The sequence below is a fragment of the Panthera tigris genome, chromosome E2 (assembly GCF_018350195.1).
Source record: "Panthera tigris isolate Pti1 chromosome E2, P.tigris_Pti1_mat1.1, whole genome shotgun sequence".
In the NCBI taxonomy this organism is placed as follows: domain Eukaryota; kingdom Metazoa; phylum Chordata; class Mammalia; order Carnivora; family Felidae; genus Panthera; species Panthera tigris.
Window position 1 is genome coordinate 33,192,104 of NC_056674.1, and position 280,737 is coordinate 33,472,840.

Sequence of the window (280,737 nt, forward strand, 5' to 3'; positions counted from 1 at the left end):
GCCTAATGATGTTGAGCATCTTTTTATAGCTTACTGGCCATTTGTATATCTTCTTGGGGGAAATCTCCTTTCAGATCCTTTGTCCATTTTTAAATTGGGTTATATGTCTTCTTTATTATTGATTTGTAAGAGTTCTTTATATATTCTAAATACAAGTCCTTTAAAAGATACATGATTTATGAATATTTTCACCCAGCTGTGGGGTGCCTTGTATTTTCTTGATGGTGTTCTTTGAAGCATGAAAGGCTTTAATTTAGATGAAGTCCAACTTACCTATTTACCCTCTGTGCTTGTATTTTTGGCGTTGTATATAAGAAACCATCACCCCAATATTATGAAGATTGACTCCTATCATTTTCTTCTAAAACTTTTATTATTTTAGCTCTTACATCTAGGTCTAGGGTCCATTTTCAGATAATTTCTGTGTATGGTGTGAGTTAGAGATTCAATTTTCTTCTTTTTTTGTGCTTATTTGTTTATTTTGAGAGAGAGAGAGAGAGCATGTGCACACACGTGCACGTGAGCAGGAGAGGGGCAGAGAGAAAGGGAGAAAGAAAATCCCAAGCAGGCTCCACACTGTCATCACAGAGCCTGATGCAGGGCTCGATCCCACAAACTGTGGGATCATGACCTAAGCCAAAATCAAGAGTTGGATGCTTAACCAACTGAGCCACCCAGGCACCCCAATTTTGTTCTTTTGAATGTATCTAGACTGTTCTTTCTCTATTAGATTATCTCAGCATTCTTGTCAAAAATCAATTGGCCATAAATGTAAAGGTTTACTTCTGGACTTGTAATCCTTTTCTATTGATCATATGTCTCTATATGTCTGTTCTTGTGCCAGTATTACACTGTCTTCCTTACTGCAGTTTTGTATTTAGTTTTAAAATCAAGACATATGAATCCTCTAACTTTGTTCTTCCTTTTCAGAATTATTTTAGCTATTCTGGGCCCCTTGCATTTCCACATGAATTCTAGAATCAGTTTGACAAATTTTTCAAAATAAGCCAACTGAAAATTTGATAGGCAGTATGTTGAAACTATAGATCAGTTTTGGTAGTATTTCCATCTTAGTAATACTAACTATTCCAATCCATGAACATGGGATATCTTTCCATTTATTTGCATCTTTTTAAAACTCTCTCAATGATTCTATGTAGTTTTCTTTTTTTATTTTACAAATTTTTTTTAATGTTTATTTATTTTTGACAGTGAGAGAGAGAGAGGGAGAGAGAGAGAGAGAGAGAGTGAGTGGGGGAGGGGCAGAGAGAAAGGGAGACACAGAATCCAAAGCAGGCTCCAGGCTCTGAGCTGTCAGCACAGAGCCCGACGTGGGGCTCAAACTCACAGACTGCGAGATCATGACCTGAGCCGAAGTGGAATGTTCAACCGACTGAGCCACCCCGGCGCCCCTCTGTGTAGTTTTCAATGAGCAAGTCTTGTACTTCTTTTTAAAAATTTTACTGCAAAGTGTTTTGTTGTTGTTTTGTTTTTGATGCTATTGTAAATTCAATTGTTTTCTTTTTTTTAATTTTTTTTTAACATTTATTCATTATTGAGAGACAGAGTGTGAGCAGGGGAGGGGCAGAGAGAGAGGGAGACACAGAATGTGAAGCAGGCTCCAGGCTCTGGGCTGTCAGCACAGAGCCCAATGCAGGGCTCAAACCCATGAATTGTGAGATCATGACCTAGGCTGAAGCCAGACACTTAACTGATTGAGCCATGCAGTCAGTCTATTTTCCTGATTTCGTTTTCAGATTGTTTACTGCTAGTGTATTGGAATATAACTGCCTTGTATATTGATCTTGCATCCTGCAAACTTGCTACATCTTGTCATTTACAAATAGAGAGTTTTACTTCTTTCTTTCCAATCTGGATGCCTTTTATTTCTTGTTCTTGCTTAATTTCCCTGACCAGTATCTCCAGTAAAATATTAAATAGAATGATAGCTGACATCCTTTTTTAAAAAAATTTTTGTAATGTTTATTTTTGAGAGAGAGAGAGAGGGAGGGAGGGTCAGACAGAGAGGGAGAAACAGAATCCAAAGCAGGCTCCAGGCTCTGTGCCATTAGCCCAGATCCTGATGCAGGGCTTGAACTCACAAATAATGAGCTGAGTCAAAGTCAGATGCCTAAGGGACTGAGCCACCCACGTGCCCTGAAGTAGTTCTCTTCTATTTGTACCTTTCCTGACTGCTTTTAACGTGAAAGAGTGCTGGAATTTGTCAAATGCCTTTTCTGTATCAAATGAGATGATTATGGTTTTTGTCCTTTATTAAGATGGTGTGTTACATTGTTTTCAACCTTGGGTATATTCCTGAGATAAATCCCACTTTGTTATGGTGCATCTCTTTTGTATATGGGCAGATTCAGTTTGCTAGTGTTTTGTTAAGGATTTTTAAATCTATATTCACAATGCACGTTTGTTTGAAGTTTCCTTGTGATGTCTCTGGTTTTGGTATCACAGTAATATTGATATCATTGGCTGAATTGGAAGGTGTTCCTTCCTCTTCTATTTTTTTTAGCGTTTGTAAAGTATTAGAATTCATCTTTAAATTTTTGATAGATTTCACCAGTGAGGCCTTTTGAGCCTGGGGTTTGTGGGAAATTTCATTTTATTTTATTTTTTTAAGATTTTATTTTTAAGTAATTTCTACACCCAGTGTGGGGCTTGAACTTACAACCCCAAGATCAAGAGTTCCATGCTGTACCGACTAAGCCAGCCAGGCACCCTGGGAAATTTTAAATTATTAATCCAAACTCTACTTGTTATAGGTCTACTAAGATCATTTACTTCTTCTTGGGTCAGTTTCAACAATTTGTCCAGTCCATCTATGTTACTTAGTTAGTTGGCATACAATTATTCATAGTATTCCTTTGTAATCTTTTTTATCTAAGAATAGTGATAAGTTCTTTCGTTTATGATTTTAGTAATTTGAGTCTTTTCTCTTTCTCTTTTTTCTTTCTTGATCAGTTTAAGTAAATGTATTCTGTTGATCTTTTCAAAGAACAAATTTTGGCTTCAGTGACTCTCTCTGTTTTTCTATTCTCTATTTCATCTATTTCCACACTTATCTTATTATTCCCTTCATCTGCTAGCTCTAGGTTGTTTGCTCTTCTCTTTTAGTTCCTTATGGTGGAAGATGAGGATATTGATTTCAGATTTCCTTTTTTAATACAGGCATTTATACCTATAAACTCCCCTCTAAGCACTGCATTAGCTGAATCTCATAAGTGTTGGCTTGTTGTGTTTCCCATTCATTTATTTCAAAATATTTTCTTTTTAAAAATTTTTTTAACATTTATCTAGTTTTGAAAGACAGAGACAGAGCATGAGTGGGAGAGGGGCAGAGGCAGAGGGAGACACAGAATCTGAAGCAGGCTCCAGGTTCTCAGCTGTCAGCACAGAGCCTGACATGAGGCTCAAACTCACGAAGCATGAGATCATGACCTGAGCCAAAGTTGGATGCTCAACCAACTGAGCTATGCAGGAGCCCCTATTTCAAAATATTTTCTAATTTCTCTTGTCATTTCTTCTTTGGTCCATTGATTATTTAGGAATATGTTTTTCCCCCCACATATTTGTGAATTTTCCAAATTTATTTCTGTTATTGATTTCTAAGTTAATTCCATTGTGGTTGGAGATGCTCTTTGTTGATTCACTCCTTTTAGGTTTATTGAGGCTTATTTTGTGGTTTAACATTGTTCTAGTCTGGAGAACATTCCATTGGGCTTGAGAAGAATGTGTATCTTGCTGCTTTGGGTGGAGTATTCTATAGATGCCTGTTAGGCCTGGTTATTCAAGTCTTCTATTTCCTTGTTGATCTTCTGCATAGTTATTCATTCATTACTGATAGCAGGATAATGAAGTCTCTAACAACTATTATTGAATTGTCTATGTCTCCCTTCAATTCTGTCCATTTTTGCTTCATGTATTTTGAGGCACTGCTGTTAAGTGCATACATGTTTGTAAATGTTTTATAACCAAATGTTATAAATTGTTATATTTTCCTTTTATCATTATAAAATATCTCTCTTTGTTTCTATTAATAATTTTTGTCTTAAAGTCTATTTCATCTGATATAAGTGTAGCCACTACAGTTCTCTTTTGTTTACTATTTGCATGGTGTATCTTTTTTTTTTCATCCTCTTATTTTCAATGCATTTGTGTCTTTGAAATAAAGTGTCTCTTGTAAACAGCATATAGTTGGGTCAGATCTCTGCCTTTTACTTGGAGTATTTAGCCCATTTACATTTAATGTAATTACTAATAAGGTAGGATTCATGTCTGCCTCATTTTCTAAAATTCTTTTTTCTCTGTGTGTTTCATTTGAATAGTTTGTATTCTGTTATCAAGTTCACAAATTTTTTCTTCTTTAACATCTAGTATGCTGTAGATCCCACCTAGGGTATTTTTCACCTAAGATATTATGATTTTCATCTCTAGACATTTAATTTGTACATTTATTTTTTATTTGTTTAAATAGGTTTTTTTTTTATTTTTGAGAAAGTGCATGAGTGAGTGAGGGGCAGAGAGAGAGGGAGAGACAGAGAATCTCACAAGGGGCAGAGACAGGGAGGGAGAGAGAGGGAGAGAGAGTACAGAGACCTAAGTGGGGCTTGAGCTCACCCAATACAGGGCTCAAATTCATGTGGCTCATGAATACAGGGCTCATGATTCACCGTGAGATCATGACCTGAGCCAAAGTCAGATGCTTAACCAACTGTACCACCCAGGCACCCCTAATTTGTACATTTAAAAAGACATATTCTAAGTCTCCACTTACAGATAAGATTCAGTTAAATAACTGTTAATGTATTTGTCTGCTAATTCTAATACCAGTATCAGTTCTAATTTGGTTTTGCTTGATGGATTGTTCTCCACATTATGGGTCAGATTTTCTTATTTATTTGGATGCATGGCAATATGTGTTTGAGTGTAAGACATTGTGAGTATTACCCTCTTAGGTGCTGAGTATTTCTGTATTTCTTTAAATATTCTTGAGTTTTATTTCATAACAATAAAATTCCTTGGAAACTATGTGATAATTTTGGATTTTGCTTGTTGGGTAGGATCAATGTAGCATTTAGTCTGAAACTGATTATTCTCCACTTCTGCGGCAAGACCCTTCTGAGTACCCTCTCAAATACCCCATGAATTATGAGATGTTCTGGTCTATCTAACAAGAACAGATCCTGTTATTGGACCTGTGTGAGTGTTGCCACTGTTCCCTCTAATCCTCTGATGGTTCTTTCCCAATCTTAGGTAGTTTCCTCACATGCATGTAACAATTAGCAATTTGAATACTCAAGAGGGACTCTGCAGATATCCAGAGTTCTCTCTCTGTGCAGATCTCTCCTTCCAGAATTCTGTCATGAGAACTCTAGCTTCCTTGGTCCTTCTGGATTCTCAACTCCATCTTCTCAACCCAAGGAGTCTGCTGAACTTCACCTGGATTCTCCCTCCCTGTACCACAGCCTGATAATTCCCTCAAGGCAGTAACCTGTAGAAATCATAGGGTTGCCTCATTTGTTTCCTCTCTCGTGTCCCTCAATACTTGGTGTCCGAGATCTTGAAATACATTCTTGTGCATTCTGTCTGTTTTTTTTCTAGTTGTTTCAGTAATAGGCAGTGCCTTCTTGACCAGAAGTAGAACTCTTTACCTGGGTTTCTTGATGTCCCCTGGGGGTTCCAAATGATTCAGAATTTTTTTTTCACCACTGGGAGTGCCTTCTCACACACCTGATATACTGGAATAGGAGGCACATAACATGCCCTTTGAAGTATTTTTTTCAAAGAATGTTTAACCTGAATCTGAGGAATATTGCATCTGAATCAGGGTGGGCCTCATATAAGCCACAACCCCACAACAGAATTTCTTTTGCACCTGAATTCCTCCTGTCTCCAGAGCTCCTGTGTCCAGCTCCTTTCTCTTTATGCCAATCTATACATGAATTTATGTTATTCCTATAATGTCATACACAGGCACTTTGATAAGAACAGTGTGAATCCAGATCCAAGAGGAGGAAGACATATTCCTCCATTGCCCTAAAATGCAGGCTGCTGGTGGAGACATTGATTCATGCATCTCTAAAATATTCAATTATCTTTACCACAGAGAAGTCAGAGCCCAAAGCATAGAGCAAAATCTGTGTTCTTTATTTATATATTTTTTAAGTTTATTTATTTTGAGAGAGAGAGCAAGTTGGGGAGGGGCAGAGAGAGAGGACGGGAGAGATTCCCAAGCAGGTTCAACACTGTCAGCACAGAGACTGACATGGGGCTCACACTCACAAACTGTGAGATCATGACCTCAGCTGAAATCCAGAGTTGGATGCTTAACTGAGCCACCCAAGTGCCCCCAAATTTGGACCCTTTAAATTGCGGTATGCTTAAATGACTTACTAGCCAGATTCAAGAGCCAGGAATTAGAACCTCTATAAGGTTTTCAATAAGCAGAAAAGTAGAAACAAAAAATAATATCCTAAAATGTAACAATGATTATGATATTTAGAAATTCCTCACAGAAAAGTGATTTTCTCACGATTTGTCAAAATCAGGTTTGATTAGTGATAGGATGCCTAAGGAAGGATCAAGACCCAGAAACTAGATTGAGCTTCTCAAAGTATGATTTTTGTACTATTTACCTCAAAATTTAAAAGATAAATGTTCAAATTCAGGTTTCTAAATCCTGTTTCAGAATAACTAAGTCACAATTTCTAAGGGTGAAGCCCCAGAACCTGCACTTATAATAAGCACTCTTGGTGATTTTTATGCACGTTAAAGTTTGAGAATGACTACAGGTAATCCCACTGGAACTAAGCAGGATAACAGATCCACTCAACAGAGACCAAAAGGAAAAACTCCATATATACAGGCAAGACATGGCGTTAAAGGAATGTGGCAGTAAGCAGATAGCTCATGTAGAACATAATGGGAGTGGGAGAAAGGTCCTACAATGTCAACAGATGGAAACCAAAAGTGGAGAGATGTATTAGGAGTCAGGGATCAGCAATAGGTAAAGTTTCAAACAGACAGATGATAGGCATCAGAGATATAGTAGCTTGTAGTAAGTCATGCAGACTTAAGTTTAGGAATTGGGTTCTAATATCCACAGGGTTGAAGGCATCAAAGTGGAACTCCAATCCCAAAGCAGGCTGAGAAAGAACCTGAAAGAGCCTATTACTGGAACTAGTCACAAGGACCAAGGTTAGAGCCTACTCTGTAGGGCCAGGGTCAGCTCACAGAAGGACCAGCACAGAGACTGATTTGATGCTCAGCCACCAAGCAGTGTATCTAGGGGTTCTTAAATTTCCTTGCTCATGGCCTGGAGCAGTCCAGGATCCACCACAAGAGTTATCTTGCTCCAGGGAGGTAAGTGGCCCCATGGAAAGGACTTATGTGACTCAATTTCCCATTCCCTACTTGAATTCTGATGCTGTCACAGGAGTGATAGTGGTTTTCCTCAGTAGTTATAATGCTGGCAGCTAGCAGGGAAAGAGGCTGATTCCTAACTAGAATAGCTCCCTAAGGGGAGAACTGAATTCTGGAGCCAACAGCAAGTTGTCTTCACCCCCCAAAAATTCTGAAATGTCATAGCCTAGTCACTCCAGGGTAGAGAACCCAGGTGTTCTCTGTTCAATTCCACTTTTCTTCAACATAGCAGATGAGTTTTGCAGTGAAAGAAAAACTTTAATTTTTATCTCACTGTTGGATGAACCTATAAATCCTTGGTTCTTTCAAGCTTAGAACTGGTATCTCTGAAGTTGTGAAAGCTTATGCTGAACCCCTCTATTCCCTTGATGAAACCCAGCAAACAGGCAGGGAGCAACTAGTAGTCACTAACCAAGTGCTTACTAATCTGGCAAATGTATTCTGGGGTATGGGAAGTAAGCGAAGCATTGGGAGAACTATTACAGCCAATGCCAGAGAAAATCACAATGGGAGGACTGAACAGATCTAGTGGAGGGTGTTGAGATAAGGCCTACCCCTTGTCTGGCTTATCTGCCCTTTGGTTACTTACCACTGACTGTGTCACTCCTGGATCTATGGGACTCCCTTGGCTATCCCTCCTGAGCCCTGTGGGATGTTCCCCACTCATCCCATTCACCCACCAAGAAATACTCTCAAAATCAATTGAGTGGTGATTACGAGCCATTATCTGCCTACTGTGCTGAAAGGAATACAAGGCAATCTGGAGAAAACCTTTCACCATTGGCTTAAAAAAATCTCCAGTATATCTGGAAGTGATGTCACTTCTAACTTGAAAAATCAAAGCCAAGCTACAATCCTTTCATAATATTGGCTTGTTTTGGTTACAAAGTGTTCTATTTCTAAAGAAAATACCATAAGACCTATGAAAGAGTCATTCTTGATGTGAAGGGAGGAAAAGAGAAAAAGGAACCATTTCAACAGTGGAACAGATGGATTCAGAATCAAGGGTTAAACGGATTTGTAACATTCCCTTGCTCCATAGGAGAAGCCTATTGCTCTGCCTCCTATAGTCTCCCTGATGTCACTCTCCAGGATCTCTGTCCACTTAAGTCAGATTTAGAATTGTGTATGTGGAATACAGTAGGTGCCTAAAATTCAATTCCTTGATTAAGGGAATGAAGGCCTAGAAAAAGAACTAAATTTTCCAAAGTTGGCTGAACCAAGACTAAAAGTTCTGTCTTTTGATTCCCAGTCCAATGTTCTTTCCACTCTGTTGCCTTTCTTGATTTCATTTATTATTTGTGCAAACCTACTGGGACTAAAGCTTTCTAATATTATCCTTTAACAGTTGTACATAATTTACTCCCAATTTCTAGTTGTTATCTTTATGAAAGAGGGCATGTCATAAAACATGGACATAATTTATTCTGTATTAAGAGCTAGGAATTATTTATTGGAATAAATATCATCGGATCACATATTGCTTGGATAAAGTCCACTTATGATGATCAATAATACCTGACAAGGGGCGGGGGAGGATTATTGAGCAAAGTAAAAACTAACTAAAATGTGAATAATACAATTGGTCTAGATGCTACTTAAAAAGAGCAACTTCGATATAATGTTTGAACCACGGATCCTAGGGAAGTAGCATCATATAACATGAAGACTGTCTTGGAACATAGAAAATTGAGGGTGACCATATTGATTACAAAATTTACCAGCTGGTCTTGGGTAAATCACTCGAACTTCTCTAAGCTTAACTTCAGTACGCATAAAATGTAAATAGAAATTTTGGCTATTTCAAAGGGTTGTTAAAAGGATCAAATCAAAAAATGTATGAGAGATTGGTATAATTCAAAGATCAGAGACTATGTGCACCATGATGCCAGGGGACCACATGCATTGCATTCCACAGTTTACTCCCAACACAAAGCACAGAGTCTGTCACATGGTACACACACAGTGCACACATATTATAAAGGCAATGATAGGGGAAGTGTCATTCTTATCACTATTTTCTTGCCAGAGAACTGTTCATGGGGTGGGGGATAAAGCCAAGTGTAGGAGTGGAGCAGGGGTGGGGAAAGTGAAATAGAAGGAAAAATGATTGGCGTCACTTCTTTCCTAGAACAGAGGAGAGGTGGTGGAATCAAAAGAAAGGATGATCAAATTGACCCATTCTTTCCATGCCCCATTTATCCCACCTCTTAATCTCAAATCACACGATTGATTTTTTTTTTTTTTAAGATTGCTTTTGGGCATCCACCTCATTAATTTTGGTCATTTAAACTACGGCATTCAGTGTTTTTACTGAGATCTCTATATGTCCTCTCTTCGGTGACTGAGAATAACACTGCTTTAAATTTATATTGGATATAAGTAATTCAGCGTTCTCCTCCTCCTTTTTTCTTTCCTCTCCTCTTAGCCCTCTCCAAAAGCTACAGTGGCCATGGGAAGAGGTAGCAGACTGCAGGGACAGCTTGAGAGGAAAATCAATCTAGTTCTTTTCTTTCTACTTCAAGCTCTGAATGAGTCTAGCTAAAAGTCCAATGGGATAGTTGTCTGGCTAAAAATGTGTCTCTTTCTGAACTGCCCATCTTCAATTTTATAGATGTACCCCATCACACACATAGAAATTTCAATAAAATGCTTTTTCTCTGCCACAGAGGTCAAGGTTTTTCAGGCCTTTGGGGAACAGATAACATGCCCAAATGTCAGCTCAACTGAAGACAGTGTTACCCCCCATGGAACACCATGTTCTTGGCATTTGGCAGACTTTGGGAACACCCCAAATCACATGTAGAGGATGCAAACAAGTCACAGAATTAAATCAGTCTAGCCAACCTACTTCTACTCTCACACTACTTCTAATGAACTTGAATTAATTAAAGCCCTCCTCGTCCCCCTACTCATAATTGTCACAGCCAATTCAAACTGATTTTACTGGATTCAGATAAAATTCATCTACTTTTTGCTTTCGCAAATACAACTGACAGGAACAACAACAACAACAAAAATTTCTATTTGTAGAGAGCAATTGATAATTTTTTGGACCTTGAAGCTTACAGAAGACTAATGAGATAATGTCTAAAACGTGTTGGAGCTGCATGCATGAAAGGCCCTATGGAGATAGAAAATACGATAAATAATGCAAGAAACCTTCATGTCAGGAAATCTCCTGTCTTCTGGAGGACTTAGTAAGTATTAAATAAATGCTTTACAAAGACATACCTGCTAATCTTATCTGTCAACTTCAGCCGGGGGAGGTTGAAAAGTACTATTATTCTCGGTTCTGAAGAAAGATTTTCCAAGAAAATTCCAACACAGACCACAATTGGTAGGTAAGGCCTTCATATTAAGCCAAGCTTCCAACTTCAATTTCAGCACTTGGTCAATCTTATCAATGTGAAAGCGCTAGTCCTACCCCCTCAAACTTTCCACTCAATCTCAGCCAAATGCATCCCTGGGGGATTCTTTTTCTACCCTAAGTTGAGAAAAATCACAAAGTGCACCCTCTTTGGGGCTCTTGAACCATCAAAGCACACTCAACAAATAATGTTCTCAAGAGTGACCACATAATGGATTTCAATAACTTAAGAGCTCAATTCAATTACCTACAAGTCTTAATCTGCTCCTTCATGCAAGTCCCTTCCTTTAAAAATACACAAAATCTTTATTTCTTCCCATGGCATCTTTTATTCCTAACATTATAAATAAAGAAACTACTTTTTTCATGAACTCAACAAAATAACAAGACACAAAATTTATCAAAGAATTTTCTGATGGATTCTTCAAAAACATTTGGTATACATTCTCTTCTTATCAGCTCCTAAATGCCAATAAATCTCCCACTTGCTTATTTAAAGTCAGTATCATTTCAGGGGCGCCTGGGTGGCGCAGTCGGTTAAGCGTCCGACTTCAGCCAGGTCACGATCTCGCGGTCCGTGAGTTCGAGCCCCGCGTCAGGCTCTGGGCTGATGGCTCGGAGCCTGGAGCCTGTTTCCGATTCTGTGTCTCCCTCTCTCTCTGACCCTCCCCCGTTCATGCTCTCTCTCTCTGTCCCAAAAATAAATAAAAAACGTTGAAAAAATAAATTAAAAAAAAAAAATAAAGTCAGTATCATTTCAGTTTTCAGAACCTTACTTGAAAACAAGCCACTATCATTTTGAACTTAATCTTAAAAATCTTCCCAAGTCATCAAGTCGCAAAATTTCTATTCGAAAAAATCAAAAGGTCTCAGCGCTAGGGAGAACTTTGACAAGTGATCTGATTTAACTCTTGCCTATAGATAGGTGAATTTAATTTACAAGCATTAAAACTGATGACCTGTGGACAGTGGACCATGCTTGACCTTCTGGGACATTCACAAAGTGATAAGACAACTCTCTCGGCCTCAAAGGAATTTACATGCCAGTGATGTTTCTCAAACTTTGTCAGTATCACTTAGGGGAGGAGATAGGATTATAAAGATGAACATTTCCAGGCTCAATCTCAGACTTACTCATTCAGAAATTTTAGGGATGAGACTCACAAATCCACATTCTTAAAAGCATCCCAGGTAATTCTTAGCACCATTGAACATTTGAGAACCACTGTTCCAACAGGTCTGAGAAATGTGCTCAAAATAATATCAGTCATAGAAGTGTTGAATATGGACTAAATGGTGGTGCGGGCTATCTTCTAGGAAAAGAAACAAAAATTTGATCAGTATCTTCCTTCATTAAAACCAGATATCTACCAGAACATACTCAGTCATCTGTTAGTCTGACCCAGACATTTTTGTAAGTTATATTGACCACTAAGTTATATTGTAAGCTATCAATTTCATAATAGAAACCCTTAGTAAGGAAACTTAAAATCTCTAGTGATCTACCATTCCCCCTAAAACACCAAATTCACCTGACATTTAGTTCGGTTTCATTTAGTTCATGAACCACACGTTTTTAGCTTAGTTTCTTACCATGACAGTAGTATTCAAAAGGGATAGCAATTCTCACGTTTTCCTTTGATAAAAATATTTTTAAAACAATAAACATTTTAGAAGTTGAGGGGCACCTTGGTGGCTTACTCGGTTGAGCATCCAACTTCAGCTCAGGTCATGATCTTCCAGTTCGTGATTTCCAGCCCCGCATCAAACTGTCTGTTGTCAGCACAGAGCCCACTTTGGATCCTCTGTCCGCACCCCCCCCACCCCTTCCCCCCCACCTCAAAAATAAATAAAACAGTTTTTAAAAAGTTGAATTCAGAAACATGTGAGATGTCTGAACTTTTAAAAAGTAACCTCCTACCAGAATTAATTGGCACATACAGATTGTATGTATAAGCTCCAACATTTTGTGTACAGAAAAATCATCTGGGGAGTGGCTATCAATATGGAATGCAGAAGAGTCTGACTTGGTAGAAGTAAGGTGGGTAACTGAATTTTTATGTAGCATCCCAGCTAATTCTGATGTGAATGGTTTTGAATAAAACATTCTAGGGATTTTAAGAATCCAAGCTTATACCCATCCAAACCTTCCTTTGAATCAAAATCAATATATTAAACACAAAAGATTGCCAATACATGCATATTTGATTAATTACAAAAGGGAAAAATAGAGAAGTTTGGTTCATCTAATAAGAACGTACATTCTTTAAGTCAAAACTGGAGGATCTTGCATGTATCATAAATTACTGTCCTCCAGAATTAGAAGCCACATGTAGTAAAAAGGCTTAACATAGGCTTTTGCTGTTGTTCCTCTTATAAAACATTCTAATTCATTTTAAAACTCAGGGGTGCTTGGGTGGCTCAGCTGGTTCAGAAGCCAACTTCAGCTCAGGTCATGATCTCATGGTTCAGGAGTTCAAGCCCCTCGTTAGGCTTTGCACTGACAGCGAGAAGCTTGCTTCAGATTCCCTGTCTCCCTGTCTCTCTGCCCCTTTCCCAGAGCGCTCTCTCTCTCTCTCTCTCTCTCTCTCAAAAACAAAAAAACCAAAACAAACCAAACAAACAAACAACTTAAAATATGTCGAACAGTGTGTGAGAATGGCAAGGCAGACAGTTGACTGAGGACTGGGTAAGTTAACATGATTCTCTGGCCAACAGCAATAATCAGAGAAACATAGTTCTGAGGATCATACAAAATAAGCAAATGAATTTGTCCTTTATCACTCCTGATGTTAGGATTGTAATTTCCCTATTCCCACAGGAATTAACTGTGGACAAATTAAACACTTGTGGTATTATCTAATTACTAATAACTTGCAGAAGACTGAGATGTTCTCATGCTCACTTCTTTTGTTGGGAGGGTGAATATCAGTGGGTTCTGGGGTTGTCAGCATTCTCAGAGTCTAGAAAGTATGCTTTATATGCTTATACAACATGTCATTTCTCAAATAATCCACAAACACATAAAAGGAGCCCTGGTTTATTAGTTAACGATGGTGTAACCTTGAACAAGTTATTCACCCCTTCAGAGGCTCAGTTTTCTCAGCTGTAAAATGGATAGCCAGGCTGATCTGGATTCATACTCTAGGCTCTTTCCACTCTGCCATGACACTCCCAACACCACAGTGTCTAACCGAGGTTTACATGGGAAGATCCTAAGAGGTAATTTTTATTAAAGTGTTCCATGAACTGTAAAGCACTATACAGACACAGTGCATTATTAGTTGCTTTATGAAGCCCAGTTATAAAGATGCAAAGTGACCCAGAGAAAGAAAACAGGGTAGACAAACCTGAAATACAATATCTACAGTACCTAGAACATTACCTGGTGCATGATAGATAAGGTACTTAATAAGTAAAGAAGTAAAGAAAAACACACACACAAAAACAGGTCTATGCCTTCACCATACTAGGTGTGATACGAAGAAGAAATAAATATAACTAAAATCAAGGATAGTTTGATTCAACCATATAAGCCACAATTCCCCAGTAGCCTAAGATCTCAAAAACTACTTGATATGAAAGAGGATTAAAATATAAGATATGACCCATCATCTTTTAAAAAATGGTTATATTCTTACCTCTTTGGTCGTTCCGATGCAGCCTTGTAGGGATAGCAGAATCTGGGTGAGTTGCTGAAGTTTTTCCCTATATCAGATCTGCATAATCATCTCAGCAACCTGTAGAGGTAATAACAGATTGTATAGAATGTTGGGTACCTTAAGCTCTGTTTTGGATCTGGAAGGCTGACTTTTAATGACACACTAATTTTCAGCAAACTAGGTATATCCCTTAACCTCCCCTCCTCAACAGACACACCAAAGGAGGCTGGGGTCTGGGTAGGCGAAGAAGTTATTTATTTTATAAAACAATTCTTTATGAGTCCTTTGTCAGTTTCCTAGAATACATAAAATGTGATTCAAATTTAAATATTCAAATTGCATTACATACAGCTTTTGACACAGCTATTTATAGAAAGAGACAAATAACACATTAAATTCAAGGGAAAAAATGTTTTCTTCTGGGTGGGCCTTAACTGCCTTCTCCTCCACCCCCATTGCAAATATATTTTTATGCTGGGTAATATTTCCAAAACAGGGGTGCTTTTTTCTGTTGTTGAAATGAAACAAACAAGTTTGCTTTCAGAGCCATAGAAGTGCCCAACTGTTAGAAAAAACATTTTCTGCTGGCCTCTTGCCTGTCCTATCCCCATGCAACCTTTCCTATTGGCCCCTTTCTCTAGGAGGGCCCCTGAGGCTGTCTGCTGGAACTGTCTGCTGTAAAACCATTTTGTGCAGTGAGAACTAGTCTCTTCAAAATCTCAGAGACCACCCAGAACACGCCTGATTTTTGGCAAATGTGTATGTGTTTCCTCGGTACTTGATTAGCTGTATGCTGAGTAACTGACCTGGGTTTCTGGGTCTTTATTTGCAAAAGAGATGGGAAAGTGTTTTTAAAAAATTGAAGAAAGGAAGAAAATCTCTTCTCTCACCAAAAAGCGACTTAACATTCATTTATTTGTGTTTGGGGGAAGGAGCAGGACAAGGGAATTAAATGCCAAGATTTCAACCAAGCGAAACCGTTCAAAATGAGCACAAGCGTTTAAATTCTGTGTTGAAAGAGCAATGATGTGCTAGAAGCTCATGAAAACCTGTCCCTCCCAACCAAAGGCTTCCCAGAGTGGGACTTGTCTCCTGCGCTGATACCTATGGCGGGGAATCTCAGAGCAGGGTCCGCGAAGGCACAGGGAGGTAGAGGCTCCTAGAGAACAGGCCCTGGCTTTGTCTCATCCTGCTGTGTTCCTCTCCTCACAGCCTCTACTCTCACATACTAGGTGCTCAATTAATGATGGTGGGTCGCAGGAAAAGAACAATCCGCGACCGCCCCCATGCCCCAGGCGAATTCACCGGAACGCGGGTTTACTCCGACCCACTGTCTCCTCGCGTTTGCTGAGGTCACTTGGTCTCGGCTGCCACAGCCCTGACAGCAGAAGAGTAACCAAGAAGGCGAGCTGCTGGAGCCAAGATGGAGCGGAAGCGGGAGGACGAGCAGGGCGGCGCGGGGCGCGAGCTGGGGGGCCCACCTGACCGCGGCGCGGGCGGCCCAGTCCCGCGTTCCCATTGACCAGGAGGTCGGCGGAGCCCGCGCGTCGGGCGGGGGCGGAGGCGGGGAGGGGCACCCCGGCGCGCGCCCGGCCCCAGGCTCCGCCCCCGCCAGGCCCCGCACGCTCCCACCTCTGGGAGCCGCGGGCCCGGGGGCGCTGGGGGGGGGTGGAGGGAAGGCCGCGCGCGCGCGCGCCGCCGCCGGCTGACGCGGTTCCCGGCGCGCGCGCCTCCCCCGTCCCCCACCCCTCCCTGTCCCGGGGGCCCGGCGCGCGGCCCTGCTGACGTCAGCGGGCGGCTTGCGGTGCGGGGTGCGCAGAGCCGCTGGCGCACTCGCGCGCTGCGCTCGCCCCCTCCCCCGCCCGGGCTGTGGCGCGCGCGCTCGCTGGCTCTCCCTTCATTTTTTTCTCCCCTCCCTCCCAGCCTCTCTCCCTCTCTCTCTCTCTCTCCCTCGAGCTCCCGGCTGCCTGCGGCTCCCTCGCTCTCCCTCTCTCTCCGGTAGGCTCCACCGAGCGATGCGAGCTCTGGGAGACAGCGACGCCGCCTCCCGCTAGAGACCTGCCCCCCGACCCGGCCCCCTGCCCAACCCTGCCCTGCGCGCAGGGGTCGGCGAAGGCGCCGCGGACGCACCGACGGCTGAGGACCCGCGATGCACATGCACTAGCAGCACCCCCTCTCTCACTCCCTCCACACCCCGCGCCGCCGCCTCCTCCTCCTCTGGCAGCAGCGGCAGAAGGACCCACCCTGCCCCCCACCCCACCCTCCGCCGGCTCCGGCTGCGGCTCTTGCCTCAACTATTATTTTATTTATTTTGGGTCGTGCACAAGCCTCAGTGCCTGCAGCCCGCGCCTCCTCGGACCGCGGGCGCCTCTTCCCTCGGCCCCGGAGCCCCAGACCCCGGCCACCTTCGCCTCGACACCCCTAGAACCCGCCAGCTACCGCAAGTCTCCGCTGCTGGAATCTTAGCGGCTGTCTTTTTGGGGGGTCCTGGTTTCCCGACATTTTTGTTTTCAACCAAGGGAAGGATATCGTGGTTTTTTCCCCTTTGAGCCCAGGCTCTGCTCTCTGGGGGGGTGGGGGGCGCGCCGAGCCGGGGAGCCGTGCCAGCCGAGTCGTGCGGGCTGTGGCAGGGAAGGGGCCACCATGGGATGTACTCTGAGCGCAGAGGAGAGAGCCGCCCTCGAGCGGAGCAAGGCGATTGAGAAAAACCTCAAAGAGGATGGCATCAGCGCCGCCAAAGACGTGAAATTACTCCTGCTGGGTAAGGACCGGGGCTGCCACCCCCATCTCCCGACCCCAGCCACTCCGCACCCACCTCTGCCCTCTCTCCCACCCTACTCGTGTCTGGGGAGACCTGGTCCCGGAGTTGGCACCACTGTGTGCCTAGGATCGTCCATCCTCTCGCATGCCTTACCTCCATGCCTTCCCCCCCCCCCCCTTCCCCTAAGCTGACACTCACCAGTTTTTCCCCCGTCTGTCCCAACAGGGGCTGGAGAATCAGGAAAAAGCACCATTGTGAAGCAGATGAAGTAAGTCCCTGTGGCCTTGGGATTTGTACTTTTATTAAGAATAATTTTTTGTCATTTGTATTATCTTGCTCATTACACATTGCTCTCCAGGCCTGGTTTCTGATTCGTGTACACACACACACACACACACACACACACACACCTGGATTTGACTCCCCTCCCCCACGCCCTCCGTTGGTTCTGGGTCCTCCACCCCAGCTCCCCGGTGGGTGTTTTTTTTGCGGAGGGGGGAGGGAAGTGGAGTGCCTGTAGTTGTATGAATGACAGTGTCCGCCATATTGATCAGAACATCACACTATTGGCATGATTATGATCATTACTCTTTCTTGCCCCTTGTATGTATCACTACCTCCGTTTCTATCTATATGTCTCTGTTTCATTCTGTATTTCTCTCTCCTCCTCCCTCCACCCCCTCCCCCTTCCACATCCACAGTCCCTTCCCCCTGCTCTTCTCCTGGGGCAGTGATTTTGAACTTGGCTAAAACATGGAAAGGACCCAGCCCTAGACTGGGGTGGAGGATCAAGTGTCTGCTGTTCATGGATTTGGTGCTGAATTGGAGGTTGTGGTTTCTGCCCCCCGCCCCCCAAAAGGACTAGGGTCAGGGGAAGGGGTTATGTGGTAGGGGAGGGGGGTGGATTTCCAAGCAAATGTGGCTGGCACAGCTGTATCCAAGGCAGAGGTGGAAGGGGAACTCTGGCTGAGGCTGAATGCCTGTCCCTTGTGTCCCCCCTCATCCCTCCCCCCCCCCCCCACCAGCGTTTGGTCTCCTGACCGGCAGTTTCCTTCACTCTGTGGCCTTTATCAATGTATTTATTTACACTCTGCATAGGCCATGTTCCATGTAATCTACCCACAATGCGGATTTCAGGCCCCACTTGCCACCGCCCCCTTCTGCCTTAGATATCAGTTTCCCCTCCTAATTAACTGGGGGAGGATTTGAGTGATGGTTGAAAATTAAAACAAAATGGGATATTTCTTCCCTTCCACACTTTCTCAGTAAGGAGCCTCGCCCCTCCTTCCCACTCTCAGGCTTGCTTCTTGCCCCATCCATTGGGCAATTCCTAGCGAGCCCACAGGCAGCTTTGCTTGGGAGGGGGTGGCCTGCGGGGAAGGGGTGGATGCCCTCAGGGCCTCCCGGCCCCGCTGCTTCCGTTGGCCTGTCAGTTCGGGACGGAGGAGTTCGTTAAGACCATTTAGCGAGGATTCCACGTCGCTTTGCTGTGACACCTTCGTGCACACACAGCTCCTAATTAGGGGTTGCTGTGCAGTAAACAAAAATGATTATTTTTCAACTTGACAGAATAGCTGAAGTAATTGCATCCCGTAGGAAAACAATGGAAAATAAAAACCCCTTTGGCGGAAAGGTGGGTGGGAATCGAAGCATGCTTGCGGTTTCAGAACCAAGATGCAAAAAATCTTGCATGTGTAACAGGCATGACAAGCGGGTTCTAGGCGGCGCCATGATGGTAGGGAGTAGCGACTAGGAGACAATTCCCCCCACCCCACCCCGTCTGTTTGACATATTCTTATTTTCGTTAGAGAGCTCCCTGGGGCTTTCTTTGCAGAGGCCCCTCGGCTCGCCGCACCCCTCTGAGCCACGGGTAATTTGGCCTGGGGCTTCTCTGGAGCTTGTGCAGCCCAAATGGATGGAGAGGCGGGGCCGAGGGAATTGCTCTTTGCAACAAGGTGCATGTTGCATCTGCCTGGAGCCCTTGCAGGTCGGTTAATGCAAGCAGCGCCACCCCTCTCTCCCAAAGGGGGATGTTTCAAAACTTAAGAAGTCTGTAATCTGCAGTGGTGGCCTCGGAGCCGGGTAGAAGCCCCAGCCACAGGGGCTGGGTGAGGTTTCAGGCGTTGCGAGTGGTGGACAGCGCCCAGCTGAGGCCGGAAAAGTCGATGGGGCTCAGCTCGGTGACGCTCGGCTCAGCTCGGGGCGGGCTGGGCGCGGGGCTCGGAGGGACTCGGCAGTGTTCGGAACGGAGTCGGGGCCCCAGCGGAGAGAACCCGAGCCGCTTCGGAGGGGGCCGAAGGCATTCGGAAAGACTCGTGGGAGGAGTGGGGCGGGGGGGGGGGGTGAGAACGAAGGAGGGAGGTATGCTAGAGTCTGCAAATTAACTTTGCGTCCACCAAAGCAACTCCTTATCTGCTTTTCCCGAACATGCCCCATAAATTAGGTTGATTTAATAAGAAGTTTAAAAATATATACTGACTCCCCCAAAGGGTACCTCACCTTTTTTATTCAAAGAGAGCTGAGCTCTCTGAGGAAATAGGTGTGCCATTTTAAAATGAAAATTCCTAATTATATACTGGGGCAGGGAATCTTAAATGAAGGCTGTATGTAGACTTTCCCCGGAAAGTCTTATGTGTCTCAGATTTAGTTACACCGAGGAAGACGAAAAAGTCAAGCCTTTGATGTCTGAGATGGTTAAATCAGATATCTGAACATTTCTTCTCTTTTCCCTGTACTCCCCACTTTTCTTACTCCCACAGAACACCTTTTTGTAGAAAAATGTCAGGCAAAACTGAGGTAAAACTATTAACTTTTTTAAACACACCAACTCTAGGAAATAGGCTATGTTTGTTCAAAAGGTCAATCAGAAAGATTTCTGGCCCTGTAAATTTTGCCACAAGGGACCCTGGCATCCTGTCCTCCTGAAGCATTCATGAATGGCAGCTTTTCCTGTGAGCCCTCCAGCTTGGCTTGAAATAAATCAGATCAGGGCCTTGTGCCAAGCTGGATGCAGGACTTGTTTTATTAACCACAAAATGTGGGATTGGTGTCACTGTATCCTAGTGACAAATTCTTTTGAGTCCTCCTTTGCAGAGATGATTTTCCTGATCGCCACGACTGAGAATCACTTGAGTCAGGAGACCTGTATCGTGGGTGGGGCTGGGCCCAAAAATGTAGGTGCCATTTCCAGAAAGCAGTTTTGGACTTGTCTGTGCAGTGTGATTAGTGACCGACCTATCAGGCCGTACATATGAATGAATTCGGATGTTGCTTTATTTTACCCAGGTAGATGAAATTAAAGAGTTCTCCATGGGTGATGCCCTGTGAGAACTTGATGATTTCCTAAGGGGGCCTTGGGCTTAATAGTTTCTGTTGAACAGAGAGAAAGAATATTGATATTCAGACATCTCCAGACCCTTTTAAACCAGCGTTTTCAGAAGAGCATGCCATTTAGCCTCTTTTCTCATCCATGTTGTGGCGTGCTGATTAGAAGGAATAGGCTTCCATATATGCCATAGTAATTGAAGTTATATGATAAAGGGCTAACTGATGCTACTTAAAACAAAGTATTAACACACACATCAGCCTAGAAATGTTGCAGGAGACCGACCTTTGCAATTCTTTTGCTTGATACATGTTGTAATGGGAAACTTACAGCCATTAAAGAGATGCCACAGATGAGACTGTCATTTTAGAAGCCTGATTCTTAGTACTTTATTAAATTTGTTAAAAGTTTCATTTGAACATAGCTTGCTGGGCTGTTGTTGTTGTGTTTTTTTGCATATGTGATCGTGAGCTAGCGTCTGGGAGTTCTGGGTCAGACAATCCAAAACATTTCAGTTCTAAGAAATAACAATCATTGAAAGAGCACAAATAAAATTTTACACACACCATGAACAGTGACCTTTTTAAATATGTGGTATTTAACTTGTGCTTGTTAGGAGGCGATGACCTCACCTGTGATATGGGCCTCATCATTTTTGCAATCCATGGGACTGTTTTATTCAGACTAATCAAAATTTTATTTTTTATTTGTTTTACTTATTTGTTTATTTTTGAGAGAGCAAGAGCATGAGCAGGGGAGGGGCAGAGAGAGAGGGAGACACAGAATTCGAAGCAGGCTCCAGGCTCTGAACTGAGCTGTCAGCACAGAGCCCTACATGGGGCTTGAACTCGCGAACCGTGAGATCATGACCGGAGACGAAGTCGGTTGCTTAACTGACTGAGCCACCCAGGCACCCCTGGACTAATCAAAATTTTAAAAGGAGGTGTTCATTTTATTTAATTACCAAAATCCTTACCAAGAAATCTCTTAAAGAATTATACTTTATGAAGTATGAAATCAATAGAATATCCTTTTTAGTGACTTCCCGTTTTGAACAAACAGTGACAAGTGCTTGGGCATTCTACCTGACGAAAATGTAAAATGAGCTGTGGAGGTGCTATAAGAACTGCAGTTTGCCCTCATTTGAGGTGTTGAGTTCTCTGTGATGTCACATTCAGGCTCCCTGTGTCTGGAGCATTAGGTGGACTTTTAGGAGATAGGGAGTTGGAAGGTGGCAATAAGGTGTGGCTTACAAGCTGCTGGCTTTAAATATAAATGGACAAAGTAAAATGGAGTACTCTGGATGTGCACTCATTCCCAAGGCGCCTGCTCAGTGCCATTGTAAAACAAATGCCAGGATTTGTCCGCTGAAGACGTCATTTCTTGTACAAATATCCCAGCCCTTATAGTGGGTTATGATTCAGAGGACAGACCCCATCCTGTTGGAGAAGGTAGTCTTTTAAAACGTCACCTCCTCCGTGGGGCGCCTGGGTGGCTCAGTCGGTTGAGCGTCCAACTTCAGCTCGGGTCATGATCTCATGGTCCATGAGTTCGAGCCCCGCATCGGGCTCTGTGCTGACAGCTCAGAGCCTGGAGCCTGCTTCAGATTCTGTGTCTCCTTCTCTCTCTGCCCCTCCCCTGCTCACACCCTGTCTCTCTCTCTCAAAAATAAATACACATTAAAAAAAAATAAAAACGTCACCTCCTGACAAAAGCTGGTGGCTTCCTCCCACCAGTGACCCTGCTTTTGTAAGCAGGGTGTCTTCTGTTTGGCTTAGGTTCACAACAAGCCTGTGTTCAGTCAGCACACTGCTGTTCAGCACCTCCCGAGTGGCAGTAATGAGTGGAAGGGAATGGCCACTTGCAGCCATTACTCTGTAAAAGTGCAGCCATCTAAAAGGGCATTTCCTGCGTGTCCCCAAAGGGTCCCATGTTGAGGCAGCACTCCGGAGAACCACCCTTCTAGGTCTGTGGACTTGTTATTTCTGCAATCATCTCTTTGGCTGCTTTGCCCCTCCCCCTTCCTCCCTTCTCCATGTTTATTCAAATGGATGCACCTTGCTCTCTGGAGACAGCATGATCGCAAACAGAATGTCGGATCAAGTAGCAGATGAGTTCTCCTTCGCTGATGGATGGTGCTCTCTCCTTGCTTACTGTTCACTGAGCTGTAAATACCAGCAGACCTTCTTGCCAGAAAAGTAGCAAACAGTCCACCTGATCTCCTCAGGAGTCAGCCATGGAACTCTTGAACCTGAGTTACCTGTTGAATTCTGAAGTAGAACCTGTCTGCTTGTTAAAAGGGTTGTTTCTGATTAGATTACATGAATGAGGCTTCATTTGGGATTGCCATGGCTCTAAAGGAATCAGACTTTCTGTTCTCTCTCCGCATGGGACTAGATTACATTTATAGTGCTCAGAGTCAGAGTACTGGCTTGTTTCTTTACCACTCGGAACTCCCCAGATTATGATTGTTCTCCTCAGTACACCACATCTGCTAAAGATAGGACAGGGTCACTCATGTTTCTCAGCTGCTCACAGCACTCTATCTCTATGAACACTGGAGATTTAATGTGAGTAGAATAAGGTCCTGTTTTTCTGACATGTGGTGAGTCCATCTGGATGCAGGGACTGGGTTAGCTGTCTCCCAGGGTGTCTTCAGGGTCTCCTGTCTAATGAAGCTAGACAGATCATTATCACAAGAGCACGTCGTGATCTGAAAGACAGTAGACAAGCTGGGAAGGGGATGATTTCAAAATGAAAAAAGACATTTTGGAAAGGGTTACCCCCAAACTTGACACTAGCAAAGAACAGCTTTTGATTTTGACGGAAGGAAGCTGTGTGTGTGTGTGTGTGTGTGTGTGTGTGTGTGTGTGTGCGCGCGTGCGCGTGCGCATGTGTACACACATGCTACGTGAGTTTAAAAACAGTGGATAGTATGAGAAGAGCACTTTACCTTACTTATGGACTGCATCACCATAAACACGTTGACGGTACTCAAATGATCTCCATTCTAAGAATTTGTTTAAATTAGTATCACATTCTTATTTTATCTATCCTGTGCTTCTCGCGCGTACTACACAGTACTGGTTAGAAAAGACACCGTCCGGCAAATCAGTCATTAGCGTAGAGGGGGAAGAGAGGAAGGACCAGTGGCCTGTTACCGGTTCAAAGAAAAGCTAGTTTCTTTTTTCGAGAAGCAGTTTAGCATGCTTCTCTAAAATTGAGAGGTGATTAAGAGCATGGACGCTGGAACCAGACTGCCTAGCATCAAATCTTAGCTCTACCACTGATTAGGTGTTAGTAACTTAAACAAGTTACTTTACTTTTTGTACCTCAGTTTCAGTGTCTTTGCCTATAAAAATGGGGCTGATAATAAAAACGCCACCTAAAGGAGTTGTTGTGGGCAAATGCCCTTATAACAGTGTTCTAGCAATCACTATACAGACGTCAGCTATAGTTTTCATTCCTTTGATTGATTAGTGGGTGTTCCCTTCCCATATGGAGTTGTCTTTTCAAGTATGTGGGCCTTGTCTTCCTTAAAAGCCAGAAGGGGAGTGCAGTGGTTCATGCTTATGGCTTCTCCCCCTTGGTGCTCTGCAGTACGAGTTATATAATAAACTGTGTTGTCATAACTGATGTGACATTTTTGATGGTGCAGCTGCTTCAACCCAAGAAGCTGGAGTGATGTCACAAAGAGTGGGAAAGAGCACTGGACCAGGAGTTAAGGCTAGTGGCTCCTCCCGCCACCTGCCCCTCTGGGGGTACTGTTTCCCCCAGCTCCTTCCCTGTCTTAAGTGGCCCATGAAATCAGAGCTACCTTCATGTCAGGGTCTTGAGGTCTTTGATGCAAGGTTCTAAACATAAAAGCATCATTTATAGTTCCATCCTGCGGTGGGGGGCGGGGGGAGTACGGGGTACCCATGAAAGCTCTTTGAAGGCCAAGATGATTGTAGAAAAGCGACCTTAACCACAAAGCTTTGTCAGCCAAGAAATTCGTAGTTCTGAGAGGCATTTTGAGGAAACCACCTCTAACCAAACTCTTGATGCAGATGTGGTTCTCAAACCAAAGAGGAGGATCCGAAAGTATCCTGCTGGTGAAAAACAGGATGTTTCTGGGAGGAGAGCCCCAGTGACATGTTAGAGGGAGAAGTGGTTTGTCGGTGGCTTCCAGGAGTCTTAGAAATAGAGACAGCCTGGCCCCACCAGGGGTGGCTGCAGGTGAAGGAACTTGCTTGGGTTCAGGTGCCTCAGATCCCAGGGGTCTGCCTGCAGACCAGTAAACGGGGAGGATCGGTAGAACTGTGTTTTAGTTTTGACTCATTCTCTGATTCGACTTTGGGCAGGTCGTTTAGCCCCTCGGAGCCTTGGTTTGTTCATCTCGTAATTAGAACGTGGGCTTTCACCACAGGATCTCTCAGGCCTCTTTCAGGTTCTTAGCTCTAAGATCCAGTAAATGCAGAGAGAAACCTAGAAGCCTGAAATGCAGGGGGAATAGTGGGAGTATTTACCGCCCACAGCTTTTATCTGCTGAGCCATCTTTAGTTCTAATTTTCTTTACAGAGGAGAGGAAAAACATTGTGCTTTTCATAGCACACACAAAAAAAATAATAAAGTAAAATAAAATCCTGCAAGGCTAATAGTGCCCTGAATTTGTCCCCCTACTCGCTTAATTTCTTAACCAAGAAGGAGGAAAAAGAAGAGGGGAATAGTATGTAAGGATGGTATTCCATGGCAAGAATTTACCCTGGATTCTCTGCCCATGTCATAGCCAATTGACAGGCTTTCTGTGGAAAATTGATACTTTACAGGGACAGCTTCCCCATGTCATAAAATCAACCCTGGGTCACCCGCCTCCAGAGGCTCAGAGCACTAATGTTTATTACACATTGTAAATTAATTATGTGTTTAATATATCTGTCTCCTTTGCTAGTCTTGGTGCCCCTTCCTTACCAGGGCTTCCTAAAGCAGAGATGGTGACTTCTTTTTGCTCATAATACAGCACTGAGTGCAATGTCTGGCACACAGGAGGTGCTTCACAAATGCTTGCTAAATGAAGAAAAGAGAAAGGAATGAGGTTCACAGGGGATACAAACTCATTTCTACATAAGCCAGCATAATAACATTGAAAGCCTTTGATGCTCATACCGTTGATCATTTTCAATCCAATCCATTTTCCTCATTTGTTTTTTCACATCAACCTATGCGGAAATACAGTCATCAACTCCATCTTACAGATGAGGAAGTGAAGCTCAGAGAAGTTGGGTGGCTTGCTCGAGACCACACAGCTTCGTAAGGCCACAATTTGTTTGACTCCAAAGCCTATGTCCTTTCCATTCTAACACTACGTGGTCCTTACTAGACCACCACCAGTGTGGACAAAAGAGAGCTGGCAGACTGGGACCCAGTGCCCGTCAGCAAATGGGATGTCACTAACTTTGGTTGAGGTCAGTGGCTGAGAGAATAGCACGTGTTCGATTGGTGCCGGATTTTTGGAGGTGGAGGTGGTGGCCGTCCTCACATATGACATTAATTCTGACACCAGAGTGTTTCCTAACCCTCATCTGGACAGCCTCTGAAATAGTTTTCTGTTGCTGCCTCAGAAATGTGGGCCATTTGTGGGTGCGGCCATTGAAGACTTTGGCTTTGGTAGAAGCAGGTGATTCAGAGGAGGCTTGAGAAAGACAGGACAGTAGTATATACATCCATTCAACCACCTTCCATCCATCCATCCATCCATCCATCCATCCATCCATCCATCTTTTCATCCACAAGCATTTACTGAGCATTTATCAAATGCTGGACATATGCATGGTGTCATGGAAGTAGAGAGGAAGGCCTCAGTCCTTGCCCTTAAGGAATTCAGCCTAAAGGGAGTTACATGTAAAAGACGCTTATACTTCAGAGCAAGCAGCCCCACAGGAGAGTTCTCCCCACAGCCCTAAGTTCTCCCCACAGGAGAATGGAGGCCACCAAATCTAGGCAGGAAGTTTGGGTAGAAAATGACACATGGGCTGAGTCCTAAAAATAGTGGTAGTTAGCCAGGTGGAAAAGGGAATCCCAAGGGGCGCCTGGGTGTCTCAGTTGGTTAAGCGTCTGACTTCAGCTCAGGTCATGATCTCACAGTTCGTGAGTTGGAGCCTCACATCAGGCTCTCTGCTGACAGCTCAGAGCCTGAAGCCTGCTTCGGATTCTGTCTCCGTCTCTCTCTCTCCCCCTCCCTCACTCATGTTCTGTCTCTCCCAAAAATATTAATTAAAAAACAAAACAAAAGAAGGAATGCCAGGCAGAGGGACCAACATGTAAAAAGGTGCTAAGATAGGTCACCACACGAAGCAGGCTGAGGATGTAAAATACTTGATTTGAGGAGTGTCCAGAGATAAAGGATGAAAGAGGAGACAGAGATAGATTGTGAAGGGCCTTGTCTGTTGTGCTAATAACTTTAGATTTTATTCTGAATACAATGAGATGGCACAGAAGGGCTTTTTTTTAATTGAGGTGTGATTAACAACATTATATTACTTCCAGGTGTACAATGTAATGATTTGATATTTGTGTAAATTGCAGAATGATCACCACAATAAGTCTAGTTAACATCCATCACCACACATGGTTACAGATGTTTTTCTTGTGATGAGAACTTTCAAGAACCATAGGGTTCTAAGGAAATGGGTGGCAGGATCATTTTTTGCACTTTAGGAAGATCACCTATGTGGACTAGAGAGAATCATGTCCAGAGGTTAAGAGACCATGTGGAAATTTATTTCTGTGACCCAGGTGGGAATAGAATAAGAAGAAACTCAAAGCAGTGGAATGGGAAAAGGGTATTTGGGCAGTGGAATAATTGAACTTATTTGATTAGTTGAAAGGGGATTGGGGAGGAGCTCCATTTTAAAGGATATAGACAAGGGGGCACCCACCTAGCTCAGTTGGTAGAGCATGAGACTCTTGATCTCAGGGTTGTGAGTTTGAGCCCTATGTTGTGTTTAGAGATTGCCTTAAAAAATAAATAAATAAAGGATATAGACAAGACTGGGTCCAGGATTCCTGGTTTGGGCCACTGGTGGGATGACGGTGCCATTCCCTGAGATGGAGGAATGCTGGAGGGAGAAGGAAGGCTTGGGGAGAGAAATGAAGACTTAATTTTGTTCATGTTGGTGATTTTTGTGGATCAGCCAAGTGGAGATCCCTGGCAGGCAGGCAGATATGTGGAGCAGGGTGTAGGACACACCTGGGGAGAAGGATCAGTTTGGAATTCTGTGGTGCTGTGGGCAGTGGGAGCCATGAAAGTCGGTAACCTCACCAGGCTGAGTGAAAAGGCAGAGGATGCACCCCGTGCCACGTGCACACACCCCAGCTCCAGGATGTGACAGTCATTTAGGAAGAGGAGCCTGCGAGGGAAACTGAGAAGGGATGAGCTGAGGGATGGAAAAGAAACCGAGGTAGAGCAGCATCATGAAAGCCAAAGAAGGAAGGGGTTAATTGAGTCAGATACTGCAGTAGTCAAATAAGCTGAAGACGGACACATGTCCAGTGGGTCCGGAAAGTTGTTGGTGAACTTGGCAAGAGCAATTCCGGTGGAGTGGCAGGAGAAAAGCCCAATTGCAGTAGGAGTTAAGTAAGTGGTACTGAGGAAGTGGAGGCTGTGAATGGAGACTCCTGGAAAAGAAACCTGGGTTCTAGAAGGAAAGGGACAGAGGGAGGCAGGAATGCAGTGAATAGGGTTGAGCAGAGGCTTTATTGTTCATTTGGCTAGCAAGGTGGGACCTGGATCCACTGAGAAGCAGAAAAGGAAGAGCCCAGATGGAGGGAGATGTTGAAGGTATGGGAAAAAAGAAGTGGTAGAAGGAGCAGAGCCCTAAGAGGATGGGCAGAAACAGGGTGCAGAGTATGGTTGAGCGACCTGACGTTGATGTGAATGTGTGTCACCTGCCCTGAGACTGCCAGAGGGGCCGTAAGGATAGGGAGATGGGGAGTGCATAGGGAAATTTGGAGGCGGGATGGTGGGCCCAAGATGTTGAGGGAGTTCCTGCCTTATCTTTTTTTCTCAAGTAAGGAGCATTAAAAAGTAGCTGTGCTCATTTACTGGCACACACCAAAGACTGGTAACCTTTCTTCCATTCAAACCATTCATTTATTCATTTACCCAGTATTTATCTAGAACCTGGTATGTGTTAGGCACTGTTCAAGGAGCTTGGAGATTCAGTGGTAAGCAAGTCAAGTCCCAGGAGACTCAGGAAATAACTTCATAAACAAATATTCAGGCACCGTAATTGCAGACTGAAAGATTTTCTGGAGCCACACCTTTGGTTAAGACCTTTTGCTGATCACCGAGGGATCCAATTCCTGCCGTTAGAGAGTTGAGTCAGTTGAAGGAGACAAACTGGTGCGGTGAAAGCACAGAAGAGACAATGGCAGAGTTTAATTTGGACAAGGGCTTAGAATTACACATGCCTCAAGACAGCTAGGTGGAGAAATGAGAGTTCAGTGGACACCCATTGTTTTACTCTCTCCAGGCTGCTCCGGTGAGGCTGCCCATCACTGCCCCCTGCCACTTGAAGATAAGAAGTGAGTGTGTGACTCAGGCCTTGCCATTCACAAAATCCCATTCTCCTGGCCACAGTGATTGGAGGATGGGATATGACTCAATCCAAGCCAGACAGAGTCCTTCTTTGGAATTTTATAGTCAGTAGGGGAAACAAGCTCTTCATCAAAGAAGGTCTTCACTGGGTTGGAGTGATGAAAGCCTAGAGCTGCCTGTGGCCACATTTCCACGTCTGCATTACACTGCAAGGAGGAAGTTCGCTTCTCATGGGAAAGACTGAGGCTTTAAGAGACTGGGGCGTGAGGGAGGGAATGAGGAGAAGACAGAAAGAGACAGAGGAAGCCAGAAAGACATCCGATGATAATTATTATAATCTCTGAAGCTGCCTCTATGGACCTGAAAGTTATGTGAACTAATAAATCCTTTCTTTACATAAACTAATGTGAGCTGGAATTCTCTCCTCTTCACGCAGGAAGAAGAAACAGTGTGAGCTAAAGCGCAGAAGCAGTACTCCACTGTGCAGGGCACCATCAGGGAGCAGTGAGCAGTCTTACGTGACCGAAGCATTGGGGTTTTGTGGGTCTATAAGGAGAAGTGGTTAGAAAAGAAGAGTGGAGCTACATTGTGAGGGTTCCCAGACCGCCTTGCCAAGGTGTATATACTTTGAATACAGATTAGGGTGCCTTTCCCTCTGTGGTAGGGTAGTAGGGTGCCAAGTCGGCAGAGCTTGAAGAGGAAGAGTAGACAAGAGGCTTAAAAGCAGAGAGATTTTTGTAGTCTGAACTAGGAAATTGGAAGGAAGGGCCACGAGGAACGGGGTGGGGAAGAGATTCTGGAGGCGGAGTAGGTGAGACCTGCTGTCTGCTTGAGTATGGGGAAAGAGTAGATCAGAGGAGTCCTCCAAGTTTTGAATCTGGTGTTGGAGTTTAGTGATGACATCAAGTTAGGAGGCATAAGAACAAGGAGGGGTAATAGTAGAAGGAAGAGGGCAAGTCAGACCACAAGCACGAATTTTGGCTCCTTGAAGGATAACTTTTATGTTCTGCTCCCAGTGTTCGGTAGTCTTCTTAGGCAGTCATTCTAGCATTTGGAAGGGAGGTCAGAGCTGGAAGGAGGACTGGGCTCAGCTGCCATGCACAGTAAGGCCATGAGAGTAGATACAGTTTCCCTGGGGTGGTATGCACATGGAGAGGAGAAGGGTCCCCTTCCCCCGCCCCCCGTTGTGGAGGTGAGCTGGGAAACCTGCCTTCTGTAAGCTCTAGACTCCTAAGAAGCTCCAACTGGGAAAAGGGGCTGGGAGTCAGAGGAGTGGAGGAGAACCCTGCTGGGTGCTCTGCAGGCAGGGACTGTGCCTTGGTTAGTTCTGTGTGGCAGCATAGTTCTGTTCTATGGTGGTTCTGTTCCCTGGCATTGCCAAGCTAGATAAGGACTGAGAAGGAGCTATCGTGTTTGGTGATGGAGGCCTTCAAAAGAGCAGTTTCAGTGGAGGGAAAGGGAGAGAAGCCAAACTCAAGAACATTTTAGGGTGGATAAGTCTGGCCTAGGAGTAAAGAAACCTGAGTGCTACCCCAACTCAGTCCCTATTTAGCTTGGTGGCCCCAGGCAAGTTCCGGAGCTTCCCTAGGCCTTAGTATCCTCACATATAATGTTAGAAAACTAGACCGGATATTCTATAAGCTCTTGCTCAAATCTTGAGGTCATAATTTAAATTTTGCTGTCCAACAAAACAGATGTTCTCGTGGCAGAGGAATTCCCTGCCTTCTCCCTTGGCCACCCCCAACTGAGATAATAAATTATAACAAAATTAAGCTTTTAGAAGTCTAGTGCTAATTGAGAAAGAAAACTGGGACATCAGCTCAGGGAATTGTGGACACCAGTGCATGTGCGTCCACGTGTACTCTCCATTGAGAGTGTGGGGCCCTGTGCGGGAGGAATATGACTCCGAATGGTATCAGGGTTTACGAGACCAGAGTCCTATGTTGCTCTTCCCTAGGGAGGAGTGCTGAAGATGATCCTGGAATGCAAAGACAAAACAACCTTGGGGGTCCCCTCTTTGTGAGCTCACATGGCTAGGAGAAAGAAGGCTTGTAGCCTGAGCTGGCTCCAAGGGGGGTGTGGGGGAGCTCCAGCCAGGGTAGGCAAAGAAGAGCTGGAGGGACCCATGCCTCAGGAGAGAAACAAGCCTGAGGGCAAGTGTAAGGGAGGTGCTGGCTCTATCTCTCAGGCACCCTGTGGCTCTGTCAGTCGGGGGGCTCTGGGTAGATGGTAGAAAGGCATCTGGTTCTGAGTCATTCCTGGTCTTCCACCTTTTTTCCCCGGTGTACAAAAAGGCCTGTCTTTTTTGAACCCTTTCCTAGAAGTGTCAGCTACGTGGACCTCACTATTCCCTAACTTCTTTGGCGCGTGTCCGTTCATTCTGTGAGTACTGGTGTTAGACCAGTCGTGTGTTGGCGCTGAGTTTCCAGAAACAGAGCTCTTAGGAAGACTGACAAGCTGCCTGCCCTCAAGGACCTTACAGTTTTGGAGAAGGGAGATAGTAAACAGGTAAATGAATGAGCAAGGTCATTTCAGACAGTGATATGTTCTAAAGGAGGAAATAAGGCTTAAAAACAAGAGAGTGGTTGGCAGAAATGAAGGATAGGGAAGCAGGTCAAAAAAGATCTGAGGAACAGGGAATAGAAGCAGAAGCCCAGAGGCAGAAATGAGCAGAAAGAAGGCTAGAGAGGCTGGACCTTAGGAAAGGGAAAGTGACACAAAATGGGATTAAAGAAGCTGGTGGGGGGCACCTGGGTGGCTCAGTCAGTTGAGCGTCCTACTTCGGCTCAGGTCATGATCCGTGAGTTCGAGCCCCACATCAGGCTCTGTGCTGACAGCTCAGAGCCTGGAGCCTGCTTCGGATTCTGTGACTCCCTCTCTTTCTGTCCCCCCCCCCCCAGCTCACAGTCTCTCTCTCTCTCCCTCTCTCTCTTTCTCTCTCTCTCTCTCTCTTAAAATAAACATTAAAAAAAAAACATTTAAAAAGAAGCTGGCGGGGTGGGGTGCCATTGTTCAAGGCCTGGTGGCCATGCCAAGAGAAGCATTTAGATTTCATGCTGAATGCCATGGGCTGTTGAAATAGGGGACAACTTGACCTGACTTATGTATTAAAAGATCCCTCTGCATTCTGGAAAAAGCAAAACCATAGGGACAGAAATCATATCACTGTTTTGGGGGGATGGCAGGAAAGAGGACTACAAAGGGGCACAAGGGAACTTTCAGAGGCGATAGAAATATCTGTCTCTTAATCATACGGTGGTTGCACAACCATCTATGTTTATCAAAACTCGTCAAACTGCATCCCTAAAAAGGGTGAATTTACTTTAATTAAATTATAATTCAATAATCCTGACTTGTCAAGTGTACATTATTTAGTTTAAAAAATTTTAGTAAGCCTTAACAAAATCCCTTTGGCTGCTTTGTGGAAGATGGAGCACACAGGCCTTGCACAGTCTAAGCAGTACCCCCACTGCTGGTCCCACGATTGAGCCTATATTATGTGCCGTACCTGGTGGCTTTCTCATCAGTTTATTGATGTGTGTTCCCAGTTTTCCTGTTTTACTTAGCTTTCCTTTATAATTGGCTTGAGAACGCAATGTGGGTAGAAACCATCTGCTTCCTTTGTGTGGGCCCATGGTAGATACTGTTACATATTATTTTCCTTACATTTGAATGGCACTCGAGAGTTTACAAGCTGCTTCCACATTCATTATCACCTTTGGGCCTTACAACAGTCCTGTCAGGCTGCATAGACACCCCTGGATCCCCATCTTACAGAAACTGAGATGAAAAGAAGTCAGTGTAGCAGTATCAGAGAAGTGTGAAATTTGGCAATCTTAGCTTTGCCGTGTGTTGACTACCAGTGTGATTTGGGGAAAATTATTTAGTCTCCCTGAACCCCAGTTTCTTAATTATTAAAAAGACAAAAAGAAGAAACACACTGCAGATATGCTGTGAGGATTGAATGAGGTAACAGAGCTGAAAGCACTGAGCACATAGTTGAAATTAACTCAGTGTGAGCTATTTATATCATTTTTACTATCAGAGAAGACAGATTTATTCAATACGATGTGGTCAGTACATGATGGAACTCAAGCCCAGTTCTTCTGATTTCAGGTGTGTGTCTCCTTCCGCCACATCACTCAGTGCATTCTTGCTGGTTGGCAATTGATTGGTCCTGGGCTAATTAATTTTTTTTTTTAATTTTTTAAAATGTTTTTATTTATTTTTGAGACAGAGAGAGACAGAGCATGAGCAGGGGAGGGGCAGAGAGAGAGGGAGACACAGAGTCCAAAGCAGGCTCCAGGCTCTGAGCTGTCAGCACAGAGCCCGACGCGGGGCTCGAACTCACAGACTGTGAGATCATGACTTGAGCCGAAGTCGGACACTCACCTGACTGAGCCACCCAGGCACCCCTATCCTGGTCTAATTAATTACTCTTTACCAAGCTAGATCTTTCAATGCAGTCATTGATTAATTCAACAAATACTTATTGAGCCCCCACCGTGTGCTCAACACTGCATACGATATGATGGTGAGCCAAGACAGGCTGGTTCTCTGCCTTGAGAACAGAGATGCCCTTACAATTAATAAGCACCATAGCCAGGATGCTGAGGGCATTCCTTCGTCAGTTTGGGATGTGGGAAGACTTCCTGGAGGAGGTACATAGAAAATGTCTTTTTTTAACAACGAAAAAGTCTTTTTTATTGTGACATAAATATACATGCAAAGTGTGCATTTGTTTTAAAAGGCAACCGTTCACGTAAGCTTCACTAGGTAAAAAACTAGGATGTTCCTAATAGCCAGGAAAGTTCCCTAAATACCCCTTCTTGATCCCTACTACCTTGATTTTCATAGTGTTTCTTTGCCTTCTTGTAGAGTTTACCACCTATGTATGTATCCTGTAATCATAGAGTTCAGTTTTTCCTGGTCTGGATGTAATTAGAATCATACTGTTATATATTATTAAGTCTTATATCTTTTCTTCGATATTGCTTTTGTATTATTCATCTATGTTGTACATAACTGTAGTCCATTTATTTTCATTGCTATATAATATGCTATAGCATTCTCTTCTGAATATTTATAATTTTTCTGTGTAGCATTCACAAATATTTGTGTGTATTGATGAATATGCTATATATTATTGACTTCACTACTATATAATATACATTGTTATTTGCTGGCTATGACAATACTGTAATTTATTTATCCATTCTACTGTTGCTGTACCTTTGGGTTATTTTGAGTTTTGGACAATTGTGAAGGATAGTGCTATGAACACCTATGCGGATATATATCCTAAGGCACATGCATTAGGATGTGAAGTGTTCTTTGAAGTGGAATTACTGGGAATCTTCACCATTATTAGATAATGCCACATTATTTTCCAAAGTGGCTATTGCATCTGATACTTGCACTAGCAGACAGAATTCCTGTTGTTCTAAATTCTTGCCAATATTTGGTATGGTCAAACTTTAAAATTTTTGCCAACTGTATTGGTAAGCAGTAGTATTTCATTGTGCTTTTACTTTACATATTCTAGCAGCTTTTCACATATTTTTTGGACATTTGGTTTCCTCTTTTGAGAAACACCTGAGCTTTTATTACTTTTTAAATTAGGTTGTAATTTTATGAGTAATTTTTAGGCATTCTTTATATGTTCTGGATACTAGTCCTTTTCCAGTGTTATTCATTACAGATATTACCTCCCATTCTCTGGCTTGGTTTTTCGCTTTGTTAATGGTGAACTGTGATTAAAAGATGTTCTTATTTTTAATGTAGTCAGAGTTTTCGGTATTCCCCTTTTTGATTATTGTTTTTTGTGTCCTATTTGAGAAATCTTTCTTTCTTTGTCTCTAAGGGATAAAAGCTACCCTCTTTTATCCTCCTGTTCAAAAAAGCTTTGAAGCTTTTTTCTTCCATATTTAGGTTTTTAATTCACCTGTAATTCTTGTATGTGGTATAAGATAGAGGTCTTGTTTTATTTTTTTCCCTAATAGACACCTGTTTGTGCCAGCATTGCTTATCCAAAAGGCCATTTTTTCAGGCACTGTTCTGTAGAACCACCTCTATTTTAAGTCGTGTGTTTATATATGCAGAGACCTGTTTCTTGTCTCTTTAGACCATTCCACTGGACTCTATTCCTATGTCAGTGCCATGCTGTCTTGATTACTACAACTTTGTAACATGTCTTGATGTTTAGCAAATCCCGTCTCTTCTCATGGTCATCTTCATCAATGTTTGGCTGTTCTCAGCCCTGTGTGTTTGCATGTAAATATTAGACTCGGTTTATGATACTAATCTGTTTGGGTAGAATTGACATCTTTAGATTTGACATCTTTAAACCTTAAGTTTTGCTGATCCATGAACATGTTATATTTCACCATTTATTTAGGTTGTCATAATTTCTCTCAGAAATACTTACATTGCCCATAGAGATCTCATATACTTTTTGTTAGATTTATAGCTAGATACTTGATATTTACAGTGGTCTTATAACTGCCTTTTTTGAATTGCAGTTTGTATTTGTTGCTGGTCTAGAGAAATACAACAGATTGCATATTGATTTTGTATTCATCAACCTTACTTAATTTTTATATAAATCCTAATGGTCAATCTGTAGATTATGAGGCCCAGAGAAAGGAGTAACCTGTCTAGGTTCCCATGGCCTTGCTAGTAACAGAGCAAGAATGAGTGTGGTCCCATTTTTCCCATTTCTGCTTCCCAGTGACTGTTCAGGAAGGGTTGGGGTAGAAGGACACAGCTGGGGAGAAGGAAATCACATTTACCAAACACCTGTTATTTACAGTGCTTACTACATATGTGAGCTTAACTTACTGGACGCTGATTTTTGGTTATCCCCATTTTATAGATGAAGGAAGTGAGATTCAGAGAGGCTATTCGAAATATTTGTTCAGGGTCACACCTTGGTGTATCACTGAGAGGACATTCCAAAGTTGGAGGTTTCTCTTTCATGCATGTACCAGTTTGCACACCTTCTGTATACGATTTTAGATACCCACAGAAGTCTTTGGGCCTCCTCCTCTCAACCAGGCTGTCTCCCGGGCCTCCGCCCTGTGCAGATCTGCCTCTAACAAAGCTGTGCTATCATCTTCAGACTCACACAGGCCTGCTTCTTGTCAGCTCCTAGGTTGAGTTCCTACCCAAAGTCCTGAGATCACTTTCATCCTGCCCTCTCCAACCCCCACACATGGTTCCCTCCCAACTGAGAAAATTAGTTCACAAGTTGTTGGGTTCTAGGAACCAAATTAGGAGTTGGCCTGGGCATCTTGTTTCGGTCCTGACTTGAAAATATGGTTGTGGTTTTATGACTCTGCTTTGTTATACAGTGGACTAGAGAGAATTTATGGTTGCAGTCCTTCCTGGCTCCCCTTCCCCCAGTCTGACTGATTGGTGGGAGCTGCCTGCACGCAAAGAGGAGGTTTGCTGTTACTGGCTGTGCAAAGGAATTGTGAAATGCTGTTTGTGAACACAGCCCAGCAGTGCTCTATTCAGTGTGACAGCTTCCTACTTGGGAACACACAGCCCTTCACAGGGTGACTGTAAATTATGCAACTCCGGAGCTAAACAATGAGGACTAATGGGGAAAAGGAAGGGACAGACTGGATTTCAGCCTGGATCTGCAGTGGTAGAGTGCAAGCTTAGGCTACTTGGCGATCCATGGGAGGAAGGTCTTTAGCAATTGAGAAAAGCCAGGAAGTCCTGTCACAGTGCTACTTGTGAGAGTGGGTTTTACTTTTTTAAAAATGTAAATGTTCTTTTCAAACTCTGTTTATCAATTCAGGGAGCGTTTTAGAAACTAGGAGAGACATTTACAAAAGAAAGTAGTCATATGTTGTTACCCAAAGTAATTGAATGCTGTACACAGTATTTAACCTTTGTCCTCATGGCCCCAAATCATCATTTTTTCCTTACTGCTTTGTGCTAAAAGTCAGCAGTGCCCCTCAGGGCAATTGATGTACAGACCATTTCCCACCCCCTGGCCTCCCTGCCCTGCCCCCATGGTCTTAGAATGCAATTAACTCCACTTTGATATGCTTTATATAATTTTCCTGTCTCTTCACTTGCTGTCATCTGTCATGCCTTGATGCTTTCTGTGTTCCTACCTCAAGCCTTATTTCCCTTCTCTTGTTCTACTCTGAATCTGTAATGGCCTGGAAAACTACGTGACTGGGTCTGTCACAAGAGTGTGTAGGGCAAGAATAAATAAGGTATAAGTGAGGACCCCTTCTACAAGTAGAGTGCTTGTGCTTTAGTGCCCAGACCTCTCTGCACTCCTGCCTCTTAACGGCATGGCATTAAGTAATGTAAAACTGAGTTGGCAACCATGAAATGCTCTACAAATGTACATGATGGTGAAAGGGTTGCTGTTGTTGTGCAGCCTGGTGCTCAGAGTTCTTCATTGTCCTTCATGATTCCTGGCAGGGTTCTGATTCACAGAAATTGTTGGACAAGTAGCTTCCAGATAAGAGTGATGCACTGTCATTTGCTACAAAAGATGTTGGGCTGGCCTTAGCAGCCAGGAGGCTGGTATGAAGAACCTCTGTGGTGAAAGGGTTCTGCTGGGCCCTTTCTGTAAAATGACACAGGCACACATGGGTGCCACAGGGGTCAGCTGTGTGATCGACCGGGCCATCCCTGGGAACCCTCCACAGTGGTGGGCATCACGGACATCCGCTCACCTGCATGAGAACTCTAGGTCACTTGGCAAATCCAGGCCAGACCCAGTCGCTACTTTCAGGAGACCAGCACCGAGGGAGAGAGTGGGCCACTCCTTCCTGCTGGTCTCCTAGCAGAGGAGGTCATCACTGGCCCTGGCTCTGCCGCCTGCTCTGCCACAGCACAGTTCCCAGACCATGAGCCCTGAGGCTTGAACAAGGACAGGAGGCCGTCCTACAGTCGACCTCATTCAGGGCTGTTGACCCAGGTGTGGCCTCAGCCTTAAACACACCAGGCAAGCAAACATGGTGTTGAGGTACAGATTCCCCGGGAACCAGAACCAGGGGGCAGGTCTCCTCACGTACAGCCAGAAAGTTTAGTGGTATACAAGTGAACACGTGTGTTATCCTATTTATTTTAACGTGTTTTAGGACGAAAGGTCCCTAACACATCAATACCGTGGTGTTATAAATAATTGTGGTTTAGGATGCAGTTAAAGTAGCGGGACTTTTTTTTTCAAAGGCATAAAAGCCATGAAGGTGGCCAAAAAAATGTTTGGGTAGTGCTATCCTCAGACCTTCTGACAGTATGGGAGTGCTGATTCTGAGCAGTCCTTGCCCTCTAAGGGGCAAAAGAGTGCCTTGGGAAGGCTCCGCCTCTGTCATCTTGGGTAGGTGGTAGCAGTGTCTCTTTCCCAGCCCCAGGCCCATGAGCTGCCCCACTCAGTCATCTTCTTCCCCCCACGTGCCCGGCAGGCATGTCTGGGCCTGGCCTGGGGCCCCTCACTACCATCTCTTGCTGAGCCTTTCTCTGGGTGTTGCGCATAGCCTCTCCTCGTGTGTCTTCCAGAAATTCTGTTTTTGTCCTTCACCATCCTGCTCAACCACTTCATGGTTTCCTCTTGCCCTCTGCATAGGATCTACAACTGTCCTTAGCTTTGAGAACTTACCCCAGTCCAGCTTCCCACACTGATCCTGAGCTGTCTCTCATTCTGTATAGAATGCTTGTCTCTGGGATCCACCCATGCCCATGCCTCCATGTTGCTTCTGTGCTGGATGCCGAGGCAGGCTTCCTGTCCTCTTCGTGTGCAGGCCTGGCCTCTGAGGGCCGGCTCAGTTCTCATCCGCTCTGGGGGGGGGTGGTGCTCCATTCTCTAAATCACTTTGTATGTGGTGCCTGCACCACAGCATTAGAGTTTTTAAACATACTGTCATGGTCCCTAACAGATTGCCCTTCTGTTTATCTGGTCACAGACACACGAGCGCACACACTTGCACAGGTACCAGAACAGACTTGCTCACCGCGGGCCTGGCAGAGAGCTCTGCCCGTGAGCCGTTTGGAGAGAAGCAGTTTGAGCTTAGTGGGGAAGTGTTCCAGCTCTTGTGCTAGCTCTGCCTGGTCTGAATCCTCGCCGTGCCACCTGTTAACTTTGTGACCCTGGGCAAGTAGGTTTGAGGATGATGGGAAACAGAGTAGAAAGAATTTAGCTCCGTACTAAACACCAAATACACATACACTTGGTATGTGTAAGACTTGCTTCTTCATCTGGGCTCTAAACCTCCTGTGGAAGGAATCCCGATTCATAATCATTTCTACCCCATAAGCCAGATATGTCTGAGGTGCATAAAGGAATATTCAGGGTAAATTTACATAGTAAGTCAGGTAGCCCATTTACACTGCTCTGAGTTTTCTTGTAAACTGTTGGGCATAGAAGTTTTTGCAATGCTTACGTGAAACTTCAGTATGCATACGTGGTATGTATTACCTGTATATTTGGGTCCCCAGTGGATTAAGAACTGCTGAGCCTGGGGCACCTGGGTGGCTTGGTCGGTTAAGCATCTGACTCTTGATTTCAGCTCAGGTCATGGTCTCCTGGTTTGTGAAATCAAGCACTGCATCTGACCCTGTGCTGACAGTGTGGAGCCTGCTCAGGATTCTCTCTCCCTCTCTCTGCCCATCCCCTGCTCGCACACACTCTCGCTCTCTCAAAATAAATAAGTAAACTTGAAAAACTAAAAAAAAGAATTGCTGAGCCTACCACATCACAGGCTGGATGGAAAAACTATAGTAAGTTCTCCTCACTGGGCACTTACTATATGCAGGAAGAGGAAAGGGCTCTGCTGCCTGTCCAACTGTGGAGGCGACTTCCATCTCTGACTACATTCCCTTCCTGTCTCCCTTCCCCACAGCCTAGGCCTGTGCCTCTGCTCCCTTGCCCTACACACCTTCACTTTGCAACTCATTCCAGCAGGCGTTAGGGCCAGATTTAAGCAGTAGAGGAGTTTGTGGCAGGGCTACGATGCTAAGCCTTCCTACTGCTAAGGGCAAAAACCTAAAAGAAGTAATATCTCGATCTAGGCAGTGCTTATGTAGGCTGTACATTTAATCTAATCAAATCTGAGGACCTGTACACCTAAGATTTTTGTGTCTTGCTATATGTCTTGTTCTATATATATTACTCCATGTACCATTTCTCAAGCCTTTAAAAGGCGGCGATAGTATTTTTTGTTAAACAAAGGGCCTGGGAAATTACGCAATGCCCCTCTGAATCTAACAGCCTTGGGAAAGTCTGATTCTGTGGGGAGCAGATGGGGGTACTCAAAAGAGGAGGACATGCCCACACCCTAGTTTTTCCCCACTCAACTACTAGCATCAGCCTTCTGTGAACTTCCTTCATCCCCCACATTTGTACCTGCAAGTGGAGGACTGGGAAAGGATGCCCCAGCACCCACTTTGGAGGCCCCGAACTGCCAAGCACCCAAGTTCGTGGTCACAGCCCTCTCTTTGGCACAAACCTGCTTGCCACTGTGAAGCACAGGAATTCATGTCCTTTCTCTGCCATTTGCTGGGCTGGGAATTAGCAAGTCCTTACCCTCTCTGAGCTTCTGGGGTTTTTTACCCCCTGTAAATTGGCGATAAGACCTGTGTTAGTCTTAACAGGAGTAGCAAATGAGATCGTGGATGTGAAAGTCTCATAGGACCATAAAACATAAACGTCAATAAAGTACACCCCCAAGGTCAGCTTAATTCTACTAGTGTTTGAGGGCCCAGGTTTTGAAGAGCAGTAGTGTCCAGTGGTTCAGTGTGCAGGCTCTAGAGGCAGCCTGCCTTGGGTTCATTGGCCCTGGCCCTGCCACGTACTAGCTGTATGACCTTGATAACCTGCTTACTGTCCTGGTGCCTCAGTTTCCTCAGTTGTAAACTGGGGATAATGACAGCACTTGCCCTACAGGGTCGTACTAAGGATTAGAGGAGTTAATCCAGGTAAAGAACTTTGCTCAGGGCTCAGTTATGTAGCTAATACTACCATGAGCAAGGCTGGCTGCTGGGCCTTGAGAGGACATCTTTATTGAGCAGAGACTGGGGGCAGAAAAAAAAAGTCTCGTTTGAATATAACTGCTTTGTGCACCAGCTATATTTCCCATGACTTGGGTCTTGGGATAGATTATTTGCTGTATTTGGTAAGTTTTTCCATCCCGAAACCTTTAATCTTTTGAGTTTGCTTAATAAATAAAGGCCCCCTGTGACATGTCCTTGCCTTCAGAGTTCTGCTGCAGCATCGCTTGTGAGCTCTCTGATTTCCAATTCAGCGAAAAAGTGACAGACTGGGTCTTCTGGCTCAATTCAAGGTGATTGCTGCATAGTCATTTTTAACAGGACACCAGATTTAGCTAAATGCTTGCAGCAAGGTAGTGCGCATATTCAATTCAGAATGCTGGTTATATGGGCTGAGCCTCTACATCTTTCTGTTATGAGCCTGGATTCTAAAAAGTCCCATACCGCTGACATAGTGGCTTCTGTTCTGCCTACGGGGAGTGGGGGGGGGGGATGCGCAGGCAGGAGACCCCTATCATTAGAGTCGAGTGTTGACTCTTTCTTTACCCATCTTTTTGTTTTTTAAAAAAATTTTTAATGTTTATTTCTGAGAGACAGAGAGCGTGAGTGGCAGAGGGGCAGAGAGAGAGGGAGACACAGAATCTGAAGCAGGCTCCAGGCTCTGAGCTGTCAGCACAGAGCCCAGTGCGGGGCTCAAACTCACAAACCACAAGTTCATGACCTGAGCTGAAGCCCAGTGCTTAACCGACCAAGCCACCCGGGTGCCCCTTCATCCGTCTTTTTAAATGAGTATGTATGAAGAAGCCCTTGGCTGGAAACTGTAGGGAACTCAGAGAAGTAGGAGGGCCACATTTGTTGAAAGTCTGCCAGGTTCCAGGTGTTCTACATGCATTAAGATTATTTGGTCATCAGACATTATACCGTGAGTTACTTATTATGACTTTCTTCTTACAGATGAGAAAAACTAAAGCAAGTCTGTTGTCCAAGTTCACCCTCCTGGGGTGTGGCCTGGATGTCATCCCAAGAGTTTTCTGGGACCCTGTATTGCATTATTCCAGGGTTACCATTCACATTGTGTTATGTATGAATGCTACATCCAGGATCTTTTTTCTGATTAGCTTCAAATCAAGTAGGAGAGAGAGAACACAGAGGTAAATAAACAGTAACACAGGGTAAAGTCTGGTAAGGGGCAGAGAATGTGCTGTGTATGTTCCTAGGAGGGAAGAGGCACTTACTCAGATGGAGGCAAGGAGGTGCCAAATAGCTCATAATTTGAAGTCAGTTCTGTTGCGTTTCGCATTGTGATCCAAATGTCCGATGCATGTTTCTGATATTCTAGGAAATGTCAAGAACGGCTATTAAGCTGTGACTAGCCATAAGTGGTTAGGACATCCTCTCAAATGTCTGACTGTGGCTTCCCTCTTCTTTTCCTCCTTGCCCTTTTCGGGAGATAGAAAACGTTCCATCGCATTAAGTAGGGCTGTTCCCTCCCCAGGCTGGATGCTCAACTGGTTCACACAGTCCTGAGTCAGGAGGTGATTCATATCTGGGCCTCAGATGCCTTTCCTGGTAGGTAGGGATGGACCATCACCCAGCCTTTCGGTTCTTGCAGGGGTGTGAGTTGTAGGGAGGTGCCAGTGTCAGTGGAGAAAACCAGATGAGAGCATTAATGTTCTGCTGCAGTAAGTTTGGCAAGAAAGATTTCCAGCATAAAATTCTCATGTAAAATGTGAGATGGTGAGACCTGATGGTGAACTTGGGGCCCAGCCACACCGCCCACCATGCTGACTGACTCCACGGGCCACTTGAGAGTGGCATTTGCTCTGCTCCCATGGGAGCTCAGCTGAGACTTGCTGACGCCCTGCTGCCCGATTCCTAGGACAGGCTCCAGGTTCTGCACACTCTGGTCCTGCCTGCCTCTCCAGCCTCTTCCCTTGCCAGCCACATTGCCTCCTTGTATGCTGATCTTCCTTCCATTTCTGACACAGACTCTGTGTGGTCTCTCATGCATCTCCAGGCCTTTGTCCACATTGTGCCCTATTCCTGGAGCCCTTTTTACCCTACTCTGCCTGCCCAAATCGTACTCAACACCCAGGCGTCAGCACAGATAGGACTTCACAGAAGCCTTCTCTGAACCCATAGGCCACTGGTATTCCCTCACACATTGAACAGATCTACCCACTGCTCCTTCTATTATCTTTTCATTATGGGTATACGCCTACGCCTTTTTTTTTAAAATATGAAAGACACCACTTTGAGGGAATGTGCTCAGTTGGAGCCATTCCTTGCCTCCACCCCTAAGCTACACCTCTGAGTTGACCCATTCCAGAGAGAGGCCCCTGCATCCGAGGGACACATTTTTTTTTTTTTTTTGGAAATGTATTTATGTTTTTATTCAGGAACAATCAAAATGTTTTTGAAGTACGATTTTGGTCCATATCATATAATATAAGCAGTTTCACCCTGCTCCCCCCACCACCCCTTATCCAAAATCCATGGATGGAATATCTAGGAAATGCACAATTTACATCTTAGAAATAGCAGCATCCCCACAGGGGACCTCGTGAGACCTGGAGACTTAGCCTAAAGAAGGCAGCCTACTCTTCCACCTATAACAGCCATGGTTCAAAGGCAAGTTACATCTTTCTCTTAAGATGTCAAGGACGTTAAATGTCCTAAGGTCAAGGACTCAGTTGCTTGTGGAGATGTTGATGCACTCAGGGAGCATACTGGTACCTGATTACCATTATTTTTCCATTCCAGTGGGTCTTGGGTTGAAACTAGCACTTTGGGTTAAGGTCTGCTGTGATTAACCCTCCCCTCTCTTGCAAGCCCCAGTTTAGGGAGGAAGTCCCTGCATGGTTGAGAAGTCAGCCAGGCTTGGAAAGCTAAGGTGTCCCATAGCATCTTTGCTCTTGCTTATACCCTCTCACAAAAGAAGGCTTCCCGGGAATCCCCTTAGTTGCTCAGGTCATCATGATTGTAATTGCCTTCCAGAAAGCCAGAGGTCTTGAAAGGCTTGTCTTTGGTAGCAAATAATAGGAGCTCTTTCCTTCTCCCACCCTATGTCCCATCCCCCAGATAAAGATACTAATACACAAGGAGGAAATTTAACTTTTTCTAGGCCACACAGCAAACCAGCAGTCAAGACTTGAACCCATATCTCTTGACCCTTGATGCAGGCCTTTGTCCATTGCCATGTTCTGCCTCTTCTGCGGTCTGTCATGACTTCCTCTGTTCTCTGGAAGAGTCCTGAAACTCTCAACCTACAAAATAGCCCCTGAGAGAGAAGCATTTGGAGGCATGTGCTAAAATTCCCAGAGCAGAGGGGAAACCTGTCTCGCAGCTCCCATCAATAGGGTAAGGCCCTGGTGCCTTGGGCTCTCCAAGGTGTGAGAATCTCAATTCCCAGAACTACAGAAGACCCTCGTCCGTCGAAAAGTCCGGCAAAGTAGAGGAAGATTGTCTATCTGGCTGATGCTGAGAAACAGTGGGACTGGAGTTGGAGCCCCAGAAACACGAGAAGGGCAGGAGATGGAGGCGCTCACTGACAGAGCTCTTCCACATCTATTCTTTTTGTAAAGCCTTCCCACAGCTCCTTGGACAGCTGTGTGGACCTCTCTTTGCAGGTAAAAAAGCTGAAGCTGGAGGCAGACCTGGGACAAGGGCTCCGACCCGGTAGCCTGGGGGTCTGCCATTGTTCCCACCCACCTGCAGAACTTCATCCCCACCTCCTCTGTACGCACTTCCCTCCTCCCATGAAGACATCACCTTGGAGGGTGCTCCCCAAAATGATTCACTAAGAGCCTACTACAGCCAGGCTCTGTGATAAGTTCCAGGCTTTGGGAACAGAGTGGTACTTGAATTTTCTCCTGCAAGTGTTCAGGGCCTCCTGGAGGAGACGAGGGCCTAAAACTGGGGTTGTTAATGTCCTTCGGGTCACAGACCCCTTTGAGAAACTGACGAAGGCATTAAGAGTCTCCTCAGGAAAATGCCCCTGCGTTTTTGAATTTGAAGAAACACTGCATACAGGGTCAATAGTCTCCCAAAGGGAGCCCCGGACCCGCCACACCCTGCCTGGGGTGCTCCTGGATCGCAGATAAAGAAACTCTAGGCCAGATAATGATATCATAGCCTTGTTCCTTGAGAAGAGTTAATTCTCTGAAGACATCTCGTCACAGTGAACAGAGGATGGGAGCCTGCATGTGCCTTTGGGATCATCGTTATCATTTGGGCAAAGTTGTACATGTGCCAGCGTCCCGTAGTCTCTGATTTGTTGTCCCAGGGTTGGGGAGGAAGCCAAGGCACAGAGAAGGGTGACCAGCACCAGAGCCAGCTATGGTGCTCAGAGAGAATGGAGACGTGGGACCCAAGCGCTCTACTTCTGTGGGGGATGGCAGGAGGCCAGATGGGATGTGGGGGAGACTTAGGAAAAGAGCCCAGAGTTAAGCACCAAAGTTTTTGCAATGGGATTTCACAGGCTTTTTAAGAGCTCAACTTTGAGATGAACAGGAGGTTTAGAAAGCCTTTATAAGGTCTTTCTAAGTACTGCTGACAGCTAAGAGTGGCATGCCCCTGAGAGTCTATGATTATCTCACAGGAGAGATCTGTATGGGAGCCTTATTAAGAACAGAGCATGTCAGTGGGAGGGAGGAAGGGAGCAGCAACGTGTTCACAGCTCTGGAGGGCAAGTGAGGCAGCCTCCTTGGTTTGCAACGTGCCTTGCAGTCCGTTTCATTATTTCTGCAAAGACCCACGAGAGTGGCAGAGAACCCCATGCGCCCCGGAAATTCCAGGACACTAGAGTTGTCGTAGCAAGAGGTAGTGGCTGCCCGTCTAAAGGTATCCTTAAGATAAACGTGGGCTCGGGGTCTGCCCCTCTACATCCAGAGTGATGTGACAATCTAGATTAGAAGGTACCCCTCAGAACCTAGAGCCCTACAATTCCCTGGATTGGTGGCCTCCAAAAAAGAACATAAAAGATGTTGCTTCAGTGAGATCTTAATCCCCTCCCATGTGCTCCCGGGTGCAGGGAGTCCCAGTCAGCCCCGCCGAAGACTTGAGGTTCACTCTGGAGCCTGGGAGCCTGAGCTTCCACATCAGGTGGAAGTTCAGAAATGGAATGGGCCAAGGATAAACCCAGGAGACGGATCCTGGGAGAGCATGCGGTCCAACCCCTTCATTTGACACATGGGACAGCAATGTGACATGGCTTTGCTGCTAGACTTGTGAGAACTGCTGATGAGGGCGATAATAATAGCTAGCATATTTTGAGTGCTTGCTGTGTGCCGGGCACGGTGAATTGATAATATCTTATGCATTCTCCGTGAGATGAGCATCATAGCATGGTTGGGTGTCCGTGTTATATACATGAAGGCCCTGCGGAGAATGTGGGCCCTGGAACGTCAGCCCTCAGCTTCGGTACCTTCTGGGTGGGTCCCGGGTAGTAACTTAATGTATTAGTTTCCTATTGCTGCTCTTCCATATCACCACACATTTTGTGGCTGAAAACAATACACATTACTATCTTGGCGTTCCATAGGTCAAAAGTCTGGTACAGGTTTCATCAGACTGAAATCAAGGTATTGACAGGCTTCATTCCTTTCTGGAATCTCTAGGGAAGAATTCCTCTCTTGCTTTTTTAGGTTGCTGGCAGAATTCACTTCCTGGGGGTTATAGGAGGCCCTCTTTTCTTCCTGGTTATAAACTGAGGGCTGTTCCCGATTCCTGGAGGCTGCCACCTTCCTTGGCTTGTAGCCCCTTTCCTGCATCCTCAAAGCCTGCAGTGGCAAGTGGAATCTTCTCCGTTGCATCTCTCTGGTCTCCCTGCTGTCATTGCGTAGCTCTCTGACCCAATTGGGAAAGGATTCATGTGATTAGATCAGGCCTACCTGGATAATCCAGGATAATCTCCTCATCTCGATGTCCATAACCTTAATGACATCTGCAAAGTCCCATTTGCAGAGTCGGGTTGCAGGGGGGAGGGGGGATTAGGGTGGGGCTGTCTTTAGGACGCCATTCATTATTCTCTTACCACCGTGAGAGGGAAGAGCACTTGACTTCTTGGTTTTGTTAAGCAAGGAAGATGAGGGCATCACCTTTGGACTGCTACTATGAGCATCGAATGTAACCGCCATCAGCAGAGGTCCTGGCACAGTGGTAAATGTTTACTTGGTATTAGCTGCGGGGTTTGCTATCAGACCTGGTCTATGGTTGAGACTAAGAGACATTATGTAACTTGCCCAAGGAATGACATTCAAAACTCCATGAGAGAAAAGAGTGCATTTCATTCATCCCCCATAGCCCTTAACACAGTGCCTGCCTGGAAAAGATGCTGAGTACATGTATGTGGAATAAATGACTAAGAACCAAAAAGAGAAAATGACCTGTATGAGCACTATTAGACTCAGAGTATGTCAGAGATGGAGAGAACCTCAGTCCAAGCCCCTCATTTCACAGCTGGAAATCAGCTCAGTGGAGAGGGAATCTGCCTCAGGTGACCGGTAATGGCAGAGCCCCAGAATGTAGCCTGTGCCTCCCTGGCCAGTATGTCTTTCTCTGCGCCAGCCTCTATTTACTTCTGTAGGGGTTTCTAGACCCTGTGGTCCTGGCCAAGCCAGAGGCAGTGCAGTGGGACAGTGGTGTTGACTCTGACCCTGGCCCCTGGCACAGCCTTGGAGAGAGAAACTAGCATAGAGGAGAGAGCCCCTTACCCTCTCTTCTTAGAGGTAGCCTTCGTCAAGGCCTATCTGTAGCTTGTTGCTCAGGCTTCTATAGATTTCTAGAGGCAGCTCCCCAGTAGAACACAACCAGATGCCTGATACCCACTCATAAGGCTGCATGGCATAGTCAGGGCGCTTGGGTATAGTGTACCCAGTTCACTTACAGCCTTATGGGACCATGGGCCATTTGGTTCCTTGGGACTCAGTTGCCCCATTTGTAACCCATCTGGACATCTCCAGGGTCCCAAGTGACAATCCTGGACTTCAGGCCCGTTTCAGAGGGATGGTTCAGGAACATTCACATCAGCCTCAGACAGAGATGTACTGTTGTCCCGAGGGCTCCCTGGCTCTGCTTAGGCTAAACACAGCTTGGCAGCCCATGAGATCTTTCTGGACAGCTGGTAGTGTTCCCTGTCTCCGTGAGAGCCAGCTAAGGCGGGACGGAGTAGCGCCCAGTGTCTGTGGCCCCTGAGGCTGTGCCAGGCTGCCCCTGACACGAGGCCACCACAGGGAAAGCCATTATATTTCTGTAGAGCGGAACGTGGCATATACCCTGTCTCGTGGGAATTACGGCTTCACTGTCGTGTCTGATTGTGTGAGAAGAGTTGAATCAACTCCGAGTTGTTCCTTTCTAGGCAAGAGATGTCAAATGTCACAATGTCAGGGGTACCAGGTAATTTGTTGGAGGAATGGAGGATGTGGCGTACGGTACTGTGAAAGGGGAACTGACGTGTGTTCCTGCCATTTGCCAGCCCAGGCTTGGCACTTTTGCATATTGCCTACTTTCACTCCAATCCCTTGAGGCAGGTACGATTTTTCCCAGTTTTACAGATGAGGAAATGGAGGTTGGTAAGTGGTGACATTCCTGGTCACCCAGAGGGTACTAACGGGAATTACGTGGGCTCTAACTAGTTGGATCTGGGCTTCATTGGCCATCAGGTCAGCATGTAGGTATATGCATTCTGTCCAGATCCACGGGGGCCAGAGCCACCTCCCCTACCTTCTGATGGAGGATGGAGCTCGTTCTAGCAGAGAGGGAACGGGTAAAACAGTGCTGCGATGACAGCCCCTTTCATCGGTACGACAAAGTACTTACCGAGTGTGTGCTGTGTGTGCTATTCTGGACATTGGTGATGAAACTGTAAGGGCAAGAGTCAGAGTCCTTGCCCTCAGGGAGCCGCCATTCCAGTTTCAGAAAGACACACAACACAGATAATAGATGACAGATACTTAATGCATGGAGAAAACTAGAAAGGAAAACGTGATGGAGGGCAGCTGGGGAGCTGCTTTAGCTAAAGTGGGTCAGGGAGCCAGCCTTCCTTAAGGAAGGAAATCTTAGACCCCAATGATGAGAAGGGGTAGTCATGCAAAGACCTGGGAAAGAACTTTCTAAACAGGAAGAACACAAAGACAGAGACAGCGGTGAGCACATGGTGATCGGATGATAGGAAGGCTACCAGGGTGGCTGAAGCCAAGGGAGTGAGGGGGAGGGGGAAGGGAGGCCGCAGCCCTGGGAGGAGCCTAGGGGCTGTCGGGAAGAAAGTGTGTTGAGAAGCCCCTGGAGGGAGTGAATTAGAGATATGGTCTGATGTATACTCACTCTGATTGCCATGTGGAGGGCAGGCAGTGGAGGAGCAGGGGGGGACCAAGGAGACAGGGAGACGGCCTCAAAGTCCTCCAGGTGGGTGAGAGGTGGGGGCGACTGGGACCCGGGTTGTGGCCGTAGATGTGAGAAATCACCAGAATTGGGCAATATTTGCAGTATGATTAGGACAGTGGTGTGCTGGGAAGCAAGCCCGAGTGGAAGGGAAGCCCTTGTTTGTACCGTGCCAGTTTCTGTGGTGTCCCATTCCCACCATGGCTTCTTCCAGGCTACCAGTCTGACAGTGCGTGATGCACAGGCAGCTCTTGCGAGCCAGGGTGAGCCCACTCCGGCACACTGCGGTTCTGCTGTGGACGGTCAGGAGGCAAGAACTGTGTTCCAAGGGCTTCGGGCTGAGCAGCTCCGTGGTAGCGGTGACCTCCACTGAGGTGGTGAGGGGCAAACATGGTTCTGCTGTGGCCATTTTCACTTTCACATGCATATTAGACATCTGTTTTACAAACTCTGGGCATGTGCCTACTTCATCTCATTTAAATGTCAATCCTTCCGGTACTGGTGCGGTTGGTGGTTTCTTCTCCATTTACAGAGCAATAAGTGCAGATAAAAGGGGCTAAAACCCTGACCGAGGTTGGACAGCCAGTAAATGGCAGAGCTGAGTTTGAACTTAGTTGGGTTTGATGTCACCGTCAAGAACCTAAGTGTCGTAGCCAGAAACTATGCCATCTTCGGCTCTACAGTACATTTCTTAGGATTTTAAAAGTGGGTCTTGAGTAGGTTTGGGAACAGCCTCCAGACCAGAGATTGCAGGATGGTTGCCTAGAGGCCATACCCCACCCTCAGATGTGAATGGAGTATGGGGGTTTTGGGGGTTTTTTTTGTTTTTTTTTTTTTTTGAAGATGGGGAGCTTTTCTTGTTTGTTTCATTTTGGTTTTTGCCTTCTATGGCATTTTTTTAAAAAGAACAAAGAAAGAAATGCCATGGCTTTAGACGAGTGTGTGTGTTCTCTGGCCACCACCTCCATCCCCACCCCACCCCTTCACTGCCTACCTGCTTAACGCATGTGTGGCATAGCAGGATCGACAGGAAGGTCTCACCCTGGAGTGGGCTTGACCAGGTGACCCTGAGCACTGCTCTGGAGCTGGTGGCACTTTCCAGAGCCAGGGAGAGGGTCCGGCCTACCTCCATCTGGACAGGTTCACGTATTCCAAGTGCCGCCAGTGAGCAGAGTTCCCCCAGGCCTAGTCTGGGCCCAGCCAGGCTGCACTAGGATAGGTCGAGCACACCTGGGAGGTAGCAGGTCTCCCTGGACGTCTTGGATGTTGCCCCTCGTTAGTAAAACATGTTTGGGTCTGTATCCTTAATATATGTAATTATATTCTGTATGTTAAAATGCATAGGGACAAATAGGAAAATTAACTACAAATTACTGTAACTAGAAATGTTAGTGTTTCTCCCACGCCCCTGTGGATCACGGGAGCATACCCCCTCTGGTTCCAACCCACTCTCATCCCGAGCCTGCTGGCCTGGGGCTAGTGCAGTGGGAAGAGCCTGGCTGGTTCCAGGTCCCAGGTCTGCTCATTAGTTTGCTGCGTGCTGTGAGCACGTCTCCTCACCTCACTGCCTCACTTCCTCAGGTCCACATAAACGTCTCTCTCTTAGGTCTTTTCCGACCACCCACCCCACGTAAACCAGCATCCCACCCTACTGTTACTACCTCTTCTCTTTCTCTGCCTTTTTCTTCCTGAAAGTACTTACTATCCTCTGACATGTATATATATATTTTTGTTCATTATCTGTGTTTCCCCATGTATGCTCCATGAGAGCAGGGATCAGCTGTTCTCTGCTGTGTGCCTGGCACATAGAAGGAACTCAACAAATATTTGTCAATTGAATGAATTTCCTTTTCTCTGTATAACTGAAAGCTTCTGAGTGAACCTTTGTGATGAAGGAGAAATGAAAAATGACTTTAATGCTCAAAAGGAGGATTAAGAGAGTAGGGGTAGAATCATTTTAAGGAATGTCTGCTTTGTTGGAAGACACCGCAGTTGTCTTTACTGATTGTTGGGGGATAGAAGCTACAAGTAATGGGATCTCTGCTGACTACCAGGTACTGTTCTAGGAGGTGATAGACAGACAGACAAAAAGAAAGAACTTAATCTTCACAATAACCCAGTGAGGCAAGTTTCATTATCTCAATTTTATGGAATCATAACAAACAAACAAACAAAAGAAACGGCCCAGAAACTTAAGTGAATCTCACTGGAAAGCGCCTAAAACCATGGCAGGCACCCAGTGAGTATCTGGGGATGGAAGAAAGCCCCGCTATTTGTGTTCCTAAAGCTTCTCGGGCTCTTCGACCAGAGAGCCTTCCTGGAAGAGGGGTGTATGCCCAGGGAGGTCAAAGGACATCACCTGAAGCAGCCTACTTCAGGCCCAGAGTTTCTGTGATATCTGGCTTTTTATTCTGAAGCCTCATGTGAAATTCGTATCACAAAACAAACTCGTCTTGTTTGTTTTACTGTAAAAATGATGCTTTTGATTATTTAGCTACTTACATTATAGTTTTGTTTGTTTTGTTTTTTTGAACTTCCATTAGAGCTGCTGCTCGTGGATGGTAAGCTCCTGGTGTGAGTTTTATATACCAGAAGTCATCCAGCCCAGTGTGCAAAGACCACAGTGGAGCCGGGTGTGGGGCCTGGTCTCTTCCATCCCCTCAGCGGGATCTCGTGCCACTTGTCCCTGTGTAAACATGGCTTGTCCAGAGGAAACGGGATGTTCACTTCCAAGCCCGGGCCATCTGTTGTTTCAGAGCTGGATGGTGGCTGCACCTGGGCGAATGGGGCCTTCAGCAAACAGTGCCTTGCCTGGCCCCCTGATAAGGGCTTTACCTCTCAAGCAGATTTTATAGCTCTGCCCTTCATCCCCAGTCAGAGAGTGGGTGGGGAGAGAATGCAATAGCCCTGAAGCTGTTGGAATAACCTTTATGGTTTGTTTTCTATAAACCAGAGGTCCAAGGTGGTATGTGAAACAGACCGCAGAGACTTGGCCTGCAAGACGCTGATGTCGGGAGAGCTAAGGGCCTTTGGGAAGGGACCTCTTGTCAGGTTAATGCTTCAGTGACGGAGTTTCCCATCACCTCTCTAAGGAGGGAGTAACAGCATTCCGCTGGGTCTTGGGTGACGTTTCTCTGAAGAAAACGTCTGTGTGTCTTTGTTGGCCTCCTTCTAGAAGCACAACCCATGCATGTTCAGAGGCATACAGTGGTTTACAACTGGAAGGGCTCTTAGATTCCATCCAGCTCACACATTTCACAGATGGGAAACTGAGGCCCTGCCCCACTGTGATCTGATACATCCTCCACTTCATGGATATATCATGAAGCCAGGGCCCAAAGACACAGCAAGAGGCAAAGAGAATGAGAGTATTCAAGTCCAAAAGAGGACGCGCTGTTACTTGGGCAGTTTGGCTTACTCTGTCTCTGAAGAACTTGGTTGGTCCCTGTTCAGACACAGCCCAGCCAGGTCCCAAACCTCTGAAGCCCAGGGTGGCTGACTTGGGGAGCCACTGGGAGGTGGGCTCAGAACAGACTCACTCTACCCACCTTCATTCAGGTCTCTAACCAAATGTCACCTCTTCCAGGAGGCCTTCTTTTAAAATGAGAGCCTGTCTTTTAAAATAGCACCCCTCATCACTCACTGTCCCCTTCCTTTGCTTAATTCTTCACCTGCCACGACCTCTCATGTGTTTATTTGCTCATTCTCTGTTGTCCCTTTCTAGAACATACGTTCCCTGAAGGACAGGGCCAGGTCTGCTTTGTTCACGGCCATATCCCCAGAACCTAGAAGAGTACCTGGCATGTTCTGTGTGCTTAATGCATATTTGTTGAATGAATAAAAGGAGGAATGGGGGGTTGTGAGGGATCGGAAGAAATAAGTATGGTGCGGAGGTACTGGGAGGAATCGGGCAGTTCTGAGAAAGATCAAGAGATATGGGATGGGCAAGAAGAAGCGTGTGGGCTGGGGGCCTCTGCAGGATGTGGAGCACACGGAGACCGTCAGGTAGCCGTGGGAAGGAGGGGTGGTGATAGGGTAGAATCAGAGAGATCACCGTATTTGGGGGAACAACTGGGAGGGACTGGATCAAGGAAAAGAAGTGAATATCCCCCTCATTTCTGAACCAATTACATAAATCTGAACACAGACTCTGAGTCTTTTGAAACTCACCGAGCTTGATACTAGGCACTGGCATCTGAAGTCAAGGGTTTTTGATTCCCTGGTGGCCCAACCTATATTTCCCAAAGTGCCTCTGGTCCTTTGAGGCTCAGTAGCTTCCCCCTAACAGGGCAGGGCCCTTGGCAAGGTGAGCCTGGTCCCAGGAGGCAGGTGTATCTCAGTTACAGTGTCACCCCGTGCTGCCTGCCACCGGGTGTCAGATCATAGCGAGAAAGAGATTGTGGGAGCCCGAGGGGCCCCTGGGCCATCTGGTCCATTCCCATCTATTGCAGAAAGGTGAGTGGGGCCAGTGCCTGGAGTGGATAAAGGACCTCCCTGAGGGCACACAGCAAGACAACGGCAGAGCTCAGACCAGACCAGAACCTGCTTTTTTTAAAAATTCATACTTCACTATTGTTGTTGCTCTTTTGATGTTTTCTCCCTCCTAGAGCCTCCCCTACAAAAATATAATAACAACAACAACAATCCCCAAAACCTTGGCAAGGGCCTCCTGATGTCTGCTCTAACATGACTGACCCCCTTAAGCCTTATAGCTCTGAGGTAGTTGCTGGAGAAGTTCATACATTTTCAGAAATGTGCCCAGTGAGACAAATGATGTTTCAGGCTAAAGAAAGTGGTTCCAGTGGGCCAGGTGTTTCCCAAGTTCATATTCCTTGGAATTCTGATTGCATGAGCTTTTAACATGTGGTCTGTACCCCCTCACAAAATAGTTGTAAGGCAAGTTAAGTCTAGAAAATCCTGCCGATTAAATCCCCATCTTGGAGAAACACAATGGTCTTTAGCATATTAAAGGCTCTGAGAAGTTCTGTAGTTAAAAAAACTCCCAGCAGCTCTTTTTGTACAACTCAGTTTCCCACACTCGTTTGACCTCAGAACTCTTTTTGCCTGAAAACTGTCGGCCTCTCACAGATCTGGTCTCCTCCAACCACAGACCAACTATATCACTCACTCAAGTTAATACCCAACTTTTACTTATATTTTATACGCTCCTGGGTTTTTTTACTTTAATAGTAAATATACTGGGGAAAAAATAGTCATACTGACCTCCTCAAAAGGGGTGTGGCAGGGTGCCCCCAACTAGCCTTTGCTTCTTCTTCCTAGAAGGACAAAAGAATGACAGCTTCACAAGGACATCTCTTCGTTACACTTATAATTCTGTTTTTATTGTCTTAAGACAGCCTGCGGGCTCTTCCCATTTTGTGGGTACAGCCAAACACGTCCTCTACACAAATGGCTCTCAAGACAAGCCGAAAAGAAGTCACCATCAGGAAACCGCATCAAAGATGCTCACATAGCTTGTGAGGCAGGTGTCATTGCACTTAAGTGGGTTTGAATCCTGCAATGACCAGGGAACGTTATTTCATCTGGCTATAGTCTCAGTTCCCTCACCTGTTCAATGGGGTGCCCGCAGTATCTGCCCAAGACTGTTTGGAGGTTTACGTGAGATCCATGTGTAGCATTGAGGATGGTGTGCAGTGCAGCTCCAATACCTCCTGAGCACTTACTGTTACTGTTAATATCACTAGAATGAGAGCTCTGTGTAGACATCAACTTTGTTTTGTTCACTGCTGTACCCCCAGTGTTTAGAACAGGGGCTGGCACATAGTAGATGCTTAGTAAAGATTCACTGACTGAGAAGTTGAATGGATGGTCTTCTCTGTATGGACAGCAAAGCATGTTTCTGAGAATCAGATTCCAGCTGAGCAGGCACCAGGTTAGAAATGAGCTGCTTTCTGCAGGGCGAGGCTTTCACTTCCTCTGCCCTATCCTCCCTGTGCATCAGTGGGGAGCCAGCACCCAAAAGGATATAAGTCACAATGTGGAACTCAGAAGCAGAGCGTGAGGCAATTTCCTGGAAGGTGACGGTGTCATCTGAACGTTTCAGGCCTCGAGGTTCCAAGCGTTGTGGATTTCTATTCCTGGTTATTGCATGCAGGTCTGTGTTTGCCCCAGCCGGAGAGTTGCCAGCATGAGAACCACTTACTTGTGCAGTATCACAGGAATGAAGCTGCCTCTGGAGCTGCTTTCCAGAAGGGGAAGTAGTCCTCGCTGTCAAAGCAGGACCAAGAGCCCTTTGGCCACCTTAGCATTCTTGCCCCCCAAAGGCTCCACATTCCTTCCTCTGGGGTTTGCACCACAAAATGGCATGTGAACCCTTAGCCTGCTGGTGTTGATTTTATTTTCTCTTGAGGAAACAAAACCGAGGCACTAGACCAAAATAAGCAGCCCAGATGTTGTGCTGACCCGGCTCTGCTGGGAAGCCGTGATATTGATTTGCCCCTGGCCTCCCTTTGCCTTCAGTAACCTCAACTCTGCCTGGGATACCTAAGCTGAGTGGTTGATTCCTCTCCATTCCGTGGCAGTGTGTTCATCCAGACACCTACACCCACGTTGTTTTATTCCTAAAGGAGCCAGGGTTTACCTAGACTTTGGTATTTTTAAGGACTGTGAGTGGCCCAGCCCTCCTGGTCTCTGGTGACACCCCAAGGAGAGTCTACCTGTCTCGCCCTCTCTGGCTGGAGGACCCAGTGGCAACCAGTCTAGGGAGTGGCAAAGGCCTGAGCAAAACTCGCGTGACCAGCCAGACTCATGGCCTTAGCCCTCTGGCCCAGAATGTCTTAGGCTGGGGATACTTAGGATTGGGGTGGGATGCACATCAAGACTGATCTCTGCAGAGGGGGTGGACAGAAATGCTGGAGGCCTGCAGCTGAATGCTGTCTTTCAGGAAGTACAGCTGGAAAGAGAGGTTAGCTGTGCATCAGCCAGGCCTGAGATTCCTCAGCCTCTCCCATGGGGTTCTAACAGCCAGTTTGGAGAGATCTCACGAAAGACAAAAGCCTGGGTGAGCCTGTGAACTATTTCAGAGCTGACTCAGCTTTCTCAGTTCTGCAGCTTCCATTTTCCCCAGTCCCTGGGTCATTTGCTTCTCATATCCAGAAAGTCTCCTCTGAGAGCATGGAGTTCTTGAGGGCACATGGTTCAGAAGACGACCAGCAACCACCCCACCCCCCGCCCGCCATCCCCACAACACTCTTGTTCTAGGACCACAGTGGGTGTGCAGACAGACGGTCCTTTCCAACTCAGAGATTCCCCCAAGAGAGCACATTCTAGCCCTAACAGTTGAAGAGACCAGTCTGCCTGTCTCCCCATGGTCAGTGGTCTGGGTCGGAGACCCGTTTCACTTGGGGTGACAAGTGCATGGCCATCTACAGCTGCACTGCACCTGGCTTGTGAATATTCAGCCATCAGTCTCCCCTGCAAATGTTATCCATGTCTCTCTTACCCCCAGCTCCCCAGGGAGTTTAAATATGGGTCTGGGTGCTTGAGATCCACAGATGACACCCATTCTCTGACCAGGCAGAGATGCTTAGCCACAGCTCACAACTCTGAGGGTGCAGTTGGAGACCGGGGAAAGGGTATCAGATTTGTGCCCTCTTGAGATGAGTTATTTCTTCTAGTGTGACTCCCTCAAAGAAATTCCAGGACTTCCCTCTGGTGGCATGTGGCATCAGGATGTTAATAAAAGACTTAGTCCATGTAGATTGTCAAGAAACATGAAATAGATTTACAATCACAAAGAAGTTAGGAGCTTCAAGAGAGTAAGAGAGGATGCAACTACCCTGCCCTTCTAAATCTTTTTTTTTTTTTCAGAGACAGGGAGTGAGCAGGGGAGAGGGTCAGAGGGAGAGAAAGAATCTTAAGCAGGCACCACACACTGGGCATGAAGCCTGAATGGGGGCTTGATCCCACAACCCTAGGATCATGACCTGAGCTAAAATCCAGAGTTGGACACTCAACCAACTGAACCACCCAGGTACCCCCCCACGCCACCCTTTTACAAAGGAGGAAGCTGATGCCCACAGAGGCCACAAGGACACACAGCAGGTGAATGGCTTCCACTCTGGCAGCCTCTGCCGTCTGTCATTTCCCCTCAGCTCCTAGCGTGTTCCCTTAGAGCACACACCAATCTAAAACCTGTCTCCAAAGCCAGTGCTCACGGTGGAATGCTTGCTAAGAGAGAACCTTCACTTTCATGGGTCTTTGATGGAGATGTGGAGTGTGCCCAGCCTTCCTCAGGCCTCCCTGACTATTCTGCTCTGCAGGCTGCAGCCTCTGTGTCCTTTTATCCTTTGACCACCTAGCTCTATCCTGGGACTAAGAAAAAGAGTAATCCCACCTTGCAGCTAGCCTATTGGACCAAGAGGAATGTGCATTGATTTTGGCAGGAGGTAAGATACTGATCTTCATCGTTGGACCTGTGTGCATCTCATGGCCATGTGTCAAACAGGGAGGGAAATAGAGTGGCACTTTATGTACAGGACTTGGTAAATCTTTGTCATTTGAAATCATCACAAAGAGGGATCAAGACTCCCCTGTTTTCACCTGAGCTGGTGAGTCTGAGTCACAGTGTATTTTGACACAGGGAAGCTAAGCATTGGTCTCAAGGTAAAGACTGTGTCAGCCCAGTCTCCATTTGAGTCCAGGCAGTCATTCTTGATGCTGCTTCATAGGTAAAGAGGAAACAGTGTTCTCCCATCATTACTTCTCAGATCTTTCCAGAAGAAGCTGAACTGGTTGACATTTGCTGGCAAATCCACATTGATCTCCTCTGAAGAAAAGAAATGAATGACATAGGCAATTCTGGCCGTAGTTGATATTGAAGACTTTTAGTACTGTTGAAGAGAAGGGAACGTATGTTAAATTGTATCTTTTCTGTTCCCCCCACAATTCTCTCTCTCTCTCTTTCTCTCTCTCTCTCTCTCTCTCTCTCTCTCTCTCTCTCTCACACACACACACACACACACACACACACACACACACACTGATCAGTTTGAGTCTGTGGGGGTAACTGTCAGAGGTAGACTGAAGGAGAGGAAGGGGAAATAGAAGTGCCCTTCTTAGGGACCTTAGAGATTCCCAGATATGATTTCCAACAGGTATGAACCTCACTGGTCCAGGCCAGCCCAGTCAGTTTAATCGGCCAGGGTCAGAGAGATAAAGTACCAGTGTTTGGTCAAACTGCAAACAAAAGTCAGGACTCCCAGTCCAGTGCTCCACTTTACTGTACCATGTTACTTCTCTCACCTGAAGTGCTCTTTCCAGGCTGGCCCATGACTCCCCAGAGCAAACTGGTCTCATGACATTATAGTCACACGAGCAGCTTTTTTCTCAAACTCAGCGATCGTCCGTAATCATCACCCACCTTATGACTTTGAATGGCTTTTGTTTGTTCCACAAATCCAGACTCACCAATAGAGAATGAAGCTTTAGCACCATTAAGTATTTTCAGATTCCGAATACATTCTGGAAAGGGTTGTCAGAAGTGCTTTAGCCAGTGGCGTGTTGGTGGAGCATGTGTGTTTTTACATTTGGATACCTGTGTCTAGTTACACTGCCCACTGCTGGGTGATCCTGGATAAGTTTCCTTCATTTATCTGTGCCTCACTTACCTCATCTATAAGATGGGAATGATAGGACCTAATTTATAAAATCAGAAGGATTAAGTGGAATGCTGGTGGCACATAAAATGCATTCAGAGAGTATTTGCCATCGGCATCTGTGACGTCACCATCATCATCAGTTTATTCTTCTCTCTCGTTTTCGTTTACATTAATCTCTCTTATAGTTGTAGATGTTATCAACCAACACAAATAAATATGAAGAATCAAAGCACTAAAGAGTAATGACATTAGCCTGGTGGGGTTTGTGCAGTCATTCAACAGATAATTTATTTTAAGCACTGACTATGTGCAAGACATAGAGCTGTATTTTGGGGTGAATAAGATAGATGTTCTACCTCCCTGAGTCCTATCTCTTGGTAGGGAGACAGGCATTTATTGGGTAATTACCAGTATGCAGAGTGTCACCACGTGGATGCCCTATGTCTGATAGAGGAAGGAGAGAGAAGAAATCATGCATTCTGGTGGCCACCCCACTGTTCCAACCAGAAGAACGCAATGATCTCCCTGGAAATCAGTCTGTGTAAATTTAACTCTAGAGGGAAAAACACAGCCGTTCCATTTCCAAACTGGAATTCTCCCCCCACCCCCCCATGTGTTTTTGGGAAGCACAGATGCCTTGGCATTTTCCCTCTAACAATAACAGAGATTGTTCACAATTATGAATGGTTTTGGTTGACTTCAGCTCCAACAAAACCATGAATCATTTCATAACTTCTGAAATTGCAAAGAAATAACAAACACCGTGGCTCCAGGGGGAAGAAATGGACAAGTTATGGGGCACAGAGTCATCTAAATTAAAACATGAATCCTTTTTTGTTTATTTAGTAGCTGCACATTGCAAGGCCAGCTGACAATGGATAAAAAAGCCAAGTTCAGTATCTTGGTACCTGGGGGTACCACTTGTACATTCTCATCTGTGTAATCCATAACTGGCTATGATATAACCTCCTTTCTTCAGTTTTCTCAAAGCTTTGAGCCCAAAGCATTATTTCATACATTTTACCATGTTCTGAGGAACTGAGAGGGAAAGGAGGTACATGGGCTGAGTCTCATGTGATAGAGGGTCTCCATCATGAATGGCGTTACAGATACCCACATGCATATACACCCTTAAGTGGGAGCACTTTTTCCAGTAGTCTTGTTGCATCCTTCTTATACTTGGCCATCAGACCAGGTTTTCAAAGGGTGGGACTGAGAGGGTCAGACTTCCCTGATATGTGACAGCCTATGTATGAGGTGCCAACAGGGCCTAGGACTTGAGATACAGGCTAAGATATAGGTTGGCAGCTCCTTCTTTTCCATCTTAATCTAGAAGGATGCTTTTTTTTTTTCTTTAAAAAAAAGGTGCATCCTGGACAAAGACACCCAGATGTCCTTGCCCATGCATGCATTCAGAGGCACAGCCAGGCTTTAACATCTCAGAGCTGAGACTAGGTTGGCAGGTAAGGGCAGACATATGATAACAGTGCCATAGTCTCTGAATCTTGCCTTGCAACCTATTGACATTCTTTTTTAATGTTAGTAATGTCAGTGTAGCTATAAGAATTTGTCGAGGGGCACCTGGGTGGCTCGGTTAAGCATCTATGTCGTGATTCTGGCTCAGGTCATGATCTCACAGTGCAGAGCCTACTTGGGATTCTCTCTCTCACCCTCTCTCTCCACCCCTCCCATGCTTGTGCTTTCTCTCTCTCTCTCTCTCTCTCAAAATAAATAAATAAACTTAAAAAATGTTGAAAAGGTCCTTCTTTTGGAAAATAGGTTCCAGAGAGCCATTGCTGCCCCGAAACTCTACTTCTGCTCCTGTCTTCTCCACCCTGAGGGGGATAAGACAGATGGCCGTAGGCTCAGACCTGTTGCTCCGGCGTGCCCTTCCATACACACATTTGTTTTTCGTAACACTTTTATTCACAATTAACACTTGCTTATTGTAAATAAGTTAGAATATAAAGACTTAAAAAAGGAAGAATTTCAATATCATCTGGACTCCAACCAGGAAAGCAGTTAGCATTTTGGTGTATATATTTCCAGACTTCTTTTGATGCATGTGTATGTGTTCTTAAACAAAAATTAGTATGAAACCAAACACATAATTTTGTTACCCCTCCTTACACCTTTTTTTAAAGTTTATTTATTTTGAGAGAGAGACAGAAAGAGTGAGCAGGGGAGGGGCAGAGAGAGAGGTGGGGAGAGAGAATTCCAGACAGCCTCCACACTGTCAGCACATAGCCCCCCCCCCCCAACACGGGACTCGAACTCAAAAACCACAAGTTCATGACCTGAGCCAAAACCAAGAGTCAGACGTTTAACCAACTGAGCCACCCAGGTGCTTCTGCCCCTCCTTACACTTAATATAGAACATTTTACCATACCAACAAATACAGTTGCCTGGCACTTTGCGTGTGAGAGAGCTTTCCTACTGTTTCTCCCTTCTTGCCATTAGAGAGCAGAGACAATAGAAAATGCACTTCACAGAGCACCTGGGTGGCTCAGTCGGATGAATGTCCAACTTCGGCTCAAGTCCTGATCTTGCATTTCATGGGTTTGAGCCCCGCATCAGGCTCTGCACTGACAGTGCAGTGCACTTGGGATTCTGTCTCCCTCTCTCTTTGCTCCTCCCCTGCTCATGCTCTCTGTCTCAAAAGTAATAAATAAATGAACATTTTTAAGAAAAGTGGAGAGGCACCTGGGTGACTCAGTCAGTTAAGCATCTGACTCTTGGGCTCCGGTCATGATCTCACCGTTGGGGAGTTTGAGCCCCATGTCAGGCTCTGCGCTGACAGCACGGAGCCTGTTTGGGATTTTCTCTCTTTCCCTCTCTCTCTGCTCCTCCCCTGCTTGCTTGCTCTCTCTCTCTGTCTCTCTCTCTCAAAATAAATAAATAAACTTCAAAAAAAGCAGTCTTAGGAGATAGTTTAAAAAGAAAATGCACTTTACCATTGCATCAAAGACTGACATCTTAGGCACCTTTGAAAGTTTTGCAGTAGCCAGTCACAATCACACCACCTGAGACACTTCCGCCTCTGAGTGGTGATTATGAGTACACTCAGTGCATCAGCCTTGAGCCATGGCCAAGGTGAAGGCCAGCTCTGTAAAGTACACCGCCAGCTTTGCCACTATATACCATGGGAAATCGCCTTGGTGCTACTCAGAAGCACTGAGCAGGTTGCCTCAGCAAAGAAAATGCTTTAATAGAACTCTCTTTAGTAATTAGATGCTTTAATAAAAAGCAGCCATGTCAGTGTTCCCTTCTCCAGTCAAGGCTTACTCCAGCTGGAAAAAACCCTCCAGGGACAGAGAAGGTCCTAGGGATGCACTGGACAGGCCCTGTCCCCCTACCTGCTGAGCCAACAAGGACTGGTCAGATACTACCAGATGATAATATCTGTCCCCCTTTTGCGCCTATATCTGGAGGTTCTAAGCCATCATATTCTTCTGGTTTTAATGAAGGACTGTTTCAGTGATAAATTCTAGAGATAATTGCTGAATGTTAATTATACTGGGGAAAAAGTTAAGAATTTTCATATTTAGAACAGATTGGCTAATGTGGGAGCTCACTACGTACAATCTAGGTGCCAGACCCTTCTGAATGTCATTGTGAATTATCACCGTAGCCTTCAGCGATGGTTGTCTTTCCCAAGGTGAATAAATAAGATTGCTGTTTATTCATTAAAAGACAGCATACGGCATCTTAGGATAGACAACTTGGCAGAGGCTGTGGTAGTGCCTTTGGAGGAGAAGGGTCTTAGCAACTGTCCTTGGGCCATTCAGAACCGGAGTCCTGTCTCCACAAAGGTAGGTCAAGCTTTTGAATCAGAAAAACAGCCTGTCATTGTCTCCTGGAACTGCAGAATGTGAACAGGTGACTGGTCTGGAAAGTGAAGCAGGAGGCCTCATAGAACACGCCCTGGGTTCAGGGCAGGGGCTCCAACCAGCCCCTCGTGGCTGAGGAAGAGATGGGAAGTGTGTCTGAAAGTCTCCTCAGCAGCCTCTGGGGAAGTGCCTTCTCACTGGTTTTGGCTCAGTCTGTACAGGGCTCAGGAGAGGTACCAGCCGGGCATGGAGACGTTGTCTTGTGGACACCATTCCCTGGACCTTGCTTGTCCATCTAGTGGTGGAAAGTGTTCTGCTATTCCTCATATCCAAATTTAGTTGAGCTAGCCATCATTGGGCACCCTGTCTGTTGCCTTGCCTTCGCGTGTCTGTGGGGGAGGCAGGTATGAACATGATAGTAATTTCACTCCCCTGGGTGATATCAGTTTTCAACTATTTATTTCCCTAAAATGGTTTGTTTTTTTTTTTTTTTGTCCCATGAATCTAGCCTGGCCCTGTTTAATGCTTTTATTTGATGGTGGGTCCCAAATGTGTATACATTTGAATTTGAACATGTTTGATGGCATTTCTTCTGTTGTCTAGGACTTTTATCTGGATCTCATATAAAAATCTAACTTTTCCCATTTCTGTAGACCTTTGCCAGTTCCTCCATGAAATGCCTACACAACATTCTAAGAGCTTTGTGAGTTGATCTTGGTTTAATTGGTTGGTCTAGATTGTGATTTCCTCTCTCTCTCCAAGCACAAGGCTACTCATGGCTGGGTACCAAGGGTAACAAGGTTGTGAACTGTGAAGCAGACCAAGGTGTTCTCCTCAAGTGATGTCATCCTTCAGATCCCAGATGTGGGAGGGATTTTTGGAAAACTGTAATAGGACAAGTTCTCCATGGGCTCCAGTTTGATTTGTCTCCACACAGGATGGCCATCCTTGTGCAGAGGGAGAAGGCAGGTGATAGCCAAGGCCAAGATGCCTCCAGAGGAACAATACTCCTTCCAGGAAGGTGGCATTGGCACCATTCAGCTCTCTCTAGGGCTCTGTACTCTTCATACTCTGTGTGCTAGGTGGCCCGGGCTCTCCTCACTGCTTCATGGAGCAGGGGAAGACCTTGAAAACTGAGCATTTCTGCTGCTGCAGCCCACCAGGAGCCATGCAGCGCTTGTCTGCAGACCCTGCAGTGCTCCTATGGAACTTTTCCCAGTAAGTCCAGAATACCTTGGGTGAGTGCTGATGCCCAGAGCCTGTGTTGTAATTCCCACTATCAGGGAATGCCAGTATGATTGAGCAGCAAAGCTTGGGGGTGGGGAGGTGGTGAAGCATCCCTTCTCAAAACACTGTCTCAGTGTGGAACATTGAAGGTACAGGCATGACTGTACATATAGCATACTGTTCACTCACTAAGTGGGAGGAAGTGAGCCCCTCTTCTGTTCTCTTCCAGTCATTCTGATCAAGTCGAGAAGAGAGTTTCAATTGGGCACTAAGATGTTTTTAACATCCTTCTCTAAGGCTTGTTAATCTTCTTTTAACAGACAGCATTTTATTATATGGTTTTGTTTCCTTTGTATTTACTTTCATGGTTATCTCCTATTTAAAGCACGTAATACTGACTTTCCATTTAAGGCAACAATATAGAATTTCTTTTTTAAATAATAAGATATATTTGTTTCTAGTATATAGAATTGTATTAAACTGTTAAGCTAATCGAGTCTGGTGGTACATGGCTATGACCAAAAATCATGAGGGTGGTCCTTGAGTGACCAAAGTCTGAGAAATGCTAAATCAGACCTGTTCCTTACCATGCAGTCCAGCATCCTTTCTTGCCAAGGCAGCTGAGAAGGCATTTTGATTGAGTGTGTGTGGATTGTATCACTCACAGGAGCTCCCGTCTACAGGCCTGTGGGAGCTGAACATGAGCTGAGGTCATGCTGGTGCTGGCAGAGACCCTGGCCTTGAGCCTTAATGGGAAGCTACACTTGGGAAAATAAAAAGCCCCGGACTTGGGAGTTCCCTGTACCATATCTGGGAACAGCCTGTATACAGGGTGGTCACCATGGAGGATGGGGCTGTGGAGGTCACTCAGCCCACTCTCCTGCCAGCCTCGGAGAGCCTCAGGGACTACAAAAATACTAATAATAAACAGGTATTGGGCTTGTACTACATGCTGGCACTTCACATGAGTTATCTTATTTACTTCTCATAATGCTAAAAGGTAATAGTGGTGGTCATAGTAAGAAGAGGAGGAGGAAGAAAAATATGGGGAAAAAGTTAATATTTATTGAATACTCTCCTTGAAATGATCTGCAGATCCATTGCAATGCCTATCAGAATCCCAGGTGCCTTCTTTGTAGAAACTGACAAGCTGATTCTAAAATTCATATGCAATTTCAAAGAACCCAGAATAGCCAAAACCACAAAAAAAGAAAAAGAAAACAGGACTTATACCTTCCCGTTCCATGACTTACTACAAGGCAGCAATAATCAAACAGTGTGGTACTGGCACAAGGGTAGACATATAGATCAATTGGAATAAAACTGAGAGTCCAGAAATAAACTCATTACATATATGGCCAACTAATTTTTTATAAGGGAGCCCAAACCATTCAGTGTGGAAAGAATAGTCTTTTCAACAAGTGATACTGGGACAACTGGATAGCCACATGCCAGAGAATGGTGTTGGACCCTTACCTCACACCATATATGAAAATTTTCTCAAAACGGATCAAAGACCTAAATGTAAGAGCAAAAACTATAAAACATAGGGATACACCTTTATGAGTTTGGTAAAGGATTCTTAGATATGACACCAAAAGCAGAAGCAACAAATTAAAAAACAGATAAATTGGACTTTGTGAAAATTAACAGTCTTTGTGTTTCAAAGGACATCATCAAGAAAGTGCAAAGACAACCCAAAGAATGGGAGAACATATCTGCAATTCATATATCTGCTAAGGGATTTGTATCCAGAATATATGAAGGACTTCTACAATTCAAGGGACAAATATCCTAATTAGAAAATGGGCAAAGGACATTTTCTAAATAAACACTTCCCCCAAAGATGACATCCAAATGGCCAATAAGCATATGAAAAGATGCTCAACATCATTAGCCATCAGGAGAATGCAAATAATAAAAACCCCAAGATACCACTTAGCACCCAGTAGGATGGCTAGAATGAAAAAGTTAGGTAACTAACATTGGTCAAGGATGGAGATATCAGAACTCTCGTATACTCCTGGGGGGAATGGAAAATGATGCAGCTGCCATGGAGAGCAATCTGGCAGTTCCTCAAACACTTGAACATAAAAGCTACCTTATGACTCTGTGGTCTGACATTATGATGTCATGATTGGAAAACAACCCGAATAGACAAGTGGATAAACAAAATGTGGTACCTCCATACCATGGAATATTATTCAACCATAAAAAGGAACAAAATACCGATACAGGCTATAACACGGATGAACCTTAAAAGCATTGTACTGAGTGAGAAAGGCCAGTCGTAAAAGATCACATACTATATGTTTTCATTCATAGGAAAGTCAAGAATAGAGAAATGGTTAGGGACAGAAAATAGATCACTGGTTACTTAGGTAAAAGAAGGGACATGGGAGGGGAGGTGGGGGAAGGTGATAGTTAAAGACTATAGGATTTCTTTTTGAGGTAATAAAAATGGTCCAAAATTGAGTGTGGTGATGGTTGCACATATCTGTGAATATACAAAAAATCATTGACTTGTACGCTTTAAATAGGTGAATGGTATGATGTGTGAATTATATCCCAGTGAAGCTATTAAAAACATTTATTGAGCACTTACTAAGCGCCAGGCACCAGTCTAAGCATTTTACCTATATTAAGTCATTTTATTTTCACAGCCACCCAATGAGGTATGCCTCATTGTATGAATATCTCCCATTTTGCAGCAGAAGAAACTGAGGCAGAGTTGCCCGAGGCACTATTTTTACCCAAGCACATAAGGAAGACAAGGCACAGAGCTTAAGTGCTCTGTCTGTGGTCATGTAACAGTCACACAGTGGAGGGAGAATTGTAGTCTGGTACCAGACCCCTCCCCCACTCTTGGCCACTCACTGTGCCGGTCTAGACGGAAAAGAAAGGGTCTCTGTCCTTGGGGAGTTAGTGTCTACTTGCACACCCAAGAAGCAGTGTCTGGATGACACTAATTCATGCAGACTTCAGTTAAGGCATGGCATTACTGGGCCTGTTTCCTCTTTCTTAAACCATGTCTTAGGCTAGATGCAAGAGGGCCCCGTCCTGGGGTTTTTGAAGGTAGTAATGCAGGTCTGTGGACAACCTCTAGCATTAAAAAAAAAAAATTTCTAGCAGCTATCCTATCTGTGAAAAGGCCTCACAGGCTAATGAGACTGCTGAGCGTCTTTGCTCTTGGCTGGAATCACATCCAACCAGGGCAGTGCCCTGGTTACCTCAGGCTGCTGAGAAGCTGATTAGCAGTTGCATATCTGACTGTGCTTAGCAAGAGTAAGAAATTGAATCCTTCATTGCTTGAGAAGGGCTGTGTGGTGCAACGAGCCTTCATAGCCTGTTTTCTGAGCCACTTGGTGGGAGAGGCCAGCACTCATCTGGAGGCCTCCACCTCTTTGTCAGACTGTGATTCTCCAAGATCCTTGGACTCCCACTGGACTTGCCCTGCCCTGGACCCCTGGCTTCCTGTGGTCACTCAGATCCCAGCTAAGGAGGCCTCTCCTCACCACTCAGGAGTTCTCTGTGGAAGGCTGGAGCCAAGGTGGTCAGTGGGTGGGGGCTGGCCACCACAGCCAGGCGCACCCATGCTGTCAGGAAAATGGGCTGGGCCCACAGTTCTCCCAGCCACCACCGCTTTTTCTCTTTAAATAAGCAGAAGGCAAGGCCCCAGGCCCACTCACTAGCACCATCTTGCATAATGCCTAGGGAGCTCTGAAAATAAGTCAGATTAGGAATAATTGAGGTATAGGCTGCACCAATGGCCCCTCAGGTCTACTCTAGCACTAGTGTTCTGTGTCACTGATTTTCAAAACCTGTTTTACTAAAATGTTTCCATTGCGTAAAACAGTGCCTTTGGGATCAGCCTATACTAGAGTCTAAAGACAACGGAGCCAAGATGAAGCCACTGAACAACACTGATTTATTTTTATAGATGAGGAAACCCTTTTGGTTTATTTAAAAAGATGCCTCGTCTACCACTATTGGTCTGGGGAGATGTGGCCTTTCTTAGGCTGTTGTTGCTGATCTGATAATCAGGATCATTTATCCGCTCATAGAAATAGGGGACTGCTTCTTCTGCCCTGTGCAACTACTAAATTCATTTTGTATGGATTTGTCCTGTAATCACAGCCCCGATGCTGCATTTGATTCAGCTTGGCTGGAGGATGCTCAGGTCTTTTGTAGATGAATTCATGGCCCTGACCAGTTAGAGTGGCATGCCCTTAGGGGAGCCAGAAAATCTTGCTCACCGACTCATTCATTAACACACAAACACAGCAGAGATGGCCCTAGGTATTTGGGAAGCCTGTAGAAGTTGAGGTGGATGCGTTCCTGACCCAGAAGGAGCTGATAAGTGTCTAAGAAGGTAAATGTTTTATAAATGCACACACTTATCACTCTAATGCAAAGGCAGGAAACGCTTGAGCCAGATGGAGGGCTGGGCGCTTGAATGTAAGGAGGAATTATTGGCTGCGAGAGGCCCGAGGAAGGTTTTCTGGAGGAGATAGCATTTGAGCTGATCCCTAGGGAATCAGTAAGATTTGGGAACTGATATGGTGTACTTTCTCTTTCAAAACCTGGCCCACAGAGAACAAGAATCCTAGCAGTTGAGACAGAGTACCAAGCCTGGAGCCTGCAAACTGATGGGGTAGATGAAGGGGAGAGTTCCTAGAAGATTATCAGGGTAAATCACTCCCCCTCTCTGTGCTGAGTTTTCCATTCTCAAAATGGTGAGGCTAGTGAGACAGTGGTCAGCCACTTTGTGCTCTAACTTCTGAAAATTCAGTCCAAGCTCCTTGTTTTTTAGAAGCCCTAAGGTGAAGTTACCATCCATTAGGTGGGTATCATGGCCACGCACTGTGCCAAGTGCTTTACGTGCACCAGAAACACCCAATGAGGTCGTCAGTTGCTCACCAGGTCCATCTATTCACTTAGCAAACTGAATAATTCTGTGTGCCAGGTACTGCCCTAGGCACAAAATGATGAACAATACAAGCATGGCCTGTGCCCGAATGAGGCTTATACAGTTTTATAGAGAATAACAATAAACACACAAAGGAATCTCATGACAAATTGCGGAAAATGCAGGCATTTTAGGAGAGAGGCTAATGAGAGTGTTATAACTTAGATCCAGTGTGTTGGGGGAAAGGGCAGCACATTCAAACCCAGAACCCAAGTGGTAATGACTCTGCTTCTTCGCAGCTAAGATCTCTGCAGGGTCCATGAGTGAGTCGGGGACAGAAGTTCGGCCTCTCAAGGCCCCAGGTTCGCCTCCTTTCCTCACAGCCCAGCCACCCCTCAGGCACATCCCTGTCTGCCTGACTGGTGGGAAACATGGCTGACTCCTACCAAGACACCTATTTGAGGTGAAGTCAGAGCAGCCCTAACACCCAAACTCCCCTTTTCATCCAACTCCTCAGGACGCATGACTCTCAAGTCCTAAAACAGTCATTGAGCTTTCCTCCAAGGTCATGTTTGGGAAACCCCTGTTTAAATCTGCCAGCTGTAATCACAAAGGGCATCGGTGAGAAAACCCCTGCTGTAGAGTTGGTGTTCGTGGCGACATAACCCGGTCACAATCTGGGACAGATGCAGGGATTCTGCATTGCAGGTGTCTCTGGGCCCTACCATTGCCCATTAATGGATGGTCAAGTTCAGGGTCTCCCAGCTAAATTCAGCTCTAGGAAACTTCCCAGCAGGGGCCATGGACAGGGAGCCAGTGTGTTCATGCACCAAAGGAGCTTCTCCTCTGCCCAGGATTCCCCTTCAGGAAAGCTCCCCGCACCGCTGTCCCCCACAGCCCCCAGCACTCCTCTGTGGCTTTATTGTCTGTGCTTTGTGATCTCCCTCACGTGTCCTCAGGACCCCAGCAGTCTGTCTGTGGCCAGTCTGCTGTCCCTCCTCTCCTGCCTGCCCCTCCTTTTCTTTCCTACAGCCCTTTCCCCTGGCACAGCGCTCTTGTCTCTCTTCCCTGGGTGTCCGCCTCTACAACAAGATGTCTTAAAGAGCGAAATTTTAATTTATGTTTGTTAATTAAATAAATTGATCAAATAAGCCTTTATATTATGTAATATTTTGTACGTATAAAAAGCCTATATAATATCAATATAAAGTATTAACAGCCAGTTTTCCCAAGTTAAATGTCCTATGTGACCCACCCCTGGAGTGACAGCCTCTTTAACTGGTCACTTTTCTCCTTTGTCCCCAATGTAATTTATTGTCCACATATCTGCTGAAGTAGTCTTTGCCCAGCTCAGCTCCCCTCAATCTCACACACACACACACACACACACACACACACACACACACACACACACAAACTCTGCACTCCACAGAGCACGCGGGCTAGCGCTGGCCATTCTGAGCAGCACAGAACCGCCTGCGCCCTGCACCCTGCTGTCTCCCTGCCTTGGAGTGCAGTTTCCTTTACCTGGAATAACCCCACCCACATGTCCCACATCTCTGCCTGTCACACCCACCTCTTCTAGGCCCCAAAGTGTCATGGTTTTTCCCAAAGCTGCACCTGATTTCTCCATGGGCTGTGCTTCCTCCTCCTCTGAGCCCCTTTAGAACATGGGTGCTTTTTCTTTCCTCTTGCAACATCTCACATTTTGCTGCTTTTTGTTTTACTAAGCTTAGTTTTTTCTAGATCTTATCTCACATACAGGATTATAAGCCTCTTGTAGACCGCCCCATGTCTGAATTTGCAGAGTCTAAGCAGAGCACCAAGCACATAACAGATGCTTGGTAAATCATTAGATTACAATGAATTGAACAGTCCTCCTCCAACTCACATCTTCTTCCCTGAAACCCTGTAAAAATAGGCACCTGTTGGTCTCCCTAGGGAGACAGAGTTTCCTTGGGCAGGAATATGGTTGATTCTTTTTTTTTTTTTTTTTTTTTTTTTTTTTTTATTTATTTTGGGGACAGAGAGAGACAGAGCATGAACGGGGGAGGGGCAGAGAGAGAGGGAGACACAGAATCGGAAACAGGCCCCAGGCTCCGAGCCATCAGCCCAGAGCCCGACGCGGGGCTCGAACTCACGGACCGCGAGATCGTGACCTGGCTGAAGTGGGACGCTTAACCGACTGCGCCACCCAGGCGCCCCAATATGGTTGATTCTTGATAAATACTGCCTGGATGCATGAATATTTGCAAGTATTCTGCCCAAGATAGAGGGTTGGACTGAATGGTTTCTAAGGCAAAAAGAAATGTTAACCTGTGCCACTTCTTGATAAATAGCTTCCATATAATGATATTTGGAATTGCAAATTAAATATCATGTAAAGACAAAGCAATTATGATATTGAATGTGAACTTTTACAAATACCAGATAAGGATCACAGCTCTCAGAAAACTACTCATAAAGGTTTGAAGTCTCTCTGTAAGTGTCTTTGGGGATCAGGGGTTGTGAGGGAGAGTTTTTGTCTACATGATCTCACTTATCTGTGCCTTTAACACAACACAAACTGCTTTGCTTTAAAGAATAATACTTTAAAAACATGATAAGAAAAACATGCACAATTCTTTGAAACAATTTTTAACAGTATAATATATTTATGCCTTCATTTTTACTGTCATAACAACAGAGAATTTATCACATAAAAACATCCACCACCCTTAACTGTTATTTCTGTTTTCCTGTGATATTCTCCAGTCCTTGTCCATGTGTAGCAAAGAAGCTTTCACTTCTTTTTTTTTTTTTAATTTTTTTTTAATGTTTATTTATTTTTGAGAGAAACAGAGATAGAATGCGAGTGGGTTAGGGGCAGAGAGAGAGAGGGAGACACAGAATCTGAAGCAGGCTCCAGGCTCTGAGCTGTCAGCACAGAGCCCGACGCGGGGCTCGAACTCACGAGCTGTGAGATCATGACCTGAGCTGAAGTCAGACGTTCAACCGACTGAGCCACCCAGGTGCCCCAGAAGCTTTCACTTCTGCCAGAAGTGAAATCAGAGTGCTGATGCGCATGTGAAATCATCATGAATGTGAAATCTAATAGACAGGTTTTGTGAGCTCCCACTAAGTATAAAACCCTGTGCCCAGAGCAATGGAAAATACAGAGTTTGTCCCCTGAACGAGTGTTTACTAAGTACCCGCGGTGTGCCTTGAGCTTCTCTGGGCTTTGAGAAGAGGCGGTGAATAAGACCAGCCACCAAAGAGAGAGAAAAGTAATATATCTGGGGCAGGTAAGCTATGAAGAAAAATAAAGCCCAGAAGAGGGATAGAGGGAGCTGCTGTTTCCTGAGAGTGGTCAGAGACATCCCTTCCAAGGTAACTCTAAGAGATTTGAAGGAAATGTGGGAGAGTGGGAAGAGTGTTCCCAGCAGAGGGAACAGCAAAGGCCCTGAGGTGGGGGCCTTTGTGGTGTGTTTAAGGTCTGGGGAATGGTGGGATCAGGAAATATCAGGTCAGGAGGCTCAGGTTAGCCATGTTTGAGGCTCAAGCAAGGGCTTGAGCTTTTTTCTAAGCATGACAGGAATCTTTGGAAAGGATTACTCTCACTGTGGAGAACAGCCTGGGGACAAGGACTGGAAGCAGGGAGATGGCTAGGGGACTGTTGGGAGTTGCTCAAGAGAGACCTGTGGTGGCCTGGACCAGGGTGATAGTGCTTTAGGGAGGTGATAGAGCAGTCAGGTTCTGGATATGCTTTGAAGGTAAGAGGATTTCCTTACCTATTGATTGTGTGAAGAGAGGAGTCCAGGGTGAATCCAATGTTTGGGGCCTGGGTAACTAATAAAACAGAGATGTTGCTCGCTGAGACATAGAGAAACACAGGAGGGACAGATTTGGTTGGCAGAATCAGGAGTTTTTTTGGACCCGTGAAGCTAGATATGCCTCCCCCTAAGGTCATAGCAGACATTGCCACAACACTCTTCCCTGCTCAACTCAGATGTAGGCCCAACATCTCAACACTGTGCTTCAGAAACCCGCTCCTAAGATGAAGACTGTTCCACTTTCCTAGTATTGATGGAAAATCCAGTGAGTGTGCATTGGGGAGGGGGCTATTCCTAATGATTGGTGTGATCTGGGAAAGTTCCAAGGAGGAGAGGATGTTGAAAGTGAGCTTTCCTATCAGGGGACTGTTGGCTGCAAGTAACTGAGAACACAGCCCAAAGTGGCTTAAACCTTATAGGAATTTGTTAGCTCACAGATCAAGAAGCCTGGAAATTAAAGCAGTCCCAAGGTTGCCAAGTGAGGCCATCAGGGACCCAGGTCTTTCTGTCTCTGCATTCTGTCAGTCTCACACAAGCTAGCTCCTCGCTACAGCAGCTCCAGGCAGCATGGTTTCACATACCTAAATCCAGGCACAATAAAGAGCCTAACCCTTACCCGTTTCAAAATCCCCAGTGGTAGGCTTGACTTTATGCCTCATTGGACAGATTTGGGTCATACTTCTCTTCTTAATCCAGTCACTGACAAGGCAGGTAGTTAAATGAGGAGCTTAACACCAGTCAAGAAGAGTTATAGACACCAAAACACAGATTCTACTTGGCCAGCAAGGAAGAGAGAGAACAAGGTGGATGGCTTGGCCACCAACAGCATCTGCCCAGCCTTGAGTTGTCTGGAGCAATTGGTGCTGAGAAGTAGGAAGGGAAGGTGTTCTAGGTGGGATGAGAAGTTTGAGCAGAGGTACAGAAGCATGAGATACAAGGTACATCCATCAGACAAACTGGGTTGTTGAGTTGTGTACGAGTGTGGCAGAAAGGCCAGAAAGAAACCATAATCACAAAGCTTGTTGGGGACCTCTCAGATAATCAGGCGTCTTCAGCGTCTTTAGGCCCTTAAAAACCACAGATCTCTCTGCTTTCCTCTATGTTAACTTCACTCTCAGATGGGCTCACCCCTCAGGGCCACAAGGTGGCCGCCTCAGCCTCAGGCCATCCATGGCCTCACTTTAAATCCCCTTACAAAGTGTGAGTTTCCTGACTGGGTATCCCAGGAAAAGGCTTACTGCTTCTCACTGATTCTAATTGGCTGACATCCCCATCCCTGAGTCCCTGAAGCAACCACCGTGGTTTTGAGGAATGCAGTGTGCTCAGACCTCACCTCAAAGACATTGACCCAGAGCCAGGGAGGGGAGGTCCTCCAAACTCCTGATAGAGGAGTTGTGGATGCCAGAACACAGCTGGTGAAAAGGTGACACAATACTTGGAAGTCCCAAGCCACAAATATCCAATCTAAGATTCTACCTCCACATCCAAGGAATATCTAACAGATTTTATTCCACCATCCCTGACGTGTTTTACACCCTACAACAAGCTAGCACAGACACCTCGTTTAATCCCCACATATCCCTAAAGTGGCTGGATGGGAATTAGCCCACTCTACAGATGAGGGTCAGAGAAATTAAATTATTTATTCAGGACCATCCAGATAGGAAATAGCAGATCTGGCGTTGGAATCCGGGTCTTCTGTCTGTAAGACCAAGATTGTAGCCTACTCTGCCAGGAAAATTGCCCATCACATTTATGACTCACTCTGAGCCTGCATGCATATTTGAAGAGAGAAGTTCTCAAAACTGCACAAATGAAATCAAGTTGAAGAGTCAGCTCAAGGAGTTACCGTCACTTGAAGGCTTGCGATATGTAAATGGTAAAATAAAGAACATCATTAAGCTCAAGGGCATGTTTTAATAACAGTTAATTAACTTTTACAAAACAGTCAGCAAATATTTCCCCCTTCTGCTGAGATGGGTCCTAGGAAGGACTGTAAGATAGAACCCCAGGTGGCCGAGTATGCGCTGGCTTTTCCTAACAGCCTCCTTTATAAAGAAGAGCTTGCCTGTGGGTGACTGTCCTCACACTCCCCACCCCCCACCCCTTGCCAGTGTGCAAGCCATCATCAGCTGATAGTCCTGCAGATCACGTGGCAGAATTCAGTCTGCTCCCAAGGTTGGTACCCTGAGCTTTTCCCACCAAGTGGCATTGTCTGCCCACCGTCCACCTCATCTGAACTTCAACTCCAGTTGGCCAGCCAGGCTGCCATTTCCTGTGATCAGGAGGTGGCTCCAGGATGGATTCTAAGGCACCCTGTTAGATTTCTGGCTGTTTGTAAGTACTTTTTCTGCGGTCCAGATAGGACCAGAAGGCTTCGGGCAAGAGGGCACTAGCTACCGTCTCCAGTTCTCTGAGGCCCCGTCATGAAGACAGCAAATTAAACCTGTTCCCTACGGATGGAGCAAGGGCAGAAATTACAGGGATTAAAAAGAAGTCATCCTCCACCCTCAAAGTAGGGCCACACCAAAGAGGATAGAGGGAAGTCCCACTGCAAGTGAATTGATTAGGCCAGAAACTTGTGCTTATAATTCACTGAGAATATATATGAAGGTACAAGGTAAATTGTTGGTACTGTACTGTGTCCCCGTTGGTGATTAGTCTCTGGATGGCAGAGCAGTAACAGGACTGAGTGGGACAGCCTCTGTGAACCCAGGTCTTCTGACTCCCAGTCCCTCAGCTGGTTCCCCAGATGCCAGGATTCTGCCAAGACCCGCTCAGATGAGGGCTCGGGGAAGCAGTGAGCCCTGTGCTGTACTGACCAGGCTCAGCGGGTCACTAGGGTGCAGGGAGAGCAGGGCCAGCCCAGGAGGGAATTAGGACGAGCTGGAGCACTCTAGCACTTTGGTTTTGGAGTTTTGGAGTTAAACAGAAGCCTGGCTCTGCCACCTACTACCTGTGTAACCTTGAGCAAGTGAGTTCATTTCTCCAAGCCTCCACCTCCTCCTCTGCAACTTGGGGATAAGAGTAGCTTCCTCGGTGAGGGTGAAATGAGATGGTGCATGCACTGAGCACACTCTCCAGCACAGAGCAGTTCCTCAGTATGTTCCCCTCAAGCCATCCACCTCTTCGGTCCCAGCCCAGCATCTGGGCCCCCTCCAGGGGCTCCAGTGTTGCCTCGGTACCCGCCCTCTCTGTAGACCAGACCGCAGCCTCGCAGAGTTGTCAGACAGGGAGCAGCTCATCCAATACCCTCACTGGGAACACTCCAGAGGATTCACGGACGCCCTCCACACGTCCACCCCTGGCCCCGGGCTGGTCCTGCTATTCCTCACGGGCAGTTGGGTGGGCCCTCTGTTCATAGGGAAGAGACGCCCTGTTGCTGCTCCAGTGTGCTGCCCTCCCACAGCTCATGGGGACTCCCTGGCAGGTGGAGTCCAAGGCTCCCCGAGGAGTTGCCCCGCAGAGTCCGACTCAGAGGCTGCAGTAGGGCTTATGGGTGATGGATGGGCCAAACACGCTTGCCTCTTTCCAGTTCATCTGGGGAGCTGCTCTCTCCTGACCTCTGAGTGTCCGATGAGATAGCAGCAGCAGCCACCTCTGGAGCCAAGTGTTTGCGCAGGAAACACCGTCACCCTCCTCCGGGCCTCCTCTAGCCTGGCCCAGGTTCTGGCCAGCTCTCCTGAAAAGGCTTTCTCGAGGACCCTGGGTCTGCTGCCAGGACCCGTCGTCCCCACCGCTCCTCCACCTCACCCGCGGCAGCGTGTGACTTGTCTTATCACAGAGATTAGCAGGAAGGAAGCCTGGGATGTGGAGTCAGAAGACCGCAGTTGGAGCCCCAGCACGGCTCCTTGCCAGCTCGTGACCTTGAGCAAGTCACATTACCTTTCGAAACTTGGGCTTTTTCTTCTGGAAGGTGGGGAGAAAGAGGATAGCTGTCCCTTTTCCTTATAGAATATATATGTACGTCAAATAAGATAGCCCATAATGTAGTGCTTGGGTGTTTGAGAAGCTTTTAAAGAAAGCCAGAGGTGAATTTGAGAAATGAAAATATTTTTTACAGTCCAGTGGGACAGATATTGACCACCCTTTCCATCCACGTGGTGTTGGTGAGTGAAAGCAGGCACACTCTCACTGGACCAATCAGCTGGTTTCAACGCTGATCTCTATGTTACCCTGCTGGGTCCCTCTCGGGTCCCCCAGTAAGAGGCAGGTGGGGCTCTGACTTAATAGGCTGTCATCTTGTGGAAACAGAGCTGGGGGCTGTGTAGGTGGCTGAGGGGGAGAGGGGAGCCAGCACTGAGCCTTTACCTCCTCCTTAGGCTGGGAGCGGGAGGGAGATGTCAAGTCTTCCTGGGCTCGAGCTCCCAGTTAAAAAAACAAAAAATGAAAACAAAACTGTTGTTGAAATTCTAACTGAAATATGTATTAACTTCCAATATACAGGGTTGGCGTTTTTGTTTTTTTTTTTTAATATAAAGCCGGTCCCATTCAAGAACATGTGTCTTTTCTTCAAATCTGTTCCATAGCTTTTAGTGACATATCTTTTTTTTTCTTTAAGTATAACATACCTAGTAAAAACACACAAATCCTAATGTACAACCTGATGAATTTTCACAAAGTGAACACACCCAGATACCCAGCACCCAAGTCAAGACGTAGAACGTGACTGGCACCGCTCTCTTTCTATCATTATTCCCACCTGGGAAACCACCCTCCTGACTTCCAACAGCAAAGATCAGTTTTGCCTATTTTGGTATTTATATGTAAATGGAATCACACAGTGTATGTTCTTTTGTTTGGTTGTTCACTTAACGTTCAGGTCTATCCATTCTGTCGTGTATGTAGTTGTAGTTCCTGCGCATTGCTGTATAGCATTGCATTGTGTGACTGACCAAAGTTCTGTTTATTCCTCCTCCAAATGATGGAGGTGACTTCTGGTTTTGAGGTATTACCAATAGTGCTGCTAAGCACTGTTCATGGCTTTTCGCGAACATATGTACACATTTCTCTCAGATATATACCTAGGAATGGAACTGATGGGCAGTAAATTTTTATAGTTTTCTTCATGTAGGTTTTGAAGGCTTCTTGTATAATTTCTCCCTAGGCATGTATAATTTTCTCACTGTTATGAATGAGCTATTTGCTTTATTTTCTTGCTTTAGGTACTTACTGCTAGGGGGGAAAAACATTAATTTTTGAATATTTATCTTAGATTCGGCCGCCCTACCATTTCTCTTATTAATTATAGTAGACTTTTTTTTAAACAATAGTCTCTTAGTTTTTCTGGATATCCAGATACCATCAAAAAGGCATTTTAGCGGGGCACCTGGGTGGCTCAGTGAGGTAAGCGTCTGACTCTTGATTTCAGCTCGGGTCACGATCTCACGACTGGTGAGATCGAGCCCCATGTTGGGCTCTGCACCGACTGAGCAGAGCCTGGACCCCGTTTGGGATTCTCTGTCTCCCCCTCTCTGCCCCTCACCCATTTACACACGTGTGTGTGCACACGTGCGCATGCTCTCTCTCTCAAAATAAACGGATAAACTTCTTTAAAAAGGTATTTTAGCTCTTGTTTTACATCACTGATACCATTTTCTTGCTCCACTACATTAGATGGTAGTAGCAGATCCCGTTAAGTACCAATGGTGATTACTGCCATCCTTATCTAGCGCTAGATTATAATGGAAATGATTATAGAATGTACTGCTTATAATCATATTTTCTGTTAGGCTTTGGTAAACAGTTTTTATTTTGTATGAGTCATTAGCATCTATTCCTTGTTTTTAATGAAGGGTGATTTAAATGTTACCAAGTACATTTTCAGCGTCTATTGAGGTGCGCAAATGCCTTTTTCCTCTTTGAGGTTGTCCTAGATAATACCGTTGAACCACTCAAATTCCTAGAATAAACCTGTTTCATTGTAACATGTTTTCTCTCATGATACTTGGCTATATTCCATGTGGTAATTTTCTAAAATAATTTTTGCATCACTTTTAATAAACGAGAATGGTCTCTAGTTTTCTTTCTTGTGCTGACTTCTCCATGTTTTAGTCATTAAAGTTATGATGGCTTCATAGCACTAATTGGGGAATTCTCCATCTTTTAGTATGACCTAGGATCCTTGAAATAAAGTTGGAATTGTCCGTCACTAACAGTTGGATAAAATTCACTGGATCTATTTGGCATTGAATACTTAGTGCCATTTTCAATAACAGATCTTTACTCACCTTTCCAATTTTTTTCCTATGGTAATTTGTTTTTTTCAAATGTTCTTCTGCTTATTGGGTCAATTTTAGTAATTTATGTTTGGCTAGGGAATTATCAGATTTTCATGTTGGTGGCCATAGCTCTGCGTGCAGTGTTCTTTTATGGTTTTGTTTTTCTCTTCTGCAGCTATAGTTGGGTCTTCTTTCTTATTTCTAATCTATGTATATTTGATCTTCTCTTAGTCTCATTAGGTTTTATTTTGCTTATTATATTTATATTATCTGCTCTTTTGTTTTTTAATCTTATTAATTTCCACTTTTAACTTTATTAATTTTCAATCAGAGTTTCTTTGTTTTGGTTCATTCTTTTTCTGATCTCTTTTTTTTAAGAGGTTTTTTTTTTAAGTTTATTTATCTTAGAGAGAGAGAGAGAGTGTGTGTGTGTGCATGAGCAGGGGAGGGGTAGAGAGAGAAGGAGAGAGAGAATCCTAAGCAGGCTTCGTGCTGTCAGCATGGAGCCTGATGCGGGGCTCAATCCCACGAACCGTGAGACCATGACCTGAGCCAAAAGCAAGAATCAGACACTTAACCAACTGAGCCACTCTTTTTGTGATCTCTTAAGAAGAAGGCTAAGTCCCTTTATTCTTCATATTTCTTTTTTAATATACCAGCTTTGAATTTCCTCTGAGTATGACTCTGTCTCATGAAATTGTTATGAAAGTTTCTCTTTAACTGCATTCTAGATTGTTTGTCATTTCCCTTTTGATTTCCTCTTTAATCCTAGATTTATCTTAGAGTGGGTTTCTTAATTTCTAAGTCAATATTTTTCTTCTCACCTTTTTTTAATTTCTAATTTTGTTGACTGTGATCAGATATTGTGGTCTATAAAACTTTCCTTTGTAAAATTTGTTAAGGTTTTATCTCTGAAACCCAATACGTGATCAATCTTTGTAAACGATTCAGGTCCCTAAAAGTAGTCCATTCTGTATTCAAGGACTGTAAGGTCCTGCATATTTCTAGTAAATCAAATTATATTATTCGTTTTCTTTGTTACCTTAATATTTGCCTGGGGGATGGGTTCATTTCTGAAATAGACATCTTTGAAATTTCATGCTAAAACTTCATTTATTCCATTTCTAATACATGCTTTACATTTAGCTTGTCTCTTGTTTGATGCCTACAGGTTTCAGATGGTTGTAACTGCCTCATAAAGCATTCCTGTTATCATTAAAAACATCTTTATTTATCCTATGTGATTTTTTTAACTAAAATTCCACTTTATCTAATTAATTTTGACACTCCTACTTTCGTTCCATTTGCATTTGCCTGGTATCTATTTGTGCATTTATTTTCAACATTTCTACATACCTTTATTTTAATTAGTTTTTTAATGAAATTGTGTACCTGGGTTTTGCTTTTTGTTTTAATTTTTTAACCAATCTGACATCTGCTGTCTCTTAGTGAGAAATTTAGCCCATTAAATGATGTACTTGATTTTATTCCTTCCACCTAATGGTATATTTTTAATTTCCTTCCATCATTATTTCTGTGTCCTTTTTTCTTCTTGTTTGTGGCGGTTTGATGTAGTTGCTTTGCATTTCCTTTTTTTCACACGCTAATTTGGAAGTTCTCTACTTTTCCATCGTATTAAAGGTTACATTCTTTTCCCCTGAATTCATAATCAAGTACATATTGTTGCACTATTATTTGAAAACAGGATAACATGAAATGACTATATCTCCCTCCAATATGCCCTATTTCCTCTCCACTTTTCTCTACTTCAGTGGGATGAGACCTTGGAAGACTTTTACTCCCCTCCTCTTCAACTCCTTGATCTTGTTAGGAAAATTTAATATTTTTAGCTTTGGGCCTCTGTTGGAATTTCCCTCATAGTATGGCCCTTCTATTTTCAGAGTCCTTATTTGCCAGTTCCATTTAGGTTTAGGAGAAAGGGGAGGGAGCAAGTGTGTGAGATTCTGTATTCATCATTTTCCCGCACATTAAGGTCTCTGTGCTGGTGCATTTGTTGTTTTGTTGCTTTAAGTATTTTCTATAGCTGGAATGTGTGGGTGATAAACTCTGTGAATTCTTGCATATCTGGAAATATTTCTTTTTTCCCTGAAAAATGATGAGCAGAATATTTGAGGGGCTTTGGCTCTCTTTTCTGAGTAGTCTGTATGTGGTATTACATGCTCTTTTAGCTCCTAGTATTTCAGATGAGAAGTCTGATGTCACTCTGATTTGTTGTTGTTGTTGTTTTATTTTCTTATAGGCAATATGTTCTTTCTGTCTGGAAGCTTTTAAAGTGTTGTGTTCATTCTCAAAGTTGAGGAACTTTACTAGGATAACCTACGTGTATGTTTCTTCTTGTCATCCTTCCTGGAACTTTGTGAGCTCTTACAGTCTGCAGACTCAAGTCTTTTTTCAACACAGGGGAATTGTCTTCTATTTGTCATTTAATTACTGGCTCTCCTCCATCAGTTCCTTTTTCTTCTTCTAGAACTCCCAGTATTCTTGGGTTAGATCTTTCTGGGTCTGTCCTCCAGGTCTTTTATCTTTTCCCTTACAAGTTTTGTCTCTTTATTTTTGCTCTATACTTGGATTGTTTTTCCATATGGTCTTTCAGGCTGCTAACTCACATCTCAACGAGGATTCATCCACTATGGTTGGGAAGACTTTTTTTTTTTTTAATATGCAGTAAATCTTTTATATCTGCCCTGAATTGCTTTAGGGCACATGTAATTTTCTGTTTGACTTGTCATTTGTCTCTCGGAGCTGCTCTACTTCACCAGGCATGTGTACTATTTGTTCTGACGGGTCTTCTGCTGCTGGGACTTGGAAGCATGTTGTGAGTGTTCTTTGCTCTTTGTTGGTGCCTCGGGTCATGGAGTTCAGAGCAGTAGCCCTGCGCTGTGGGGTGGAGCCGCCCTTGCCCTCTGGGCCGGTGGTGTCAAAGCAGGTGAGCCACCAGTCTGTTTGGGGGTCATCTGAAGGAATCTTTTCTCCCTGGCCTCCCTGTTCTCCTTTGGCCCCAGAAGCAAGGGTTGTGGGGTGCACAGCCCACTCGTAAAGAGGTCCAGGGACACCTGGGCCAGTCAAGCAAAGATGTCTTTCCCTTCCGTCCTCTCCGGACTCCCACACAAATACTGGGCCCCAGGGGTCTCTCTCGGCCAGGCTCTTCCCAGCATCTGCATCTGTTGGTCCTTGTTCCCACGTTCTCTGAAGCTGGTCTTCAGGTGAAGGGGAGAAATCCCCACACTGGTTTTTTACTCTTATCTCCCACATGTACCCCCACCTGCCCAAAGGCCTTAGTAGTTCTCAGGTTCGGGATGGGCAGATAGATTGGAGATGCTAATCTCTTTCAGGTTGCTCTGTTCCCAGGATCCCCGTCATCTTCTCTCAGTTTTCAGTGGGTCAGCTGAGACCGGATAACCCCCTACCCTTCCCTTCCTCAGGGCAGGCTGTCGTTATGCCTGGCACCCAGGCACTTTATCACCCCACCCCCCATCCCCTGAAGCCCTCTCCACTCTTTTGTCTGCTGGAATCAGATTAGACACTGGACTAGATTCTAGAATCATATGCTCCTGAGTCCCTTGTATTGAAGGCTGGGTGCTGCTGATGACCCCTGAGATGATTTGGTCTAGTAACAGGGACACAGTGTTCAATACCAGTGAATCCCATGGTGGGAAAGGTTGTTTTCTCCTCCCCCCCCCCCCATTCTCTTTCCATTCTTCTGATTATGAGAAATAGAAAGTCTTGAGTTTGGTGTTACTATGTCTTTGGCACCTCTTTAGCACTTATTAATCTCCCTTTTAACAAAAAAGAGAGCAGGTGTCATGCTCAGAGTCTTTGGTAGGCAACAGTATTTGCCTTTAGCTGGGGTGGGGAAGGCTGACAGAGGAGGAGGTTTGGAAGGAAAATCAGTAGTTCAGTGAGGGACCTATTTGGCCTGCGGTGCCTAGTGCATATCTAAGTGGAGATGTTGAGCAGGCAATCCAGGGTCTGAGCCCCGGGGCATTCCACTGTGTAGGGATTGGAGTTCTTCCCCATCGTCAACCAGTGCATAGGTACCTTTCCCACTTGTTGGCTAAGTGCCTTTGCATTGGCTAACTCAAGAGGTTTGCTTCCCATCACTTCTGGACCACTTCTCGGCAGCCGAGACCACGTGATTGTCATTAGTGCTCCATGCGTCTAACCCGGCAACACTTACTTAAGTGCAAACATGGACTGTGGCCAAACGTCCAGCTGTGCAGGGCCTTCTGGAGCGGCCGTGCATCTTGTCAGATCCATGGGGTGTGTGGGATCCTCAAACAAGGCTGCATAAAAAGATGGAAGCAAAGTGGACTGGTTTCACAAGTTTGAACATGGTTCATACTAAATGTTCCGGATTCATCGGACCTGTCAAATTCCTGGCTACTACCCATATTTACTAGGGTGACCAAAAAAAAAAAAAAAAAAAAATGGAAGAAGAAATCTACCATTAGTTTAGCACTTTTCCTTCCTGCTGACAGGCTGGAAATGTTTATTCTGCCAGGAACATGTGGTTAATGTCACTTAACCAGCTCTTTGAAGGAGTCACAATGGCAACAGAACCAGCACGCAGAAGACTGAAGGCTGTGGATTAGTGGGGCCTGTTTGGTTGCTGGAGAGCATTCACCCTGCTCACAGCAGGCAACCAGACTCAGGTCACACTCAACAAGGCAGATCAGCATGTCTGGTTTTTTTCAGAAGTCAGAAGTCAGTATCTTTTTGTGAGAATTCTCCTGATTTGTAAACATTTGCTCCAATAAAAAAACAAAACTAAACAAACAAAAAAAAAACCCTCAAAACCACTGCAGGCCAAACAAAACACATCTCTCTCTCTTTCTCTCTCTCTCTCTCTCTCTCTCTCTCTCTCTGGCCCAGATCCAGGCTACAGCTGGCTAACTTGAGGCCTCTGTGCTGGGCCAGTGGGCCAGCCAGTCACTCTGATTCTCATACCCTCCCCCCACCCCATGACTGTAAAATGGGGCCACTGCTAGGGCCCTTGGGATGGAGGTTATGGAGGGAAACCCTGCTTCCATCCCCAGTTCTGTTTACCAGCTCTGAGACATTAGCCAGACATTTGGGTAACCTCCTAAGCCTCAGTGTCCTTACCTGTAAAATGGGGATAACTGTTACTTATCCCTGATATTTGTTGTGAGGATTAAATGAGATAACATACATAAATACCGAGTCCAAAGTTGGTGTTTACTAGCTCAGTAGGAGCTGTTATTATTCAAATAATATCTGTGGAAATGCTTGGAGAACTTAAAAAGGAAGCGCTGGGTATCCGTCACTGCTGGGGCAGTGGCACACGAGCCACAGTAGGAAGCTCCTCACTGTATCTCTTCAGCAGCGGGAGGCAGCAGGGCTGGACCGCGAATGGCCTCTCTCCGCTTTCTTGCATTTATTTTGTTCATGATGCAATGGTAGTGATGATACTCCTAAAGTCCTGGGACCTGCTGTCCGGGACAACCCGGTGCCGTGCCCCCACTGCTCCCCTGTGGGCTGCTGTTGGAGGCTGGCCGCCCTCCCACACATGGACCCTGACACACTCAGCCTCTGGGCAGCCCTCCCCATCCAGGATGGAGGGGTGCTAGAGAGACGGAGCATTTCTGCCATCCCCTTTGGGAGAAGAGAGGGATTAGTACATGCTGTGAGAGCAGGGCTGGGAGATGCTTTAGTCTGAGGTTGGACGGGGGAGCCCCTTGCGGCTCTGGCCCCCAGAGCCCTGTTGGTGCTTCGCGTTTTGACGTGACATCGCCGTGCAGGCCACCCTTGTACACAGCTCTTTGTTCTTTGTGGAAAGCACTGCCAGGCACACACTTGGCTTCAGACGGTCCATTATTGGAGGCTCAGAGTACGGTAACAGGCTTGAAACAACAGACCCTGCACCAGGAAGCGGAATATTTGCTTAGGCGTTCTTGCACAGCCAGCCGAGGAGCCCCGGGGATGATTTGTGATCGGTGCGAGTCAGCAAGACCGTGTTGGGGCTGGGGAATGCGGGAGCCTGTGCAGGAGGAACGGCCTGCGTCCAAAGGCATGGGCAGCACCACCCAGGAAGGCCCATCAGGAACTGGAGCCACACACCAAAATCAGAGCGAGTGCACCATAAGCCCCACACCCTGCCGGAATGCCACCTCCACGTGAGGGAGCGAGACCCACACCGAAGAGGCAGAGACCGTGCTTTGCACTTAGTAGGTGTCAGAAGGTGTTTACTGAGTTGAATTCCATTCTTTGGCAACTCTGTTTGCCTCCGATGCTGGGAAATTGTGTGTATCGTCTGCCCCTCCCGCCATCCTTCCCAGTCCGTAACCACCCCTGTTCCCAGAGGCATGCACGTTGGAGCTCAAAGCGCAGAGGATGCAAAAGTGTCCTGGGGTGGTTGTCTCAGCAGTTGGCTATGGTGGTAATAAGCAAAGATGAACGGGGTGGGGACATGAGGCAGTGTCAGGGGTCTCCCAGGACAGACGTCGTCCATTCGTTTGTTGTTCACACCTCCTGCAACCTTGTGTCTGGCTCTGTGGCTTTCAGCCCAGTGAGAGAGCAGAGGCGCATCACCGGGAACCGGAACATCAGGTAGAGCGCATTGAGTGGAGTGGATGCCGTACCGGGAGTGGTCAGCAGAAGAGCCGGGACAGGGCTCATCTGATGAGGATTCATTGAAGGCGCTGGATGTTTCACAAGGGCTGCGACTTTCCAGTTAAGAAACCTGATCGCTGGGACCCCTTCTTAATATGGAAGTGCCTTTCCCCCTCCTTTCCAGTTGGCCAGCATTCTTGCCCCTCATCAGCCTGGTCTCTCCCCCTGGATGTGCTTGAGATCATCAATGCTTCTTGGAAATTGTGGTCCACGGGGCTGTCCATAGAGTGGTTAGGAGGTTGGACTCTTGGGAACACGTCCATTTATTGACCCTGAGAAAGCTCACTAACTTCTCTGTTAGCCGGTTTCTTGGAGAAGACTAAGCCTTTCACTAAGGCTGGATGCTGGGACGTGAGGCCCAAGGGTTGTTGGAAGGAGTGAGTGTGTGAATATCCATGAAGCCCTCAGCACATGCTGGCCACCTGCGGGGGTTCAGCAGATGCTAGCCACCATTGTCCTTCCCCAGGACCCAACCTCACTGCCCCAGGCCTGGCTGAGTGGCGTGCCTTAGAGCTCAGACAAGTAGGCAGTATGCATTTCTCTTCTCTTTACCAGAGATCCCACTTAGAGTCTGACCGAGTGAACAGATTCTCTCAGGATGGCAGCTTGAGAGGCCCATCCCCTTTGGAACGCTTGATGTCATTCTGAACCAGTTTCAGGCTTGATTCACATTCAAAGCCCCTCGGCTGCCAGCCACTGGCCCAGAAGCGGGTCTCTGCCTCAGCACAGGCTCAGAGACCGTGAGGGACCAGGATTGGCCTCACGGATGAGCAACAGAGCCATCCGCTGAACCCTGAGTCCATTGCAAGTCAACCTCAGCCGAAGCGAAAATCCACCGAGAGGGCGCAGCTGGGCCCCCACCAGCATCTGCTGCACCTACGGCCTGAGCCGTGTGCCTTTGGCCAGAAGAGCAGAACTCACTGCCCCATCCCCGACATCCCTAGAGAGGCGAATGGATGTGGAAGCCCACAAAGCGATTTCCGTGGACTCTCTTTTTTGGGCTGTGACCATACCCTAGTGGTTATTAACGAGGCACTTCCATCTGCTTGAGAAAGGCTGGGGCGGGAAGCCCCGGAGGCCACGGCGGGGCTATTTAAATCCACCACACAGAGACCGCCATCCTTTCTGGGCCACATCCACCACCAGGGAAGGAAGGCTGGCGGGGCTGGGTTTTGCTCCGTGTTTCTGTGACTGTGTGTCTCTCGGTCTGGCAAGGCAGGAGGCCCTCACCTGGAATTCTCCCTCACCTTCTTTCAAAGACCCAGCACAGATATGACACGCAGGGAACCAGAAGACTGTGGCTTCCACGGTACAGACAGGCTCAGGACCTGAGTGCAGGTATGGTCCTCTTTGTCCGGCAAAAGTTGGCATGATGACTGACCACTGCTGTCTGCTTTGAGGGAGACGCGAGTTACCTTGGAGAGGAATGTGGACTCTGACTTGCTTTTGGCAGACCTGACCACAAGTATTTCCCCCCAACGGGCATGAGAAATGTGATTTTCCCCAAGGAGCCCTGTTTCGGTGATCTGTACCTTTTGTCTTGAACTCTCCTTGGCAGGGATCTGAGAAGGGTGCTTTTTATTTGTCTCTTTGTTTCAGAACAAACACTCACCTAGAATTGTCTGCCATCTGGGACAGTGCTTGGGAGGCTCTCTGGCAAATCTCAAAGTTATCCCCTGGGTGCGTGCCAAGCACTCTGAACTGGAGAATGAGGATTCTTTTCATGCCCCTTTGTCTCTGCAGGTCGGGGGTGGTGTTTTGGTGTCCTTCCTCCCAATCACATGGTAAGAAGCGGAAGAAAAACAAGTCCTCATTTAAAAAGAACAGGAAGGGGAAAACCAAGAGCCTGTGAAAACCCGTTTCCAGGCTGCCTAGATCTATAATCTAGAAGAGAAGCAAGAGGAGTGAAGTTCTGATGCTTTTTTTTTTGGTGGGGTTGGGGGGGGGTGGTGGGGAATGGCTTATGGGGCAATGGAAAGACTTTGAGAGCTGCTGGTCCCTGAAAAATGCCTTCAGGGTAAAGTGACCTCCAGCCTGACTTGGCCACTGTAAAGTTGGGACAGGTGCTTTCATGCAGTGCTGTAGCCGTCAGAGCCCTGAGAAATCATGCAGTAAAACCAGACAGCCCCCTTTCAGATCAGGAGGTCTCTGTGGCTAGTCCAGTGTCCTATCGCCGTCGTGCCAAACAAACTCACAAAGGCTGTGCAATGTCTCTGGGGTCGTCATCGTTTCCATGTGGCTGAAACGCAAAAGGAAACACACTGGATCCTGCAACTGAGTAGCCTGGGCATGGCTGGGCAGGTGTGGAGCAGGAGCTCACCCAGGAACTGAGGCTGGAGATAGGCAGAGTCCCCATGGTGGGAGGAGAGATGGTTCTCCAAAGGAAGGGAGCATAGAAGTCGGGCAAACAAAAACAGCAGATGTCCGCTACAACCCTCATTTGCCATTTACAAAGCTCAATCTTGCTCATAGGCGGATTCTGCCGTGACTCACCACTGCACCCCACGGTGAGTGGCGAGGGAGGCGCAAGGAACCCAGATAGGAGCCCTCCCACAGATTGTCAGAGTCCCACCTGGTCCGCTTGGGTGACAGAGCCTGTCATCCTGGGGTTGGAGGGAAGATGCTTTAGATGGCTTGAGTTGGTGAATGGCTAGTCTGTGAACTGTCTGCCAGAGACAGTGGGTTCTAGTGGTCTTTTGTCTCTTTCCTGTGGTTCATGAGACCACATCCAGGGGCTCATGAGCAGGGATCATACATAATGAACAAACCTACTGTAGACAGGCAGGAGAAAAGGGATTTTTCCCCCAACGACTGAACAAGAGGAGCAAAGCTCTGCAGCGTCACTTGTGCCTCCTCCACAAAACATAATTAAAAAGCTGTGCACGCTGCCCACCAATGTGTAAAATCATTCATATACTAAACATAATGTACTAATAAGAATACTCCGTTTCATTATGTCAGCAGCAGAAGAAAGGGCGGTCTAGCGGCTGCCCTAATCAGGGAGATGGGAAACCAGAAATGTTACTTAGATTTGGGCAGTAAAATCGACGCTGAACCAATTTGCCTCACTCACAGACTTTTACTGTGTTTAATGAAAGCTCACGTCTTTACATAAGGCATTGTAAAAAGGGCTCGGAAGCCATAAAGCTCTCGGTCATGTCTTTGCAACGTAACCACTGAATTTAACAGTTGGATTTCAAAAAATGGCTTTAGAGTTTCCCAGAATTGAGCGTGGAGTGGGCGGCGTAAGGTGGCTATATGTCCTGACCCTTAGAAAACCTACGGGAACCAAGATGAGGGGTAAAAGGGAGTGAACTCACACGGGTGAGTGAGGGAGTAATCCTCGTTACCATTACTGGGAAAAGGGCCACAGGTTCTGGTCCCGAAGGGGGAAGACTGGTGAGCACCCAAGGTCGGGAGATGGGTTTAACAGCCAGGGGTTGAGGTAGTGGTGGTGGGTCAGGGAGCACATTCGACCTGGCCCACAGTGTAAAGGCCACCCAGCTTCACAGGAAGGAGTCCTGTGTAGAGCTGCCAAGAGGTCCCAGGTGGCCGCCTGTTTCATTCAGCCATTCAGCCAACATTTACTGACCATTCACGAAGTCTAGGCACTTCTTGGGGACACTGTGGTCAGTGAACGAGACAGACAAGGTCACTGCCCTCGTAAAGCTCATTGGTATGTGGGGAGGCTGTATACAAGGAAGTATACACATCAGGCAGTGATGCATGCTACAAGGGAAAATAAGGCAGGAGAAAGACAGGGAATGATAGAGACCACCAGAGTGGTCTGAGGAAGTGACATTTGAGCAGAGCCTGAATTTAGCGAGGTACGCAGGTCTCTGTTTCAGAGCTGCCCAATCTTTTTGTCCCTCAAGAGCCCGTTTAATTTTTTGTACCCGTGTTTTATGAGCTGTGATATTCCAAAAAGACTGCATTTGGCAAAGACATAGATATGACCATGGAACTTGGTTGACCCGAGTGAAGCAGGGTGGCCACAGGGAATTGACACACCCCAAGTCCAAAGCTAGGGCAACACACAAAGGACACGTCTTAGCTCACTGTAGCTGGTCAGTGGTAGAACCAAGGCCAGACCCCCCAGATCTCCTGAGTGACAAAACCAGGTTGTAAGCTGTAACAGCAAATGGCAGCATTTCCTAAAATCCCTGGCATGGGAAGGGCCAGCGGCTAGAGTCTGGGGGTGGATTGGGAGGCCAAGGGTATTGGCAGAGGAGGCAGGCAGAGCTCCCTCAAAGGCTTTCCTCTAACACCAAGGCGGAGCCCCAGGTCGAGGCGATGGTGCTGACCTAAGAAAGGTGGGCCACAGCCCCTAGCTCCCTGGGGACTTCTCTTCCCCACTTCACCTGGGGCTGTGATGCTTGTTAGTGGCCAAACAGCATAAGAACCTGGGTCTTCTGCCCCCAAGTGCAAGACAACAATGTATGTCTCTAATCCAAGGCCAGGGTCCCAGGATTCAGACCAACCATGCTGCCATGAAGAGAAAAAGGAACAGAGCTCTAGAAGGCAGTGTTCCGAGCATCACACCCCCATGGAATGAGAGCTGGCCTGTGCCCCCCCTCACCCCCTGCACAGAGAGTCTTGGGAAAGGGCAAGGTCCACGTTGTTTTCCAGATAATGGCAGCAGAGGCTCTGTACTGGAATCACAACGAGTCCTGGCCTTGCCCCTGGCTCCGTCTGGTGACAATTGGCAGCTGACATCATTGCTTCTGGCCTGAGTTAGCCCTTATTAAAAATGGCATCTTTATAACAGATTTCTGCAAGTCACTGTCAACAGGACACATCCCTTGTTTTGTACCAGTCGTCCCCCTGGGGGACTGATTTGTTTAATACTATTATTTTAAATACCCTTCTATCCTGTTATTCTTAGAATTCCAAGTTTCAAATACAGTATTAATTAGTAAGGGATCTTATCTATTTTTAAAAAATAATTTTTCTCGTATCATACAACTTCACCCCACAGTTAAATAGCCGGTTTTAAGTTGGATCTCTCTTTTCTTTTCAAATAGCTGAAAGATCCCATCTGTGTTCACACAGTTCACTTGAGCCCAGCGCGTAAGGCCAGGGGTCACCCAGCCTCTGGCTTGTTCCGTCCAGGTTTTGTAGCTTTCTGCCTTTTTTAGGAGAAATTCACTCATGGTCAGGCAGCCTCCCCAACAGCTGACTTTGAAGGTGGGGGGAGCTCCCGTCCACAAGCAACGCGAGCGTCCCACTGACGGCAGCATGGTTGAATGACTCAGGCCCCACTCCAGTGATGGGACACCAGGCAGCCAGCGACAACTCCTGGATGATACAGAGGCACACGGCGTGATTCCGTTTCAGGAAAGACAATACACATATGGGCTCCCAGATAAAAGGACTGATGTACACTAACATGTGGACGGTGCTTCCTCCAGGTGGTGGGATGATGGCGATTTTTTTTTTCTTATTCTTTTTTGCCTAGCTGTGTAAGTTAGAATCCCTAACTGTTCTGACAACAGGCCTTTCAGTCAGAGCTGGAGAAGTCAGGGAAAGAGGAGGGAAAGCTGCTATTTAAAAGCGATCCACACTTAGAGCAGAATCAATGGTGGAAGTCATAATGGTTTGTGGGGGACACGTTTTTTGTTTTAATAGGTTGCTGTTTGTTTTCATGTGTATTATGATAAAACGTAAGTTGTACGTTGGCCCTACATGATCAGCTCCCTGCTGCCCTCTCTGACCTCGTCTTCCAGTCTCCCTGGTACCTATTCTATTCTAGCCCCTCTGGCTCTTCACCATTCTGCTAACACACAGGGTGCCCCGGGCCTTTGCACTTGCTGTTCTCTCTACTTGAAATGTTCTTCCTCACATACATACAAGGTCCGGTCCTCATCAATCAGGCCTCAGTTTCACATGCCCCCTCCTTTCCTGGCTCCTAACTCCACACCCCCAACCTCCTCACTCTACCCTTCTTGTGTTCATCACTCTATACTATTTCTTTATTTACTTCTTTATTCTCTGTCTTCCCCAGCTAGACTGTGAGTCCTTTGAAGTCAAGGGCTATGTCTGTCCTGCTCACCACTGTCTGCTGGGTGCTGTATGAACGACACCTTACGTGTAGTGGTCAGTTGTGTGGATGAGGAAGAGGAAGCCGTCACCTTCAGGAGAGCTCTGGTTTTGCCAATCAAGGAAGCAGCCTTTATGCTTAGACAAGAGCGAAGCTTCTGACCTGTCATCAGGGCCTCTGGGTCCCAATGACTCTGCTCTTCTGGAACTCTGGGAAATCAGAAATCAGGGTCTCGGCATAATTACTTTGTAAAACACACACATCTTACCTCTGCCCAGCCAGTGGTCTCTGAGCCAGTCGTTCAAAGCATGAGTACCCTCTGGTCCCTCAATGAACTCATTCATTTAGGTCAAGACCCTGCTACACTGGGTAGGAGGGGGACCCGTGTCCCGACAGATAAGACTAGAGGCTTAGCCCTGCTTTAGCACCAATCGGTCTATATCTTTTAAGTAATGTCAGCAACTGGCAAATAACAGGCCTGTGTACCAGGGCTTCCCCCACATGTTCTTTAATACTACTGACAGCCTGTAAGGGACAGTGTCATTATCCCCATTTACAGAATAGAGATCTGGGCCCACAAAGATTGAGAACCTGCCCACAATCCACACTGTTAGCGAATAGGACGGTCAGTGTGTGTCCAGCTCCTAATGGGTGCTCATTCTATATTGTGGAAGGAAGGAAGGAAGGAAGGAAGGAAGGAAGGAAGGAAGGAAAGGAAGGAAGGAAAGGAGAAGGAAGGAAGGAAGGAAGGAAGGAAGGAAGGAAGGAAGGAAGGAAGGAAAGAAGGAAGGATGTCCTCACAGGGATTGGGGCTGCTGCATGTCCTGGAAGCGCCCGCCTCCCATCCACCCCCTGGCCCCACCCACACAGTACCTTCTGGACCACTGTTGACCATTCTGCTTAGTCCTCACTCTTGGTGGCATCACAAAATCAGGAGCCAGGGTCTCTCCTGCGGGTCAAACCCCGCCGGGCACGACACTTCGGCTCTTTGTCAGATGAAAGTAAATGTGACAGTTGGTGGGAGCACCAATGGGAAAGAAGAGAAAGGCCTTCAGCAGGGCCCTCCCCTCTGCCTGTTATCCTGGGGTGCCTCCCGTCGGCTGCGCCCGCTTCAAGCTGTCTGCTGTTCCTGCCAGCACCCTTAGCCTGGCCGGTGTTTGTGACATTTACCACATCGGCTTGGCTTACTGTTTCTACTTTTTCCAGGAGGTTGGGTGGAACCCTCCCTCGGGAGGAAACATCAGACCTACGCTGGCGCCAGATCCAGAGCAGCCCTCCCGACTGGGATCTCCGGCTCCCAGTCCCACCCGCCAGCCCAGGAAGTGCCTTCTGTTCCTTTCGTACATTTCCCCAGCACCCCGTGTGCCTGCCAGGGCCTCCGGAAGACACACGGAGACCATGCAGAGAAGTGGCTCTCTGGAGCGCCACCTTGGCATGTGCTGTCCCCCCGTGTGGAGTCCTGTCTCTGTCCCTGTCTGTGCAGCCAGCTCGTGCTCAACTGTCCGTGATACTTCCTGAGCCTGTGCTGGAGATCCTCCTCTTGGATCTCTTTCCAGTGGTATTTTAATTCCTGGTAGTGCTGACTCCAATTATAATTTAATTAAGCATTTGTGAAATTACTTATTCAATATCTACCTTCTGCAATAGAATTCAAGCTCTAGGAGGGCAGGAATTGTGTCTGCCAGTTCACTCTTGTCTCCCCAGCACCTGCTACAGTGCCTGGTATATAGGAGGTACCAGAAAAATACATGAAAAGTGAAAGAGGGAATGAGTGAATGAATGAATGGACAAAGAACACCCTCAAAGAAGCCTCCAAGTTATTGGGAACTAGAGATTTTAAGACAGAAGGGGAAACAAATCTTTCTGTTTTGCAAATGATAGATGTTTTTCTCACCTGGTATGACCCATCAGCTCCCCTGCCTCAGGGCAGCACTACGGGAAGTGAGAGGCCTGTGGCACAATGGAAAGGCCTCTGGGAATTTTGTCCCTGCTCTGCCACAAGCTAACCATAAGCCTGTAGGCAAACCTCTTCTCTCTATGTCAGTTTCCCAGCTGGAAAATGACTTTCTATGCTGGTTCCAGGAAGGACCATTTCCCTATCCCAGGCAGAGGGCATCCTGGTAGGAGCACGATCTACCTTGCACGATCTACCTTTGTTATCAGATGGCCCCAGGGTTGATTTCGCAGTTCAGCAGTGCCACTGGGAGCCCCCTAAACCTCTTTGACCTGCCATTTTCAGGGTGGTGGCATTTAACCTCACAGTCACAAGATGGCCACCATGGTGCCAGTATTTACTTTTCTCACAACTACATATAAAGGCAAGAAGCCAGGGTGTGACCAGTGGAGGCACAGCCAGGGTCAAGGAAGTAGTAGACTAGGGAGGCAGGAAAACTGCTCTCAAAACCCTCTCTCTTTGGACCAAGAAGGAAAACCATTTCTCAGAGGCATTTCTGGCCTACTCCCCTTCATCTTACTTGAACTGGATCATATGGTCACTCTTAGCTGCAAGGGAGGCAGGGAAAGTAACTCACTGGGGCGACACGGGAATGTTGGGTGGTGGGCAAAACGTCTGACACACAAACCCTTCAGTTGGCCCTTGGCAGATAGTACTTTATATCGCTAGCCTTGCCATTCTGAACACTTGCGTTATCATCCAGAAGGAGAGCCCGGGGAGGCAGGGACCAGGCCTCAAGGCTTCAAAGTCTTGAAGTCAGGCTTCAAGACCTTAAGTCAGGCTGAACCCAAGTGAAACATGTCAGGAAATTCCTATTGATTAATGATTCTACCCCTTTTTACTCTGGTCCTCTCTCCCAGCCAAAATGGTCCCCCTGTTAAGCACAAGTGTCTGTCTCCCACTGAAAATGATGTGTTGTTCTTTCAAATACCAATTGCACATTTTTTTAATGAGACAAAACCAACACGTACAGAGTGTAAAAAAAAATACCCCTGAATGCCACCACCCAAAAGTGATTATTGATGATACTTTGTTAAGCATTCTCCCCCTCTCCCTCCTTTCTCCACACCCCTTCCTCCTACCAACACCGTCACATGCAAATATAGTTTTATAAAAATGGCCCCAGAGGACACACACATTGTACTCTAACTGGTGTTTTCACCTTAGGACCCGGTTCAGGTCCCATGCTCTCTGATGGGTTCTGTGGAGCCCCTCATTGCTGGTGTGTGAGCCATTAAATCACTGCATCTCACTGTTCACTGTTGGATTAAATATGTGTGGTCCTTTCCCACCACGGCTCAGCAGAGGCGTGGCCCCAGGGCACATGCCCATTGCGGATCAGTCTCCCTGGTGAGTGTCACACAAGTGAGGCACCAAGCACTGACCTAACCTGGACAGTCAACATGTGAATCTCCAGCTGTGATCAGAAACACATTTTATGACATCACGGAGCAGCACCCAAGTCAGAAAATCCAGCTTTTTAACCCACTGCTGCTCCTGTGATGTTCGTTAGGTAAATGAGCAGATTCTCTGCTTGAGTGCCAACAACGCCCCCCTCTCCCTGCCCCATCTTCCCTTCTGCGGCCTTGCTTGGCTTCCTCCTGGTGGGCAGTGGTCCTCTTGTGACCTCCTGGCCCCCCTGCCCTGTGGCCCCGGGGTCACGTCCTCTCCTGAAGAGGACAGACATGGTGCAGCCAGCCAACTGTAGCTCCACCCCAACCCTGCCCCGCTCACCAAATATGATAACAATAATAATAACAGTGGGGCTGATTGAGTGCTTATGATGCCCTGGATGCCCGGCACTTGTCTTTACAAACCACGACTGGCGAGGAGAGTTACTGTTACCAGGCCCGTCTCCATGGAAGGTTGAGGAAGCTGAAGCACTGAGCTGTGAAAGAGATTGCCCGGCCCCACAGTTTGAGTCTGGCTCCCAAAGCACCCCCTGAATCTAGATCCCCAAAGGGACTATGGTGGAGGATAGAGAGACAGTTCCAATGCAGGGGAAAGGGTGCTGAGAAAGGGGAGCAGAGGGGCGTTTAATCCAGCCTGCAGATGGTGTGAAAAATCATGTTCCAGCAGCTTAGGGCCCTGAGTTCTTGAACCTCCAGAAACTGGGGGTAACAGTATGTGCGTGGGGGCATTTGCCACAATCTCAGAGGCATCTGTGATTCAGAGAAGGAGAGTGGCTGCTGGGCCAGAGGATCCTCCAAGGTCCTTTCCAGCTCCTGAGCCTGTGCTTCTGTGACCATATAAGGCCACCGTGCCCAGGGAGTCTCACTGCAGCTGAGTGCAGTCCTACACTGAGAGGGGAAGCAGAGAACAAGAGAGCCCTGGTCCAGGCCTCCTGCGAGGTCCCAAGGCAGTAAGGAGGGGGAGCCAAGGCAAGGGAGGCCAAGGGTCACTCCTTGTTTGCCTCTTCCCAGAAAGCTCAGACCTGTTCCAGTGGGCTCGGATGCCACCCTCCCCCGTTTCCCCCCCGTTTGCACTTGAGGTCTCCTCCCTCAGTTGTGTTGCCAGGTTTCCAGAGTCTAACTGGTGGCTTCTGTCCAAAGGGAAACACTCAGGTCTGCAGTCAGCCCTTGCCTGCTCCCCATTTCTTCTTGGTCCACCCCTCAGAGTCTCTGAGTTTGGGATGGGCACCATTGTGGCATCTAACTTGGCTTTGCTTTGCTACCCTGGCTCTGCAGGCATAGGAAATCTGGTGGATTCCCACCCCAGCACACACACACACACACACACACACACACACACACACACACACCTGCCTCCTTTAGTGGGCTCCTTCGGGGGGGGGGGTCTTAAGCATCTGTCTACTCCAGTCTCACATTGTTAATGTCCCACTTTCTCTGAGTACTGTCCAGCGCACAGTCCTGTGCCAAATAATATGGAGAAGAGGAACTGAGACAGACGAGATGTGGTACCTGGCCTCCAGGGACTGACAGGCTGGTGGTAAAGACAGAAAATTAATAAACAAGTTTACTAGGAGATGATCTCTGATTATTGTTATTATCAAGGTGCAAATCATGTTTTAGTCATGACTCTATTAGTTATAAGTGACAGAAACCCAAGTCAAATTAGCTTAGGCAAAAATAAGAGGGAATTATTTAGCTGCTGTCACTCGAAAGTGTAGAGATAGGGTTAGCTTCAGGCATGGCTTGATCTAGTGGCTCAAATGATTGATGTCTCTGGGACTTGATTCTGCACTTGGATGAAGATCAGTTTATAGGACTATTGCAATGTGATGCCACTGACTATTGCTAAAGTGTCTCATGCAGCCTTGCTCCTGCTTTCCAAACCCTGGTATTATCTCCTCCAGGGCTCAGACCTCAGACTCCCCTGGGCTGCCTCTCCAGCCCCTGGCCAGATTCCTCCTTTCCTTGCCCCACACTCCTTGGGCTGATATTATAAGACATGTTCTGATACTCACTGTGTATGTGAAGTCTCCAGACCCTCTGGGAACCTGGATACAGGGATCCAGAGCAGAAGAAGCACTTCTGCCTCTGTGTGTCTGTCTGGTGGTCACAGGTAGGGTCTCGAAGGCCACTTTGACACCTACCAGCTGTGTGACCCCAGGTAAGTGGTTCCATCTCTCTAGTTTCGGTTGTCTCATCTGTAAAGAGGTGATGATAGTTTTTATCTCCTAGGATTATCTTGAAGATTAGATGAGAGGGTACACGTAAAGCCCTTAACAGAGAGCAAACCCTCAGACATCAGCTGCTATTATTATTGTTTCTTTTATACTGCCAATGAAGGAAATTCTATTTGGGGGATTTTGACTGTGGAATGAGGATATATATTACTAATAGGTACCATTTATTATATACTTATATATGACCGGCACTTTCCATTTATTCCTCACCCAACAGCCCCTTGCAGATGAGAAACCTAAGACCTGAGGGGTGAAATCCTTTACCAATGACACCCAGCTTGTCAGTGGTAGAGCTGGGGTTTGCCCGCACCTGTGTGACTCCTAAGACTAACCACAGCTCTGCCCTGCCTCCAGAATGTGATGGCGAAATAGAAAATCAAGGGGCCTTAAGTGATACTTGTAAGGACACACGACTCAAATCAATGCTGGGGGGGGGGGGGGGGTTGCGGGTAGCGAAAATGAACAAAGTGGTATGAAAAGAGTCCTGGAAGGGTGGACACTAAAAACTGCAGCGTCTTTCCCTGAGTGATGGGATTACTGATGATATGGGTTGTTGTGGGGGGTTTTGTTGTTGTTGTTTTATATGGCCCAGATTTTCTAGTGTTAGCATTTACTACTTGGTAGTTAGAGGGCAATATAAAATCCCACCCTGAAACAGGAAGTCCAATTCTAAGCTCATATGAGCCAGTTTGTACAAGGTATGGAACTCATCGTTGTGACCGGAGCAGGTTTTTCCCACATCGCGTCATTTCTGCAAACCTCACATGAAGCTTCTGTACCTCAGGCCACCCCAGGCACCAGGCTGAGACCTTTCTGGCAGTTTTTGACCCAGTCCAGCTGGTGTAGAAGAGCGTCCCGGTCGACCCGCACTCCACTCCTGGGCTGAGAAGACGTTAGGCCAAGTACTTAATCTCTCTCAGACTCTCTTCCTCTTCTGTCAAACAGAATAAAAAACGTCCCCTCCCTGCCTTATTAGGTGGCATAAGGACTGATACTCATGGGTGTGGACAATGATAGCCCCATCCCTAGTGTTTCAGGGGAAATCCTGAAGGCAGCCAAGGGTCTAGAGAGTATTTCCGGGAGAGTGGTAAGGCCTCCTGGTCCAAAATGAAGCATGAGAAACTCACTGCACTGACTTCTTCAGAGACAGTGTCACGGGGACCGGCAAATCCCGGCTCCACCTCTCAGGTTCCCCAGCAGGTCCCACCCTCTGTGGGGAGGCTGGTCATGGAGCCTAGGTAACAACTGGCTTTTTTATATAGCTTTTTAGTTGTTCTAAAGTTTACAATATGTGTCTTAATTTACCGTCTTTACTTTGAAGTGCTTCATGTGTAAGAATTTTTCAACAGCGTGTTTCCATTTTATCCCTCCTATCCTTTGTGCCGTCGTTGCATAAGTTTTGCTTTTACATATGTTATAAATAACACAATATAGTTTTTTTAGCCTTTTTCCTCTCTTTGCTTCAGTTTGGATAGTTTCCATGGCTGATTGTTCAAGGCCACTAATCTTCTATGAGTTAGTTGCATACTGTGAAATGTTTATCTCAGATATTATATTTCCATCTCTAGACATTCTGTTCTGTTCTTTTTTATATCTTCCATTTCTCTGCTCGTTATGTTCATGTTTTCCTTTAATTTCTTGAAAATATTTTAAATAGGTATTTCTAAAGTCCTTGTTAATTCCATCACCGCTGTCACTTCTGAGTCTGCTTCCATTGACTGATTTTTCTCCTGGTTGTGCATCACACCTTGCTTCTTTGCATAGCTGGGAATTTTGTATTGGGTGCTGGACATTAAAAAATATTATATTGTTAAGTGTCTGATTTTGTTGTCCTGATTTAAACAGCGTTGGACTTTATTCTATCAGGAAATTAAGTTACTCGTGGGTCAGCTCAATTTTTTAAAGCTAATTTTTAAGCTTTGTCAGGGTGGGTCTAAAGTAGCTCTTACTCTGGGGCTGGTTTAGACCTGCTACTATGGCATGGGCCTTCTAGGGTCTCTGCTGAGTGATCTAGCTGTTCAACAAGGACTCTCCACTCTGCCTGGTCAGAACTCACACATCTCCCAGCCTTGAGTGAGGTTTGGGAAGTGTTCGCCTTATAAGCTCCCTGATGCCTCTTCCTTGCTGAGCCCTTGCAATCTCTCCCTATTCAGCCAAAGACTGAGGAGACCCCCCATTCATATATCTACTGCTTGGCTCCCTCTCTGTAGATTTCTCTCCCTGGTACTCAGCCCCTCAAATTCCAGCCACCTCAGGCTTCCTGAACTTCGAGCGTTGTCTCATCAACTCAGTAAGACCGCTGTGCTCTTCTTGGGTTCTCCCTCCCTGTGCTGAGAGCTGGTAAATGCCTCCAGGTGGAAAGCCGAGGCAGTCACAAGGCTACCATATTTGTTTCCCTTGTCTTCTGGATCACAGGCCTGTACTACTTATTCCCTAGTGTCTGAAACTTCTTGTTTCTTATATTTTGTCCAATTTTCTGATTGTTTACAGTGGGAACTAGCAATGTCCTTTAAGATCCCTCTGGGGTGCATCAATGATCCAGGCTACGTGTACACTCCCTCCAGAAACTTGTACAGAAATGGATTTAGGGTTAATAAAAGTCCACGAAAAGTCACCAGGGTCATTCTGATCTGCTTCTTAGAGAAACCCAGGATAAAGACTCACAACCCAGTATCAAGTCAAATTTTACAACAGGAATTGTTAGTGTCCGTCAACTGATGGATGGATAAATAAAATGTGGCGTATCCATACAATGGAATATAACTGGGCAATAAAAAGAAATGAAGTCCAGGGATGCCTGGGTGGGTCAGTCAGTTGAACATCTTACTCTTAATCTCACCTCAGTTCTTGATTTCAGGGTTGTGAATTCAAGCCCCACATTGGGCTCCACACTGGACATGAAGCCTACTAGAAAGAAAGATAGAAAGAAAGAAAGAAAGAAAGAAAGAAAGAAAGAAAGAAAGAAAGAAAGAAAGAGGAAGGAAGGAATGAAGGATGGAAGGAAGGAAGAGGGAGGGTGAAAGAGAGAGGGAGGGAGGAAGGAAGTCAGGAAGGAAGGGAAGGAAGGAAGGAAGGAAGGAAGGAAAGAAAGAAAGAAAGAAAGAAAGAAAGAAAGAAAGAAAGAAAAGAAAAGAAATGAAGTACTGAAAAATGCTGTACCATGATGAAATGATGAATCTTGAAAACATTATTGTGCTAAATGAAAGAAGCTTATCACAAAAGACCACGTGTTATATGATTCCATTTATATGATATGTCTAGAATAGACAAATCTATAGAAACAGAATACAGATTAGTGATTGCTTACTGTGAGGTGGGGGGTGAGTGGAGATTACTAATAGGTACAGAGTATCTTTTTGGTGGGGGGACAAAAATTAGACTGTAGTGATCATTGTTGAACTATGCGAATATACCAAAAAACATTGACTTGCATACTTTAAATGGGTGGATTGAACGGTATGCGAGTTATGTCTCAGTAAAACTGTTTTTAAAAAAAGAATTGTTAGTGATTTTCTTCTGTACTGAAGGTAATGAAGGAATGGAAAAGTGCCGTGTTGATGTGGAAGTCTCAGTTCTCATATTGATGTATGTACATACCATAAGTAGTATTTAATTGCAAACTGGAAAATGTGACCAGAGAAGTATTTACACAGTTTTCTTGGGGGAGGTGGTGGCCACTGTTGGGTGTTCCTCTCAAAATCCATTCAGTCTTTCCTCGTTACTTCAGCTATAGGAGAACTCTTGCAACGTTTAGGTTTTATCCCCTCTTTCTAGTTTTTTCCCCTACCTGGAACCTGGTCAGCAGTAAGCCCATACCGAGTGACTGCTCTCTGCAGGGAGAAGGGACATCAGGACATGTCTAGCCTTAACCTTGACCTCGGAGGAATCTGAGAACAGGAGAGCAGAGAGTATCGCGTGGCCTCTGAGAACTGATGGCACTTTTGTGTCCTCCGTGTCACTATTCAGAGCCACCAGAATAAGGGTGACATGGTAGTTCAATCCCAGCCAAGGATGGAAGAGTAGGCACCCTCCTTCTGTTGGTTTTTCTGTTGTCAGAGATGACGACGGTTCATTTAAGTGAGTCCTCTTTCCTTCAAGCACTGTGAGTTTTCTGCAAAAGAAAAATTATCATTCATTTGCAGGCTTCTTGCCGGGGTCTTCATCAATGTACTTCTAAGTGGAAATTTAAGTTAAGACCCTGAGCTTTGCTTAAAAATACCAATAGCTAACACTTACTGAGCTCTTCGTGTGTGCCCCTCCTGTTCTAAGCACTTTCAAGTATTATCAGCACTTTGCCAACTGGTACTTCTTTCACTATAAATAGGGAGTGTAAAGACACTGCATTTCTTTTTGCCACTACTCTGTTTCAGCTTAATTTCAGTAGGTTCTTCCTTCAGATTTTATGGTACTGATGCAGCAGCTCAGTATTTCAGCATCCGGGTCGGACCCAGTCCTCAGCCAGCAAAGCCAGGAGGTTGGCCCCGGCGGCTTCACGCACCTGGCATTCTTGATGCCAAGTGAGGATGGTGCACTCATCAGATGTGTGTGTGGTTTTTCTCTAGGATCATCCACGAAGATGGCTTCTCTGGAGAAGACGTGAAACAGTACAAGCCTGTTGTCTACAGCAACACCATCCAGTCCCTGGCAGCCATCGTCCGGGCCATGGATACTTTGGGCATCGAATATGGTGACAAAGAGAGAAAGGTAGGCCACGGGGCCCATGGGCACCTCAGGGAGGGAGGCTGTGCTCTTTGCAACATCGGCTGCCTCCCAGGAACAGGAAGAGACTGCTGTGTGTGATAGAGAAGGCTAGTCGCCAGCCTAAGCCAGTGTATCAGTCGGCCTGGCAAATACAGTCAAACAGGGGCTTAGGTGATGGGCACACCTCCCAAGCAAAGTCGCCAGCAAAGACAGCAGACACAGAATTTGTTTATTTTGCATACGACAAAGGGTTGGTGACTGTCCTAAATCGGAACTCCTACAACACACAACATTGTGCGAGTACTTGCCCTTGGGCAATGAACTTGAACAGAAAAAGCATTTCTCAAACCAAACAAGCACTACCTGAGCACCGTCTCCCCTCCTTAGGAGAACTGTGCTTGCCTTCTTGGGAGTGGGGGGCAGCCATTTGAATTGACTCTCTTTCCTCCTTTACACCTCATTCTTCCGGGTGAGTCTGAGGACCTAAGAGGCTCTCCTTCCTGTAGGAAGTTGATGTCCTGAAATAGGGGTTGTTGGGTTTTTTTGAACGTTTTATTTAAATTGCAGTTAGTTAAAAAAAATAAATAAAATAAAATAAAAAAAAAAATAAATTGCAGTTAGTTAACATACACTGTAATACTGGTTTCAGGTGTACAATTTAGTGATTCAATGCTTATAGACAAGGAACTGTTTTTCAGTTGCGTTTCCAGGTGTCTGATAAGTGGTGAATGGAATAAGTGCATAAAAGCCTCTTATTTGCAAACATTTGCATTAACTGTAAGACTGAACCATATACAGCTATCCTTGGCAAAGCTAAATAAAAGAGAGGAAGGGAAAGAAGGAAAACAGCCTTAGAGAATTCTATCCACGAGTGGCTCTTTGTGCCCTGGTGGGCTCATGAATCCCAGCAATCCTTTCCCTGTGTCCTGGAAGGTGGAGAAGGGAAGGTGGGGAGGTCTTTGAGCGCCTGGGCCCCACACTGGAGCCTCTGGATGGAGAGAATTAATCTCTGATTACTGTGTGATTCAGTAGTGTGCTACGTACATATCCTGTCTTTGCTAAAAATCATCTCCCTCGCAGAGGAAAACTATCCTCGTCTGGTAAGTAATCTGTGGCCGACAGCTTTACATGTAAAATTCAATAATTTACACACAAAATTCTAATTCCATAGGGCAGACTCATCCCAGCTCAGGCATTGGCTCCTCCTCCACAGGGGTATTTGGTGCCTGAGGGTGTGTTGAAGGCCAGCCCGGGACAGGGACGACTGGTGCTGGCAGGAGGGCCGGGTCCCTGCCCCCTGCTCCTCTGAGGGGCCAAGTCCAGCAGTGGTTCTGCAAAGGAGGCACTTCCCACCAGGGGGACCTACTTTGGTTTCTGTCATAGAACCAGGGCCTGTGGAAAGAGTGGCAATGCTAGGTCTTCAGTCCTGTTTCCGTGACGCACGAACTGATGGCTTTCAGCGAGCCGGGCACGGTGCTGGCTGCTGGGGCTTCAGGAATGAGCACAGAGTGGGTGGTGCCCCAAGAACCCAGGCAGTCAGCGCATACCTACTCAGAGCATCAGAATTAGCCAAGATGGCTATAGGGCTCCATTCGTGTTAATAATAATGGCCACAGTGGTAATTGACGAGCTGTCACTTACTGAGCACCTCCTAGCTGCCAGGTGCTATGTTAAGCATTTTCTATACATTAACTCATTTTCATTAACTCAGGCATTAAAGCCCAGAGCAGGAAATGCCTGGTGTGATCTTTAGACAAGGACAGGCCACAGGCCTCTTGGCCAAAGAGAGAGCAAGGTGCCCAAATCTCTGTTAACCAAATGACAGCTACAGTACAGAAGGCCCATGTGCCCACAGCACATGCCCTCCACGCTTACATGCACACACATATGCACGGCCCGTGAGATCTCCCAAGGGTATGTGTGTTCACTGCCATGCCTGCCTCCCAACCAGCTTTTCCTCCCCAAAATTCTCCTGCCCTGATTAAAACCCAGACAAGTCATTGTGACTTTGGAATGCTTTTCTCCTTCAGTTCTGAAAGCTCTACTTATTCCTGTGGAATTTTTTTTTCTCCGTTTTATTACCCTGAACAGACATTGCTTGGGAATTGGGAGGAATACGATATATCAAGGACTTATGCCAGGGGCTCCTGGGGCCTCTGGGGCTGTGTCTCCTCTGTGACACAAGACAAGACAGTCCTCACGTAGGAGGGCAGGGAAGGTGCCAGTGCAAAGAGAGACTAGGACCAGAGTGGGGCTGCCCTGGAGAGTCCATTGGACACGGTAGGGTCAGAGCCCAGTCCTGTCATAGGTGGCACCATGGCAGGTGCCTGACCCATCCCTAAGGCAACTCAGGCTCCTCAGGCACAATCCTTCTGGATGACAAAGGCCTCCAGGCCCATGGGCACCTCCTCCCTTTGTTATGTCACCTGTGGGGAGCAGAAAAGAAAAGTTGACCCAAGACTCAGGCCAAAGTGAGCCAGGCAGCCGGGGAAGGTGTTTTCTGGAAGCACGCCAGCATGGATTGCAGTCTGGGAAGCTGAGTGCAGGGACCCCTATACATTAATCTGGGTGGGGGTATGGGGCAGCTACTTCAGACAGTTTCCCCTGAATCTGGAAGGGACATTTGTGATGAAACTTGACTATGAGAAAGAGACAACCATGGGAGCAGAAGGGGACAAAGGTTCCAAACAAGCATGAAGGTCCTGACAGAGGAGTGAGCCTGGCATGTTGGAAGAGAAAAAGCCTGAACTGCACCCTGGGAGAGCGGCAGGGCCCTGGGGTATTGGAATCTTCCAGTCAGGTCTTCCAGCCAGGCTTCCAGCCAGCCAGTTGGTGGTGCCCAGATGCCCTGACCCCAGATGCTGGGTCTCCAATCTCTTTCATCTCTCAGGACCCCAGGGGCTGCCCACCTGGAGAGTCTGCTGTTTGGATGTTGTGAGAACTGCCCAATGCGGAGCAGACCCAGATTTGTGTTTCGGCCTCTGAAGACTCCCTCACTCTCTTGGCTTCCCCACCTCTGCCCTCCTCCCCCAACCCATCATGGATTATCTAGAGGAAGACAGCCCCATATCCAGAGCATCCTTGGGCCAGCCAGCTTTGCACTCTCCATACAGAGAAGCATCTAGAAGCTTCCTTGCTGTACCTCATTAGAACAGGTGTTCCTGACTTCTCTTGGCAGCTGGTTCACCACCTACCCTGGCCCCCCAGTGGAGGGAGGAGTGACTGGTTTCTCTTTCAGCTTCTCTGTCATGTAGACACCCCAAGCCATATGATTGTGCATGAGCCCACTTCTGAAAGAGCCTCTACCTGGGACAAGTAACAGGGATCCCCCTACATCAATCTGGGGCTTCTACCTCCCATGCCCCAGCCACAGAAGACCACAGAAGCCCACAGAGGTGCCACAGGGGGTATCTTTGGCCCCTCCCCAAAGATGCCACACACTCCCATGCCTCCAGGCCTTGTCTTAAGCCATACCCTGTGCTCCCAATGCCCTTCTCCCCTTCTCTTCCTCCTAGAATTCCTCCTGTTGACTGAGAACCAGCTTAGTTCCCTTCTCTTCTGTGAAGGCTTTCCCTTCCTTCCCCTTGACAGTGAAACTCAGCTCAAGTCTTTCTCTCCATCGAGCATTTACTCACCTACCAATATGAAAATTGGTTGTGTTACTGTTTCCTTAGAAACATGACCCTTGCTCTCTAGGGCATTCAAAACCCATTTGAGCAGCTAATGAAAGCGGGGAGTCTTCCTGTCTGTCCCATGCACACATCTGGGAAATTTTGCCTATAATTTCAGGGGGCTCTGGAACTCATAAAGCCCACGAGGGGAGCCTAGAATAAGAAATCCCTCATAATTTCGGGTCCTTCTGCACAAGGCTTGTGTCATTCCATCTTTCGGTCCCCTCCTCACCCATAAAAACCTGCACAGTGCTCAGAATATTGTAGGTCTTCAGAACAATCCCTTGAGTAGAATGACATTTCTAACTTTCTCCGTTGTCGGAGAACCTGTACCTGTAATTCATCACTGAATGAACAGATGTTGGTTGGGTAGGTACTGTGGGTAAAGGCTTTGTGCTAAGTGCTGTGTGAGGATTTGGAGGCATGTGAGACAGAGCCTCTAAGGAACTGATCTCGTTGGAAGACAGGGTTCACAACCTGAATGGCTGGGCCATCATGAGGTGTGGGAGGTCAGGGAAACCCTCTCGGGAAGAGAGGCTGGCACAGACCTTGAAGCAGGGGTGTGGCTTGATGGGGACTGAGGTGGGTAAGGAAAGGGACTCGAAGCAGCAGGAAGAACAGGAGTAAAGACAGTGGGTTGGTAGCTACCAAAACAGATCTGATGGACAGGGGAGGCCAGTGGCTAGAACAGAGGTTAGGATACTGCAAGGTGTGGGAGAGTTAGAAGGTGCAGTTAGTTAGGTCCAGATCCAGAGGCCTTGGAAAGTGCACCGAGGAGTTTGGGTTTTATCCTATTGGCAGCAGGCAGCTTTTGATAGATTTTGAGTTGGGGAGGGATGAAAGTGGGTTTTTAAGGAAACTCTCACGATGGCTCCTGTGCGAGCAGGGGGTAGAGGGAGGGGGAGGCACGCTGGGGTGTGAAGTCTCCATGGAGGTTGGAAAGGAAGGGCCGCCAGAGGGGTGTGTGGTGATGAGGGGAAGAAAGAGGCCTGGGATTGAGAAGGCTACTGGGGCAGAAGGGCACAGACCAGAAAACCGGCTGACCAGAAACAAGGCGAAACCTTGGCAGCAAAGTCTCAGGTGGGGCTGGGCTGGGCCCCGTGTGCTAAGTCTCCTTGGAACTCACGGGCTACCTACTACCTGCTACCCAGCGGGAGTGATCAGCAAGTACATAGATCAGAGAACGGAAGCTTTAGGAACTAAAGATGCTGATAATAGTGGCTTCCAATCTGTAAATTGCAGGGCCCAGTTTACACGATTTACATTAATTATCTAATCCTAACACTAGCTACCTGTGCGGAGGGTGCTATGGTTATCCCTACTTTACAAGTGAAAAAAAATTAGAGAGGCTCAGTGACTTGCCCCAGGTCATGCAGGCAAAATAAGTGCATATTTAATCTAGCTGGTAACCCTATTGAAGCTGTAATCCATGTGGCTCAGGTCCAGAGCAGAGACCCACTTAAACAGGCACAGCACAACCAGGCAAAACAGATCTTTAAAAAAATCTCGTTCTTTATCCTAAGTCTCTCTAAAAGTATGCAAAGGGACCCAAAGGGCAACTCTTGCTGCTTTTCTCAGACGTCCTTTTCTGTCCTCCTCATGCCTGCCCCACCTCCACTCTCTCTTGAGCTGCTGGCCCCCCAAATTCTGCAGATACCCTTCTCTCCCCGCAGCCTACAAGGCTTTCCCTCTCTTGGCCTCTTCTTCTCGCTCCCCCGCCTTTTCTCTGGTTCCTTCTCCTCCTCTCTGCCTCTAAGAGGTCCCCTCTCTTCCTCTCCTCTCCCCCTTTTCTCCATCTGTTTCTCGGCTTCTTCTTCCTCGCCCTCCACTTCTCCTTCTCCCCCTCCCACCTCCTCCCTCCTCCTCCACTCCTGCTCCCTCTCTCCCCCTTCTCCCCTTTTCTTCCCTCACTCTCGACCTCCCTCCTTCCTCACCCCCAGCTCATTATCATGTAAATTGTCTTAACCTTTGGAGCAGCCTCTCTCCTCCCGGTGCTTCTGCGGTGCTCAGCCCAGGGCCTACATCTGCATCACAAAAGCAGGGAAACTTGTAGGGCAGAACTGGCCTGGACTCCTTGGAAGAAAGGATGGGGGGGAAAGACAATTACAGGATTAGAAGGTTCACTTGGACCCATGAGGGGATGGAGAAGCAATCCCGTGTTAACAGATTTTATCACCTGCACATGTAAACGTACATAACATTTATGTGCATATCCGTGTATACTTCCATATGTAACATACCTTGTAAACTAGTGGGGCAGGAGGAAGAAGTAATGCCTTCAGCTTGTAGAAGGCTTTATCCAGTTGAAAATACTCTCGTTTTCATTTGTTCACCCTTTGTCCATGTGCTTATTTCTCTCATTAAATTATAAGCCCCCTGAGGACAGAGTACAGGTCTTGCGTACGGTGCCTGACACAAGAAGTGTCAGATACTATGTTCATATCCCAGCCGTACCACCAGCTCTACGGCCCTGGGTAAAATATTCAGCCTCCTCAACACTCAGTGTTTCTGTCTCTAAAATGGGCATAATCCTAATACCTTCTTCATTCATCTGCTGTAAAATTAAATGAGATAATGCATGCCAAGTGCTAAGGAGAGGGCCTGACGCAGAGTTCTCAGCGCGTAAGTCTTGTTCTTTTGTTTGTTTGTTTAAAATTATCAATAAAATCTTGATAAATGATCCTGATAGCAATCTAGTGAGGAATGGGCACAGTTGTATCTGCATTTTGCATGTTAGAAACAGAGGCACATGTACTTAGTCGAGCTGTGCAGGGTCACTGACCTAAACAGGACTAAAGACTGGTGCTGGCAGGAATTGCCGCCTGGGGCTCTTCTGTTCCACCAAGGGGCTTCATTAGAACTGCCCCCCACCAACCTGAGATAATGGCAGCTCTTTGGGGAGGCAGAATCAAATTTCACACTTGGTTTCCAGAATGTCATCAGATCTCCTCTGGTAAAAGAAATCTTGACATTTAAGTCACACAGTGGAGCTCAGAACCCTATCTTTTTTTTTTTTAATCAGGAAAATATTGTGGCCTTGTCTCCATGGCATAGCGTGGTTCACCCTTGTAGTTTGCTTGAATTCTGAAACGGACGAAAACAAGGATGCTCTGTGGCCTGTGTTCTGCCTGAGTTCCCTGGGGCCTGGAGGAGGCTCCCTGGTGGTTGTCAGATCTGATGGGGGCTGGGGGAGGTGCAGATGAAGGCCTCCATGTGCCGGTGCCCAAACCTGAGGCCAGGAAGAGGCTTCTGCTGGGGGCAGCCAGAACGCCTGTCACGTGCTGTGCACGAGGCTCTCTGGCCATCCCAGCCCAACTCTGTCCTCCCTGCTCTGACCTTTTGCCTGCCCAGATCAAAAGAGCTGGAAACTCCTCCATTTAAGACCATCTAATTCTACTGCTCCATTTTGCAGATGGGGCAAAATAGGCCCCATCTGGCCCAAACAGGAAAGGGACCTACTCAGGGGATGATGTGGCAGACCCAGGACTAGAACTTCAAGTTTCCGGACTCACGGTTCACTTCTCTTTCCATCTGACCAGTCTGCCTCAAATTACCTAGCCAATGGGAGGCCTCATTTTCTTTCATTCGGTTGGCCAGTTAGTCATTTCACAAACGCTTACCGAGCACTCGCTTCCTGGCTGACCATGCATAGGGCGGCAGGGTTGGATACAAAGATAAAAAGAGGTAGGGCTCTCAAGCTTGGGTGGAGATCCTGTTCCTCAGATGAGAAGGTAGACTTCTTGATTTCTAAGACTTCCTACAGCTCTGACATTCCAGCTCTACGTGACTCAGTGCAGCCAGGTCAGCTCCTTCCCTGTAGTCTAAAACCACCTCAGGCTCCAGGTTTGGGACAGACACCCATTGTTTAAGCCCTGCCATAAGGAGCCCCACATCTGGCTGCTGAGACCTTGGCCCAGGGCGGCAGCACCAGTCTCGTCCATCTGCATGTTCCCCCCATCACTGTGTTCAGTGCACAGCAGAGGCCAGTGGATAGCTGAGCTCATGAGTGATTCCATTCATCCAGCAGGTGTTCCGAGGCCAAGTGCTGGGCTAGGTGCTAGGGATATGCTTGCGAACCGGACAGACACAGCCCCTGCCCTGAACAGACACACCCGTGGAGGAGGGAATGAAAGATACAGAACACACTTATTTTCATGCCTTCTTGATCTCAATGTTGAGGGCAAAGGTGGCTGGAGCAGCCTCCTGCATTGCCCCATTTATTTGTCCATGCAGGAACTCATGTAGCGGTGGGTCAGACCCAGTCCCTGCCCCCAAAGGGCACAGGCAAGGAGGGCAGACACTTCCATAGAGAGCGGTTTTTATTTTCATGAAAGTGCAGCGAGATGAGCCCTGAGGTGGGTAATGACGATGGAGATAATAACAGTGATCTATCAGTGGGTTGTCTGAAGATTAAGTGACTCAGAAAGTGTGTGCTCTTAGAGCAGGGCCTTGCACACAGTAGGTGCTCAGGAGAGGTTAATTAACATCAGGATTGTGTGCCTTAAAGCAAAGTGACAGCTATTATAGTTTTCAAAGGTTGCTTCTGCCTGGCAGGTGAAGGGGAGCAGGGAGCCAGGCCTTCTGGGCAGAGGGTGGTGGGAGCTAAATAAAGGTATGTGAAAGGGGCCCGAGAACTGGCATAGGGGAAGTACTGCTTTTGCTTAGTTTCTGTCCTGTTGTCACTTATCCGTCCTGGGGAAACAGTAGGAAAGTCGGAGCAGGCTTGAAGAAGTCACTTCACGCACGATTGGCGTTTAAGGAAGAGGTGCCGCTGAGGGGAAGACAAGGTTTCTCATCTGAGCTTTGGCGATTCCTAAAGGCGATGGTCGAAAACCTTTTTCTGAGTCTTGATGAAATGCTAAGCCATTCCCTGTTTTAGTAAGTCTAGTGTTGAGAACACACCAGGGTCTTTGCTGGTTGATAGAGGATCACACTGGGTCTCTGGGTCCTCCCTGTGGACCTTCGGGCGCTGTGGTCCAGGCCCAGAGATGAAGGACATTCCTACAGGAGGTCGGGCTCAATCTGCTGCCCCAGGGCATTCTGAAGAAGTTGCCTTCTGGATGGACTACATTGCTGGGAAAACAGTTTACCTGGGGGAAAGCCCACATTCTTCCTGCCCTGAGGCCTTTGACCTGGAGACAACAGGCCGGATGTGAACACACTCCCTGAGCTGGTTCTTGAGGAACCAGGAGACTGCCATTACAGTCAGGGACGTGTTGTACGCGTTGGATTTCAGGTGGTCGCGCTCTTAAGTGTAATCGGTAAGTGCTTTCCCGTGAGCGAGCCACTCCAAGCTTCACTGTGCACGTTAGCATGTATTTGGCAGCAAGGAAAAGAACAGCCAGCCAACAGCGTCCTAAACCATAGGAACAGCCATCGTTTCCTGGAGAGGGAGGCCCAAGAGTCGGCAGGCCCAGGGCCGTCCAGGAGGCTGCGCAGCCCGGCTTCTTACCCGGCATTGGCCTAGCAGTCAGGGAGCTGGAGGAAGCAAAACCGTGGCCTTTTTTGCCACTCTAGTGGGACACACAGGCAGGAGAGGAGGGCAGTTTGGGGATAGCACCAGGCACCGCGTGTGGACTGCCAGGAATTAGGCCAGCATGTGCAGGTGGGTGTGCTGAGGTGATGGGGGTGGCAGCGGGTGCCCTGGTGGATGGGGACTCCAAGGTGAACTGTCTTTCCGGGCAGTGGCAGAGGTGGCTCGTAGTTTCTTCTCTGGTTTTTGCCTCTGTTTCCCCACTGTCTTAGTCTCCTCAGGCTGGCATAACAAAAATACCACAGACTGAAACAACAGAAATTTGTGTCTCACCATTCTGGGGGTTGGAAAGGCCAGGATCACAGATCAGACCGTCTCCTGGCTTCTGATTGTGTCCTCACGTGGCAGAAGGGATGAGGGAGCTCTGTGGGCTCATTTCTGTGAGGGGGGCTCTGCCCTCATGACCTCATCTCCTCTCAGAGACCTTCCTCCTAATACCATTTCACAGGAATTTGCAGAGGGGCAGGGACACAGACATTCAGTCTATGGCACCCATGGTGGCTCAGAAGGTTGATGTCCCAAGGGGCACCAGAGACAAGAAAACAGCTGGTGGCGGGTGATTCCTGCCAGGGCAAAGCTGGAGGAAGAAGTCCTGAGGAAGAAGTTCAGTCCAGCTGATCCTGGGTCAGGGCTCCCTGGGCAGAGCACAGCAGTCAGGCCCCCTCAGCCCCACCGTTCCCCAGCACCCCAACTTCTCTGTCTCATCGGGTGTTGTCGAGGCCACAGCCAGCCCCAGCCCCCATCTGGCCCCCCCAACATCCCCTCCAAGGCATGCCAAGCAGAGGGGTATTAAGGCCGGGCCACTGCTGTCTTTGCACGTTCACGTGTCTGTTGCCTGTAGAAAGGGGAGTGGGATTTTTAAAAGAAAAAAAGGAAAAGGAGACATAAATGGGAGAGCCCACAGTAACAAAACGCAGTGAACAGTCAATGGAAGCCACAGGCGACGATGCCTTGCCCTTGCATGTTCTTTGTCTCTATGTCTCTGTGTCTCTCTCGCGCTAGCTTGCGTCCCCCTCCCCCCGTAAGCCCATCATTACGCTGCTCTGCCGGTGGAAGGATGTTACAACTATGCAAGTAAAATTTCCAGAGCGTCCAGACTGACGTGGGTCCCCGCTAATGGCCCTTCCCGCGACTGTCCGGGAGGCCCCTACATTACAACCCTTCCCGTCTCTGCCTGGCCGCTCCACAGGGGGACCTGTGAGCCTCCTCTTTGCAGAGGGAGCCTAGTGGATACGTCCTTCAGGCCCAGCACAGTTGTTTTAAGGGGGCAAAGGAGCAACCAAAGAAACCTCCCATCCTTAGAAGATGCAGAGAATGGCTAAGAGAGGCCTGCCTGGCCATTGCCATTTTTTGAGGTCCCTGGCATACTGAAAAATAAAGAATTCCCAAGTCAAGGTCACAAAATTGTGGTGTATCTTATTTTTTTTTATTTTTGTTAATGTTTATTTTATTTTTGAGAGAGAGAGAGAGAGGGAGGGACAGAGCGTGATTGGGGAGGGGCAGAGAGAGGAGACACAGAATCTGAAGCAGGCTCCAGGCTCCGAGCTGTCAGCACAGAGCCCAATGCGGGGCCCAAACCCACAAGCTGTGAGATCATGACCTGAGCCGAAGTTGGCGCTTAAAACAACTGAGGCACCCAGGCTCCCCGTGGTATATTTTAAATGTGTATGCTTAACAGTTTATCTTGGACCCACCTCAGATGCAATGCAATATAGTCACACTACCTAAAAAACAGCCACAGGATTTGTAAGAATATGAATTCACAGGGTCGTGCCAGCCACGTGGTCCTATAGTGGATCACAGGGGAAAGCTTTATGATAAGCGTTGTCACCTCTCACTGCAGAGGTCTCTCCCTGACTATGTCTATTACCTCACTTGATCCAAGCCCCAAATTTGAGTGCTTTGTGAATGTGCGATCCCTTCCCGGTGACCCAGTACACCGTAGAGGAGACTGTTTGCTAAAATCCAGCTCAGTGGCAGGTGTCAGGGACCGAGAAAGGGCTTCGGTTTGTTGAGGTAGCAGCACCGTGTGGGTGAGACTATGAGTCATAGGCCAGGTGGGGATGGCCAACATGGCATCTCTCTCCCCAGCTCAGGGACCCTGCTCTGGGCCAGGGGAGGGGTGGGGGCGTGGAACAGTGGGGAGGGAGGTACACAGGTTGTACCACACACAAGCGTTTGGGAGTGGTTTCCCTGCAAAAACCAGAACCCGTCTGCCCCTCAGACAACCACACAGACACATTCACAGTCTGCTTTACTCAATTTCCTCCTCCTTTGTATTACTTGTGAGGCAACCTGCAGTGGTCTGGTATCACTGCCAAAGACCCCTCTCTGGGCAAGTTAGGACTCTCTTGGTCACAAGTATAAAACACACCATCAAACTGGCTTACGGGGAAAAACAAAACAAAACTGACTCAGGGGTTAAGAAGTCTAGAAGTACAGCTGCAGGTGAGGCTTGATTCAGCAGCTCTGATGACATCCCTGGCTTCTCACCATCTCTCCACTCTGTCCCTCTGTGTGGTCTTTACCTTAGACTCCACAAAATCGCTCTCTCACTTTGCCAGACCATGTCTACAGCAGTAAAGTTGCTATCTCTTCGCACCACACCTGGCCGCTGAGCGTCCCGGGATGTACCCCCCTGCGAGATGGGGTGCACCTCGTAGGCTCTTCCCTGAACAGCTCCCCAAGTCCTGGGAGTCCCTCTCTCTTGGTGGCCCTGTTGGATCACATGCCCATCCCTGAACCAGTCGCTGTGACCAGAGTTCAGCAGGGGTTAGAGCCGGGCTTTGGAGTCAGAGAGACATGACCTTGAATCCTGGCCCTGCCTTTCACCCCGTTGGACTTCAGGTTGGTCACCTGGCCCAGTGAACCTTAGATTCCTCATCCATAAAGTGAGGATGATAACACTACCTGCCCACAAGATTGTTCTAGTTAAAAGAAATTATGCAGGTTAAGAGATAAGGTTCCTGGCACCTGGTCAGTGCTCAATCAACAGCTATTGTTTTCACCCTCCTCTTACCCCACTTTACTGCCTGTTTGGTGAAGACCCCAATTCTGAAATTGGGGTAAAAAGTTAGTGCCGAGGCCTCCAAACTACTGCAGGTCGAAGAGGTGGCTTCCCCCTCCCCGAAGGGACCTGTTGGCTCTGGTTTTAACTCCAGGGAGAGAGTCAGGTGCCTCACCCCTGCCCTCTTGCTGGCTTTGCAGGAGTGGAGCTGAGGAGCACAGCTCCTGACCCTGGGCCCGGTGAGGCCCGAGAAAGAAGCCAAACGAGGGAGAGACAAAGAGAGAAGAGGCAGGGCCACAGAGAGAAGGCAGATGGTACCAGGTGACACTCGTCTGGGGAGCACTTGAAGGGGTTCTTCATGAGTGGAAGGGTCACCACGTCAGGTGCCCCTGAGCCAGCGTGAGGGCCTGTGGCCCTGTGAACGACAGTCCCGCAGTAAGCCCCTCCCTGGTCTCTGCAGCGTCAAGTGTCATCTCCCTCTCCGAGGTGCCACGTCCGTCTCTCTCTCATCCACTCATCCATCATTTGAGAAACGTGTGTCGTGACCGTGTACACACTAGCAGTGTGCCGAGCCCTGGGCACACGGTGCTGAGCAGAAACGGGTGCTGCCGTCACTGAGCTCAGTCTGGGAAAAGATGGACACCCCTTGAGTGACTCTAGAGAGCTGTGAGCATCCTGGCTGCAGGCCCAGCCTGGCCTGTGCTGAGGACGAGGTGTCTGACAAAGAGCAGCAGAGACCGGCGGGAGGGAGGCAGATGAGAGCAGGAGAGAAGAGGTGGAACCTGGCAGGCAGGTGGAACAGCATGTGCAAAGGAGGTGAGGAGCCCTGACCAAGGGTAAGGGTCTGCAAGAAGGGCGGCGTGACCGGTGCCCAGAGGTCGAGGGGGCAGAGGGGCAATAGACGAAGCTGAAGAAGGAGCCAGGGCCAGCCAGGTGAGAAGAGCTCCTCAGCCACGGAAGGAATTTTGGCTTTGTTCCTAGTTCAGCAAGAAGCCACTGAAGGTTTCCTGTGGCTGCTGGGTGTGGAACGGATGGGCCCCAGCAAGAATGGCAACAGGGAGAAGAACAGAGAGGCTACTGTGGGCATCCAGGGACAGAGACGGATACGGTCTGTTCCAAGAAGGGACAGGGCCTCGCTCTGGGTCTGCGCACCATCCACCTGACGTGAAACCTTGTGCAACTGCCACGTCGCCCCGCAGGACCACAAACTCCTCCTGGTACACTGCCTGGCTCAGAGCCTGCCAAACCCTGTGGATGTCTGTTGGGCAAGTGGATGAAGGTCCCCCCCTCCACCCCTGCAGCTTAACCAATGCAGATGGGACCCCAGGCCCTGAGCACAACAACAGCCCTGGCCCCTTCGCTCTCTGCATCCAGGGAGTCCTCAGGGGAACTTCCTCCAAGCTCTGTGCATCCGGAGAGCTATGGCCTCCCCACCCCAACGCCTGACTTCAGCCCCTTCTGGAGGTTCTGGCCTCAACTCCCTGAACCCCTATCCTTGGCCCAGTCTCTCATCAGTAAAAAAGAGATAATTCCATGATTATGATGATCAAATAACCGTGGACAGGGAGCTCTTGCCCTGCAATGTGCTCCTGCAAACACAGCACGAACATGTTACTTCCAGTGACGCCCACGGGCCCTCCTGGCTCAGACAGCAAGCTCGCGTCACCCAGCACAAGTGCTGGCAGGCCGCTCTCCCTCCTTCCTCTCTCCCGAGTCAGCCCAGGAGCAGCTGACAGCTTCTGGAGGAGACGTGGACCAGGAGCATTTGCACACCCAGACTGCCCTCCCCCAGTATCTCTGCTCCGAGGTCCCCAGGGTGCAGTCCTGAAATAGCTCACTGCCAAATTAGGTCCAGCGTTTCCAGCTCTGTGGGCGCCTCCCCTCCTTTCCCAGCCCTCTGTCTTCCTTCCTTTCTCCTTCCTGCCACACTTCCCTGCATGGAGCCCAGACCAGCTGGTTCCCCTGATGACAACTGGCCAAGGAGAGGAAGGAGCTCTCGGGGCCCCGGGTGCCTGCATAGTTAAGTACCCTGACTCCCGGATCCTCCCCTGCCCAGACCCAGGAGTCCTGCTCTGCAGCAGGAAGGTGGAGGGTGAGGTCCCTGACTCGTGTCCTCTCATGGAGGGGACCTGCACCTCCCGGAAGGGAAGCTCTGTGTGCCGTGGGGCTGAGGACACAGGCTCAGGACTCAGTCGGGTACAAAGTCAAAACCGGATCCTCAATTTTCAGCTTTATGACATCAGACAGGTTCCTCACATACCCTAAACTCAGTATCCTCATCTGTATAAAGGAAATACTACCAGTGTATCTCAGGGAAACCTGGCTGGCTCAGTCGATGGAACATGTGACTCTTGATCTCGGGGTTGTGAGTTTGAGCCCTACAACCTGGGTGTAGAGATTACTTAAAAATAAAATCTTTGAAAAAAAATACCAGTGTATTTCAGTCACGATAGGGGCTTAAGCTGCTGTAACCAAGACGCAAATAAGACAAAGGCGTTTCTCTCTGGCCTCAGCCGCCCAGATGTGACATAGAATCAGGCCCTTCTGTCCACAGCTGAGATGCCCTGTCACCTTCAGGGCCACTGCTTCCATGTCAGGCCCGAGGGGCTGCACCAGCTACCCCTGCTACCCAGGAGCATTGGGAGAAAAGGAGAGGGGTTCAATTGTTGAAGGCCTTGAGTGTCAGGCCAAGGAGGACAAGTTCTCCATGGTGTGGGCCAAGATGTGTCAGAGCTGGGGAAGAGCCCCTGCCGAGCAACATCCACCAGCACCAAGTGGTGGGTAGGATGGAGCACGTTCTCGCTGGAACCTGTTGCATCGTGTCGGTTTGCTTCAGATTTACTTTTCATCCAGGCCCAGCCGCTCTCCCCTGAGCCAGAGCATCAGAGCTCAGACCCCCTTGCACCAGCCGCCGTGGGGCAAGCCTTCCTCCAGAGCAGGAGCCCCTGCCTTGCCCAGCGCCTCCGGCCCTTCCTCGGGGAAGCGTCTCCCTGGTGCTTCCTCTCATCCTGCCTCCGCGTCCCTTGTGGTCTGCGGCAGCCCTACGTGAGTGTAGGCACAGCTTTCTCGGTGAGCACTTGCTGGAAGAATCGTTGACACTCTTCTAGCCTGGCACTCCTCAGACGTCAGTCCCATGATGTGATCCAGCAAAACACGCTTTTCCTGTCGAGTAAGTTTGAGAACGTGGACCGCATCTCCTCGTGGGGAAGCACAGTGCACACTACAGCATCGAAGGCTCGCCGAGCCCTACGGAAAGGAAGTTTGTGGATGCATGGCTCATCCAGAATTTTCCAGTCCTTTTCTTCTTGTTTGAGTCATCCTATTAAGTTATGTAACCATTCCCTGGAACGTGCGTTCTCGCTCAGGTCCTTCCTTTTACAGAAGGGGAGACAGAGGCACAGTGGGAGGAGAGGCTTGCGCAAGGTCACATCACAGGCCGCGGCAGAGCAGTTTTCCGGACCAAGGGTTTTCTTCCACTTGCACGCTTCTCCCACGCAAGAACCACGCTCCCACTTTCAGCAACTGTTCCAGATCTTCCTTCCCTGCTCCATCGGCCCCGACCCACGCGCCTTGCCTTGTATTTGGTCTCCACAAACACCAGGAGGGCAGGGCCACTGCCCTCTGCTGCTGTTGCTGCCACCAGTGGGGCACTTGACCCCTGTGACTGAGAGTGAGGCACTGAGCACTGGGCCATTGATCTCGTTCTTGCCATCCCTGAATTAGAGTGGGTCCAAGGTCATCGCCTCTAAGACTTCTACCCTCGCTTGCGCTCTGCTTGTGCCCAAAAGCACAGAGAAGGGCAGCCCTGGGCACCTCTGTAAGCTGATAACACCCACCCTGTGCCCACGCTGTTCGAAATGCTGTCTACACGTGAATGCCCTTGGCCCTCCTCTGGCCCCTTTGAGGGCATCCTGTTTCTTGGTGGGACACTGACTGATACATAGATTCCATTACTGTACTCATTCTACAGATGAGGAAACGGAAGGTCAGAGAGAGGAAGTAACAGTTAAGCCCAAGGTCACAGTGCTGTGGGCAAGGGGCAAGTCAGGCCGTCTGGGCCAGAGTGTGTGCTTATGAGCAGGCAGGACCACGTCCTCCATCCAGGCCTTCCCCCCCACCCCAGGAAGGTCACTGGGAGCCACAGTCGGGGACCAGGCACTGAGCTGTGTGCACAGAGATAACCAGTGAATCCTGGAAAACTGGGGAAGGGTGAGCCTCAGCTAGCCACCGACTGTGATGCCGTGCCACAGCCCCTGGCAGATGAGGCTGACGTGCTGACAGAGCAAGTGTTCTGCCCTCGCTGGCTTCTGGGCCTTGCCAGCCACAGGGGTGAGTGGGTGGAAGGACTGCTCCAGTGTCACTCTCTGAGGCCTGCCAGGAAGCAAGCCCAGAGCACATCCTTGCGCTCCAAGTCCTAGAAGTTTTCAAGCTGGGCAGGGGGGAAGAGAATCAGGCCTCGCCTCTGCTGGGAAAGGTGGGGGAGGTGGGAAAGTGCAACCCCACCGCCTTATCTCACCAGCCACCTAGCTCGACAGGGAGAACAGCTGGTGCGGGGCCAGTCCTCCTCACTGGGACTCTGGAGTCCAAAGGGGCAGGAGCCGAGTCTGCCTGGGACCCCCTTCTCAAGCCACGGGCATGCCAGGCCTCAGCTCATGGCACAAGAACACGGACCCTTCACGCAAGAGCCTGGTTCCCCACCCAGCCCTGCTCCCTGCTGGCTGTGTGACCTCAGGCAAGTCCCTTGTCCTGCGGGGTCCTACAGAAGGAGCAGATGGCCTCTAAGATCTCCCCTCCACCCCCTCCCTCATGTTCGTTCTATAAATTCTAAACAGTTCTATAAATTCTCCTGGCAGAGCTTAATTGCTAAGGTTAGGTGATTGCCAGCACAAGGCTCTTCCCTTGAATCCAAAAGAGAAAGAACCCCAGAGTTTCAAAAGCAGGACACGTGTGGAAGTCGGAGACTGACTTCTCTCAAGGTGGGAGTTGCTGTTAGCGGCAGGCAGAGGCAGCCCAGCCCTGGTGGGGGCTCTCCACAAGCACCCGGGGCCCGCGGCTGTAAGGATGCGCATGGTCCCAGCCCCGCGGGAGCCCCAGTGTGGACTGGCACGCGTAGGCCACCAAGCCATGGGGATGAAGCCACTGAGTCGGGCAGAAAAACACTGTCGGGTGTTCCCACTGCTGCCTCCGTGTCAAGGGTAACCATGTTGCGGGGCGGCAGTATGGCCGGCTGAGGCTCTCGGTTTCGGTCTGCTCAATCTGGAAGGCTCCCTGGGTGGTGGGGAGAGGGACGGCGGATTTCAGGAGCTGTTTGCTTGACGAGAAGGAGATGATGGAGCACTCGGAGCAGGCTCGGGGCGGGAGGGTGACGCCAAGGACGCCTCTGGGCATTGTCACAAACAGTTTGTACACATGCCGTTGACGGACCCACACCCCCAAACCCAGAGCACCATCTGGGCACCTGGGGCTCAGACCAGTGGGCAGTGCTGCTGCTGTATATCCCTCGACCCATTTAGTGCCCTGCCTGCCGCAGTCAAGCTCCCAAGAATCTCCTCGCCAGCACTCAGCCTCTCCTGCCCGCCATGGTCTGTGGAGCTTTTACAAAGGCATAGCTGATCCTCTGCTTAACAGGCCCCACTGGCACCCTTGGCCCTCAGAATAGAGCCCTGCCAGCCTTGGGTCTGCTTCTTATGCTTTAAATGCTGCAACTTTGCAGTCCCGGGACCTCTGCAAGAGACATTCTCTCCTGCTCCTGTTGCCCCCACCCCTCCCCACCACCTGCACCCCACCTCCCTAAACTTGGGCTCTACTGTCACCTCTGGGAGTCCTTGCTTGACGGCCCCCCCCCAACACCAAGCCAGGCCTTTTGTCCCAATGCTCTCAGAGCCCTGGGAGCTTACTTCATGGCCTTGTCACATTTGTAAATGTATGTGTAAAATATTGGATCCCCTGCCAGACCACAGGGGAAGGAACAGGACCTATATGATTCCAAATGAAATCAGTACCCAGACCTAACATGGCACCTGCCCCAGAGCAGGTAGGTGCTCAGTTAAACTCTACTCCACAGACAGTCACTCGCCCATGGTGTGCTGAGTTGTCTGCTGGGGTCAGAAGGTACATATCTCTGGTCCACCCCACCTTTCAAAACCGAAAGATCCCTCCCACCAAAGTCTCTGTTGAGCCCAGTTAACAGCTACAGGCAAGCTCTCCCCTACTGAGCCTTCCTGGTGCCCCAGCCCCCAGAAGCAACCATCCCAGAGTCCAGAGTCCCTGTAGACATGTTGCACTATAACGTGCAGACTTGGCAGAGTCAGGGTGTCAGACACCCGGCCCATCCCTCCTCCCCAAGCGTTGGCCTAAGAAGAGGCTGGAGATGGTGTGAGATCTGGATTTTAGACCCAGCTTTGCTAATAGCTAGCTGTGGTCCTTGAAAACCCCAGAATATGTGCTCTCACAGGGTCTCTTGGCCAGCTGATTGTGTAGATCCTGAGGTCCTAGGGATCATGGCATCCTTGGATGCTCAGGGAGATGGCTTCCCATGGGTGTGGTGGAGAGAGTCACTGAAAGAACCAACCAGAATTAAACTTTGAGAAGCAGAGTCTACTGACCTGGATTCCCCATAGCACTCACCGGTCCTGAGTTGGGATTTAAAGAATACCCCCACACACACACACCGGGGTATTGGGTGAGAGTATGGGGACTGTGCTGTGTAGAAGCCAGAGGCTCTGGTAGCCCTAGAACTCCCTATTGTCGCTGCCTAGGCCTAGACATCTCTCCATCCTTCCTCCGGTGTTTGCGGAGCACCTGTAAGTGCCAAGCTGGCAGTGGACAAGTCCATGCACGTGGGGAGCCCACGGACCTGTCACCTGCATCATGGCGTGGGCACAGTGCATAGGCTCACACGCCAGCCTGCCTCCTTGCAGAGCCCTGTAACGCTGCTCACCAGCAGGTGGCCTGGGGGGAAACTCCCGATCTGCTCTGTCCTTTTCTTTAGCTGGAACATGGAGGTAAAAGTGGTACCTACCTTGTGCTTGGGACAATGGGAAGGGCTTCAACATCTGCCCAGAACCTTAGTATGTGTAAGCTCCTTATTAGTCTGCTTGGGCTACCATAACAAAACACAGACTGCGTAGGTTAAAAAACAGAAATTTATTTTCTCACAGTCCTGGAGGCAGGGAATCTAAGAGATCTAGGTTCTGGCCCATTCAGTTTCTGGTGAGAGCTCTCTTCCTTACCTGCTGAGGGCCACCTTCTCCTTACATCCTCACGTGGCCTTTCCTAGGTACATGCCTGAAGAGCGGCAGGGAGGAGGGAGAGAAAGCTCTCTGATGTCTCTTCTTATAAGGACACTAATCCTATCAGATCAGGGCCCTACCCTTATGATCTCATTTCACCTTAATTACTTCTTTCTCTGCACACGGCCACACTGAGAGTTAGGGCTTCAACATACGAATTTTGGGTGGACACATATATTCAGTCTACAGACTCTTATTAAGAAGACTTTGCCCTTATGGCCTGCTACCCTGATTTGGCTCTTGATGATAAACTGACCTGGCATGTCTATAGCCTTTACCAACTGCATAGCTCTGTGGTGGTGGTGAGCCCCCCTGTAAGGGCAGGAACCTTGTGTTTCCCAGCTCCAAGCTCTGGACTTGGCACGAAAGTAAATCCCTGTCACTTCTGACATCTTTTCCCTAATGACTAAGGATGTTGAGGATCTTTTCATATCTTTTTGGCTATTTGTATATGCTCTTTGGAGAAATTGTCTATTAAAACCTTCGTCCATTTTTCAGTTCGGTTATTTATCTTACTGTTGACTTGTAAGAGTTCTTTATGTATTCTTGATACCAGTCCCTTCTCAAATAGATGATCTGCAGATATTTTCTCTCATTCCCGTGGATTGTCTTTCCCCTTCCTTGATGGTGTCCTTTGAAGTCCCACCCACTCCCGCCTCTGCCCACTCGCTTGGACGTTCCTCCTCCTTTCTGGTCTACTCATCTTTCTCACCTGCTCTCTGGGCATTTGCGCTCTTCTGGGGCTATAGGAACTGGCTCTTTTCTGCTTCACAGGGATTCTCTCCCTGTGTTCCCAACGGGCTCTCACCCAGCCAGCATGCTGACCTGCACCCAGACTGTGGATGTCCCTGGAGTTGGGGGTTTCTGAGGCTGTGTGCTAAGCTGTGGCCACAGCCCCACGGCATGAGTGTGGACAAGGGGCGAGAAGACCACCATACGCTGGGTGTCCACTGCATACTCAGTGCTTTGCACGATCGCATCACATCCCCAAAACAGTGCCAAAGTCGCTAATATTTTCTCTACCCTGTGGATAAAATGGAGCCAGGATTTGCCATCCAGTACCACGCAGCATGTACCTGGCCCATGAGCAACAAATCTAAAATCCTATTTGGTGAATGTCTACTCTGGGAGGGGCCCAGCGTTGTTCAGAAATACTAGAGAAGTGTTGGGTGCCTTAGTCCCCAGGACTGAGTCCCAGAACAGTAGCTACAGAAGTTCCTTGACACTTCAGAAAATGCCAGACTTCACCTGCTATAACAAACCACCCCACAACCTCAGTGGCTGAACACAGTACAAGACTGTTCCTTATTCACATCAGTCTGACGTGAGGTGGAGGGTTTCACTGGTCCATGTGGTCAAGAGCCAGCTCCTCCATTCTGATCAGTGGCTTTGCCCGGCCCTCAGGGTCTTCTGCTGGACTCCTGGTGTTGGGCCGGCAGACAGGGAAAGGAGGACACGTTGAAGGTTATAAGGGAAGGTTTTGAGAGCCAGGCTACACTTCATTGGCCGGAACTTGGTCACTTGGTCACACCAAACTCCAGGGGGCCTGGGAGATGTCAGGCTGTGACCTCAGGAAGAAAAGTCAAAATGCCCTTATCCGTAGAGAGCTGATGTCTGGCCCAGGGCTCAGATGTGAATCGTAGCCACATGGCTTCCAGGTCCTCAAAGCACTGCCTCCAGTGTGGGGAGAGGTACACTTCTATGGCTCCTTTGGCCCCATTGCCTGCCCCGCCCTGGGACCCGGCTAAGAGGTTAAGGAGCATTCATTGTCTGGGACCTGGTGGAGCACAGCTACGAGCCCCCTTGGTGGCGATTGTGGTGGAGTGTCCTCTTCTCACCCTGTCTCCTTTATCCCAACTCCGTAAACGGGGGCTGTCCCGGTGCTGGTGTGCGTGACAGCTCTGGGGCTGGGGCCCCTGTGCTGTGCGCCAGTGTTCCAGGGACTCGTCCTTTTATATCAGTGTGTCTCTGGTGTGGTACACGTACTTTGGAGGCTATGAGATTAAGCGATACATATAAGCTTTTTATTTTTACTTTTGAGGTTATATATTTATGATAATGTGTATCAGGAAAAAAATCACTAACACATAAAAACCCATAATTTCGCATAAATTATCACTGAAGATGAAGCTAATTTTGGGGGCTCTACTGATACAGAAAAAAAAGTGGCGCATGAATGATTGAGTTCGGGAACATTGCATGGGATAGAAAGGCTCAGATGCCGGACCGTCTCGACGAACTGTGGCTCGGTGCTCTCTAGCTGTGTGGCCTGCGTGTACCCGCTTCCCTCCTCTGTAGCATGGCCCCATAATGTATTTAGAGGTTAGGGTGCCCAGGGTGTCAAGTAATACATATCCCCTGCTCACTAGGTACGAGTTACTAATGTTGCTGGTACTGGGAAAAATTGGATCATAATGCAGTTTGGATAATCCTGTGCCAATAATCCTGTCATAGGTGTTATTAATGCCATTTTACAGATGAGCAAAGAAGGCTAAGTCACTTACCCATCTAGTAGAAGAGCCAGGCTGTGACCCCGGTGTGCCTGACTCCAAAGCTGAGCTCTCCAAGGGGAGTCCAGTTACAGTCCTGGCTCTGGCACTAACTTAGGAGGCCCCTTTAAGCAGGCACGTCCCCCTCTGAGCCCCAGACTCCCTGTGTGCATGGGGCAGAGGACCCACTTAGTGTTTTGTGCAGGATCCAGCTCACAGAAGAAGTTAGGGACTACTATCCTCATGTCAACCACTGTGGAAGCCTTTGCTTTAAAAAAAAAACAAAAAACAAATTATTAGAATGTGATCTAGAAGCCTGCAGGCTGTGGCCTCCCAGATCCTCTGCCTGCCTCTGAAACCTCACTGCTGTTTTTCTCCATAACACCTGGGCATTTCGTTGTGACCAGGTTTCAGACTCACCCCATAAATAGACCATCGTCTAGTTATCTGTTCATCTGTTGATGGACATTTGAGTTATTTCCTTTCTGGAGCTAATATAAATAATGCTGCCAAAACATTGATGTACATACAGATTTTTGTGTGGACACATTTTTGCTTCTCTTGGGAATATCAAGGAGTGGAATTGTTGGGTCACATGGTCAGGTTATGTGAACCTTATACGCAACTTCCAAAACCACTGTCCAAAGTGGTTGTACTATTTAAAATTCCACTAGCAACGTATGAGAGTTCCTCGTTGTGCCACACTGTCATTGACACTCGGAATTTTCATTGCAGCTGTTCTGGTTTGTACGTGGTGGTATTTCACTGTGATTTTAATTTGCATTTCCTGATGACTAATGATATTTAGCACCTTTTAATGTGCTTTTTGGCCATTCATATATCCTCTTTTGTAGAGTATCAGTTCACATCTTTTATTCTTCCCTTTTAATGGGTTGTCTTCTTATTAATGACTTGTAGGAGTTTTTTAAAAATATATCCTGGGGGTGCCTGGGTGGCTCAGTCCGTTAAGCATCTGACTCTTGATTTCAGCTCAGGTCTTGATCTCAGGGTCATGAGTTCAAGGCTCACTTCGAGCACCTCACTGGGCATGAAGCCTACTTATATGTGTGTGTGTGTGTGTGTGTGTGTGTGTGTGTGTGTGTGCGCGCGCACACACACACGATCCAGGTTCTTTGTCAGATATATATACCGTGAATATTTTCTCCAGACTGTGGCTTGCCTGTGCAATTAACATTGTTAAATGGATGAGTGAATGCTGATTTGTGGACTTTCAAGCTTCCATGTCTAGCCCATGCCTCCCTTTTGAGTGCCGGGAACGCTTTACTGGTTATTTGTTTGGCTCTCAGATATCTTCATCTGCAGGCAAAGAGGTGGTATGGCATTAGGGCTTGCACTTGTGACTCCGGGATCGGGCAGTCTTGGGTCCAAGCCTCAGCCCCATGGCTTACGAGTGGGTGGACCCTTCACCTCTGCTCTCTGAGCCTTGTTCTTCTGGCTTGTAAAATGGCAACAGCAGATCATCATCTCGGCTGGTGCGCAGATTAAATGAGGGGATGACTGTAAAGCACCGGGCGAGGGCACACAGAAGCTGAGCTGTGCGCATTCGCCCCCTTTGCCTTAGCACCCCAGCCCAGCCCTAGCCCGTGCAAAACCCGGCCACGCGAAGGAGCCTTCTTCTGCCTTCTTTTTCTCTTTGACATAAAACGTTATGTTGGCCTCAGGTGTACAACGTAATGATTCAATATATGTGTGTATTGTTAACTTCCTTCTTTATACTGAAAACACCACCTTCCTCCTGGTTACTCAGGGGCCCCCTTCCCCTCACTTCCTGTTCCAGAATGGCTCCTGAACCGTCTTGTTGGTCTCTGTGTGCAGGCCTGTGCCCCGGTCAGGCTTCCTTCTTCCCTCCGGTGCTCTTGGAATAACTCTTTACCAAGATGGTCGCCCTGCCTTCCACCTCCTCCCATCTTGGACTCTGCATGCCACAGCCACCATTGCCAAAGGATTCCTTTCTGAACAGAAACCCGGGGCTCCTGGGGTGGCTGTTTGGGGGAGACCACTTTGTAAGGGCAAGGCTCAGCTGCCACTAGCTTCTTCTCTGGTTATAAATAACAGGCTCTATTCTTAGCCCACCAGTCCTTGCTCTCCCCTACCTTCCAGAGCCTCCGTCAGGGACCTTGGCTGTCCTTCTTGGAGACAGGCCATTCTTTGGCCTTTGGCAGGACCCATTCCTTTAATACGTGATCAGAAAATTCAATTATAAAACCAATTACTGATTTCCTGAGCTTTACAAGGGAGACATGAAAGTTTGATTAAGTTTGAATTCCTGTTTGGCCGATTGCCAGCCAAGGCCAAATGGGCTTGTGGGAGATTTTTGTTGTTGTTGATCCTGTTTTGTTTTGTGGCTGCACTCTTGGGGTTGAGAGGGGGAGGTACGTCGGTTTTGTGTTGTGGGCTCCCCCCACCACTTGCTGAATGGCTGTTCCGTGTTGTGATGCATGAGATGTAAATCCCCCAAAGACCCGTTGCCAGGGCGACAGGCTCCGGATCGAGCTCTGCTAAACAAAGTCCTTCAGCTTTGAAGGGGGCGGCATTTGTTTCCCATACGGAGTCCAGCTACAGCGGCCTCAACAAAGCCTCGTTCAAGGGCGCCTGCATGAACGGGGGTACAGAAGTGGCGCACTGGTCCCTTCAGAGTAGCTTCAGCAGTGTGGCTGGGCTCTCTCTGCCTGCTCCCTGCCCCTACCCAGGGGACACACACATGCCGAGGCCTAGGATCAAAACGTCAAAAGTCCTGTGTCTCTGCCCAGGTGCTCACATCTCTCCAGAACCTCCCCAGAACCAGCAGGTGACCACAGCCTGCTGGGCCCGGGCAGCAAAGACTCTGGTCAGGTAGGGATTGGAAAGCAAACCTTTGTCTCTAGCCAAAGTGCCTTGGTTTTTCAGGACCTTCTGGAAAACCAAACAGAGCATGTGGTGGTCTTGGAGCTGGCTGAGGCTCCGAGTTGAGTTGGTTCTGGGACCCAGGTTCCTTCGCTAGAAATAAAATCAGAAGCTCCCAGTTCTTTGGAAGCTGTAACCATCCCCGAACTCTTCCTACAAGAGGCATATTATCCAAAAAGCGGTGATGGGACCCCGCTCAATAGTGTCTTCCATAGGCCTAAAACTCCCCAGTTAGAGATGGAGCCCTTTGGGGTTTAAAGACTGTTAGGTCTCTAAGAATCCTGGTTGAAGTACCAAAACCCCTGATTAGAGAATCATCTTCCAGGGGTGAGTAGCCATCAGCCAACTGAAAAGACAGCCCTTTGGGAGCAGGATATGGGATTCCCTGTGCCCGGGGTGGGGTCGGATAAATTCTCCCTGCCTCCCAGCACAGTCAAGGCCAGGCCCCAAAGTCACCCCTTACACCAGAAAACATTCACACCTCTAATGTGTGCATGGTGCCCCACACCTCACAAGGCACTCACACCCTGCCCCTCGTTCTCAGGGCAGCCTCATGAGCCAGCCCATCTTGACCCCCGTGCAGATTAGCAAGCGAGGCTCAGAGAAGTCCAGTGCCTCGCCCAGCATCACACGGATGGTGAGGCCAGATCCCGAACTTGGGCCTGGGACTTCTGAGTCTAACCCAACCCTGTTTCTTCTGCACACACAGCCTCCAGCTGCATTGAGGCCACAGGCACGGAGCACCCACTATGTTTGATTGGCTTGTTTGTTTGTTTTTACAAGGTGAGAATTTTTTCTAAGGTTTGGATTTGAGGGGTTTTCTTTTTTTTTTCCTTCTCTCTCTTTTTTTTCTTTAACGAAACTGTGACAGCTTTCCGGTGGAGTTGTAATTAGGAAATTCTGGGTTAGTCAGCGAGGCAGAATTGACAAATAACCAGGCAGTGCTGGATGGAGGACTTTTTCCCTCCTTAGAAATTCAGGTTCTACCAAATTGGGGAGATAGAGTGGTGACGATGGGGAAAATGTGTGCAGCTGTGCTGGGCCAGGGAGAGCAGATTCCCTCCTTCATGCACAACTAGACAAGAAAAATGTAGCCATCTTTGTGGGGGTTGCTTTTGTGTAAACGTGTAGACACGACATAGTGTGGGAAAGGTGGGGAAAAGCAGGTGAAGGGAGAACCCAGGTCGGGGTCAGAAACCCAGGCTTTGGCAGAAAGAGTATTGGGACCCCAGATGGATGGAAGCGTTCTCGAAGCAAGTGCCTGGATAAGCCCCACCGTCAACTCCTCTTCAGCCCGCACTTCTGAGTGACTGTGATGACGGTGGGCAGTGAACAACCAACCATCCCATAAATGGAGCTTTGCGCCAGCCCCTGCCCTTTCTGGTGTCACCCTGACATGCTTCATTTTAATAGTAGAGTATCTATTTTAATAGAAATCCAAAAAATAGGTAGCCCATTACGTTCGTGATCGCCAAGATATCAGAAGGCCAAAGTAAGGACTTAACTTTTTCCAGAAGTGAGTCAGGTAAAAGAGTCACACTGTGCGTTGAAGGGCAGGGGTTCTAAAAGCAGGACAGAGGGGTCTGGAGTCTGGGGATCCTCGCCTGCCCAGAGGAGCTAGGTGAGTCTGTGATTCTGCTCATTTTACAGATAAGGAGACTGAGGCTCAGAAAGGGTGGAGTGACTTACCCATGGTCACACAGCTGACAGATGACAGAGCCAGGACCTAGCACCAGGCCTGCCTGACTCCCAAGGCCGGGTCAGCAGCCCCAGGGTGGCTCAGAGCACACAGCCCAGGTGAACATTCTCATCTTCACTCCCGGGGGGGGGGGAAGCCCCCTTCTGGGGCTGTCTGCCAGAGAAAGGAAGCTTTTCTGGTTCTTTACTGAAAGGTTAATGGAGGTGAATCCCACTCTGGGGAGGTGGGGCCCTGGGCCTGCTTCCTCCAGTCGGCGTCTAATTCTCTCAAATAAAAGCCTTTTCAGAAAGGGCCTGGCGTGGCGCTGCATGTGACGGGCAGAGCAGCCACTGCCAAGCGGTCACTGTGCGGCCTGTCCTGGCCACCCCCCCCGGCTCCGCCCCCACCAGGGCCCCCCCCCCCACTACCACCTTTTCTCCCTTTCTTTTCTTCCCCGATCCCTCCCAGCTCTTCCTTTTCTTCTTTCATTCCTGTCTTTGAATCACTTTTTCCAATAAGCTGTCTACTCAGTATATCAAATAACTCCCTGAATGATTTCTGAAAGCCTCCTCCCGAGAGCCGAACCTCAGAGTTGGAAACACATTTAGATTTATGTGAGACCAGGGTTTCAGAACATTATTAAGTTTGCATGGAGAGCCAGCAGAAGAGCCTCTTGCACAGTGTAGATGGTGAGGAACGAGCATCTTCAGCAGGATAGGAAGAGTCACACAGGCAAGTTTGCCAAGAAATCAGCCCCGTTTTCCCAGGCGTCAGGGAGCGGCCTCTCCCCAGACAATCAGAATGGCTCTTGTGGCTTAGGAACCGTTTGGATCCCTGTGTTTTCAAATTGGTCAGGTTCCTAATCAGGGATTCGGGGGCTGTAACCCCAAAACTAAAAGGAAGATAGGGGGAGGGGTGTGCACACATACGCACACTCACATGTGCATTTGGACGTGTACTTCCGGGTGTGGTTTTGTGTATGTTTGGCCATGTGCTTTCCCTAAGGAGAGGGCCTCTAGCTTTCATGACATCTCAGAGGGGCTGTCTATAATCCTGAAAAGTTTCCATTAAAGACCTACTATGTGCCAGGCATGTAGGCTGCTAGCTGAAGCCTTTGAGAAGAGTAATTCTCATGGAAATTAGAGCTCAGAGAAGAAAAAATGACTAACAAGAACAGCCAGATGTGGCCTCACAACGCAAAGGATTTAAGCAAGCAGGTGCAATAAGTGGGTGGCTGCTTGAAGTCAAGGTGGTAACCACCTGGCTTCTCCCACAACTCACCCTTGGCCAGCCGTGTGGCATATAACAGCTGACATCTGCTGACTGCTCACCATGTGTCCGGCACTGTCCTCAAAGGCTTATATTCGTCCCTGTCATCCTCATAACACCCCAGGAAGTTGGAACTATCCAACAGGTTGGATTGCTAAGGCTTGGTGAGGTCACACAGCTAGTGGTAGAACCAGGACCAAAACATAGGTCACCCACCTCCAGATGTCTCACTGGGTAAAATACTTGCCTCTCCAGACTTCGGGTTTCTCACATGTAAAATAAGATGATTCCCTGTTTGGCTTTATCCCAGAGAAGCAAACAGAATATCTTTTGGGGGCACCTGGCTGTCTCAGTCAATAGAGCATGTGACTCTTGATCTTGGGGTTGTGAGTTCAAGCCCCCCACTGATTCCTTAAATAAATAAACTTAAAAAAAGATATTGCTTTCCTAGGTAACTGAGCGAAACAAAATTTTTTAAGAACATCTTTTTTTTTTTAACATTTATTTATTATTTTTGAGAGAGCATGAGCAGGGGAGGGGCAGAGAGAGAGGGAGACACAGAATCCGAAGCAGGCTCCAGGCTCTGAGCTGTCAGCACAGAACCCGAGGTAGGGCTCGAACTCATCAACTGCGAGATCACGACCTGAGCCGAAGTCGGACGCTCAACCGACTGAGCCACCCAGGTGCCCCTTTAGGAATATCTTTTAAAACATAAACTTTTAGGGGCGCCTGTGTGGCTCAGTCGGTTGAGCATCCGACTTTGGCTCAGGTCGTGATCTCGCGGTCCGTGAGTTCGAGCCCCACCTCGGGCTCTGTACTGACAGCTCAGAGCCTGGAGCCTGCTTCGGATTCTGTGTCTCCCTCTCTCTCTGACCCTCCCCCGTTCATGCTCTGTCTCTCTCTGTCTCAAAAATAAATAAACGTTAAAAAATAAATAAATAAATAAATAAATAAATAAATAAATAAATAAACTCTTACACAAACAGGTCTGAAAATCACGCCCCTGCTTTTGGCCCGGGCGCTCTTGATGGTACCGATGGCACATCTGTGGCCATAGCCCAGGCATTCCTGAGTTTTCTCGGGCTGCTTCCGGGCTACCAGTTGAACCACCAGTTGTGAGGAGTTTTACTTGAACCTCATTTTACGAAGTAGGGTCTGACCTGGTCGTCTCCCACTAATTTGTCAGGGTTCCCAGCGAACAGGTTTAGTTCCAGAACCCTGGTTCCCCGAGGTGCAAGGCCACCTCAGACTTTTGAGAGCTCCAATCTCCGCCCATGTGGCCGGTATGAATACAGGCTGGCCGATGCTGACGGTGGTTAGTGTTGACAGTGGTTGACAATATCAGAGCTACGGTGGTCTGGAAAACAGAGTTGAGGCCTACTTGAGCAACACAGTTGGTTGACAGTTTTCCATTTCAAGCCCCCTGGAGTATCACCGGACCGCGTAACACACTTCGCTAAGTCCGTTGGGGTGACTCGGATGTGCCTCTGAGGATCAAGGCTCTTGAGGCGAGGTAGAGCCGACAGGCTTTGGGGATCGGGAAGATCCAGACACAGCCCAGCTCTAGCTTCCAGCTCCGGGACCCCTTAGACTGCATCGTCCGCAACCTTGCTCTTAGTTGTTTATCCAGGGGATGAAGAGGCTCCGGGAGGCAGGGCCATTTTCCTGTTGACTCTCTAAGCACTTATCACAGAGGCAGGTAATGTTTTTCATTATTGTTATGTGTGTGCATGTGCGTACAGAGAGATTGGTGGTTTTTTATTTATTTGGCTGCTATGATTTTTTTGTTTTGTTTCGGTGAGTTATTTTTAGCTAAACCCCTGACTTAGACTTGTTTCACTGTGCGTTTGTTGCAAGTGGAACCCAGCTCAGCCATTCTGCCTGATTGAAGGGTTCAGTCAAGCAGCTCTAGACAAATGCGATTAATAAGCCACAGTGGCCATTATGTTGAGTTCTTACTATGTGTCCCGCTGAGCGCTTGACTGCACTCTGTCATCATCCCCATTTTACAGATGAAGGTAGACTCCAAGAGGCTAAGGAAGCCTGGTCCCCAAGTCCAATTACTGCTCATGGTGTTGCTGTCTGGAAGTGTGGGTGTGGGCCGGAAGTCCTGGGACCCTGAGCGCCCCCATGCACGGGTCCCACCAGCTCATCCCGACAGCCGCACCTGCCTTCTGCCTCATGTTGATGTGAACTTTGTCTCCTCGATCTGCAGCTCAGAATCTGCTGCTTCTAGCCCCTCTGCCACCTTTCTGCCTGGAGTATTCAGTTCTCAGGGACACCGGCACCAGCCCAGGCAGGCTGAGGCTCCCTGGGCCCCTGGCTACTTATCAGTGCAAACTGTGGCCTCTGACCAATGGGTGTCCACCACCACCTGCTCCTTCTCTCTCCCTGCCAAGCCCCGCTTCCTGCTTCCCAGCTAGCCTGAACTTGCTCCCACCTCCGTGCTGGGAGTTACCAGTGGGGCCAACATTGACCCTATAGCCTTGAGCCGGCCCCTTCCTGTGCCTCACTTTCCCAACTTGTATGATGAGGGAGCATAAACAGCATCATTTCTAAGCACCCTTCCAGCTCTGACACTCCCCCAAACCTTTCTCATCTGATGGCTGCAGTAGCCTCCTAGGTGTTCTCTCTGTGGCCACTCTTCCAGCTCTGCCACCAACCTCCTGTGGCTTCCCACCACACCCAAAATAGAAGTCTAACTCCTTTCCGTGGTCAGCAGGTAGCAGTGCCCTGTGTGATGGGGGTTCCCACACTGACTGCTGCTCAGAAGGGGCCTTGAGCATGGCCAGCCCACCAGCCTGCCCACCCTTATCAATACAGTCACTGTGTATATCGATTCCTCCCCTAACCTGTGTCCTCAACTTTATATGTGTGTCTTGCCCTGACATTTCCCTTTTCTTACACGCCCCCAAATTAATAAAAACAGCTGTTTATAATTAATTGAATGAATCATGGAAAAACGCTTTTTTTCTATCTGTAAATAATTCCACCTAAAATTTTTTCTGGGAGGATAAAATGCTGGGGCCAGCATCCAACAAACACCCAGTGCATATTGTCTAGCTTCCCAGCTGCAGCTCACGGACATCCTGGCGCCATCTCTGGAACTCCCCATGGCCTGAAACGGGACCTCCATGGGCCATCAAGGTGGAATCAGTGGAAAAGGGCCACAGGAGTTGTAAGCAGCCTTTGACCACTAATCCCGCCACTTCCAGACAGTTTCACATGACTTCAGTCCACCTTTTGTGTGGCCAGCTCTGTGCCCTGTCCCATGGCTGGGGTGGGTTGAAGACACCCCCAAGAGGGATCACGGTCTTGTTTTCAAGACTGACACAAGGACGCCCATTCAGCAACCAACTGCGATCCGGAGCCCGGTGTAGGACCTCAGAAGAGAGCCAGGTACGGAAGCCGGTGCGCAAAGACTTCCCAGAACAGACACTCCACCATCGTGTCCTGGTGCATGAAATGGGCTACAGACATGCCCAAGGAACCCTCTCATGTTCACTTCAAGGTTCCGTACTGATGCCATCATTTTGTCCGGGGACCCTGACATGGGCAAGGTCGGGAAGACGCCCGTATAGCAGAGCTGGAGTCGGCATCTGAGGTGGCGAGGCCTTGGGCAGAGATTTCAGCTGGGATGGGCGAGCCCCTCCTGATGGTTGAACTTTTTAAGTACATGCGTGCTTGTCACAGCACTGCAGAGTACGATGCTTTCAGTGACCTTGGGCATGATCACATCCAAAGAGAGGCAGAGATGTGGTGTGAGAGCTACCATTGACACCCAGCCCTTGACCCTGGCAGTCACTGCTTCTCCATCACAGTGCTGAACCTCACCTGATTGCTCTCAGGTAACCAGTGCCCCAGAGAGCCACCACGGTGATCAGATTTGGCCCTGACGTTGAAGCCAGCTTCAATGGTCTGGTCTACCTGGGACAGCTCACTTAACTTCACGGAGTACAGCAGGGGAAAGCGACCTGGAAGTCCACAGTGGGGAGAATACCTATACCCCCATGTCTTCCAACCCTTTGGCATGATGCTTTTTGGCTCTTTCCCTGCCAAGTTCATTTGTTCAGCAAATGTTGACTGAGCCCCTGCTGGGTGCCCAGCTCAGTGGTAGATCCTAAATGCAAGAAGGAGCCTGGCATAGGACCTCTCAGGGTCCAGGGAGAGATCTGGAAACACATACCCTAGAAGGTGATGAGACCTACACTCAAGTGCCACCCTCATGGGTGGCACTGAGCCCCTTGTTGCTGTCTCACTTGCTTCTCAGGGGCTTTGCCCGCCCGCTGGACACCTGTGTTCTGTTCACCCCTTGCTCAAGTCCTTGCCCCAAATTCTAGTCTTGTCTCCAGGGATGACCAAGACCTGTGGCCATCCCAGGCAGGAAGATCACTGGTCCCTCCCCAAGCTGGTGCTCTCGAGGTGTTCGTCATTTATTCAGTGGATCCAGGGAGATACTAACTTTCCATTAATGAAAATGTGTTTCTTTAATGTTCAAAATAAAGGATACGTTAGATGCACTGAACATAAGCACATCTTTTTAAAATTAACACTAACTTTTTGGGAGCTGAGGCTTTCATGTCCATCAACTGTAAGAAGAGAAGACGGGTTCCTCACAATTCCTGAGAGGAAGGAGCCCATGTGGATTTAATTATGGAATTAGGCTCAAAAGTCGGTTTACAGTTCATTTTTCTCTCTCTCTCTTTAATGTTGGCCAACAGTCTCCGCTTTTCTGAAGTCCGTGTTCTTTCTTCAGTTTTCATTTTTAGGACAGGTTTCCCCCACTACCCGAAAGCAGAGCATCCCTATGAGACCTTTTGTAAGCCAAATGGCATAAAGCTAAGAGTTAATTACTGTTAATTTATATGGAAAAATTTTTGAGCATCGCTAGACCCAAAAAGTAACCTTAATTTTAGGCTTTTCCTTGGGACACCTACCTTGGGGCACATCTTGCTAAGGGATGCGCAGAGCAAATGAGATAAAGCACAGATGCTCAGAGACCCAGTTCAAAGCTCTGATGGCTTGCTGCTGAGACGCTCAGTGCAGAGGCTCCCAGGGAAGGAGCTCGGCGGGGCGCTCACTGCTCGGGGTGTGCGCTGCCTCTATGACGGCTCACCACGGAAGAAATGTTGAATGCTGGGTTTGCTTTTCGCTTTTTTTTTTTTTTTTTTTTTGGTAAAAGTGAAAATCGTCTTTGGATTTTTTTCGGTTCGTGAAAACAGCTACTGACATAGGCCTCTCCTAAAAGAGAGGTGGCATAGGGGCCCCTGGGTGGCTCCGTCGGTTAAGTGTCTGACACTTGATTTGGGCATACGTCATGATCTCACAGTTCATGAGTTCGAGCTCCCCATGGGGCTCTGAGCTCACAGAGCTCAGTGCTCCCTGATTGGGATTCTCTCTCTCCCTGTCTCTCTGCCCCTCCCCTACTCACTCACTCTCTCTTTCAACAAATAAGTAAATAAACTTAAAAAAAAAAAAAGAGAGAGAGAGGTGGCATAATGCAGACTTTCAAAAAGCGGAGGATGCTCGTATTCCAAGCCAGTTTCTTCAGAGGAATATTAGAGGGTTTGAAATTGAGAATATGTGGTTGTCTCCATATTCAGCTGACGTAGGTGGGCACCCGGGAAGGGCACTGCCTCCCCCATAACCTCACTTCCCCAGGTTTCCTGCAGAGACCTTGAGAGCAGGTTCCAGGTGGTCTCTTCTCTGCTTCCTTACCCCACCTTCAGCTCACTCTTGGGCTGCCAGGCTTCCCAAGGACAGGGAGATGGCACCTGCTCTCCATCTCAGCTTCTGGCCTAGAGTTCGTTCATCCCACAAGCATCACCCTGTGAATGAACTAAACAGTGAACAGAGCAGATGCAGGCCCTGCCCTCATGGAGCTCACAGTCTTGCTAGGAAGAGAAATAGTCACTGAGGAAACACACATATCCAGTTACACATTGCGATAAGTACTATTGAAGGAAAGAATGCTGGCATGGGAACAAGAAGCCCCTGCTTTAGATGGAGGGACGAGGTAGTCAGGGAGAGCTTTCTCTAGGACTTAGATTTAAACTGAGATTGGAAGACTAAGAAGGAGCCAGTCTTGGAGACTTGAGCTAGCAGGAGGAGCCGTGCAAAGGCCCTGAGCCAGAAATGAGCTTGTTTGTGTGTGGCAAAGCCTAGAAAGGGGGCAGGGTGGCTGGCAGGTGGTAAGTGAAGGCAAGGGTGCCTCAGGATGAGGTTCAAAGGGAGGCCGGACCCAGATCCTGCACTGCTTTGCAGGTAGCTTGGAATGATAGAGAGCCCTGCTCCCAGCCCCAAGGAGAGCCCAGTCTCCGGAGCTGTATTCATTTGCTAGGGCCGCCCCAACAGAGTACCGTAGACAAGGCGGCTTACACAGCAGGACTTTATTCTCTCACAGTTTTGGAGGCTGGTAGTCTGAGGCTATGGTGTCATGAGAGTTAGTTCCCTCGGAGGCCTCTCTCATTGGCTTGCGGGTGTCTGTCCTCTCTTGTGTCCTCACACAGTCTCCCCTCTGGAGGTGTCATAATCTCCTTCTAAGTATACCAGCCAGAACAGATGAGGGCCTAATCTAAAAACCTCATTTTGGGGCGCCTGGGTGGCTCAGTCTGTTGAGCTTCTGACTTCAGCTCAGGCTATGATCTCACGGTTCATGAGTTCGAGCCCCACGTCGGGCTTTCTGCTGACAGCTCAGAGCCTGCTTCAGATCCTCAGCTCCCTCCCTCTCTCCCTGCTCATGTGCTCGCACATGCGCTCGCTCTCTCTCTCTCAAAAATAAATAAACATTAAAAAAAATTTTAAGACCTCCTTTAATTTAATTACCCCTTTAAAGACCTCCCCCCCCCCGCCCCCCAGGGGCACCTGGGTGGTTCAATCAATTAAGTATCCAACTTTGGTTCAGGTCATGTTCTCAGGGTTCATTAGTTCGAGCCCCACGTTGGGCTCTGTGCTGACAGCTCAGAGCCTGGAGCCTGCTCTCTCTCTGCCCCTCCCCTACTCACACTCTGTCTCTCAAAAATAAATAAACATTTTAAAAACGCCTAAAAAAAAAAAGACCCTCCCTCCAGACACAGTCACATTCTGAGGTACTGGGTGGGTAGGGCTTCAATATATGAATTTTGGGGGACACAGTTCAGCCCATAACTGGGCCCTCCCTGACATACTCCTTCAGGACAGGTTGGGGCTGTGGATCAGCGTTTGTAAAATTCTCTCCAGAACCCAGAGGAGACCCACCCAGGCTGCCCCCTCTTGGTTGGAAGAGATGATCGGTATGTTTAGGGGCAGCACAGACTTAGTACCAAACTGAAATTTTCTTACCCACAATTAGTCAGAATCCTCGACAGAGAATTGGAAACCTCCCCGGGTGTCATCAGTGGTATTAATGCAGGGTCCCCAGTGGCCTGTCCTTTAGGGACTGTCCTTCAACCATGCAGAGCTGGGTCGCCAGCAGAACCTAGGCAGGAAAGTGAGTGACAGGCTGAGCTGGGCCACCTGGCTGGCGAGTGGCCTGGTGAACACTGTTCTGGGGACAGTGCTGGCCATGCCACCCAGCCTCCACAGTGTTCCCTCCCAACCCTTAGCATAGCCCCTTGCCCTTGCCTGGGAGAGAGGGCCTGGAAGGTGTTGTGCTGAATGAAATGGAAGAAGAACCCAGAACACAACCTTCCCTGAGAACTCTCAGATCAGTGAGTTTTCAGCCGCCAGGGGAGCCCCGTTGCTGGAAGATGGAGGCGTGCGCAGACCCACAGTTAGCCTCAGTGTGCCCTCCCCCCACCACCTTATCCTGAAGATAAAAATAACTACAAGGGGGGAGATGTCCTAGAGAAATTACCTTGAAATTCGGAAACATGAAGCCTGGCTCCATCTAATTAAGATGACATTTTGCGATGGGGGGGGCGGTGTAGGGAGAGGCCCGGGTGGCATTTTAAATTGCAAGCTGATTGTGCAGCCTCTCTAATTTTGGTTCTGAGCAAAGTTTCCAATTGGAACAGAGGGCCGACTTCAAAGGAATCGCCTACCGCTGGCCAGGCAAAGGGAGTGAAAAGAGCAGCATGGGGCCTCGGGGCACAATGTGGCTGGGACTGGAGTAAAGGCTTGGGCCCGCAGGGGGCCGTAGCCCTCGGGAGCCTGCTGTGCCTTTTAGGGGATCAGTAGACCCACTCCTGGGAGGAGAGCTAATTGAAGCAGTGGCCTTGCCCTTGAAGAATGAGCTTTTGTCCTGCCTGGGCCATCGTGGGGGCACTTATTGGGCAGAGCTCTGGCCTGAGCTGGCCATAGGCATCGCCCCACCCCAGGCTCCCCCTGTGCTATAGAAACAGGCCTGGTTCTTGTGTAATAGCCTCCCAGCATCCTCTTGGGGAGGGGCCACTCCCTCCTGGGGACTCCTCCCTGCCAGCCTCTGAGGCCCAAAAGGTGGAGAAGTCCCGCCCCCTCCCTCCCAGACTCCGGAAGAGGCAATCCCAGTCCCTTTCAACTTGGAAGGCGGCGGATGGGCCTCCAAGTTGGAGGTGCAGTGACCAGCTGGCCCAGAGAGACACCTGAAGTGCAAGACACTGTTCTGCTTTCTGGAAAGAGCAGCCCCAGGTGTGATGAGCCGGCTACCCTCAGAAGCTCCTTCATGTGCTTCCTCTTGTCCACCCCGTGTTAGCTCACAAAGACGGCTTACCCAGGCAGATGTACTGTTACTGTGATTATTACTCATGCTACCAGCACTGATCCCCATGTGTGCACCTGCACCCGCACACCATGCTTTAAGCAGTTCACAGTTCAAAGAACACATTTCCCTGGACCCTGGGTTCTCACAAACCATGGGAAGACAGCATGGCATGGAGAACACCACCATTTATACTTGAGGAAACTAAGCCACAGAGCAATGAGATGATGTGCCCACACCCTTGGAGGCCAGATCCTTGCATTTTGTAAAAATCTGGTGTGACCTTGTGCCACGACCCCCCCACTTGCTTCCCCTGGACTTGCCCCACCCACCTGGCTCCTGACCACCCACAGAGGTCTCTGCCCCATTCCTTCTCTCTGTTCTCCATCTTCTTCTCCACAAAAGTCTTTACCCATTTCCTCCAACGGAAGGGAAGCAGGGCGACGAGGTGGCTGAGGAGCATGGGCAACAGATAGAATGAGTTCTAGTAGATGATGGGCGGGGTGGCCTTGGATCCATCACTTGTGAGCCATTGGGGGCTGGGGTGTGATTAAATGTTTGCTTGTCAACAGATTAAAGTGACAGAGCCTGGAGCCAGGAGACTGGGTGTTCTGGATGCCTGCTGTTATCCATGCCGGAGAGTCAGGGCTGACCTTGGAGGGAAAGGGAAAGGGTCAGAGTTCAGACCTTTCTGGGGGTAAATGACAGTTCTTCGGAATCAGTTGGCTGCAGGGACAGAGGAAAGGAAGAGAGAAGAGCTGACCATGGGCTCTCCAGCTTCTGTGACCAGAAGCACAGAATTACCCTTGCGAAGAGGCCACATGTCCCCAGAGAGTGGTACAGGCATTCCTGGCCACCCATTCACGCAGACCAACATCTTTTGTTTGAGTGCTTTTATGTGTTTTAGCATATATTAGAAAAATTAACACCCAGACCCCTGATTTCATGGATATTGTTGTTTAAGATAAGCTGATTATTTAAAACGAGCCCATTTGATGTCATTTTTAAAAGGCAAGGAAATAGCAGCGGTCGTTTGTTGCTTTGGTGGAAATCACAAGACTGAGACGGGAAGGAAGGCAGTGTTGCAGACTGTGACATAGGAACGCAGGCGCCGGGGAGAAGGTGGGATTGACCGAGAGCGTGCTGAGCTGAGCGGAGGAGCCAGTGAACAAGAGGTCAGGTGGGGTCACTCGGCAGCCCCCTGCACAGAGGACGATCTGGTGACATCCTGCCAAGGGAGAAGGTGACTTACGAAAGCAAGAAGGGGTTTGAGGACTGAGCCCTTGGGAACTTAAACGTTGGGTGGAGGGATAAGGGCCCACAAGGGAGACGGGGGAGGGCCTGCGGTGGATTAATGTGACCTGGAATTCAGCACACTGCCCAGGAAGCAGCATCCACAGGGCCCAGCACCCAGAGACAGAAGTGAGCAGACGGCAGCTGGTGACAGGGAGGGCACTGAGAGCCCTGACGAGAGGTGGGCAGGGAGGAAGCACAGAGGACAGTGGCTTGCGGTGGGGAGCAGTGTTGGGGACAGACTCAGGATGGGAGGCCAGAGCATGAGTGTAGGTGGAAGCAAGAGGAAGAATGGAAGGGAGGTGCGGGACGGGTCAGGACGAGAGGTCAACAGAGATGGAGTCGGGACCAGACCAATGAGCCCCACCTTTTTTCAGCAGGTCAAGTCTAATGTGGAGCGAAATCCACAGTGATTTTTCTTTTAAGGGTATTGCTGAAGTTCATTTGGTGGCTGGGTGAGGCGTTAGAGGCTTGGGAGGGGACAGTCCTGGATTTGGATTCGGTGGCTCCCAGGAAGGGGTCATTCTCTGCCCCTCCCCCATCAGCACACAAAGAGAAGAGTCATATAGCCCCTGCTTGAAGGACAGCCCACCTCACGGCAGGGCAAGTGCCCACTTAGCCACAAGGCTGCTGGGGACAGGTGGGCAGGACAGATGTCCCTCCCTCCTTCCTTCCGTCTTCCCTGCTGGCCTTGGTGCTGGGCACTTACCTTCGCACTGCCTTTTAAGAGGACATTGGCAGCTAGGAGACAGAAGTCTCCATGACAACAAAGCTCCTTAGCAGGCCAGAGCCCCTGGTTCTTCTGTGTCTGTGTCCAAGCAATTTGGGGTGACCATCACAGCAAAGCTGAGGCCTCAAGGTGCCTGCTGGGGGTGGAGCAGTGGGGGCAGGGGGTCAGTCAGAACAGACTCACTGTTGCCATCCCCCCACCCAAGTCAAGAAGGCACAGGAGCCCCTTCCCTTCCGGTGAGAATGTCACACACCCCTTGGGAACTGCAGCCACCAGTGGACTCATTCCCTCTTGAAACCAAAACCAGGAAACCAGGGAGGGAAGTGAGGACAGAGAAGGAGACAGGAGGTCCGTGGCAGACGAAGCCTGGAGCCCATGGCAAGCCACCCCCCATCCTGTGCTGCCCCCCAGCAAGCAGCATACACTCCCAGTAAATCTGGGTAGTTCTCCAGGTTTCACAGAACACGAAGCCCTGCTGGTGGGAGGAGGCTCAAGGCCATGCAGTGGCGCCCACCGTGGGGCGGTGAAGTGGGTTATTCCCAGCCCCTGCCTAGGGGCTGGAGCCGGATTCATTGCTCCTGGGCTTGCACCTTCTGCTTGAGACCCTGGGGACACACTGGCCTTGTGCCTGCCTTCTGCTGCTCACTGCGGGGCGGTGCTTCCCAGGTGGAGGACGCAGGCAGATTTTAGCTAGCACGATGGATGCACGTGTTGATTTTTATCTCAGCAGCTATTAACTTACTTTAACGCGTATTAGAAAAAGATTAAAAAACTAAGCTATCAAATATCCTTTTGCAAATGTTGTTAGTGATACTAAATTTCCTTTCTCTTAAAGTAAGTTTTAAGTAGATGCAAGTCTAAAGAAAAATTTTAAGCCAACTAGAGTACAGGTGGTATCCAAACACGGCCAGATTTTAGCATTATTTATTGAGCACCTACTGTGCACCATGCAGGGTTCTGCAGATACAGTGGTGAACAAACATCACGCCAGCGGCAGGTACGTGGCTGAGGCTTGGGAGGCATGGCTGGGGGGCACTTTTTCTTGTGTTCAGGGGAATAGAGGGGGACACGGATTCTTTGATATTCCAGAACACTGGCCTCTGCCCTTGTCCAACTTATTGAGAGGGCAATCTAGTTCCTGTCCAGAAACCAGGAGAGGAGGAACACTAGCAGGATACATAGATAAGGGCACCACTGGCCACTGCAGCCAACATCGCCGATGTCTCATGATTCACACGCAACAGAAGGTTATTTCTTGCTCTGATAGTGTAGGGCAGGTGCTGCGGGTGGGTGGCTCTCCTCCACACGGTGATTCACGGACCAGCTCCTTCATCTTCCCTCTTGCAGCGCCACCCAGGACTTTGTCATCACGTGCATTCAGGGGGCACACTTGCATCTGAGGAGCCTTGGCCCACAAGCAGCACACTTCACAGTCACACCCCAACACCTCCAGCTCAGCTACAGGGCAGGTGGTGGCCCGCAGAAGGGTCTCAAACCCAGGGGCCGCGAGAGGGCTGAAACCCAGCCCACCTTCCCCTTGCCAGACCGTGTAGCTTGAAGGAAAGAACTCCTTTTCTCCTAACCCCCGGAAAGGTGCTGTGTGGGCTGGCTTCTATCCTGACTGAGGCTGGAGGAGAGGACATGGGAAAGGAGAGAGAGGAGACAGAGGGACAAAGGAAGGCAAGAGCGGCCTTGGAGGGGAGAGGAACCTGAGCCCTGGGGGCACCAGGTGGCCTCCTTTGTGGCCCCGCAGTTTCAGAGAGTGCGGGCCGCCCGAGCCAGTGCATCATGCCTGTCCCCAGCGGGGTAGAGGGTTCCACTGCCCACCCTCTGCTCAGCGAGCCGTGTGCAGCTTTTCTTCAGCGCAGGGCAGGACTGAGCCTCAGGCACGGAGGCCCCTGCCCAGCCTTCCATGCCCAGGTCTGTGCAGCTAGGGCCTTGTCCTCACCCCATGCCCATGGTTACCCAGGGTCAATGTCAGGGAGATGATGAGGATGGCAGGGGCTAAGTGGGGAGGGGAGGCCGGGCACCCTGGTCCCAGGCCTTGGGGAAAGCCGCCGAGATGGTAGCACCCTGGCTGGAGCAGCTCCCACCCACCGGGCCCCGGGCTCTCTGCATCCTCCCCTCCTAACATGAGAGGCCCACAGAGGCTTCACTCCAAGCCTCCCCCTGCCCTGGGCTCCTCTCTCGGGGCCAGGCACTGGGAGTCAGGGGAGCCGGCATCGCACCTGGTCCCACCATGCCTTCCAGCTCCTGCCGCTCCCAGGGTGGCCCGGCCCAGCTGCTGCACAGCCACGGGTGCCACTCTGCCTCAACGGTGTCTGGTTGACAAGAGCATTTGTCACCCTTGTTTTTTACACCTGTCACCATCCCACCTGCCTCATGTAAACAGTGCCAGCATCAACACACTAACACTGGGTCCCCAGAGTGGGCACCAGTCAGGCCCCCTGAGGGCTCCGTCCCCTTAGCAACAGGGCTAGGAATGCCGTGGTGGCGGTAAGAGCGTGTCCCAGGTGCCAGCTTTCCCAGACCCTGGCCTCAGGGAGAAGTCAGAAGACCAGGGCTCTGGCCCAGCGCTGCCCCAGGCTTGCTGGGTGACCTTGGACAAGGTCCCACCTCCCCCGTGCAGGCCTCAGTTTTCCCCTCAGACCAGGAGGTGGGAAGCAGTGCTGTGTGGTAATTATGCAGTGAGCTCTGGAGCCAGACGGCTGGAGTTCAAATCCCAGGTGTGCTACCTGCTAGCTGAGTGACCTTGGGCAGCCCCATGACCCATCTGACCTTTGGTTTCTCTGATTATTAAAGGGTGAAATGGTAATACTTCTGAACATTAAATGAAATGAAGTACATAGGAAGGGCTCACTGAATACTAGCTACCGTTATTATGTCTTAGGGCTCCTCCTTGACAGCCAGACTTCTGAGCACGCGTGTCCACGCAGGTGTCTGTGCTCCCAGCTCCAGGGCCCACAGAAGACACCGTAGTGGCCTCGACTTGCCGACCCTCTGGACCCGGTTGGTTTGGCCTGCCCTGGGTCCTCACCCCAGAACTTCCTCCTCAACCCCAACCCTGGCAGCTTCCACCACCACCAGGCTTGGGCAGAAACCCGCAATTCTTATCTTTCTAACCGAGAGGGGTTAGCTCTAGCTTCACGCCTCACCTCTCCCCCACCTCTCGGCCCATGAGGTATGTGAATCGGTCACTCTTCAGCTGGCCCTTACGAGTACTGGCTGCAGGGTCTTGAGAGACCATGTGCCCAGGGGCCTTCCCGAGTGGAAGTGCCTGCCACCCTTCTGTGCGATGAGCTGGTGTCAGTGGTGAGGTGAGATGGTGGACAGGGTCACCCCGTTTACTAATGTGGGTTCACCCAGTCGGGAAATGATTCCTTCCTCTCTTTCAGCCTGAGAAGCTCAAGAAGAAAGTCCCAGGCTGGTGCTAATATCTCCTTAACACTCCTGAACTGCCCCCCTTGTTAACAAAGAGGAAAGGGCAGCAGGACCCTGCTAGAATTTAACATTAGTTAAATGTTTCATTGTACGTATCCTTACGGGTATCTCTATTTAAAATACTTCACGCAGGTTTTCCAAGTACCACGATAAGGGTATGACGTTTATAAAGTATGAAGTTGTATTTACGAAACTTAGTAGGTGATACTCATCAGGTGAAACAGGGCTTTTGCAAAAGTTATAAAGGTGCTAGGGGATAATGTTCGAGGAAGAATGAGCTGGTCTACTCTTTCTCAAACTTTTGGGTTTTGGAACCCCTTTAAACTCTCAAAAATTATTGAGGACCCCAATAAACCTTTTGTTTATGTAGATTACAGCTACCGACTTCTTTGCGTTAGAAATTGAAACCACAAAAATGTCAAATATGCATTCATTTAAAAATAATGATAAACCTACTACACATTAGTATAAATAACATTTTTATGAAAAATTATTTTAGTTTCTAAAATTTTTCCAGTAAGAAGAATGCCACTGTTTTACATTTTTGCAAATCTCTTTAGTGGCTGGCGTAATAGGAGACAGCTTGATTCTTGTATGTACTTCTGCGTTCAATCTGCTGTGATGTGTTGTTCTGATTGAAGGATAGGAATAAAATTTGGCCCCACATAAATGCATAGTTGGAAAAGGAATATTTTACTCGCCTTTTCAGATCATTTTTCTTTGAAACTCACCCAAACTAGACAAGTGGTAGTTTCTTACCACTGCAATCTGAAACAGTATCAGTGACCTTTTCCTGGGCTGTTGCATTAAAATCCACTGATCTCCTCAACAAATGGTGCTGGAACAACTGGGACATCACATGCAAAAAAAAAAAAAAAGAATCTAGGGGCGCCTGGGTGGTTCAGTTGGCTAACTGTCCAACTTCGGCTCAGGTCATGATCTCGCAATTCATGGGTTCAAGCCCCGCATCGGGCTCTGTGCTGACAGCTCAGAGCCTGGAGCCTGCTTCAGATTCCGGATCTCCCTCTCTCTGCCCCTCCCCAATGTGTGCTCTGTCTCTCTCTCAAAAATAAACTTTAAAAAATTTAAAAAAAATGAATCTAGACACAGGCTTTACACTTTTCACAGCCATTAACTCGAAACGGATCATAGACAGACATAAATGTAAAAAGCAAAACTATAAAACTCCTCAAAGGCTACATAGGAGGAAATCAAGATGACCTCGGGCATGACATGACTTTTAGATACAACACCAGAGTCAAGATCCATGAAAGAAGTAGATAAACTGCTCTTCAGAGAAATTTACAACTGCTCTGTGAAGGCCACTGTCAAGAGAATAAGAAAAGCCATGGGCCAGGACAAAATATTTGCAAAAAGCATGTTTATTAGAAGACAGGTATCCAGAATATACAAAGAACTCTTAAAACTCAACAGTAGAAAAGTAAACACCCCAATTTAAAATGGGCCCAAGACCCTAAGACACATCACGGAAGAAGATATACAGATTGCAAATAAGGGTATGAAAAGATGTTCCACAACACAGGTCATCAGGGAAATGCAAATTAAAATAACAAGCTACCACCCCACACTAGTAGAGTGGCCAAAATCCGGAACACTGGCAACTGCAAACACTGACAAGGATGTGGAGCAATGAGACCCTCCTTCATTGCTGGGGAAAATGCAAAATGGTGCCACACTTTGGAAGACAGTCTGGCAGTTTCGTACAAAATGAAACGTACTCCTGCCACAGGATCCAGCAAATCACGGTCTTTCATATTTACTCAAAAGATGTGAAAACTTAGGTCCACACAAAAACCTGCACACAAGTGTTCATAGCAGCTTTATTCATAATTGCCAAAACATGGAAGCAACCAAGATGTCCTTCAGTAGGTGAATGGATAAGTAAACTGGTACATACACACAATGGAACATTATCGCACGCTAAAAAGAACTGAGCTATCAAGCCAGGGAAAGACGTGGAGGAACCTTAAGTGCATATTGCTAAGTGAAAAAAGCCAATCAGAAAAGGCTGCATACTATATAATTCCAACTGTATGATATTCTAGAAAAGGCAAAACTATGGGGACAGTGAAAAGATAAGTGGTTGCCATGGGTGGAGTGAGCGGAAGTGATGAACAGGCAGAGCATGGGAGATTTTTAGGGCAGTGGAAATACTCCGTACGATACCCTAATTATGGATACATGACATTGTAAATTTGTCCAAACCCATAGAGTGTACAACAGTAAGCGTGAACCCTGAGATTAAGCATAGACTCTGGGTGATCATGGTGTGTTAATGTAGGTGCGTCCTTGGTAACAAATGGGCTATCTGATGAGGAATATGGGATAGTGGGGGAGGCTGGACATGCATGGCGGCAGGGAATATATGGGAAATTTCTACCTTTCTCTCAATTTTGTTATCAACCTAAAGCTGCTCTTTAAAAAATAGTCTTTTTTAAACATCCATTGCACTTTGAATGGGTCTCTTGCCCAGGCATGATTTTTAACACCATTTTGGTCATTTGGAAAGTGTTAGTTCAGAGTATGCAGATCTTCCAAATGTTAACACATTTTAGCCTGCAATATTAAAAACTCAACGTTGTGTTAACATCGACATCTACCTCATCAGAAAAGTCTTTAGGTATTGGGAAGCTTTTGAGCTCGTAATGATAAACACAAGTTTTCCAAAATTCTTTCACTTGAAAGCTAGGTATTTTTTTTTCATTTTGGTGACAGATATGTTAGTTGCTTTCCTTGAAACGATAGGCTCGGCTGAAATGTCTTCCAGAGACCCAATAGGAATTACCATTGTTTGTCTGTCAGGCTTCTTTTAAGTAAAAGTGGTGTCCCATGAAAAAAGGGACTATTTTGGCTGGTGGCTCCATCTTACAAGAGCATTTCCTCCAGAAAACCATCATCCTTTGGTTTGCTGAAATGTCTTATGCATACTTCCCATTTCATCACACAGAATATGAAAAAGATGTGTACTCGGGAGTTTTCTTAATTCATAATTTTTACTACTTCATCAAGGGCATGCTTTTTTTTCAAGTTTTTACTTAAATTCTAGTTAGGTAACATATAGGGTAATATTGTTTTCAGTAGAATTTAGTGATTCATCACTTACATATAATAACACCCCAGGCTCATCATGACAAGTGCCCTTCTTACTGCGCATCACCCCTCTAGCCCATCCCCCACCCACCTCCCTCCATCAACCCTCAGTGTTCCCTATCATAAAGAGTCTCTTCTGGTTTATTTTCCTCTCTCTCTTTTTTCTCCCTTCTCATATGTTCATTTTAAGAATTTTGTTTCTTAAATTCCACATGAGTAAACTCATATGGTATTTGTCATTCTCTGCCTGACTTATTTCACTTAGTATAACACACTCTAGCTCCATCCAAAGCATTGCAAATAGCAAGATTTAATTCCTTTTGATGGCTGAGTAGTGTTTCATTGTCTATATATACCACATCTTTCTCCATTCATCAGTCAATGGACATTTGGGCTCTTTCCGTACTTTGACTATTGTTGATAATGCTGCTATAGACATTGAGGTATATGTGCCCCTTCAAATCAGTAGTACAATTGCTGGGTCATAGGGAAGTTCTATTTTTAACTTTTTGAAGAACCTCCATACTGTTTTCCAGAGTGGCTGCACCAGTTTGCATTCCCACCAACAGCGTGAGGGTTCCCCTTTCTCCACATCCTCGCCAACATCCATTATTTCGTGAGTTGTTAATTTTAGCTATTCTGACCAGTGTGAGGTGATCTCTCACTGTGGCTTTGATTTGTATTTCCCTGATGATGAGTGATGTTGAGCATCTTTTCACGTGTCTGTTGGCCATCTGGATGTCTTCTTTGGAAAACTGTCTATTCATATCTTCTGCCCATTTCTTAATTGGATTATTTGTTTTTTGGATGTTGAGTTGGATAAGTTCTTTATAGCTTTTGGATACTAACCCTTTATCAGATATGTCGTTTGCAAATATCTCCTCCCATTCTGTCAGTTGCCTTTTAGTTTTGTTGATTGTTTCCTTCACTGTGCAGAAGTTTTTTATCTTGATGAGGTCGCAATAGTTCATTTTTGCTTTTGTTTCCTTTGCTTCCGGTGACGTGTTCAGTAAGAAGTTGCTACAGCTGAGGCCAAAGAAGTTGTTGCCTGTGTTCTTCTCTAGGACTGTGATGGTTTCCTGTCTCACACAGGTTCTTCATCTTATTTTTGTGAATGATGAAGGACATGGTCCAGTTTCATTCTTCTGCATGTAGCTGTCCAGTATTCCCAACACCAAGAGCAGACTGTCTTTTTTCCCATTGCATATTCTTTCCTGCTTTGTCGAAGATTAGTTGACCATAGACCTGTGGGAAGGACATTCTTAAATAAAAGTGGCATCTTCTGTGATTCACCATGTGAATGCGTGGTGGCAAAGAATGTAATGGCAGCTAGTGCCATTTGGTGTCCCTGCTTCCTGATAAGGAGCTAGCGGTCTTATCTCTTACTGCTTTTCTGCATCAGTGCAAGCAGACAACACTGTTAGCAAGGCAAATAGCATCCTAGTATTATCATGAAAATAGTTTTGATCTTGTGGACCCACTGCAAGGGCCTCAGAGACCCCCATGGGTGCAGACCACCCTTGGGGAACCATTCCTGTACCCAACCCCTTCCTTATGCATTTAAGGACCCTCAGACCTTAAGAGGAGACGAGGCTTGCCCAGGGTCCCAGAGCTAGCTGGAGGCAGGGCCAAGTCTTCTGATGCCATATCCCTGAGATCCTGGAAGCAGGGTGATCCGCTCCGTTACTGAACAAAAGCAGTATCTGATCACATTAGTGGATGGTGACAGTGGGGGGGGCAAGGAGACAGGAAGGGGTGGTAATGCATAAGCCTGACTAGAGGCACCAGTCAGCCAAACCTGCCATCCTCCAGCCTTGCCCGTCTCCCCCCAAAACCGCTGCCATGTGTGTGTGGCCCGACTTCCATCTTCCCTCTCCCATAATTGTGTTGCTAATATCTCCCGGCCCAGGCGGCTCTAATTAAACTATTCACCATCGTCGCCTCGTCACTTCGTGTTCTGAAAAGATGAGGTTGGCCATTATCACTTTTTCTCTCCCTTTGACTGAGCTCTGTGTGGGTAATTTTATTCTGCCCTTGTTCATTTCTTAGAAATTTAGCCTCTCCATTTTTAGTTCTTTTCTCCTATCTTAGAACATTGTGCTCAGGAGAAAGGCGGCAGAGGGTGAGGGTATCACAGGTTTGGAAATTTCTGTCCCGTTCACCTTAAAGTTTATTTTTGACTGAACAGTGCCTGCTTGGTGGTTCACCTGTCCCCCTGCACTCCTGTCTAGGAGAGACTCCCAGGAGATACGGACTGGCAGGTCTGGACCCACCAAGGAGAGAAAGGCACTAATAGAAAATGGTGCCATGTAAGGCTGTCCCAAGGTGGGTAGTGACTGGAGCTTTGGACAAGCAGGAGTCTCCACTTCATCCTCGGGGACCTGAGGTGGTCAGAGGCCTTGGTGACATAAACATACCATGGCTCCCCAAGGACCCAGGCGAGCCTCTATCCTGCCTCCCCCTGACTCTGCCAGTCGCCTGCATAACATACCCATCTGCACTCTGGCAGGCCTCCTCCACAGGCCCTCACCCCATTCTGCTTTGGCCTCAGCACTGCCCTGCCCAGAAGCTGTGGACCGACTCCTGCCCTTTACCCAGCCTGGCACTGGATGTCCTGCCGGGGTGGCCTTGGGAGATAGACAAAATGAAGCAGCTTCTTCTGAGCCTGGGAGAGTTGGGGTGGGGGGGGGGCGCTCATTGAAAGCCCAGGGCACAATGCTAATGCTCCCTGAGGAGGGGCTCCTTAAGGAGGGCCAGGAGCCAGGGAAGCACAGGGAGAGAGTGAGTGCCCCAGGCCCCACACTCAGGGAACATCGGCATTTGCTCCATGGGACTCCGGCTATCAGAGCTGCCCCCACCGTGGGACCTAGGCACCTCTATGGAGGTACACACATTCACACTCAAACAGCTGCTCAGGACACAAGCCCCACCAAGATGGAGTCTGTGTGGAAGCCCTAAGGTGGCTGTTCCCAGCTTAATATCTAAGCATTATATGGACCTCCAAGCCCCACCATCATCTTCAGGCCCTGCAAATGGCTGAGGGGCCATCTGACGCCCTCTAGGACCCTTTGATTAGGATCTCTGCCCTTCCCCCCTTTAATTCCCTGCCCAGAGAAGACCAGTCTCCGGGCTGTGCCCTGCTTCTGGGCCTGGCTGACCCCCTGGCTCCCAGACATACCCCTCTCCCATCTCCCCACCCACACCAGTTTCATTATAAGGCCCAGCCCTTACTCGGTGGCTGCCAGGAGGCACTCAGTGGATGTGTCTGATATCCCCACTGGATTGCAGGCTTGGGCAGGGCAAGGTCCAGATCCTGCTATCTGATGTGTCCCCAGCACCCAGCCGTGGGCTCAGCATGGGAAGACGCTCGGCCAGCGTGTGGTGAAGAGACGCTCACTGGACTAGCACTGGCTCCTTCTGCTTAACTTGGGCCAGGGCCAGGGGTAGGAAACCATACCAGTTGCAGGGGTTGACAGACGGTTTCTGAGTGGAAACTTCTAGGCATCAATGTTGGAACCGGTGAAGGGGTCTCAGAGGACTCAGGCCACTGTCACCCTCACGAGCCCCGGTTCTTGAAGATACATAGTAAGCCAGCAGGAAGAGCTGCCTCTAAATAATTGTAGGATCCAAAGGTTTTGAGGCTGGAAAGAGTATGATCCTTCAGAAAACTCAAGCCTTCTCCACCTTCACGGGAGGCAGCCTGGGCCCCAAACAGAGAAGGTTCTCAGCAGAGCTTAGGACAAATCTCTGAAGATTCTAGGCTCCTGACAAAGATGGGGGCCCTGGGCAAAGGGAGGAAGAGCCAAGGGGGCAGTTCTCCCCTGATGTATTTGGGGCACCATCTAACAGGCTGATGAGATTCAGGCAGTTCTTTTTTTTTTTTTTTTAATGTTTATTTATTTTTGAGAGAGAGAGTGTGTGTGCAGGTGGGTACAAGCAAGGGAGGGGCAGGGAGTGAGGGGGACAGAGGATCCAAAGCTGGCCCTGTACTGACAGTGTGGAGTCCAATTCAGGGCTCGAACTCAACAAACTGTTAGATCGTGACCTGAGCCGAAGTTGGATGCTTAACCAACTGAGCCACCCAGGCGCCCTAGCAGTATGCTCTTTTTATGCCAAACGTGGAAGTTCTAAAGACTGAGACTGCACTCATTAGTGGGTGTACAATGGATAAATGAGTGAATGGGTGGATGAATGGGTGGGTGGCTTGATAGATCAAGGAAGAGTGAAGGGAATGGGCACACCAGTGAGTAATTAAGGGACAGACAGGTGCTGTTGAAGGATAGAAGGGGGGCAAAGGGCCAGGTGGGTGGATGTGGACATGAGTGAATGGATGAACAAGGGTAGATGATGTAATGGATGGGTGGGTGTTTGAGTGGGTGGATGTATGATGGTTGATGGGTAGGCATCGCAGATAGGTAGTATAGGGATGGATGGATGGATGCATGCATGCATGGGCAAATTTGAAAGGAGGCAAGATTGGAAACCATCAAATCCTTGGTTCTGCAAACCTTTCTGGGGAACCAGGAAGGTTCCCTTCCCAGGGGAATGACAGCATGCTGTGGGCACAGGCCTTACTAAGACCCTTAAGCCCAAGTGAAGAAAGAGCCCCAAGGATGCCTGGCCCCAACCACTAAATGCCTGTAGTGCCCCAACTGTCACCACTAACAGAAACGCCTCGCATACGTCTAAGAGGCATCGTGGCACCGCTTCCCTCAGGGTCACAGCGAGGGAGCCATCTGCCAGGCCCGGGCCAGGGAAGCGGGCCCCTGCCGCAGGGGTGAGGGAGCGGCGCCTCTCACCACTGCCGCCCCCACTGGCCCAGGGCCCCGCTGCAGAGAGGGAGGGAGGGCTCCCCCCTGTGTGTGAGAGAGAGAGAGCACGACCGCCCAGCTGCCTCAGGTGCACGGGCCTGGGCGGGGTGGGCTGACAGTTGCTGAGTGTCCAGAATGCCCCCCCCACCGCCCACCACCCTCCGCCAGCTGGGATTGCAGTGCGGCCGCCAGGCCTCCAGCAGCTGGGGTCTCTGTGCCTCTTCCCCTTAAGGAACAGGGTGAGCAGCCCCAGGAAGACAGCGACGCCCACTGCTCCTGGCCCTGCCCTGCCTGGTCTTTTGAGCTCCCCTGTCCGCCCCGGTTCCTACTCCCATTGGCCTGTGTGCTCCTGCCCCCTGGCGGGAGCCAGGACAACTGCAGCGCACCGGGCGGGTCGGGATCAGGTGGAGGCTTTTCCCTGCAACTCAAGGAGTACTGCGTGTGTGTGCATGCACACGCCTGTGCTCACACCTCGCTTGGCCTAGAAGATTGGAGATGGAGCAAAACTCTGAAAGATCCAAAGCAGCTCCTCAAATGGAAGGGGTTATTATTATAATTACTATGATTATTGTTATCAAGAGGATCATGCTTGCCTGAAAAGTCTTGTACAAAAGCAGGCTTATTTTATGTCAGCTTGTTGTTTGTGTCTGAGGGACTTCATCTTTGCTTACAATAACGAACATTTGCAGGGCTCTTTATGTTGCAAAGCTGTGTCATATCCTTAGCCTGGTTCATCTGCACAGACAGCCCTGGGAGGTGGGAACTAATCAGGGAACAGAGGCTCAGAGAGGTCCCATTGGGCTGTCCAAGGTCGCGGGGCTAGAAAGCTGCAGAGCCAGGACGTGAACCTGGGTCGCCTCACTGAAAAGTCCTGTTCACTTCCCCACCACATCCTTTGCATCCCATCGCCTGTGAGGGCAGAGGCTTTTTATTGTACCGTAGCTCCAAGCCTTTTTGCGGCTGTTGATTGAACAGCGCGCACTGCCCTGAAGAGAAGGGAAAGGTTTTGAAGAACGAAGGATCAAATTAAAAGTGCAGTTAGCCGCCCCAGTTTCGGCTGATGAATGCACCTGAGCACTTCAAGCGCCTGGCAGTGTCTGGCAGGTGAATGGAAGTGTGTGGTGTGCGTTCAATGGCTCGGCTGGGCTGGCGCCAGCCTCCCGTGGTCAGCACTCACGGCCACCCCCCAGTGTGGCACAGCGCAGACATGCACCAGCCACATCTTGGCGGGGGTTGAGCGCGAGATGCAAGGGCAGGAGAAGTCAGTGCAGGGATCTGGCTTCGGGCCCGGCAGCTGGGAGCCCCAGGGGTGGGGGGGGGGGGGGCGAGTGGCAGGTGGAAAAGGCCCCGATGACCTTGGGAGCCCTCACCCCTCCTTGTAGTACCGGTTCCGGCTCCTGGAACCAGCTGGCTGATTGCAGATGGTTTTCTGGAAGTAGAGCCCCCCACTCCTGGACGCCAGTGTGCAGTCCCACTGATGGCAAGGACAGTGCCCGGATTGTCCCTTTGGGTCTCGGGTGCTGCCTCCCAAGCACATTCGTGGCCAGTCCCCAGCAGCACAGACCTTGTCGTGGGAGGCCTCTGGCCTGTATACCACAGTGAGGGACCCCTGTGTACTCTCAGTTGAGGGGCAGAGCCGCCCCAGCACCACCCTGGCACCCTGCTTGCTCCCCGGCAGTGGCCCGAGGCAGCCCGCCTCTGGGAAGCATCCTGTGCTGAGCTTCCCTCCCCACCCGGCGATGGAGAAGTCTCCTGGGCCCTGTCTCCACATGCCCCCCCTCCCTGCCCACCCCTTTCTCCAGATGCTCACGGATGCGGTTTTCCAAGAGGGTTCTCCAGAGTTGTGGGCGTCCCAGCGGTACCTCGCCTCCACCTAGAGCAGCTCCAGGCCATTTGTATGTCAGCATTATGAGCAAGACACCATGTTAATGCTGTTTTTAAATCACTGATGTGGTGGGGCGCCTGGGTGGCTCAGTCGCTTGAGCATCTAACTCTTGATCTCGGCTCAGGTCATGATCCCAGGGTCGTGGGATTGAGCCCCGTGTCCAGCTCCGCACTGAGAGTGGGGCCTGCTTGAGATTCTCTCTCTCTCTCTCTCTCTCTCTCTCTCTGTCTCTCTCCCTCCCTCTCTCCCTCTCCCTCTGCCCCTCTACCCGTCTACCCCACTCATGCCCTCTCTCTTAAAAACAAAAAAAAAAAAGCATTGATGTAAAAAAGAGTCTCGCGGGTATCTTCTGCACAGCCTCTCCAGAGCCTCCTGACCCTGAGGTGCCCAGAATGGTACCTTACCCACATTCACATGCTGAACACACTATCTGGCCATGCCTCAGAATGTTCGACCCCATTACACACGACACACACACACACACACACACACGTGGGCATCACAAGAGCAGGCAGGCTGGCCTCCTTGTCTCTCTGTGGCCCCCCAGCAGCTTGGGGGGGGGGTGGGTAGGGCAGCGGCACCCCTCAGTTTCATCTCTGTGCTCGTGCCTTCCATTTGGTCACACAGCCCTGTGAAGAAAACAATGGTTCTGTAATGCCCATTTCTCAGGTGAGGGCTTTGAGCCTCAGAAAGATTAAAGCCCAGACGGGCTCCCAAGCCTGTGGCCGAGGCCCCCAGAAGGCTGCCTGGAGCAGGGCCGGGAGCCTGGGGAGGGAGGGGCCAGAGGGGACCCTCAGAGGGGTGGGTGGCATGAGAGCCGGGCACTAAGCCAGGGAGTCCTAGCAGGCGGAGAGTGGTGGGCGGGGGGGGGGGGGGGGTCGTTGTGGACACTTAGCAACTGTCAGCCCACCCCACCCAGGCCCGTGCACCTGAGGCGGCTGGGCGGTCATGGCCTCTCTCTCACACACAGGGGGGAGCCCTCCCTCCCTCTCTGCAGCGGGACCCTGGGCCAGTGGGGGCAGCGGTGGCGAGAGGGGCCGCTCCCTCACCCCTGCGGCAGGGGCCTGCTTCCCTGGCCCGGGCCTGGCAGATGGCTCCCTCACTGTGACCCTGAGGGAAGCGGTGCCACGATGCCTCTTGGACATATGCGAGGCGTTTCTGTTAGTGGTGACAGTTGGGGCACTACAGGCATTTAGTGGTCGGGGGCCAGGCGGGCTGGTGTGTGACCGAGCCGCACGGTGCAGGATGTCTTGCCTCGCACTCGGCTGTGCAGGGCGCTGTCAGACGTGCAGGTCCGTGAACGGCCTAATTAAACTCCCTGCAGAGCCGTTCCCACAATCCCGCCAACCTGCCTCTAGTGTCCAGCATGCGGCCGGTGCCCACCACACGCCTACAGCCACACACACAGGAAACCGAGGACGGTATGCAGGCACTGCACCCGGAGCGGGGTCCACGCCCTAAGAGGCGGGGGGTCAGAGGAGCTGCATGGGTCCCAGTAATGGGAGGTAGGCCTGACGGTCTCAGCAGACCAGGAGGTGGAATCGTCAGGGTTATTTGGGGGTACAAATGCATAAGTAAAACAGACAAACAAAATACATCCTCGACAGGATTTGGAAAAAAAAGAAAAAAACATCAAGAGATTGACTCAAGTAACTGGAAAGCCAGAGGTATATGTGACTGCAGGCACAGCTGGATCCAGGTGCCGACAGGTTATCGGGTCTCGGGGTGTCTCCCTCTCTCAGCTCTGCTTTCCTCAGTGATGGCTCCATAGTCAGGTGTCTCTTTCCTAAAAGTTCCTACAAATGTCCTGGGGCTGGTTGGGCCAGTGAGACTGATTGTCGTCTAATTGAACAAATATGGATGCGTTGTCTACCCCAAACTATTCACTGAGACCAGCGGGATGACTGGCCGGGCCCCGACCATGTGTCCACTGCTGGAAGCAGGGGACAGAGTCAGCTCCACCCGAATTGCTCAGGCTGAGTCAGGGGACGGTCTCTCCTTCAGGGAGGCTGGGGCTCTAGGACCAGAAAACGAGGGGTGGAAGGCATCTCAGTAGAGAGGGCAGCTGTCCGGCAGAATGGGATCGAGGGAGGGGGCAGGGAGCTGCCACCTCCAGGCTGGCCACCACCATCTCTCGCACTGCCTGGCGAGAGCACAGCACGTGCTTTCCACAGAAGTTAGCCTCAGCATTCTCCACTGAGTACAACTCTGTAGGTCCCACCTGGTGAGTCTGTCTTGAGGACCCGTGCGTGGTTTGTCATACTTCCTATTGCCTAGACAGCCGGGCATTCTGTGGCAAGAGGTGACAGCACCGTGGGGACTATAGCAGAGGCAGAGGTGCTGGAAAACATTCCCGCTACTGGCCCAGGAGGAGACCTGGATGGGAAGGTCGGGCCCAGTGTGAGCACCATCCCCTGGGCCCCGGAAGACAGGCAGACAAAGGGACAAGGGCCTTCCCTGGCTCCGTTAATTGCTGTTAGGCTTGGCACCCACAGGGCTAGGCCCAGCCTCGCACCCTCCACAGTGCCCCAGAGCAAATTGGCAAGGTCCCTCCTCCCCTTCCAAGCCTGACCCTTTGTACCCTTCCTTCTTACCCATCTCCTTCCCATTTGTTCAGGGGGCTGGGCTGGGATGAGCCAGTCCTCGGCTCGGGCCTCAGGTAAAGAGGCTGTTGACTAGAAGCCAGTAGAGAAGGTTGACCTTGGCTCCAAGCTGTCCTACTTACTAGCTGCATGGGCTCGGGCCCATTCCCTCACCTCAGAACCTCCGTCTCTCCATCTGTTAAATGGGGTGGCGACCTGCAGTTACTGTGATGATTAAATTAGCTATAAATATTGGTGAAATCAACGAGATGAGAAGAGTTGGGGAACTTAGAGAGGAGGGAGTGAGAAATTGGGGCTGTGCCCGATAAAATGCCAAGGGCCCGTTCGTTCCACAAATGTTGCTGAGCGCCAGCTCTGTACAAAGTACGGTGTGGGACCTGGGGTACTGTGAAAAATCAGGAAACCCCCTGCCCTGAGGAACAGGCACCTGTGACACCAGCTGTGACATGTGTGGTCGGTGCGCTGTGGGAATACACTCCGCCTGGGGGCATCGAGGAGGGCTTTCCTGAGGAAGTGACCTTTGAGATGGGAGGAGCCCAGGCACAGGTCCGTGAGGTGGGATGACCCCGGTTTACCTGGGCAGCAGAAAGAAGGGCTGTGTGTTTGGAGCCCCATGAGAGAGTCCCATGAAGGGTGGGAGGAGATTGGAACGCAGGGGTGGGTGGGGGCTTGGAAGCCAAGGTAATGAGTTTGGAATTTAGGCCTGATGAGAGCCCAGTGAAAGAGTCTCAACAGGGAGAGCTATTGTACTCATTCGGATTAGGTTTGATTGTGAATATCTGAGCCCTGGAAAATAATGATTTTAGTAATAAATTTATTTTATTTTTTTAATATACTTTTTAATGTTTATTTATCTTTGAGAGAGAGAGAGAGAGAGAGAGAGAGAGCAAACAGCGGAGGGGGAGAGAGAGAGGGAGACATAAAATCTGAAGCAGACTCCAGGCTCTGAGCTGTCAGCACAGAACCCAACGCGGAGGGTCCAACCCAACGAACTGTGAGATCATGACCTGAGCCGAAGTCGGATGCTTAACTGACCGAGCCACCCAGGCGCCTCAGTAATAAATTAATTTTAAATTAAAAAAGAAAATCCAGAAGGCATGGGGTGCCTACAGAGTTATCAAGGACCTAGGCTGTTTTCATATCGCTGTTCTACTATCCCTAGGGTATAGACTTTGTCTTCACGATCCAAGTTGGCTGCTAGAGCTCCAGCCATCACATCTAAGTTCCAGCTTCAGAAAGGAGGAAGTGAGAGAAAAGGGTACAACTTCCCTTTAAAAAGGACATCCTTGGGGGTGCCCCAGTGGCTCAGTCGGCTGAGCAACCGACTCTTGATTGGGTCCTGGGATCAAGCCTTATGTCAGGCTCTCTGAGCATGGAGCCTACTTGGGATTCTGTCTGTCTCACTCTCTGTCCCTCATCCCTGTTCGCTTGCTTTCTCTCTCTAAAATAATAAATACATACATACATACGTACACACTTACATAAATAGGGCACTCCCCTTTGGTTTATGTCTCATTGGGTAGAACTTGTCACTGGGTCACACCGAGCTGCCAGCGAAGTTAGGAAATGCAGACTTTTACTTGGATGTCAGTGCGTTCGGTTCTTTTTCTGAGGGGAGACTTTATGTCAGGAGGAAACTAACAGCCTCCTGCTGGCTGCCGTGTGAGGAACAGACCAGAGAGAGGAGAGGGAGGCAGGGAGTGCTTGGGAGGGGACTGAGGGCAGCTGGGAGGAGAAAGACGGTGCTTGCTGGGACCCAGGGAGGTACGGGTGCATGAGGAGACGGGGAGAAGTGGTCTGACTGAAAACAGCTCTGCCGGAAAAGCCGGCGGGACACGGGACGTGGAAGGGCAGCAGCGGAACCAAGCGTGACACCTAGGCTGAGTCTGAGGAGCTGGGCCAGTGGTGGGGCCAGACGCTGAGCTGGGGGGAGAAACAGCAAGGGCAGGTCGAGGGTGCTGCCAGCACAGGACACCCCCCCCCCCCACCGACCACCACCCCTCGGGGAGGAGATGGAACTGGGACGACGGCTCCAGACCCTGGGCTATCCCCTGGAGAACCCCCAGCATGCCACCTGTTCCAGCCTTCCCCGAGCTGTGCCCTATGCTGCCAGACTCCAGGACACGGGTGGGGCAACCGAGGGTTCAGAGCGGTTTATAGACCACACCTCGCGGGGTGCAGCTCCAAGGCACTCAGATCAGAGGGTGTCTCTCACCCAGCAGAGTCTCGTCTGACCCCCCACCCCTCCCCCCCCAACCCCATCCTGACTCCCTTCTCACAGATCGGGCAGAAACCACGAAGGTGAGGCCCACCGGAGGAAGCTGGGAGCACTCTGGCCAGGTTCCCCAGCCGCATTCCACAAATAGGACAGACGGCACACGGGGAGCTGAGGGAGACCGAGATTTCCCAAGGTCACCAGGCACTCGGGAGCAGCATCAGCGTGTTGGCCCCTGATTCATAGGCCTCTTTTTAGCCCCAGGTGGAGGCAGCACCCCTGCTCACCCACCCTGCCTGAGTCACTGCCTGCCCGGGGTGCCCATCACCCAGGCGCCAGGGCCAGCTTTCCAGGTCGATGTCCCAGGGGAGGCTCAGATGCTGCAGAGATGCCTCTCCAACACAGTCCTGCCCCTCTTGGCGGGCAGCCCTCCTTGTCCGCCGTGGGTGACTCGGGAATCCTAAGCCTGGGGTCTTTGGGACGGGAACCCTAGGGAGCACTGTGGCCTGGCCTGGCCTGCTAGCCTGCAGGCCAACTGTAGCTTGCTTCCCAGGGTAGACGGCCGCCGGAACTTTCCCATCTACCTTCTGCAGTAGACGGGCCTCTGACACATAAATAGCTACCTCGCTACATAGCTCAGTTCTGGAAAGTCTCCACAGAAGGCTTTGGCCCCGCATACCTTTTGTGCAGAATCTTTTGTCAGCCACGCAGTGCCCAGGTGCTAACCTCATTTCCTTTGTGTCTCTCCCACCCCAAGGGACACCTGCAGATTTCCAGCAGTTTCCCTCACTTCTTGAACCACATGCCACGGATGAAGTAGTCTGTGTTTCCTCTAGCTCAGTCGGAGGACTGGGTGTTGAAAGGACTTGAGAGTAGAGTGACGGGCTAGTGATGATTACCATGCCCATGAATAGAAAACCCGACGCCAGAGAACCCAGGAGGTCAAGGATATGGCAGGCCTGGGGCACCCCACTCCCAACCCCCAGCAAGGGCTCAGCCTTACCATGGGCTCCAGCCCGTGCACGCTGAAACTGGGGGAAAGGCAGCTGGAAGAGGGGTCCCAGGGGCGCTGATGCATACAGTGGGGCCCACTCTGCCCTGCACCCACTCAGCTCCCTGGATCTGCCCCTGTCAGTGCTCTACGTCTTGTCTGGGGCCTGGGATGTATGAGGGGCCAGGCTGCGGAGAGGATGAGGGGGCCTGAACACCATGGCTTCCTGCTTCTTTCTGGTAGCCTCATGCTTAGGGGCTTCTCCGCGAGTGGGACACGGGTCTTGGTGACACCACTGACTCTGGGGGCGCAGCCCCTTAGGCTCGCCCTACCGAAAAATCCCAAGGAAAGAACACAGCCGGCCCAGAGCAGGGCCTGTGCCTGCCAGCCCCCGTTCACCCGTTCATCCGCTCCTGGCCTCAGCTTCCCACACCTGCCTTCCTAGGCCCATGACCTGCCCGGGAAGCTGGCCTGGGCCCCGAGGGACTGTGGGCTTCTGAACACGAGGGGTCCAGCGTGCGGCCACGCCCACTCCTCGCCTGGCCCTGCACTCCCAGCCACACCTCTCTCCCCACCGCCGGAATGCCGCCCAGCACTAGGCCGTTACAGCACCTGCGAAGAGCCAGGGACCGGGGGCAGGCGGCAGCCACGGGGCAGAGTTGTTCTTCAGAGCCCTCTGGGGTATCGCGGGCCAGAGGGGCCACACGGTGTCTGTCTCCCGCTGTTGGGTCAGGAAAGTGATCCGAGCAAGGCTCTGTCGCAGACCTTTCTGGTTAATGCCTGTCACCCTTGGTGTGCCCCCTGCGCCAGGCACCGACTGCCATCAGAGGTGCCACGGTCAGTCAGCAGCTGCTCTCGGCACATGTGGGTCTCCTCACGGAGGCTGGCCTTGGGGTCGGACACTCCTGATCTTGAGTCCCAGCTCTGGCACTTTCCTCTTGTGAGCATAGGCGAGTGCCTTCCCCTCTCTGGCCCTCAGTTTCCTGACCTATACAATGGGAATAGTAACACCGTGACTAGTTATTGCCACACAATAGTACTAACAAACTTTCCCTAACTCAGTCACTTACAATGGCAATTCTTTCCCTTCATGAGGCAGGGCTTCCGCTGGGGATCAGAGACCCCAGGGCGGCTCAGCTGTGCTCCGCGCGTCCCTGATCCTCTTCCTGGAGTGACCAGGAGAGCCTGGGCGGAGGCCCAGCGGGACAGGTGGGACCACGCAAGGCCTCTGAAGGGCTGGACCCTGTCCCACAGCCACTCACAGTCAGGCACAGAGGAAATCCGCTCTACCTCCAGGGGGCAGGGACCGCAAAGACACAGGCAAAGGGCATGCACATGGGCAGGGGTGAAGACCCAGGCCCTTTAACGCGGTCTCCCGCCGCTCCTTCATGAGGTGCTTGTGAAATTCTGAGCAGAGAGGGAGTGTGCCCTGTAGCGTCCTTTGTAAACTGTTAAGTGCTACATGTGTGCACGAGGTACTGGGGATGGTGAGGTGCTGGGACTTCTCCAAGAGCCTCCGACTCTCCGGAGAGACCTCCGGAGGTCTCCCCCCAGCCCCAGGGGCCTCGGACACAGGACTGTGTCCAGATTGTGCCTGGTGGCTCACGTCTCCTGAGCGGGCTGAGGGCTGAGCCGCTGTCCCGGGGCCCCGGCAGGTGCCCGGCCGGGGCTCTGGCCCCACCGAAGCCTCAGAGCCACCATCATCTCCCCTCACAGGCCGACGCCAAGATGGTGTGTGATGTGGTGAGTCGGATGGAAGACACCGAGCCCTTCTCCGCAGAACTGCTCTCGGCCATGATGCGGCTCTGGGGTGACTCAGGAATCCAGGAATGCTTCAACAGGTCTCGGGAGTATCAGCTCAACGATTCCGCCAAATAGTGAGTGTCTCGGGCCTGGGGAGGCCGCCAGCGGGGCGCCGATGTGAGCGTGGAAGGGGACGGGGACGGCGGCCGGGGGGATCCGTGGCTGAGGTCAGAAGTGCCGTGAGATGTTCTGTCTCGGGTGTCAGGAGAGGCGTCAGGAAGGAGTGGGAAAGGGCTTCTCCCACCCCCTGGATGAGGACGAGGCCAAGGAGGTGGAGGACACAAGAGACCGCTAACCGCGGGGCTCCCAGAGGGCGGGGCTTGGCACTCCAGAAGGAAGGTCTTTAGGAGAACGACCATTTTTCCCCCCTGGAGAAGCCCGGACCCCATAAGTACAAATCGAGAGCCATGGAGGCAGAAAATAATTTACGTGATGGCGTTTTGTTTCATTTGAGGCAAACTTTCCATTCCTCTATCTTTAAAATTAAAAATAAGGAAATAATGGAAGACATCCTTTAATAGTGTGTTAGAGAAGAGAAGAGAGAAGGAAAGGGAAGGAGAGGGAGGAGGCTCAGTGACAGCCAGAGAGCGCTGGAAGGGGAAGACAGGAGAGGCCGAGAAAGTGGCCTGCAGGGTTGGTGGGGTGGGGATGGGGGGTCTCTTCCTGTGAGAGCAGCTTTGTCACTTCAGGCTTCCCTGGGGTTACATGCCCTTGTTCCCTAGATTGGAGGCTCCACACCCCTGGGAATGGTCCACACTGGTTGGGAACATGTCTTCTGTCCTGGAGATGTTGGGACGACACCCCACTTTTGCAGCCTTGTGCCCAGGTTGTCAGTGGGAGCCCCTGGGCTTAAACCCACGATCTTAGGCCGTGTGCGCTCCGACACTGAACTGATTCAGCCATCCTCACCCCTGCTGCTCTTCCAGGACCACTCTGCCCCCAGGAGACCTTTGGCAATGTCTGGGGACAGTCTTGATTGTTCTGACTAGGGTGGTGTTCCTGGCATCTAGTGGGCAGAGGCCAGGGATGCCGCTGAACATCCTATGGTGCACAAGACAGACCTCCATAGCAAGGAATTATCTGGCCCCAAATGTCAATAGTGCTGAGACTGAGAAACCCTGCTACATAGCAGAAGCTGGGGCCCAGAAAATGGCAGCTGCTGATGGACATTGGGCCGTATCTGTTGGCCCAACTAGGGACTTGAGTAAGGCCAAAGCATCTCCCATTTCTGCACACTTAGACTGTCTACTGGGTAAGTGCTAGGCCCCGTGAGCCCCAGGTGGTAGGGACCCAGGCCCCAGGCCCGGATGAACCCCCAGGGACACATCGGTGGGCCAGGGTGCGAGCCCAGGGGTTTGTGTCCACACTCAGGTCACTCCTCCAATAGATCTGGGTCTTCCTCCTAAGACGTTCCAGTGGGGAGAGAGTCCTGCTTCCTTCTCCCCTTCCCTGCCCCTGCTGGGCCCAAGTCCAGGGACTTCCCATCCCCCACTCCCTTTGATGCCCTCAATTGTGCTCTCCACTTAAGTTGTTGTCCATTGAATTGTAACATGAATTCATTGCAAAAAAAAAAAAAATGTTTAACAGTATAGAGAGGTATAAAAGTAATAGTAAATTCTCCCAAGCCTGTCCCCCTCCAACTTTTAACTATTTCCATTTCTTTGTCCCAGTGTTGTCCAGGAAAACCTGACCCTCCAACCTGCCTGTCTTCCATGTCTCTTCCCTGCTTCCAGTGTTTTGCTAGTTAGGGCATTATTTGTGGATCTTCTGGTGGTTACTTTCATTACTTTAAATAAGAAACTTGAGTCAGTATTTGTCAACTCCCCAAGTCAGCTGAGGAAATCAGCCTTCTCTCTGCGTGTTTGTCTCTGGAACAGGGTCCCAGGGCAGGCAAGGGCAGGGACCCACAGCAGTCAGGTTCAGAAGGGCTTAAACACTTCCTGGTCCAGGGTGTGGCTTTGCTGTTGTGGTTTTAGCAGCCAGATCTCCTCTTCTGACTGAATCCTGGGTGCGACATATGAAAACAGTTAACAGTGGGTTTGTTGTGACTGAGGGAGAGGGAGCCCCACTGGGCCATCTCAGGGCACAATTCCAGGGGGATGGTGTGAGTGGCTCCCCAAGGCCCAGAGCCTGTCACTAGGTCCCCAGCCCGGTCACCTCACTTGCAGGTGAGGATACCAGGGCTGGTGCGGCCAGGCTCCTGTGCAGGCTCTCACTGTCTCCCTGCACCCAGGCCTCTGTGAACAGAGCAGACTCTCCCTTTGCGCCTCTGACCGATCCTGAGACAGGCCCCAGAAGCCCAGAAATCTGAGCACCCGTCCAAGCAGGGGCTGTACAAGCCAGTTCCATGGTTTGGTTAGGACTGTTTTTTCTCCTGCCTCTCTCGGGAGCCCACCCCTCAGGCTGTGCTCCCACACCCCTGCTAAGACTGCTCGGGCTCTTGACTGCCTCCTGGAGCCCACTCCTCACGGTGCCCCCAGGGAGGGGGTGGTGCCTCAGGCTTCCTTGCCTGCCACCCTTTCTCTGTCACCTCCCCGCCCTCCGCCTGTGCCCTCACTGGAGTCCTTGAACCTCTTCCAGTCTATGCAGAGTGCCTGGGTGATCTCCAGCCTCGTCGCCCTGAATTCCTCACACACCCGGACAGATCTCATTTATGTCACCAGCCCAGCCCTCCCTCCCGAGTTCAGCCTACTCGGTGTCCATTTGGACACCTCAGCACATCTCAAATTCATACGTGCCCACTGACTCCTGGCTCCCAACCACCCCAGACCTGCTCTGCCTCTGTTCTTCCTCCCACCGAGTGCAGCTTTGTCACACCGCGAGGAGGCGGCTTTTATGGGCTCTGCGTCCCACACCCCACCCTCCCCCAGGCCCCTGCATAGCTGCCACTGTGGTGTGACCTGCCACAGCCTCTCTCCCCTGCACAGCTTCAACAACCTCCCAAAAGGTGTCCCTACTCCTCCCTCCCGATCTGCTCTCCTTACGGCACCAGAGCCATTATTCCAACACTCTGCATCAGAACCTTCCAGAGGCTTCCTGTCCTACTCAGAGTGAAAGCCGAGGTGCCTAGAATCACTTCACGGGCCTACCAGCCGTGCCCCACCCTTGCCTCCGTCACCCCACTCCAGTCCCACAGCCCTTCTCCTGCCACACCTCCGACCTCCCCACCCCTGTCCCGTGTCTGCGTCCCAGGCTCCTCCTCCACCGCAGGACGGCCTCTGCACAAGCCGGCTCCCTCGGTCTCCACTCCAGTGTCATCCTGCCTTCTCCAGCCACCCTCTGTCCGATAGCAGCCCTCCACAGACCTCCTCCTTACCAGCCGTCTGAGTCTTTCCTCCTGATATGCTCTGCACCTTACTTAGCTGTTAATTATCTCACATGCGCACGCACACACACGTAGGCTCCAGGAAGGCAGGACTGTGTTGGTCTTGCTTGTGGTCTCCTCCCAGCACCCGGGACAATGGGTAGGTGGAGTATACAGCAGGCCTCTCCCTTGGCCATCTCCCTGGGCGAGGCTCGGCCAGCACAGAGACGGAGGGCCAGATTTTCTGTCTAAAGGAGGTTTCCCGGCTGGGGCGGGGGGGGGGGGGCCAAGACTAGAGGCTCACAGCCCTGGTGTCCAGCTGGAGACAACAGAACGAGGGTCATTTCAAAACCAGCGTGGCTCCTGAGCAGAGGCCAGGGGAGTGGGGGGAGGGCCATGCCCAGAGGATTGGGAAGGGCTGGGACGAGCTCCTCCAGGCTGAGCCCAGAGCCCAGACGCCCCCATGGGCCCGGCAAGGATACGATGAGGCAGCCAGAGCCTCCAGGTCTGCTCTGCGGCCGCTGCTCCCCTCCGTCCACAGAGGAGAGGAGGCCTGGAGGCCTGTTTAAGAGCACAGTATCTGGGGTCAGGCACACCCAGGCTCAAAGCCTAGCAGTGTCTCCTTTTTGCAGCGTGACTTCCAGCTTATGCCTCCTCTGCCTAGGAACCCAGCATTCGGTTTTATTTCCTTAGGGAAAATCCTCACAAGGATTTGAGGTAGGCCTGGATTATTGGTTTACCAGTAGAAACCCTCATTGGTGAAGCCGCCCCACCCTGACACCCCATGAACGTCCTCAAGCCAAGGAGCTGGTCCCCACGTGTCCCAGGGCTGGTGCTAATGAAGCACAGCCCCTTCCACTGGCAACCCGGGACCCCACGTCGTCCTGTGGCTTGGACCCTCGGGGCTCCTCCCCTGTGGGCTGAGTGTGCTTCTCCCCCAGCACAAGGGGTGGATGGCCCAGCCAGCCTTGTGGGTCACTGAATGGCCTTCAGGCCTGGCTCACCTCCCTCATTCCTGGTTTTCCAGCTCCCACCCCAACTTTGGGTTCAGGCCTGACCCATACAGACCCCCAAAGCCCTTCTGGGTGCTCGGCCTGGGCAGGTAAAATGCAAAGGCCTGGTCTGTCTCCAGAGCGAGTGGTGATAGAAAAGAGAGCCCTGATGCCAAAGACGCGGTCCGCAAGGCCCAGCACCCTGCCCAGCTGTGTGACCTCTGAGCCTCCCTTCCAAGGGCACCAATGGGAAGGTGCGGCAGATGCCCCGGTAGACTCTGAGCAAGGGTGGAAAGGTGGGCGGATGCCCAGAGGGCCTTCCGGAAGCACTCTAGAGTACTGTTAAGAGGTGGACCTGGCGCTAGATGTCTGCCTTCGAGCCCGGGCGCATGGCTGGGCAAGGTACTTGGCTTTGTTGACCGTTGGTTTTCTAATCGATAAAGTGGTACATTGAACTCAGGAAAACTAAGGATGAAACCCGATCACAATGTAAAGAGTCGAACGTAACTATTGGCCACTATTATTTTAAGAGGAAGACATGACAAAACAGCACTACAAACGGTCTCATGTAAGAGTTTGAGCTTCTCTAGGGGCGCCTGGGTGGCTCGGTCGGTTAAGCGTCCGACTTCGGCTCAGGTCATGATCTCACGGTCCGTGAGTTCGAGCCCCGCGTCAGGCTCTGTGCTGACAGCTCAGAGCCTGGGGCCTGTTTCAGATTCTGTGTCTCGTTCTCTCTCTGCCCCTCTCCTGTTCATGCTCTGTCTCTCTCTGTCTCAAAAATAAATAAACGTTAAAAAATTTTTTTTTTTTTTAAAAAAAAAGAAAAAGAGTTTGAGCTTCTCTAAATGCATCTGGAACTACACACACAGCCCTTGACTCAGTGAGAGGCTCTTTGAGAATGTGAGGCCAGGACTTAAGTAAGCTTCCCCTCCTCCGTGGGCACCTCCCACTCTCTGCCCCCAACACCGGCCCCTGGATGGGGCGGGGGGGGGGGGGGGGGGGGGGGCGCGCCATCGCTTCCATGGTTGGCCCCCAGGGGGCGCTGGCCAGGGCCGGGCTGGCTTGTTCCAGGGCCCCTGTGTGTTGCCATCCCCAGCTACCTGGACAGCCTGGATCGGATCGGGGCCGCCGACTACCAGCCCACCGAGCAGGATATCCTCCGAACCAGGGTCAAAACCACTGGCATCGTGGAAACCCACTTCACATTCAAGAACCTCCACTTCAGGTGAGGCCCGGGGAGCCTCCCGAACCCTGGCGAGGACACCGGGACAGATGGGAGCCACCAGCCTCTCCGCCTTGTCTTGTCTGGAACACCCAGTTATCGCCCCGCCTCGGGGGGCTTTGCAGTTGGGACAGACAGTAGATATGAGAAGGGACCTGTCTGTGTGTCTGTTTTCTACCAAGTTCGGGGCCTAGGATGAACAGGGAGGCTTCCTGGAAGAGGCAGCGTTCTAGAGTGAGTCTCCAAGGAACAGAGGATTTGAGTAGACAAAGGGCGGTAGTCTTGTGCCTGGGTGACTTCTGAGGAGGGGGTAGCCCCTCAAAGGCCTCCCTGTGAGGAGTGGGAGGGAATGACGGGTAAGTGTAAGAAAATCTATGAGACCCGATGACCCAGATTACCTCAGAGCTAGAAGGCGCTCATAGATCAGCTGACCCACTGTCTCCGAGTACATGTGGGGGACACCGAGGCCTGAGAGCAAGGCTGTCCCCAAGCACAAAACACAACTCAAGTCCAGGAGCCCAGAGCACCTCAGAACAGAGGCCTGAGGCATGAGGCTGGACTTCTTGGGCCCCCCCGGAGAGTCGTGTCCCCACCTGGGGTCACCTCCATGCACTGAGGCCTGGAAGTCCCTGTCTTGCCCCCACCTACCTTCCAGATGTGGTTTCTGGGTGTCGGTGGAGCAGAGGGAGAAGCCAGGAGGGGGAGCGGCAGGCAGCCATCTGCCAGGGAGGAGTGGCACAGAGCAGAGATGAGGCCATGTCCGTGGACACATCCGGGTCAGACCCCGGCCCTACCGTGCCAGCTCTCGCCAGGGCCGCGGGCACTTAACCCCTTGTGGCCTTCCTTTCCCTCCACAAAACAGGTGACAGTCCCCCCCTGCCTGACTCCCCCCAGGCTGGTTTGGAGTGTGCCCAGACCACAGACGTGAGCAGACACACTCGGAAGGCCAGGAACAGGATGTGCACGTTGCCCTGAGAGGAGGGCCCCGCAGAGACCTTTACTGGGGGCGGCTGAGGCGTAGCCCTCGGTACGGTTCTCGAGGTGCGAGGGCAGGCGCTTGAGTCCCAGCATGTGAGCACAGCCCAGGCACGGGACCGACGGCCACGGTCTGCCCGTCAGCACCTGAAGTGGGGTTTCTCGGCAGGCTCGGGGCTTGACCAGGCCTCCGCACACCTGCCTGGGGCCCACCGCCCACCACTCCCAGACAGCTTCCCTGTCTCCCCACCAGGCTGTTCGACGTCGGGGGCCAGCGATCTGAACGCAAGAAGTGGATCCACTGCTTCGAGGACGTCACAGCCATTATCTTCTGTGTCGCGCTCAGCGGCTATGACCAGGTGCTCCATGAAGACGAGACCACGGTGAGTGGCCCCGGGCCCGCCCGGCCTGTGGAGGCACCGAGGGGCCCAGTCGCACTCTGCCGCGGGGTGAGCCCCGGGGGCACTGGGGCAGGGCCCGCCGCTCCCTCTCCCGACTGTGCGGCCGGGCAGACGCCCCGTGACGCCAGCGCAGGAGGGGCGGCCGCAGCCCGCCCCAGCTCAGGGGCTGCGTGCAGATTGATGACCAACATCTCTGCAGCCTCTGGGACTCAGGCACTTAGTGCCTCTTCAGTGAACACGGCAGAGTCACAGAGGCTGTCGGGTCAGAACAAAATTAAGCAAATCCTAAAAGAAATCAAGGTTGCAGTCGAGCAAGAGCGTAGGTACGACAGAAATAGCTGCTCTTTGCCCCGACAGCCTGCCCCACGCGCTGTCCGGGCCGCTGCCAAGAGAGGTGCGGGGCTGGCAAGGGGAGGGCAGGGCATGCGGCACGGTGGTCAGCGCCCCTCCGCTGGAGGACGCCAGCCCCGGTCCCTGCCTGTGTCACCCGTGCGTCACCCTCAGTCTGGGGCCTCGGAGGACACCAGGCTGGCTTCAAAAGGAGGCCCTCACCTGGAGACGGAGACGGGTGCTGCCTGATCTGGGCCTGTTCCTGGTTCGCTGCCCAATTCAGGCTGCACCCCCGCCCCCCGCCCCATCTCGGTTACTATTATCTGTCAAAGTGGGTTAACGACAGTACCTACGTTGGGGGCCGTTGGCGAGAGAATGAGAGCGCGCGTGAAATACTTGGAACCGTTTCTGGCAGAGCAGCATTGAGCTTGGTGGTTGTATTGTCCCTGGGACTGTCCACCAAGCAGCGGGCCCGTCTGCAGAGCCCGCAAGGGAAGCCGGGTGTTGTCGTGATGCACCCGCAGGGCCCCCGGACACCAGCCCGCAGCACCTCGCGGGGGTCACGGGGTCCTGGCTGTGGGGTCGCTCCCTCGGCATGAGCCAGCTCCTGCTGCGGCCGGCGCGCACAGACCCGGAGCCCCGAGCCTCTCAAAGTCGGCGCTGAGAGTTTGAGGCCGTTTGTCATTATGGTAGGGCCTTGAGCGAGTTTGTCTCCTCTCTGGGTCTGTTTCCTCCTCAGTCCTGGCCTGCTGGCCCCACACGGCGCGGCGACGCAGATCCGGTGGGCTGTGGGCGGTGGGGAGGGACGGGCACAGCAGTGAGGCTTTCGGCAGACTGGGGCTGGAGCCGTCGGCGGGGTGGGTGGGTGATCTGCGTGCCGGTGTGTCCACCTCGTCCTTCCTTGCTCAGGGCCAGCTGCGCCCCTGAGTTGGGTTTTGGCAAAGCCCCCGAAGCCCTGGCTCGTCCAGGGGCAAGGCTCCTGGGGCCTCGGCTGTGAGCTTTTTCTGGTAACGCTGTCGTTCTCAGGGGCTTCGGCGGGCTGTGGCCCCTCAGATCTCTGGAGCTGGGGGTGGGGTGGACGCACACCCTGGGCTTTGCTTGGACCCGGACTCGCTGGCCACCCCACAGCCTGGGGTCGGTTCGTGGCCGGCCCCACAGTGAGTCCCTGCGCAGGGGACGGTCCCTGCACATCTCTTGCTGTTCCGCCGGCCAACTCTGTGCTTTTGGAGCTGCCAGGCCACCCACGTGGTCGGGGCTCCACTCGCCTTGTCCTTCCTCCCTCCAATACCCGGGAGTAAGAAGCAGGGCTGCACAGTGAACCTGATGCTAACCCAGCCACGGGTTTCAAAGAAAGCAGAGAGCTGGCGGTGGGGGGGGGGGGGGGGGTGCAGAGGGGCCCCGGGGTGCAGAGGGGCCCCTCTCTCCTGCGGCCTGCCCTCTCAGGGCTGCCCGCAGCTTAAACCCGAGTCCCGGGCTCGACAGCCACAGGGCCGGACTCTCATTCGCCTCTGGAGCGTCAGGCAGAAGCAGAGGGTCCGACAGCTACAGGGCCCCAAGCTCCTTGGCCCCTGGGCTGCCAGTGAACGAGGGGCCGGGCAGCCGTGGGCACTGTGCTCGGTACCCTCCCCGTCTGCCCACCTGGTCCGGCCCTGCTACCGAGTGGAGCGCACCCCCTGGGGAGCTCTCCCCATAGGCGCCTGCGCCTTCCTTCCCTTCTTGCCTTTACTGTCCCTCTCCCACCCTCCCTCCTCTCTCCTCCTGCCCCATTTCCCCTGCCCTTCTTCATAAGCGCCGAGGCCCAGGACCGTGGGGAAACCAAGGCCAGGAACGGGCCTTCGCTGGGGCCCTTTCCTCCCCAAAGCAGGCTGCCCCTACCTCCTGGGCAGAGCAGCAGCCCCTGCAGGAACGGGCTTCTCAACATGACAACAGCTCACCAGGCGGCTCGTTGCCGTAGGGGCAGCGAGAACGATACCTACCTACCGTTGCTCTAGAGCTAAGCAAAAGTCTGTGCGTCCGGGACTCGGCAGCATCTGGCAGCAGAGGAGCCAGATGGGCGTGGCCCGGGGCCTGGCCCCGCCTCTGCCACTGGGCGAGTGCGAGCCGCCTCTCCACTTCCTCCTTCGTAAAGTGGCCGTGGTGGCAGAGCGGCCTGGCGGGCAGCCGTGACACCCGCCGCACACGGAGCCAGAACGACACCCGCACTCAGGACTCTGCGCGCAGTAGATGACCGTTGTCGGGACTCTGGCCAAGCGTGTGGCCGAAGGACAAGCTGGAGGACACGGACGCTCGGCCCCCGGGAGGCAAAAGCTAGGCCCTGCTGGCCAGTCCTTGGTCCTCAGACTTCCTCTGGGGTCAGCCTGCGCGTCCCCCCCCCCCCACCCCCCGGCCTGGGGCAGAAGTTGGGACTGTCAGGACAGCTGTCTGGAGGTGGCTCCTAGAGGCTGGCCAGGAGCCGGGGGGCTGGAGGCTGCCCACCTGCCAGAGGGCCTCCCTGTCCACTACACCCCAGCACCCCAAGGGTTACATCCTGGCCTCCTACCTCAGGCCTGTGGCTCCAGCGGCCTTGGGCCTCAGCCTGCCGCCATTTCTTCACTGTCACCACCGTCACTACTGCCTGCAGGGCCTTAACTTGCCAAACCAAGGCCAAAACCATGAGCAGATTCTGAGAGACCCTCCAAGTTGGGCAGGTATGAAGCGCCTCCCTCCAAGCGAAATCATCAGCTAAGAGTTGAAAGCACCAGGTTGTCAGGGCGCCGCTGGGTGACTTTGCTGTGAATGCCCTCCCTGCCCACCCTCGCCTTCCATCTCCAGTCCTCGGGCACTGTGGCGGGCACCGTGGCCTAGGCCAGCCTGCGTAGGGGCCTCTGGATGGGCTGGCCTTGACCTCCTGGCCCCGGGACTGGTTGAACCAATATTTCCATTTTTCTCTCTTTCTCTCCTGTGTTCCGCTGGGTTTTTATCTTCCTTTCTGTTTTAATCTGTTTTGCTGGGTTTCTTCTTGGGGTTCTTCTGGCCGCTCTACTGAGAAACCAGCCCCAACAACGAGCTCCCCCAGAGCCGCCCCTGGCCCAGCCACGGCCCAGCCAACCAACCCGATCCCCCAACCGCACCAAGGCCACAGCAAGATCACCCCCTAGACGCTGTCCCCCTGGTGGCTGCTTCCAACTCTGGATTAATTCGAGGATCTCTCAGTCCTCGGTTAATGTTTCCCAACGGAATGCGTGCACCCTCCCACCCCCGCGGGTGAAACCGAATGGGATCCCAGTAGAGAAGTCTGCATGGCCCCTGGTTCCGTGTAGACGTGTTGGATGGCAGTGCTGTCCCTGCGTGCATGGTGCATGTCCTGTCCGCAAGCCGGAGACCCTGCAGGGCCTTCTCTGCCCCCTCCAGGGCAGACCTCCTCCGGGGGTGGGGGGGCAGCATTCTCCATCCTGCCCGCCCTGCTCTGCCCCAGCCTGTCTGCGTGTGGAATGAAGTAGGGACCGTGTCCCGTTTGTCCTGTGGGTCCCCCTGTCTCTGTCCCTCGGTGGTACGTTCAGCCACGCTGGTGGGCCTTTCCTTTGCTTGTTCCGCTGTGTCGGTGGCCGCGGTGAGTCAGGGCCCCAGGCACCGCCAGCCCTCACTTGCCTCTCCGCTCTGTTGCAGAACCGCATGCACGAGTCCCTGAAGCTTTTCGACAGCATCTGTAACAACAAATGGTTCACAGACACGTCCATCATCTTGTTTCTTAACAAGAAGGACATATTTGAAGAGAAGATCAAGAAGTCCCCGCTAACCATCTGCTTCCCTGAATACACAGGTAGAGCCCCCCTGCCCTGCAGGGACAGCAGGGACAACACAGCGGGCTTCTGGCCACGCTAATGCCGGAGGGGGCGGCGCCTCCCGCCCCCGCCAAGTCCAGTCCACCTCTCCCGTGCTCTGAGGATGCCCCAGACCCTGGGAGGAAGAACCCAGCCCAAAACAGAAGACGGGCCTCCAGGCCCCCGGAATGTGCCGTAGTGAGGCGGGCCGGGCAGCCCGCCGGGGCCTCCTGGTCGGAGGAAGCAGGGCTACAGTCCTGGCTCTGCTGCCTCTTGGAGCTGCAGCTTCGACACCTGTAAACACAGGTTATCAGTGAGGCGACAACAGCAGGATGATGAGGGGGTTGAAAGCCGGGGCTTCCAGTCAGGCAGCCCGAGGCTCACACCGGGCTCCGCCACTCATAGCAGGTTAGGTAACTTCTGGGAGCTCACACGTCTGTGAGACGGGGATAATCGCTGTGATTATGCAGCCCTCCCTCAGGACTTGCCGTGCGGACAAAGTGAGCTAATGAGCATGGGGAGCTTAGCATGGCAGCTGGCACATAGTAAGTGCTCACTAAACATTCGCTATTACTGTCACAGTCGTGATGATAACTAACGAGCGCCATAAGAGCACCTCCCACAGGGGCAGTTAGAAGACGGGAATGATCCGTTGGCTATGACGGAGGTCTGCAAGCAGCAGAGACCCTGGCCTCCTGGCAGAGGGGCTGAGGACGTCAGAGCCACCTCTGCTAATGTTGCCGTGGTTCACCTAACTGGGATGTACGAGCAGCCAGGGAAAGCAGCCTGACCAGGGCCCCAGCAGAGGCGGCCAGAACGGCCCAAGTGCCCACTGGCTCTTCCAGATGGCCAGGGCCTGAGCAGACGGGTGAGTGGGTGGAGAAGTGGGCATTCCCAGCCTGACCACCCCCGGGCCTGGAAAGCACAGGGTGAGGGCAGAGTCCCAACAAGACAGGCCTGTCAGGGGAGCCCCCAGGCTAAGCCCCCACCTCCCTGAGAGTAGATGTGGGGGTCATGATGGAGCCAGGCTAGCAGCACCGTCCCCCACTCCCTCGAGGCCAGGCCCCCAGTGGCATGCACCCAAAGATGGACAAGGCCCTCATGCCCACCAGTCAGCCTTCTCTTAGCCCTAAGTTGGTCTGTGGATCCTGCCCTAGGTGACCTGGGCTGTGGCTTGTGGTACAGTGGAAGCAGGCAGGATGGGTCCATCCCCAAGGCTGGTTGGGGGCTGAGGACGTCTGAGTGCCTATGTGTAAGTCCCAAGGACGCTCTCCCTCACCTGTAGCCCAGATCGCAAAAGGAGCTGTGCTCTGGTAGACCCTCAAGGCCAGGCCCGTGTGCTCATGTGCCTGAGGGGCTGGGACCCCCTTCCAGGTCCCAGGCTTCCAGTCCATACAGCAGCCACCCTAGCCTAGCACTGTGGCTCCAAGATCCAGCCCCACTGCCCGGCTGCCCTTAGTCGGCCGTGGGCCCCTACTCTGCCTGGGCCCAGACTCCTGCAGCCTGTGGGGGCCTCAGTGCAAAGCGGGGAGTCCTGTTCCGCTTCTCCCCAGACAGCAGGTGCTTCTCCCGGGCTCACCTGGGAAGAGCAGTGTGGCACTCCCCAGGAAGGTGGCAGAGCCAGGCACTTGTGAATCCCAGGTGGTGACTGTGACAAAGGGGAGGGCTGAGAAGAAGGAGGGAGGAGGCCCAGGTGGCTCACCGACGTCCAGCAGTGGCCAAAGGAGGTGACATGGGGAGGACCTGTCTGCAGGCTGTGCATCAGCCAGGGGCCCACCTTCTCTGAGCAGGACCCACGGTAAGAAAGAACATTTGCATCAGGAGTCAGTGGGGACAGATTTAAAAGGAAAACAGGAGTGTCACGAAACATGACTCACCCTTAATAGGAGCAAGGCACAGTGAGATCTGGTCTTTTTGCTTCATTTCAAACTGGACGTGGACCACTGACTTGCTTGCGTGGCCCCCTGTTGACTTAGCTGAGCCGTCAGGCTGCCCTCCCCCAGTCAGGTTTTCCCCTCAGGGTTGTCAGTGGGAGGTCCTGGCCCTGGGTCTGATGGACACCCTGGTGGCGGCCTCGACTCACCAGCTCCGCACCTGGTCTCTCCTGCAGGCCCCAGTGCCTTCACAGAGGCCGTGGCTTACATCCAGGCCCAGTATGAGAGCAAGAACAAGTCAGCCCACAAGGAGATCTACACCCACGTCACCTGTGCCACTGACACCAACAACATCCAGTTTGTCTTTGACGCCGTGACGGACGTCATCATCGCCAAAAACCTGCGGGGCTGTGGTCTCTACTGAGCCCCAGCCTCACCGACCAGCTGCCCGCCTCCCTGCCTGGACTGCCACCCCACCCCACCCCTAGGACCAGAGCTCCGTCGCCTCTCAGACCGCTCTCTGCACTTGACAAAGAAGCGCCAGCCACTGGCACTGAGGAAGGAGGAGGAAACACCCTCCGTCAGCCGCCCCTCCCCCGGACATCAGAAGGCGTGGTAACACAGGGCCTGGGCCGGGGTGCCGAGTGCCCGCACCACTGGCCTCCGCTTTATCTCTGAGAGTTCTGTCCTGGGGAGAGGGGTGTGGGGGCCAAGGCCACCATTTGGCCCAGAATGGGCATGCACTGCACTTGGTGACTCATACTCAAAGTCCCAGGGTCTCCTCCTGTGTGGGGGTGGCTCTGGGCCAGGGTGCTGGCTGGGGTGGGGGCCGCGGGAGCCACTGCTCAGCCTCTCCTGGGGTCTTTTCTGGTCGAGTGCGGCTGCGTCACCAAAAGCCAGGGTGGGACCAGCCCAACCACGTGTGGGTCCCAGGGCTCAGGCCACGGCGAGTGTCTCCCTCCTCCTTGTGCCTGGATCTCGGCCCTCTGGCACGAGCCCCTTCTTCTCTGGACCATCATCCCTCCTTGCACACTTTGGAGGTTCCCATTGCCTTCTGGGGAACCCCCATCCCTGACTCCTCGTAGGTCTGGAAATGCTTCTGAGACTGACTTATTGCAAAGGCACGTGGTTGATGGTCAGAGGGGTCGAGTCCCGCGCCTGGAAGGAAGTCTAGGAGGAGGTGGGAGGCGGCAGGGGAGGGGAGGCTGAGGGGAAGTAGCTCTGGGGTCGACCGGGATGGGGCCTCACCCCCAGTGCTTGCGGGCTCAAGGATGACCCGTTCACTTTCTCCCATCACCTGGGTCTCTGGCAACTGCTCCAGAATGTGAGTAGTCAGTCGTGCTCTCCCTTCTCAGATTCACAGTGAATCCGGCTCAAACCAGCAAGGCCAGGCGGGGGGGCCCCTCAGGCACCGTGTTCTGAGGTTGAGGAGGCCCCGGGGAGGTGTTGATGTGGCCCCTGCAGCCAATAGCGCAGCTTCCTTCTGTCTCGGTGAAGAAAACAGAGTTTGTCCAGAGCTGTGGGTGTCCTGCCAGCCCTCAGGGGCAGAGGAGGAAAGACAGATGGGGCCACCATCCTGAGGGGCCCAGACTGGCTCAGACACATACCCACCTCCCCCACCCCCCGCCCCACTTCTCTGGAGAGAGAGTCCTAGAACACCCTGGAGGGGCTTTGCTGCAGAGATTCCTGAGCAGAAAGGGGTGGGGTGACTTCTTTTGGTGACCCAGGCCGTGGCTGGCCTCGGGCAATCAACATACCTCTCCCTTACACCCAGGAGCCTCCAGCGGGCTCACGCCAACACCCTAGGCAAGCCCTGTGTGCTTGTTTGGCAGTCGGTCCTAGGAGTCAGATGTGCCCATGGTAGGGGAGAGGGCTGCCCCTTAAGAGGCCTCTGACCCCTCCCTCGAGCCCTCTGTGCTCTCGGCCTCACTCTGGGCTCTGTTCCTGGACTCCCACTACAGCCCCTGGGCTGCCCCAGAGCCAGGAAGAGCCCTGTGCCAACAGCTCTGGGCTTCTTGGTTCCGGTAGGCACAGAGCTCTGGGTGGTGCGCAGGAAACCCAGGGCATCCTCCCTAGTGCCAAATGCCTGCAGGGATGCGTGCCACTGGGAAGCCACACCCCTCGTCCGGCGCACTTACTGCTGCCCCCGTCCTTGTGGGAAGTCACCGGGCAGCCAGGCTGCAGGGACCAACCCCCCCACCAGCCCAAGCCCACTTCAGCTTTGCTTGCCTTGTTGCATGCTGGACTTTGCACCAGGTGCTGGGTCGTGGCAGAGGACAGGCCCCTGGAACCAACAGTCTCCGTGTCCTACTGTGAGCAGCCAAGGCCAGTGAGGCCATTTTGTCCAACAGTGAAGACGTAGCAGGTCTTTCCCGGCATCACCCCACCCTGGAAGTGATCTGCTGCGCCCCTAACTCTGCCCCGTGACCCCAGACTCAAAAGCAGCCACCAAGAGGAGGCATGCTTGGACAACCCCACCTCTAAGGCCATTGCCCTGGAGGTGGAAGTCACTGGCCCTCTGGGCCCAGGGTTCTCCATAGGCCAGCTGCCCCCACCCTCCCCTGTGGCACCAGGAGGCTGGAGGGGCAGGTTGCCTGGGGCCTTCCTGTCCTTCTGTGCCCCAGGCTGCCCGCAGTGCCCTGCGGTGGAGTCCTCGGCTAACGGAAGCCCACACGGAGAGGGCATCTGGGACAAAGTTCCCTCCTTGTCCACTGCGTCTCCCATCCACGTCGTTACTGGTGGCTCCAGTATGGGGAGGGATGACTGAGGGTGACAGATGAGTTCTGGCTCCGTCGTGGGTATGGATGTAAGGGGACGATGTTGTGAGTGAGAGACCAGGCATTGGGGGGCGGGGTGGTGTCTCTCATCCATGGTGGCTTCGTGCGTGTCCCCAAAGGACCATGCCTTAAACTCTATGAATGGCTCTAATTTAGCAGGCTGAGGGGAAACGGGATTTCTAGGAGGGACGCCTTTGCCAAACCCATGAAAAGTGTGCCTGCCATTTAGATGCCTGTGGGCAAGTTCTGTGCCCTGCACCGATTGCCCTCACAAAAGCCCAGTCTGGGCCTTCCCGCTGAGAACTGTGGTTCCCCAGGGCTCTCCAGCCTCCCTGGAGGGAGCCGGGCCTGAGGCCTCTGGCCTGAGGAGGGCGTGAGCTCCACCCTCCCCGACCCCCTCCCCTGACCAGAGGAGAAAGCACTGCGTCTTTCTCTGCGTCTCTCGCCATCAGCCGTGACAGTCTGGGTTCCATGGCCATCTTCCACGGAGGCCTTAGATGCCACGTGCCCTGGCCCTTCCTCTCCCGTCCGTCCCCAGCTGAGCCTGAGGGCCCACAGGCGTGTGCGCCGACTACCCAGGCGCGGTGGCTGAGCCCAAGCAGAGCCACCTCTCCCCCAGCCCGGCTCCCCACCCCGCTGTGGGAACCAGGACACCCAGGCCCTCCGTGACTGCGCTGGGCATCGGTGAGTCTCCCGCAGGGCGGGCAGCAGCGGCGGGGGACCTCCCCACGCGGAACCGCAGCAGGGCAGCCCAGGACCCCTCCAGCCAGCCTTCCCTCCCGCCAGCATGAGCCCCGCAAGGCAGGGCCCCCACTGAGAGCGAGGGCCGTGTACAGTCATCCCCCAAGGGTTGATTCTGCAAGTTTTTCCTGCCCCCGCCTCCCTTCTTGCCGCCCCCCCACCCCCAACCTGGCCTCACTCACTCCTGCTCATCTCCTGCCTCCTCCCCACCCGCCCCTACCCAGGCAGGGGTGAGTCCGGGTGCTGCTGTCCCTCTGCGTACAGCGGTCCCCCCTCCCATCCCTGCCAGCGCTGCCCACCCCGTATTAACTGTAATTTTGTAAGAAGAGTGACTTGTTGGTTTAATAAATCTCTAGTCATTGTAATAATTTATTGGCTACCGTAATGTATTTATTAGTCACCTGCCGTTAATAAAAAGTGCCAGCTTTTTCTAGTGCAAGTGTGGTGTGTTGTGTCAGGGCCCAAGGAGCTTCCCCCAGGTGCACCCACATGACACATGTCCTCGTGCCCTGCACAGGCCCGATCCCAGGGCCAGGACTGTGGGCCGCACGGCAGAGGGGGCACACTCGACTGGAGGCCAGAAGGTTTCCGGGCATCCGGCCTGACCCCGCCGACCTCTTGGGATTGTCATGAGCCCACCTTCCCGTCCCAGTGTGCTTGGTGCCGGCCACACCGCTGCCCTGGGGGACGCAGCAGCCGGGCGGACAGAGCTTTCCTGTGGCTGCTGGTGGCTGGTGGGGGGAGACGGGAAGGTGACCGCGGACAGGAGTGGGTGGCTGTTGCCTGGCTGTGACCTCTGGCTTCTTTCTCTTACCCCCAGCGGTGCTGTCTCCACTTAGCGTGTACTGCAGCATCTGTTTTCTCCAGGGAAGCTGGGGAGGACAGGCAGGGCTCCTGGCTCGGTGCGGGGTTCCGGTCAGCGTGCAGAGGGATGGCAGTCGGGCGTGTGCGTGGGGAGGGGGGCTCAGTGCCGGCGCCTCCCCTCCCCACTGCTCTCCCTGAGTCTCCTGGATCAGCCCTCTTCCAAGACTCACTGCGAGACCCTCCCCGCAAAACCGGGTCCGACTGTGCGCAGCGCCTCTCCAGACCACAGACCTTTTCAGTGCGTGTGCCCTGTCCCCTCAACTAGACTGTGAGCTCGCAGAGAGCAGGACTTGAGCTGGCTGTTCCTACCGCCCCGTAGCAGCCCAGCAGAGGCAAATCCAGTCGGTGCTGCTGGGCAGAGCAGGCGTATACGCACACACTCTGCAGCCCTGGGCAGAGGCTGCGGAAGGGCTGAGCCTCAGGCTCGTGGAGCTGTGGGGCCCAAGCGGCTGGCCTGCACTTCTGCGAACCTAAGCTCGGGGGCCCGTGTGCTAAACGGACGCAGTCCCTCCTTGGTTCAGTTCACCCTGGGAATCCCTTCTGGTCCTGGGAGTCCTCCAGCATACGTCCCCATCACATCCTCCGGTGTCTGAAGACCAAAGCAATGCTCGGGACGGTCTGTTGTGCAATGGGCCTGGGGACTGGCCTCTGGCTGCGGGCTTGTGGCTCTCGGTTGAGCAGCTGTGGGACCAGGCAGCTCTGTGTGGTGGGAGGCATTTTCCTATTGAGTCCTTGGGTCGTGGAGCGTCCCTACTCTGCCCTCAGAGGTGACACATCGGGCCTGAGTGTTCCCAGCCCTCAGCAGGGAGCTTCCGTTCACGCGACCTCCGCCCGTCCTCCTCTGAACAGGCCCCGTGGCGCCAGCACCCCCGAGTGCAACGGTGCACGTGACAGGCCAACTTTGGGGGTGCTGAGAATGGAATGTGCTGGTTGGGGCCAGGAGGCTAACAAGGTCATAGCTGTTTACTGGTCCAGCAAAGAGAAGGACAAGGCCGTTCACTGCGGCTCCCAGAGTGGGTAGTACAACCATGCCAGTCGGCTGCAGGCTCCCGAGGGGCAGCGGAGAACTTGTTCCAGCGACTGGCCTTAGCCGTCGGCACAGGGTTTGGGGCTGGGACTCTCACAGGTCATCGGTGTAATAACGCGGTCATGGGAGAGCGGCCGGAGGCGCACAGAGCTGGTCGTGAATAGCTCTTCCTGTCTATTCCTCTAAAAGCCATAGACTGCTCATACTGGCCGGACGAACCATTGCGTTTCGTAAGCTCTGGATCTGGCCCAGAGCCGGGTACACGTCTCTGCTCTTCCGGGCCCCAGCTCTGTCACGTCTCAATGTCCCCTCATGCTTGATGAGGCTAAATAACACGAGGCAGGTGATGTGCTGGGCTGGGTTCTGGCAGAGTGGGGCCCGGGGAGCAGTGGTGGCCACTCCGCCGTCTTCCTCACTGCCTTGTGCTCTGATAGAGGAAGGTGGCCATGGCGAATGAGCCAGAAGCTCACTCAGCTCTTACTGCTTGCGAGGCCCCGGGGATGGGTTCCTCCCCCACGGAATAATGCCCAGTGATGCCCACACCACCTCTCCGCAATGACCTGTTTCAGTCTTACGACAGAGGGACAGTGTAGCCTGGAGTTACCCATGGAGCTGAGTGTGGGATGGATAAGTTTCCAGGGCTGGGACAGGGTCCGAGGGGAAAAGGAGTGACTGTCCCTTTCCTTGGGAAGGTACGTTTCACGGAGGAACCACCTTCCCGCGCAGAAATGGCTTTGCTCACAGAGAGACGTGCTCCCCTGCATTCCCAAGAAACATGACCCAAGTCTGTGTGCCCGGTCCTGCGCAGCACAAGTCAGTGCTTGCCCGGGGCAAAAGGCTATTCCCCCTCAGGTTCTGCTTTATTTGGAGTGCCCACGGTGGTCACTCGCTTGCTAAATGGACTTCTGTGTGCAAGGCAGTCCTTTGTGTCTGCATTGCTTCAAACTGCTTGCAGGGTCAGACATGGCTGAGTTTGCCCTGGCCAGAGGAAGTGCGGTCCCCCAGAAGCCTCCCAGGAAGCAGCCCGGGCAGGAGCATCTCCCCAGAGAGGTGGCCCCCGAGGATCCTGGCAGGAGCCTGGCATGACCTCCCCTCCATCCACAGGAGGGGTGGAGAGTCACCGTCTCCACCCACAGATTGGGCCCCAAAGGAAACACCTGGACGGGAAGTGCCGAAGCCCTGCTCTCGGGCCCCAGTCCAGCACCGCCTCCCCCGACCAACACACTCCCACCCACGCAGGCAGACCCTTCCGTGGCGGGGGACCGTGCGATGGGGACAGTCCATGTCGCCCTGTCCTCGGCCCCACCCGGGGAGCCACGGCTGTTCCCAGCCCGGGCTCTGCCATTAGCCCCGAAATGATGGTGTCGGGTGCCCTGAACGCCGAACTGAGCAGCCCTGTGCTGTGGCGGGTCACGGGACTACTGTCGCCTTCGGAGGAGCCGTGGGGGCACAGGAGCCCCACCTGAGCTGCTGGGCAGCCCTGTTCTTCTCTCTCAAACCTAACTCTCTTCTTCTCTTTCCCTGTCTCCATGTCTGTCCCTCCCACTGTCTGTCTGGCTCTCTTTCCCCCCGCTGGGGCTACAGAACCGCATGCACGAGTCTCTCATGCTCTTCGACTCCATCTGTAACAACAAGTTCTTCATCGATACCTCCATCATTCTCTTCCTCAACAAGAAAGATCTCTTTGGTGAGAAGATCAAGAAGTCACCTTTGACCATCTGCTTTCCTGAATACACAGGTGGGTGTCGGGGAGGTCCCGCCTCCACCAGGGACCTGGGCTCTTCCAGAGCCACGATCCAGAGCCCGGCTGCCCCGTGGGCTCGGGGACAGGCTGCCTGGCCAGCCCCCGCCGGCCCTGGCACGCGGGCACCTCTGCCCCAGTCGGGCAGGGGTGCAGAGAAACCCAGCAGGGTGGGGGCCTGTTTGGCTTTTCCCGGGACACAGCCCTGGGCATGGTGGGAAATGGACCCACCTGACCCATTTGTGTTGCCATCAAGTGACTCGAGAGCGACTTGACAGGAATCAGGAGGCAGGACAGGACCACAGGCTTCCCCTTACGTCTTGTGCTCACCCTCTAGGAAAGCTCTCCTGCCTTCCCCAGTCTCACCGGTGGCCTCCCCTTGCCCCTGCGCTGGGAGGCTACTGGACCACACAGCACCTTGCCATGAATTAGAAAGGGTGAACTCGTGGTCTGGGAGGGGGCCCGGGCTGCTTTTCAGCCCCTACCTGCTTGGGTGCACTGTGCCCAGCCAGGTCCTTCCACCCCTCGCCCACCACACCCGTCCCCCTCTCCGTCCCCTCCCCCATAGCTGCCGTCCCCCTCTTCCTACGTCCCTGGCCCTTTCCCCAAATCAAAGCACTCCGGCTCTCTGCAAGCCGCCTCCATCCCTGCCTGCCTTCTTCCGCCTTCTCTGGGGAACGCACCTTCCCTCTCTTCGGGCTCCCAGGAGGAGGCATCACAGATCCCCACGAAGAAGCTCTTTCTGAAGGGGTGGGGAGGTGTCCGGCTGTCTCTCACCGAGCTCTGGGCCGCTGCTAAAGGCCGGATCGGTGCTGATGGCATACCATCCCTCCGGGGACTGGGAAGCTTCCAGGGGCCCCTGGGGTGGCGACAGAGGAGGATGTGTCACAAGTTGGCTCAGCCAGGAATGCACCAACTGACGACCCTGGAGAGAGATAAGGGCATCGACTCGGCTCCCAGGGCTATCCGGGTCCCCGAACCCAGCCAGATTCCAGAAGAGATGAATGCCGGCCCCTCCATCCATCTCTACTGTGAGGAAGAGTCAGCTCACTCTTGCGTGGGGAGGAGGGCCCATCAGCTTGTTCGGAGCACAGCCCGTCTCCTCACCGATACCCCACACCGCTTGGGAACCTGCAGGGGCCCAGCCCAGGGTGCCTGGGGAAGGAAGGGGTGTGGGCTCCGTCTGACAGACGTCTGCAGCGCAGTCCCCTGTAGGCGGGGTGCAGGCTGAGTCCCCAGCAGCTCCTGGGGCCAGACCGCCCGCAGCTGTGGGCAGGTTGACCACCGGTGCCCCGCCTTTCATCTGGGCACCACAGCGGGTAACAAGAACGCCTAGCGCCGAGGGCGGCCATGCAGATAGATGGGAGTGGAGCTGGGCGCCAAGCCCACTTGCCACTGTCAGTAGTGTTACTCAGAGGATGAAAACCAAGAGAGGGGGAAGCGGTCGCGGAGGCTAGAGGGAGTCTGGGGGGCGGGCAAGGGACGAACCGGAAGGGCCCAGGCCGAGGGGGGCCCTGCCTGTGGCCAGTCTGGCCAGTCTCTCGCAGCCTCAGCTTAAGGTCCGTCGGGACCGATTCGGGTCTTTAGAAAGGACCGGAGAGGGGCTCGGTAGCCACAAGCCCCAGCAGGCCTTCTCAGGCCAGTGCCACCTTCTCGGGGGCAGGCACAACCCTAAGGCCCTCCCTCGTCCCCAGGGGCCCGCCCTGTGGGACCCCAACCTGGGACATGGTCTGAAGAGTGGTCGGTTTTGGTGCTGCGGAGCACGGGGCTCTCGGTGCCCCCAGAGAAAGTCAGCCTCTGGAATCCAGAAACATCTGAGTTTTCCAGGGCCTCCAGAGAATCCGGTTTGAGTTCACACACCACCATGATGGATGACAAATGGTCACTGATGCAGCGGTGCCATGAACTGCCAAGGCCTGTGGGACGTAACACAAGCCGGAAGGCGGGGGGCTGGTGGGGGCCGCGTGTCCGAGGCAGGCTCGAAGGGACGGCCGGACTGTGCGAGGTGCCATCTCAGCAGATGCTACGAAGCCACAGCTGGGCATCCCCACCATCTGGACGGGGCCCCTTGGGGGTTCTCACCTCCATCGGTGCTGATGGGGTCCACCCTGGTGCTGTGTTCACGAACTTGATGTCTTTGCTACAGCCGCGCCTTTTGCCTTTGGTGCCCTGCCAATAGTGGGGTTGAAGAGCGGTCTCTGCCCTGACCCCCACGTCCCAGACATCCCCAGCCCCTTACCTCTGACCCCTCCTATTTGCTAATCTGGCCACAGGACCCCCAAGCCCCGGTCCGCCCCTGCGGTGCACACCCCCCAGCTGGAGAATGGGGCAGGGCAGACCAAGGTGGGAGGGGAGGGTCTCATCTCACACCCTCAAAATAAGATCAGATCATTTCCATGCTGGCTAGATCCTGGCTGCACTGATGAAAGTGGGGCATCTTCCTGAAACGGGTTTTAGGCAGTTCCACGTTTTGTGATAATTCAAAGTTGTCTACAGGGTGGAGCCACAAAGGTTTGGGTTGTAGCTGGATGGACAACTGTCCTTACGTTACCCACAGAAATCCCTGCCGGGCCCCAGCCAGGATCAAGGGGATGGCCAAGGGACTGTGGAGGGCAGCGAGGCCCAGTTACGCACCGCAAGCCCCCTTAAACTTCCCACCCAGGGGATACCACTGTTCCCACATCCCAGCCCCGCCAGGACGCCTCTCGGGAGAGAAAGCCCTGGAGAAAGGAGGCACGGCCAGGACCCCGGGAGCCCTGGGTCACCACCCTTCAGGGAGCTCTTCTATCAGACTTCACTGTCTTGTTTGCCAGAAGTAGCGGGACTGGTTTAGATCACGGGTGAGTGTTGTGACTGTCAGCCCCAGGGCCCCAGCCTCGGTGTGCTCATCCAGAAAGCAAAAGAGGTGACCTGTGGCCCTCGCCTCCACAGGGCTCCTGGGTAGATCCAGTGTGAAAACAGAGTAAACGGCCTGAATAGGGCAAGAGCCAGGCGAACGCTAAGCTGACGTGGTCTTTAATGTAAAATGCGGCCACGCCTTGGGGTAAGGACCCCGTCTCGTCCTGCTTCCTGGACAACCCGTGACCCACTTCTCTGCCTGTGATCCCAGCCTGCACCACCGCGGCACTCACCGGGGCCCCTGCCCTGTTCTGTCTTGTTGCAGGCCCCAACACCTATGAGGACGCGGCCGCCTACATCCAAGCACAATTTGAAAGCAAAAACCGCTCACCCAACAAAGAAATTTATTGTCACATGACTTGTGCCACAGACACGAATAATATCCAGGTGGTATTCGACGCTGTCACCGACATCATCATTGCCAACAACCTCCGGGGCTGCGGCTTGTACTGACCTCTTGTCCTGTATAGCAACCTATTTGGTAATGATTCCGGCACTCAGAAAAGCTTGCGCGTACACACACACACACACACACACACCCCACTAACAAATGCAAGTTGGTAAATAAACTTTAAAAAGGTATAACAAGACCTTATATATATACAGATATATATTAAAAATTCTTTTTAGTTTGTATTAGAGCGAGCTTCGGACAGAACTGACCACCATCCCATAGACCATCAGGGGTTTTCTGGGACAGCACGTGAACAGGCACGTTAAAGCGTGCACACGCTCTCACACACACGTCGTGATGGGGGTCCATCCCTTTCCAGAACGGCCACGTGATTTTACTCTGAGACCCATTTCTGTGAGCAGGGGGAGGGCAGAGAAAGGCCTGCCATTAGTCTGGCTTCTCTGCTTCCACCCGCTGAGGCTGCGTTCTCAGTTCTGTCCTGCTCCTGGGCAAATTCCAAAGCCCTTCAAAAAATGGCCAACGCCCTAGGCATCTCCCCACCCTATACTCCCAACAACAGAAAAACTAAGGATGCTTCTCTTTTGGGTGGCGGTGGTTGTTAATCTCAACAATTTAGAAGAATCATTGCTCCGACCAACCCACTGTCTCCTGAGTTTTCTTTATTCATGTTAACAAGGCGAGAGAGTCGGAGAATGGGAGACTTGGCCTGCTTTCTAGAAGCAGCTGAGGGGAGGGGACACTGAAACCATGGCTGAAATTTGCCTGCAGAGTTGAAGCCAGCCCCCTTGAGAAGGGCTCTCCTCGTAGGGAGCAGGGGACGGCCCCATATGGAGGCCTGACCTGAGTCAGAGGCCTGCGGGGTAAGGCCTCCCAGGGGGCCTGGGCCTGGGCTGGGCTTCCTTGGGGTTCTTAATCCCTGCTGCAATGTGGCCCTGTCTTGCCCTACCCCAACATTATTAAAAAACATTCTAGGGTTTTTGTTTTTGTTTTTGTTTTGGTTGGTTGGTTGGTTTTTGAAATCAAAGAAAATGGTCAGACTGGACCCCCTTATCTCTCTCTCTACAGACTGCTTCACGGACTCTTTGCTGTTGACGTTGATCTCCTGGTAGCATGACCTTTTGGCCTTTGTAAGACACAGCCTTTCTGTATCAAGCCCCTGTCCAACCTACGACCCCAGAGTGACTGACGGCTGTGTATTTCTGTAGAATGCTGTAGAATCTGGTTTTAGTTGAGTCTTTACATTTAGAATTTGAAAGGAAAAAAGAAAAGAACATTTCTCATGTGCTTTGTAGCTTAAAAAAAAAAAGGAAAAAGGAAAACTCACCATTTCATCCATATTTGTCTTTTTTTTCTTTTCTTTTCTTTTCTTTTTTTGGAAATAAAGCAGCATACACATCTGCACCCGCACTGCGCCCCCACCCCCACCCCTGCCTGCCACCTCTATCCCCAGCATAGAGGGGCCCCCAGTGCACCCGCAGAGCCACCCCTCCTGGGGGCTTGGGTCCCAGGGGAGCGTGTTCAGGTGGCGCTTCCCAGGGTGCCCCCCACCCCCATGCCCTGCCCACCACCTGCTCCCTCCAGGTTTGCATAGGAAAAGCACAGCTCTGACTGGCCAGTAGCTGCCAAAGAGTACCGAACAAACATATATAAATAGAGCCCTTACAGACAACAATTTTCCCACAACCTCCTTTCTACAGATTCCCTTTATGATTTTTCGTTATTGTTTCCATTTTTGTTTTTATTTGTGTCCCAAAGAGCACGATGTATATCACATACCGGCTCAGCTCTCATAGTCTGGGAAACGGGGTTGTGGATTTTTTTTTTCCTCTGACACTTTTGCTTCTCAGTCTCTCAGAGGGATGCTCCCTTTGTGTGTGCGCCCCTCTCCGCCTTTTCCTTTGTTCCAGTGACCTGTGTCCGCTCCTTCTCATGTAGGGATGTTTGTGCTGCAGATAAAAAGAACAAAAACAAACAAAAAAAAATTTTTAAATACCATGAGATGGAAAAAACAAAAAAAAATTTTAAAAACAGGTGGAATGTAGTGTTTACACGAAAGCCAGTTTTCATGATCAGTCCTATGTCATTTCTACTTTGACTAGTATCCAAACCCCAAACCTCTTCACGGTGTCACTTTTAAGACTTACTATTTGCTGAAGACCAGTCACGGCCATTTCAGATAAAGAGGAGGTGAAAAGACAAAACACACAAAAAAATCAAAAATATGGAAAAAAAAAAACTTGAAAAAAAAGGAAAAAAGAAAAAAAAAAAAGCCCACGGGTCTTTCTAAGCCTTTCTATTCCCAATCGGTGAGGTTTCTGTGATATCTTACACACTGCCAGTCTACTTCTCTGACTAATGGAAAATTCATGTGTAGCTCAATAAAGAGAATGTTTGTCTGTATTCTGAGTCTCTCACCCTCGGGCTTCATTCTGACAGGAGGGGAAGGAAGGGTTTGACTGGGCCACAGACACTGGGGAGGCTGGCGGGTAGGGCTGTAGGTACCAGATAAGGACCTTCTCTCCACCCCCATCACGCCTCCCTCCCCCCCCAAAACCCAGACCTTCTCCATATCCACCTCCCCCCTCAGTGCGGCCACCAAGGGGAGCCAGCTGAGCACAGCCACCTGGGAGCAAGGAGGGCCCAGCGATCGGCCATGCCCACCTGTGGGTGCCCTCTTCCTCCTGGCCCCGGCTCCTCCTCACCTAGCTGGTTCGGGAGGAGGGTGGAATTGAGGGCTAAAATGGGAAATAAATGGTGGGGGAAATAAATGGAATGGCAGGTAATCCCAAACCTCCCGCTAAGACAGGAACTTGTTTCTTCTGAACCAGTGGTTCTGCAACAGGGTGGGAATGGGTGGTCCTAAGAATGAGGCCAAGTTGCCTGGGTCTTCTGCACCCGAGGGGCCACACCCATCCACTCGGACATCTTTCAAAATCTCCCTTCCTGTGCCCGGATACGGGGCGCCCACCACAGGCGAATCGCACAGGGCGCCTGAGGTCCGCACAGCCTGGCACCAGGAGCCTGATTCTCCTCTCCTCCAGGCTGCAGGCCCCACCACCTCTCCCCTAAGCTTACCAGGTTTTTGCTGGAATAACCAGCCAAGTGCTCGAGGCTGGGACCTAGAGGGGACACAGCCCAGCAGAGTCCCTGTGTGGTGTCCACACAAGGATCGCTTGTCAGCCAAGCAGTCGGTGGTGCCACAGCCATCCAGGGAGACGGGAGGGCCGGGAAGAGGTCAGCTCGTCGGACTCCTCTCCACGCACCAACAAATGGCAGTTGCCAGCCAGGGAGGCGCTCTTGCTGGCACCCCAAAGGGTGTTTCAGATTTAGTGGGGGTGGCAGGAGAGGTCTGCTGCAGACAGCCTGGAATCACAAGAGGCTGTGTGCAAGAACTGATCGGGCACCCTAGGCCTTCCTCCGCCGGGGCCGAGCCTCCCTTCCAGTGCTTTATCCACCCGCAACCCTCACCCCCGACCTATCCGCAGGGGGCTGCCCACCACCATCTTCCATCACGGCGAGGTTGCCATGGTGGCCACAAACCTGACAGGACACCGGTCGAGGGGGCAAACCAGGACAGAGACGGAAGTCAAAGGGCACCAGGACTCTCTCTACCTGAATTTCCCCTAAAAACGAGCCATCTTCTAGTGTTCTCTCCTAACTTTCGAGTGAGTTTTGTAGGTAAAACCAACAGGTATCTTTGCCTTATCTCCCTTAAAACGGAAGTCAGGAAGCATTCGGGGGCAAAGAGTGCAGGGAAAGACCAATTCAATTAGAACAAGGAACATGGAGGCAGAACTCCTGCATCACGGCTTCTAGAAGCTCCAGGAGTGCTTCTAATGTGCAGTCGGGTTGGAACCACTTCTAACCTAACAGGAGCAGGGGCGATGAGATGAGAGACAGAGGCTTCCAGGTGATGAAGGGCCTTCCACGCAGGCGGGCGGTTACTCCTGGACAAGCTCGGCAGCAGGGCCTGGCTCCCCACTTCAGCGCTCGGCTTGCTTTCCACCCCCGAGGGGACATCTGCTGGCTAAAGATAAGAGAGCACACATTGTCTATACCGCTCCGGTGGGAGGGAAATTAGGTCCAAGCAGCCACCTGGACACCTCGGATTTATAGTCGCACAAGACATTCACAAGGACCACTGTTCTGTGGTTTGGACGAGCCTCCAACTTCGGGAGCGGGGGGCTACTGAGGAGAAGCTAAGATGTCAACAAAACAAGGCCCGCAGGACAATGGAGGGAGCAACACAGACCACTTGCAAAAGAGCCCAGAGAGGGCAGAAGAGGGCAGAGGGCAAGGGCAACCAGCACTCACCACACTGCCCGGTCAGGCGCCTTGTTCTCAGCCGACAAGCCTGAACCAGCAGCCTGCCCTCAGCTCCCAACGAGGGTGGCTCTGAGCACAGGGCAGGCACCCTGAGCCCGGGGACAGCCAGGACACGGAAGATATAATGGGCTGGGGACGGGACCCCACCCAATGTAACAAGACCCTGGCCTGGCTCCCGCCACCGCCCTTAGCATCTGTCCCAGATGCCCCCAAGAAGCGACAAAAACCGAGAGACCGTATGGGGCCCAGGATCCTTTGCTGTCCAATTGCAAAACCTATGGGTGAATTTAGGACTGCTCTTCTTGGGTCATTTTAAGCTATGGAAGGCAGGTCTCCGCCTTGATCACGGTCATGTTGCTATATTCCAAGGTCCTAGGACCCTCTACCGTGTCTCAACCATTCTCTCCTTCCACACGTCTCCAACTAAGAACACGTGGAATTAGGGTCATCGTTAATGTGTGCCACCTGTAAGGTGTAAGGATGGGAAAAACTCTCCAAAAACGGTACACAGAGAATCAAAGTGGGGTCTAACTTTGGCACCTCTGATGAAAACTGCCTTAGCGTCCAGCCACACACAGCACACTAGAAGAGTTTGCTTTTTATTATTATTATTGTTTTACAATAAAAACAAATAGCTATGCTCTCAGCAAAACAAAACCATTTTTTTTTAAAAATCACAGAAATTTACTAACAGCATTTCAAGGTAAGGCTTTTGAAAGATTTATTCAAATAAATTATCTCGGCCTAAACATTTACCCATTGTTCTCTTCAATTACGTTTCAACATTCCGAAAACGTTCAGTTATGTAAAATACATTTAACTTTGCCAATCGTTTTAGATAATACTGGATTCTTCCCCGAAGGACTACCATAAAACTATGCTTTCAAACATTAAAAAAAAAAAAAAAAAAAATGTAATCCAACAGAACATAAAACTGAACTATGTAGCCTATGATTGCGTGTTTCAAATCCTGAAAGTTAAATGTGGGAAGAATTTGAACAGGTTCAGGACCTGGGTCCGCTCCGAGGCAGATGGATTCAGCATCTTACCTTTCTATGTTTAATTAAACCAACAGGAGCAAAGTCATGAAAATGAAGGGCTCTGGGGAAGAAAGATAAAAAAGATCTCTTATTTCTTCAAGAAAGCCCTCTAACAGTGACTTGCTCAGTTTGTAAGGCTCTCCTTTTCTATAAAGGACCAAACCCACAGCCCCTGGCATTGCCTAACTGACTTGACCAAGGAACTAGAACCATAAACCAAAGCTTTGCTGCTCAGTCCTTTCGGGGCTGGCCTTCCCCAGGTCTGGAACACAGAGGGGGGATAGACTCTCAGAGGTACTCGTGAGCCGCAGGAGCACCAGTGGTCACGGAAACAAAGCCAACTTCAGACTGGAGCTCGGCAGTCAGTCCCCGATGTCCTGGGACACAACAGGTCACCTCCTCACACTCCACAGCCCCAGGCTTTCCCCTCCTCTGCTCTACATAGCAAATCAGGAGTCACTTTTCTGAGATGCCCCCACCAACCCAGGGCTCTGGCCCTGCTCGTCTGGCCTCCGTAGCGTTCTGAATGCCGCCCAAGCGAGAACAGCAGCTTGACGACAGAAACCACCCGGCGGTGGATTCGGGCTCACGCTGCACATCTCCGCGCGGCTTTTTATGAATCCTGGCCCCCCCTCACCTTCCTGCCAGACTTGGGGCTAAAGACACCAGCGTCTGCTGTGACCTCCACAAGCAGCAGTAACCCAGTAGTCGGAGCAGCCTGCTTCAGGGTTTCCTGGCTGCCCTCTTCCACTCGGCTGCCCCGCCCCCTAAGAAGTCCCGTCGATGCCAGAAGAGATCATGCCTAGAGTTAAAATGTGCAGTGTTTCTAACGGGAAGAGAAATGTCACATAGAAAGTATTACAAAAAAGGATTAAGTTTGTCAGCTGTCCAAACACTATTAAGACCACATGCTTTATACAGCGGCAGCGCAGCCGACCCCTCCTCCGGCGGTGGCAGAAGCAGGGTCGGGCCTCTGTGGCGGCGCGCTGCTCGGAGGCGGCAGCGGTGGACGGCGAGGAAGCGCTAGGACGTCTGCTGCTTCTGGAGCCTCCGTTCGGCGGCCGCGGCCAGCATCCTCCGACGCAGGGTCACGGGGTCAGAGGCTGTGCCTTCTGCCGAGGGGCAGCGCTCCGAGGCCGAGTCGACTTCAGAACTTCTGTTCAGGAAACGCCTACAAAACCCAAAGGCCTCGCGTGAGGGACGAGGGACGCTCTGGGACACACACACACACGCAGAAACACACAGCTTCCCGGGCACCTGGCACCAGCCCGTGGAAAAGACCCCCATCCCCGGACAGAGGGGCAGAGGCTCCCTGCAACGGGGAGGAGGCCCGTCAAGCGGCTGTCCGGCCCCCCTCTCCACCGGCCACCACAGGGCCACCCCACACCTCCAGTGGCAGGCCCAGTGGCCAGGAGGGCGGCCTGGGAGCGGACACCGGGCCGGGTCGGCCTCTCTGGGCCTGTTCCTTCAGCCCTGCCTCTCACGTGGATGCAATTAGAGTGCTCCCCTCGAGAGTTCGGAGAAGCAGAAGCACCGCCGAGGGCTCAGAACACACGGGCACGCGGGCGCTCCGTGCAGGTGTGGCCAAAGGCGTCCACGGGAGCTCACTGGGGGACACTGGTCAGGTCCGGACCCTTTGCTTTTCCAAGAGAGGTTTGGAGTCTGAACGTTTTGAATGGCTTTTCAATGTTGGAATCTGTTTAAAAAGGCAGGACGTGGGCCTGACGTGACGAGGGTCCCCGGGCCACTGGGTTGCGACCGGAGACGCGCGCGAGCGAGAGCCGGAGGGTCGACTTACTTGCGAGCCTGCTGCAGGAGGTCATCCTTCCGCTGGACCAGCATGCGCTGCCTCTCGTCCGCAGACTTGGAGAAGCGGCTCCCCCGGGCCTCAAAGTCCTCGCCCTCGCCGGGCTCCGCCTCCACCTCGCTGAAGTCCAAGGCCTCCTCCAGCCGAGGACTGAGGTCTAGGGGCACACGCTCGGTCTGGGCACAGAGGAAGCAGGGGGCCTCTGTGAGCACGGGCCGCCCTCCCGCTAGGACTCCCCGCCCAACCTGAGTGCCCCGAACAGTGTTCTTCTGCACCCACAGGGAGCCAGGCTGCCGGGTGGGGAACCATCGGCGTATGAATAATGGCCGGCGTGGGCTCTGGGAGGCCTGTGCGCCACTAAGGACAGCACCCGACTCACGCCAGATGTTCAAGATTAGTGCAATTTTTTGCAGATGATCACCGGTATGAAAAACACAGACACCTTGAAACTGTACTCTCAGAAAACAATAAAGTTAACTCCGAGTTGATTTACATTCTGGGAATTTTTTGTTCAACTCTACTAATTGCTCTGAAACTTAAACAAGTCTTATCACATTTACTACACAAATTTTACACCCTCACTTGATTCTGAAAACAGAGGCAGGCAGATAAAAAAGGGTAAATTTTTTTTTTAATGTTTATTTCTTTTTGAGAGAAAGTGAGAGAGAGACAGACAGGCAGAGAAAGACAGAATGAGCCAGGAAGGGGTAGAGAGACAGGGAGACACAGAATCTGAAGCAGGCTCCAGGCTCTGAGCTGTCCGCACAGAGCCCGACGCAGGGCTCGAACTCGTTAACTGTGAGATCATGACCTGAGCCAAAGTCGGATGCCTAACCGACTGAACCACCCAGGTGCCCCTAAAAAGGGTAACTTCTAAGGATCTTTTTAAAAACAGATATAAGATCACAAGACTCTTTGTGTAACAGGATATTAAAATGGGACTCTCTCGGTTTTGGCTAAAGCTCTGAACACTACGGCAATGCCCAGGCGCCCCACACGCTTAGGCCAGTGCCTGAACATTGATGTTCCTGCTACCAGACAGACCCAGGTTGGCCAGTGTCAGCCTAGCCACCCACCTCTAGGTGACGAGAGTGTTGAGGTGGAAGAGGCTGAGAGACTGGCACATCTGTAAGATTTCTTGGCGTGTGGCACCTGTTACGCAACCTCACCACCCTTCCCTGCCTTCAGTCAAATGAATGAGGGGACTTCAAGACAGCCATGTGTCCAGACTCCTATTCCCTAGAGTTTGGGGGCCCCCGGGGACTGGTGGTGACTAACACACGCAAGGAGTCGAAGAGAAAGACACCTGCTTGTGGCAGATAAAAAAAGGGGAGCGAGTCCAACTTCCACCGACGGTAAGGCCCCACTGTGTGTCCTTCGGGGCGGCCACACATGCTGGAGGGAACCAGCCTGAGGTTGTTGAAACAGACCCGGCCCAAAGGACCGCCTGGAGGGTGATATGGTCCCCATGAAGGGAGGGATGGTCAGAAAAGGCCAGCCCAAGTTCTGAGGAAGGACAGCTGAGGCTTCTGCCGCTAGCTGGGACAGGGAGATGGGTCAGGTAACAACTGTGATACACTCACACGTGTAGCACATGCACACACACGCATGGTGGGGTCATGTGGCCTGTCCTAACCCGCCCTCCTCCTGAGCCCAACCCTGGAGGAGGTAGAAAGAGCAGCTGGTAAATGGGGGAGATGAAGGAAGGAAACGGATGCGCACCCCCAGTTCTGCTGGCTTCCAAGCAGGCCTGAGCTCAGGCCGGGGACAGGCCGCATTCGGTACCAACCCGCACAGCCAGTGCCACGCTTGTGCTACACGGAGGTTTTACTAACCGGACTGTTATCCAAGAACTTCTTACTTGGGAATGACTGGAAACACTATACAGCGCGTTCCTTGTGAAGTAAGTACATTCCCTTCACTGTGCTAGGAAAAGTTCAGACATCTTCCCACTAACTATAAAAACAGAGTTAAGGATCAGGACAGAAAGTGAACGTGCTCTACCCCGAGGGGCCCCCAGCCAGCCCAGCACTCAAATCTAAGCTGGGCCTGCTATCCAAAAACCCGGGAATGCAAAACCGAATTCCTTCTCCAGAAGCCAGGTACCACTTTACGAATGCTGCACAATCCAAATATGGATTTGGGTGTGAAAAATTTAACTCAGCAACAGATCTGAGAGAGTCTTAGTTTCTAGGGCTTCCTGTTTGCAGGGAAAAGCACACGAGGTACGGGGTGAAAGCAGCTTCCATGTCACTCACCCATCAAAGCAGCTGCTTCAGGAAGAGCAGCGTCACCCTGAGCAACACCGCTGGACAAGGCAGCACCAGCGTCAGCCCCCAGCCCCGTGTGTGGGAAACCCCACGTCACAAGCACAGAAGCACAAAGACGGGGCTATCTGGGGTATTCTCCGGTCTCAAGAAAGTTTCTGGAAAGTGTGGTAATTGATTAAGCAAATGGGAATTACAGACAAAGGGTGTGAACCAGAACGCCCACGGTGGGGGGCTAAGAGCATGGGGGAGGGGGAGGCCTCTGCCCTGGAGACCAGACAGAGGAGCTGCCTTTGGAAGGGACGGCCACCTCGACTCACCTAAGTGGATATCCAGGCCAATCTGGCTCCCAAGATAACCACACTCCTCCCCACCCACACACCGCTCAGAGGGTCTCATTGGCGTGAAGTGCACAGAAGCACTTAGAAACTCTGAGTTGGCCAAGGGAGGTGTTGGGGAGAAGACTTCAACGATTTCAGCTCGAGACAGCCGAGCCCCAGTCAGCCCCTGTCTGGGTTCAGATGAGTCCGATCACCCAGAGTCCTGCCTGTGCCCAGCTTCCCCGTGCCCCTCCTAGGGCTACTGCTCAAGGTCAAGATGGCAGGGCTGGCCCGGGGACAGCATGACTCCGTTCTCCCCCAGGTCCCAAGGATAATGCCCAGTGAGTGGATGGCGGCAGGCCCTAGGTGGAAATGCAGGCCATGGCGTGGGCACAGCCGGGTTTGCTAACCTGACATACCGGAACAATGTGGCACGAGGCCTTCTCTGACACCACTGAGGCCTCATGCACATCAAAGGCAGGACTGAAGACCACTGCCGGGCACGACAAGACTGCCCCCGGTCCCATCCCATACACTCACTCTCTCTCTCTCTCTCTCTCTCTCTCTCTCTCTCTCTCTCTCTCATACACACACACACACACACACACACACACACACACACACACACACAGACACCACACACACACCCCGCCTTTGCACACCTTACCTGCACAGAAGCTTCTCCCTCCTCCTGGTCTCCGTTTGGCCTTTCTACAGGACTGTTCAGTGCAGGCCTGATGCCATCTGAGCGCTGCAAGAGAAAAAGCACCACAGACCGTACAGAGCTGCTCAGGGGCTTATGGAACAGGGCCGGAGAAATCCTGGGGTACAGAGGGAGCTCCGGTCCCCAACGCTGTCTGGGCTTTTGACAGAGTCTGCAGCAGCAAAGAAATGAAGATGCTACTAAGATTGAGGAGAAGACAAGGGCGCCTGAGTGTGAGTCTGAGTCATCAACTGGCACCGCATTCAGTTTCTCCTCAGTGACAGTGACTGGACGGTGACAAATCGACAGCAGGTAACACTGACTGAACGCTTGCAGAAACTCAACGTGACCATCTCGTTTATCTTAACACCCTATGAAATAGGTACTGTCGTTCTTCTCATTTTTAGGCAGTCTGAGATCTTGGCCAAGGCCACAGATGCTCTGGGGCCCTGCCCATCTCCCTGCAGGTCCTGCCACGTCAGCGCGGGCCGGCCAGTTTCTGCAATTCATTGCCTGAGAGCTCACTCTGGCTGCACAAGGTCACTCTGAGCCCCACCCCCTCAAGCAGCCGTCAACCAGCAGCTGACGGGAAGTGGCATATAAATGCCCCTGCTCACTGCCACTTGGGAGGCCCCAGTGGGATCAAGCCCTAGGCATCCATGACAGTAACCTGCCGGGTAACAAACCCTTACTGGCCGCCTTCCCCGCACCGCCATCTCACAGCCCCACCTGCTGCCTGTTTCCTGCAACCTTCCCAGATGAACCACTGGCACTCGAATCCTTGTCCCAGGCTCTGCTGCTGGATAATCCAAAGCCAACAGCCAGGTCAAATAGGGAAGGACAGATAAGGCAAGTCTAATGTCAGCCCATTTGATGCCACGCTCTAGGCTCATTCTCTCTTGAAAGATTCTCAAATTTTAGGATTTTATTAATAGATTTCTACATAGTCTTATACATGAAGTTGAATAATTTCTTGTTAAATGACTCCTGGTCATGTATCTATCCCCTGGTCCTGCCAGGAACCTTGTTTTGAAATGTTAATACTGCGTCAAATCGCTAGTATACATCTGAAACTAATATAACATTGTATGTCAACTCTATTCCAATCATAAAAATGAGAGTAAATAAATCAAATGTTAATAGTTCTTGTGCCCATCAACGAGGTTATATAATGGGCCAGGAAATGTGACCTTTTAAAAACAGAAGTATCATAGCTATTACAGCTAATGAAAAAAATCCCACCAATGTGCAAAGCCAACCGGGGACAGAGGGCATTACCTCCTAGAGCTGGGGGTCAGCTTTGGCCTGCAGCCAAATCCACCCTCCACCTATTTTTATGGATAAGTTTTTCCTAGAACACAGTCACGCACATCCATTCACACACTGTCAGTGCTATAGCAGCCACAGCTGAGATGCGACAACAGGAGCCACATGGCTCACAAAGCCTACGCCTATCTGCCCTTTACAGAGAAAGGTTGCCAATCCTCGTCCCAGAGGAACCAAGGTTATGACCTCCTGGACTGGCGAGGGCAGGCTGATGTGGGGTGTGCATCTGTACAAAAAATTACCCCAATACACTTGTCCTTGTCTTAATCTGAGCCTCTTTGATGGGTCTGTCCTCAAACTTTGGAAAGTGAGGACATTCACAGAGACCCTTCATCAAATCATGAGTGATATTCAATTAAGTAGCTAAAGAGTTAAACTACAGGATTAAATCTCTGTGAAGACAGAATCCACTTTCCATGCATAAAACCCCAGTGTACCTGTGTGGGAAAAGGTACTTGAATCCGTCCTTCTAAAATGTTGTCCGTTGTTATTTCTACCGAGCGTGTCAGCTGGAGGTCCTGCAGCACCAGGTGGTATGGCACCTGGGGAAACATTTCTTGAATCTGATGAGCCTGTAGGAATACAAACATGGAAGCCTTGGAAACGTTCACCTTCAACAGTGACTCCTTGGGGTCATGGTGTATGGCAAGCTCTGAGCACTGAACTCGGCATTCCGCCTTGAAAACACAGGCAAGGTGCCCCTCTATTCTGCAGATCCCCATCAAACCTCACTCATTCTAGCATTTTCCTAGGATGCCAAACGGGTAGCTGGGGACAGCCTCGATTTCAAAATAAAAAGAGCATGGAAATCCAGCTGGATCCCGAAACAGGTTCAATTAGAATATCCCAATTTTAAAAAGTGTTCATTTTAAAGCTCGGTATAATTCAGGTAAAAAAAAATGTGTTCTCCTTAAAGAATAATGCCGAAAAGGAACAAATTTCTGATACCACACCCGCATGGATGAAATTCCAATGCATTAGGCTAAGTGAAAGAGCCTGGCTCAAAGGCTATGCGCTGTATAATTCCATTTATATGACATTCTAGAAGAGGCAAAATTAAAGGGACAGAAAACTGGTTAAGTGGTTGCCAGAGACTGAAGGTGGGGAGAGGAAGCAATTTTACAAAAGGGCACAATGGAATCTGGGGCGGGGTAGATGGAACTCTTCTATACCTTGAGTATGGTGGTGGCCACACAACCGTATGAATTTGACAAAATACACAGAATCGGATACTACGAAGGGTGAATCTACCCGATGTAAATTATTACACCACCATCAGAAAAAAAAAGAATATAAAGAATGTAAATTCGTAACACTAGAGCTGTAGGTTTCAAACCGCCCTCTAGAAACGTCTCAGAGTCCATGTGGGCGGGGCTCTGAGCAGCAGTCTGTGTCTAGGGGAAGATGGCACAGGTCTCCCAGCACACCACCACCCATACTTGCATCAAAGGCCCAGATTTTATTTTTCAGGTATGTACATTCATTTTGCAATGCTTATGTTCATGGTTTTATTGTGGAAAAGCCCCAATGATCAAAAAAACAAAAGAGCAGGAAAAATGTGATTGCTTTCGAGGCATAAGGAAGTCTACCACTGGGGTATTAGCTCCTCAGTAGCACAGCACTGTAACTGCAGAAGAAAGTGTCCAACATCAGGGCCTTGAGAGCAAAGACCAGGGTGAAACACGCACAAAGCTTCACTTAGTGTCTCACTGGGGTGGGAGGGCTAGACAGGCAGAGCCCAGCAGTGGGACCAATAGCCCCGCACTTCTGGGTCCCCTCAGGGTTTCTATGAACGGGAGCTGATCATTCCCCCCGCCCCAGGGTCAAATGAACACTAAGTGAAGAAGAGTCCATAAAAACCTAGACAATCAGGTAACATTCTTCTCCATTCTTCAACAGCTGCCCCCTCATTTCCCTGAGATTCATTTTACCAGACCAAAGCTTTTCTTCCAGAAAATCCAGTGAATTAAATATTGGATCTTTATAAAAAAGGTATGTTCTAGTAAACTAATTACGTTAAGAATAGGCTATTCCAATCCATCATGGAGCTAGAGAAAGACCAACCGGGGACTATCAGAGAATGCTAAACACATCAACTCCAAGAATAATTCTTATTCCTAGAGGGTTACGTGCCCGTGATTCTGGCTTTTTTAGGGAGCAGGCGAGGTGATCCACCTGCAGGACTTCAACAGCTGCCAGACCCCAAAGTCCACACACAGAGCCTGACACAAGCCGGTGGGTGGCCGCATTAGGCCGCCACACTGCAGACCATCTGTGTCCGTTAGGTCGTCACTCACACACTCTGCTGACGTGGCCGAGCACTTCCCTGAGGAAGCAAGAGGCAGCAGGAACCCAGGACTTTTTCTGTTATTACTATGGTCAAAAACATATAACCATCCTAACCATTTTTCAGTGTACGGTAGGGCGAACCATATGCACATGACCGTGCGACAGATTCTAGAACTCTGCCATCTTGCAAAACTGAAACCCTGAGGAGCAACTCCCCATCGCCCTCCCCACTGGCCCTTGGCAACCCCCATTCTAATTTCTGTTTCTAAGAGTGAGACTAATTTAGAGACCTCATCTGAGTGGAGTCCTGCAGTGTTTGTCTTTCTGTGATGGTCTTATTTCATTTAGTGTAACGTCCCGGAGGTTCATTCACGTTGGGGCACGTGATGAGATTTCCTGCTTTTCTAAGGCTGGCTAATATTCCACTGTATGCATGTACCACACTTCTGGAATCCATTCATCCATTCACCTGGCAGACACTCAGGCTGCTTCTGCCTCTTGGTTATCATGAGCCAGGCCTTCTACTTAAACCACGTCTCAACGAAGCGCTGGAGCTGCCTCCGTCCGCCCTCCTAACAGAGGCGAATGCCTCTCTCCCGACCCCGCCCTCCAGCTTCCCGTCTTCCTCTTCCATCTTTACTTCCCTGTGTGCACCGCACTTTCCGTCTCTCCCTCTCTAGTGATCATTCCCATTTGCACCCCAAGCATGCTTCCACATCTATCTTTACAGAAGACCCACAGGTACTCGAAAGAAGTGAGACCAGAGAACAGAACTCGTACAGCCATGCCCGTCGCAGCATGACGCACAAAAGCCCAAAGGCGGAAGCAATCCAAGCGGCCGTCGGCGGAGAGTCACGTAAGCAACGTGTGTGTGGTCTCCACACGACGGAACACCATTTGGCCTAAGAAGAAACTGTGACCCCTGCTACAACACGGATGAACTCGGAGGACGCTGTGGCAAGTGAAATAAGCCAGGCTCAGAGAGACAAACTGTGATTCCGCAGCTGTTCCTGGGCCGGGGACTGGGTGGATGGACCAAAGGATGAGAGAGCATGACTTCCCTGGATCCTCCTCTAGAGCTTCTGGAACTTGTGCAGAAAGGACCTGCTCAAAAACCTTCAAAAAAGAAATCTTAAAAAAGCCAAAAGCTCCCCTGATACTACAATCCTCGCGAGCTACCACTTCTACCGCTCCGCTCCGCCCACTTTTACCACACGCTGCCAGCCCCGGTCTGTTTCTTCAGTGCCCACTCATTTCCCAATCTACCGGGAAGATCCCATCCCTCAGGCCACGGAAGCCGCCTGTTCCTCTGCAGTTAACCAACCGCCTCCATTCTGCCGAATCCAACACGTCCTCCTCCGACCTCACCTTCTAAGAATCCCCACGTGCTCGCCTTGCACCTTCTCCCGGTCTCCCTCCTCCTAGGTCACCATGTGGCCCCTCCCTCTCTGCCAGCCCTCGGCCCGGAGTCCTCTCCTCGTCGTGAGCCGCATCCTCTCCCAGGAAGAGACCCGCTCCCCGCCTCGAGGAGCACCTACAGACCGAGAACTCCCAAGCGTCCAGCTCCAGCCTGACCTCTTCGGCGAGGTCCAGATGCCTACGTGGCATCTCCATGCGGATGGCTCACCTCTGGCCGGAAGGAAGGCCGAAGCCCCGTCCTCAGTCCTGCTTCCGCCCATCTCGGTACGCGGGCCCCCCAAAGCAAAGTGTCGTCCAGTCCTGTCGGCGCATCATCCCAAAGTGTCTTCAAGCCACCCCTTCTTTTCATTCTTACTGCCAACACCCTGGTCCAAACCACTATCTTTTTCACCTGCATTATTGCACAGCCCCCTAACTGGGCTCGCTGCTTCCATCCCTGCCCCTCTATAACCCAGTCTCTCAGAAGCAAATCATTCTGTTAAATGTCCTGTCAGTCCCCTGTGGGAGGAAAAAGGCCTTGAACAACCTTCTAATACTTTCACAATAAGATCTACACCGAGCTGTGGCCTACTAACCCCTGCCATGACCGGGCTCTGCAAAATCAGCATGCATCACAATCTTGGTCTCTGACTCACACTAGGCTCCAACCACAGTGACCGCTCTGCCCCCAGGGCTTTCTCACCTCATGACCTTTGAGGGCTTTCTCACCTCATGACCTTTGAACCCGTAGGTTCCGCTGCCTCTTTTTCTCCCAACTGCCTCTTTCTCATCCTTCTTGTCTCAGACCAAGTATCAGCCCCTCGGAGAGCACTACTCAGACACCTCCGCTAAAATAGCTCTTACCTCCACCTCTGCCGCACTGCCGGCCTTACTGCCCTCAGAGCACTCACTGCCATCAGCAATGATCTTGTTTGTGTTTATAACCAGTCTCCCCGGCTAAAATCTACACTTCCTGGGAGTGGGGCCCACATCTACCCGGTTTGCCTGGCAGGTGCTATGCAACGTTTACACTGCATCATGCATCGCAGGAGTGGGCTTTCAGTACAGATTTGTCAAGTAAATACATGAAGATAAAGGAATGAATGAACAAATGAACCAGTGCCTCTCTGAAGTACTGACCAGGCTTACCCAGGTCAGCCAGCAGCGCTATCTAAGCAGGACTAAGGCAGTTAGCATTTTAAGAGTCCTGCATTCATCATCACAATGAACACTAAATTGCAGTGATAACGACACATGTTTCTCTAAAACAAAAATACCCGCCATATGACAAAGCTTTAGAGAAACACAAAGAATATTTGAACAGTATCCTTGAGCTAACAGTATGTGTGCCTCCATATCTCAAGGTATATAGATACATGTGCATACCCACAGATGTGTGTGTGTGTGTGCATGGGTAAGCACGTGTATTTACTTATTTGGGGGGAGGGAAGGGGACAGGGTCAGGAAAACACATTTAGCAGGTCTCATACAACTTTTAATAAAAGGCCCATCATTCTCTCCAGTCACTAAGTCTCTAAATATTTTTGGTTAGCATCAAGGAGCATCCCAAGATTGGCCTAAATCACAACAGAGCGAACCTGGCGGTGCTCAGAAACAGACAGATGATCTGCCACACATCTAAAATGGAAGCTGGTTTCCAAAGCAGTTTCAAATTTGAAAACACATGAACTGAAGTTGTCCCAGCTACTACGTCACATGCCCCTGAAAATCCTGCTATTTGGCCAGAGTGAAGCACACAGTGCACAGCGTCCAGCCCCTCCCTGATCACCAACCACCCAGAAGCACGGCGGTCCTTACCATCGCATTCAGCTGGGAGTTGCTCGCCTGTGTAATTCCTAGGATGTTGGTGGTATGCATCACCTCGACAGAGAAACTCGGCAGCCAACTTGCAATCCGGGACCCTAAGACAAAGAGAACCCAGCACAAGTTAGAGATCTCGTACCCTGTGTGGTCCAGTCTGGCGTCAGCCGCTCTGGGACCCCAGCTCGTTCCACTGACGGCTTACTGTGTGGCAGGCCTTTTGTACCAAGGGTTTCACACAGATCAGCTCATTGAATCATCGCTACTTTTATACCCGTTCCACTCTTCTCAGAGAAAACTCAGTTCTCATGGTCTTTTGTCCTGAGGGCACTCAGAAGTCAGGTAACTTGCCCAACATCACACAATTATGGTGGATTTGCAACCAGACAGTCAGGTTCCAGAATCCTTCACCACTAGGCCCTCCTGCTTTCCAGACGCCCTGGATCCACAGGTCAATCTGTTCTCCACCTGGCACAGAAAGAAGGCTTTAAGGCTCTACAGCTGCTACGTGAGAGGGGCTTGTGCTCCTGTCACACCGTACACAAATACCACTCACGTGGAGACATCATTTTCACAATTATTTTCATAAGGTATTTTCTACCGCAACATCTGATTTAAAGACCTTGGTTTTCTGATTCGATTCGAAATTCTTTTCAAAGAGTTCGACAACACAGGCTTGTGTGTGGAGCCAAGAAGTCGGCGGCTTCTGCCATTTCCCCAAGAAAAGGGGGGACCCTAAGCTAAAGCTCCAAGTATTGGTTAATCAAGCTACCTGTTTAGGAGTTATTTTGCTTTCCTTCACAAAGAAGCACCGAGGCATGGAATATAAAAACAAGTTCAACGGCTGTCTCAAGGTCCCGCCCAACAAAATGTGCCTGTTAAAAAACTAGGTTCTTATTTCACGTACTTCCCAGGGAGAAACAAAGTTGACTTTTCTATTTTGACTAAGTTTTTAGTACAAATTCATAAGGTAACGGATTATACAGCTGGGCCCCACGTGCAAGATCTGCTAGCGTATTTCCAAAGTTTTACCTGGTAGAGGCCTTAATCGATAGCCAACAAAGCAGCTGCCTCTCAGCCCTCCGGCACCTGTGGCCCAGCCAGCCACGCGGCCTCACCTCCTAGTCTCGGAGACCACTCTACTGCCCTTCATCCTCCTATGAGGGGTCTCATCAACACACCATGGCTCCCATAATGCTCCACCCCCTGGCAACTCAAATCAGATCAAAACAGCACTCCTCCTGTGATGACGCACAGGGACACAAGTACCCCAATGTTTACAGCAGCACTTTCAACAATAGCCAAATTATGGAAAGAGGTTAAATGTCCATCAACTGATGAACAGATAAAGAAGATGTAGTTTATATATACAATGCGATACTACTTGGCAATGAGAAAGAATGAAATCTGACCATTTGCAGCCACGTGGATGGAACTGGAGGGTATTATGCTAAGTGAAATAAGTCAGTCAGAGAAAGATACCGTATGTTTTCACTCATATGTGGATCTTGAGAATCTTAACAGAAGACCATGGGGGAGGGGAAGGGGAAAAAATAGTCACAAACAGAGAGGGAGGAAGGCAAGCCATAAGAGACTCTTAAATACAGAGAACAAACTAAGGGTTGATGGGGGGTGGGAGAGAGGGGAAAGTGGGTGATGGGCATGGAGGAGGGCACTTGTTGGGATGAGCACTGGGTGTTGTACGGAAACCAATTTGACAATAAATTATATTTAAAAAAAAAGAACACTCCTCCTAACAAAATCCCAAGGATACCTATTTCATGGTAACAAATATTAATTCATGGAACTCAGTGGTATTAGAAGTGATAAGAATCCACAACAGCTCACTGCAATATGAATTAAAGAAGGATGATCAACCAGCCCCTGGTGTGCAGCCCATGGCTTCAGAATTTTAAGTAGGGTTTTTACTACAACTCCTTGCAAAACTGTAAGGGGCAGAATATTCATATTTTATGGACAAGGAAAAGGCTCTAGCTCTGATTCTGCTTCTGGTACTCACTGGAAAGTCTACTCAATGCTCCTGCATAAGTACTACACTGATGTAATAAATTATTAGCAATGGTTAACTATCATTAAGTGTGGTCCTCACAGGCCTGGCTGAGTCAATATTCATTCCTCCTCTTTCTCCCCCTCCTCCCTGCCCCCATATTCACACAGAATCCAGCAAATGCCTGGCACAGAGTAACTCTCCAGTGCTATCCATGCCTACTGAACACTTTCAACTGAGATGGAAATATTTCTATTAAATTGGCCTAGGCAGGGCAATTTAACCAGCATCCCCTTAGGGGAGAACCCCGTGGGTATGGGTTTAGAGGTTGAAACTAACCATCAAAATGGAAGAAGTGATTGTGTTGGTTTAAGCGAGGGCGGCCTTCGGCGGCTGCTACAGGAACCAAATTCTCATCCAAGTTCTCTCCTTGATGGTCCTCCCGGACCCGGTTATTGTCAGCGATATTAAGAGACATTCTGCACGTTGGGCAGGAGGTGTCTTGTTCTAGCCAGGAACGAAGGCAGGAGCTATGGGAAAGTCCAAAATAAGATAGATAGCCTTAGTATTTTTTGTAAGAATTCACCAGAAGTACTCCGAATGTACCAAATGTGTTGCAACTTTAGCTTCTATTTACCAATAGTGAGATTTAAATGTTGAGAAACGTCTGTTGACATTACCTCTTTACTCATACACTTCCAGTGTGTTCTGCTGTGAACATTAATCCATCAGCATATGTGGTCACCTACCAAGCTCCTGGTCATGACCTGTCTGCAGAAAGACTCTATCACATGGCCCGTCATCTTCCCTTCCAACTCCATTGTCTACTTCAAAATCCATGAGGCTGAATCACCCAACACTCTAGCCTCTTATGTCTTTGAATCTTCTACTGCAGTAATCTGTTCTCACTCTACTTTAGCCACTCACTAACACAGTCACAATCTTGGCCTTCTCTTCAAACTTTTGACTCCAAAGATCTCATTCTAACTAAAGCTCTTCTCCTTCCAGTTCACTCCCAAGACCATTATTTGCTGAGAGCACCCATCCACAATGCCACCACTTTCTCATCTAGCATCACAACCCCTCAAGTCCTTACTCCCGTCCTCCTCTCACTTACCTACAACCCCTCCCTTACACCTGCCACCTCAGCTTCTCCAGCCCTCTGCTATTCATACTCTGGTCTCCCAACGAGGCTGGAAGCTTCTTCTGCCCCCTCTCTCAGAAGATGACAATGCCCTAATTATTCCAGATGGGATAACTACTTGTGCTGTCATTAACGAGAAGTATATTAACAAAACCAAGAAGGTTGGATGATGTCATCTCTAAGGTTTCTTCCTATTTTATAACAATATATTACCCTTCTTCTAAGATTTCAAGAAGGCTCCCCATCCCATAACACATTATCTTTCTTCTAAGAGTTCAAGGAGGGACTGAATAAAAAGTGCTCACTTCCTTGGTGTCATTTTTAGTATCTGCGGACATGGGTACATTTATGAAGGAGAGCCTCACCTTAATGTGATGATCCCCTGAGCCTCTGGCAACCTATCAGTACTTACGTATCAAAATTCTCCCTGAGGCCAAGATGGAGCTATTTCTTACTATCTCTGCTCCAGAAGAGCTTATGACAGTAATGTGACAAAATAAAGAGTGTGTACAGCCAACATTATCACACCTGAAATAAACATCACCTATATATAAAGGACTTGTTTGTGATCATTTAAGTCAACCAGATAAATGATTATATATTTTAAAAGTTTGTTTCCTTTTCTCATAAGTAAATAAGTAGATAAGTAATTAACACAAGTCCACTTCCCTAATGAACACCCTTAAATCACACCACCAGTAAAATGAGCCTTGTGTGGGACTACAAAAGTATGTTAAGATCCTGGGCACCCTCCAATAATGCCACATTGTGACACACTTTTCATAAGCAAACCTAATTTCATATTCTGCAAAAACCTCCCACATTAAATATAACAGCCTGAAAACTCCAAGGTGAGGACTAGACGCAGTTGCCTTAAAAATAAAAGGCTAGACTTTCACAGCTAAAGAAACCAAACTTCAGAAAAAAACATGTATTTTTTTCTATAACTATAATAATACTCTATTGAAAGAGTATTTCTCCTCCATCTAAGTTTGATACTTCAATGTGACAGAATATTTGTCAGACTCTGAATGAAATCTTGCAAAGACCTATTCTATCAAAACAAATTATCTAGCTATATAATCTGCTAGAACCTAGACATTTAGTTTTATCACAGATTAAAACGAATCTGCCCTTGGTTAGTGTAGTGTTAAGCCCGGACAGCCGGCTTTTCTTTTTGCAGTGCAAGTGCCTGCTTTAAGTTTTGACAGCCTAGGCCTTCACTTCAAAGATGACTATCTCGAATACACACAATGCCAGCCACATGACTAAATAAAGAGCCAGCCCCTCCCCTCCCCCCAATTTGTTTTAGGGATCTTGGTTGATTTTGAACACTGATCAAGTGGACAGGTTGCGTCTTCTCTTTCTGTGCTTTAAACTCATATTCTTATTTTTTAAATTCACCAAGAAAGAGTGAGCCCATGAAGCCCTAGGCCTCCACCCTCCACCCTAATAAAAGCAGAACCCCAGCCCCACACTTTCATCCTACCCACAACCTGTGTGGCCCCAGGTGTGCTATGTGCTTTCTAAGACCTGTACCTACAAATCTTTTTTCCCCAAAGTTTCCTGATGGTTATTGCTAAGGGTGTCTTGCTATTATAATAAGAACCACAAGGGCCAGGGCATCCCCAATACTGATTATCGATAGGCTGAGACCAGCATGAAACAACTTATCATTCCACAATCCCACTCCCATTCTATTAACCAAAGCTACAAAGTAGGGCAAACCAAGAGGTCCTATTAATGTGTTGTTCACTCAACCAAGACAGATGAGTGTCTTAAAAATTAACCCTTGTGCAGTTAGAAAATACTGAGACAAATGAAATAGAAAACACAACATACCAAAACTTATGGGATGTAGCAAAAGCAATGCCTCGGAGGCAAATTTTATAGCTAAAAATGCACAAAAAGAAAAAAGATTTCAAATCTACAGCCTAACTTTGTGTCTTATGGAACTAGAAAAGGAGCAAAGAAACCCACAGCCAGAAGAAGGAAGGCAATAATAAAGATTAGAGCATAGGTAACTGAAAATAGAGAACAGAAAAACAATGGAATAATCAACGAAACCAAAAGCTGGTTCTTAAAAAAAAAAAAAAAAAAAGATCAACAAAACTGACAATTCTTAGCAGGACTAAGAAAAGATGCAAATAATTAAAATAAAAAATGAAAGTGTGAAAAAAAAGAAATGAAAGTAGGAACATTATTACCAACCTTATAGAAATGGTAAGGATTATAACAGAATACTAGAAATAACTATAATCTAACAAATTAGAGAATATAGATAAAATGGGCAAATTCCTACCAACAAAGAAATTACCTAAAACGACTCAAGAAGAAATAGAAAATTGCAACAGACTTAAACAAGTAAAGAGACTTGACTCAGTCAAAAAATCTCCCAGAAAGGAAAAACCCAGGACCAGACGGCTTCACTGGTGAACTCTACCAAATACGTCAAGAATGAACCCCAATCCTATTCAAAATCTTCCAAAATACAGGAGAGAAAAACTTCCTATCACACACTATGAGGCCAGCATTACCCTGATGCCAAAACTAGACAAAGACACCACAAGAGTATCTCTTATGAATACAGACGCAAAAATCCTCAACAAAATACCAGTGAACCAAAACCAACAGTACATTTAAAAAGATTACATACCATGAACAAGAGGGATTTATCCTAGGAATGCAAGTGTGGTTGAACATAAGAAAATGAATCAGCATAACATACACTAGAACAATAGAAAAAAAAAATCATACGATAATCTCAATAGAGGCAGAAAAATCACTTACCAAAACTAACCACTCTTTCAAGATAAAAATACTCAGCAAACTAGGAACAGAAGAGAACACCCTTAACATGATAAAAGACATTCATGAAACCCCACAGGTAATATCACACTCAATACTGAAAGATGAAAAGCTTTTCCTCCAAGCTCAGGAACAAGATAAGGATGCCTGTTTTCACCACTACTATTCAATATTGTACAGCAAGTCCTAGCCAGAGCAATTAGGCAAGAAAAAGAAATAAAGACTTCCAAATAATAAAAAAAAGTAAGTAAAACCAGCTCTATTCACAGATGATATGATCCTATTATAGAAAATCCAAAACAACACACACACACACACACACACACACACACACACTACAAAAGAGCTAATCATCGAATTCAGGAAGTTACACAGTTATAAGAGCAACATGTAAAAATCAGTTATGCTTCTATACAGCAGAAATAAATAATCCAAACAGGAAATTAAGAAAACAATTCCAGGGGCGCCTGGGTGGCTCAGTCAGCGGAGCGTCTGACTTCAGCTCAGGTCATGATCCCATGGTCTGTGAGTTCGAGCCCCGCATCAGGCTCTGTGCTGACAGCTCAGAGCCTGGAGCCTGCTTCGGATTCTGTGTCTCCCTCTCTCTCTGCCCCTCCCCTGCTCATGCTCTGTCTCTCTCTCTCTCTCTGTCAAAAATAAATATTTAAAAAAATTTAAAAAAAAGAAAACAATTCCATTTCCAGCAGTATCCAAAAGCATAAAATACCTAGGAATAAATTTAACCAAGGAGATGAAAGACTTGACCCTAAAAACTACAAAGGATTGCTGAAAGAAATTAAAGAATACCTAAATAAAAGGAAAGACATTAATGTTCATGGCTTGGAACACCTAATATTCTTATAACAGTAATACTCCCCAAAGTGATCTACAGATTCAAAACAATCCCTATTAAATTCCAATGGCATTTTGTGCAGAAATGGAATCATGGATTCTCAAATTCATACAGAATTGCAAGGGGCCCCAAACGGCCAAAACAATATGAAATAAGAAAAAGTTGGAGGACTCACCATTTCCCAGTTTCAAAACATACTACAAATTCACAGTAATCAAAACAGCATAGTACTAAAATAAAGACAGGCATGCAGGCCATTGGAATTGAGAGTCTAGAAATAAACCCAAACATCTATGGCCAACTGATTTCCACAAGAGTCCCAAGACCATTCAATAAAAACAAGATTCAACAAATGGTATTGAGACTACAGGACAACCACATGCAAAATAATGAAGTCAGATCCCTTCCTCACTTCATGTATAAAAATTAACTCAAAAAAGGGGTGCCTGGGTGGCTTAGTCAGTTAAGCGTCCAACTTTGGCTCAGGTCATGATCTCATGGTTTGTGGTTTCAAGCCCCGTATCAGGCTCTGTGCTGACAGCTCAGAGCCTGGAGCCTGCTTCACATTCTGTGTCTCCCTGTCCCTCTGCCCCTTACCCGCTCACATTCTGTCTCTCTCTCTCTCTCAAAGATGAATAAACATTAAAAAAAAAATTTTTTTTAACTAATTGAAAATGAATCAATGACCTAAATATAAGAGCTAACACCATAAAACTACTAGAAGAAAACACAGGGGTAAATCTTCATGACCTCGGATTTGGCACTGGATTCTTAGACTTGACACTAAAAGTATCAGCAACCAAAGAAAAAATAGGTACACTGGAATTCATGATAATGAAAAATCTGTGTGCATCAAAGGACGTTGTCAAGAACCTGAAAAGAAAAGCTACAGAATGAGAGAAGATATTTGCAAATCATAATATCTGATGAAAGCTTAGTATCCAGAATTTATAAAGAACCCTTACAACTTATCAACAAAAAGACAAACAACCCAATTCAAAAATGGGCCGAGGACTTGAAGAGACATTTTCCAAAGAAGATATACAAATAGCCAACAAGCACGCTGTTTAACATCAATGGTCATTAAGGAAGTGCAAATCAAAATCCCAATGAAATACCACTTCCCACTAGGATAGCTATAAAACAGAAAAATAAATAAATGTGAAATACAAAGCGTGAAGAAATTAGAACCCTCACACATTGTCAGCGGGATATAAAATGGTGTGGCTGCTGTAGAGAACAGTTTGGTGGTTCTTCAAGAAGTTAAAAACAGAAATACATATGACCCAGGAATTGCACTCTTAGGTGTATACCCCAAAGGATTAAAAACAGGTACTCAGATACTCGTTTAAAAATTTGATCACAGCATCATCTGCAACAGCCAAGCGGTAGAAATAGCCCAAAAGCCCAACAATAGGTGAATGGGTAAGTTGCTTAATTATTATAAAATTATCACTTTTTTGGGGCGCCTGGGTGGCGCAGTCGGTTAAACGTCCGACTTCAGCCAGGTCACGATCTCGCGGTCCGTGAGTTCGAGCCCCGCGTCGGGCTCTGGGCTGATGGCTCGGAGCCTGGAGCCTGTTTCCGATTCTGTGTCTCCCTCTCTCTCTGCCCCTCCCCCGTTCATGCTCTGTGTCTCTCTGTCCCAAAAATAAATAAAAAACGTTGAAAAAAAAAAAAAATAAATAAATAAATAAATAAATAAATAAAATTATCACTTTTTTAATTCAGCCATAAAAAAGGGAATGAAGTGCTGATATTTGCTGCAACTTGGGATTTGAAACCATTCTACGCAGTGAAGGAAGCCAGTCACAAAACGTAGGATTCCTTTCCTATGAACTGTCCATACTAGGCAAATCCACAGAAAGCACATGAGTGGCTGCCCGGTGATGGAGAAAGGAGAAATGGCCAGTGATTACTTTAGCGAGTATGGGGTGTTATTCTGTGATGATGAAAAAGTTGTGAGACTAGAAAGAAGTGACAGTTGCACAACATGGTGAAATGCACTAAATGCCACTGAACTGCACACTTTACAATGGTTAACTGTATGCTGTATGAATTTTGCCCTAATCAAAAAAGTAAATCCGAAATTTAACCTAATCTTGTGCTTTACGTTTCTTCTAGACCGACGTACACTCTTGGAGTTCTTCTTCCCAACTGTCTCCCAGCAACTTTGAAGAAACGGGTGTGGATTCTCAGGTCTCCCAATCTCAACTGACAGCAGCACTAGACGTGTAGCCGCAGAGCCACAAAACCAGGAGAATCCCTGACCAGTCTTCTATTCCTTTCTCACGGCCAATGCGATGGATCTGTCCACTGCTCCCCAACCCTTTTCCACCACTGTGGCCCAAGCTACTCTCAAAACACACCCGAACCACTGCGGCCATTACTAACTAGTCCTCCTGATTTTCTTAGGCTGCAAATCTGATCCCCAACCCCTCCTAAAACCCTTCGATGACTTCGCCCCTCCTTCCACTGGCCCTCAAGCCCCTGCAGGGTCTAGCTTCTGCCTGCTTCTTCTGCATCAGCAAATGCCACTCCTTATGATCTAATCCCCGGGCATATAGAATCTCTTCCCATTCCTTCCACACACCTCATTCTGCCCTGTCTAGAGGATCTCTCTCCTTTTGCTGACTCAACTCCTACTCATCACCAAGAGTCACTTCATCCAGGCTTGAGTCAGATTCCTTTGCTACAAGCTCTAAAGAACTATGTTCCTTCCCCTTAGAGCACTTAGCTCGATTTATAATTATACATTCAGAAACGTGCCTGCTTAATTCATGTTCGTCTCCTCCATTAGGCTGTAAGCTGCATGAAAGCAGAGATCATGTCTGTGCTGTTTCACTCCCAGACCCCAACACAGCACCCAGCACACAAAAAATTCTATCAATAAATGTGTTCAGTTACTGATACTCCAGCTCCAAACCCCTTCCAATATTAAGAAAAGAAAAGAAAAACAATTTGGTAATCTAAAATAAGGAAGGTTAAAGATATAAAGATGAAAACTTTCCCAATATGCAAAAATGATCACTCCCTGGGAGAGGAACAAACCTGTCCCCACATAGAACTGGTGCAATCTTAAGGATTTTCTGAAGATCCTGTGTTGTTATCCCTGAAAATACACTCACAGCTCTTCTGGACTGTTCGGTAGTTCTGGTCCTGTCCCCAACTCAGCCCACTTTGCTGGCGTGTTGTTGTGGTGCTGCTTTTGTGCATGTGAAAAATGTAAAAATACACATTCTCTTACCCCAGGGAGCACAGAAGCTGTTTGAAAGCAAGGACTCCCCCACCCCCATCCCTTTCTTTTAAATCTTAATAGGCGTATCTGTTCTACTTCAGAGCTTAAATTGACAAGGAGCATGAAGACAGTTAGCAGACCCAGAAATTAAGATGGCGGACTTGTGAGTGGGGAACAGTCCTGCCGTGTAGGCAAGAGGCTGAGGGACAGAGGAGAACCTCCCAAAGCTCCCCAGAGCCCGCAACACTCGCTCCACGACCAGTCTGAGGTAACATCCCCACTCTCTGCTGGGACTGGTCGTGAGCCAAGCACAAACACCCACATGCCCTGGATAGGACACCTGTCCCTACTTGTGGAAAAGATGTCCACAGGGCAGTTTCCTCGCGGCCTGCATGGAGTCCCAGCAGATGGCACAGTCGTCATTATTGACAGCCAGCTCCTCTGGAGTTGCAACCGCAAACCTGTAAGAGACGAATGCACCCGGCAGACAGCTCCATCAATTCCACACACGTTCACAGAGTGCCACTTCACAAACTTCGCCCTTCTGACACCCGTTACCCCTTCTGACATCTTGTTCCGTAAAACATTCCCGACCATCAAAAACATTACACCTGCTTTCTCTTCACAGCCCACTGAAGCAAGAAACTTATACACAGAAGCTAACTCTGTCTTAACTACAGCTCCTCTTAATTCCTTCCACATAACACATTAGCTAAAAAGGACTTGAGAGAGCATTCTAGGCAAACCCCCCAAACAGCCAAACTGTTCCCCTGGACACAAAAAGGATACCCATTAATCTCACATTGTCAGGCTTGGTTTACCCTCAGGTTGGTGAGTGAGTCCCTCCTCTGGTGAGGTTAAGAGCATGTATGTACATAAACATGCATGAGTAAGGAATAAGTGAGACCCACTTCATAAAATAGAGGGCAGAAGCCCAAGGAAGCTTCTGCTTAATAATAGTGATGATAAAAATAATGACACAGTAAGAACCACCTAATATTTATTGAGTAGCTACTACATACCCATAACTGTTCTAAGTATGTTACCTGCATTATCCCCTGATCCCTCCCAACAGTTCCAAAAAGAAGGCTCTGCTATCACCCTTAGACAGGAAGCAACTGAGGCACAGAGATTTAAATTAAGTTGCCCCTAAATCACACAGCAACTACGTGGGGATCCACACCCAGCAGTCTTCCAGAGCCTCCACTTATTCTCCTCACCTTTCTGTAAATAGCTTACAAAAGCAGTTCTCATGTAACCTGGGATCTGTTACTATGAAAGATCTAAAATGAGTGCACTTGGGCAACATCAGCTCAGGCTCGCTCACCTGGCTTCCATGTTCCCAACCACACGCAAGTAGTTCTTGTGTCGCCGGATCCGACGCTGCACTTCGTGGAATAGGTAACGCAGCTGCATAAAGATGACCAAGCTGGCCATGGATAACCAGATGTTGCCAAATAACTGAACAAGAAGGAAAGAGAACAGAATACACCATAAAATGAATGTGAACTTGCTAGTGACGAAGGTTAAGGCGTGCAACAGAAGCTCTTACTGTTGGAAAAGCTGAACTAGAGCAATCTTTTGGGAAGCAAGCACATATATTTACCTCACGACCATAAACAATGCACATGCTCTTTGGCCTGGCCATTCTATCACCAGCTATCTTTTCTCAGGTACTAATCAGAAATTTAAAAGCTTTATGCACAAAGATGTCCATCCATGCAATTATAAAAAATAAAACCAGGAAATGAGCAAAATGTCCAGTAGGGAAATGGGTTCATATAATGTAATAATATATAGCCACTAATTACATTTATTATAAAGTTATATATTAACATTATACTGTATTTTATGTATAATCTTTTTAAAGAATAATTACATGGAAAAATAAGTGAAAAAGGCAGAATAAAACTACCTTAAAAGAACTCATATGTGGGGTGCCTGAGTGGCTTAGCCAGTTAAGCAACTGACTCTTGATTTCAGCTCAGGTCATGATCTCACAGTTGGTAAGATCGAGCCCCGTGTTGGGCTCCAAGCTGACACCTTGGAGCCTCTTTGGAATTCTCTCTTTCCCATTCTCTCTGCCCCTCCCCTGCTCGCTCGCTCTCCCCCTCTCTCACTCAAAATAAATAACAATAAATAAACTTTAAAAAACACTAACATGTGATAAAAAAGATTATGTAAAGATGTAAAATAGGAAACAACTGAATACAATCTAAACATCCATTACGAAGGTTAGTTAAATCATCATACATCTGTATGATGGGATTTTTATACTGAAGGCATTAAAATGGTTTAGAAGAACTGTGGCTAGGGGCACCTGGGTGGCTCAGCCAATTAAGTGTCCGACTCTTGATTTCGGCTCAGGTCATGATCCCAGGGTTGTGGGGTCAAGCCCCACGTTGGGCTCCATGCTGAACACGGAGCCTGCTTAGGACTCTCTCTTTCTCTCTCTGCGCCCCCCACTTGACCCCTCCACTGCTCACAGCTCTCACGTTCTCTCTCTGTCTCAAAATAAAAAAATAAATAAAATTTTTAAAAAAAGAACTGTGGCTAGCACCCGACAATAGAGATAAATACATTAGCTAAAAATAAAGCAAAAGTGAACTGCATATCTAAAATATGATCTCAATTTATGACTAGATATGCCTGAATATAAAAACAAATAAAATGTTAACAGTTATCTTTGGGTATTTGTTTCGGGGCGAGGGGATTTAAACAACTATACGTGGTTTTTTTTAATATGTTTTCAAAGTTATTTCAAAAATCAGACTTAGAACTGTTCTGTGTCAAGGCACCTAGGTGGCTCAGAAGGTTGAGGGGCTGACTTCGGCTTAGGTCATGATCTCATGGTTCATGGGTTTAAGCCCCACATTGGGCTCTGTGCTGATGGCTCAGAGCCTGGAGCCTGCTATGGATTCTGTCTCTCCCTCCCTCTCTCTGCCCCTCCCCGACCTGTATTGTGTGTCTCTCTCTCAAAAATAAATAAACATTAAAAAAAAAAAAAAAATGTCCTGTGTTGGGGTGCCTGGGTGGCTGTCGGTTAAGCATCCGACTCTGATTTCAGCTCAGATCACGATCTTGAGGTTCCTGAGATCCAGCCCCATGTCAGACTCCCTGTGCTGACAGTGTGTGGAGCCTGCTTGGGATTCTCTGTGCCCCTCGCCCACTCATGCAGCACATGCTCTCTCTCTCTCTCAAAATAAGTATTTAAAAAAAATAAAATAAAATGGTACAAGTACTAAAAAGAAAAGAAAAGAAAAGAAAAGAAAAGAAAAGAAAAGAAAAGAAAAAAAGAAAATGTCCTGTGTCTAACCCAGTAATTTTTAAATACAACTTTAACAGGCTTATAATAATTCAACTGCCCACCAAATACGTTGATTCTCACCATCACTGAAGTGTTAACCATTGAAACAGAGTTTCAAATTTCTTGCACATAAGTAAAATGTAAACAACGAAGTAGGAGGAATTAAGTACAGGTGCTTTCTTTTTAATTGTAAAGACAGAAAATTTATGAATCCATGAAGTAGCTAACACTGCAAGAGCTCCCATGATCCCCTACAAAGTAACTGCTCCATAGAAGTCATAGAAACAGTGTGTAGCACACTTTCTAATTTCATATTAGAAGAATTCTCAGTGACTTAGTCAGTGGAGTTAGCCGAATGTCCTAGAAGGACAGCAAACCCCTCCTCTGGCCGGGCTCCAGCCGAAGAGGCACGCCATTGCTTTCTACCCGGTGGCAGAAACACAGAGGGGCGCAGCTGCATTTATTTTTATAGTCTTTACATCCTTTATCCACAAATGGTGCATTTGCTATGAACTAACCAGGGCTTCTGTTTCTAAAAACCTTTGCTCTCTGTTAGAGCTCCTTCTGAGGAAGCTTACCAACATGTGAATATGATGCATGAGGTCCAGGGACAAGAGAGTGAGTTCCATGACAAAATCTGTGTAATAGACATAGGTTCCTTTTCCTTCCCATGTCCCTTCGTGGTTGAGGTCCCAGAGGTGAATTACATATCTGCAATGAACAGAGAAAAATCTTTTCAGTAATTACTGTGACAATTTAATTTGGCTTAAACATGATATAGTACAGTCACATTTGTATAGATTTCATTCAGGTCATATCTTAAAATCAGCAGTATGAATAGACCTCGATCACCTCCTTCCCAAATTTCTACTCACCGTAAAATCACATGAGCGGTCCTCACTGTCACAAGAAGAGACTATAAAGAAAGGTATATTTTTTCTTTTTAGTAAAATTTGTAACTGCTCAGGCCAAACTTACTTTTACAAACAGATAAGAGACAAGCATTTCTCAGTTCAATTAAAAAGCAGCTTTATTCAAGGGACATTTAGGGAACTGGACAAACGTGGTCAGAAGGTACAAACTTCCAGTTACAAGATAAGTAAGGACTGGGGATGTCATGCACAGCTATTTTTTACCTGCTTCAACTACAGTTTTACCAAGTATTTTTTATCTGCTTCAAATTTCCACGGAATACTTTCATGACCTAGAAACCCAACTTTTATTAAGCCTTTTCCTGTTAATAGGTGACAACCAATTACACTTGTCCATCTCCTGGGGAGCCCTTTTGCAATCCTGAGGTTCATGCTAGTGGTCTGACGATCACTTCTATTTTATACAGCAGTAAGTCACCATCATCAGTCACCTCAAAGGGCGTCTGAATACCTGGTGACCCTATACCCGAGCATAGTTTAGGTACCACAGTCTGAGATAAGTACCTGCTCTCGACATAACACTTTGTGTGCTCCCTTTGCCCACACAGAAGAACGAAGGAAATAAAAAATAAAATAAGCCCTTTGTAGAACTCTGTATCACAGAAATTGATATTTAAAAAAGTCCTCTTAAACTGCCAGAATAGAACTATTACATTGTTTGAGATCTGGAACTTCCAAATTATAAATAGAAAGTATTTTACAAAGAGAAATACTATAAATATAAAAATATGATTAAGTTTAAAACATGAAATCTGTAACATGATAAATTATCTTAAAAAATCAATACTAATGAACTAAAATAAGGGGCGCCTGGGTGGCTCAGTCGGTAGAGCATCTGACTTCAGCTCAGGTCATGATCTCACGGTTTATGGGTTCGAGCCCCGCGTTGGGCTCTGTACTGACAGCTTGGAGCCTGGAGCCTGCTTCAGATTCTGTGCCTCCCTCTCTCTCTGCCCATCCCCCACTCGCGTTCTATCTCTCTCTCTCAAAAATAAACATTTAAAAAAATTAAAAATAAATAAAATAAAAATATGTACTATAATATAATCCAATAGGCCTAACTTAAATGTCTTTATTTTTAAGTATACCTTTTCCAAAGTTTGGCCTAATATTAAAAGTAAAGGGTGTCTCAGTTCATTAAGTGTCTGACTCTTGATTTTGGCTCAGGTCATGATTTCATGGTTTTAAGATCAAGCCCTGCATCGGGCTCTATGCTCGTGGAGCCTGCTTAAGATTCTCATTCTATCTCTCTCTCTCCACACACACACACACACACACACACACACACACACACACTCCCTCTCTTAAAAAAAAAAAAAAATGCAAGAAAACCAGAGTATCATGCAAATGGTGATTTATAATAAAATATATTTAAAGCAAATTAGTAACATAAATCAGTGCAAAAAAACTTTAAACAGATATTTTCAAGAGAAATATACACATGCAGAAACTATTCAACTAGAATTGCAAATGTTTTTACTAAATACTTAAATGCTCTTTTCCTAATTTTACGTATACTACATTATATTCTGAAATCAATGCTATTAAGCAAAAAAAAAAATTTATTTGTTCATTTATTAACTTATATTTTAAAGTAAACTCTACCCCCAACGTGGGGCTCAAACTCACAACCCTAATCAAGAGTCACACACTCTACCAACTGACCCAGCCAGGTACTCTAATAAACTTTAACCCTATTCTAACAAATTCCCAAACAGTAGTTCAAACTTAGTGTTTTGATATTAGTTAATTAGCTTTAACAATCTATTGTTTCATTCTTTTTCATTAATAGTACCAATTATGGTAAAGATAAAAGTATTTTGCCCTTGGCCTGAGGAAAAAAGCAGATATAGCAAATGAACATAAGGACATCCAAAAAATTTTTCTCATTTTTTTTTTTTTTTTAAAGCTTATTTATTTTGAGAGAGAGAGAGTATGCGTGCACACACCAGCAGGGTAGGGACAGAGAGACAGGGAGGGAGAATCCCAAGCAGGCTCTGCATTGTTAGCATAGAGCCCGGTGAGGGACTCAGACTCACAAACTGTGAGATCATGACCCTAGCCAAAACCAAGAGTCAGACGCTTAACCAACTAAACCACTCAGGAGCCCCCCAAATTTTTATTTCTAATGAAAAAAGCTGGTATATTCAGAAAGTAAATTTAAAATATACATGAGTATCTCAGATTATTCTTCCAAAATAAAAAAAGAACTTATTTATGTTATTCTGTAAAATATTATGTAAATAAATAATTTATGTCCTATATAAAAAAAACCCAATTATAGAGTATTTCCTTTTTAATCACCACCAATCAGTGTTCATTACATCTGAGGGGGAATAATGCCCTTCCTACTAGGGAAGGATGGCACCTTGGATGTCACCACTGCCCGCTCTGGAACCTTAAACAGTTCACTGCACCCTCTATGCCTGTTTCCCCATTCATAAACAGGAATAATAAAATGAGTCAATACACATAAGGTATTAGAGCAATCCCCAGCATACAATAGGCACTATAAAAATGTTGGCAAAAATAATTACTTTATTACGTTGTAGCAAGGATTACATAAAGTAACACTTTTCCCTTCAATATCAGTATCCAACACAAAAGCAAGGAATTCAAAATATGCTTGTTAACAACAAAAGACCAAATATCCATCAGTCACTGCATGAGTGAAAATAACCTGACAAGGATCCTCTCGCTTCCTTGAAAGTAGACTGGAATATGATCAGAGCAAAAACCTGCATCCACATCTTACCTCTGCTGCCATGAAAGCCAGTGTGTGCATCCCGTGGGTGTAGCCTGTGACACAGCAGACAACTGCTAATCCACAGCAAGAAAGCAGCATCGCGATCAACAGAGACAGCACTCGCCCATGGCTGCTCATGGGTGTGGTGGGGGAAAAGGAGAGCTGAAATGTACAAAACAGGAGAAGGAAGCTCATTCTTCTTCACTTCAGTGTTAAGCTTCACTGAGAAACTCAAGGTTAATCTTGGTGTCTTTGCTCAGGAATCTGTGCTTAGCTGTGTGGCCATAAGCATCCCACTAACAGACAGTCAAAATTCTCCAACCAACCTAAATATGAGTATGAGCTGATATTTAAGAGATCTGTATCACTTAATTTACAGAAAGTAACAATATACATTATATTTTTATCTCAAATTCTCCAGGATCCTCCTACCAGTGGGATTATAAGCCTCCCCAAGCAATTTTCCAAGGGTATATCATTCTCTTTTTCAACATTCAACGGCACTCCAGATTGCATCATGTTCTGTTGTGTTTCTTTCTGGATCTTGCTGTAGAGCCAGCCCTCCTCCTGAAAATTCACTTGGAGAACGTTCCTACAGTGTTTAGGGCTGGGACAGCAGAAATGTAATCCAGGTGCAGAGCGCCTAGATCACAATGCTATGTTAATAGTATACAAGGAGAGGCCACAGCCAGGAACAAAAGGCTGGGGCTGGGACTCTGAGCAGGAGGGTGGAGATAACAAACCAGTTAGGGAGGTTGGGCACTCCTGTTCTTGACGCCTTAACGGCTGTCAGACTGAGATGAACTCACACAGAGGTGCAAGGACCACCTGGTCCTCAGGGACCAGGGGCAAATAAGGCCCCGGAGTGGGTTTAGCCAAGGGGCAAAACTGTAGGTGAGAATTTCCCCAGGATCCATGACATTAGTTTGGGTGCCCTCAGGAGTGTGGGTTCGCCTGCACAGCTCTGAAGTGGAGAGGCAGATCTTGCACCCAAAGAAGGATTCGCTTCTCCCGGGACCCAGGAAGCCAAGAGAGCTAATTGAGTCCTGGCCCAGGGGTAGAAACAGCATAAACCAGTCAGTAGGAAAGCTCCAAGAATTAGAGGAAAAAAATGGAAGGAGACTAGAACAGAAAATATCTGGAAGACAGCTGCTTGTTTTCAGTTTATATATTAAGCTTTCCTTGAGCTGTGATCAAAACAGTTTGTGTAGGTGAACTGACCCCACATGGGCTGTAACATAATATGCTATTGGGTAGGGGAGGAGACATGTTCCTACATTCCTTGGCTGCTGCAGGAAGTCCCTCAAGAAACAGGCAGTGGCTACCTGATCAAGGAACCTTGCCTGGAGACCTCCATGGGACATGCCCTTTATGGCTCATTCATCTTACACAATCCAAACCTGGCAAACCTGTGACTAAACAAGGAAAGAGCATGGCTAAAAACTCACATATTCAAACCGGTCCTTGCAGAGCTGAACCATCAGATGCAGAAATACAAGTCCAGCAAACCAGAGGCACCACATGACCACCTCTTCCACTGTTTGGACATTCAGCACACCAAAAATGAAAATGAACTTGTAGAAAATAAAATTCCAAAACTTGTCCTTGAGGTGCTGAAAAGAAAAATATTTATAAAGGTGAGTACTATTACATCTAACTGATTTACGAGGAGTTAACATAACAAAAACTGGCCTCCCTGGAGAAAATATTCTACATTCAGCTTTCTAATGTTTTCCACAAGAAATTATAAGGTAAAGAAAAAAATAAATCCTCTGAAGAATAACGCTAAGACTTCTAGAAAATAATTTATAGACTCTGGATTGTAACCCTGTCAGTTATAAAATTTTAGCCAGTAAAAGGGAGTGATATTAGTCTAGTACCTTGTATATTAAGAATGATATACTTCCAACACAAAATTTAAAAAAATGGTGAAGGCTACAAGTATCATTTTTAATACTTCTGTTCTCTTGGACTCTTAAACAGTAGAAAAGATTAGGTTTTTTTTTTTTTTTTTAACACCTTTTTGATTAAAAAACAGCATATGCTCATTGGCCAGTCTATAATCAATAGGAAAAGCAAAACAAAAATGATGCCTTAGCATTTTTATGCTTTTTTCTTGTCTTCTTCCTAATGTGCAAAAACAATTTTTGTACATTGCTTTATTTCACTTATTGTGAGAACCTTACCAACGTCAGAGAATAATCTGTGAATACACCATTTTAGTGGTTACAGATAGACAATAAAAACAACTTTGTTCCATACTGTTGGATATTGTGCAATATCCAAAAATATTGCAATGAATATCTCTGCAAGAGTTTCTATTTCTTCAGCATTATGAAATCAAGGGTAACAAATGTTTTTATGGTTTCTAGTAAGTACCATCCACCTGGTTTACAAAGAAGTTAATAAATGTACTGCTCCTGGGAGCACTGGGAGAGTACATCACCTACAGGGAGGATATCTAGTTTTTAAAATCTTCACTACCCTGGGACACCTGAGTGGTTCAGTCAATTAAGTGTCCGTCTTCAGCTCAGGTCATGGGCTCACCGTTCATGAGTTTGAGCCCCACGTTGGGTTCTGTGCTGACAGCTCAGAGCCTGAAGCCTGCTTCAAATTCTTTGTCTCCCTCTCTCTCTGCCCCTCCCCAACTAACGCTTGCTCTCTCTCTCCCTCTCTAAAAAATAACATTAAAAAAAATAAATTAAAAAAAAATCTTCACTACCCTGAAGAAAAAGGGCAACGAAGGGAGTTTAGCCACCAGATATTAAAATATACTATCAAGCCATCTGTGGGAGGGGTAGGAACTGAGGAAAGAAGAATGAAATAGGGCTTCTAAGTACATTTGTATAAATTGTTCTGAACCATTTGTTTCGCAGATTCAAGCAACTGAAACAGAAAACAAGCAAAACTGAATAGAAACAGAAATAATGGAGTCTGAATGTGTAACAAGTGAATGACTACAGAGAGAGAAGAATACTTTTGAGAACTTTTACACACTGTACTCTATACATTTGCACAGAGAACAATTGGAACTAGGAATCTTTGGTGAAGGCTTGTTTTCAGATCTGGCACAGGTAAAGTACAAGGTGAACCCAGGACATCTTATGCTGAGTTTTGAATCTTCACCCCACCATCTATCTGCTGTGCAATTTTGGACAAGTCACGTAACATTCCAGTGCTTTGGTCTCCCCATCCGTAAGATGGGCCTTATTACTCCGGGATCACAGAATTGTGGGAGGAACTAAACATGTGTACTGTGCTTGGACATGTGCCACGGTAGGCTTTTAAAAAAATTCCTTGTTCTAAACCTCCATCCATTTTTACCCCATCTTCAATATTCAGTGTCTTTGCCTCTAACATGACTATTTATTGAGCAGCCTTGAACCACCTACAGAGCAAACCTGTGTCAGTTCTGCAGAGTTCTAACTCAAACTGGTGCCTGATAAACGCCCCTGGATGACATTTGTCAAAAAATAAGTCGTCACAGTGGTGAGAACACCATAATGGCATAATGTGTATAGAGATTTTGAATCACTGTGTTGTACACCTGAAACTAATGTAACATCGTGTGTTACCTATATTCGAAGTTTTAAATAAGTAAATAAATGAAATGAAAGATGTGATGTCTACCGAAAAACTGAAAGTACAGTAACAAATGTGTTCACTACCTCTAGGAATTGTAAAAGTCTCTGTAATGCTCCAAGGTTATGCTTTCTGTAAATTTTGAACTGATATTTAACATTTTAGAAAAACGAAAACTATAGATCAGGTCCACTGGTGCCAGGTGAGTCCACCAGCATTCAGACAGCTTGCCTGGGCCTGACCAATTTCTGGCCTGCAAGTCAAAAGTTTTTCTTGAAAAAGAAAGAAGCATCAGGGTGCCTGGGTGACTCAGTCAGTTAAGTATCCAACTTTGGCTCAGGTCCCATGGTTCATGAATTCGAGTCCCACATCAGGCTCTCTGCTGTGAGCACAGAGCCTGCTTCAGATCCTCTGCCCACCTCTCTCTCTCTCTGCCCCTCCCTTGTTAGTGCTCACTCTCTCTCTCTAAACATTTAAGAAAGAAAGAAAGAAAGAAAGAAAGAAAGAAAGAAAGAAAGAAAGAAAGAAAGAAAGAAAAAGAAAGAAAAGAAAAAAGAAAGAAAGAAAGAAAGAAAGAAAGAAAGAAAGAAAGAAAGAAAGAAAGAAAAAGAAAAGAAAGAAAAGAAAGAGAGGGAGGGAGGGAGGGAAGGAGGGAGGGAAAAAAGAAAGAGGCATCAAAAGGAGCTTTTTGTATCCCACCAAAGAAATGACAATCTATTGATGCCATTTGGGAGACCTCTGGAGTTGATATTTTGGAGAAAGTGCTCAATACTCACTAATGAAAACTCTCTGGGAGAACAAACAGTCCTGCTCGTAACAGCATCCAAGGGCTCAACCACACAGTTACCTCATTTCAGCTCTGAACTAGGACCTCAGCCGACTTGATAATAGAGGACTTGGGTTGAAAGGGTAAAGAGTGAGACCAATATAGGTTCATGCAGCAGCTTCCTGTGTCTTATCACCGGAGAAAGATAAAGTAAAACATAGTTCTGTTTGTATGGTGTTGTGTTAAGTCCAGTTCTAAATTCTTATTTTAAAACACACCATTCTACATTCTACACTAAAATCCTTGGGGGACTGCCAATCTGTCCAGTACGCTTGTGGCACATTCTTTATCCGAAGCACGTCCTGTTCCTATACGTGCATATTCTGGGAGTAATGCTCCAATGCCAGACCACCCCACCTGAAACAAGAACAAGCCACCTAATTGTCTCCTCCTGGAACGATGAATCTTAATTTACTTTTCCAAAGGGAATAACTTAAATCTCTCAGTAAATCCCTTTGGAAAGGAACTTCTATCCTAAAGAGTGGTATTCACTACTATTCAAACTAAAATAAATCTATGCTTCCTTTCACACTACATTCATGAAAGTTATGGGGGGGAAAGCTGTAAAGAACAATACCAGGACAATTTGGCTACAAATTGAATATGGGCTGCGGATTACAGAAAGTATTTTATCGGTGCTAAGTTTCCTGATTTTGGTCACTGTGCTATGGTCACATAAGAAAATGTCCTTGCTCTTGTGAAGTACATAGTGAAGCATCTGGGGATACAGGGGGATGATGTCCACAACTTACGTTCAAATGGATCAGAAAAAAAACATTTAATATAAATAAAAGGTGAATGTTAAAGCAAATGGGACAGAACATTGGCAACTGTGAATCTGGATACAGGTGTATAGAAGTGCTTCAGAGTATTCAAGCAACCTTTCTGTAAGTTTAAAATTATACCAAACACTGGGGCACCTGGGTGGCTCAGACGGTTGAGCATCCAACTTTGGCTCAGGTCATGATCTCACAGTTTATGAGTTTGAGCCCCGCATCAGGCTCTGTGCTGACAGTTCAGAACCTGGAGCCTGCTTCGGATTCTGTGTCTCCCTCTCTCTCTGCCCCTCCCCTGCTTGCACTCTGTCTCGCTCTCAAAAATAAATAAACATTTTTAAAAAATTAAAATTATACCAAACACAAAGTTAACAAAAAAAAAAAAAAAATCTGGTCACTAGAATCCATCCTTGCCATTTGGACTTACCTGTCTCTCACTCACTCGAAGAGGGCCAAACACAATACACTGGATTAGTTTAGCCACCAACATCAAAACACAGCAAGCAGTATTTACTAGAACCTGTACACAAACCAAAGAAAGAAAGTTTATTTCCTCCTGCTAAAAAATAAAAACAGCTCTAAAGATTTTGTATTCGGAATTCAGCAATCATTTCCAATGACTGAGCCTCTCCAGTTCCTTACCAACTCAAGTAATATTTGAAGGGGCACACTTGTATGGGTGGTGGGAATAGAGATAAGGAATGGGGAGGAGAGGCACCAGCTTAGCAGCCAATTCACAGAGCCCTGTCCCAATATACCATCCAGCAGGCCACCTTCCCCTTCAGTCTTTACTGAACTGTGTGTGGTAAACTTTGTACTGAATGTATAAAACTATATGCACCTTGTAAGCCATACATATCGCCTAGGTACCTCACTTCCCACATTAAGATTTTGAAGAAAACTTTGCTAGAAATGGAAGTTATCATAAACTAAAATCCAGCGCCTACATAGCTTGCTCTGCCCTGCAGAAAGGAATAGCAAGTGAGGAGGAGAGGGTTGATAGTCACATAAGAACCACAAGACTATAAAAAATAGAGAACTCATATATATATGTACATATGTACGTATATATGTATTTTAATGTACTACAATGGGATAATCTGCCAACCAAAAGATAAATGTTCCCCATGCTTGGTGTTGGCCTTCAAGTAAAGGTTCTGGGGGCATCAGAGGGAAATGGAATCGAGAAACCAGGAAGAAGGAAGAAGGAAACTAGCAAGGGGGTCTGAGAACTGGAAGGCAACCAAGAGACACCAATGCAAAACCAAGGCCTTCTTCAACAGGAGGTGAGAAATCTTCTCTTTTCTTAGGTAATTAAGAGAATGGATATCCCTACACCTAAACAAGAAATCTAATGCTCACAAAATGAAAGAGTTGGCTGCCCTTGACCAAGAGGCTAGGGGGGCACATCTCACCACTGATGCTCAAATGATTTTTAAAACTCTGCATGACCCCAAAAGCCAAAGGGACCTTGATAAAGACAGTAAACATGACTTTTATTGAGAAATGAAATTAATGGAATAGATGGAAATGAATGGAAATTAACCCCAACTCCATGTAAAGACTGCTTCAAGCTTTGATTCATTAAGCTTATAGGAAGGTGGCCATATTCTTCCTGGGTCATTCTTCCCTCTTCTTTTAAAAGAAGCAAATGATACTATGGAACTTAAAAAAAAAAAAAAAAAAAAAAAGATGACAGAAGAAGTAATATAAAAAAACAAGCTCCTTAAGATCTCTTCAGGTTCCCCTTAGTATTTCACACCATCTACCCCTCTGGGAGAACATATGTAATGGCAGTCCTGATTCATTACAAAAAGGTTAAATTATGTTTAGTCCTATTCTGCCTGTCTAATGGGGCAAGGAAATGTGTGATATATTTTTAAAGAACTGAAAAAAAAAATAGTTTGGCTGAAAAAAGAAACTATTCTGGTAATTAAATCCTTCAAATAACCAGGAAAAATAATTAGTTATCCAAAACATCCTATATCCCTAACTTGTGACTCCAGTGGAACAGCCCTATTCCAAACGGTCCAACAAATAGCTTAGGATACTAATTTGCAAGGAGATGAAATAGATATCAAAAAGATCACTATCACTGTACTCTAAACCAGTCAATGGGAAGCTTGGTCATGTTAATTTTTAAAAACTTCATAAGACAAAGCAACCATAACCCTTCAAGCCACATCTCCTAGCTGAGCAGAATTTTTTTTTGTTTTTAAAGTAAACTCTGTCCCCATTGCGGGGCTAGAACTCATGACCCTGGGATCAAGAGTCACATGCTCATTGACTGAGCCAGCCAGGCGCCCCTGAAAAGAATTTTTTAAATCAGCCAAACATCCATCCCCCAACCTAATTATAACACAATTTTTAAAAAGAATTCTTGCTGGTTTTGCAGGTGGGCATAGCAAATAAAGAAATGACTCCACACATTTAGCACCTACTTGTTCAAGGCACATGGGACGTTAAGAGAAATGAGAGAGCTCTGCACCCTGCATTAAAAGAGCTTTTAGAATCTGCAGGACACAGAACTTGGTAAGCATCTAACACACCAAGCAGGCTGCAGGGAGAGCCATCGGTGCAGGAAAAGAAAGTAAATTGAGGGCCACGTAATCATTGCTCTATCCAAAAGCACACTCTAGCACATCTTGGGTTGCAAAACAAAAAATAAAGTATTATTTACTATTTCTGTTACATTTCTTCAGGTTCAAAAATACAGTTCAAAAAATTAGCATCATTTTTTTTTAAAAGTGAGTCTGTCATAATCCCATCACTCATAGATAATCATGCCTTACTTAAATTTCAATGGAAGATTTAAAAATTAGCCAGGGTAAAAAGGAAAAAAGGCTTGAGAAAATACACTGATATTAGAAAGGGAATTTATGTAAAAAGAAAGAGCTAATCTTTTGTGACCTTTATATGAAAGCCAGGCTACACAGAATTGGAAGCAACTAAAAATTATTTTAAGATGATGAACGAAGTATTTTTAAAAACACCTTAACAATTATTAGTAACTATTTATTCTTTGTCTATTTATAGAAAAATTACTTAATATATAATAAATTCTCAACTTTAAAACTGATTAAGCCTTGGGGCGCCTAGGTGGCTCAGGTCATGACCTCACGGTTCGTGGGTTCGAGCCCTGTGTCGGGCTCTGTGCTGACAGCTCAGAGCCTGGAGCCTGCTTTGGATTCTGTGTCTCCCTCTCTGCCCCTCCCCTGCTTGCACTCTCTCTACCTCTCTCAAAAGTAAATAATAAACATTAAAAAAAATAACAATAAAAAAATAAAATTGACAAAGCCTTGAAAATGTGCAAATACAGAAAGCAACCTAATTGTAGCATTCTCCACTTAAAAGCAAATCCCACCAACTATACTTCAATTAAAAAAAAATCACCTGCACACAAAATTTTTTTTTTTACCATGCTTCTATGTGTGAGCATTTGCTAAACTGCACACTGTATAAAATCATTTGTTCCTGGGCCTCTGAATAGGAGACAAAGATAAAGAAATGGCAATTTCTTTCTATTGGGGATAAGTGGTATTTTCTAACTAAAATAAAGTATGGCATTCTAAAAAATTAAATCAATACATTAAAGCAAATCCCAAATCAGATCCCATTAGGTCACCAGCAATATTCTTACAGAAACACTTTAGCCCAGATGCAAATCCACAGAACCAGGACAAACCTTCTCACCTCCAATAATCAAAACGAGGCTCACCTCTAGCAAGCCCAGTCTGAACCCCTTTATCCACACAGACCACAGTAAAAGTACTAACTTCATTTTATTTGTTCTGTGCAGCTAGTTTTTCCTTGCAGGCAGAATCCAAACTTGACTGTAAGGATAAAGGGTTCACTGGAGCACTGTTGACTGACAGCAGAAAAATGGAACACAATTAAATGTCCATCAGAGAGACAAGTTCAATAAACTGAAAGAGGCATTTGGTGGAATACAATGAAGCCAGGAAAACTGGCTCAGCAGCTTTTTATTTACGGGTACCCTATGGAACCTTCAAGATCACTTGCTTACTGAGAAAAAAGCAAGGTGTAGAAAAACTATTATATGCTTGCCTGTATGCAAAAGAGAAAGCATGTGCATACAGACACGCATACGCACTTGTATAACTGCAGATGTGCACTGTGCCAAGGACTTAATCACCTGGGTGTTTCTCGGTCCTCTACTTAACACTAGCACTAATTACAAGAAAGTGGTAATGGCCACTTCTGGGAAAGGGAAGCAGAAGATTTACTTTTCACTGTACATCACTTGTGTACCTTTTGACTTCTGTACCATGATCATGTATTATTTTTTTAATTGATTTTTCTAAAGTTTAGAGTCTATTAAACTTTCTGACCAGTTCTGAAATTCCACATTTATTTTCTCATCATACGATGGGAGACTGAGCAAATGGGGTGGCCTCAATTATCTTGTTACATGAGTATTTCTACTATATTAAAATGCTTCAGAAATGTTTCTCGTATCTACAGCAATGTAAAAACTTTAAATAATGTTCTTTGAGTCCTCACCAAACTTCTTTATTTTGTATCTAGTCTACACAAAATAAGTTTTGTGTGTTCCTGAACAGTCTACAACAGAAAATGTCAAGGCAGTAGTGACCCGAGGAACACCTATTTAATCAGGCTTAACGTAATTCCTCTTAAGGCCCCATAAGAAAATTCCCCTCCCACAGTGGTTCTGCTATGCTACTTGAGAACAACAGAAACGAACTTACAAGACAGTGTGCCCTGAGAGGAAAAGAGAAGAAAGCAATAGCAAACAGATTAGCCATGTTTATCACTGTGTAATTCTGGAGGTATTTTTGATCCTATAAAAATGCTGGCCACCAATGGGGTGTTATTTATAAGCTTGTGATAAAATGTAGTTAAACTACCAGGAACGGTCTCCAGGCCAGGATCAATATGGTGTTTCTTAGTCTCCTACTTAACACCAGTACTAACCACCACCCCCACACACCATTTGTCTGTCTCTTCTCTATAAGGACAAGTGGAATATGTTCTCTCTCTGAAGGCTCTCCATGACCAGTATAAAATTCGACAAAATGCAAAGATGCATACTCCCCCTTTATTACACGGATGATCATGCTCTTCTTTTCACAATGTCGGGGCAATAAGTGAGTTTATTTATACTCATCATGCACGTAGCAAGCAATCAAATCATCTCTTTCTCCTCCTCATCCTGAGGATCTTTTCTATATTTCTAAGTTGTTTATCTAGGCTTATATCCTCTTGTCTAGAAGTGTAGTCTTTCTCTCTAGCTGCCCCAACATTTCTAAAGCTAACATTTTTCTCCAAACTTCTTTGGAATATTCAACTCATAAAGACTCAAACCTAATAAATTACTTTCAGTTCTGGAGTTTCATAATTATATGAAGATGAACTCTTTAAAGCAGGAGTCAGCAACTTTTTCTCTAATGGGCTATCAGACAATAAATATTTTAGGCTTGGTAGGCCACATGCTCTCTGTCCCATACTCTTCCCCTCTAAAAACAAAAAAAAAAACAAAAAAAAAAAAACAAAAAAAAACTTAAAAAAATATAAAAACCATCAGGGGCACCTAGGTGGCTCTGTCGGTTAAGCAACCGGCTCTTGATTTCAGCTCAGCTCATGATCTCATGGTTCATGAGGTGGAGCCCTGCATTGGGCTCTGCAACTGCCTACACAAGGCCTGCCTGGGATTCTCTGTCTTCCTCTCTCTGTCCCTCCCACGTGCTCCCCCACTCTCTCTCCCTCTCTCTCAAAAACAAATAAAAACTAAAATAAATAAATAAATAAAACAAAAATATAAAAATCATCATTAGCTAATAGACTTGTAGAAAATGGGCCAGGCCAAATAGGCCACTGGAGTTTGCCCATCCCTGATCATAGCGGTCAGGTCACTTTTCTCCATTTTCGTTTTTTTGGTGATTTTTTTTTTCCCCTAGAGACTTCTATTTAAATTATTTGATTTGCATACAACTAACTCAGAACTTTAACACTTATTTTGTATTTCCATTTCTCCATTCTACCATGTCCTGCTCGTATAATTTTAGAAGCAGATCTGTAAAAAAAAAAAAAAAAACAAAAAAAAACAAAAAAAAACAAACAGGAAGGAGATACAATGAAAATAACAAGAATAAAGAAGGGGAAAAGCCAAAAACACCTGTACAATTCAAAACAATAACAGAATGGATCAATAAGGGAAGTGACATCTGAAAAGTGTAAAATAAGCCTAGAAATAAATAATGAAACCTAATCTCAAATGAAACTTTAGAACGAAAGTTCTAGAAAGACATGCGGAAACAAGTGATCCCATCATCCCTAGGATTTGCCAGGGTAAGAACCCTGGAGCCTCCCCTCGAAACAGTTATGCTCACCCCAGAGGGCCACCTGGAGATACCCCCCTTGGGGGAGGCCATCTCCTGGCCTCTTCCCATTCTACATGACTTGGTCCTCACCACTGCTGCCACAGGTCGCTCCTGAGAAAATCACCTCATCATGCCAGCCCCTCGTCCCCTCCACCCCCACTTAAACCCTATGGCCCACAAAATAATGTCCATACTCCTTAACAGAGCTGTCAAGGTTTACATAATCTGACCTTGACCCCACATCCTATTCTCCCTAATCCATTTCTCAACCATTAGTGTGCCTAAAATCACCTGGAACATTAATCAAAATGAAGACTCCAAGGTTCTGCCCTTCCCCCTGAATCAATCCCTAGAGAGAATCTGAGAAACTGTATCTCACTGTACCAGGTTGCCAGAAACTGTACCAGGTTGCCAGAGGCCCACAGGTCCACACTTTGAGAAATACATGTTTAAACTTTAGAGGGGTTGGTCACTTCGCCCACCTCCTGTGACTCCTGGGTGTCCCCTTTATTTTCCCAAACTCACTCTTAATCATAAGACCCAATGGAGTTTTAATATAAGAGCCCAGTTTATGGGCTGCTCTGCATAGGCCGCGCACTACCTTTCATACGCTGTCTGAGCTTCACGGGCTCTTTTCTCTACTTGGAACACATACCGCTACTTGCTCAGATCCTTCTCACCTCCCGAGGCTGGGTTCAAACACCATCTTCCACGCATCCTTCCCCTAGGCATCACTTTCTCCTTCCCCTAGGCATCACGTTCTCCTTCCCCCAGACTCTGCCATTTCTTCTTTATATATCTACTATCACTCATCAAATTTTGCTTTATTTGTATACGGATTGCTTTGAGGGAAGGGGGAAAGGGTTCACAGCTATGCCTTCCAGAGTGCCCAAAAATGGTACCACTGAAAGGTTTTGAGCTGAGTTTGTTAATCAAAAATGCCCTGAGATGCTATCAGACCTATACTGATTTAAATGGTGCTCACAAAGAGAAGTTTTAGAGATTCCAATAAGCCAAACAGCAGCTAACAGGATTTGCAAACTGGCAGAAAGATCAGTTTTTGTTTTGTCTTGCTTGGTTTTTAAAAAATTGAATCTGAATGTCTTTGGGCAGGACCAAGGCCCCACCGTATATTCACTCAACAATGCTGTCAGGCCAAGGAAGCAGGCCTTTGAAGACTCTGAGTCCCGCTCAGCTACTATGCAATGGGTGATGAGGAAAACTTATAGGGGGTCTGAGAAACCAAGGAAGACCAGCATCAAAGTGTGAAAACCATGAGGAAAGATGTTAGAAGAACAGTAGGAAGATCAACTGAAAAAGGGAAAAAAATCATCAGATTAGGAAGGAATGATAAATCTGCTTTAGGTAAGACCTCTAATGAAAAAGATGGGGGAAAATGGCTATGTTCGTACAAGAAATAATTTCTGTGGGAAAATCAACAGGCTTTATGCAATGTTTAATGAAGAGGTGTTAACCTTGGAATTTGAACACAGGTTTTGTAAAAACAAAATCTCCTGGAGGGCAAAAAATCGTTAAACAATGCTAGTAGCTGCTATATTCTACAGTGGTTCCTTCTTATTTATGTCTTTTATATCGAAGACCGCATTGTAATCTTGACATTTGCCAGAAGTACTCTTGACATCGATTTAAGTTGTTTACCTGCTAACTCAAACGAAAAAAATAGATCTGAGATAAGACAAGAGACGGGAGTTGGGTTCTTTCTCTTCTCCCTTCTTCTCTACTGTTTACACAGTACCCACCTCAGGTACACAGCAGTGAAAGAAGAAAACGTCACCCTTCACTGCCTTCTACTAATCTCTTCATCAGAAGGACCAAGAGACGTAATCCACAGCCCCCCGAGTTCATAAATCCCACTGCTTCCTGATGAAGCACAAAGGGATTAATTATAACAAATGAGTTGTAGATCATTCTCTATCCTTGGAATATTAATCTTAGTCATTTACAGCCTACTCTTAACCCCAAATGGGAACTGCAGAAGACAAGCCCCAAGACACCACAGCAAACCCAAGTGACAGACTTAAATCCTGGAGCAACTTTTCTGATCACTGTGTGTGTACATACATGGCATTCAAGGCCAAGGTGGAAGCGAAGTTCTTTAGTCAAAATACTGTTGATCTGCCCAGCCTGAAATTATCTGTCCTAACAAGCGAAACCAGCACTTACGGCTCGTAGGTGCTGCTTATCTTGCATTGACAGACAAACTGAAAACCCTGTTGTAACATGGATCACTAAATGGACAGATCCGGAGTGAAAACGATGAGCCTGCTCTTGACTCCGAATGTTTTACTGCCCTCACACATCAAAGGAAACCGTCACGACTCATCAGGTAAAAGCAACAGGAAAGGAAGCACGGTTTGTGTGTGTGTGTGTGTGTTTGACCCAAACAGGACAATCACATCCTAAATGGCCAAAACGAGAAAAGTTGTGGGAGCCGGCCTCCCTCCTGAAAGAAAGGTCCCAGCACACCCAAATGCGTACAGCTGTCCCAAAGCCAACATCTGATTCGCCTCGGCCCCCTCCTCTTTACTGGAAACCCGCTAACAACACTCCGTGCCGACCGAGTCAGAAAAGCCTTTCAACTTCCCTCCACAATTCACTGGCCCACTGGGGTAACCGGCTGCTGGAGGGCTTCGAGTTTCCGTCCCGGGGTCCCTCAGTCACTCCCCGCCGTCCCAGCACCTCGCGCCTTCCCCTCCTCCGGCTGGACCGCGCGCCCTCGCGCCCTCCGCACCTCCCCGAGCCCCGTCCTCTAGCCTCTCTCGGGTCGCCCCGGCTCTCGCGCGGGCTGATCTCTCCGCGTCCCCCACCCCCACCCCGGGCCACCTCAGCACCTCAGCCTCCCGGAGGGCAGCAAGCTGGCGGGAGGGCCCCGCCCCCCAGGCCGCGCACCCCGGGCCCCAGGGAGGCGACCCCGGCCCAGCCACGCCCCCCCCGGCACATAATGGGTGACATGGCGCCCCTCCCCCCGCCCGCTCCCCCCACCGCGGCGGCCCGGGCAGCTTCGCTCACCCACACGAACAGGCTGTCCGAGAGCAGGTACTGGGCCACGTCGCGGGCCCGGGGGCCGCCGGCGCTGGGCCGGGCGGGCGCGGCCGCCTCCGTCTGCACCGGGGCCGTTGGCGACTCGGGCTCCCCGGGCCCGGCCTCGGGCTGGCTGAGGGCGCGGTAGGCGCTGACGATGGTGCCGAGCAAGGCCAGGCCGCTGAGGCCCGTGTAGGTGCGGAGGCTGGGCCAAGGGAAGCGCTCCAGGAAGAGCAGCGGCATGGCGGCAGCGGCGGCCTCCAGGCCCCAGGCCTCCCCGCGCTGCGGCCGGGCTCCCGCGGCGGCCTCGCGAACGGTGCCCTCGGGCTCTGGCGTCGCCGCCGCCGCCGCCGCCGCCGCGCCGGGCCGGGCCGGGCCGCTCCTGGCCGCTCGCGCCGCTCTGCCCCGCGCCGCTCCCGCTGCTGCCCCTGCCGGCGCGGAAGAGCCTCGGCGGGCTCGGGGCGGGCCGCCGCCCCCAGCGGGGCGCGGGCGGGACGGGCGCGGGGGCGCGGCCTCCGTCCCCCGCCCCCAGCAGTCGCGCCGTCGCCGAGCGGGTGAAGGCCCGGGCCACAGGCTCTGGGGCCCAGCACCCAGCATTCCTATCCGCAGACACCCCAGCCGGGCCGGGCCCGCGGGCATACAGGGCGCCTGGCCGGCGAAGCAGGAGCGTCCCGCGGGCCTGACGGCGCCGGCGGGCGGTCGAGCCCAGGCAGCGTCGCGAGTCCGCAGCGCGCGGGGACCCGGACACTCGCCCCTGGGTTTCCTTAACAGTTACCCCGTCCCGCTTAGGCGGGTTACCCCTGAGTACCCCACTGGACCTAGCAGCTTCCCTCGTGGTCCAAAGAGGAGATGATGCTTAGGGAATAAGAGAGGCTAGACCCTAAAGGAAAGCATATTAATCAACAGACTGAAACGTATCGCCAGTAAGGTGATCTTAAGGTTTTATTGTTTACTAGTAGCCTCCAGCAGAATCTACAACGGACTTAATTCAGCAGGAAGTAAAAAATGTGTTCCCTCATACAACAGGAATATAAAATAGGAATATAAAATAATGCAGCTTCTTTGGAAAATTGTTAGTTCCTCAAAAAGTTAAACACGAGTAACCATTTGACCTAGCAATTCCACTCCTAAGTACATACCCAAGAGAAATGGAAAACATTAACTCCACAAAAAATTGTACACAAATGTTGGTAACAGAATCATTCACAACAGCCAAGGGTAGAAAGAACGCTAATGTTCCTCAAGCGATGGGTGCATAAATAAGGTATAATCCATACAATGGACTATTATTCAGCCATGAAAATGAGTGAAGTAATGATACATGCTACAGCACGGAGGAACCTTGAAAACATGCTAGTAAGTAAAAGCAGCCTCACACAAAAGGCCACACATTGTGGGTCCATTTATATGAAATATGCAGAATGCGCAAATACATGTATAGAAACAGAAAACACAGGAATGGTTGCTGGCTGGGAGGGGTGGGATAGGGTGTGGTGGGGAGGGGGAGGCCAGGGATGAGGGAATTGGGGGGTAAAAAAATATGGATTTTTAAAAATTGCAATGGCTCCACCACTCTGAATATACTAAAATTCATTTCACTGTACACTTTAATAAAGCGGTGACCAAAAAAAAAAGTGCTATACCAAAAAAATGTTTAGCTCGAGGGTCTTACTCCTCATCATATCCCCAGGGTCTAGAATTGGGCCTGCTCCAGAGTAGGTGCTCAGTATATATTTGTTAAATCTTACAAACTTCCAAAAGAAAAGGACTAAACCATGTTCAAGGTCTCTTTTTCTTAAGGTCATTAATTAGAATACAAGGTTCTCTCAAGGTTATTACCATCCACTTTGGAATTGTTAGAAACATCCTATTAAAGGGCCTGTGATGGAACACAACAATTTGGCTTTTGGGAGGATGGGGAAATTACTTACACCACACACACTCTTCTATGTGAAGTCTAATATGAATTTTAGGCTTCAGCTCCCTTTGGTTTTCCACCTGTAGCCATTTGATTAAGATGCTCCGCTTTCAACTTTATTGGTAAAATAAAGGAAAGCTTTATTTTGAAAAATGAGGATATTTTCCAGGGAAGTAACCATTCTACTATATTTGAGCTCCCAAGATTTTTAAATCACAATACTGGGCCATCTATATTCAATCCAAGTCAAAATACAGTAACAAGATCCCACACACCAAACTTGTCCAGTCACCGTAAGAGGGGTTGCTAATAGATCTGCCTATATATATATACATATATATATGTGTGTGTGTGTGTATATATATATATATATGTATATATATATATATATGTATACATATATACACATATATATATATATTCCAACATTCCACCATCTGAATTCTAAAGTGCTATACTCTTCCCTGAACTATGTTGAGATAACCACTACTTTCGAAATGTTAAACCTTAGACAACCTGTTTTCTGTAACAACTTTGTAAAACCCTTAATAGCAACTTTTTAAAGTTCTGACTACATAAAAATTATAGTCTAAGTTTGAACTTCCTGAGGACTCAATAGGTGAGATTAACCTAACTATATGAGATAATTTTTTATTTGCATTTTAAAAGATTTTTTATTTATTGGGAGAGCACACACACACACACACACACACAAGCGAGGGAGGGGCAGAGAGAGGGAGAGAGAGAATCTCAAGCAGGGTCTGAGCTGTCAGCACAGAGCCCAACGAAGGGCTCAAACTCACGAACTGTTAGATCATGACCTGAGCCAAAATCAAGAATTGGGTGCTTAACCAACTGAGCCACCCAGGTGCCCCAGCATTTTAAAAAATGTTAAAGGTTTGTGCCTGAATATTTCACTAGAATAATTAGTATTTGTTCTACCAACATTTTTTTGCTCTCCCACTCCAAGAAGGTAGCCAGGCTTTTGCACATTCTTCTCTCAAGGATTTTTTAGCAAGGTCAAAACTCACCTTCTAAAATCTACCAGCACTTCTGGTTCTTTGCATTGTCTCCTACTCCCTGAGAGGACCAGGGGAGAAGGCAAAACACAGAGCAATAAATACTTAGTGTGCCCAGCAAGACTGAACATAGGTACAGGGACTACCTTTATCAGTTAAGTCCTCAGGCCCGAATGTGGCAGGAAGTCAACCACACCAGACCTTAAAGAGCTGGTCCACCTTAGACAAGAGAAGTATCTATAGAGTCCATGAGGGAATCTAGAGCTGTCTGCACCCCCACCCTTTCAGAGTACCATTTATGCTTTCTGGATTCTTCTGAGACTTTGGGCCCCAAAGTCTCCCAATAATGACTAAAAGACTGAATTTTCTGCCTTCTTCATAAGATGGTAACTGTGATTTAGCTTGAGTTAAAAGAAATTTTTTTAAAAGTATCACTTCAGGCAAACCAGAGTTTGTGTGAATTAAGATTCACACCTAGATACATTATTGGTATTTACTCTTTTTAAATATCTGAAATCCTTTCACATTCGTGACTTCATTTGATTTCACCGTACTGTGAGAAAGGCTGAGTACTTTTGTTGTTGTTGAAGATTCTCAACATCCTAGAAACTGAATTTCATTATCTAATCCAGTAGCTTTAAGTATACTCCCACAGAATTCTGGTGTTTCATTAGTGAGACCAATGTGTCCCTCTACTAAATCTAGCAGAGGGAGAAAAATAACCAACTCAAGTTGTAGGTTAAGAAGTTAATGGACATATTTCAATTTGGGGCTTTTCTTTCATAATTTTTCACAGCTTTTTGGTACCTGCCATAAAATACACAAGCAGTAAAATTTTCAGAAAAGTCTTACAGTAACTTTATCAGGTTTTATTCAACTTTTGTTCAGATATAAAATCTTACGGCTATGGTTTTATTACACACCTGTTCCCATCTTTTGGGCACGCTGTTGCTATTTAAGATGCTGAAATTACATTACACAGTATTACATAAGCAGAAAGCCTGGTGTCTGAAAAAAAGACTTAACGGAACCAACACTCTCTTTATAGGTGAGAAAACTGAGTCGCCAACGATACAACAACACACTTAACAAAATTATGGGACAACTTCTAAATCCCAGGGTTCAGGTTCTAAATCCAGTGTCCCCCTTCACAATGCAGGAAACTAGATCTGCCTAAGACCACGGCTAACACACAATGGAAGAGTGCCAGGAGAGGGCAATATCAATGTCCCAGTTCTTCAGGCCCTTGCTATTCTGCCAAGTTGTCTCTTACCTAATGGCCCCCAGCCAAGGACACTGAAAAAGAAGCATGCAGGATTTCTAATTGCAAACTAAGGTTAGTAGCCACACACAGAGTCATTGTTTTATTTTTTTAATTGAAATGACAATAAAATAAAATTTAAAAAGAACAGTGACCATTTTAATCCAACTTTTACTTTACAAATATAAAAATATAACCAAAACTTCGAACAGTTTCTTTTATACATTTTCTGTAAGTGTAATGCCATAAAAATTCTCAAAGCCAAACCATAAACGATGCTTGTACACTATGATGTAAACACAGTAACCCAAAGTTTTTAAGTGTTTAAGTGCACTGATCTCTCCCTCAACAGAGAACGTAATACATTTTCCCCATTTTTGTCTAGTTCTATGTACAATCGATCACTAAAATACAAATTACACCTAAACTGACTACATCTAGACTCACTTAGGTTTTAGTCCATTTTTTTGTTTTGTTTTCACAAAAACAAGCTTGATAAATACGAGCTAATATTAAAATGTCTTCTATGGCTCAAATTATAGTATTGTTTTTCATCATCTATCTAAACAACAAAGGCAAACTACTTTAAATGAGTCAGTTTAACCCAAATAATAAGTGATGCAAAGCAAGTGGAACAATTATAGGAAATCAAACTTTTGCTAGGGAAGCAGACTTGTAGTACAATGAAAACCCACTTAAAGCTTCTCTGGCGAAGCTGCATACAAAACTGCACGCTGTCTCAAATAGTCGTAGTGACCAGGAGGTACTGTCCTGAACACTATGAACCAGTAAAAACATTAAGTTTGAGAAACTCCAACGTGGAAAAAGCTAATCTAGGCATTTCACCTCAAGTGACTGAGCAAGTACTCAAAAATAAAGTCATTAAAAACCGCAAGCATAAGAGTCACATCATTTAAGAAGGGGAATTTTTAAGCTGCTAATGCTTGCTGGTCTGTTGAATTTAGAGGACCTCTACCTACCTCTCTTCTAATTAAGCATGAAGAAAGACTGGCGAATTTGACTATGTTTTATCTAAATACATGCTAATTTAATGGAACCCGTAAAAAAACAAAATAATAACTGAACCATATAAGCTAAGATGATAAAAAATAAAAAATCTTCCAGATCTCATGTTATAAAGTACAAATTCATAAAGAGAATTATCATAATGCCATTTTAAGTATCATCTACTGATTAAAAAACCACAATAGTCTTCATCACTTAAAAAAATTTCACTTTTCTTCAAAGGGATGTCAATTCTAAATATGACTGAAAACATCTGAGTAAAACTTCTAGTTTTTCCTCCAAGCTATTGAATATTTTCCAGTGCCATTTAGCAGATTTATATACAATATGCACTACTTGGATTACTCTGAAAAAATAACACGGCATATATTGTACTCCTACAATGCAAAAGAGGACTCTCATCTATAAACAAACCTGAAACATAGAAGGCATTCAAAAATACAAAATCGGTTCAAGAGCTCATTTTAAAATTATTCCGTATTTAATATGTAGAGAATCAGAATGCACAACTTTAAGACTGTTAGTTTTTGCAGAGGTGTGTTAAGAACTTACATTAAAAGAGCTTAGCATTAAGCAATGCCCATGTACCCTCTTCTAATGTGTAGGAATACATCAGATTTGAATTTCCTAGTTCTACTATTTCCATCAGGAAAACCTAAAACACCAGAGTATTGAGATACAACCGTAACTGACCAGTTCAAAGACAGTTTAAAACATTTGTGTTTGTGTGTTGTCAGTTTTACATCCCAAACCAGATCTTTTTACATTCTAAGGTTAGTAACCCAGACAGCTGAAATCAAAGGTGTTTCTTACCTCGGCCCCAACATATAAATGATGGACTCAAGTACTTACACTGTGAAGTAGTGATCAAGAATTTCTAGGTCAAAGCCTATGTTACAAAGGACATGAAAACCTTCATATTAGATCTCTTCAACTTATACAGCATTTTATAAACCACACGAACCCACCTCCTTCCACCATCCCCAAATGACAAATACTAGCCTAGCACATCTGAAATGTGGTTACTGTAGCCTTTCACTTGGATGCCAGAAGCAACCAAGAAGGTGGACTGGATTAAGCTGTCTCCATCTTTGCCTTCCCCAATCTTGACAGGGCTCAGCTAATCAGTGAGCTCACCAGGAAAATTATGGTAAGTTATAAACATATTAATGTAAACCAGAGGAGTGGGACTGTTAGCCCTTGAGGGAGATGACTATCCACAGAATTAGTGGCTTTTTCAAAAAAACAAACAAACAAAAAAATCACTAATCATTTTTGGTCCTAAAGCCTGGTGGTGCTCACCTACTACAAAGCATGAGCATGGTCTCGATCACTACTTGACACATAACCTTGTGATGGTTTGATGGGACCTCAACTAAATAAAATTGAACCTTTACTAACATAATTGCTCTTGGTCTAATTTTTTCAAGTCTAAATAGGGAAGAGTATGCAATGTACCTTTCAAATCACCCTATGTTCAGGAGAAAAAGCCTGTGATCACTACCATAAAGATATAAGAACTAATCAATAGTTCATTTCTGTTTATCTATTAAAAACTATAGCAATCTGTCTTAAGTAGTTGCATCTTACAAGATTTCCTTTTCACCAGACCTACCATCAACAAGTGTGCTACAAGGCATATACACAAAATACTTTGGCCATTAAGCTATGACACAGCCAACAAACTCCTTTGCCCTAGGAGTCTTTTTTTATTCCCCAAAATTTGATCCTAATTTAGTAGTGTTATTTTAAAGAGCTTTTAAAATTTGGCATTTTTCTCTTAGGCTGATAAAATCTATCCCCTATCCTGTCCTTACATTTCAGTTGATTCAAATTATTCCAAAATATTTTTGAAAAGGCTTATGTCACTTGCTAAAACCAAATTTTCGTTTCTATGGATATAAACTGAAATGACTAACTTTGCAATCCAAAGAGCTCAAAACCTAACAGACCCACTTTTAGAAACTTCCTTTACAGACCACTATTTTACCATGACTAAGAATGTCACAACACAAATAATTAATACCTCCATTATGTGAAGGAAAAATATCTCAATCAGCTCTCAATGGGTCTCTTTTTATACCAATTCCCACAAGTTTCCCTAAGGTAGCCAATTTTAACGACTCCTCGTATGTTTAAGGTCTGTTGCTTGCGAACAAAGGTCTGAACGTATCAGTATAAAATGTACAAGTCAGTAATATACTGGCAGCTCTGCTGTAGCACAATTCAGAGTGCTTTGTTTCAGGAGTTACACCTTGGGATCCATCAAGCAAATCTAGTTCCCAAAAATAACATAGGTTCCTCGTCACAAAAATCTAGAACACAGCCTTGGAGTATACCCCAACTATGACCTCAGAACAAGGGTCCCATAAACTCGACTGACCTAAATCTGCCATTGTCTTTAAATATTCATCAGCCTACGAGGGGGGAAAAAAACCAGTCCTCACCTGTAAGAATTTTCCAAGTTTAATGTGAAAAACAAAAATACAAATAGAAAGAAGTCCATACTCTTTAATGTTGTACAAAAAGTAGGAGTAGAACCAAAAGTAAATTAAACTTTATCACATTTGTTTACACCACTATCTAGTTCTTCATATTAACTTTACTATTCAAACAGAAAGTAGGTAGCAATTTAGGGATTGGGGACGAGATAAAAAACAAAACAAAACAAAACCAAAAAAAACCTTGTCTACCATGTTTATTCTACAATGTGTTATAGCTGTGCTCACAGAGACGGCTTCTTTTACTTCTCCACTGTGCAGGAATTCAGTTGTATATAAAATTGAACCTGAATTTTAGAAAGAACAATATCTTTATTAAAAACAGCATAATTTACAAAGTTTTTTACCTTAGATGATGATAAAGAAATGTGAACATTTCTGCCCTCCTTTGACATTATTGGCATTTTCTATACTGAGACATACTTTTCTCTCACCTGTCTGATCTTACACATTAAATAAGTGCTGTTAAATACTTACAACTAAAAACAAAATTTAAGAGTGTACATTTGATTAATTATCCACTAACAAGTTCCTTGTGGGAAGGAAAATTTTTATACCTCATCGTACTCTGCCATTCAGCACAGTTCCTGATACCTGGTAAGTGATGTCAGGGCTCTTTTTCCTATGTCATACTTCAACTTTTAACCCATCATCAGACCAAGAGGAGCAATAGATAAAGTTTGATTCATGTAACAAAATAGAAAGACCAATTTCCTAATCAACAAGGTTTCACAGAAAGCCAAAATCACTACTGGAAATGTTTTTGAACGAATATTTATGTCAGCATTTGCCAGGCGCCTGGCACTATTGTTAAGCACTTCAGATGCATCATTTGACTCACTCCTCACAATTCTATGAAGTGGGGACTACCACCCTGATTTACAGGTGAAGAAACAAGCAAACAGTAGTTTGTCCAAGGTCACACTGCCAGAAGTTATTAAAGGTAGAATTCAAATCCAAACACTGCCCTCAGAATCTATATTCTTAGGCACCACATTGTTCTGTGATCCCTATCCATAGAAGGCTCCTCAAACAGTACAAGCCAACTTTTTTTTTTAATGCACTTATCACTCTACCTGCCGAAAGAAACACAAAAAACCTCCATGTATGTCAAAATTCAAGACTTAATCCCACATACCCAATAGGCCTAACTATAGCAGGCTTTGAAGACGAAAGAGAACATATTACACCAAGAGATTCAATTCTCCACATTTTTATACAGATAACTTCCCTGGTTTTTATTATACACTGCTGACTGCCATTTTACCATCTCTTCTTTGAATGAAGACTTCAATCTTAACAGTAAAAACAAAATAAACCAGATTTGGGGAAGAGCACCGCTGGTACACTTCTGGTATTTACAAGAATGTCATGCTGCAACTTGAGGAGTCTGGGGACACTTTTTAGTCAGTCACATTTACTCTATGGCTTGTACATGAACTATGAATCCATCTACGTGTTAGTTTCCTTAAAAACCAAAATTCATAATTACCCCTTCTCAACCAGCTCAGAATATTTTAAATCTGGCAATTCAGACTAATCAGCCACAGAATGTTCAACTTTCTATACCTGCTCAGAAGCTGAGGGAGACTGGAAATGATGGGTCCATATCCTGGTGCATTGTCATATAATTCAAACAATGGTGCAGCTACAAGCTTGTAATTTTTAGGGACTGCAAACAAGGCTAAAATAAAATAAAACAGTATTCATTTTCTGTAAATTCTTATACAATCACTGCTTCTACTTCATTCATAAATTCATCACTCACTGGTTTTACATTTGAGAAACTTTTGAGGAATAAGGTAATTCTCATTAACACATTTTTTGGTTGTATCTTCTGGGCAAAGTTCATAGTTCATGTTGCTAACAAGTAAGAGCACCTTAGAAGTGCTGGCCCTGGGAACAAGGAGAAGAGCAAAGCCTCGGGTTTATAATTTATTAGTTCCATTTTTAAGACATGGAATAATTATTTGTTAAAATGTACAACAGATCTACATATGGTATTAAAAAAAATCAGTTCATCGATCATCTAAAATTTTCAGTTTGTTACAATGTGAGTATCAATAGAGTTATTTCAAAATGCCACCAAATGGCACTTTATGCTCTAGTTAAATTTACTTTCCCCCCTATAGCATGACTGGCACACATATAAGAAAAACTAGTGAATTCTGTACAAACATAGTATGTGCTTTTATTTTCAGAATAAATCCAAAATTTTAAGGAACGTGGAGAAAACACCAATAGAAGTATTCTTGAAATTACTCTACAAAAGTTTTTAGGTGGGTGCTTTCGAAAACAAACTAACTTACCTTTCTCTTGAAGTTGAACCAAAAACAACTTCTTATGTTCCTTAGGTTTTGTAATATGTGCAGGAATATACGGATACTAAAATAGCAAAAGAGAAGAATTTGTATTTGCCAAGACATCCCTTAATCAACTCCATACATTTATCAACTTCTTCCATTTCATATCTTACGATCAAATATCAACCTTTAGAGACTAAGTTCTCATAATCCCAACACAATTTTACTTAACATGTATCCTGTGGTTTCAATTATTTCTTTATATGTTTATTTCCCAATACAATGTATACTGTTGGGAGAACTAGAACCCCTTCTAGTCTGGCCTTTACCAAAACCTAGTACCTAACAGATGTTCTAATAGACAAATGCTTAATAAACACAACATAATAAGTAGAAAACCATTCAAGTCAATTAAATATGCAGTCGTAGGATTTACAGCTTGAGAAATTTACAACCCAATGAAGTCTGACATTAAGTACGGTTCTAATAAAAGTTGTTTAAAAAAAAAAAAATCACTAAGTTCAATTTTCTAGAATTCTGATGTGGACACATTTGCTATATTAAAAGTTTAAATATGGCCCGTGAGGCATTTGACAAGATGCTCCTCCCCCAATGATGCCACACACACACCGGATGCACACTTCAGGAACACCAGACGAGCAGTGGAAGGGGAGTCCTATCAGCTGGAGAGAATCAAGTTGCTTGTGAAAATGCAAAAAATATTTTGGAGAACTTAAGAGATTCTAAAGAAAATTAGAGAGGGGAGGCTACAATCTCAGAAAGAATTTTGACAGAGCAAATTTTAAAAGTCTGGGATACAGATCTCTCCTGCACCTCCCCATAATACATTCAGAAAAATCTACTTTGGCTTTGGGAGTTGTATTTGAGGGCAGGGCAATTGAAAAATGCTGAAAACAGATATAAGGGGAGAGTAGGATAAAACAGAGGCAGCCAAAAGAAGGTAATATCCCCCACATTTAATGTAAGAACTTACACTGAGAAGCTAAAGGTCTTTCCCAAGATTACACAAGTAAGTAGTGACATCAGGATTCAACCTCATCTATTCAACCATCATCACACCATGAAAGCCTGTTACTTCCCACTATGCTACCCCTCACTGGATTATCTCAGTATTCCAGTCAGAATAATTACACAGCACAGCCATCCCTAAAGTATGATGAACGAAGACAACCATCCCAGGCTTTGGAGGCTCCCTACATGATCATGAAAACCAGGCACTGGCAGTAACAAACAAAAAGGTAAGTAGTAGTTTGAATAGCACAGGCTATGGGAGACCTGTGGTTCAAATAAAACAGAAGCTCCCACACCATGACCAAACCAAAGTGACTGGCATTAATTACCCCAATTTTCTTCTACTTATGGCTACATGTTCCTTTTCTTTTAAACCTTTCTTCTCCAGTCTTCCTCTTGGTGTTTATTTTAAGCCAAGGGCACTTTATACAAAAAGACAGGGAGACGGTGTCATGCTCTTTTCCCACTGACACCTAACCACTATCCCAAGTGTATTAAATAAACATGTAACACCTACACACAACACCTGCGTTACACCTCATGGTAGCAGAGCCAACCCTAGGGTTCAGTGAATTAAAGTAACTGTCCTAGCACTTCGGTAGGGGAGATGAGGGCATTTAGAAAGTAGCCTGGAAAACTTTTATTACTGAGCTTCCAGTTCGATCAAAGAATGTTCAAGAAACCATAAAAAGTTTACAATAATTGTTTCATGTATCTTTGGACCAGAACTTCACTATTTCCAGATAGCGGATACTTTCTTAATAAGGCCGGGACAATCCTCAGGGAGTGAGTACTAGCACCAGCTTCCACAGCGCCTTATCTTCCTATCCTTCAGCTATACTAGAGAGTCAGAAGGAAGAGGACAGACACAATAACCTAATCTTTACTTGGTTGGTATTTTGTATGATTCTTAACCTGGAACACCACATAATGCAAAGAAGGTATCCAAGTCATAGAGCCTTGTCTACAGGATTCAGGATCAGAGGCTCTCGTCAGTTAAAGGTGAGAAAACTTGGACATCAGTACCATCATCAATCATTACAATGGATTAAAACACAACACATGTATTTAAATCCATGAGGTCATATGACACTTTAAAAGGTCAATGAAACACACTTTTTGTGCCCCTCATCACCCACCTCAGATCCCATCCCACTTCAGATTTCAGGGCAGCTGTGTTGGGAAGTGCTAGAAAGCTCCCAGCTTGCTGCCACTGTCTCAGTCTCTGCTTTTCAGCCTCAAAGCATTTCCAAAGCCCCCAAAAATCAACCAATGCTCAGACTCAACATGAAAGTGCAAGGGAGTTAATTTAACCCCTATCCAATGGGGTATGAATCTCCAGTCTTCCATCCTTCTAATGGAACAATTTGGTACATTCCACATGGTTCCTCACAGTCCTCAGCAGGATCCAGTTGCCCAGTTATAATAAAATCAATTATGTGCCCTTCTTTTTTTGACTATTGCTGTTTCTGGTTGCCCTCTCCCATCAGTCTATTGCTTTCTGGGATCACTTCCCAAACAAAATGTCTGTACCCAAGTCTTTGTCTTATTCTTTCTCTTGAATAACATCTTTGGAGGATACTAATAAATTCATTCATTCTTATGAAAAGACGCATCTATTCTTTCCTATACAAACTATACCTCACGGTAACCAAATAGTTGATGAGAGAAGTTTTCCTTAATAAAACTACCACAACCGTAATGAAACCCAAAAAACTATTATCAATGAGCCACTAACATTACAGAAAGAGACAACCAGACATTAAAAAACTTCTGATGGAAGTGCACGATACCATCGGTGGCAGCCATCCTCCAAGATGACCCCCACGGTCTCCCGGTATCCACACCTTTGTGCAGTGCCCTCCTACAACGTACCATGTTGGCTTGTGCAACCAATAGCATACAGAAGTAAGTGATGGTATGACACTGTCAAGATCAGGTTATAATAGACCACAACTTCCTCCTTGAGCACTCTCTCTGTCACTATCTCTATATCGGATCTCAAGCTCTAGTGGAAGCCCGCTGCCTTACTGGGAGTTACACTGTGGAGACGCTCTCACAGTAACAGAGAGGCCTAGGGTCAACACCCAACAAGGAACTGAAGCCTTCAGTCCAACAGTCCAGGAGGAGAGGCCCGCTGACAAACACATGTGTGAACCTGGGATTAGATCCTTCAGCCTGAGTCCAGCCTGGAGGGGATGCAATCCCACTGACAACCTGACCATAACTTCATGAGACCATGAGCCAGAACTACACAGCTAAGCAGCTCCCAGATGCCTGAACCTGAGAAATGAAGATAACGAATGTTTGCTGTTTTAAGCTGCTAAGTTTGGGGATCATTTATTATGCAGCAATAAACAATATACTGCCTATGGTAAATAAGCCTTGCACTCCCTCATCAGCCAAATCCAGCCTCTTGATCTAACTACCAGTTTATAGCACAGAAGCCAAAGAGCTACATGTTCAAGGACAACAGGCAGATGCAATCAGCAATGGAAACACAAAAGACTTTAAATAGCTTGCTTTCATTAACAAATAAATTACAAGGAAAAAAAGAAGTAGGAAACCAACCAGCCAAAAGAGATTTAAGAGACTATCCTAATTTAAACAAATTAGAAAACAAAATAAAAATAAAACTTGAAACTAGTCAAGGGATATACATATTTAATGAGCTCATGGAATAATTTATTAATGTGAGAATGTGTATTGTGGTCGTGTTTTTAAAAAGACCCTTGTGTTTTAGAAATACATACTGAAATATTTACATTCCAAATGATACCTAGGATTTGTTCCAAAATAATCCAAGGTGAGAGCAGGGGAAATGGGGTTGCAGGTGAAGTCTGACCATGAGTTGCTAACTGTTAACCTGTGGATGACAGGTAATGGGATTCATGTATTTTCACTATTCCTTCTACTTTTGTATGTTTGAAATTTTCCTTTAAAAGAACAAATGCTTGGCTTTTTCATTTTTTATCTAAATTAAGGAGAGAGAAAAGAAAATTTCAAGTCAAATTCTACTACACTCTTTTCAAATGGCTAGAATTAAATTCGTTTTCTACTTACCCAAATGCCCAGCAAATGTAAATGAGCACTGACCTGAGGAGGTTCAAAATTTGGTCTCCACCAGTTACCAATGCAGTCATCAATGACCCAGTCCTGCAGGACTCCATCTTGACGACCCAGGATCTGTTAAAAAGAAATAAGACACCCAATAAACAATCCATTTATATCCTTCTTTTGTGAAAATATAGATTTCCTCTTTATGACTTTTTATCTAATATTACCTGTGTCACTTGGCCCAAGACATACACTATTAGTTCCAAAATGGCAATCTAGCATCAACATAACTATACAGGACCAACGAATCTGTTGTTACATCCTGACCACACATGGAAAACCAAAGGTGATGAATTACTTACATCAGCTAATGCCATACATACAACAGTGTTTCCAGAATCAAGCTGAGGCTTATGTAAATCACCCACCTACCTAAATTATAGAAAAAAGTGTTCCAAATTCACAACTCTCATTTTTATAAATCTGTGCAGCATTACATTAGACTTAAGTTATTTTAATCAAAATCACACTCCATACATTTTTATTGGTCGAACATGGTTCTACAAGGTTTACCATGAGAAGTTCCCTGTCCCACTTTCCCAATTTCCACTGGCTACAACTTTCAACTCTTAGCTGTTTTCCAATACTTGCCTCTATTTTTACAAGCATTCCCCTTGTTTTTAAATAAACTGTTTAAGTTTCAGAGGGTTGCTGGAGAGAAGGTAGGCAGGATGATGGGATAAATGGGTGATGGGTTATTATTGTTGTAATGAGCAACTGATGGATCACTAACTTCTATTCCTGAAACTAATATTATACTACATGTTAATCACAATTTAAAAACTTGAAACAAACGAACAAAAAACTGCTCCAGATTTACTGAAGAAAAAAAAAAAAAAAATGCAAAGATGCTACAGACTTCCTATATATCCCATACCCGGTTTCCCCTATTATTAACATCTCATAATAGGACAGGACGTTTGTTACAACTAAGGAACCAATACTGATACTTTATAATCAACTGGAAGCCCATACTTTATTGCGATATCCTTAGTTTTTAACTAATGTCCTTTTCTAGTCCCAGAATCTCCTCTAAGCTACTACATTTAAATTATGCACAATTTTTCCCATAGACTGTAACAGTTTCTCAGTTTCCTTGTTTTTGATGATCTTCACAGTTTTAAGGAACACTGATCAGATATTTTGCAAAATGCTCAATTAGACTGGGATTATAGATTTTGGGAAGTTTGGAGAGGAAGACCACAGAGCTAAAGTACCATTCTCATCACATCACATCAGGGCACGTTCTATCGGGAGGACTTTTCACTGATGTTAATCTTGATCACCCGACTGAGGTAGTGTTTATCAGGATTCTACACTACATTTACACTTTCAATGCATTCTTTTTGGCATTTGTTGATTACCTTATTATGTTTTTATAAACCTAAAGAAAAAAAACCATTAACACCCTCTACTGTGGGTGAGAATTTGGATCTCAAAAATTACATCCTCCATTCATACTTTCTCCTCCACCATTTGATTAAGTTTATATTCAGTACTTAAATTACCGTAACTAGGTGAATCAGACACACCAGAGTGTTTAGTAAACCGTAATTACATTTTGTTACTACGCAACTAACCTTTTCTTTCAGAGTTAATAACTATCTCATATATCCCTATCATTCACTATCACTACTTCATCTCCACATTCTCCCAAGAATTTAAATTTTTCTCAAAACATCAAATTTTCTATCACTTTCATTTTTTCCTAAGACACTTTTGTTTTGTTTTGGAGAGAGAGAGAGAGAGCACACACACACAACTGGGGAGAGGAGCAGAGGGAGGGAGAAGAAGAGAGAGAGAATCCCAAGCAGGCTCCACATCTAGCTTGGAGCCCAATGCAGGGCTCAATCCCATGACCCCAGGGTCATGACCTGAGCCAAAATCGAAAGTCCGACATCACTCAACCAACTGATCCACCCTGGCGCCCCACTGACAGACTTTCTATATCCTCCACCACTCTGTAGATGCTCTCAGCCCAGCCTCACAGTTGGAGGCCTAGGACTTCCCTTTTCCTCTTTCCTGTGTTGTTAGATCCTCTCTATATTCTGAATACTGTATCTTCTTAGTTTTTTTTTCTTTCATTTTGGTGATGAACACCCTCCCAGGAAGTTCCCGGGAGCTTCCTGGGAAAAGGTACAAGAGATATATTTCTGGAAACTGTAGGTCTAGAAATAAATTTTTTACCTGCACATTTGATTTATGGTTTGATTAGACAGAAAATTCTATGACACAAATCATGTTCTCTCAGAATTACAAAGGCATGTTCCCAGACCTTTTAACTTCAGTGTTATTTCTAGGAAGACAATACCATTTCTAATTTTGATGCTTTGGATTTAATTCCTGTCTCTCCTCCCCTCCCCAACTTTGGAAGTTTTTAGGATCTTCTCTTTATCCTTACATACTTAAAATTTCAGGAGCGCCTGGGTGGCTCAGTTGGTTGAGCATCTGACTCGATTTTGGCTCAGGTCATGATCCTGGGGTCATGGGATCGAGACCTGTGTTGGGCTCTGCACTGAGCATGGACCCTGCTTAAGATTATCTCTCTCTTCCCTCCCCCACCATCCCTCTATTCTGCCCACATGCTCTCTCTCTCTAAAATAAAAAAAATAAAATTTCATGATGATATGCCTTTGCATGGATCTTTTAACATTCATTATAGAGGGAAGGCCAATAGGTCTTTTTTAATCTGAAAACTCATGTTATTTGCGTTTGGGAAATTTTCTTGAGTTATTGTTTTGCTATTCCTCCTTTGTTCTATTTATCTATAATCTATTCTGGTCCTTCTAGAATGACCCACTAATTTTGTCTTTTCTTACCTTTGTTTTACCTTTTCATTCTACTTTCTAGATTTTGCCAATTCAATCTTTTAACCCTCTACTGAATTTTTTGTTTCTGCTAACATTTTAATATCATGGGTTCTTTCTTGTTGGCTGAATAGTCTTTTTTATGGCACAGTGTTCCACACATGAGCTATCTCCTTTCATCACACCAAAAATACGAGTCATAATTTTGTTGCTGAGTTTTCTGTTTCTGCTGACTTTCATTTGCTTCTTTTACTCTCTTTCTTCTTAAGACACTTTCTCCAAAAGCCTGGCTCACAATTAGGGGTAAAGCAATAAGATGCTTAACTATCACCCCTCTGTGATAGGATCACACTGTTCTTTGGGAAGATTCTCAAATACTATCATCTGGAGGGTTGTTTGTTTTGGACTGGCCACTTTCTCCAGAAACAAAACCTCCAACCTTCAGCCCAGGGTATGTATGTAAGCCTAGTTGTCACCATTTTATGAGTCTAGTAGAAGTCTAGAAGTCTCACTACTGAGGATGTAAACTCTCACTTATTCTCATCTCCTCTACTTTTTCAATGCTTAGTGTTCTCTGAGTGAATAGCTACTGACAATCAATCACCAGCTAGTCTTTGTCTAACTGTACAGAGTGGGGAAGATGACCTAGATATAGAAATATGTCCTATACAAACTGTCAATCAACCCAGTTTTCAGTCCATGCATGCCCCCACTTTCATGGGCACCTGGCACTTCCAATCCTTCAACCTTTTGCTCTGTAGTGCTAGGTCCTGGACTACCTTCCTGTTGAGAGTTTCTGCTAAGACACATGTGACTTGCCCATCTGCTTTCTAGCTCCTAAAATTTCTTTTTCGCTTTTGTCTCATCTTACACTCCTTCAATCCTACTGACTTTATATCTTAAATAAAAAAACAAAAACTCTTTACTTCCTTTTTGGTGGAGTTTTGAGAAGGAGCTGAGCTAAGCAACTAGGTCCAATCAACCACACGTGAATGGAAGTCTAAGCACAGCACAATATTTAAAAGTTACAATGCACTAGAAAAAATACTGGAAAGATAAACCAGTAGGTCAAAGTGGTAGAATTACAGGTGATTTTAGCTTTGTTTCTCCTTCTGCTTTTCTGTATCTGCCAAGGTTTTGGCACAAAACGTATATTAGTTTTGCAATTAAAGAGGGAAGGACTGCATGCTAAAAAGTGAAAACAACCTGCAATCTCAAAAATCTCGAGCATCTATATACATTTGGCCCCTAGTCTTTAGAGGCAGACATTAGAGTGCTTTTAAAAGGTGGCACAATTTGAGTGAAGGTTAAAAGATAAAAGTGCAAAAACGAAAATAGGTATTTAACAGTAATCATTCTCTTGTCAAAACCCTATAGCGGTCTACGCTGGAATAATACTACATTCAAATCTCTAGCCACATGACATACTAGCTATAAACATCAAGCAAGTTACTTGAACCTCTGGGCCCAGTATCCCAATGGGTAAAATGGGATTAATAATAGTACTTCCTCCAAGGGCTATTGTGATGGTTGAAGGAGTTATTGCATGTAAAGCACTCAGAACAGTGCCTAGCACAATAAGTACTCAATAAATGTTGGCTTTTATTAACCATTATTGTTACAACAACATTACAACAACAAAAAAAGTTAAGATAAAGCACAAGATCAACTTGCAGAAATTAAACATTGTAGTAACACTGTTGTTTATGTTTTATTTATTGAAAACTATTCAAAATAAATTTATCCTTTCCACAAGAGATAAAAAGCCTAATTATCCATTAAGTTGGTGGTATTCAGGGCAAGAATCAAACTGCAAAAGTGGTTAAATGGAAAAATACCTCTGTCATTAAGCGTTTTAGTCCTTCAACTTCATCTTCTCCAGGGTTAAGTTCACCACCAGGTCTGTATAAAAGTTAAGAATTTCAGCTTTCAACTTAATACAATTTTAGGGTAACAGGAAGAAAAAAAAATAATGCTTAATTTCTATCATGTAACTGAATAACACATATTTCAATGTTGGCTAAGGCAATCAAAGCAAACAAATGTAAAGGGAGGGGAAAGAATGTGCTAGAAAGTTGAATTCATTGTATTAAGTCACCAGACTAACAGTACACAAACCCTAGTTTTAAACAAACAAAACGTGTAACATAACAAATATAACTGCTGGCCATGAGTCCATCCCAATCTCTTCTCTCTGGAAGCTATCTGGTGAAAATGGATTCTAGAAACGCCCAGAGAGGCAGTGGACCACATTCTTTAGGTCTGAAAAATGGGACATTTTTCAAGAATTCCTATCTAAGGATTTGACCTTTTTGGTATAATCTGGTCAAATAGTTGTGGGCTAAATGTATAATACTGAGAGATTTATAAGTTTAAATGATAAAACTAAATAGTTATCTATAAATATGTAAGTCATTTTAAGAAAAATAAACACTATTCATCCTAAGAAAGAAATAATATCAATTGTTCTTGGTAATGCTACAATGATACCTAGAAATTGAATTTGGACTTATTTGCTGTACAGGGCTTCTATCAGGCTCAATTATTAGCAATATACAGACACATGCAGATTTCTAATTAGGCAATAAATGAGCACTACCCTGGAGGAAAATGACTTATGAATTCCTCTTTCTGAAGACTCCATTAACAGTAGTGTTTGCGGAAATAAATGACTAAGGTCTAAAACTGTATTCCAAAGCTGCATAAAACAGCAATCCTAAAAGCTGTCTTGCTGTTAATTTCCAGTGACACTTACAATTTGAAGAAAGTTGTGCCCAGCTGCAGCAGTAACACATGTGGTAGCCGGTGTTCATGGACAATCAGAACCCCTTCTACGGTCCTTCTCATTCCAATTTTATCAAATTCCTCCCTCATGCGCTGAAATCTGGCTGCAACAGAGCTGTCCTTCTCATAGAGGGGCTCTTTTGTACCAAAAGTATAATTGGTAAGAGGGTACCTGTGATCCAAAGACAAACATCTCATGTGAGAACTGAAGACAATAATTTACCATGACAGATTCCAACCACGGATAAAGAAACTATGGTATAAAAGTGTATATGTTGTACTCAGAGACACAGGATTTGTCCCAAGTTACAAGGCTAGTTAATGTGACAGCAAAGATTAGAATCCAGCTCTCTGGACTATAAAGTCAGAGCTTCCATTAGATCAAGCTGCTACCCACACTTGAACTTTCAACTATAGACAACACCATCCTTAAGGCCCTCAAATGCTTAGAGAAGTGGCCACCTGGATGTCTGATACTCCCCTGATTTTTTATCACAGCTGCCATACTACTATTGACAACCTAGCTAATGCTCCCTAGGACTCCTCTACCAATCTAATCAGAAATTCTATTAACTATAGGTGTTAAAGACTAATACCTATTTTTCTACAAGATGAGCCACTACTTTCCATCATCTCTTCAGTTAGCAAAGCAGGGACTTCTCCATTGTACACCAAGCATTATGCCCAGTGCCTGATACAAAGTAGGCATTTATGCAATATTTCCTAAAATAAAGTACATTGTGGGGAAGAGGACTTGTTTTCAAGTTAGATTATAATGCACCCTGGTGAAATGAGTTCACATCAGTGATTTTTTTTCTGAATACTGTATTTATACAGGAGAGGAAACATTCTGTAAATTCATCAACCCACAACTTTTTAAAAATTTTTTAATGTTTATGTTTAAGAGAGAGAGAGAGAGAGCACAAGCAGAGAAGGATCAAAGAAAGAGGAAGACACAGAAAACTGAAGCAGGCTCCAGGTTCTGAGCTGTGAGCACAGAGTCTGACACAGGGCTTGAACTCAAGAGCCCTGAGACCACGACTTTGGCCACAAAGTTGGACACTTAAACTGAATGAGCCACCCAGGCATCCCCATCAACCCATAACTTTAATGGGGCAAAAATAAAAACATTTCACCAAGTTAATTCTACGTAGTAATTCGATGCAAATTGGTCCAGGAATAAAGTTAACTCAAGAGAAAACCGTGAGCCCTAGCTCTAATTACCAAAGTAATCCAGAAGCTGTGCTTTCACATGAAAAGAAAAAAAAAAAATTACCTTTTCCACTTCATGGAAATCTTATGAAGATGTTTTGAAGAAGAGATATGAAATTAAACTGCTATTATGCTAATGTAATAGCTAGAGATATTAGCTTGTACATACACCACTATCTACCTACAGATTTAATAAACCTAACATTTTTATTATCTAACTTTCCAAGCCAGCACCTGTTTTGCCAAATAAAAACAATAACAACCACCATCTTTTCCATTTCAAATCACTGTTGAAGGGAATAAGTTCATTTATTTGAATGTAAAATAGAGAAACACTTAAAGTTTCTCATGGAAACACCAGTATCAGTAAATTCTTGTACCTTATAAATACTGACCAGTATAAACTGGCTCCTTTCCTCCATTAGGGTCAGCACCACGGTGGGTCACAAACTCTAAGATATTATTTAAAGCAAAAAAAAAAAAAAAAAAAAAAAAAAAAGAAAGAAAGAAAGAAAAGAAAAAGGATATTCTGACAATCTCTTGATCAAGACAGAGCCCAAAGAAAGAAAGAAAAGAAAAAGGATATTCTGACAATCTCTTGATCAAGACAGAGCCCAAACGCCAATTACCCGCCACTGCAAGATGACTTTTGTCAGTGACATCGACACGCAAGGGCTTGAAGGGCTTAAACAGAAAAGTGTTGAAAATAAAAACGCAGGCCACAGTGGATTCTCTGGGGCTGCAGGCTGGTCCCCTCCACGGTCTGAATGAAAGCCCAACCCTAACAGAATCCACCCTAAGCTGGGGCCTACGCGGTGGTTGACTCCGGTCGCTGCGGCAGTCAATGCCGCAGGTGAATGCATAGAGTAAGCCAGCTAGTTCTGAACACGGGAATAAAATGTGCTGCATTCAAGAGCCCAAATGCAATTAAGCAGTTAAGAGAAAAAACCTAAACCTAAGCTTCATACCGAGATCTCGAAAGCTTACCGCTACAGAAAAGTGAAAACTGCAAAAACGATACATTACACCATTCATACCAGATAAAAAACACAAAAACAATACCACAAACGTGATGTGAAAACAGAAACCTTGGACAGGAAAAATAAACACACATTTTCCAGTAGGTTACCTCTGGAGACGTGGGGAGGGGGTGAGTTCAAAACAAACTTGGGATTTTCCTAGAATGACTGAATGGAGGGGCAGGGGAGCAAGCCTTCTCTCCAGAAAAGGAAAACCCTCCTCCCAAGTAGGACTCTAACCCCGTGGCGCCCGAGGACCAGGAAAGGGCCCCGAGGGATCTTCAAAAGCGCGCGTCCGCGAGCGGGACTGGAGATGGTGGGGAGGCGTGGAGCCCGCCGAGGGCCAGGGACGCGCCAGAAGATCTGGAGTCTTTAGGAGCGCTAAAGAGGAAGGGAGTGCCCGCGAAGGCAGCGCGCTAAGGCCAGGCCGCACTTACAGATTGATGGTTCGCTCCAGGGTGAGGGGCTTCGTCTGCTGGATGTACTTGTTGCCGAACTGGTTGACCCCTCGGGGCCAGCCGGTTTGTGAGCGATTGGGCGGCACCACGGACATGCTGACTAGCTCGAATACTGGCGGCGAGAGGAAATGGGGCAGGCAGGGAGACTTTCCCTGCGCCGGGAGCGGTTATTCGCGTTCTCCTCAGCAGACGCCACCCGCCATTAACATGAGAGCGCAAGAGGAGGTAAAGGCACGCCGGAAGTGCATCCGGAGCGTCTGGCGGCAGGAAGTGGAGAGGCGGTGGCTGGCCTAGCCCAGCACCACTGGGCCAATCGCTGATGAGATGACTGCAATATCTGGAGTTTCCATTGGTAAGTCAGGAATGGGCTCCTCCTCCTCTTACTTTCGCACTTCCTATTGGGCGGCGCTGGGAAACACGGGATAGGGGGCATTCTGGGAATTGCAGTCCGCCCAGGAAAGTATAGCTGCTTAATCAGTGTGGCGTGGGTCTGTAGCTTAAGAGAAGATGAATGGGAAACGGCCAGCTGAGCCGGGCCCCGGCCGTGCGGGGAAAAAGGGAAAGAAGGAGGTGATAGCGGAGTTTTCGGATGCTGTCACGGAAGAAACCTTGAAAAAGCAGGTGTCTGAGGCCTGGAGCCGCAGGACGCCGTTCCGTCACGGTAACCGAGTGCTGTGAAGGGGGAGCTGCCGCGCGGGGTCTGGGGGCCTCTGAAAGTCCTGCCACTCGAGCCGAGCCCTGGGCAGCGGGGCCACAAGGGAAGAGTCTCTTGGAGACAGTATGACTTTGGCCACCTCTGACTCTCCTGCTATCCTCTATCATCCCAAGTTCGGTTCGGATTTAGAAATCTGAGAAGAGGAAGAAACGTAGGCCCGAGAGTTTTGGGAAGCAGAGGGCATGCAAGTTCGTAGTTCCTCCGAGGGCAATGATCGCTTATCCCAAAATAGCGTAGCCAGAGCATTTGTTGTGAGCTGCCAGATAGCTGGCACCTGCGCTTAATCGTTTTCACACGCCTATAGGTCGACTGCGTGACTTATGAAAGCAAACAAGTGTTGAGCAAGGGGAGGAACCCACCTTGAACGATTCCAGCCTCAGCCTCAGATACCACCTTAGGGGATAAGAATTCTGCTTAATGCATCATGCTTTCCCTTCTAGAGATTGCCATGAGTTTGCTTTCAGTTGTTAAGTACTTTAAAGAGGTGAGTCCTGGGTGTCTGGATGCACATAGAAAGGGATAGCTCTATACACGCAGGGACTTGTCAATATCCTAGGCTGTAGGATGGAAATAGGGATAGTGTCTACCACAGCTTGCTGAAGAGATGAAGTGAAGTCGTGCGTCTACAGCACCACTGTGTTTGGCACGTGGTCGGTCGTGGTGGTGGTGACTATTATTACAAGCAGTGGGTAAAATGTTGAGCTAGAAATCAAGGCATCGGAAAGTTATGCTTGATTAAAAAAAAAAAAAAAAAAAGAATGTTGTAACTTCCTCCAACAGTAACTTGGGGAAAGAAAAAGTAGGGTCAACGAAAAATCACCAGCCACTATTGTTATTGTCACTTTTTAAAAATGTATATATTTTGAGAGAGCAAGCACAAGTAGGAGAGGGGCAGAGAGAGAGAGAGAGAGAGTCCCAAGCAGGCTCAGCACTGTCCAGTGCAGAGCTGGACATGGGGTGGGATCCCACCAACTGTGGAGCTGAGCTGCTATTCTCATTTTTTTTTTTAATTTGCTACTCTCATTTTAAGTGTGTGGGAAATCAGTAAAGAATCAAATATATTCAGTTCAATAGCTAATCTTTGAACTAAAACAGAAACGAAAACAAAAAAGCAGGTAGCCTGGGTGGCTCAGTGGGTTAAGCGTCAGATGTCGGCTCAGGTCGTGATCTCGCAGTTTATGAGTTTGAGCCCCGCTTTGGGGTTGCTGCTGTAAGCACAGAGCCCTCTTTGGATTCTCTGTCCCGCTCTCTTTCTGCCTCTCCACTGCTCACTCTCTCTCAAAAATAAGTAAACATTTTTTTAAAACTCAAAAAGGAGTACGAACCTTAATTTAGTGATATCACCTGTACTCCTTTTAAGAATTAGTATTTTAAGAACAATATTTTTTAAAAGTAGCATTGAATGCGTAAAGAAAAAAGAGAGAGCTTATAATTCTTCCTCCAAATCTTAGACTTTACTCACTTGATTTCTGAGAATTCACAACCATTCCCTTTTGTATTCTTTCTGCTATACCACTTAGGGGTCAAAAATATAAAAGGAGAAAAAGCCACAAGTAATGTTTTCCTTCCAACAGAGGCCATTGTCATGGACATGGAACCCTTTCTTCACTGCGTGATCCCAGACTTCATCCAAAGCCAAAACTTTTTGGAAGGGCTTCAGAGGGAACTTTTGAACTTGGACTTCCATGAAAAGTATAACGATTTATATAAGTTCCAGCAGGTATTTATGTCCCTTTCACTCTTCCACTTCAGAAATTAATTGACCACAAAGCCATTCATTACCTTTGGACTTGAAGTTTTAGATTGGGTTTGCCTTGGAGGGTCCTTGCCTTGACATTGTAAGAAACATTCGTTGATTTCACATAAGCTTACTGAGTGTTAACAATGTATTAGGTGCTATAATTATTGCGTGGGACTCTCTGACAGTCTCTGCCCTGTAAGACTTCAAAATCTAAAATACAGTAGAAGTGATAACGATGGCAACAGATAGTCAAGAAATACAGCAAGCCAGTAAGTTAAGTACATTATAAACAAAGGGGATCAGGTACATTTTGGGGACTGATATGCTAAAGAGAACTGTATGTTGGAAAATAATAACCATTTACATTTTTGAGTTCATGTCTTTATTTTAGGTGGCATGATGTATTGCAGCATGTTGCTCACTGCAGAATGTCCAAGGAGAGTTAGGTCTATTCCTTTTTTGGTGGACGGTTTAATTTGGCAGGAAAGACCATGTCAAACTCATGGCTGGATTTTCTACTCTTAGAAGACGGGGCCTAGTCTAGGTATGGAAATCTAGATCATTGGTTTCCCCAGTTTTGGGGGGAATATCTTTTTAGTACATGGTGTACATCACTCTTAGAAATCCCTTATAAAACTTCATGGACATCAACCCTCAAGAATCACAGGACAAAATGAAAAACATGAAGACCTATTTTGTTTTCTTTGCATTTACCCTTTGGTTCCTCTTTATCTGGGATAAGAGAGTAAATAACAGGATTTCTGTCTCTTTTATTCTTTTGCACTAGAGCTGATTGTGTCCCCCAGTATGTCTATCTTTGGGCCTTACACATGTGATTGAATTAACCACATGATAAAATACACAATGTAACTCTTAATAATTCAGGAAATCCAGTTAATATTAAGCTTTTATCCTTAGTAAAGTTACATAGGTTAATTAAAACCATCATGATCTGCCTTTGTAATTATATCGACTTCAATAACAATAAATCTCTGTTAGACTTAGGGCCATATGCATCTCTGATTACTAAAATTGAGAAATAAAGCTGGTTTTTACTTAATGCAGTTTGGTGGATGAAAATACTTCTAACTGTAAAGTCAGTGAGTGGGAAAATAATAAAAAGGGCCCTGGGTAATGAGGAGGGGAATAAAAGATAACTTTAGATCACATGGGTGTTTGATGGAACTCTACTGGGCTGTGAATAATATTTACTTATGCTCACTTTGGGACTGAACTTCTTCATCCTAAGACAGTAAATATAAAACCTGCTTTCAGTCTTCTGTCCCTTCAGACTTTGTATCCCCTTTGCTTGTGCTATGAATTGCCTTAATTGAGTCTATGATACCTTCCAGCCTTCGGAACAGTATGTCATTAAGAGTTGCCTGATATTCTGTATATTTCCGAACAAACATTATTGAGTGCATGCTTTATGCCATGCTAAGTACTTTATTAATTCATTGAATCCTCAGTCCTATGAAGGAGGTACATTACTATTCCTCTTTTACAGATGAGGGGACTACATCAGTTTTTCCTTCTCTTCCGGATCGTTCCCTTTGACATATAAAAGAAAGATGTTAAGAAAAAAGTGCTCTTGACCTGACTTTGCCCTTCAACCACCACCCTATTCCTCTGCTCCTCTTTTTTTTTTTTTTTTTTTTTTTTTAATTTTTTAGAGAGAATCTCAAACAGGCTCCATGCTCAGTGCAGAGGCCAGCATGGGGCTCGATCCCTTGACCCTGGGATCATGACCTGAGCCTAAATCAAGAGTTGGACGAGTGAGCCACACAGGCGCCCCTCTCTGCTCCTCTTGACAGTAGAGTTCCTTAGAAGTTGCCTATACTTTTCTTAAATATGTCTTCTCCCATTCTCTGTTAAGCCCACTTTTCTTCAGCCTTTCACCTACAACTCCACTGCAGCTGCACTTGTCAAGCTCACTCTCGACTTCTTCTACGTTAGTAAATCCAGTCAGTCATCAGTTTTGAGGCCTCATTTTACTCCACCTCCCAGCAGCACTGGAGCTACTATGTTACTCCTTTCTCCTGGAGACATTTTCACTTTACTGTCCGGATGCCTTGGGGCTTCCTGCTACCTCCCTGGCAAGTCCTTGGTTTCTTTTGGTAGGCTTTCCTTTTGTACCTGACTTCTCAATGATGGAGTACTTTAGGGCTTTGCCCTTGGGCCATTTCCAGGGAGACCCTCGCTTTGCCTCTACTCTTGGGTATCTGTTCAGTGTCTCACACCTAAGTCCAAAACTAAACTCCTGATCTCCTCCCCCTAAATCTGCTCCACCTGCGATTTTACCCATCCCAGTCAATGGCAACTCGATCTTTCCAAGGGACCAGGCTTAAAAAACCTTAAGGTCCTCTTCTCCCCTCATACCCCGTGTGTCAGGAAATTCTGCAGGCTCTATCTTCAAAACCTATCCAGAAAAACCCACTTCTTTCCATTCCAGTGCCAACAGCCAGCATCTGGCCCAAGCCATCTTTGTGTCTCATCAGGATTATTCTATCAGTCTATTAACCAGTCTCCCTGCTTTTACCCTTGCCCAGCCCCACAGTCATAGCCGTTGTGTTATTTTAAAACAACAGTGGACCCAAAAGAATTGAAGACACGTTCACATAAAACTAATACACAAATGATCATAGCAGCATTATTCGGAATATCCAAAAAGTGGAATCAACCCAAATGTCCATCACCTGACAAATGGACAAACGAGTGTGGTCTGTCCACACAATGGAATATTATTCAGCCAGAAAAAGGTATGACGTAGTAATGCTGCTGTAACATGGAGGAGAGGAGGAGACTTGGAAATGTGCTGAGAGAAGCCAGCCACGCAAGGCCACAGACTGTAGGATTCCGTCCATATGGAATGTCCGGAATAGGCAAATCCACGTAGAGAGGCAGAATGTAGACTAGCAGTGGCCAGGAACTTGGGGGAGAAGGGTATGTGCAGTGACCACCTGATGGGTACGGGGTTTCTTTTTGAGGTGATGATAAATGTTCTGGAACCAACAGTGGTGGTTGCACAACATGGTGAATAACCTAAAACCCGCCGTATTACATACTTGCGGATGGTTAAGATGGTAAATTTTATGTTACATGAATTTTATCCCAATTTTTAGCAATTTAAGCAATTTAATCCCAATACTCCCTTGCTCAAAAATTCCCATGGTTCCTCATTTCTTTGTCAGAAAGCCAAAGTGCTTAGAACAGCTCTAAGGTGACCCCTTACCTCCTTGGCCTCATCTCCTACCACTCTCCCCTGTACTCTCTCTGCTCCAGCCACATAGTCTTCTTGGATTTCTTGACTAGGAAATGCTTCATACTCAGGACCTTGAATCCTCTGTGCCTAGGTATTCCCTTGGACTGTTTCCCAACCTCCTTCAAGGCTATGCATCCCTCAGCGAGGTCTAGCCTGGCCACCGTGTTTGTACTTGGAAGCCCTTCCCCATTTGAGCATGCCTACTCCCTCATACCCTGCTGGTTTTCCCCGCGCATTTGTCCCCTTCTTTCATACTGACCACTGTCTTTGTATGTTTATTGTCTGTCTCCCTCAAAAATAACATAAGCTCCACTGTCACACGTGTTTAAGTATTTGTTGAATAAGTCACAGGGGGGTTAAGGAAGTCGCCCGAGTCGCAGAGCCGCCACGTGGAGAGACCATACGTCAAACCCAGGCAGTCTGGCTTCAGGGCTGGGCTGTTACCCACAATGCTATGCCACCAGGGCACTCACTGAACTGCTTTCCTCTGTGTGTCTCATCTATGAAGGAAATCTTTTTTTTTTCCTCTTTTTTATGATCAAGTCTGATGATTTGAAGAAGAGAAGAGAGCCTCACATCTGTGCTTTAAGGTAAACAACTGGTGCTATTTGTCAGGTGCGGGAAGTATTATATAATATTATAACGCTTTTGTAGAGGAAGAAACAGACTGAGAGATGAAGTAAGTTCTTCAAGGCTTCCTAGATGAAAACTGAGGGAGCTCAGATACAAGCTCAAATCAGTCTGATTCCAGGGCCCAGTTTCTCAATGATAAAATGTTCAACCTTGTTAGTAATCAAGGAGACAACTGCAGGAAGCATTTTTCACCTATTAAGTTGGCAAATATTCAAAATCCCAGTGTTGACAGTCGTTTAGACCCCTTTATGCACTGCTGCCGACTTTCTTAGATGATGGTTTTGAAAGATGTATCAAAACCCTAAAAATTATGCTTATTATTTTGTAGTGTAAGTCCACTTGTGAGAACTTATCCCAAGAAAATAATTAAGGATGAGCTCAAAAATTCCATAGAAGATTATGTGTTGTAATGTTGTTTAAAATAATGAAAAACTATATACAAATTAAATGGCCATGCACTGAGATTTACATAGTTAATGGCACAAATGTAAAGTGGAAAACTCTACAGCTGTTGGCTATGACCTATGTGAATTTTAACATGCGAGTATGATAAAGTTAAACCCTATTTCACCAATTCTAAGATACATTTTCTTTTTTCCCATTTTAGCACTGCTGAGATCCAGTGTCTCACTAATTACAATGGTGTCCTAGTTTAATTGGCAACATTTTTTTAAGTGAAATGTAAAATAATACTACTTCTTACAGACAAAGGCATATTAGAGTCAATGAAATACACTTGTCAAAAGAAAAGATGTTAAAACAATACACAAAGTGTGAATGATTTTAAGAAAGATATCTATTTGGCTATGTGTATACCAACGGAACGGCAGAAGAATGGGACGTTTAAATCTGGCTAGTAGGATTTCAGATTTTTTTTTAACAGTTTTTTTTTTTTTACTTCTGGAGTGTTTTTTTCCCCAAGTTTTGCTACAATAAACACATGTTATTTTGGGGGGGGGGGGGTTGTTTTGTTTTTTAAGTTTATTTGAGAGAGAGTGCATGTGCACACGAGTTGGGGAGGGGCAGAGAGAGAGGGAAAGAGGATCCCAGGTAGGCTCCATGCTGTCAGCAGTGAGGTGGGGGAAGAGCCCAACGTGGAGCTGGAACCATGAGATTATGACCTGAGCCAAAATCAAGAGTCAAGGACACTTAACAAGCGCCCCTTAGCACGTGTTACTTTGTAATAACTTTTTCATCTATACAGAATTTCTATATATGATGGCAGTCTGCACAGATTGTTATTTCTTCCAAATCCTGAACTATTGCTTATGTATTAATTGTAACTCATAACATTTCATATTTATTTAGACCTTTCGTTGTTCCAAAGAGAGGTGATCGTGCTTTAAGGCATTATTATCTCATTAGTTCACAGCACGCCTCTGGTAAGCATTTCCTATGGGACCGAGGTTCCATTCTATATACACACAGGGTAACAGCTGGATAGTGTGTGAGAGACGGCAGTCCTTGGTCTTTATAGAAAGGTGACCTTTATCTTTCCTGGTTGGACTCTGCAATTTCTCTCTTAAATACAATTAACAAGTGAGAATAATGACAGAAAATAACCCTGTCCTCGTGACACCCTCACAGAGTGACTAGAGGAAGGGCTTTTTATGGAATAAACTTGAGGAAGCCAATGTTACCAGTAAAAGAAGGATTTAAGGCTTTGGTAATAGTTGTTTAAAGCATCAAGACTTTGCAGAAATGTTTGCCACCCACATCTCAAGCCTGGTTCATCACTTTGCTCTGCTGGCTCATTCCATGTAATTCGCAACTGTTTTTAAAGTTATGTGGCACTTCTGGGTGAACTAACGTAGCACAGTAGTTAACAGAAATTTTTTGGTTTGGTAATGTATAGTGCAGAAGAGGTACTCAGTATTAAAATCTCAGATCAGCCTGAAGACTTGATATTTATGAATAGCACAATTGCATTTGGTGGGAATTTCAATTGTGTACATCTGGACTTAGAGGATCCCCAAAATATTGTCTGTGTGTGCAAAATGTGAACTAATGTAAATCCTTTCAAAATGATATAAATTCATCGAGATTAACAGAATTTCAAAGTTGATCAGCTGAATGAGTTATAAATTGTATTAAAGAGATTTCTGTACAAAGAACCACATTAGGTGGTAAATGGAAATGGTCGGCATCTTTTAGTGGTATCCTGCTAGCATCAGAACCTCTATGAAAGGGACACCTGGGTGGCTTGGTTGGTTAAGCACCTGACTTTGGCTCAGGTCATGATCTCACAGCTCGGGAGTTTGAGCCCTGCGTCAGGCTCTGCTGACAACTCAGAGCCTAGAGCCAGCTTCAGATTCTGTGTCTCTGTATCTCTGCCCCTCTCCCATTCTCTCTTTCTCTCTCTGTCTCTCAAAAGTAAACATTAAAAAATAAATTAAAAAAAAAGAACTTCTACGAAAGATTTTCCTGAGTGCCACATAGTTAGCATAATATAGACCGTTATTGCAACTTAAAGTTTTTAATCTACAACAGCGTCACCCAAGTGGTCATTAAACAGTGGAGCCGCTTTTAGTGCTGAAGAACATATCTAAAAATCAGTAACCTCGGAATGGAACATCAGTGCAATAAATTATGACAGAGGCCAAATCACTGCCATGATAGGGCATGCCATAAATTTAAGAGGAAGAAAACAGAGAAAACAGAGAAAAAAAGACTATAGTAGATAGATTAGCATTTATTTCTCTTTATTTCAGTTCCAAGTCCTAAACTGTGCAAGTTTAAAGTAAAGAATAAACTGCAGCCTCCAGGAAAAAGAAGTTGTGGCCTAGATCCAAATGGAGGCCTCACTGCAGCCTAACAAGTGATCTTTGTTTACATTTCTAGGAAAGTTCTGTTTGAAGATTTCCGGACTTGGCTTGCTGACATTTCCAAGATTGACCTGGAATCAACTATTGACATGTCCTGTGCTAAATATGAATTCTCTGGTAAGCAAGATAAAGCCCTTGACATCTGGAAGTCTTAAAGGCTTTAACTAACAGTGGCAAGAAGATAGCACCAGTGTGCCAGAATCCTGGGCTGCGTGTCCCCGCGTAGCGTTAGAATCTGCTCAGTAAGGAACACTTGACCGGCTCATGTACCGAAACGCCCACCTTCCTGAAGGTATAATAAGGCAGGGGTTGTCTTTGGTGGAAATATGAAAACTGTTGACCATATTTTCCGGAAAATGCTGACATTGCACATGCACACCCGTTTTGTGTACAGTATCAGGAAACTCAGAGGTGATGTTGTAAACTCTACTCGTAGAACCACATTCTTAAGGGAAAAAACCTCAGTATAGAAGGATACAGCGTAAACCTTGACAGTCCCCTTCCCTTTCTTTTTGTCCCCCATCTCTTCAGAGGGATCCATTGTCACCAGTTCCCTTTGGGGGCATGTAAATGTCTTTTTGAAAACATGTTTGGTTTTTTTGTCTACAAGAAAAAGTATTTTGTTTTGTGTTCCTGAGTCCAGTTTTGATTTGGGTTTACTCTCACACAATATAAAGTATAATTGGGGGAAGTATAAATTGGTAGCAACTTTTTGAGGGTAACTGAGTGGTACACAGGAAGAGTCCTATCATACGCCCTTTTTAAAAAAAAAAAAAAACTTTTTCTTTTCAATTGAAATAACTTCAAACTTCTAGAAAAGTGGCAAGCATAGTACAAATAACGTATTTCCTGTTGGACTTGGTTGCCGTTCTGCCCCATGACCCCCAACTGATTCCTACAACAAGGACATTCTCCTGTATGATAATGATAAACCATCAAAATCAGGAAGTTGAGATTAATACATGATTCCCATCTAATCCTCAGGCTCCATTCAAGTTCTATTATTTGGTCCTTGATTGCAAAAGGATCTAGGGGCGCCTGGGTGGCTCAGTCGCTTGAAGTGGCCGACTTGGGCTCAGGTCATGATCTCACAGTTCGTGAGTTCAAGCCCCGCATCAGGCTCTCTGCTGTCACCCAGAGCCTGCTACAGATCCTCTGTCCCCCTGTCTCTCTCTGCACCTCCCATGCTCGCTCCCTCTCAAAAATAAATAAACAAAAAATAAATAAAATACATGTTCAAAGGATCCCATCCAGGATTGCACCGTGCATGTAGTTGTCATGCCTGTTTGGACTCCCTCAGTCTTTCCTTGACTTTCATTGTCTTAATGCTTCTGAAGGTTTACAGAGGAGTCATTTTGTAAAACTTCCCTCAGTTTGAGTTTGTCTGATGCTTCCTCATGATTAGATTCAAGCCGTGTGTTTTTGGTAGGAATGTTACAAAATTAATTATGTGGGGTTGTTTTGTTTGTTTTTTTTTTTTACTGCATCTTCTCAAGTGGTATGTGGTTTCTGTGTGTCATAGTCTAGTGATACTAACTCTGATTACTTAATTAAGGTGGTGGCTAATGTCAGGTTTTTCTTTTTTTTTTTTTTTTTAATTAAAAAAATTTTTTTAATGTTTGTTTATTTTTGAGAGAGACAGAGCACAAGTGGGGAAGGGGCAGAGAGAGGGAGACATGGAATCCGAAGCAGGCTCCAGGCTCTGAGCTGTCAGCATGGATCCCAACACGGGGCTCAAACCCACAAACCACAAGATCATGACCTGAGCCAAAGTTGGACGCTTAACCGACTGAGCCACCCAGGTGCCCCAGCATCCTCTGATATTTCTTGCTAGTTGCCAAACGGGGATATTTTTCAATAAAAAATCATTTCTTTTACATTTATTAGTTATTCTACTGTAAAGGAAACATTCCCCTTTTCCCATTTATTTATTCATGTATTTATGTCGGTGTGGATTTATGGATTACTGCTTATGTAACGGGCTATAAGAAGTTGCTGTCATTATACTGATGCTCATATTGTCCCTGATTTGATCAAGGGGAGCCCCTTTAAACTGACTTCAGGTCCTTTTGATGTGTCCCCATCATTCTTAATATATCTTACTTTCTAGCAAAACAAGATTTTCCAGGCTTATCTTACATTTCCCCTGCTCTAGATCCAGAGTTGGCCATTCTTCCAAAGAACCCTAGTTCCTTTTAGTGAAGAATGATGCTTAAAAATCAAGATCTGGGTGGCTCAGTCGGTTAAGCATCTGACTTCAGCTCAGGTCATGATCTCACGGTTCGCGAGTTGGAGCTCCACATCTACTGTCAGTGCAGAGCCCACTTCAGATCCTCTGTCTCCCTCTCTCTCTACCTCTCTCTCTCTCAAAAATAAATGAACATTAAAAAAGAAAAAAATCAAGGGGTGCTTGGGTGGCTCAGTCAGCTGAGCGTCCAACTTTGGCTCAGGTCGTGATCTCACAGCTTGTGAGTTCGAGCCCCGCATTGGGCTCTGTGCTGACAGCTCAGAGCCTGGAGCCTGCTTCAGATTCTGCGTCTCCTTCTCTCTCTGCCCCTAACCCACTCGCATTCTGTCTCTGTCTCTCTCAAAAATAAATAAACATTAAAAAAAAATTTTTGTTTAAATCAAGATCTGGATTGTAGGTGTTTTTGCTGTTAGGGTGTCACCGCTCCCAGGCCTTTCAGTGGAAAAGAGGCAGCAAACACATATGCACATATACACACACACGTGCACACACGTGCATTTACACTTTTGTGTGTTTCAACATCTAGAAATATGTAGATATCTAAATATCTATATAAACATCTACACATATAGGAAGCTCAATTCATGTTGATTCCTGCAGTTGCAATTCAACACTTTAGGTTTATCCCAGATTTTGCCATTTCCGTATTTGTAATTTCCTACCTCAGCAGTAAGAACCATGGCTTCCATTATCTTCAATAGATTTCTTTATCAATCGATCATGATCCCTCCATGTGTGAACAGCCTCAGTTCACCATAGCATGCCTTCCCTCCCCTGCCCTACACAGATGCCTGCCTTGCTCAGTTCCACCAAATGGCCCTTAGAAGTTTTAGCTCAAGAAATAAATGGGAATCAGTACCAAAAGGTCTATGTACAGTGATGTTCATTAAGGCAAATGGAGACAACTTAATTAACAAGTGGAAGATTAAAGGGGAAGGAAGATAATTCATAATCCATATGGTATACTACGTGGCCATCAAAAAGCATGACAGGTGTGTATACTGATGTGGACACTTACCATGTAATCAAAAGGCCACAAAATAACCACTGTAGGATACTGTTTTTTTAAAAGCAAATGTATGTAGGAAAAATACTGGAAGAATATATGCAAAAATACTGTTAGTGATTCTCTCTGGGGTCTGTCCCTATATGTGCCCTTCAGTGCTTTTGGAGTCCCCCGTGTTGCCCGTTTTATGTCTCCAATTATAAACCAGGAGAATAAGTGTCATTTTACAGCTGGAGGAGTTCACATTACAGATGAGTATCAAATGGACTGATACTAAATGCTGGATCCAGTCAGCTCCAGCTGCTCCTGGAGCTGCCCCTTGCGGTGCGGGACGTTAAAGTGTGCGTTGCACTATTGCAGATGCCCTCCTCTGCCACGACGACGAGCTGGAAGGGCGCCGGATCGCCTTCATTCTTTACCTGGTTCCTCCCTGGGACAGGAGTTTGGGGGGCACCCTGGACCTGTACGACGTTGATGGTAAGACAAGTGCATGCTCCTCGGCACTAGCCACTTCTGAGTTCTTACATACAACGTGTGTACTCATCTAAGGAGGCGGAAGCCATTCAGTGGGGTGACAACCGCAGGGGAAGGGATGTCGGCCCTGACAGCTGCCTCTGAGTTGTGCTTCGAGTCGTCATTACTCCAGAGATAGAGTCCATTAACAGGACTCGGCAGACCCTACTTCTGAATACTGACCGCGGAAAGGTAGAGTGCGTGTACATTCGCCTGGCACCGTCGGTCTGCCAGGGCGAATCCATCTGACAGGAAGCCAGGGCTGGTTTCTAAGGACCGACACCAGATGTTGACTCTGGAAAACTTTCCAAATTTATTCCAGCTCTCATCAATAATAGAGGGATGGCGTAGTGAGAACAGATATCACCCAGCAAAACCAGCAAGTATGAGGGAGACAGATGGAAGGGGGTGGTGGTTTTGGATCTGCAGGGTACGTCTAGTTCCCCCTAGAAATCTGAGAATTGTCGGAGTGAAACAAGGCGGCCTGGAATTGGGTAACGGTAACGAAACCACATTTGTGGTTGTTTTCTCTCCTGGTGCAGAACACTTTCAGCCGAAGCAGATTGTCAAGTCTCTTATCCCTTCGTGGAACACACTGGTTTTCTTTGAAGTGTCTCCAGTATCCTTTCACCAGGTAACGGTTGTAAACCACAAATATATAGAATGTAAGGATCATACTTTTTAGTTCCCCGTTAACAAAACGTGACAGCTTCCCGATGGACCCCTGTGGCCAGATGGTGCCCGCATCCGTTGTGATGGATCTGGAAGTCAGTGCACCCTGGCTGGTGACCTTCCCCCTTATCTGGTGTGTTCATTCATGTGCTGCTGGCCTTTCTTTTCAGGTGTCTGAAGTCCTGTCTGAAGAAAAGTCACGTTTGTCTATAAGCGGCTGGTTTCATGGTCCTTCACTGACCAGACCCCCCAACTACTTTGAACCACTTGTACCTCGGAGCCCGCACATCCCACAAGATGTAAGGATAAATGCCGGTTGTCGGGCCTCTTCTCTAGAAGCTGTAGCATGTCGTTTGTTTTCCTGGTAATGAAACTAGACTTTACGTTTGCTCTTCCGCTCTTCTTGGATAAACTTTTGATAGTATCTTTTCTCAGGCAGAGTTTTCTGGCACTTTTATGTGTAACAAGGAGGAAATTATAGAGTGAGGATTAGCATATATTTTACTGTTATGAAATGACATAAGTGCAAAAGCAATAAGAACTGTGAACTCATATTTGGCATCTGCTCCTTCTTTTAAGCATGAAATTTTATATGATTGGATCAACCCTACTTATCTGGACATGGATTACCAAGTTCAAATTCAAGAAGAGTTTGAAGAAAGGTCCGAAATCCTCCTAAAGGAGTTCCTTAAGGTAAGCCAGCATATCCTGTCCAGTATATCTTGGGGACATCCTAACAAAATCTCACTGTTCTAACAACTTCTGCTTTTGTCTCTCTTCTTGGGTGGGTGCATAGGCATCATTAAAGGAGTTTTTTTGTTTTATTCCTGATTAGAATATTTTTATCACCCTCTTCTTCAAGTAAAATATGGAAGCAGTACTAGCAGCCGACATAGGTAGCAGTTGTATGCTTAGTGGGTTAAGAGTCCCTTGGGTGTTCCCCAGTTTTCTAAAATCTTAATGGTGCATACACACACACACACAACTAGCCTCTAGGCTGAGAGGGAGTTGTATGTATTTTCCTTCCTATTCATTTGGTGAATATGGTTCACTATAAGCTCATTGCTTTTAGTAGAGAGATTATTAATTGGTCAACGCCTATTAACGAGCATTTGACAAGGATGAGGTAGCCCATTTCAGTGGCAAGGGAACTATATCAGAAGTCAGAAGGACTCTGTGTTCATGTCCTGGCTCTATGGTTTTACTAACCCAAGCAAATCACTAGATCTCTCTGAGCTTCCATCTCATCATCAATTAAACTGCAATAGGACCTGCCTTGCTCGTCTTGAAGAGTTACTGTGAGGGCCACACGAGATCATGGATGCTGGTGTGGTGCTTCACACTGATCCTGCTCCCCCCCACGCGCAGTCCCAAGACCTGTTCCTCCATGAGAAAGATAAAGGTTGAGACGCTACGTTCTGTCTCTCTCTCTCTCAGAATTTTAAAGCTGACATTAGCATATTAAGGAATTTGAGAAGCATAGTAAATAAACTTGTTTGACCCTAGTTTACTGAGCTTACCTAAATCAGGCTTTGTGATCCTCGTTCCTGTTTTACAGCCGATAGGACTGCAGTGTTGAGAACATTCCTTGGGAAGCTACATTAAACAACTATAGAGAAAGCCTCTTGAGCATATTTCAACAGATTATTCAGCTTCTTGCTCTGTTCGTGGCTTACTATATTTATAAGGCTGATTAAATAAAAGTGAGGCCTGCAAGAGATTTTCGTTGTAATGACATTGGCTGTTTTGCAGCTTAATTTTTTTCCCCTCATAGGTTCTGGATTGAAGTCTGTATTGTGATCTTCATTTTATAAATGCAGGCGACTGAGATGTTGAGCAATTTGACATAAGACCTACAACTGCTAAAGGAGATAGTCCAGATTAACACTCGAATCTCTTGGCTAAGGCATGCTGATGATTTATCCAGTCTTTGTTCTGGCTTCACTGTATCAGGCCTGGGGTGGGGGGGTGAGTGTCGGCTGGCCCTTTTAGGAATCAGCCAGAATGATTCTGCAGAGCTGCTCCAGCTGCAAGACCAGGTGTGGGACTACAGGGAGAGTCCCTGACTGTTTTTTTTTCTGTGCTCCTTTTCCAGCCTGAGAAGTTTGCAGAGGTCTGTGAGGCTTTGGAGAAAGGAGATGTGAAATGGAGCAGCCGAGGTCCCCCTAACAAAAGGTAGAACCAAGACATTTGCATTCAGCACCTGCCTGTTGGTCAGCCAGGCTCACCTCCGATAATAGGACATTGGCCCCGGTGGTGTTTCATCCCCACGGCCATCTGGTAGCAGGCCCCGAGAGAACCTCACTGTTAGAACAACTGGTGATTCAGTGAGCTATGCCAAGGTTTAGGCAGCGGGGTACAAAGCTAATGATCAGCTTTTATTCCATGCGTGATATTTACGTCTGTGGCTTCGATGAACAACTTGGCATCGCTGCTTTCCAGGTTTTATGAGAAAGCGGAGGAGAGCAAGCTTCCCAACATCCTGAAGGACTGCATGGAATTATTTCGCTCCGAGGCTCTGTTCTTGCTGCTCTCCAACTTCACAGGCCTGAAACTCCACTTCTTGGCCCCTTCAGAGGAAGATGAGGTGGAGGACAAAAAGGAGGGCGAAGGCACCTCTGCGGCTGATCACACTGAAGAAGGGACTAGCCATAGCTCCCCTGGGCCCCAGAGTCCTCAGACGGCCGTCAGCCACAGCAACCAACAGAGCAGTGAACAGACAGACCCAGAGTCAGAGGAAAACGAAGCCAAGAGAGGTAAGCTGTCGATATGATTTGTCCTTGTGTACCATTAAGCACTCACTAGTCAATCATTTATTCACCCAGCAAATATTGCTTGCGCATCTGCTCTATGCTAGGCTTGTTTCAGGAACTGGAGGACAGAACAAACAAGGTCTCTGCTCTCCTAGAGCTAATATTCTAGTAGGAGAGGACAAAGATTAAACGTGTACACGAACCACAAGGACACATCAAATAACGATAAGTGCCATGCGGAAAACTTTCGTAGGGTCACGTGTGAGGAACGACCGAGTGGCCTCTGAGGTGAATGGGCAGTTGGAAGAGCCTGTCTCAGAAGCTGCTATTTGAGCTCAGATTGGAATAACAAGGATCTATGGGAAGAACATTCTAGATAGGAGGAGCAGCTCGTATGTTTTACTAGGCTAAAGATTTACGAACAGTGGACAGAAATAGGACTGGCTGTGCCCCAAACTGCTTTAAAACACAACATCATCAAGGAGAGGAAGGTGAGCAGCTTATGTCTGCTAAGGACCAATAGCAGGCTAAGAAAAACTTGTTTGCATTTGGGCACATGGACAGAGGAAATTATTATTAAAACTAGAGGAAGTCTAAGGGCGCCTGACTGGCTCAGTTGAAAGAGCATGCGATTCTTTTTTTTGTTTTGTTTTTAATGTTTATTTTTGAGAGAGAGAGAGACAGAGTGGGAGCAGGAAAGGGGCAGAGAGAGAGGGAGACACAGAATCCGAAGCAGGCTCCAGGCTCTGAGCCATCAGCACAGAGCCCGATGCGGGGCTCGAACCCACAAACTGCGAGATCATGACCTGAACCAAAGTCAGACGGCTAACCGACTGAGCCACCCAGGCACCCCAAGAGCATGCGACTCTTGATCTCAGGGTCCTGAGTTGGAGCCCCACGTTGGCTATGGAGATTACTTTAAAAAAATAAAAAATTTTAAAATTTTTTAAAAAAGTAGAGGAAGTCTTTCATCATCTACAAACAAGATGAAAAAGAGAAAAACATAGGAAATTTAAGAGGGAAGGCTTCTGTGGATTTGGTGACTGAGTAGTTACCAATTCAACATACATGTTTCAGTACCTACTAAACCAGTTGAGAAAATCTGTTTCCCAACTCCTCTCCTCAGTTTTACTCTCCCTGCTTCCGCTCTGATTTCTTGAGAAGGACCCCATGCAGCAAAGACGAGGGATCGCCATGGAAACAAACCCCCCCCCCCCCCCCCCCCCCCCGCACTGTGACAGGGAAACCACAAGCATTGTAATGCAGATTCTGTGGCCTCCCAAACGGACTAACCATTTGCTTTTGTCACCACAGATACTTAGAACACCAGACCCAGGTAGCTTTTCCTGTACTGGTCAATACACAGCACTTTCTTTAATAATTTTTTTTAATGTTTTTTACTTTATTTTTGAGAGCGAGAGAGAGAGAGAGAGAGCAAGCAGGGGAAGGGCAGAGAAAGGGGTACACAGAATCCAAAGCAGGCTCCAGGCTCTGAACTGTCAGAGCCTGACATGGGGCTCCAACCCATGAACTGTGAGATCATGACCAGAGCTGAAGTCAGATACTTAAGTGACTGAGCCACTCAGGTGCCCCAAGATGGCCTTTCTTTAAGATAGAGGTTGGCTTTCCTTGATAATTGAAAGTGGCATCTATACTTGGACCCTAAAAGGAATCAGGTAAAGATCAGTGGAGCCTCAGGGGCTGTTTAAAAAGGTATTTGTTTGCCTCTATTCCTTTTGGTTTCATTTTTATGGGAACCTGCAGCTTAGGAAAAAAAAATCTATATAGGTGGCCAAAAGATGCTTTATTCTATTACCAAGCATCTACTGTTATGGAAGTCCCTGGACCAAAGCAGAGCAGGGAATACAAAAGGTAAACATGAAAAGTAACTGTTTGCAAAGTTTATCATCTTAAAAGGGTGGGGACCAAGCTATAAAGGAGCAGAGTTTTTATATTTTATTAAACTGGCATAAGTTCAAATTAGAGGCTTTATAACTTTAGGATGTTAAACGTAACCCATGTGATAACCAAAGAAAATAGCCATAGAATATACATAAAAGGAAACAAGAAAGTAATTTAAATGTTTCAATGCCAAAAAACCAATTAAGTACAAAAGACAGGAATGCAGGAAATGGGGGACAAAAAGCTATAAGGCATTTAGAAAACAGGGGCACCTGGGTCGCTCAGTGGGTTGAGCGTCTCTTGATTTCAGCTCAGGTCATGATCCCAGGGTTATGGGATAAAGCCCCACATTGGGCTCCACACTGAGCATGAGCCTGCTTAAGATTCTCTCTACCTCTGCCCCTCTGCCACATGCTCTCTCTCTCTCTAAAATAAAAATATTTTAAAAATAGCAAAATGACAGAATTAATTCCCTCTTTATTAGTAATTACTATTTTTAAAAATTTGTTTTATTTATTCATATTGAGAGAGAAAGCACAAGCGAGGGAGGGGCACAGAGAAGGAGAGACAGAATCCCAAGCGGTGTCCGCACCATCAGAGCAGAGGCTGATGCAGCGCTCGAAACTACAAACTGCGAGATTATGACCTGAGCTGAGATCAAGAGTCCGATGCTTAACCAACTATGCCACCTAGGCACCGCTCTATTAGTAATTACTTTAAATATAAATGACTATCAAAAGAAGGAGATTGACAAAACAGACAGGAACACATGATTCAACTATCTGCTGTCAGGGCGCCTCGGGGGCTAAGTCTGTTAAGCATCCAACTTCAGCTCAGGTCATGATCTTGAGGTTCATGAGTTTGATACCCACATGGGGCTCACTGCTGTCAGTGGAGCCCGCTTGGGTCTTCTGTCCCCCTCTCTGCCCCTTCCCTGCTGTCTCTCAAAAATAAATAAACTTTTAAAAATGTTTAAAAAAAAAAAAAAAAGAATTTCTTTAAAAAAATACTGTCTGCTATCTACAAGGGACCCGCTTGAGATCCCAGAAGCAGAAAAAGATTGAAAATCAAAGGATGGAAAAAGATGTTCCATGCAAGTAGTAACCAAAAGAGAGCAGGAATGGCTATACTAATATCAAATAGACTTTATCTTTATTTATTTATTTATTTTTTTAAATTTTAATGTTTATTTTTTATTTGTGTGAAAGAGAGAGAGCGAGCGGGGAAGGGACAGAGAGAAGGAGACACAGAATCTGAAGCAGGCTGCAGGCTCCAAGCTGTCAGCACAGAGCCCGACGCAGGGCTCGAACCCACAAACTGCAAGATCATGACCTGAGCTGAAGTCGGATGCCCAACCGACTGAGCCACCCAGGCGCCCCTATCTTTATTTTATTTAAATTTTTAAGATATCATACAAAGTGTCTTCTCTAACCACAACAGGATGAAGTTAAAAAAAAATGAGCTATCAAGCCATGAAAAGATACAGAGGAACGTTAAGTGCTATTACTGAGTGAAAGAAGCCAGTCTGAAAAGGCTACTTATTGTATGACTCCAACTCTATGACATTCTGGAAAAGGCAGAACTAAGGAGAGAGTCAGATCAGTGGTTGGAAGGCACTAGGAGGAACGAAGGGATGAATTAGGTAGAGCACAGGGGGTTTTATGGCATTAAAACCAATTCTGTCCAATACTGTCATGATGGAGACTCGACATTACTCATTTATCAAGACCAATAGAATGTAGAGCACCAGGAGTGAACCCTAATGTAAACTATGGATTTTAGTTAATAATAATGTGTAGTATCAGCTTGTCAATTGTAACAAGTAAATCACACTGAGACAGGATGTTAATAAAGGAGAAACAGAAGGTAGGGCAATCTATTTTTTTTTATTTTTATTTTTTAATGTGTATGTTTGAGAGAGAGCAAGACAGAGCGTAAGCAGGGAAGGGGCAGAGAGAGAGGGAGACAGAATCCGAAGCAGGCTCCAGGCTCCGAGCTATCAGCACAGGGCCCAATGTGGGGCCCAAATCCACAAACCGTGAGATCACAAACTGAGCCAAAGTCGGACGCTTAACTGAGCCACCCAGGCACCCCTGCAGTCTGTTTAAAATTATAGTATTTATTCATGTTATAATTTTTTTTTATTTTGGCAGCTAAATATTCTATCTGAAACTAACTGTAAAGAAAGAGAGCATCAACGTCCCCCCCGCCAACAGTCACTGTTAAGGCTAGTTTGGTTCAGTAATAGATCAGAACAATAGGTCAGTAGGTCAGAAATCATTATGGGAATGATTTTGCTTTAGTGCTGGATCATTCCTGCTTACTATTCCCTCGCAATCTAGCAGTTGTATCAAGTTATTTTAAATTTTTTCTGGCCTTCTATGGTTTTTTCTTAGACTCAAGTGTTCCCACATGCCAGGGGGAGTTGAGGCGTTGGAAGACTGGTCACTACACTTTGATCCATGACAACAGCAAGACTGAATTTGCCCTGGATTTACTTCTCTACTGTGGCTGTGAAGGTAAGAGTCAGGAAGTAACTTATGGAAACCAGTGAGCTGTTTCCATAAGAGGGGCAGCCTCTCCCGGTGATGCTCTCCACCTGACCCAATTCAGAAGTGATGTACCTTGGCCAGGATCACAGATCACAGAGGCACCCTGTTGGAAGGGATCTTGGGGGTCATGAACTTCAGTCTCCCCAACTCAGAGGATTTCTATCTGTGACTAAGGTATGGGGGATGTGGACCAAAACAGTTTCCCTCCAAGAACCCTCCCGCCCACTCAGATCTACATCTTTTATGTAATTTTCCTTCCAGGTGTATTTTACATTTAATTCTTAGTTTTCACTCCTTATTTGATGTTGGTTGAACAGTAAATTCCGTCTTATAAGCCATAGAGTTGGTTACCACTGAGGTCCCAGATCCCCCAGTCGTAGAGCAGCCTGGTATGGGCGATGTAAGTAGATGATGGAAGTCTTGTAGGAAAAGCTTTCTGAATGCTGGTTTGTCTTCCCTTTGTAAGGCTGGGAGCCAGAATATGGCGGCTTTACTTCCTACATTGCCAAAGGTGAAGATGAAGAGGTAAGTTGCTTCTGATAGCAAACTATCCTTCTTACTTCTTAAGGAAGCTTTCATTCTTCACACACCCAATTTTTATGACCTTCTGCCAGTGTCCTTAGCTGATAAATGCATGACGGTCTGCCTGGCACTGGTTCTGATTTCTAGTAGTAAGTACTCACCAAGGAATAAAAATGCCAAAGGGTAATCACTAGGCATTTATTCTACCCTATTGAGAAATTCCATAGAAGTTAAGAGTTGATGGTGCATTCCCATGAAATCTTTGGATACAATAAGGAATAAACGCAGGAGGTAGAACCTTTCTGGGTATGTATGGGAATGGGGTCCGTTGGGAAATGCCTTGACAGCTAGAGCAACAGCGCCTCCTCATAAAGGATCTTTTAAAAGATCCCCTGTCACCAGTCTGAGTACATGATGTGAAAACCATCTGTTCCGTGGTGAATCGTTGAGGAAGAGTTGAGAACAAGTTCTGTGCTCTGATGTGACACTGTATTCACTTATTTCAGCTGCTAACAGTGAATCCGGAAAACAACTCTTTGGCACTGGTCTACAGAGACAGAGAGACTCTGAAATTTGTCAAGCATATTAACCACCGAAGCCTAGAACAAAAGAAAGCCTTCCCAAATAGAACAGGTTTCTGGGACTTCTCGTTTGTCTATTACGAATGACAGGGCTGAGCCAAGCTGAAGAAAAAAGACCCTTCCTCAGTACTGGGGAGTGCGGAAGAGCTAGGCATCACGCGGAGAGCTACAAGGTGGCCTGTGTGACCGTGTCTTCAAAACTGCGTGGTAGGACTCATCGTTATTGTATGCAATCTAGGCCTTAAGCTTGGAGCCAGGTATTTCTCTCTTGATAAAAAAAAAAAAAAAGCTTTATTGTCTTTTTTTTTTTTTCACATTCAGTTTTTCATTTCCCATATGGACTTCCTTAGTGATTTTTAAAAAGCTTTTGTGTGTGGTAAAATACACACAACATAAAGTGTACCATTCTAACCATTTTTAAGTGTATACTTGAGTGACGTTAAGGATATTCACATGGTTGTGCAATTGTCACCACCACCCATCTCCAGAACTTTGCCATCTTCCCAGACTGAAACTGTCCCCACTAAAGAGTAACTCCCCGTCCCCCTTCCTAGCCCCTGACGGCCACCATGCCACTTTCAGTCTCTGTCTCCGTTCATACAAGTGGAACAATACAGTATTTGTCCTTCTGCAACTGGCTCATTTCACCTAGCATAAAGTCTTCGAGGTTCATCCATGTTTCCAGTGAGTGTTTGTTTTTTAATACTCATAAATGACTGCTGACTCTGTCCTTCCTAAGCATACCGGTTTAGAAAGTTACAGAAACTTCTGTCCTGTTCTGGGTGGGCTCATTATACTTCCTCCCGGTGCCTATGGCTTTGTTTCACTGTGACTCCCTTAGGATAGTGTGGACTGAAATGATGATGGTATTCCTGCCTTGGTAAACACCGGGCCCCAAACCACATGGCCCCTGAGACTTCTGAGTGGCTGCTTGTGCCATATGTCATCATTCCTGGGGACCCACTGCTTTTCCATCCTGGAGTTGTGGCTCCTGTATAACTAGATGATTCTAGCCTCGCATGTGTCTTTCCTGTCCCTAAATACTCTCGGGTCAGCTATAAAATGAGTTGCCTGTTTTTCTTTTAAGAGAACAGATGCTAAAGGCCACATCAAAATGCCAAGAGGCTGTCCATTTTGTTACATTCTCTTCTCTGAACTGGTGTGAGGCTCATGTGACAACTACCACCTATACATGGGGGTGTGTACGAGGGGGGGTAGTGGTCGCTGCATCGTTAGCTGCAAGATGCTGTTCTCGTTCCAATACTGTCTTCTTGTTTCCTCTCTGTTTTTTTACATTGATTACCAACTGTTACCGTAGCTTTTATTTGGGATTTTATTAATCAGTAGGAAAAGCATTGGGCTTTTATCTTCTTTCATCTCCTAATACTTCAAGTACTCCCTCTAAAGTTGGCATTTAAATGAAGAGAATGAGGTTCACTTCCTTTAGGTTGATGGTTTCAAGATTTTTTTGATTTTGTACCCCAGATAGATAGTATCTAGATAGATAGGGATAGCTATCTAGAAATTTTACACATGTACGAATATTCAGTATTGTCATAAAACACTAATTTTTCTCGGGTGAGATGAAAAAGAAGTACCTAGAACTAGCTCTAACGTCTTCCCACACACACACAGTACCAGGCCAGTTTACATGCGTACTGTTTATTTGGTGTTTTTTCAGTTTATTTATTTTGAGAGAGAGACAGGGAGAGAGCCAGCAGGGGAGGGGCAGAGAGGAAGAGACAGAATTCCAAGCAGGCTCCGCACTGTCAGATCCATGAGATTGTGACCTGAGCCAAAACCAAGATTCAGATACTTAACCGACTGAGCCACCCAGGCACCCCTACATGTCTGCTGTTTTGGAGACCAGAATTCTTTCACCACAGGGGCGCCCGGGTGGCTCAGTTGGTTAAGCATCCGACTTCAGGTCAGATCATGATCTCACAGTTGGTGAGTTCGAGTCCCGTGTCGGGCTCTGTGCTGACGGCTCAGAGCCTGGAGCCTGCTTCGGATTCTGTGCCTCCCTCTCTCTCTCTGCCCCTCCTTTACTTGTGCTCTATTTCTCTCTCAAGAATAAACAAACATAAAAAAATTTTTTTTAAAGAATTCACAGCACAGTGACACGTGGGATTACAACAACTTTGTAAATAATGGCTTACATGTCAAAGTTTGCCTTTTCTTTTCAGTTCCTACAGACTGAATAAAGGTCATCCCTACAATATTATTTTCGCTCACTTGCTTTCTGATGTGTTTTCATGAGCGGGAGAGAGGGGGATGAGGTTCTAGTGAACAATCTGTCGGTAGCATAACTGCAAGTGGAAGGCCCAGGGGAAAGCGCCAGGGCGCTTGGAAAAGAGATACTCATGGCCGTAGGTGACATCTAGGAGGCCACCCCACTTTTCCAAATCTGGAGCGCTCAGTCTAACTCTTAGCATTCGTACAACGCAAGCGTTAAAATGTGTTTATTAGTTTCTCCTTAACCTCAGTGTGTTTAAGGTCTGCACCACAGCAGAAGCTTCTGTGCTCTACGCAAAAGGATCTCGCCGTCC

At 47.5% G+C, this 280,737-nt stretch overlaps 4 protein-coding genes and 2 long non-coding RNA genes across 16 annotated transcripts; 2 read left to right on the plus strand and 4 right to left on the minus strand.

Annotated features, from left to right (window-relative positions):
• The first annotated feature begins 16,329 nt into the window (after nt 1-16,329).
• GNAO1 (G protein subunit alpha o1) lies at nt 16,330-186,666 on the plus strand. 3 transcript variants are annotated; one of them, XM_007090182.3, is made up of 9 exons: nt 16,330-17,227; nt 17,453-17,495; nt 102,004-102,145; nt 161,438-161,598; nt 166,917-167,045; nt 168,271-168,400; nt 181,416-181,569; nt 184,736-184,951; nt 185,951-186,666. In XM_007090182.3, the coding sequence occupies exons 1-8, from the start codon at nt 17,110-17,112 to the stop codon at nt 184,921-184,923; spliced, it is 1,065 nt and encodes a 354-aa protein (XP_007090244.1). In that variant the 5' UTR covers nt 16,330-17,109; the 3' UTR covers nt 184,924-184,951; nt 185,951-186,666. The 3 variants fall into 3 exon arrangements, with proteins under 3 accessions (XP_007090244.1, XP_007090243.1, XP_007090242.1); XM_007090181.3 differs by having other exon boundaries at nt 184,736-186,666; XM_007090180.3 differs by lacking the exons at nt 181,416-181,569; nt 184,736-184,951; nt 185,951-186,666 and adding exons at nt 172,394-172,547; nt 174,659-178,310.
• On the minus strand, nt 28,817-55,187 carry LOC122234307. The gene is made up of 3 exons (XR_006212077.1): nt 55,096-55,187; nt 54,751-54,803; nt 28,817-28,895 (listed from the first exon to the last, which is right to left on the minus strand). It is a non-coding gene; the product is annotated as an uncharacterized LOC122234307 (long non-coding RNA).
• LOC122234306 lies at nt 181,927-189,336 on the minus strand. Of its 4 annotated transcripts, none has more exons than XR_006212073.1 (7): nt 188,752-189,336; nt 187,961-188,248; nt 187,547-187,620; nt 186,662-186,831; nt 184,802-184,944; nt 183,655-183,741; nt 181,927-182,431 (listed from the first exon to the last, which is right to left on the minus strand). It is a non-coding gene; the product is annotated as an uncharacterized LOC122234306 (long non-coding RNA). The 4 variants fall into 4 exon arrangements; XR_006212074.1 differs by lacking the exon at nt 181,927-182,431 and adding an exon at nt 183,397-183,488; XR_006212075.1 differs by lacking the exon at nt 187,547-187,620.
• A 760-nt stretch (nt 189,337-190,096) lies between these two features.
• AMFR (autocrine motility factor receptor) lies at nt 190,097-234,160 on the minus strand. 4 transcript variants are annotated; one of them, XM_042968523.1, is made up of 14 exons: nt 233,795-234,160; nt 224,830-224,922; nt 220,667-220,831; nt 219,228-219,380; nt 216,416-216,456; nt 216,119-216,251; nt 213,561-213,694; nt 212,584-212,694; nt 204,530-204,720; nt 202,180-202,283; nt 197,112-197,246; nt 195,313-195,396; nt 192,050-192,234; nt 190,097-191,422 (listed from the first exon to the last, which is right to left on the minus strand). In XM_042968523.1, exons 1-14 carry the CDS (start codon nt 234,047-234,049, stop codon nt 191,275-191,277), a joined length of 1,932 nt encoding a protein of 643 aa, XP_042824457.1. In that variant the 5' UTR covers nt 234,050-234,160; the 3' UTR covers nt 190,097-191,274. The 4 variants fall into 4 exon arrangements, with proteins under 4 accessions (XP_042824457.1, XP_042824459.1, XP_042824458.1 ...); XM_042968525.1 differs by lacking the exon at nt 233,795-234,160 and adding an exon at nt 233,617-233,681; XM_042968524.1 differs by lacking the exon at nt 190,097-191,422 and adding an exon at nt 191,503-191,947.
• A 7,318-nt stretch (nt 234,161-241,478) lies between these two features.
• NUDT21 (nudix hydrolase 21) lies at nt 241,479-256,494 on the minus strand. Its single transcript, XM_007090184.3, has 7 exons — nt 256,243-256,494; nt 253,546-253,746; nt 252,629-252,692; nt 247,963-248,052; nt 243,841-243,916; nt 243,101-243,215; nt 241,479-241,818 (listed from the first exon to the last, which is right to left on the minus strand). The coding sequence occupies exons 1-7, from the start codon at nt 256,356-256,358 to the stop codon at nt 241,797-241,799; spliced, it is 684 nt and encodes a 227-aa protein (XP_007090246.1). The 5' UTR covers nt 256,359-256,494; the 3' UTR covers nt 241,479-241,796.
• Nucleotides 256,495-256,543: 49 nt separating this feature from the next.
• OGFOD1 (2-oxoglutarate and iron dependent oxygenase domain containing 1) lies at nt 256,544-278,492 on the plus strand. 3 transcript variants are annotated; one of them, XM_042968677.1, is made up of 13 exons: nt 256,544-256,615; nt 258,553-258,698; nt 262,525-262,571; nt 265,456-265,556; nt 269,054-269,170; nt 269,749-269,840; nt 270,049-270,177; nt 270,458-270,571; nt 271,974-272,053; nt 272,321-272,634; nt 276,930-277,052; nt 277,552-277,610; nt 278,114-278,492. In XM_042968677.1, the coding sequence occupies exons 1-13, from the start codon at nt 256,588-256,590 to the stop codon at nt 278,273-278,275; spliced, it is 1,512 nt and encodes a 503-aa protein (XP_042824611.1). In that variant the 5' UTR covers nt 256,544-256,587; the 3' UTR covers nt 278,276-278,492. The 3 variants fall into 3 exon arrangements, with proteins under 3 accessions (XP_042824611.1, XP_007090247.1, XP_042824612.1); XM_007090185.3 differs by lacking the exon at nt 256,544-256,615 and adding an exon at nt 256,698-256,924; XM_042968678.1 differs by lacking the exons at nt 256,544-256,615; nt 262,525-262,571 and having other exon boundaries at nt 258,567-258,698; nt 278,114-278,491.
• Nucleotides 278,493-280,737: the final 2,245 nt, after the last annotated feature.

Coding starts and splice junctions, on each gene's coding strand:
- GNAO1 (XM_007090181.3), top strand. CDS start 17,110: ATGGGATGTACTCTGAGCGCAGAGGAGAGAGCCGCCCTCGAGCGGAGC. Junction 102,146..161,437: donor ATGGTGACAAAGAGAGAAAG/GTAGGCCACGGG, acceptor CTCCCCTCACAG/GCCGACGCCAAGATGGTGTG. Junction 181,570..184,735: donor CTGCTTTCCTGAATACACAG/GTGGGTGTCGGG, acceptor GTCTTGTTGCAG/GCCCCAACACCTATGAGGAC.
- AMFR (XM_042968523.1), bottom strand. CDS start 234,049: ATGCCGCTGCTCTTCCTGGAGCGCTTCCCTTGGCCCAGCCTCCGCACC. Junction 213,695..216,118: donor TGCATCATATTCACATGTTG/GTAAGCTTCCTC, acceptor CTTCTTGTTCAG/TTATTTGGCAACATCTGGTT. Junction 204,721..212,583: donor TGTGGACATCTTTTCCACAA/GTAGGGACAGGT, acceptor ACTTTCCCATAG/CTCCTGCCTTCGTTCCTGGC.
- NUDT21 (XM_007090184.3), bottom strand. CDS start 256,358: ATGTCCGTGGTGCCGCCCAATCGCTCACAAACCGGCTGGCCCCGAGGG. Junction 253,747..256,242: donor CTGGAGCGAACCATCAATCT/GTAAGTGCGGCC, acceptor TTTGGATCACAG/GTACCCTCTTACCAATTATA. Junction 248,053..252,628: donor TAAAACGCTTAATGACAGAG/GTATTTTTCCAT, acceptor TCTTTTTAACAG/ATCCTGGGTCGTCAAGATGG.
- OGFOD1 (XM_007090185.3), top strand. CDS start 256,771: ATGAATGGGAAACGGCCAGCTGAGCCGGGCCCCGGCCGTGCGGGGAAA. Junction 270,178..270,457: donor GCCCGCACATCCCACAAGAT/GTAAGGATAAAT, acceptor CCTTCTTTTAAG/CATGAAATTTTATATGATTG. Junction 277,053..277,551: donor TCTCTACTGTGGCTGTGAAG/GTAAGAGTCAGG, acceptor TCCCTTTGTAAG/GCTGGGAGCCAGAATATGGC.